Here is a 288,358-nt window from a genome sequence, read left to right as displayed (position 1 = left end):
CTGTAAAAGTACAGGGCAAAGAAGTTATGTGGAAGTCAAAGGAGAGAAAAAAAATGGGTTTCTAGTGACAAAGGCGAATCTGAAAGAGATATAAGTGTATAATGAATAAGAGCTATTGAACGCTACTGCAAAGAGGGAGTTGCAAAGATGTCAAATATTGATTTTCTTGTGTATGCCTTTGGACTACATATGTAATTGTTTGGATTTGCTGTCTTCATGGTACAACAATATTTGTTGTTGAAGGTTAAAAAGCATGATGTGAAATAAATTAAAAATAAGAAACATGTTGGAGAATTGTAATAATCCTCTACTCAGTATCTCATTAAGATATTTCTATAATTTCTTACAAAAGAACACTTTTCATGAACAAAAATGTTCTATATTTCTATATTTTTCAAACAGAACACACAATCCTTACTATTAATTATGTTATTAAAAATTATTTGACTTGCAATATCACTTTAAATTAGACTAGGTTTTCTACTTCTTTATTTTATTGAATGCATATTCTTAAACCATATCTCTAATTCCAAAAGTACAGTTAAACCATACTTTATTTTTCAGTATGATTTCAATTAATCCAATTAAAGCTAAAGTGACAATAAAAATCTAATGTTGCCCCCTTAAAAAGAAATACTTCCTATAGCATTTTCCTTTTCACTGCTAAAACTCTAGAAAGAAAACTTTCATTTTTAAGTCTATGTAAGCATATAAATTTAATAACAAATTGCAATCTCAAGTAATCAAATTAACAACCAAGCTAGTATGGTCCTTAGATAAACAAAATATTTTTGTTTTCAGAGGTTACTTGCCCTTTGAATATTCAAGTCTTAACAAAGAATATTAACTATCCTAATGCTCTTTGTACATAACAGACTTGTTTCTTTTATCTGATTTGATTATTTATTAGGCTCTTGAATCATATTTATTAACATTACCTTGTTCTCCTTTCTAATTCAGGTTGTTTAGAAACAATAGCAAAACTCTCCAGGTGGATTTTATTGCACTTAAAACCACAATGACCACAAACTGAAAAAAGGAAGAAAGAAAAAAAAGTATGAGATGTTTTGAGCATTAGAGGTGGACAGGTGTACAAATAAAGACCAGTATAACACTTGGCAGAAGTCTATCACTTTACCCGTGCAGAAAATACTAGCTAGGAAAACTGCAGAGAAAACAGTTTCTGCAGCACAAGTTTCTGATTTTGTTTTCAATGTCTCACTTTTAACGTTAGTAAATATTTAATAGCAAAGTAAAACAGAGTGACAACGTTGAGTCTATGTGAAATCCAAGGCACTCTTTTTCTAGTGTTTTGGAAGCATGTAGGACACCAGGAAGATAATTCAGCAGCAACGGCAGCCCCTCACGGAGGTAAATACTTGTTAGGAACAACACATAGTTCAATTCTACTCTTCTTTTCAAAAAGGTTGCTTGTGGAATATCCATCATAAAGTCATTTCTGTTTCTTAAGAGCTATTAGTGCCTGGCCCCTTGGCTTCATTAAGACACTCTTTTTCAATACATTCTTTTATTTTAGACTTCATCCCACTTCTCAGTGACACAGTCCACACTGCAATTTCTCACCTCCCGAGGGAGATGTTAGCCACTCCCCCCAATGACTGGCATGCAAGGACAAGGTAGCAATGGAGAGCAAGGCGGATTTGTTGGCATGAAGTCAAAAGCATTTCTTAAACCCCAGAGGTTAAAAGGGAGTTTGGCCAAGCCTCTAAGACAGAGTGCTATATCATTCAGCTGACACTAACATTACCAAGCTTCCCATTAAGAGGGCATGGGTCTCCCACCCGTCAATCTCACCCAGTGTTTCGAGGGAACTAAAGAAGCCAGAAGTTTTGAGAGTCCCTGCCACCAGATTCCAGTGTTGCCCAAGCAAGCATTAAGAGATTATAGTAATAATAAGTATGCTTACACCAAATAAAAGGTTTCATTAATCAAACCATATCGAGATAAACCTGTCACTGGACAGAGGAGACCAGAAATCAAATGCTGTGAAAGTTCTGACAGATTGTTAAATAGAAACCCTTTAAATAGAATTTAATTTACTGTGATATTATAGATATTTATGCATCAATAGGCAAGTGCAGATTGAGTTCAGAGGTCGGCTCTGGTATTTGAAAAATAAAAGCACAGGATGAAACAAAAGGGGACAGTTACCTTTGTCTGAAATTAGGGTTCATTAGACTAAATGGGAAGGTTCCAACTGATTCATGTAAGGAACTGAAGCACAGCATGTGATGTGGTGGGCAATATTGGATAACAGGCAAATCCAATTAAGGGATCTTCATTCTGTTAAAGACTTGTCTACAAACTTAAAAAAAAAGAAAAAAGAAAACCCAAAGGCCAGCCAGAGAACAGCCCAGGTGCTAGCTAGTCTTTAGTGGTCCTCTTTTACACTGCAGTAGATGAATATATTTCCTTCATTGCCTCATGGTTAGAAATGCTGGATTTGGGAGTCAGACAGAACTGAATTCAAATCACAGCTCTGCTACTTACTAACTACGTGACTTTTGGCAAATGACCTCACTTGAGGCTCAGTATCCTAGTCAGTAAAACAGAGGTAATACCAGTACTAACTTCATGGGGCTGCTGTAAGGATTGGAAATGCATTTATTTAGCACGGTGGCTAGCAGTGCTCAGCAAACCATAGTTATTAATTCTTCCTTTCCCTCTCTTTTGTTTATCTCCTTCTTCACTTCTTCCAGCCCAGGTCTTTATGTCTTTTGCCTCCTCTTTCTTTTGCCTTCTCTCTCCCTCTGCCCTCCCCCATCAGGTTCCACGTCACCCACCACCAGCACCTCCAGGCACTGTGCAGCCCCTGGGATCGAAGGGCCTGCTGACCTCTGGTTTGCAGGCAGAGTTCAAAATGAAGTTATAAAAGGTCTTTTCATTCTTACTGCCTCATTCATGAAAGACTGTTGGAAGTTCCCTTGGATTTAGAATGTCTGAAACTTGCTTGTTCAAACTGACAGAATTAAGTTCCAGATCCTACCAAATTGATCCACAGGTGCAATCTTTCCTTCCAGGGCAATCAGCACTTTGCCATAAATTTCTTTCGGACCAGTAGCTAAAATAATCGTGACGGATCACTAAGATTTATTTAATGAATTGTTTTAGAATCCCACATCCCAAATATTTTATTATTACAGCTTGACATCATGTGGTTCAGTCTTCTAATTCATGCTAATTCATGTTTTCAATACTTGCATACTTCCTGGGTTTTGTTTTTGTACTTCAAGATTTCTTTTTCTTAGCGTCTCTGTTTCATTCCATTTATCCCGTTTGAAAGAAAAAGGAAGTCTCTTTTTTTTTAAGTTCTTTTGAAAAAGAGGTTTGAATAATATCTCAGTGAAAACCAGTTGTAGAACTCACTCAAAAAATGGGCAGAAGACCTAAAGAAACATGTCCCCAAAGAAGACAAACAGATGGCCGATAGGCACATGGAAAGATGTTCAACATCATTAATTATTAGAGAAATGCAAATCAAAACTACAGTGAGATATCATCTTATATCAGCAGAATGGCTATCATCAAAAAATCTACAAACAACAAATGCTGGAGAGGGTGTGGAAAGAAGAGGGTGTGGAAATATTCCCACACTGTTGATGGGAATGTAAATTGGTATAGCCACTATGGTGAACAGTATGGAGGTTCCTTAAAAAACTAAAAATAGAGCTACTATATAACCCTGCAATCCCACTCCTGGGCATATATCCAGAGAAAAATATGATCTGAAGGATACATACATCCCAAAGTTCACAGCAGCACTGTTTACAATAGCCAAAACATGGAAGCAACTTAAGCACCCATCGACAGAGGAATGGATAAAGAAGATGTGGTACATACATAAAATGGAGTATTATTCAGTCATTAAAAAATGAAAATGCCATTTGCGGCAACATGGATGGACCTACAGAGTGTCATAATGAGTGAAGTAAGTCAGACAGAGAAGGGGAAGTACCATATCACATCCCATATATGTGGAATCTGAAAAGAAATGATACAACTGAACTTACTTACAAAACAGAAACAGACTCACAGACTTAGAGAATGACCTTATGGTTGCCAGGGGGAAGGATGGGGAAAGGGATAGTTAGGGCATTTGGGATGGACATGTACACACTGCTATATTTAAAATGGATAACCAACAAGGACCTACTGGGTCCTACAGGGAACTCTGCTCAGTGTTAAGTGGCAGCCTGGATGGGAGGGGAGTATGGGGAGAATGGATACATGTATATGAATGGCCGAGTCCCTTCACTGTTCACCAGAAACTATCACAACATTGTTTGTTAACTGGCTATACAATAATAAAAATTAAAAGTTTAAAAAAATAAAGGTTGAAGAAAGGGTCTCTGTAAAAAAAACAGAGATCTCGCCAATGTATGAAAATTAATAAGCAGGCAGCATATAATCTTATTACCCCTTCCAAGTGTCAAGAAAACTGCCAAAATGGATTCAAAGTGCTACATAGTAGCTATGCAACTTTGCGGAAGTCATTCCTCCTCCACACTGAGGTAGGTGCTCCTCCTCCACACCCTGCATGTTTCCTGTGAATACCTGTAGCAGAACTCTCCCCTCACTACTAAAATCACCTGCCCCATCACTAACCTATAAACCATTCATGGGCAGAGATGTCTTGTTTATTTTTGTATTCCCTGGCCAGCACTGGTGATCTTGATAAACTTTTGCTGAATTGATCAAAAATATTCATATCTAGGCCTGAGTTAAAGGATCCATTGAAACCCTCTCCAAGTTGATTAACGGAAGGAAGTACTAATGACCTGTGTGTAAAAATAAAATGACTCAGACTCCTTGAGATGATTTCATATTAAAACAATAGCATTCCAACCTAAATGCCCATTGACAGATGAATGGATAAAGAAGATGTGGAATATACATACATACACACACACAATGGAATATTACTCAGCCATAAAAAGAATAAAATAATGCCATTTGCAACAACATGGATGAACCTAGAGATTATCATACCAAGTGAAGTAAGTCAGACAAAAAAAAATATATTACATATAGATCAAATCTTAAAAATGATACAAATGAACTTATTTGCAAAACAGAAATAGACTCAGACATAAAAAACACACCTACAGTTACCAGAGGGGAAGGTAGGGAGGAATAATTTAGGAATTTGGGGTTGACAGATACACACTATTATATATAAAATAAAAAAAAGGACCCACTGTATAGCACAAGGAACTATATTTACTATTTTGTAATAACCTATAATGGAAAAGAATCTGAAGAATATATACTAATACACACTTATGTATGTATAACTGAATCACTTTCCTATACACTTGAAACATTGTAAATCACCTATACTTCAAGTAAAAATAAACAAAAATAAGAAAACACAATAGCGCTCAGTAAACTTCTCCTTAAATAAAAATTTCCTCAAACATCTCTCTCTCTTTTGAATTTGTTGGTGTCATTTTGAGTTTAGTCTTTACTTGTATTTTGATAGAGCTGTATTTTAAAGAAAAGTGGAAAGAGAAAAAAAGTGTGTTCCAATCCTTAGCTACCACCACTCCCTCCGATTACTAAATCATTTAATTTTTCCATTCTTCAGTTACCTATTTAATAAAATAAAATTGCTAAATATAGGTCAAGTATTGATTTCCTTTTGCTCCTAAGTGTCAAATAAAAACATAACAAAAGCATCTTATAATAAAAATATCTACATCTATTGCTATTATAATTGACTTTAAACTGAAAATGTTCAACTTTTGTTCTATAAATTATATTAGCTACTTATTGCTGTGTAACAAATATTCCCCCAAATTTAGCAGCTTAAAACAAGCGTATATTTTTCCACATGGTTTCTGGGATCAGAAGTCAGTGTGGTTCAGGTGGGTGGTTCTGGCTCAGGGTCTCTCGTGAGGTTTCAGTCAAGCAGTCAGCTAGTGCTAGTCACCTGAACGGTTGACCAGACCTGGAGCATCCTTCTAAGATGGTTCACTCACACGGGGATTGGCAGAAGACCTCAACTACTTCCTCCCTGGTTGTTGGTAGAAAGCCTCAGTTCCTTGCCACATGGAACTATTAATATTTCAGGACTGTGCTAACATCCTCATAACCTAGCAGCTGGCTTCCTCAGAGTGAGGGATACAAAGAGTACAAGGCAGAAGCCACAATGTCTGAGACGGCCTCAGAAGTGACATAACATTATGTCTGCCATATTCTAATGGTCACACAGACAAACGCTAATGCAGCGTGGGAGGGCATATACAAAAGTCATGACTGCCAGGAGTTAAGGGACCACTGGGGACCATCTTGGATCCTGGCTAAAACAGCAATAAAAATGAATATTGAGGACTTCTCAGGCAAGTGGTTATAAATCTTCCTGCCAATGCAGGGGACATATATTTAATCTCTGGTATGGGAAGATTCCACATGCCACCGGGCAAGTAAGCCCATGTGCCACAGCTACTGAGCCCAAGTGCCCTAGAGCCTGTGCTCTGCAAAAAGAGAAGCCATCACGATGAGAATCCTGCAGGTTCTCTAGTTATGGAACTAGAGAAAGCCCGCGAGCAGCAACAAAGACCCAGTGCAGCCAGAAATAAATAAATAGTTTTAAAAATTAGTATTCACATTAATGGAGGAAGGAAGAAATGATTCTTGGTTGTTTTGTTGTTGTTGTTCAGTCGCTCAGTCTGTCTGACTCTGCGACCCCACGGACTGCAGCATACTAGGCTTTCCGGTCCTTCACCAACTCCTGGAGTTTGCTCAAACTCATGTCCATTGAGTCAGTGATGCCATCCAACCATCTCGTCCTCTGTAGTCCCCTTCTCCTCCCGCCTTCTATCTTTCCCAGGCTCGGGGTCTCTTCCAATGAGTCAGCTCTCCTCATGAGAAGGCCAAAGTATTGGAGCTTCAGCTTCAGCCTTAGTCCTTCCAAAGGATATTCAGGCCTGATTTCCTTTAGGATGGACTGGTTTGATCTCCTTGCAGTCCAAGGGACTCTCTTACAGTCAAAGAGTCTTCTCCAACACCACAATTCAAAAGCATCAAAGATTTGATGCTCAGCCTTCTTCATGGTCCACCTTCCACATCCATATATGACCACTGGAAAAACCATATCTTTCACTATATGGACCTTTGTTGGCTAAGTAATGTCTCTGCTTTTTAATATGCTGTCTAGGTTGGTCACAGCTTTTCTTCCAAGGAGCAAGCATCTTTCTATTTCATGGCTGCAGTCACCATATGCAGTGATTTTGGAGCCCCCAATATAAAGTCTGTCACTGTTTCCATTGTTTACCCATCTATTTGCCATGAAGTGATGAGACCAGATGCCATGATCTTAGTTTTTTGAACTTTTTGTTTTAAGCCAGCTTTTTCACTCTCCTCTTTCACTTCCATCAAGAGGCTCTTTAGTTCCCCTTTGCTTTCTGCCATAAGGATGGTGCCATATGCATATCTGAGGTTATTGATATTTCTCCCAGCAAACTTGATTCCACCTTGTGCTTCATCCAGTCCAGCGTTTCTCATGACGTACTCTGCATATAAGTTAAATAATCAGGGTGACAATACACAGCCTTGACGTACTCCTTTTCCTACTTGGAACCAGTCCATTGTTCTATGTCTGGTTCTAACTGCTGCTTCTTGACCTGCGTACAGGTTTCTCAGGAGGCAGGTAAGGTGGTCTGGCATTCCCATCTCCTGAAGAATTTTCCACAGCTTAGTGTGATCCACACAGTCAAAGGCTTTAGTGTTGTCAATGAAGCAGATGCTTTTTCTGGAACTCTCTTGCTTTTTCTATGATCCAATGGATGTTGGCAATTTGATCTCTGGTTCCTCTGCCTTTTCTAAAACCAGCTTGAACAGCTGGAAGTTCACGGTTCACATACTGTTGAAGCCTGGCTTGGAGAAGTTTGAGCATTTCTTTGCTAGTGTGTGAGATGAGTGCAATTGCATGGCAGTTTGAACATTCTTTGGCATTGCCTTTCTTTGGGATTGCAATGAAAACTGACCTTTTCCAGTCCTGTGGCCACTGCTGAGTTTTCCACATTTGCTGGCCTATTGTGTACAGCACTTTCACAGCATCATCTTTTAGGATTTGAAATAGGTCAACTGGAATTCCATCACCTCCACTAGCTTTGTTCATAGTGATGCTTCCTAAGGCCCACTTGACTTCACATTCCAGGATGTCTGGCTTGAGGTAAGTGATCACACCATCGTGGTTATCTGGGTCATGAACATCTTTTATGTATAGTTCTTCTGTGTATTCTTGCCACCTGTTATTAATATCTTCTGCTTCTGTTAGTTCCATACCATTTCTGTCCTTTATTGTGCCCATCTTTGCATGAAAAGTTCTCTTGGTATCTTTAACTTTCTTGAAGAGATCTCCAGTCTTTCTCCTGTTGTTTTCCTCTATTTCTTTGCATTGTTCACTTAGGAAGTCTTTCTTATCCCTCCATGCTATTTTTTGGAACTCTGCATTCAGATAGGTATATCTTTCCTTTTCTCCTTTACCTTTCACTTTTCTTCTTTTCTCAACTATTTGTAAGGCCTCCTCAAACAACCATTTTGCCTTTTTTCATTTCTTTTTTGGGGGGATTTTTTTGATCACGGCCTCCTGTACAATGTTACGAATCTCCATCCATAGTTCTTCAGGTACTCTATCAGATCTAATTCCTTGAATCTATTTGTCGCTTCCACTGTATAATCATAAGGGATTTGATTTAGGTAATACTGAATGGCCTAGTGGTTTTCCCTACTTTCTTCAATTTAAGTCTGAATTTTGCAATAAGGAGTTCATGATCTGAGCAACAGTCAGCTCTCAGTCTTGTTTTTGCTGATTGTATAGCGCTTCTCCATCTTTGGCTGCAAAGAATATAATCAATCTGATTTCTGTGTTGGCCATCTGGTGATGTCCATGTGTAGAGTCATCTTTTTATTGTTGGAAGAAGGTTGTTTGCTATGTCCAGTGCAATCTCTTGGCAAAAGAGAAGGGAAGAAATGATTCTTAGTTGTTTAGAGGGTGAAGAGCCAGAGTTCAAATAACTTCCTCAGAACTGAGATTAAACTCTACTAAACCACTGGAAATAATGAATAAAGTAAGTGGATGAACTTGGGGTTCTGACTCCTTATTCAAGTTTTAATTCCTCTATCAAAACAACTCACCAAAAGTAAATTCACTTTGCCAACTTCACCTATAACTGCAGCTCTTGAGGTTGAGCGAAAATCATATTTCTCATACACAATAACCAACATCAAGAACCAAGACAAAAATGAACCCCTTTAGATATAGGAGCTAACAGACATGGACTAGATATTCTGTGGGAAGCACTTAATTTTTATGCCAATTCTCTTCAACACCTTAGCTGGTTACAAAGATGATATGAAACTAGAAACTTTGATTGTCAGCTGAAGAGTACAAAAGTCTGAAACCTGTGGATTTTACAAACCCTTCTCCAAACAAACAAGAATTCTCCCCCTCCCTCAAAAGATAATTTTCCCTAGATCCTATTTCTATATCCTGCCGGGTAAAAAGAAAACTGGAAATTGAGACCTGGGTTCCAGGTACAGCTCTGCTATTAACTTGCTGTGTGATCTCTAATAAGTCACTTGACATCTCTGCTCTTCAACTTTAAAGAGCCAGAAATGGATTTTTTTTTTTAAAAAAAGTCTTACAGAGCTAAAATAAATCCTATAGTTCCGATTCATTTGTGCTTTCAGATGACCAGCTTGCTTATCCTTATCTACTGTCAATAATGACTCTAACTGCATTGATTTCCTACTACACTGTGTCAGAAAGCAATAGGAAAATGGCTGCATCAGAATTCATATTAGGCCTTTATCCATCCCTCTCCCTCCACAAAAATACTGCTGGAAAATGCTCTACGATATTCACTGTGGGAAACTCAGCAGAAATGAAAATACTCAGCTAGTAAGGTAGAACTATTCTGTGACCAGTGGAACCAAACTGGAGCTAAATTTAGGTGCATGGGTATAAAAACTAATTTTTAAAAAATGGTTTTAACCAAAAAATGATGGCTTGTAGAAAGACAGGAAGATGTCTTTCCCCAACGGATTCACTCTTCACGGAGTTTGGCAGCTTGATGAAAAGCAAAAGAGTATGATTCCAAGGCAGGAGAGGAAATGATCTGCTCATCAGCTGGTAACCAGTTCTCCTCCAAGGAGCTACAGACACAGCTAAGTCAGGCCAGAAGTTACAAACGTTCCTGGATTCCCACAAGAAAGAGTGTAGAGAAAGAAAGAACTCTCACGTATTCATCCTAGACAAATCTGAAGTCGAAAGGGAAGCCCTTTAATAATTTCCAAAGAAAGAATGGAAGAGAAGTAAGAAAATGAGGGAAAGAATAAAAGTAGAAAATATAAGGGTAGAGAAAGAGAGAGACGCAGGAAAACGCAAGGATGAAAGAGAAGAGAGCAAAAAAAAGAAAAATTGTCCAGGACTAGACACTCATCAAGGGAGCCCTGATGGTCTTGTTCAATAAAGACCCTCTACCACCTAGCCCAGGGCCTGGTACAGAGCAGGTGCTCTGTAGATGCTGAATGAGTGAAACGAAGATAAAGCAACAAAGAACAGTTTGGGGAAAGGTAGGATATTCATTGGCTTTGAACTGTGTGCTTACTCCATCCAAAAATCTCACAATTGAACAAATAGGTATGAGCAGGAGAGAGAAGGTAAACAGATTAGTACAAACCTATTTCCCCTCTGGAGAAAAAAGAAAAAGAATGAACGCACATGTTCTACTGCTACATACTTTGTCACTGTTTCCAATTTTCTTCCATATTTTAATAATCTGTATCAGTTAAGTACCTCCTAAGTATTTTAGGATCTCGTGTTTTAAAAAAAGAAAAAAGAATAACATTTTTATTCATATATCAGTTCAAAAAAGCCTAATGGTTCTTAAAAAAAAAGTGCTTTACTTGAACATAGATACCACACCATCTTTTTTAGAGCTCTACCAATATTTCAGCATTAAAATCAATAAAATTATCAAGAAAAAGCAACTGAGTAAAATAAAGAGCATTTAAATGTTTTATAGGATTTTTATCCTTCTGCAGAGTAAGTTGTTTACAAATGTGGTTCTTTTGTTTAAATGCAGACACAAGATCAAATTACACTGCAGTCTGAATCCTCAGTTCATTCCCTTCCACAGATTATTTTAGATCTTGATCTAACACAACTATCCCTTCAGGACCAGTTGGATGGCCGTAGTAATTGCTCAGTGACCACAGTTGTTGCAACTTTGACACAGGAGTGACCATGGTTCTAGGTCAGCTTTCATTTCACTGAGAAATGAAGACACGTTAACAGAAGTGAGACTACACACATACAGAATGACAAACACAGTATCTGTTACAGAGAGGAAACCGAAAGAATAGTATCTATTTAAGATCTCATGAAGACTCAGATTAAAAATATTATTATCTTTTTCTTCCATCATTCCTCTTTTAAGAACATGAAAAAGGTCACTTCCACACAGCATTTAATCAGATATGCCTTTCTTTTCAAAGAATTATATTCCTAAGTGGAAATAATCAAACCAAAGAGCCTATTAATAACCCACGCAATGTTCCTCAAAAGTGTACATTTTTATGGGAAATAAATATTTTAGAACAAGACTGAGAGATTAATTTTTCTCAATAAAATGAATTTCAAATTATCTAATTTTATGTCAGCTTAATGTAAGCATTTTTAATACGGAAACTCTAAACATGTTTATAATATAAGCCACCTTCTGAGGAAATGAAATGCAACTGTAAAATGAAAAAATATATATATGTCGATTGAATCAGGCATCAAATATCTATAAATACTGTTCCATGACTACCAACATGCTGAGTAAAATAAATATGAGGTGAGACACTCAAAGGATATATAATACAAAATAACATATATTTAAGCAATAAGTTTTGTACATTCCTTTTTTATCAAAAAAAGAACTTAAATGATCCATAACATTCTAAGAGGGGGCCAAAATATTAATTTTTAAATTCATTTTATTAATTTTTCTTATGCAGATTTGCATTCTTATCTAGAATTTCTCAGCCAGTATTGGTGTTGCTATAGAGTTGTAGAGTCATGTCTGACTCTTTGCTACCGCATGGAATGCAGCACACCAGGCCTCTCTGGCCTCACCATCTCCCAGAATTTGCATCCGTGATACCATCCAGTCATCTCATCCTCTGATGCCCTCTTCTCCTCCTGCCCTCAATCTTTCCCAGCAGCAAGGACTTTTCCAATGAGCCTTCTGTTCACCTCAGATGACCAAAATATTGGTCAGCATTGTTAGTAATTATAGTAACTAACATTTATTGAGCACTTACATATCAGACACTAAGCTAAGTGCTTTATATACTTTATCTCATTTAATTCTAAAAACACTATTAAGTAAATAACTTTCCCCACATTAATGGTAAGGAAACTGAGACTTCTGAGAACACAATAATCTAAGATAGCCAAAAGTAACTGCCCAGTACAAAGACACAAAAATGCTAAAAGAAATAATATAAACATTATTTTTAAAGCATGGCTGAGAAGGAGGGAAGGAAGGAAGGGAAAATCCCATCTATCCTAGGTGCCCAAAATGAAGAGGTTGATGAATCATACAGTACAGTGAAGTTTTAATTGCCTTGGATGAGAATTAGTCTCAGTAACCTAAAAGCTTAGGTTTTAATATTCATGCAGGAAAAAAGAAATGAGAATGTGGGTGTGCATGAGGAATTGAGAATCTTTAGATAAAGCGAAGACCACCAAATGGCTGCTTTGTCTGGGAAGAGATGAACTATTAATAGAAAAGAAATATTAGTCAGGACAAGGTAACAAAGACACTTGTCCATCTCTTTTGAGCTTTAAGTTTGAGGAAAATCCCTTCCCTTAAATTCAAAATTTCTGGTTTGTGCCTCTTATAAATTTGGGGATAAAATGAATATAATGTGCATGATTTAGGAAGATTCAAACTGAGACATTAACACAATGACTGATGAACCAGCCAATTTGGAAAACTCAGCAGTGGACACGGGACTGGAAAAGGTCAGTTTTCATTCAATCCCAAAGAAAGGCAATGCCAAAGAATCCTCAAAACCACACAATTGCACTCATCTCACATGCTAGTAAAGTAATGTTCAAAATTCTACAAGCCAGGCTTCGACAGTACATGAACTGTGAATTTCCAGATGTTCAAGCTGGTGTTAGAAAAGGCAGAGGAACAAGAGATTAAACTGCCAACATACACTGGATCATTGATAAAGCAAGAGAGTTCCAGAAAAACATCTATTTCTGTTTTATTGACTATGCCAAAGCCTTTGACTGTATGGATCACAACAAACTGTGGAAAATTCTTCAAGAGATGGGAATACCAGACCACCTGACCTGCCACTTGAGAAATCTGTATGCAGGTCAGGAAGCAACAGTTAGAATTGGACATGGAACAACAGCCAGGTTCCAAATAGGGAAAGGAGTATATCAAAGCTGTATACTGTCACCCTACTTATTTAACTTATATGCAGAGTACATTACGAGAAACGCTGGACTGGATGAAGCACAAGCTGGAATCAAGATTGCCAGGAGAAATATCAATAACCTCAGATACACAGATGACACCACCCTTATGGCAGAAAACAAAGAAGAACTGAAGAGGCTCTTGATGAAAGTGAAAGAGGAGAGTGGAAAAGTTGGCTTAAAACTCAACATTCAGAAAACTATGATCATGGCCTCAGGTTCCATCACTTCATGGCAAATAGATGGGAAAACAGTGGAAACAGTGGCTGACTTTATTTTTTGGGCTCCAAAATCACTGCAGATGGTGACTGCAGCCATGAAATCAAAACACGCTTGCTACTTGGAAGGAAAGTTATGACCAACCTAGATAGCATATTAAAAAGCAGAGATATTACTTTTCTGACAGAAGTCCATCTAGTCAAAGCTATGGTTTTTCCAGTAGTCATGTATGGATGTGAGAGTTGGACTATAAAGAAAGCTGAGCACCGAAGAATTGATGCTTTTGAACTGTGGTGTTGGGGAAGATTCATCAGAGTCCCTTGGACTGCAAGGAGATCATACTAGTCTATCCTAAAGGAAATCAGTCCCGAATATTTATTGGAAGGACTGATGCTGAAGCTGAAACTCCAATATTTTGGTCACCTGATGCAAAGAACTGACTCATTTGAAAAGACCCTAATGCTGGGAAAGTTTGAAGGCAGGAGGAGAAGAGGACGGCAGAGGATGAGATGGTTGGATGGCATCACCGACTCAATGGACATGAGTTTGAGTAAAGTCTGGGAGTTGGTGATGGACAGGGAGGCCTGGCATGCTGCAGTCCATGGGGTCGCAAAGAGTCCGACACAACTGAGCAACTGAATGGAACTGAACTGAGATAAGATTGGTGATCTCTCTGAAGCAACTGGTGGAAGCAAAAGCAAAAAAGCCTCAATAAAGATAATCTCACAACAAAACACATGAGGAAACAATCCACAGTGATCAAGAGTCCACATTTAAGAACTCAAAATAAAACAACATTCTGAAAGAGAATATGGAGAAAGAAATAAAGCCATAAAAAGGAGGTACTATGAAAAATAATACATTGATTATGGAGGAAAATAAAACTATATTTTTTAAAAATGGTAACACTTTTAGAAATGAAAAATTAAACTCTTTAAAGTTAAAACTCAAGGCATGAGTTGAATGAAAGATTAAGCTAGTTGAATAAAAGAATTAATGAACTGGAAGATAGATCTGAGGAATAAAGCACAAGAGCTAAAAACTGGGAAAATGTAAAAAGAACTAAAGAGACATGCAAGATAAAATAAAAAGCTCCAACATATCTCTGATAAGAGTTCCACAAGAAGGGACAGAGTAGAATAGGAGAAAGGCAATATTCAAAAGATTATGACTACTGAAATAGTGCAGCCACTTTGGAAAATAGTTTAGCAGTTTTGCAAAATGTTAAGAATAGTTACCATATGTCCACACAAAAACTTGTACATGAATATCCATAGCAGTTTTATTCATTATAGGTAAAGAGTAGAAACAACCCAAATGCCTTCAGCTAATGAGTGAAGAAAATGTATTATATTCATAGATGGGAATATTATTTGTCCACAAAAAGGAATGAAGTTCTGATACATGTTACAACATGAATGAACCTTTAAAACATTATGCAATGTGAAAGAAGTCAACCCAAAATGCCACATACTATATGACTCCAATTATAAGGAATATCTAGAATAGGCATGTAGGTGAATCTACAGAGACAGAAAGTAAACTCGTGGATGCCAAGGACTTGGGAGAGAAAGCAATGGAAAGTGATTGCTAATGGATATGGGGTTTCATTTCCAGGCAATAAAAATGTTCTGAGCTTTGAAAGTGTTGATGGTTGCACAACTTTGTGGACATACTACAAATCAGTGAATTATGTGTACACTTTAAATGGGTGAATTTTTTGGTAGATGAATTATATCTCAATTTTTTAATAACTTAAAAAATATAGTAACCAAGGGGCTTCCCTGGCAATCCAATGGTTAATTCTGCTTCCTCTGCAGGGAACCCTGCAGAGGGCACGGGTTTGATCCTTGGCGGGGGAACCAAGATCCAACATGCCATGAGGCATGGTCAAAAAAATAGAAGAAAAAACATAGTAGCCAAGAATTTTCAGAATTGATGCACTCAAGACACAATGAATCTCAAAAAGGATAAATGACATTAAAGATACAATTACCAGAGTATAAGAAACCACAGAACACTGAAAATAAACAGAAATATCTTCAGAATAGCCAAAAAGAAACATTAATTATTCATTGAGGAACAATAATTAAGCTGAAAACAGACTTCTCAACAGCATAAGCAGAAGTGAGAAGAAATTGAATAATATATTCAAAACATCAAGGAAAAATATCTATGAATCATAATTCTATCAATATAATCAATTAAATTATTATATTTAAATGAGAACATAGTAGAGATATTATCATTAGACAGAGACTTTGTCAAAAAATTTTAAATAAATCCTCATTTGATACATATTACTGAAAATCAAATCCAAAACTTTAAGAGAAATTTAAAGAAACGGTGAAGGACAAAGAAGTTGGTAAATGTATGGATAACAGTAAAGAAGAACTGATGATATAAAACAAAAATAATATTTTTAATTTACAATCAAAGCGGAACAAAAATATATGACAATATCATGTGTCATGCAAGAGAATGACTAAAGTTAAATTGTTCTATGGTCCCTTCATTATTTGAAAGAAAGTTAAGGGTATTGACAAATATTGACATTATTAAGTCAAATATGCATGTTTAAATTTTACGTGTGTGCCAGAATGAGAAAAAAAATCAACCAATCAAAATCAACTCAGAACTAACACATATGTTAGAATTACTAGATAAGAACATTAAAAGAGTTACTATAACTACATTTCATATATTCAAAAGGCTAGAGAAAATGTTTAACATGTTAAGTAAAGACATTAAAGGTACTAATAAAAAATCAAATGAAACTACTAGAGATTAAAAAACTGTATAATATTTTAAATGAAAAATGTTTTAGATGAGAATAACATCAGATTTGGCATTGTTGAAGAAAACGCCAGTAAACTGGAAGACATAGCAATAGAAATTATCCAAAAAATAAACATAGAAAAAACATTTGAAAGACAGAGGGTGAGAGAGAGGGAAGAAAGGAAGGAAGGAAAGAAGGAAGGAAATAATATCAATAAGTTGTGCAATAACCTCAAGGGATCTAGTATATTTGTACCTGGAATTCCAAAAAAAATAGATAGAAAAAATATTTGAAGAAATAATGGCTAAAAATTTTCAAATTTGATGAAAATCATAAGCCCACAGATTCAAGAACTTCAGCAAACCCTAAGCACATAAAAATTAACTATGCCAAGGCACATTATAATAAATTACTCAAAATCAGTGATAAAGAGAAAAATATTAAAAGCAGCTAGAGAAAAAAAGTCACCTTACTTAGAGGATGAAGATAAAAATAACTGCATTTTCTCATCACAACAAATGTAATCAAGAAGCCGTCAAAATAACATCTACAAAGTATTGAAATAAAAAACTATCAAACTACTATTCTAGGAAGAGGGAAAATATCTTTCAGAAATGAAGGTGAATATTCAGAATAGCCAAAAGGTGGAAACAATCTAAATGGCCACCAATGGATGAATGAATAAACAAAATATACTATATCCATACAATGGAATACTATTCTACCATAAAAAGAAATAATAAACTGATACATGCTGGAATATAGATGAAACTTGAAAACATTACGCTAAGTGAAAAAAGCCAGTAACAAAAGACTACCTGTTACATGATCTCAGTCATATTAAGGTCTAGAATAGGGAAACATATAGAGACAGAAAGCAGTGTAGGGTTTACTTAGGACTTGGGGAGGGGGGAGACAAAGGGGTGAGAAGTGATAGCTAAAGAATATCAGGTTTCAGGTATTCTCTGGTGGCCTAGTGGGTAGGATTCCGAGCTCTCACTCCCAAGGTTTCGGTTCAATACCTGGTCAGGAAAGTATTGAACTGACCACGCTGCTTGGCATGGTCAAGCAGCATGGCATAGCATAGCATGCCATAGCATAGCATGGCATAGCCAAAAAAGAATACCAGGTTTCTCTTCAGGTGATGAAAATATTCTACAATTGACTATGGTAATAGTTGCACATAATTGTGAAGATACTAAAAACTGTTGAATTGTACACTTCAAATGAGTGAATCATATGTGAATTAGTCCTCGAAAAAGCTGTTTTGGGGGATTTTCCTATTGGTCCAGTGGCTTAGACTCTGCATTCCCAATTCAAGAGGGTCTGGTTTCAGTCCGTGGTCAGGGAACTGCATCCCACATGCTGCAACTAAGAGTTCTCACCCTGCAACCAAAAAGATCCTGCATGCTGCAACAAAGACTGAAGATCCCATATACTGCAATTAAGACCAGACACAGACAAATGATTTTTTTTTAAGTTGTTTTCTTAAAAAAATACTTCAAAAATAGAAAATCTGAATGTATTCATCATCAGCAGAGCTGCACCACTAGAAATGTTAAAGAAATGCCCTTCATAGAAAAGGAAAATGATTCCAGATAGAAATATGGACCTACTCAAAAAAAAAAAAAAAAGAAGAGCACCAGAAATGATAACTATGTGAGAAAATATGTTTTTTCTTATTTAAATCTCATTAAAATATAAATAAAAGTAATAACAATACAGTAGGAGGGTATATAGCATGTAAAATACATGACATCAGCACAAAGGCTGGGAAGGGGACAATGGAAATATATTTGGATGTTAATATAAGGTAGTTATATTAATATGAATATAACTTGAATGTAAACTGTTGTAAATTAAAGATGAACACTATGCATTCTAAATCAAACACTAACAAAGAAAATTAGAACTAATAAAGCAATAAAGAAGATAAAATAAGATCATAAGAAAACACCAATTCAATAAAAAGCAGCAAAGGAGGAAAAGAAGAAGAAAGGAAGAACAAATAAATAATAAGATGGCAGATTTAAACCTAATCATTACAAATAATCACATTAAATGTAAATGGTATAACAACTCCCAATTAAAAGGCATGGGTTACCAAATTGGGTAAAAAACAAACCCAACTATATGCTGCCTACAAAAAAAACCCCACTTTGAATATAAAGATACAAATAGGTTAAAAGTATAAGAATGGGAAAGGAATACTGTTTTAAATAAATGAGATCATACCATTAAAAAAAAAAAAGAATGGGAAAGGTTATTCTATGCTAATATTAATGAAAAGCTGGAAGTGCTATCAAAGTAAATTTCAGAACAAATACTATCACCAGGAATATAAAAAGTTATTTCATAAAGATAAAAGGGTCAACTCATTAAGAGGGTAAAAATCTTAAGTTTATAAACTTAATAATTAAGCATCAAAATATATGAAGAAAAACCTGATTGAACTGTAAGAAGTAAATAAGTCTACAATCTTTATCAGAGATTTCAATTTCCTTCTACCCAAACTGATCAAATAACTAGAAAGAAAATTAGCAAATATATAGAAGACTTGAAAAACTGTCAACCAACCTAATGTAATTAATATTTATATTAATAAAACACTCCACCCAACAACAACAGAATACACACTGTTTTCAAGTGTACCATAGAACATTTACTATGATAGAGACCATATTCTGAGCAATAAAATAAGTTTTCTTATGTTTAAAAATATTCAAGTCATACAGAGTGAGCACAATGAAATTAAACTAGCAATCAATAACAAGGACATGCAGAAAATCTCCAACTGTTGGGGAACTAAACTTCTATTAATAAATAACCCATGGGTCAAAGAAGATATAAAAAAAAATGCAAACTGTTTTCAACTATATAAAACTGAAAATACAGCATATCAAAATTTGTGGGATGTAGATAAAGCCATACTCAAAGGAAAGTTTACAGCACTAAAACATCTCTATTAGGGGAAAAAAGAAAGATTTCAAACCAATGACTTCAGCCAAAAAAAAAAAATTAAACTGAAAATAAGAAAAAAAAGGAAGTAATAAAGATCTAAACAAGAACCAATACAAAAAATCAATGAAATCAAATGATGAGAAAAATCAGTAAAACTGATATATTGCTAGCCAGATTGATCAGGAAAATTTAAGAGTATAAAATGAATTGATTAGAAAGGTGCATATCAACCCAGGGGCTTCCCTGGTGGCTCAGTAGTAAAGAATCTGCATGCCAATGAACGAGATGAGGGTTCAATCTCTGGGCCAGGAAGATCCCCTGGAGAAGGAAGTGGCAACCCACTCCAGTATTCTTTTCTGGGAAATCCCAGAGAAGCCTGGCAGACCACAGTCCATGGGGTCACAAAAGTCGGACACTACTTAGCAACTAAACCAACCATATCAACCCAGATAAACCTCACAAATGTAAAGCATAATGTAGAGGGGAAAAAGTAAGTTGCAAGAGAATATATACAGTATGACTCTGCTTAAGTTCACAAACATGTAAAATGTGTATATGTATGTGTGATATACATAAAGTATTTTTAAAAGAGCAAAGTGAATATGGTTTTAAAAATTCAGGATTGTAATTATCTCTGTCAAAGATGGTAGGAAATGGTTTACTGAAGGCTTCAATTGAGTTGTTGACAGTCTTTTTTTTTAATCTGTGTGATGGTTATATGGGTGTTCATTTCATTATTTTTTATAACTTATATGTACATTATATATATATTTTTTGTATGTGTGAAATATTTTACAATAAAAATTTCAATAAAATATATAGATACCAAGTAAAGGAGAACTGAATGTATAACTTTCAAAACAACAGAAAGGAAAGAAAAAGAATACAAAAAATGTAAGCAAAGTAATAGAGTGCAGAAAAAGAGTAAGGCAAGGAGAAGGAACAAGGAAAAGCTAAGATAACTATAAAGCATGAGAGGAGACAATAACAATAAATATACAAAATTGCAATTAATATAAGTCAACTAAATTTGCCAGTAAAAAACTGAAATTCATATTGAGTTAATAAAATAAAAAACTTTGCATGTGTATTTATAAAAGAATCACCTAAAACATAAAACAATATAATATCATAGAAAGGTTGAAAGTAAAGGAGTGGGAAAGTTATTCCCATTCAAATTCTTACCAAAGGAAAGTTGATGTAGACAATTAATATTAGTTAAGATAAACTTTAAAGCAAATATGCATAGGTACAAAAGAGAATCACTACATAATGAAAAGATAAATTCACCAAGAAGCTCCAACAGTTCTGAATTTAGCCACATCTAAAATCACGGCCTGCCACTACAATATTGTAAAGTAACTAGCCTCCAACTAATAAAAATAAATGGAAAAAAAAATAAAGGGGCTCTCAAGAGTCTTCACCAGCAAAAAAATAAAAAATTAAATTAAATTAAATTAAAAAATCACGGCCTTAAAATATAGAAAGCAAACATGCAGAGAAGTACTTCCAACTCTACTGTTATGTTATTAAATTCTAACTTACTTCTCCCAGCAATGATACAGATATGTGTAGATACAGATGTTCTGAACAACACAATTTATATACTTGGGTTAATGATAGAACTCTGAATACTCTTTCTTTTCAAGTACATATGGAATATTTAATATAAATATTAATACATACATACATACCAGGCACTAAAAGAGCAAATTCTAATACAGAAGAATCTGATGCTACTGAGATGAAGAAACTGAAATTTCACTGAGTTTATAAGTAATATCCCCCAGAACATACACTTAGGTAGTACATGGTTGACTTCATGGTCTCTAACAATAACCATTACATTATATCATTTATATTCAATGTTTAATTAAAGATTAAAAAACTGTATGCCCCATAAGATAGTACATTTATTCCTTCTACATTATCAATGACACACTTGTCTCTGAGTAGGTATTCCTAACAATAGAAACATTCTATTTTACAAGAAAGCCATAATTTGAAATATGGGTAATATTAATGGATTGTATAAGCATGTTAGAAAAAAATACACACCAACAAATAAGTCAGAGAAATAAAATTATGGGAAGGTAGATTAGGGTCACATCAAAGATAGTTTATTCATTAGACAAAGGTAGAGTATAAAAGATTATTAGGGAAGTGTCATGTTTTAGAAAAAGTACATGATTCATATAAGAAAGAGGGATCCTTTCAAAATATTGCTTGTAAACTACATCACAAAGTATCGAAATTGACTCGCACTTATTTTTGAGATGTCTATCTCAAGAACTAGCATGGCAGTGTAGAGATATGTATATTTACATATATGTAAATATATGTTGCTACTCCCTATTCCTGTGTTATGACATTGATTGAAGTATTTCTTTTTGTAGGATCTTGGATTTGGTCTCAGAATCTTTCTGAACACAATTCTACCAAATGTTGAACCTAGTACTGTAACAAAGAACAAGATTAGGAATTAATGTCTAACACCAGCTCTATCACCTACTTAGCTGTGATCATATACAAGGTGCTTTGCACCCCTAAGCCTTGATTATAAAATGAGACTGATGATATTTGCCTTACAGGATTATATAAAATAATGCAATCGGTACGTGTCCCAAATAGCCATTTAATAAATGTTATTCTTTCTTTTTTCCATATTGCTATTGAAACTAGTACATACTATGGGCCTGGCATTTTCATATTGTCTTCAACAACCATAAATATATCCCAATTTAAAGAACTCATGGCATGCAGATATCTTGTGTGTGTGTGTGTGTGTGTGTGTGTGTGTGTGCCTAGTCATTCAGTCCTGTCTGACCCTTTGCAACCCCATGGACTGTAGCCTGCCAGGCTCCTCTGTCCATGGAATTTTCCTGGCAAGAATACTGGAGAAGGTTGCCATTTCCTACTCCAAGGGCTCTTCCAGACCCAAGCATCGAACCCATGTCTCTTGCATCTCCTGCATTGGCAAGCGGATTCTTTACCACTGGGCCACAGGATAGTATACCAAGTATACATCTCCTTCAAGTGTCCATGCAAATGATCCTTTAAGGCCAACCCAGACAACCCTGTTTAAAATTACGCCTATGACCTCCGCCCCGGCACTCCTAATTCCTTTACCCTTTTCCTCTTCTCTTTAACACTTATTTCTTACTAAGGTAATGTACCAACAGTACATTGGTTGTACTTTTATTGTCTTGATAGAAAGTAAGCGCCACTAGAATTGTTGTTGTTCAGTCACTATGTTGTGTCTGATTCTTTGTGACCCCATGGACTGTAGCCCACCAGGCTCCTCTGTCCATGGTATTTTCCAGGCAAGAATACTAGAGTGGGTTGCCAGTTCTTCTTCCAGGGGATCTTTCCAACCCAGGGATCAAACCAGTGTCTCTTGTGGCTCCTGCATTGGCAGGCAGATTTTTTTTTTAACCACTGAGCCACCTAGGAAGACCACCTGCCCTATAACAAGTACTTTTAAAAGATTTTTTGAATTATTACTCTCAAAACATAATACACATTTAGGATGAAATTTACATTAACAATAGTGAAAATAAATCCATATTTCAAAAACTCTTTCTTGATAAAAAGTTCTTTGGCTAATTTCTTTGGCCAATATCTTGTCAGTTCTAATTAGATTATCAATGCATTGCTTTTATTTTGCAATGTGCTGAAAAAGAGCTCTAACCAGATCATAATTATTTTTACCTTGTAATATGGCTAAGAAAGGAGGAAGGAAAGTTATTACTATCATTTTATCATTAATAATATCTTCCAAGTTTCTTTGCAGGAATCTTTTCATGCTTAAATTATATGTACAACTTGTCAGGTGATTTAAAATAATTTAACTATGTAATATAATCTATAAATTTCACTTAACCCAACAAATGCCAGCTGCAATCACCTCACAGTAAACTGGAAGCAAACAAAAAACCAAAGTCCCTGGAAACCCTCTGTATCGTACAATTCCAACTCTCACCTCTCAGAATCCTTCATCTCCCTGCGTTACACTTTCCTCCACTTAGGAGACTACTATTCTAAATCACCAAAGCAAAATAAACAATAAATTATATATTGTTGTCCTCAATGTTGGCAAAAACAGCAAATCTGGGTACCTTCCCCATTCTACAACACAGACTATTATTTGATTTTTAATGTCAGAGTAAGGGTTAATTGCATGACTATCTTGTTTAGTCCCGGTAGCCCTGGTGGCTTTAATACCTGAGATAGGTGTGCAAACTAAATCGGTCTATATGTAGTTGTTTTAGCACAGCCCCTGTGGAGATGCTTATTAAGTTGGCAATTGTTCTCTTCAAACCCGCTGAAGTCACTTCACCCCTTAGATAACAGGTGTCTTCTGATACCTCTCCTACAGCTATCAATTCTGCAAGACTTCAATGATATTATAATGCTCTTGACAACTTCCAGTGATATCTCAGTTGGTAAAGAATTCACCTGCAATGCAGGAGACCCCAGTTCGATTACTGGGTCAGGAAGAAGGGCTAGGCTACCCACTCCAGTATTCTTGGACTTTCCTTGTGGCTCAGCTGGTAAAGAATGCACCTGCAATGAGGGAGACCTCGGTTGGAAAAACCCCTGGAGAAGGGAAAGGCTACCCAGTCCAGTATTCTGGCCTGGAGAATTCCATGGACTGTATAGTCCATGGGGTCCCAAAGAGTTGGACACGACTGAATGACGTTCACTTTCACTTCCTGACAATCTCATGAGGCTCCGCCAATCCTTAAAAACCTCTGGCTTTTCCTTACTCTCTTAAAGTCACCCTTCACTTGAAGACAACCTCAGTTTAGTTCAGTTCAGTTGCTCAGTTGTTTCTGACTATTTGAGACCCCACGAACTGCAGCACGCCAGGCCTCCCTGTCCATCGCCAACTCCCGGACTTTACACAGACTCATGTCCATTGAGTCCGTGATGCCATCCAACCATCTCATCCTCTGTCGTGCCCTTCTCCTCCTGCCCCCAATCCCTCCCAGCATCAGGGTCTTTTCCAATGAGTTATCTCTTTGCATCAGGTGGCCAAGTATTGGAGTTTCAGCTTCAACATCAATCTTTCCAATGAACACCCAGGACTGATCTCCTTTAGGATGGACTGGTTGGATCTCCTTGCAGTCAAAGGGACTCTCAAGAGTCTTCTACAACACCACAGCTCAAAAGCATCAATTCTTCAGTGCTCAGCTTTCTTTACAGTCCAATTCTCACATCCATACATGACCACTGGAAAAACCATAGCCTTGACTAGGTAAAGCATTACCTAGTCAACAGAAGAGTCCAAAATGCAGTACTTGGATGCAATCTCAAAAACGACAGAATGATCTCTGTTTGTTTATAAGGCAAACCATTCAATATCACAGTAATCCAAGCCTATGCCCTGACCAGTAATGCTGAAGAAGCTGAAATTGAACGGTTCTGTGAAGACCTACAAGACCTCTAGAACTAACACCCCAAAAAGATGTCCTTTTCATTATAGGGGACTGGAATGCAGAAGTAGGAAGTCAAGAAACACCTGGAGTAACTGGCAAATTTGGCCTTGGAGTACAGAATGAAGCAGGGCAAAGGCTAATAGCATTATGCCAAGAGAAGACAACCTTAAGCTGCCTTAAAAATTCGTTTTCATACCCAGTATGATACCCTCCCTTTGTGACTTATTAACAAAATACTATTCACGTATATCTTTTCTCTGCTATGATGGATTTGCCAGAACACAGGATAAACAGCAGAGGGAGACCACAATAAGTACACCCATTGCAAAACACACTCAACTCAGGACAGCAGGATAAAGAGCTCCAAGAATCAGAGCAGGTGACCAGAGTTCAAATATCTCCCAAGTTCAGTAGCCAAGAGTGTGTAATGGCTCACAGAACTTGGGGGTGGGGACCGGGGGTATGGAGTTAAATCCCAGTAAGGTGCATTATATTCACATGGAAAATATTTCTGAGATAGAGAAAAGCAGTGCTACGTAAAACTGTTCTCTTTCCAGAGGCGTGTTGTCTCTCTGAGAGTTCATCTTGGCAGATTATATGTTTATTTTCAAATATTCAAGACATTTTTAGAATTCTGTTTGAAAAGGCCTTTGCAGACTAAAGCACATTCTTTCCATCATCTTTAAGGATAAGAAATTATCATTATTTGAAGCTAGCTCTTATTTTAGACAATAGCCTCCAAGAGTAAGTTATAGAAAAGTGGATAAACAAGCCAGTACTAAATACAGGTCAAGAATTAGATGTGAGTGTAAAGTGAATGGGACTGATTTTCTTGTCATGGTTATCTATAACATAGCTTATTAATTTTATCACAGTACCCCATAAATGGCTTCCCAGGGGGGCACTAGTTGTAAAGAATCTGCCTGCCAATGAAGGAGACATAAGAAACTTGGGTTCGATCCCTGGGTCAGGAAGATCCCCTGGAGGAGGGCATGACAAACTCCAGTATCTTTGCCTGGAGAATCCCATGGACAGAGGAGCCTGGCAAGCTACAGTCCATAGGATCGCAAAGAGTCAGACATTACTGAAGTGATGTATACTCAGTAATACATCTGAGCATACACACACCTCATAATTATTTTGGAGTACTTTACAGAAGAGAATTTGAAAATGATATATGGTACCACAAAGGAAACAGAGAACAAAGGGAAAAAAAAGCATTTAAATTACAATATTCATTATTTACAATGATCAAGAACCATAACCAATAACTCATAACTATCAGCTACTTGACCCATTTTAAGGATCTATCTGGTCTAAGACAATAAGCAAGATTTAAAATATGTATATACACAGGCTCACATATACACATGTATGTGTGTTCAGTTGCTTAAGCCGTGTCTGACTCTTTGCAACCCTATGGACTACAGCCCGCCAGGCTTCTCTGTTCATGGGATTCTCCAGGAAAGAATATAGGAGTTGGTTGCCATGCCTCCTCCAGGAGATCTTCCCAACTCGGGGATCGAAAGTGAAGTCGCTCAGCAGTGTCCGACTCTTAGCGACTCCATGGACTGCAGCCTACCAGGCTCCTCCGTCCATGGGATTTACCAGGCAAGAGTACTGGAGTGGGGTGACACCTCCTCTTTTATGTCTCCTGCATTGGCAGCCAGGTTCTTTACTACCAGTGCCACCTGGAAAGCCCCCATACATACACACATAGATAGAATAATCAAAATTTTGTTGTACCATGACGTGAAGTGAAGTGAAAGTTGCTCAGTCATTTCCAACTATTTGTAACCCCATAGACTATAGCCTGCCAGGCTCCGCTGTCCATGGAATGCTCCAGGCCAGAATACTGGAGTGGGTAGCCGTTCCCTTCTCCAGGAGATCTTCCCAACCCAGGGAGAGAACCTGCGTTTCCTGCATTGCAGGCAAATTCTTTACTGTCTGAGCTAAAGGGAAGCTGTTTGTTATAACATAGAAAAATATATTTAAAAGTGTGAAACATTTATATAATTGGTGTCATTAATGCTGTATCTTAAAGCTGGCCATAGGTACTTAAGTATAATTATGCACAAAGTCAACCTTTTTCTTGCTATGCCATCTCCAAGAAAGCTTATTTTCTCATTCCCATAAGGTCAGTCCACATTCAACCCAATTTAATATTAAAACTTTGGTTTAAAAGACAAAAGAGAGTTATTTTGAATATACATTTTTTTTAACCTTTCTAAATAGTTTACACATTAGAACATAACCTCTAGAAACCCCGGTTTGGGATTAGGGTCTACTTATAAATTAATAAGTAAAAGTTAAGATTTCATTCAAAATATTTTCTTTGAAGATATCAGAAATCACTAAATAATATATAAAACAAATATATAGTTGATGGTATTGCTATGATTTTGAAAGGTTAATATGTATCGAGAGTTTTTTTAATTCTTTAGGAAATAGCTTCATTAATTAACTAAAGGTTTTAATTTTCTTTTGTCTTCTTAGTATTTACAGTCAGAATTACTTCAAATTAGGATCAGAAAGAATAATCTCCTTCAAGTAGTAATCATAATTGTTTATATTAAGGTTAAAAGAATTGGGAGGTTGGCGAATATAATAAATGCTTCATCACAATATACTTTACCATTCTTCAATTGTAGATTTTTTTTTTCAAGATATACAGCGATGGCTTTCAAAATAAAATCTAACAACGTTGCATCTTACTTTTCAAGAAAACCCTGTTTTCTAAGAAATTCTTCTGTACAGCATCTTCAGCCTAACTCCAAATATTTTTTATGTTTTGGCTATAATTGATATAATTGCATCCTGAAGTTATTGTGAATGCTGCTTTTTAAACTGGTGTTGAATTTAGCTTTCCACGTTCAGATTTTAACAAAGGACACCACCCCCATCCTCCCCACCCAGTTAATCAGGACAAACAGCCTTGTAAAATCCCTTCAGAATTGACCACACTTAGCCACAAATTTAAATATCTCCAGTCTTCTTTTAACTTCCTAACTGCGATATTTTGTTTAAAAAAGGCAACAGAGAATTTCAAATTGTCCCATGATTCTATACAAAGCCTTCTGCCTAAAAGAGTTTAAACAACATTTTGCATCATAGTGCTTTCTTAATTGTTGTTTTTATTGATTTGATTTACGCAGTATCTTTCTTCTGAGCTTTTTCTCACCACTTGTAGCCATCTCTGCTTTCAAAGGAAGGGGGTAGAAGGGACAGAAACATCACTTTCCTTTTTCCCAGCAGAGAAAACAGATCACACATCAAGACAGGAAAATAAGAAGACTGGATTCTTCATTTCCTCATTCAGTGCTTTTAAAACTACCTCTCTAATTCTTTAGGCCTCCATATAATTTGTTAATAAATTTAAGCAGCTGAGAAAGTCAAGGCAAACAGCCCTGGATGAATCTACAGATAATTTCCTGCAGAGGGTTATGAACTTCAATCCTACCGCATAACACTTTCAAACTATTTTAGTCCTGGATGTCTCCCAGGGGTCTGGTGACAATCATATCAAATTGAGGATCCGCAATGTAGTAAGGACCACGTTAAACACACAGGCACTCATTTATACTTGGAACTTTAAACAGGACTTTTTGTCCTTTACTCAACTTCCTAATGTTTAAATCCCATTTATCCTTTCAAAACCAGGAGCAAATGCTACCTCCTTCAGGAAGTCTCTCTTAATCCTCCCCTCCCCTCCCCCTCAATCCCCCAGTGCTAAAAGAAATCTCTCTCCTGAACTCCCAGGAGGACTTTATTTGTATCTTTTAGCCCACTTAATACATTCTACTTTATAATATTTTATGTGTCTTAACTCTGCTAATACTCTGCAAGTTCATTAGCTTAATATCCATATCTGAATCTCTTTATAAGACTTCAACACATTCTTTCTAAAAGACAATCAGGTCGATTATAGGAATAGATAATAGAAAAAATAAAATGCTGGGCATTTCCAAATGGAAAATTACCAAAGAAAACACACGCATTCTTGAAAAGGGTGTTAGAAGGCTGGATAATAGTAGGACATACTAATTAATTAGATATTGAAATGTCATTTGATATAATCCAAGTATTCTAATTAGGAACTTCTCATTTCGTTACTGTTATCAGGACTGATCTCTTTTTATGTGTTCAAACTCCTCTCCATGGCCCATAAGACCCTGTATGATGTCAAGCTGCATTTCCTGTCCCTCTGTCACAAAAAGTTCCTGTCCAACAACCCAAGCTCTTTTCTGCCTCAGGACTTGTGCCATTTTTGGTCATTCTGCCACCTGGAACACTCCTCTCCACCCGCCTCCTTGCCTCCTCACCACCCAACAGCTACTCCAAAACTATTACATAGACTGGTTCCTTACCCTTTAGATCTCAACTTAAAAGACCCACCAGGCAACTCCGTTTTAAAATGTCACCATAGGTTTCCCTATCATAATACTCTATTTCCTTCTTCATCACAAATGTATACTTTTTTGTTTCTGAACTTGTCTACATCATCTATCAGATCCTCTGCTCAAGAGAGCAGAAACCAACCATACCTACTACCGTTATTGCCATTCAGTCACTCAGTCATGTCTGACTTTTTGCGACCCCGTGTACTGCAGCACGCCAGGCTTCCCTGTCCTTAACTATCTCCTGGAGCTTGCTCAAACTCATGCCGTTTGAGTTGATGATACGATCCAATTATCTCATCCCCTGTCGTCCCCTTCTCCTCAGGCTTTCAATCTTTCCGAGCATCAGGGTATTTTCCACCGCTTCACACGAGGTGGCATACGCTGTGCTTAAGAAGCAAGACGGTAGATCCACGTCACACGAAGTGAGTCTGTCTGTAATTAAGCCCAACTCGACAACAGGTTTACAGAAGCAGAGATATTGAGAAGAGGCGGCAAGAATACACAGAAGAACTATACAAAAAAGATCTTCATGACCCAGATAACCACAATGGTGTGATCCCTCACCTACAGCCAGACATTCTGGAACGCAAAGTCAAGTGGGCCTTAGGAAGCATCACTACAAACGAAGCTAGTGGAGGTGATGGAATTCCAGCTGAGCTATTTCAAATCCTAAAAGATGAGGCTGTGAAAGTATTGTACTCAATATGGCAGCATATGTGGGAAACTCAGCCATGGCCACAGGACTGGAAAAGGTCAGTTTTCATTCCAAATCTAAAGAAAGGCAATGCCAATGAGTGCTCAAACTACCATGCAATTGTACTCATCTCACAGGCTAGTAAAGTAATGCTCAAAATTCTCCAAGCTACACTTCAACAGTACATGAACCAAGAACTTCCGAAGTTCAAGCTGGATTTAGAAACAGCAGAGGAACCAGAGGTTAAATTGCCAACATCACTGGATCATAGAAAAAACAAGAGAGTTCCAGAAAAACATTTACTTCTGCTTTATTGACTACACCAAAGCCTTTGACTGTGTGGATCACAACAAACTGTGGAAAATTCTTTAAGAGATGGAAATACCAGACCACCTTACCTGCCTCCTGAGAAATCTGTATGGAGGTCAGGAAGTAACAGTTAAAACTGGACATGGAACAATGGGCTGGTTCTAAATTGGGAAAGGAATAAGATGACAAGGCTGTATATTGTCACCCTGATTATTTAACTTATATGCAGAGTACATCATGTGAAATGCCAGGCTGGATGAAGCACAAGCTGGAATTAAGATTGCTGGGAGAAATATCAATAAACTCAGGTATGCATATGACATCATCCTTATGGCAGAAAGCAAAGAGGAACTAAAGAGCCTCTTGATGAAACTGAAAAAGGAGAGTCAAAAAGCTGGCTTAAAACTCAACATTCAAAAAGCTAAGATCACGGCATCTGGTCCAATCACTTCATGGCAAATAGAGGCAGAAACAACGAAAACTGTGACAGACTTTATTTTCTTGGGCTCCAAAATCACTGCATATGGTGACTTCAGCCATGAAATTAAAAGATGCTTGCTCCTTGGAAGAAAACCTATGACCAACCTAGACAGCATATTAAAATCAGAGACATCACTTTGCCAACAAAGGTTCGTCTAGTCAAAGCTATGGGTTTTTCCAGTAGTCATGTATGGATGTGAGAGTTGGATTATAAAGAAAGCTGAGCACCGAAGAATTGATGCCTTTGAATGTGGTGTTGAAGACTCTTGAGAGTCCCTTGGACTGTGAGGCAATCAAACCAGTCAATCCTAAAGGAAATTAGTCCTGAATATTCATTGGAAGGACTGATGCTGAAGCTGAAGCTCCAATACTTTGGCCACCTGATGTGAAGAACTGATTCATTTGAAAAGACCCTCACGCTGGGGAAGACTGAAGGCAGGAGGAGAAGGGGAGGACAGAGGATGAGAAGCTTGAATGGCATCGCTGACTCGATTGAAATGAGTCTGAGCAAGCTCCAGAAGATGGTGATGGACAGGGAAGCCTGGCATGCTGCAGTCTATGGGGAATCCACAAAGAGTCGGACTTGACTGAGCAGCTGAACTGAACTGAACGATAGGTTTAAAGTGTAACCAACAAGGATCCATTAGTCATAATGCAAGTTACAGCTATTTCATTCCTTAACAATTTATTCTATGAGATACTTCCTAGCTACAACTTCCTCTGCTCCTGAAGCTAGCAAAAAAAAATATTGTCTTTTCATTTTTCAATCTTTAAAATTCCAGGTCTGAACAAAGCAAGGAAGAAGGAAAAGTTATAACATGAAGGAAAACATGGAAGACAATGTAAAAGAAGGAGGCTGGTTTCACTTGGTTTCATAATTCCTGAAAGAAGAATGTGCTCTTCAATTCTATTACTTCTCTAGAGTCTAGATAGTGTCTAATCAAACTCTTAGTTGCAACTCATTCATGGGCCATGAGATCGATTTTGTTGGTCATAACAAGCATCTTTTTCCCAGAATCCAGAATAGGAAAAAAAAATCATAATACAATACACAGAGTGTGAAATTTATTTTATGAAATGTGTTTTATGTATGTATATCAATCTAGTTATATATATTTATATATGAGGTCATGTATTTTTTTATCATTTTAGGAAATAAACCCTGAATATTCATTGGAAGGACTAATGCTGAAGCTGAAACTTCAGTACTCCAGCCACGTAATGCAAAGAGCCAGAGCCAGCTCATTGGAAAACATACTGGGAAAGATTGAAGGCAAGGAGGAGAAGAGGATGACAGAGGATGAGATGGTTGGATGGCATCATCGACTCAATGGACATGAGTTTAAGCAAACTCCAGGAAATAGGGAAAGACAGTGAAGCCTGGCATGCTGCAGTCCATGGGACGACAAAGAGTCAGACATGACTGCGTGACTGAACAACAACAATAATTTTTTACCATGGCTGTGTGGATCACAATAAACTGTGGAAAATTCTGAAAGAGATGGGAATACCAGATCACCTGATCCACCTCTTGAGAAACCTACATGTAGGTCAGGAAGCAATAGTTGGAACTGGACATGGACCAACAGACTGGTAAATAGGAAAAGGAGTGCGTCAAGGCTGTATATTGTCACCCTGCTTATTTAACTTATATGCAGAGTACATCATGAGAAACACTGGGCTGGAAGAAGCACAAGCTGGAATCAAGATTGCGGGGAGAAATCTCAATAACCTCAGATATGCAGATGACACCACCCTTATGGCAGAAAGTGAAGAGGAACTAAAAAGCCTCTTGATGAAAGTGAAAGAGGAGAGTGAAAAAGTTGGCTTAAAGCTCAACATTCAGAAGACTAAGATCACGGCATCTGGTCCCATCACTTCATGGGAAATAGATGGGGAAACAGGGGAAACAATGTCAGACTATTTTTGGGGGCTCCAAAATCACTGCAGATGGTGATTGCAGCCATGAAATTAAAAGACACTTACTCCTTGGAAGGAAAGTTATGACCAACCTAGACAGCATATTAAAAAGCAGAGACATTACTTTGCCAACAAAGGTCCGTCTAGTCAAGGCTATGCTTTTTCCAGTGGTCATGTATGGATATGAGAGTTGGACTGTGAAGAAAGCTGAGAGCTGAAAAATTGATGCTTTCAAATTGTGGTGCTGGAGAAGACTCTTGAGAGTCCCTTGGACTGCAAGGAGATCCAACCAGTCCATCCTAAAGGAGATCAGTCCTGGGTGTTCATTGGAAGGACTGATGCTGAAGCTGAAACTCCAATACTCTGGCCACCTCATGCGAAGAGTTGACTCATTGGAAAAGACCCTGATGCTGGGAGGGATTGGGGGCAGGAGGAGAAGGGGACGACAGAGTATGAGATTGCTGGATGGTATCATCGACTCGATGGACATGAGTTTGAGTAATCTCCGGGAGTTGGTGATGGACAGGGAGGCCTGGCATGGTGCGATTCATGGGGTCGTAAAGAGTCGGACACGACTAAGCGACCGAACTGACTGACCTGAAAGATAAAAATACTATGAAATCTTCATATGTTGGTGAAGAGTAAGGTCACTTGTAGGTACAGAAATGAGAGGAAAAGCTAAGTTTTATAAAGCAAATAAAGTTCATATTAAAACTTTCCAAAATGGTAATTAGCTTATAGATTTTTGTTTTATTAATCATTTGAGTGAGAAGCATTATGACCAGATGTACTCACTTTTAATTCAGAAAAGTGATGCTGACTTAAAACAAACCTTTTTTAACCTCTCTTTCTCTTAGACATAAAATGTTCTGTTCAGAAATAAAACTAAAGGCATTGAACTTATCTTCAGGTTCAATTTCTAGCTTTAAAGTACCTTAATCACCATAAAGATTTAGCAATCCAAGATTCTTTGTCTCCTCCCAGGGAGAGTGATCCTTCCTTCCTTTATAAAATAACAAGTAAATACCTAGGTCAAGGATTAACCTCATTGTAAAACAAAACAAACAAATGTTCCTACCTTAACAGTTGGTAAATTCAGATTTCCCAACCTCAGGCTTGTTACTTCTGAACTGAAAAATTATTTGTAGTGCCTTGTAAATATTATTTGAAATAGGAGCCCCTATATCAGGAAAGTCATTTCTTAGGATATTAATTCACATCCTTTGAATGTTATTTATTTACATGGCTTTAAAAGCAATTAAGACATTTAGGGAACACATTAAACCACAGATTAATGTACATTTTTCTCTCAGCCAATTTATCATTCAAAGGCTTACCCCTACCCTTTTCCACCCAGGGAGATAAATGTTTCAGAACCACAGAGGCATATTTCCTTTCTGTCTGGTTTCTTAGAATTCATTTAAACATGCTTGTTGAAATTTCCTGTCATGTAATATTTTAGCAAGATTCCCTAAATATATACAGCATGCAGACTGTAAATATTGCATGACAAGATTACTATCAAGTTTTCTTCCTTAGGCAAACAATACCACAGTCAAAATCCCCTACATAAACAATTCCAGTTAGTATGTAAATGAGATTAACATAATAAAAGAGTAAGCATAGCTGTTTTTCTCTAAGTCTTTTAAATAAGTAGGAGTGAATATTCAAAAATGGTAAATGCCTTGGGGGCACCAGGGCTGTCTGTGAGTTATCACCACAGGTCTATAGGAGGACAAGAGGACTGCCCACTTCCAAATTAAAGATCACTTTCTCTCAACAACACCCAAATCAGAGCACAAAGAAAACTGTTTCCTCTTTAAGGTACTGTGTTCAATAATTTTTGAATTCCTAAGAAATCCCAAGGAGTTACAGACTGATAAGACTGCCAGAGACAAATTTCAGGACTTTTTGAAGACTAATTTCTTATTCCTGAAAGATACATACAAAACTGACTCCCTTTAAACAAGTGAAAAATTAAGACTCTAAAAGTAAAGATATCTAAACTAATACACAAGAAATCATTTCCTCATAGAATGATTGACTCTCATAGAAAGATCAGGCCTCATAGTATGATCTCTTGGCCACCGTTTGGTATAAAACACTCTGGGAAAAAAGATCAACATCAGATATTTTTTAATGCCACCGTTTTAGCAGCTCATTATACTAGTGATGGGAGAGAGAGACTGGGTGGACTTCTTCCTCCTGTCTAGCTACTTAAAGGTGCCACTCTAATCAGGTTTCCCTGGAACCAGCTCATTTCATAGGCTAGGACTGCTTAGAGAAACTAGAACCTTGATCTTGCTTTAAACTTCAGGGTTTAACCTCCTTTGTTTTAAAGGAAAATAAACACTGAGATTTTGATTATTTTATAGTTACAATACTGGCTTCCACAAGAATTAGAGGCCTTGATCAGTTTTCTGTTTATCTATATCCATCAGGTTGGGACATAGACTTGGATTACTGTGATATTGAACGGTTTGCCTTGGAAATGAACAGACATTATTCTGTTGTTTTTGAGATTGTATCCAAGCACTGTATTTCAGACACTTTTGTTGACTATGAGGGCTTCTATTCCATTTCTTCCAAGGGATTCTTGCCCACAGTAGTAGATATAATGGTCATCTGAGTTAAATTCACCCATTCCAGTCCATTTTAGTTCGCTGATTCCTAGAATGTCGATGTTCACTCTTGCCATCTCCTGTTTGACCATTTGCAATTTGCCTTGATTCATGGACCTAACATTCCAGGTTCCTATGCAATATAGTTCTTGACAGCATTGGACTTTACTTCCATCACCAGTCCCATCCACAACTGGGCTTTGTTTTCACTTTGGCTCTATCTCTTCATTCTTTCTGGAGTTATTTCTCCACTCTTCTCCAGTAGCATATTAGGCACCTACCGACTTGGAGGGTTCATCTTTCAGTGTCATATCTCTATGCCTTTTCATACTGTTCATGGGGTTCTCAAGGCAAGAACACTGAAGTGGTTTGCTAGTGCACTCTCCACCATGACCAGTCCATATTGGGTCTATGCCTACACAGCATGGCTCGTAGTTTCAATGAGTTAGGCAAGGCTCAGTTTGATTAGTTTTCTCTGATTGTGTTTTTCATTCTGTCTGCCCTCTGAGGGATAAGGGTAAGAAGCTTTTGGAAGTCTCCTGATGGGAGAGACTGACTGAGGGGGAAACTGGGTCTTGCTCTGATGGGCGGGGCCATGCTCAGTAAACCTTTAATCCAATTTTCAGTTGATGGGTGGGGCTGTGTTCCCTCCCTGTTGTTTGACCAAACTGAGGTGGAGGTAATGAAGATAATGGCGACCTCCTTCAAAAGGTCTCCTGCACACTGCCCCACTCAGTGCCCTGACCCTGTAGCAGGTCACTGCCGATCCACACCTCCACTGGAGACTCCTGGACACACAGAGGTAAGTCTGGGTCAGTCTCTTGTGGGGTCACTGCTCCTTTCTCCTGGGTCCTGGTGTGCACAAGGTTTTGTTTGTGGGCTCCAAGAGTCTTTTTCCCCAGTCCTGTGTAATCAAAATCCTGTAATCAAAAGTTCTGTAATCAAATCCTGATAGCCTCCAAAGTCAAATTCCCTGGGGATTCTCGGGTCCCTTTGCCAAATCCCCAGTTTGGGAATCTGAAGTTGAACAGGTCTATGAAGACCTACAAGACGTTCTAGAACTAACACCTAAAAGAGAGGCCCTTTTCATTATAGGGGACTGGAATGCAAAAGTAGGAAGTCAAGAGATACCTGGAGTAACAGGCAAATTTGGCCTTGGAGTACAGAAAGAAGCAGGGCAAAGGCTAACAGAGCTTGGCCAAGAGAACACACTGGTCATAGCAAACACCCTCTTCCAACAACACAAGAGAAGACTCTCCACATGGACGTCACCATATGGTTGATACCAAAATCAGATTGATTATATTCTTCGCAGCTAAAGATGGAAAAGCTCTATATAGTCAGCAAAAGCAAGACTGGGAGCTGACTGTGGCTCAGATCATGACCTCCTTGTCACCAAATTCAGACTTAAATTGAAGAAAGTAGGGAAAACCACTAGACCATTCAGGTATGACCTAAATCATATCCCTTACAATTATACAGTAGAGGTGACAAATAGATTCAAGGGATTAGATCTGATAGAGTGTCTGAAGAACTATAGACAGAGGTTCATGACATTGTATAGGAGGCAGTGATCAAGACCATCCCCATGAAAAAGAAATGCAAAAAGGCAAAATAGTTCTCTGAGGAGGCCTTACAAATAGTTGAGAAAAGAAGAGAAGTGAAAGGCAAAGGAGAAAAGGAAAGATATTCCCATTTGAATGCAGAGTTCCAAAGAATAGCAAGGAGAGATAAAAAAGCCTTCCTCAGTGATCAATACAAAGAAATAGAGGAAAACAATAGAATGGAAATGACTAGAGAACTCTTCAAGAAAATCAGTGATACCAAAGGAACATTTCATGCAAAGATGGGCACAATAAAGGACAGAAATTGTATGGAACTAACAGAAGCAGAAGATATTGAGAAGAGGTGGCAAGAATACACAGAAGAACTATACAAAAAAGATCTTAATGACCTAGATAACCATGATGGTGTGATCACTCACCCAGAGCCAGACATCCTAGAATGCAAGGTCAAATGGGCCTTAGGAAGCATCACTATGAACAAAGCTAGTGGAGGTGATGGAATTCCAGTTGACCTATTTCAAATTCTAAAAGATGATGCTGTGAAAGTGCTGTACTCAATAGACCAGCAAATGTGGAAAACTCAGCAGTGGCTACAGGACTGGAAAAGGTCAGCTTTCATTGCAATCCCAAAGAAAGGCAATGCCAAAGAATGCTCAAACTACCATGCAATTTCACTCATCTCACACGCTAGCAAAGAAATGCTCAAAATTCTCCAAGCCAGGCTTCAATGGTACATGAACTGTGAACTTCTAGATGTTCAAGCTGGTTTTAGAAAAGGCAGAGGAACCAGAGATTAAACTTCTAACATCTGCTGGATCATAGAAAAAGCAAGAGATTTCTAGAAAAACATCTACTTCTGCTTTATTGACTATACCAAAGCCTTTGGCTGTGTGGATCACAACAAACTGTGGGAAATTCTTTAAGAGATGGGAATACCAGACCACCTTACCTGCCCCCTGAGAAATCTGTATACAGGGCAAGAAGCAACAGTTAGAACCAGACATGGAACAATGGCCTTTTTCTAAATTGGGAACAGAGTAAGACAACAAGGCTGTATATTGTCACCCTGCTTATTTAACTTATATGCAGAGTACATCACGTGAAATGCCAGGCTGGATGAAGCAGAAGTTGGTGTCAAGACTGCCAGGAGAAATATCAATAACCTCAGATAGGCAGATGACACTACACTTATGGCAGAGAGCAAAGAAGAACTAAAGAGCCTCTTGATGAAAGTGAAAGAGGAGAGTGTAAAAACTAGCTTAAAACTCAACATTCAGAAAATGAAGATCATGGCATCTGCTCCCATCACTTCATGGCAAATAGATGCGGAAACTATGAAAACTGTGACAGACTTTATTTTCTTGGGCTCCAAAATCACTGCAGATGGTGACTGTAGCCATGAAAGTAAAAGACACTTACTCCTTGGAAGAAAACCTATGACCAACCTAGACAGCATATTAAAAAGCAGAGGCATTACTTTGCCAACAAAAGTCTGTCTAGTCAAAGCTATGGTTTTTCCAGTAGTCATGTATGGATGTGAGAGCTGGACAATACAGAAAGCTGAGCGCTAAAGAATTAATGGTTTTGAACTGTGGTGTTGGAGAAGACTCTTTAGAGTCTCTTGGACTGCAAGGAGATCCAACCAGTCGATCCTAAAGGAAATTAGTCCTGAATATCCATTGGAAGGATTGATGTTGAGGCTGAAACTCCAATACTTTGGCCACCTGATACGAAGAACTGACTCTTTGGAAAAGACCCTGATGCCGGGAAAGATTGAAGGCGGGAGGAGAAGGGGACAACAGAGGATGAGATGGTTGGATGGCTTCGCTAACTTGATGGACATGAGTTTGAGTAAGCCTCGGGAGTTGGTGAGGGACAGGGAAGCCTGGCATGCTGTAGTCCATGGGGTCGCAAAGTCAGACACAACTGAGAGACTGAACTGAACTGAACTGATATCCACCAGGTAGATAAATGAACTCACTAGTTTAATACTGAGAGTTTGGTGAATGGTTTTTCTTTAGCAGTGTTCCTTTCACCCCTGCATACTGGTTAAAACCTCTGATGGCTCAGCTGGTGAAGAATCCGCCTGTAATGCAGGAGACCGCCTACAATGCAAAAGACCCAGGTTTGATCCCTGGGCCTGGGTCAGGAAGATCCCTGGAGAAGGAAATGGCAACTCACTCCAGTATTTTTGCCTGGGAAATCCCATAGACAGAGGAACCTGGTGAGCTACAGTGCATGAACTCCCAAGAGTTGGACATGACTTAGTGACTAAATCATCAGCACCACCACTGGTTAAAACACAGACGTTGGAATCATATAGGCTTGAGTTGACACCAGTTGTATGGTCTTGAACTAGTTCCTTAATCTAATCTCTCCACTAGAAAATGGGATTATTAATCAGTACCTGCTACATAGGGCTATTATAAGGATTAAGACAATTCATACATATAAACGGTAGTTTAAATAAGACTGAGAATCAGGAAGCAACCTATGCAGAAGGAAGAAGAAGAAGGAGAAAGGGGCAGGGAGAATAAAGAGTGCAAAAGGGAAAAGGAAAGGAATAGGAGAGAGGGTGAGTGCCAGGAAAAGTTTGGTAAAGGGAGGGTAAAGGGGGGGAGAGAGGGAGCCATAATTATAATAATCATGTCTTTGTAAAGTACATCCGAGGTACTCAGAAAACCCTAACCCTAACAAAAGTCACCAAACCTGCTTGAATCCTAGTATCCACGACATTTTTATTTCTTTAATGATATTTTTAATTGGAGTATAGTTGCTTTACAAAGTTTTATTAGATCACTTCATGGGAAATTGATGGGGAAACAGGGGAAACAGTGTCAGACTTTATTGGGGGGGGGTTCCAAAATCACTGCAGATGGTGATTGCAGCCATGAAATTAAAAGACGCTTACTCCTTGGAAGGAAAGTTATGATCCACCTAGACAGCATATTAAAAAGCAGAGACATTACTTTGCCAACAAAGGTCCGTCTAGTCAAGGCTATGCTTTTTCCAGTGGTCATGTATGGATGTGAGAGTCGGACTGTGAGGAAAGCTGAGAGCTGAAAAATTGATGCTTTTGAACTGTGGTGTTGGAGAAGACTCTTGAGAGTCCCTTGGACTGCAAGGAGATCCAACCAGTCCATCCTAAGGGAGATCAGTCCTGGGTGTTCATTGGAAGGACTGATGCTGAAGCTGAAACTCCAATACTCTGGCCACCTCATGCGAAGAGTTGACTCATTGGAAAAGACCCTGATGCTGGGAGGGATTGGGGGCAGGAGGAGAAGGGCACGACAGAGGATGAGATGGCTGGATGGCATCACCGACTCGAGCAACATGAGTTTGAGTAATCTCCGGGAGTTGGTGATGGACAGGGAGGCCTGGCGTGCTGCGATTCATGGGGTCGTAAAGAGTCGGAAACGACTGAGCGACTGAACTGAACTGAACTGAACAGTATAGTAAAGTCAATCAGCTATATGTGTACATGTATCCCCTCTTTGTTGGATTTCCTTCCCACTTAGGTGACCTCAGAACACTGAGTGGAGCTCCCTGAGGTGCACAGTAGGCTCTCACTAGTTGTCTCTTTCACACGTGGTACCAAATAGTATATTGTGCCAGTTGCAATCTCCTAATTCATCCCACCGTTATCTATTACTTTTCTCCAGCCTTCACCTGAGCGATTAGCCCAAAAACAAAACCAACCAACCAAACAGAAAACCACACAGCCATGCTAATTGGGTTTCACTTTAAATCTTTGGAAACAACTAGCAACTGGTGTAAAAATACAGAAAATTTGTTTTTCTGGCCTTAATTAATTCAGTTTCTCAATTACAGAATGAAAATATAAGTACTTCCCATCGTTTTCTTAGGTCAAACTCAAGGGCAAAAGATGACAACTGCAAGTATCACACAGACATAATGTCAAGTAGAAAAAGAGGAACCTTTCCCCCCCTTGGAGATCTTTTTGTCAGCAAAGAAAACCTTTCCTAGAAGCCCCTGAACAATTTCCCCTTCTTTCTCACTAAACAGAATGGTATTACTTTACCACATCTTCATTAGTCTTTGGTAAGGTGGATAAAACCATCCTAGCTGGAGGAAGTCAATCAAGTTTCACCCCACTGGAATGGGGTTCATCTCTTTCAATATATATGGCCAGGAGGATGACAGGAGATACCTGGAGAATTATATTAGCAAAAGAGAATTAGATTGTCAGAAACATCACTAGATTGGTCTAAGAGGGATATAAACAGTACAAAATGAAAAGAGGTCTTTTGATCCCCCAACGTTCTACAAGCAGCAAGCAGGTTAAGAAAATTACTTCAGCTGCAAGCTTGTTGCTATCCTTCATGAGAAAGGAAGGGTAACTTGGAGAATGGAAATAAGAACCCAGAAGGTAGAGCCAGTAGCCACTAAGAATTATTTTCAACACTGAGCTCTAACCAAGGAAGTGTCAACCTGTGCATAACTGAACATAAGAATTGCTCAAGACCAGTGACTCTTGTGTGACTCTCTATTCTGCCTTTTTTAATAAGAGTCTGTATAGCAGTTATCTTATGCCTAGCCTACCATTATATGTTGAGTGTACAAGAAGGAAAATAATTTGACTCTTTAGTTCACAAGTCTTCAGAGCAAGAGGAACTGTACTCAAGGAGCCCTACTTTTTATGGAACTTCATCTGAGAAGTTTTGTCTACACTTGATTTATATGAGAAGATTCTGAACTCTGAGGAGATGCTGTAATGGAATGAGACTTTCAGGGACTTTGGAGAGAAAAAAGTACACTGACTGTACATATAGGAACAATGGGAACCAGGGAGCAGAGAGTGGATTGCAGTAACTAGCATCCGAGATGGTCCTCAAAGATCGCCATATTCTGGTATTCACATCCTTATACAGTGCATTCCTATATTGTATCAGCATTGTTCTGTGTGGCCAATAGACTCTGCAGAAGATACAGCATGTGATGAGACTAGATCATAAAAGACATTGTGGTTTCTGCTTTTCTTTTTATCTTAGGGGACCCAGCTACCATGAAATAAGGACATTTAAGCAGTCCTATGGAGAGGTTTCCATGGCAAGGAACTGAGGCCTTCTGCAAACAGTTATGTGAGTATGTTCCAGTCAAGTCTTCTTATGAATTCAGCCCCAGTCAACAGCTCATTTGCAGACTCAAGGGAGATACAGAGTAAGAATAGCCAAGCTACGTCCTTGGGGATGCCTGATCCATAGAAACTATGAGAAAATAAGTATCTAATATTTTAAATTTCTAAATTTGGGGATAACATAGAGATATATAACAATTTAAGTTACTGTCACTAAAAGTTCTATAATATTTTTTCCCTAAAGACAGCCTGTTCAGAGAGACTCTCAAAACCAGTTATTGAAAAAGTATTAGGGGGACAATCCTGGTGGTCCAGGGGTTAAGACTTCAGCTCCCAATGCAAGGGGCTGGTTTGGTCTCTGATTGGGGAAACAACATCCCACATGCCAAATGGCAAAGACAAAAACAAACAAAAAAAAGTATTAGAGTCCCTCTTAAAAAAAAAAAAATAGAACAAAATGGTTGACACATATCTTCATCCCAGAAAAGAGCAAAATATCAAACTCTACAGTAACAATTAGGCAGTAAAGTGCTCTGTTCTTTGTGCATCATCTTCCATAATTAACATAATTAATATTAAAATTATAGAGGCATTTAATCAATATGCCCACACTGAAAGGTTTAATTCAGTTGTGGGTGGCAGTGAGAAAGCCATTAGGAATGAGGAAGAGAAAGAACAGGCAGATGAAAAGAAAGATGCTATTAAAGGGTAGTGCAGTGTAGTGGTTAAGAGCCAAACTGCCTTCAAATCCTGACTGAGTAACCATGACCTTCCTCATTTGTAAAATGGGAATAATTATAGTCCCTTCCTCAAGAGATTGTATGAAGATTAAATATAAAGTACACAAGAGAGCACCCAGAACATACTATGTACTTAATAAAATCACTTACATCATCCTGGAGATGTGGATGGAATGGGAATGGATAGATGTATTTTGAGTTACAAAGAAGATTCAGTCACAGTCTTACTTACTTGGCAGGTTATGTTACTTTAATTTCCCTTCAGAAAACCTCAGGAGAGTGCAAAGAGAAGCCCTAATCTAACTGGGAGGCAATTAAAACTATAGTTCAGTTCAGTCGCTCAGTCGTGTCTGACTCTTTGCGACCCCATGAACCGCAGAACGCCAGGCCTCCCTGTCCATCACCAACTCCCAGAGTTTTCCCAAACTTATGTCCATTGAGTCGGTGATGCCATCTAACCATCTCATCCTCTGTCATCCCCTTCTCCTCCTGCCTTCAATCTTTCCCAACATCAGGGTCTTCTCAACATCGGGGTCTTTTCAAATGAGTCAGCTCTTCACATCAGGTGGCCAAAATATTGGAGTTTCAGCTTCAATATCAGTCCTTCCAATGTAGTGGCACCTGTTTGCTTTAAGCACTTTTTATCCATCAGTAGAAAAGCAGATTGAATAGGTTTTTAGTATTGAAATTTACATCTACAATGTATGTAGTGACCCGAAAAATTTATTATACAAACTAGGACACTTCTAGATTGGTTCAAGATGAGAGTAGAAAGATATGTGCTCATCTTCTCCTGTGAGAGCATCAAAATTGCAACTAGCTGTTGAACAACCATCAACAGGAGGACACTGGGACCCACCAAAAAAAGACACCCCACATCCAAGGACAAAGAAGAAGCTACAACAAGACAGTGGAAGGGGCACAATCATGATAAAAAATCAAATCCCATACCCACCAGGTGGGTGACCCACAAACTGGAGAACAATACCAAAGAAGTTCTTGCACAGTTGTGAAGGCTCTGAGAATCACATCAGGCTTCCCCAGCTGGTGATCCAGCAAAGGGACTAGGAATCCCCAGGGAATCTGACTTTGAAGGTCAGCAGGATTTGATTACCAGACTTCCACAGGTCTGGGGAAAACAGAGACTCCGCTATTGGAGTGTACAAATAGACTGGGACACTTCTGAGAATAAAATAAGCTCTAGATATAATTATATGTGAAAAGTAGGCTTAAACTGAAACTGTTGCAGACAAGGAGTAATGAACAGTTTGGTCATTGTGACTGTGGAACAAGTTCATAGAGGCAACATGCATGTTTTAATGAAATCAAACAAAAGTTTGCCAACTGTGCACAGAATAAAGACATGGTATCTACTTTAATAATTGCTTTGCCAGAATTTGAATAATTCCTATCAGAGATGGCCAAACCCTTATAATAATACAATAATTACACATAATAAAAATACATCTCTTTGACTAAAAAAAAAAAAAAAAAAAAAACATCTCAGAAACACCTGCCCTTGTTGACACCTGTTATCCTCTCAAAAGTCCCTCTTCCTACCTTAGCAGACATTTCTCCAAAGAAGACATGCAGATGGCCAACAAATATATGAAAAGATGCTCAACATCACTCATTATTAGAGAAATGTAAATCAAAACTACAATGAAGCATCATCTCACACCAGTCAGAATGGCCATCATCCAAAATCTACAAAAAATAAATGCTGGAGAGGATGCAGAGAAAAGGAACACTCTTGTACTGTTAGTGGGAATGTAAATACACTACGGAGAACAGACACTATAGAGAACACTAAGGTTCTCTAAAAAACTAAAAATAGAACTACCATATGACCCAGCAATCCCACTACTGTGCATATAACCTGAGAAAATCATAATTCAAAAAGACACATGAGGCTTCCATGGTGGTCCAGAGGTTAAGAATCTGCCTTGCAATGCAGGGGCCACTGATTCCATTCCTGGTCCAGGAAGATCCCGCGTGAGGGAGGCAACTAAGCCCATGCACCACTACTAAGTCCATGGGCCACAACTACTGAAGCCCATGCACCATACAGCTCGTGCTCTGTAACACGAGCTTGTCTGCAACAAGAGAAACCACTGCAATGAAAGAAGCCCACATACTGCAACTAGAGACTAGCCTCTCTTCTCCACAACTAGAGAGAGCCCTCTCACAGCAACGAAGACTCAGTGCCAGCCAAAAATAAAAATATTTTTAAAAAGACACATGTACCCCAGTGTTCATTACAGCACTATTTACAACAGTCAGGACAAGGAAACAACCTGATTCGAGTTGTTTTATCAAAGAAACCAACACAATATTGTAAAGCAATTATCCTCCAATTAAATAAAAAAGTCCCTCTTCCTTGCTTCCCATGATGGTACTTGCTTCCAGTTATGCTCTGTTTCTTTTCTCACTTTCTTTTATGTGTTCTTCTTCCTTCTTCCCTCTCTGATAGTCCCTTGGCCTTTTTCTCATTGGACCCACTCCCATTCTCTAAGCTTACAAACTCTCACTACCTGAACTATCACGTTTAAATACTGATGATTCCTAAGTATTTGTAGTCCCAATTTCTCTTAAGATCTAGACCTGCACTACCCAATATGACAGCCATTAGCTACTTATTGCCCTGGAGCACCTGAAATGTGACTAGTTCAAATTAAGATGGGTATAAAGATAAAATACACACTGTACTTCAAAGACTTCATCAGGAAAAAAATGAATAGAAAATATCTCAGTAATTTTTTATATACACTGTATGCTTAAACGACCATATTTTCAGATATCTTGGGGTAAATGAAGTTTATCATTGAAGTTGACTTACCTGTTTCTATTTACTTTTTTTTATTTTTATTTACTTTTTTTTTTTTTAATTTTTTTATTAGTTGGAGGCTAATTACTTCACAACATTTCAGTGGGTTTTGTCATACATTGATATGAATCAGCCATAGATTTACACTTATTCCCAATCCCGATCCCCCCTCCCATCTCCCTCTCCACCCGATTCCTCTGGGTCTTCCCAGTGCACCAGGCCCAAGCACTTGTCTCATGCATCCCACCTGGGCTGGTGATCTGTTTCACCATAGATAGTATACATGCTGTTCTTTTGAAATATCCCACCCTCACATTCTCCCACAGAGTTCAAAAGTCTGTTCTGTATTTCTGTGTCTCTTTTTCTGTTTTGCATATAGGGTTATCGTTACCATCTTTCTAAATTCCATATATATGTGTTAGTATGCTGTAATGTTCTTTATCTTTCTGGCTTACTTCACTCTGTATAAGGGGCTCCAGTTTCATCCATCTCATTAGGACTGGTTCAAATGAATTCTTTTTGACGGCTGAGTAAAATTCCATGGTGTATATGTACCACAGCTTCCTTATCCATTCATCTGCTGATGGGCATCTAGGTTGCTTCCATGTCCTGGCTATTATAAACAGTGCTGCGATGAACATTTGGGTGCACGTGTCTCTTTCAGATCTGGTTTCCTCAGTGTGTATGCCCAGAAGTGGGATTGCTGGGTCATATGGCAGTTCTATTTCCAGTTTTTTAAGGAATCTCCACACTGTTTTCCATAGTGGCTGTACTAGTTTGCATTCCCACCAACAGTGTAAGAGGGTTCCCTTTTCTCCACAGCCTCTCCAGCATTTATTGCTTGTAGACTTTTGGATAGCAGCCATCCTGACTGGTGTGTAATGGTACCTCATTGTGGTTTTGATTTGCATTTCTCTAATAATGAGTGATGTTGAGCACCTTTTCATGTGTTTGTTAGCCATCTGTATGTCTTCTTTGGAGAAATGTCTGTTTAGTTCTCTGGCCCATTTTTTGATTGGGTCATTTATTTTTCTGGAATTGAGCTGCAGGAGTTGCTTGTATATTTTTGAGATTAATCCTTTGTCTGTTTCTTCATTTGCTATTATTTTCTCCCAATCTGACGGCTGTCTTTTCACCTTACTTATAGTTTCTTTTGTAGTGCAAAAGCTTTTAAGTTTCATTAGATCCCATTTGTTTAGTTTTGCTTTTATTTCCAATATTCTGGGAGGTGGGTCATAGAGGATCTTGCTTATTTTTATTTACTTTTTAAAAAGTAACTATTAGACATGCCTAACAGATAAAAGTACATACATAATTCACATTTGTAGCTCACATTATATTTCCATTAGACAGCAGTGCTCTAGAGCCTTATTTGCTACTAATTATTTCAACTCTGAAATTCCACCAGCACCTCAAATTTAGTATGTGCAACAACAGAACTCATCAACTTCTGTGTTCAGTCCATTCTCTATCTCAATAATAGAGTGATACTGCTAAACCACATATCCAGTCACACTACTTCCCTGCTCAAAATTCTACAATAGTCACTTTTCAAGATTAAAAGAAATAATAATCTAAGCCTCTCAATCTCTACCTTCAAGGGTTTACAATGTCTCCTCTCTCACTTTTTACAACTAGACTGAAAACTCTAAGAAAGATGGGACTATGCTATGAGTCTCAACCAGAAAACAGAAAAAGGTATCACAAAAACACAATTCATTGAAAAAAAATTGTTTTCCAGTGATTCTTAAAACTATGTGTCAAAACTGGTTCAAAGTGTTCTGGGTAGTCTTAATCCTTACAATAATCCCAAAAAAGAAGGTACTATTATCCCCATTTTACAGGTAAACTATTTCCTTATTTACAGGAAATAAGGCACAAAGAAGTGTAAGGGATATGCTCAAGGTCACACAACTGGTATATAATGGAGTTCATGGTATGTCCTGGAAAGGAGTATAGTCTCATGGGCCTATTGCATGGAGTATAAATGAAACTAGAAGATAGGTTGGAGCCAGGTCACAACATACCTGAAATGCTTTCCTAAACAGTTTGGATTTTCCTCTATAAAAAATGAGGTTTTTGATCCGGGATGTGATTGGCATGCTCTGACTGATATTTAAGGAGGTAAGTTGGTCATGTGGATGAGGAGCAAGAGACTAGAGTGTTCCTCCATCTGCATTCTTCCTCCAGACACCCAAGTTTTCTGTGTGAGAGTTACTGTGAACTCCTCCTCTGTTATCAGACACCTAGTTTTATCAATTTTACCTTCAAAATCTTTCTTCAATTCACCCCCTCTTCTCCAGTCCCACTGCACTAAAGTCACATCTTTATCACCTCTTACTGAGACAATGGAAATAGCCTCTTTACTACCTCAGGTCTTATTCCTTTAGCTTATTCTTCACTTGGACCCAAAACATTGTTGCAAAATTTTACTTTTACTGGAAGGACTGATGCTGAAGCTGAAGCTTCAATACTTTGGCCACCTGAAGCAAAGAACTGACTCACTGGAAAAGACACCGATGCTTGGAAAGATTGAACTCAAGAGAAGGGGACAGAGGATGAGATGGTTGGATGGCATCACCAACTGGATGGACATGAGTCTGAGCAAGCTTCAGGAGTTGGTGATGGACAGGGAAGCCTGGTGTGTTGCAGTCCATGGGGTCACAAAAGAGTCGGAGGACTGACCTACTGAACTGAACTGCCAACCATAAAGTTAAAAGCCTTCAGTGGCTCTTTATCAGTTTTAGGCTCTTTAACACAATATTCAGGAATCTTTATGATTTCACTCTTGTCTGCTTCCACTGTATCAACTCCAACTACATGCCCCCTCTTGTTTCAGTCCAATTAAACTGTAAGCTCCTCCTCTTGTCTGACGTAAGTCTGTGTTCTCTGCCTAGAACAAGGTTCCTCCCTTCATCCACCTAACAGCAGTTACTCATCATTCAAGACAGCTAAGGCTTTATTTCCTTTGGGAAATCTTCCTCCACATACCTCTTTTCCTGGCAGAGTTAGGTGTGTCTACTCTGAAATACCCTAACGTTTTATGATAAATATTTATACAATTAATTATATCCCATTTTAACTACAAACTTTCTTCAATAAGTCACCCATCAGTGACGCTGTGTCTTACTGATTCAATTACTGAACCAATATTTATTGAATGTTGCCGGCCGGTTCCCCACCCCTCCCCCAGCCCCCCAGAGAATGCTTGGTTAGAATATCCTCTCCTCCTGAATTCCAGGGCTCTCCTGGTGGCTCAGACGGCAGAGTCTGCCGGCAGTGCGGGAGACTTGGGTTTGATCCGAGTCAGGAAGGTCCCCTGGAGAAGGAAATAGCAACCCACTCCAGTATTCTTGCCTGGAAAAATCCCATGGGTTGAGGAGCCTGTCAGGCTACATACAGTCCATAGGGTCACAGAATCAGACACGACTGAGCGACTTCACTTTTTTTCCCTCCCTGAATTCAGCTGTATGACTTTCATCCTTCTCCTACACGTTGCAGAGAGTCCTACAAAAAGAGGCAGACAGAAATAACTGCTTTGGACCCAAAGCTAAGAAAGTCATTTCTTTAAAAGCACTAGGAGAAGAATTACAAATTTAAAAGGGTATCCCAGGTCTTGCCACATCTGTATGTATACTTTTAACATGTGACTTTTGCTTTTGTGTGTGTGTGTAAATTGAGTCTGCCCTTCTGAGAGAAAAAGTATGTATTATGGCGGTGTCTCTATATGTTATCCAAATGGGTCCTTTCCTTGGGATGTGACTGAGCCAGTGGCATGGTCTTCTGGAGATTTTTGACCAACAAGACTAGGCTGCAACTGACAAGCCGGTTTAAACTTAAGTATCCTGTTGCCCTGTGTTCAGGAGTAAGGAGGAGAGGGGATTTCTGCCTGAATACAAAAATCATTACCTTTCTGAAGGGCGGAGTTGTAAAAGGTCTTCCAGGTCATCTGGGTGCTCTGGGTCATGCATAAGTAGGAAATGGACCCAATACTTCCCGCAGAGAATTCTCCCCAGGGGCTGAATCCTCCTCCACACTCCCCTCCCCCACCCAAGGCGGACCGTCTACTCAGCGTGTGTGCAGGCACGGTGGCCACTACTTCTACGACCAGCCCTCTCAACCTTCCCTCTCCCAGCCAAGCTCCGGAGATGTCAAAGATTCTTAAGCTGGCGTTTTCCAACTTGCCCCTGAAGCTAGGCGGGCGGGCCCAAGCTGCGATGTAGAGAATTCGATGTCCCAGCGACCTCCTCTGAGGAGCGGATCGAGTTAAATATAACCGCGCGAATGGAATAGCGCTAAAAATAAGGCAACAGCTGGCCGGTCCATAGCCCGGTCCCGGGAAGGGCGGGGGCCTGAGTGGTCTTGTGCAGGAAGGCCGCTCCGGGCGCCGGGACGAGGAGGCAGCCGCGTCCGCGGGGCCTGGGACGGAAGGCCAGCGGGATGGCGCGAGCTGCCAGGTGCACCTCCGCCCGCTGCGGGTCCCAGGGACTGGAGTCAGGGCCGCTCGGTGGCCCGAGGGGGATCTTTTGAAAGACTCAGAACCCTGGGAGAACTTGCCTGGACGCGACAAGGCAGAAGGGCTGAGAGCAGAACTCCTGCTCGCCCCGCCGCCAGAGGGAGCTGAGGGCAAGCCGGGGAAGCCGAACCCTCGAGAAGGCCGCGGCGTAGCCGGGTCTCCGAGAGCGGGGGACGTGCGGCAGTGGCCGCGCGTGCACACTCAAGGCTCCTGCGGCGACTGGTGCTCGGCCTTAGCGCCCCACAAGCCCCTCCCGGCGCGCGCCCCTCGGCCCTGCGCACCCTCCCGCGTCAGCGCCCCAACTATGAAGCCCACAATTGAAACGTTCCCCAAACGGGCTATTTATTTGCTCCCAATAAATCGATCTCCAGTGATTAAGAAATCGATGTGGCCTGGGTGGGCGACGTCGCTCTCGGGGAGGGAAAGGCGCCTCTACCCTGAGCTCGCGGGGAGGCCGAGGGCGGGTGCAGGCCTGGGAGAGGCGTGTCCCGAGGGGGCCACACCCGAGGACCCGCCACCTGGGCGCGCGGGCCCCGCCAGGCCGCGTTCCCTCGGGCGGCGAGGGGCGCGCGCCCGCCGCCCGCGCTCCTCGGCCCCTCTCGCCTTCTCTCTTGCGCGCGGGGGAGGCCGTGGCCGGCAGGCACCGCCGAACAGCTCCGAGGCTTTTGTTGCTCCACGGCGGGCTGAATGGGGGTTTTGTAAAGCGGGACAGATAAAAATGAGCAGCATCATATTGTTTGACAGAATGATCCCATATGATGAAGTGTCGGCTCCGAAGGGGGTGAAAATGGTGAATTCCTAAAAACCCAGCCTTCGGCTCCTCCGAGAGCTGCCGGTAGCCTGGAGCGACCCGCGGACAGCCGGGCCCCGCCGCATCGCACCAAACCGTGTCGGGAAGACTCGAGCTTTCAATGCCAAGTCATTTTTAAGCCCCGATCCTGCCCAGGACCTTTCTCCTCGCGGATGAAAAGAACAATTTTCGAGAGAAAGGCTCGTTTTGATTAAATCTGACATGCTGCTGATAACTCCATGCTAATGTGAAATAATTAACATAATAGCCATAATTAAAAGCACGCTAACAATGCCATAAATTTATCACACAATTTTACTAGCTTTCTGCCCCTAACTGCTCTCTCATCGTTAATTAAACGTGTTGCCTTTTACAGAATGGATGTTTATACATTTCCAATATAAATAAATTCGAAGCCATCCTCTCTCCCTCTCTCTCTCTCTCTCTTCCTCTCCCTTTGGTCTCTCGCCGTTGGAAGGCACTTCTTCGCATGGGCCCTGAGTGGCGGACACCTTAAAAATAAATGAAGTTTTGAGATGCAAACCCAAACATGAACATTAAATTAATCCCCCCCCAACCCCGCCCGCCAAAGAGATCTGGAGAGGTATACAAGGGTGGTGGGAAATAAGTTGAAAATCCCACCCTCTTGGAAACAGAAATAACTTAGGTGGGGTGGGGGCCCGGGGTGCCCTTTCAGCCCTTCCCACCTCCCTCGGTGGCGGTCATCCAGGCAGAGGCTGATAATAGTTTAATATATCGGTGAAGACTGTCAATAATGAGCTGACTTTGTTTTTTGGGGGTTGGGGAGAAGGGTATATTCCAGATGGACTCCACCCACATTTAGTTTCCCCTGCATTAAAGGAAGGGTGGCTGCTCTCTGTGGGGGTCGCGCCCCGGCTGCGCGACCTGGTCCTTTCTCCCCGTATAATAAGAAAAGTGCACCCGCGCCTGGGCGTAACGATTCTATCTCACCTCCGGTCAACGATTTATTCAACCACGGGCATAGTTTCTGACTTAAAGGGCGAGGAAGAGGGCACCTGCTTTCTCCCGCGCCTGGCGAGGTGGGCCATTCCAGCCTTCCGAACACGCTCACCGTGCCCCTCCTGTGTTGACCACTTAAGAACCCAAATTGAGTTGTAATTAATTTCCCCTTCTTCGTCATAAATTGTTCCATCCTCTTGTCTCCCCCATCCCCATCTCACCCCCCAGAACACACACACTAAATCTCCCCTCCCCCGAGACGTCTCAATTTCCTCCCTATCGATCCGAACTCCACTTTTCTTGTTTCTTGTTGTTAGAACCTCGGTCCCCTCCACCACCACTACCAATCCCCGCCCCCAACGGACCCTGTCCTGGTGGTTTCTGCAGCTGGGTGCCATGGATTCTGCCCACCCCAGGAGAAACGGAGGGAGCCTCATTACATTCTCTTTTGGCTGAAACGTTCCATACATTTGAACAGGTGAGACAGCTGGCTGCCATCTTCTTTAAATCCCTCCTGGGAAGTTCGCTTGTTGTGACCCAAATAATCACTCTCATTCATAGTAATTGTTTGTGCCTGTGTTTTTCATTCTCCCTCTTACTACCTCCCCAGTAACCGAGATTCAGAAGACGTTTTATCCACATTTCTCCCCCACCCCCATATTTCCGTTCCCTCGATCACATCTTTCTCCCCCCCACCCCCCAACAAGCGTGTCGCTGTCGCTCAGTATCTGTCTCGCTTCTCCCATCTCTGTTCCAAAGTTGGCGGTAACTGACGACCTGTGGACTTTTAGCCGCTAACTGGGATCATGCGGCAAACAGGATTTACTAAGCCCGGAATCTAGTTGGCCTAGGACAGGACCCTGCACCGTGTCCGGCTCGCGCCCTTCCGCCCTGGCGCTGTCCCGCAGTGATGGCAGCGGGAACCTTCCTGCCTCCCACCTGGACTGCCGCTTAGCCTCCTTCCCGCCACGGCAGGTTGCGCGGCGCTACTGTCCGCCCAGAAGAAGGAAAAGGGCGACGGGCTCCCCAGCCTAGAGCTGTTGGGAGAAATCCGCCGCCTCCGCTGGAAATCGATATTAAGCCGTTGGGCCGGCACCGGCGCAGGACGTCGGGGGTTCAGCCAGTAGGTCCCGCACGTCTCATCATTTAGCTAATCGAGTCGAAAAGTTTCTGTAAGGGCCAGACCCGGCATCAGATGGTAACACTGATTGAACAAGAGATTAACACAATAGATCTCTAACCGAGGGGAAGCGTTGCTTTTCACGCTACGTGCCGTAATTAATGGTATGAATCAATTAATTTGACTTTTATTGTGTCGAAAGAAAAAAGCGCAACAAATGGAACTGGCGGCTGGGAGTTGTTCACCCCCACCCCTTTCCCCAGGGAGGTCCCAAAGAGACACGGGGGAATGGACGGATGGGGCCAGGTCTTGGCCGAGGGAGGCTCAGAGGCAGTAAACAGCGGCGCCGAGGGAGTGCTGAGAGCCAGCCCTGGCGGGCCGAGGAATTGAAATTAGGCTCATTTGGAAGATGCTTCAAGAAGACTGCGGAGGGCATCCCCTGGAGCCGCTACCCTTCCGCGCGTACACACACACGTGCAACGCGTCCACGCGGGCCCAGTCTCCTAGGCTGCGGTGGGGCTCCTGCCGGCCCGCGCCTGCTTCTGGGGCTGGACAACCGAAGCTGAGCAAAAGGAATTTGTGGATTCCGTTTCTTTTACGTGCCCCTCCGACGTTCTTTTTGTAATTATTGGGTTACTGAGACAGTTTCACCCGGGACCTCCGCTGCCGAGGGACAGCGGGCAGCCAGTTCGCCGCTGCAGTCGGTTTTGCGGGAAGCTGTCTAAAAGGTATTGTAAACGGTTCGGAGCCTGCGGGGCACAAAGCGGTGCAGCTGCGGGAATGAACTCAGATGTATTTTAGGGTCAAGTGCAACCGGGGTATCATTTAGATACAGAAAAATCGTGGAGTTTCCTGGGCGTCTCAAGATGGAGGAACTGCCCCGGCTTCAACCAGAAACATCCTGCGAAGTGGGGGATCCAATGTGCTTGTGTTTTATCCGGGAAATTATCTAATGAAAATTGAAGTCAATCTGTGTGTCGCACTGCCTATGAGTGAAGCAAGTTTAGGTATGTGTCCAGGCTAAGGAATGAGAGAGGTGGTAGGTGAGAGAGACACAGACAGGGAATCATAAGTACTACTGTCCTCCAGGAAATACATCCAGTTTCTTAGTGTCTTCTGTAAATACTGAATGTCACTATTTCTTCTCAGACTATCTCCCCTTGTGCTCCTTCCTCTGGTAAGGCCTGCACTCCCTTCTCAGGCCTCAGTGGCCAGACTGGGCTTGGGTTCCAGGAGCCCTTAACACCCGGCAGGCACTCGCGGCTCGCAAGGAGGCTGCCTAAAAATGCAGGAGGAAAAAAGCAGCGCATCGCGGCTTCACCAGGTCAGGAGCACTATTCCGAAGTGCGCGGTCCACGCACCCCAGCAATGTCACGCATCCGGGGTCGGTTTGCGCCCCCCACCCTCCATCCCAGTTAAATGCCGACAGTCTTTCCTACCATCACTGACTTTCCTTGCCAGAGAAACTCGGTGTGCACTGGCCATATCCTCGCCTCCTCCTCCACCTCCTCTGTTGCCGGTCTCTGAGGAACTAAAATCTTGGAGGGTTTGTCTATACCCTAAGAGGAAAGAATCCACGTTAGTTAGCCGCAAGGAGAGTCCAGGTCGTCAACAAGCCCGCTCCCAGGAGGCTGGGCCCAGAAGCCTGAGAAGTCACACCGCCCGCTCCCCCTGAGGTCAGCCATCCCAAACCGGGCGCGGCGTCTAACCTAGAGGCCCGAAGCCTCTTCCCGTCCCCACTCGACTTACCCAGGCCGCTGCCAATGCCGGCTCCTTCCCCAGCGCCTCATTTCCGACTTTTTCACATGCTAAGTCGTTTAACAACTCCGAGCAGCTAGTTGCGGCTTTATTTATAGGTTCTCTGTTATTTTACGTCCTTTTTATTTCTCTCTGCAACTATTCTGATAGATTAATCAATAGCCATTTTCTGACCTTCGGAAACCCCAACTGATGCTGCTGTGGCCGAGCGGGGGGTGGGGGGCAATATATTATTACACACACATACATATAAACACGCCCACATCGAGCCAGGAAACCGAAGACAGGACCCTGTGGTTTGACTTTAGCGGGAGGAGGAGCGCCTCCCCTCAGCAGGTGTCTCCGCCGACTAAGCACAGAGGCAGGAGGGGCTCTTAAGTCTAATTAGCAAGACAGAGCCGGGGCGCTGCCCTTAATCTTTAGAGCTAAAAAGAATTTAAAAAAAAAAAAAAACCACAAGACCGAGACTACTAAGTTTTTCTTTAAAAAAAATTTTAAAAAGGTATGTGAATCTTGTCCTACATTCTATGCCTAGGGAGCTTTGGCAAAGGGCGGGTGGCAAGCGGGGGTTGGTGGGGGGGGAGGGAGAGGGGGCGGGGAGGTCGGGGAAGCAGAGCCGCGGGTCCGGCGGGCGCTCCCGGGCCCACACCCTCCCTCGCTCACACGCACCCACCCTCACTCACACCCACAGGCTCCCTCGACCCCCTCGCCGGGATCCAGCCCAGGGCGGGGTCCCAGGGCGGTCCCAGGCGCCCTTGGGCCCCGCGGGATGCCGGAGCACGGTGCGGCGCGGAGTTGCGCGTCCCTTGTCCCTTTGTTGACAATTCTCTCGACCAACTTGAGTTTGGCCGGCTCCGCGGCGGCCCTGACGTCACGCACGGTCACGTGGCCCCGCCTCCCGTTGGATCTTTAAGTAGAAAGTAATCTATCAGGCCAGTCCTTAAAACGGGACTTTCGACTGCGGGGGCTTCGGCGTCCCTGACACCCCCCTCCCTCCCCCGGTTGCCCCTGCCCGCGCCCTCCCGAGCTGCTCGGCGCCCCGCGTCCCGCGCCCGCCTGCACCGCTCCTGCTCCCCACGCCCGGGCCGGAGGCAGAGGAAGGCAGGCGAAGTGAGGGGGTGCGGCGTGGAGAAGCTGTCGGGCCCGGGCCGGGTCCGGGGCCGCGGCCGGGATCAGCAGCGAGCGCCTAGTACCAAGCGCCAGGGACAGCTGGAGTTTGCGGAGCGCTGCCACGGGGGGCGGACGGCACAGCCCGAGTCGTGCGATGCCCGGCCGCCGATTGTGAGCCAAGCCGGGAGGGCCCCGGACCACCTACGCCCCCCTCCCCTCTCCTAATCCCCTGTCTTTCGGGGGCGCCCCAAACCCCTTTCCTGAGGTTGGCGGCAGCCCCTGAAGACGCCCATCGCGCGCCGCTCCTTCCCCGCCGCCGCCACCAACCCCGAGGAGGGATGACCCTCTCCGGTGGCGGCAGCGCCAGCGACATGTCCGGCCAGACGGTGCTGACGGCCGAGGACGTGGACATCGATGTGGTGGGCGAGGGCGACGACGCGCTGGAAGAGAAGGACAGCGATGGGGGCTGCGACAGTCCCGCGGGGCCGCCCGAGCTGCGCCTGGACGAGGCGGACGAGGTGACGCCGGTGGCACCCCACCACGGGCAGCCTCAGCCGCCGCACCAGCAGCCCCTGGCACTGCCCAAAGAGGTGGCTGGAGCCGGGGCCGGGCCAGGGGGCGAGGCGGGAGCATCCGAGGCCGACGGCTGCAAGAGCGGCGCTGGCGGCGAGGAGGGTGGCGGGAGCGGTGGCGGGCCCGGCTCCGGCAGCGGTGCGGCGGGCGGCCTGGCCCCGAGCAAGCCCAAGAACAGCCTGGTGAAGCCGCCCTATTCGTACATCGCGCTCATCACCATGGCTATCTTGCAGAGCCCGCAGAAGAAGCTGACTCTGAGCGGCATCTGCGAATTCATCAGCAACCGCTTCCCTTACTATCGGGAGAAGTTCCCCGCCTGGCAGAACAGCATCCGCCACAACCTCTCGCTCAACGACTGCTTCGTCAAGATACCCCGTGAACCGGGCAACCCGGGCAAGGGCAACTACTGGACCCTGGACCCTCAGTCCGAGGACATGTTCGACAACGGCAGCTTCCTGCGGCGCCGGAAACGCTTCAAGCGCCACCAGCAGGAGCACCTGCGTGAGCAGACGGCGCTCATGATGCAGAGCTTCGGCGCATACAGCCTGGCGGCGGCGGCCGGCGCCGCGGGGCCCTACGGCCGCCCCTACGGCCTGCACCCTGCGGCCGCGGCCGGTGCTTACTCGCACCCGGCGGCCGCGGCAGCTGCGGCGGCGGCGGCGGCTCTCCAGTACCCGTACGCGCTGCCGCCCGTGGCCCCCGTGCTGCCGCCCGCCGTGCCGCTGCTGCCCTCGGGTGAGCTGGGCCGCAAAGCGGCCGCCTTCGGCTCTCAGCTCGGCCCGGGCCTGCAGTTGCAGCTCAATAGCTTGGGAGCCGCCGCGGCCGCCGCAGGCACGGCGGGCGCCGCGGGCACCACGGCGTCGCTCATAAAGTCCGAGCCGAGCGCGCGACCGTCGTTCAGCATCGAGAATATCATCGGAGGGGGCCCCGCGGCGCCCGGGGGCTCGGCCGCGGGCGCTGGGGGCGCTGGGGTAACTGGGGGCACCGCGGGTAGCGGAGGCGGTGGCGCCGCGCAGTCCTTCCTGCGGCCGCCCGGGACCGTGCAGTCGGCAGCGCTCATGGCCACGCACCAGCCTCTTTCACTGAGTCGGACGACGGCCACCATCGCGCCGATTCTGAGCGTGCCGCTTTCTGGACAGTTTCTGCAGCCTGCAGCCTCGGCTGCCGCTGCTGCCGCCGCCGCTGCTCAAGCCAAGTGGCCCGCTCAATAGGGACGCGCCGGTGGCCGGGATGCGGGGCCTGGCGGCGGCCTGGAGTCTCGGCTGCAATTTGCAAGCTGCGCGCCCCGCCCCGCTCTTGGCCCCCCTGCCCAATCCTGGACTCTGCCTCTCTTCCATTTCCTCCCCCCCGACCCCTCAACACCGACCTTCGGCGGCCTCCACCCAGTCCTGCACACCTAGGCTGGCGGAGCAAACTCTCACCGCGCGCCCGCGGGGAATGTCTTTCCGTACAGGTAAAACCGAAAACCGATTTTTCCAAAACTGTACCCGGACGGCGCCTGCTCTCAATACCTGGGGGATGAGAGGGAAATTCTTTGTACATATTTGTATAAAAATTATTGACTTTCCTTTTGGGGTTTTTATTTTTTTAAGAAAAAAATTCAGTAGATTTAGAGCTCTGAACTTTCATTTTTTCTGAAGGTTCACTCTCCGCAGTTTTATGTGAGAAAAAATGTATAGAGACGTTGGGAGATTTTAAATATAAAATTTTCAGAAGACGAAAGTCATTCTATATAAAAGTCTGTTTATATATAATGAATATATATGGTATTCTAAATGTTATTCCATCGTGTTGTACACAACTTTGTAAATAAAATTTTTAAAGGCTCAGCTTAATGTTTCATTTAGATGTCTAAAGTAAATGACAAGATTTTAAAATAATATTTGCATTTTATTCTTCCGAGATGAGTTTCAAGGAATGACCTTTTCAAACTTTGCTAATTCATAATTTGAGTGTAAGAAAATTTTAATTGGAAAAAGTATGCCTAATTTAAATTGTACTAATATTTTCTTTTAGTTTTCACATAACATGGGTGTGTGGGTGGTGACTTTCTCCCTATCAATACATTACTTCTAAATGACTAGATATTTCTGAAGATAAAGTAAGCTGCCATTTTAAAAACCAACCTAATTCTAAACTTCAGCACAATTTTAATTATTTTTAAACATCAGACTTCATCTTTCACAATGGAAACTTTCCAAATGAGAGTTCTTAATCATTTCAATTAACCTTTCAAAAGAATGTTAATTCCAAACATTTCCCTCATCTTAGCATTTAAAGCCTTGATTTTTTTTCAAACTATTTTCATCCTCTAAGTGGAGGTGGTAATAAACCCAGTTAACTTTTTAAATATATGTAATGGCATTTTAAATTTTGTAGTGAAGTAGTATTACCTATATTAACCTCATAGATGATACATTGTTATTTTGTTCTTTCATAATATTTTCAAATAAGATGCCTCTTTTCTATGGCAATAATCAATCCACAACATAATTTCCATATCTGAAGGGTTCCTGTAAATGTTTCCTTTCTTACCAACCCGCAGCTTTTACAAAAGCCAAGAAATATCCTTTAACATCCTTTTAAAACAGATGCACATCACCCGTTTCTTAAACTTTAAAAAATACCTTAGGCTAGTTTAGTATGAAATGCGAGATCACAAAGCAGGAATGGGGAAATGTCCTTGTGGATTATTTTTAATGTGCATTTCAGCTGTTGCAACCGTAAGTATTAACGTAGAAATGAAACATCTAGATGCGGAAAGTCAGTTCCCATCACCACCAACACATCCTCAAATGACATCAATTCTAATTATTTCGTAATTAATTTAGCTGTTGCAATTACGTATGCGAAATTGCTTTTTAAAACTGGAGCTGGTAGCAGTACTGTCAGCTCGGCCCTATGCGGGTGCTGTTTGCAAAACACCGTCAGTCCCCGGCGCTGGCGTCCACCTCGCCTTCCTTGTCGCGGAGATGCCTCGCTGGTCGCGGAGATAGCTCCCGGCTGCTGATCCGAGCCTTATTTCTCGGCTGTCGGCGTGGGCTAGGGCGTCACTTTAAAAGACACTTCCTCGCAAATACCGAATCGGTCTTCCTGATAAACAGTAAACATTATTGTGTCCTGAGTAAACATTCCTTCTGGATCAGAGTCCTAAAATAAAACAAGCTGCCGGGGGTGAGATCGTTTAACTTGATAAACAAGAACTTGATAATCAACCGCCACCGAGAGGAGCTACAGTAACCTTCACGAAGAAGAGATTATGGACCACACAGTCTACGGGCGGGTCCCTTCTAATCTCTTTTTACAAGGAAAACTAAACGGATCTAAATTTGTTTGTGTGTTGCAGCTATAAAAGTAACAAGTTGTTTCACAGTTGTGTCTGGCTAATCGGTTTTTACACAAACAGCAAATGGTACATGATTTGTGCAAACACATAGAGGTTATTTCTAAATTTAGCTTACACCCCTGGGAAAAGGGAAAGGCCGGGCTTCTTGAATTCACTTTTAGCCTCAAGAAGCTGCTGATCCAAGGCTTCTAAATGACATTGGATAACAGGGGCCTCATTCCATCCCTGATCCTTTGTTACTTATAAAATTACTCGCTCATATTTCCGCGCATAGCAGCAATACCGGCCGAGCCTGCGCCCGCGGCGTGACACTCGGCCACAAGCCGCCGCTTGAGATCCGCGGAGCATTTTTTCCCCCTGATATATTCGGCGATGGAGTGTAGAGGAGAGATCCGCCGGCAACTTTCTTTCCAGACACTTAGCAACCTTGAACTAGAGCCTAAAGATGACCCTTTCTTTATTTCTGGGCGGGTAGGAGACCCAGACCTCAAACCGACCAGCGACTCTTTAAAAGTCCAGGCAGATGTCAGGGATATAGGCCTGGCCATTACCCCCTGAAAAGCTCTTTCTGGTTTAAGCTTGTTAGACCACGAAGGCTTAGAGCAGCAGAAGAAAATGCAAATATCATATATAATGAACGCAAGCACTTGGGCTTCAAGGGAGGGCCTGAAACCCACATTTTACATGTGCGAACGCGACCACCGGCGTAGAAAGGCACTGAAAATCCCCTCTTACACTGAGATTTAAAGGCAACACGACTGATATCACCTTTTTATTTCACTTAGGCAGATTTATTTGTAATAAAAAGAGGAAGCGGGTTTTTTTTGGGGGGGGGGGTGGATTTTAGCTTTCGACTACATACCAATTTAAACTGGTTTCCACTTCCTCTGGCACTCATTTCTAAAAAGTCCATCCAGTTCCGAGGGCTGTGGCCCTTAGAACATCCCTTGGATGGAGTCCCTGAGGGGGTCCCGGTACTTAGTCACTGCTCCGGGAATGGAGAGTGAATTCGGAGGTCCAGGGAAAAGCGAACCAAGGCTACAACATATGCACGCTCTTTTCAGGGCTCTTAATGCCATGGCGGACGTGGCCTGTAGGGGGCGACGAGCAGATGCGAAACTTCGCAGTTTTGTCTCCGAGAGTCCAGACCTAACCCTGAGAGACCTTCCCTCCCAGGCTCTGAGCACCCTGACCCTGTTACCCTGCTCATCCTCCCGGCCTGGGACACCCAGGTCGAATCTCAGAGAAGCTGTTTTTCTCGATCACTCTCTTGGAATGGGCAGAGTCCCGAGGGGAATTTGCCCTAAAGATTGGGAAGCAATAAAGTTTAGTGATGAGGAAACATAGACTGGGAAGCAATTAAGAGTTACATTTGAGGTTATTTATTTTATACGGTTTATAGAAAGAGTCTTGGCAGTGAGAGGGCCATGGAAGGCTGATGTGTGTGTGTGTGCGCGCGCGCATGCATGTTTTAACGCAGGTTCCTTGAAGAACTGTTCTGAAGAGACGATGATCTGAAAGAAAGCCAGTTCCAGAGCCATGTCTATCAGACTCCACTCGTGTCTGTGATGGTGACAAGTTGCAGCATCATTAGTGAATAAACTCCTGAGAGGTGGATGGGAGGTTGGAAGGTCTCAGAGTGCCCAGGTGGAGTGTGTCTGTGTCTGTGTCTGTGTCTGTGTGTCTGTGTGTCTGTGTGTGTCTATTTCATGGGAGGTAATGATACGAAGCAGTGGAATGAGAGAGGTCTTCCAGAGGGAAGAGGACATCCCAATCAGGACATATGTATTTACTGACTGTGACCATGGACAAACTGCTTGGTTTCTTTGAGTCTGTCCATTCCCTTGTCTCTACAGCGAGAATGAGAGAATGATACTTGTAGCTTGGGCTTGCAGGATTAGGTGAGTTGGTGTGTGTGTGGGGGGGGGGGGTGGGGGTGTTTTGTAAATTGTAAAGACCTTAAGGGGATGTAAGGTGTTTGTTTGTTAGTGGCTTCTAGAAAGACAAACGGGCTTCCCTGGTGGCTTGGTAAAGTCAATAAAGAATCCGCCTGCAATACAGGAGACCTGAGTTCCATCCCTGGGTCGGGAAGATCCCCTGGAGAAGGAAACGGCTACCCACTCCAGTATTATTACCTGGGAAATCCCATGAGCATAGGAAGGGTTCCGACACCACTTAGCGACTAAACCACCAACCAACAGAAAGGCGAACAACTCTGTTACAAACACCTGCAGTTTTTGGCTGGGTTTAGAACCACTAGATTTTAGGTGTAAAAGACGAACTTTTCTATTTCAGCCCCCCACCCCCACACCCGCTGTCTGAAAGGATGGAGCAAAAGAGAGGCTAGTCAGAATGGGCTTTTCAAAGGAGGGGTCTCCTCCTGGTCTAGAGTCCTTCGACCCCGCCCTGGGCTTGAGGAGAAGGCCGGGATGCCCACCTGCTCTCAGCCTGCAGTCCCAGCTCTAGAGGCCTGGCCTATTTCTTTCCGTTGAGTCGTCTACTTTGCTCCTTGCCCCTTTGCTTCCACTGTCCGAGGCAAGTGGGGAAACCTGAACCCTGCGCTGACAGACGCCCATTAACGCAACGCGCAGCCTCAGGACGAATTAAAGGTAACCAGATCTCAGACCCACGTGAAAGACCACCCTCCCTTTGCCTGCCTCCGACAGTTGGCAGAGATACACCCAGAGCCAACTTCTCTCCCTTAATCATCACCACCCCCTCCCCTTGCCCTCTCAGGAATGTACTAGCCATTCTTTGCTCCCCGCGGGCAACACCAGCCAAAAAGGGCGGGTACGCAGAACAAAATTTGTAAAGAAATGTTGCAAAATCAGCGGAGGAGTCGTAGAAAGCATTATCTTCTACTTTCTATTTCTCGAGAGGGTGTCTTATATCCTAATTTTTCAAAATAAGGAAATTAGTCACCTCCCTTCCTCCTTCTTCAGATGATTCTGTGCTTAGAGCACACAGCTCGGTCCTGTCAGTCGGGATGGGAAGGGAGACACCTTCATTCCCTTATCTGGGTCCTCTGGGTCTAAATTTCAGAGGCATCTGCAGAAAAACAGCCCTAGAGAGCACCCTCTCTTCTTTCCACACAGGCCCTGAAAGTTCTGTGACTTCCCCAAGGTCACTTGCCAGCCCAAGGATAAGCCTTAGAAATGGCTCAGCGGAGGAAAAATTGTTCTCTACCCTGGAAAGACACCCCACTTGAGGAAAGGGAAAAAAGCGAACAGTGGCACAAAGAAGATTGGAAAGACTGGGGGTGCGGGGAGGGGGCAGAGAGAAAGAAAAAAAGACAAACGCAGAGAAACACTGGGCCGAGCTGAACTCAGCTCTGCGAAGGCCAAGACCTAGACCCCGTGCGGCCCCGCGCGGCCCCTGAGGCCCGCTCCGCCCAGACCCATCCGCGCCGCGCCGCGCCTCTCGCCCAGAGCCAGGCGGTTCTCCGGGGACCTACGCCTCGATCTCCTGGCCTAGTGATTTGGGAAGGGAAGGACGAAGGCGGAAACTCCAGGCCTGGAGGTCAGAGGTCCAGCCACATCGCTCAGGTCCCCACGGGTGTCCCCAGCCCCTTCCACGCTGGGTCCACCTTGGCGCCAGCCACCAGGGCTTGGCCTGAGGGACTCCAGCTCCCCAGGACTGGAGGGGACGAGGGCGGGGGGGCGGGTGGCGGGCGGAGGGCGGGAGAGAATTTGAATTGATTAGGGAGGAAACCCATCCGTAAAAAGACACCCGCTCCTGCGGCTCCCCACTGGCCCGCGCCTGGGAAGCTCGTGACGAGGACAGATCTCCGTGGTGTGAACCCGGGCGGCCGTAACGCCCCAGCCCAGGATCTCCGGGGAAACCGGGGTAGCTGTACTAGGTACAAGTTAGGGCACAGTCCTAGGAGTCGTATGGAGGATCGTGAGAAGTCAGGCGACAAGGCCAGGATCTTGGGACGGGAGTGCCCCCTCGACCCGGGCCTGTTTGCCCGGCCGCCAACGCGTGACAAAAGGTCTCTTCTCCGCCATCCGCGCCCCTCTGCTCCCGCTTCAGCGGACTAGGCGTTTGGGATGCTCCGTCGCGAGATCCTGCAACAGGAGCTGAAGTGCACGCCTTATCGAAGAGGGGAGTTCTCTTCCGCCCTCCACTTTCTCTTCTCGGCAGATGGTGAGCGAGACTGTTTTCCCCCAAAGACCAAGAACACATTTTTACCAGTTACACTTATCTGCAAGGGGCGCATGCAGAGGAACGCAGCGGGCTAGCAACCCCAAACCTTAACTTTTCTGTTTGCTTTCAAGCTCCACCTGGGAGGCACCGCCTCCTCCGGGAAGCCTTCTTGAGCCTCCCAGCTCACATCAGTTGCGCCTTCTTGGAGTTCACGGTGCCAACTAATGAATCGTTGCCTACGTTGCCCTGTGATCTCGTTACTATCTAATATTGCTGAGCACAAAGGGAACGATCAAAAGTATTTGTCTAATAAAAGACAAAACTAGGATCATGGGACTGGGGATGAAGAATCTTGAAGGCTGTTAATTGATCGAATGAGGTTTTTCTCGTGATTGGGGACGGTTTTCTTCCCATTCCTTTCCTTCAGTCTCCCCCCCTCCTTTTTTTCTATAATAAATGCTTTTATAAACACCATGTTAAAGGAATTTTAAAAAGTACTTATTAGAGATCTAAAAAGTATAACATGTCAATGTTCATAAAATAATTGGATTTTCTGAAATATTTTTTCTGCCATTGTGAAATTAGTTGAAAACCTCTTGGCCTAGCCTAAAATATACCTGCAGACAGTTCCACCTCCCTCCTAAGGAAGAAAACTACATTAGAGTACCTTGGGATTTCAGTGCCTATGCTTCAGTTCCTCCAGTAGAAGAGGATTCACCACCTCACAAAATATCCATTGCACATAGGGGCAGCTTTATTTTTTAGAGTGCCTTTCTTTTATAGACCTTTTATTTCCTTAGTAAAGTATAGAGAATTTGAGAGTCATTTGCTTAGATGTCAATACTAAAGATGTTATATTGTCATGTGTTGGGTTTCTTTATCTTGAAGAATTCACCGTGGTTTGACCTCTGTGTTTGTGGAGAAAACTGAACAACAGCTAAAGCTTTGAGAAGGTATTCTGTATTCAGTATACAAGTTCCAGGACTGTATGGGGTCTATTTTGAGATCTACTTGGAGAGCTCAAGTTGTTTACCACCTCCCCCAGGGTTGATTTCAGACTATACTGGTGGTAAAAGTTTTGTTGGATGGTTGTTAGAATTTCATGGGGTTTTTTGTTTGTTTTTTAACCAGAAAAAAAACCTATTTTTAAAAAGTTAAATTATTTAATTTCTCTTTCCTTGCTGTGAACATTGGCATAAATGTTAATCTCTCTTTTTTTTTTTTAATATTTATTTATTTTATTTATTTATTTGGCTGTTCCCAGCCTTAGCTGCAGCATGTGGGATCAAGTTCCCTGACCAGGGATTGAACCCTGGCCCCCTGCATTGGGAGCACAGAGTCTTAGCCTCTAGACCACCAGGGAAGTCCCAAATGTTAATCTCTTAACTGTCAGTTATCCAACCCATTTACCATGTGGAAACTAGGAACTTAGATGGCTTCCCTGTATGTAGAATTCATACAGATTCTACTATTTAATATAGAGAAGAAGAAAGAAAATCTTAGATTATTTGGCCATTGCGTTCCAATTGAGATCAAGATACTATGCTCTTTAGTGTTATACACTTAATGCTTTTTTTTTTTTTTTGCAAACTTATATCTAGCTTGTGTAGTCCCTATTGATTTAGGTTTGTTTTTTTTTTTTTTAGTTACTGATGTATACTTGATTTACTGATTTAGCCTTTATATAGCTCAGTTAGCTTCTTTCTTTGCCATTGTTACAGATTATACCAGTAAGCCATCTCTCAAATTCTACCATCTTGCAAATGTAAATGTTGGTTACAAGAACAAGGTGGTATCAAGATCAGCACAAATTAATCACAACCACTGTGAAACATCTGCTTTATTGATGGTACTTCAACAGCATCACCTTTCCACATACATCAGGAATTATGACTTTATGATAAAGTTGCTCTTGCTGCTGGAGGGAATCGAGTACAAGAGTTAATAGATTGGATTAAAAGACAAGAGTAATTCTTAGTCCTAGGCCTGACATTGAACTTGGACGTATCTGATGGACTCTATATTTGCCCACATAAAGACCACAATTTTTTTTTATCATAGAATATTGGCTATATTCCCTGTGTTATACAATGTATCTTTGTAGTGTATTTTATACATAATAGTTTATACTTAATCCTTTAATCCTGTATTGCCTCCTCCCTTCTCTTTCCCCACTGGTAACCACTAATTTTTTCTCTATATCTGTGAGTCTGTTTCTGTTTTGTTATATTCACTAGTTTGTTGTATTTTTTAGATTCTACATATAAGTGCTATCATACAGTAATTGTCTTTCTCTGTAAAGACCAGTATTGAAAATGTAGCTGAAAGAGAAGAATTTAGTATTATAACTATCATTTTAACAATTCAGGCAACAGATCTTTTTGAGTAACTGTTTAAAAATTTAGAGATTTTTTTTTTAAACCTTAATTTCACTTTTGTCTTGATTTAAGGTATCTGTTATACCAAGATATCTGCTGTTCACATCTCCAGCAGTTTGATGACTCCTTCACTCTGATATTGGTAGTGTATATGATAGTTCAGGGGAGGAGACTGGATCACCCCCCTCTACCACCACCACCCATGGGAGTCACATGAATAAAGTGGGAATAAAGTGGGAAGCCCCACAGGAAACTGAACAAATCTGCTCTTTACTTTGGGAAAAGAAAGAAAGATAGTGCTAAGTCGTGTCTGACTCTTGCGATCCCATGAACTGTAGCCTGCCAGGCTCCTCTATCCATGGGATTCTCCAGGCAAGAATACTGGAGTGGGTTGCCATTTCCTTCTCCAGGGGAACTTCCCAACCCAGGAATTGAACCCAAGCTTCCTGCATTGCAGGCAGATGCTTTACCGACTGAGGTATGTTGGGAGCCATCATTCTAGTACAGAATATATATGTATATATATATAAAATAAAGTATATAAATACAAATATATATATATTTAAAATACATACATATATGTATATATGTATGTAACCCACACAAATGCAGTGGGTTACTTAAATAAATATTTTTTTCCACTCCTCACTATATGTGGGATCTTGAATCCCTGACTAAGGAAACGCCCCTTGTGTGGAAGTGTGGAGTCTTAACCATTGGACCACCAGGGAAGTCTTAATGGGTTACATTCATTTATCTGTTGCTTTAAATATCCTTTTATAAATGAGATGAAGTGTGAGGAAAAAAACTTTATTAAATTATAAGAGCTAAAAACTTACTGTGTAAGAGATAGCTGTACTGTATTTTCAAAATTGATTCCCTTTCTAGGGAGGGTTTGAGATGCAGAATGGTTGTCTAGAAAGGGCATGGATTTTGGATCTGTTTCCTATGGTCAGTCAAATTCTGGGTCTGTCATTTCCAAAATGTGATTTTGATCAAAGGTATTTGGGTTCTCTGAATCTCAATTTTTTTGTCTATGAAATGGGAATGGAACCACAATGTGAAGATTTACTATGATAACGTATTTGGAGTGCTCAATAATGGTGGCTATTATTGCTTTACAGTTTTTGCTGATTTAATAGCAGTCATATTTTCATGAGGCTACCTTTTGTTTCCCTCTGGTATTATACAACCATAGTTGTCACATTTCATATTTTAAAATGATATTGATGATACCACTGTCCCTTCCATCTGTTTGAACTAGGTATCATTTTTGTGTTCTCACAACCTAACAAATGTGAAACAATTTACTCTGTAGTGCCACTTGGTAAATCACTTTTTCACTTTCAGAGTATTTTTCAGTCTTGTGGATGAGAGGTCTTGACAATAGTCATTAAAGACATGATAGCACTTTCACAAGAACAAGGACATGTGCCTTATGTCTTTGCTGATCTCTGGGTCTAGGTGGACTAATTTTAACATTTTTCTAGATCTACACTAAGATTATACTAAAAGAAGTTACTCTCTGCCTGCATTGTATCTGATCAGGGAAATGCCTAATTTTGAGCTTATAAAGACTTCCTCAGTTATATTATCTGGTTAATGGGAGGATGTGATGTTGTACAGTTAAAGAAAGTTGGGACAGAAGTCAGCTGATAGGGTTTTGCAGCCTGATGATTTTGGCTAAGTTACTTGAAGCCGGCTAAGTTATTTGAAGCTGTAAACCTCAAATGATGATACTCTACTGGGGATGGTCTGTGTCTATTTAGCTTGAATTAAACCCAACATTACTTTTTATGAAAGTGTCTTCTCTGGTGGCTCAGTGGTAAAGAATCCACCTGCCAGTGCAGGAGACGTGGGTTCGATCCCTGGTCTGGGAAGAGTCTACGCGCAGCAGAGCAACAAAGCCCGTGTGCCCCAGCTATTGAGCCTGTGCCCTAGAGCCTGGGAGCTGCAACTGCTGAAACCCACAAGCCTAACTACTAAAGCCCGTGCTCCCTAAAGCCCAGGTTCTGCAACAAGAGAAGTCACCGCGAGAAGCTGGTACACTACAACTAGAGAGAAGTCTCCACTCAGTGCAACTAGAAAAAGCCCACATAGCGATGAAGACCTGCCACAGCCAAAAATAAATAAGTAAATAAATAAAACATTTTTAAAAGTATGAGAGAGAGAGAGAAAAGACAAAAGAGAGAATGGAAAACCATTTAAATGTGAAGTTGTCATGGATTCCATTCAGTGGGCATGGAACAGAGGGAAATGAAGCAAAGGTGGCATGAAGTTGCTAGTTCTGGCTAGTCTCTATTCACTTATGCATTTTACAATGTAAGCATCTTGCTTCAGAAAATCGTGTATCTTGATGGTTAAATATACTGCCCTTATATTTTTGTACAGCATGGACCCTAAATGCAAAACAACTCTTTCATCTAGAGTTCAACCAAAGAGGTATCAACCTGTTCCAACAGTGGAAATGCTGATAATTAGATTAAGGAAGTGATGATATGCTTGTATATTGTAAGGGCAAATTTAAGGGATTTTGTGACTTATTTTTAATATATTTGATTTTTTTTTTTACCTTACATGTTGCTTTAAAATCTAGTTTCGGCACAAAATGCAATTTCCACTATAATATCTGCCTTACCAGAGCTGTTCTTGGAATCAAATGAAATAATATATGTTAAAGTGCTTTGCAAAATACAGAGTGCTATAAAATGTTTCTGTCCTCTGGACAAGACTTGGCCAGAAATCCATTTAAAAGGTTTTATTCTGTGTTTTCACACAGAAAGTGAATTGTGATTGAGTACAGAACAGTAAGCACAATAATAATAATAAGGATAGGAGCTAAGAAGATAAACTGACTACATAGTAACCTGCCAGGAAATGTGTTTCATGCTTCAAGCAGATCATCTCAATTAGACAGTGCTTTGGGACGAGTTTTTCCTCTTAGGTTTCTATCCTTCTAGGCTCTCTTAAGACTCTCCAAATTCAAATTACGTACACTTTCTGGGATGCCACATTACTTATGTGTGTGTGTGCGCGTGTTTTTCCCCTTCATATATTGCTGAATTTAATAACTGAGAAGTGCTAGGTGAGAAAAATACTTATTTCCTAACTCAATGTGTTTCCATGTGAAGGAATTTTGCCAGAGGACATGTGAGCCTTTCTCTTTTACTCCTCTCATAAGGGAGGATGACATCTAAATGGTGAGTTTAGAAAAAAGGACCAGGCATCTGTGGACCAGCTGCTCCTGCACATTTTGGACTTGCCTGCTCACAGAGAGGATAAATTTTGGCTTTCAGTGTCTTCCATGGCATGACCTTAGCAGAACATGCGCTGTACTTGTGGTTGAGGTCTGCATCTGTTTACTGCTGCATATGATCGGGTAGGTAAGTCTGACTAGTTCCAAAACTACAAGCAAGTTCACCTGGTTGCATATGATTTTTTTTTTAAAAAGATTTATTTATTTACTTATTTATTGGCTGTGGTGGGTCTTTGTTGCTGTGCGAGGGCTTTCTTTAGTTGCAGAGAGTGGGAGCTACTCTTCATTGAGCTGCATGGGTTTCTCATTGCAGTGGCCTTGCTTGTTGCAGAGCACAGGTTCTAGGCACATGGGCTTCAGCTCTTGCAGTGCGTGGGCTCAGTAGGTGGGATGCACAGGCTTAGTTGCCCCACGGCATGTGGGGTCTTCCTGGACCAAGGACTGAACCGGCGTCCCCTGCATTGCAAGGCAGATTCCTAATCACTGGACCAACAGGGAAGTCCCTGGTTGCACATCATTTAATGTAGCTTTCATTAGAAATAAAGCTAATACTTAACTCTGATACCTGTGTCTACTTCTTAACTGTTCCTAAATCTAGGTAGATAGGGAAGAGAAGAGTTATGAATTAGTTACTTAAAACCCTAACAGTATAAGGGAGTGAGTGGTTAAGAGCACAGGTGTGGAAAGGAGATTGCCTGATTTCAAATTCTAGCTGCATTACTTTTCAGCTGTGTTACCTTGTTCACGTTACTTAAACTCTCTGTCTTAGTTACCTTATTTGTGACTCGGGGACAATAATAGTACCTACCCTCGTAAAGTTGATGAGAGGATTAAATAAGTTAATACATGTAAAGTGTTTAGACTAGTCCTTGGTATACAGTAAGCATGCAACAAATGTTAGCTTTTCTATTATTAATACTAATAACCCAGAGATACAATCTAAATATTTGCAAATAATTTGCATTCGGCTTCTAACTTCTCTCCTTAAAAGATGTTGATTTACTGATTGTCATCACAGGGGCATTCTCCTGGTTAATTCTCTGTGCTAAACATAGTAATTTAGTCTTTCTTCTCTACTTGTCACAGTCGGTAGAAATGGGATTCACAGTGACATTTCTTAGGGGCACTTTTTAAAATTTTTATTTATTTATTTGGCTGTGTCGGGTCTTAGTTGCAGCACTCAGGATCTTCATTACGTCATGCAGATCTTTCATTGTGGCTCATGTACTCTATCTAGCTGAGGTGCACAGGCTTGGTTTCTCTGTGGCGGGTGGAATCTTAGTTCCACAATCAGGGATCAAACCCAGATTCCCTGCACTGCAAGGCAGATTCTCAATCACTGGACCACCAGGAACGTCCCAGAGACACTTTTAGACTTCTTTCATGAGGTCTTCAGGCTAGTCTGCTGTGCTCACTCTTATTTCAGAATCACTTTGCTTATTCTATGTAATTTAGCAATAAAATATATGCTGTCATATGTAATGGGGTGCTAGATAGAGTAGAAATAATAATAATAATAAAAAGAAACACCTGAGTTCCTGTTCTTAGGATACAAATATGCTGCAGTTATATTTGGGGGGAATGTTCAACATTTTGTCATGGAAAATTTCAAACATACAGAAAAGTTGAAAGACTTTTGCAATAGACACCTGTATACTCATCATCTTACCAGTAACATTTCAGTACACTTGCTCTATCATGTAATTGATCCAGTCATTCATCCTTGATCCATCCATCATTCCATCTTACTTTTCTGAGGCATTTCAAAGTAGCATGTTGCAGTAATTTTCTGAAATGCTAACCTTTGGTTCGTTCCTTGAAATTTCCTATAATTCCTCAATTTCCTCTCAGGGCAGAAGTAGTGTAGCTTAGAGAATGGGTCTGAAGCATGACTGCTTGAAATCCAGTCCTGCCACTTACTAGTCATGTGCCTGTGTAACCTTACTGTTATTTAGTGTCTTCATCTGTAACAAGAGACTAATAATAGGACCTACCTCTTGAAGTTGCTGTGAGAATACATGTCAAGTACTCACAACAGTGCTTGGCCAGCAAACACTTGCAGAGTACCATCTCATGTTAGACAATGTATACGTTTAATTCTCTTTCATTTTGGTAACACCTAAACCCCATGGGGGTAGTACCATTATTATTAAATATATTGTATATTAGCTATTGGGCTTCCCACCTGGCACTAGTGGTAAAGAACCCACCTGCCAATGCAGGAGACAAGAGATGCAGGTTCAGTCCCTGGGTTGGGAAGATCCCCTGGAAGAGGGCATGGCAATCCACTCCAGTATTCTTGCCTGGAGAACCCCATGGACAGAGGAGCCTGGCGGGCTATGGTCCATAGAGTCACAAAGAGTCGGACACAACTGAAGCGACTTAATGTAGACTAGCCTAGCCTATGTTAGCTATTATTATTTGTTATAGCAGAAATTCAGACGGAAAATGTGTCTGCTTAGTTTTGAGTTTTAAAACAGACATTTTGAAGTTGATAGCAAAAAGGAATAAAGGTTTTTAGAAAGAAACTGAGTTCTTTGTCAAACACTGAAGTTTGCATCATTAACAATTGATTTTGAAACAACAAAGACTTGCAGCTGGCCAAATTGTATAAACTTTCTTAGCATTGGAGAGAAGAGAGGAGCAGAAATCAGAGAGAAGCTAATGAGGGTAAATGGGACCTTCCCCAAGCCAGGCTGATTCCCAGAGCTGGGATAAATGTCACTGTGGATGAATTTGGGAATTTGATAGGAGAGAATTTTGCTTCCTGCTAATATTTTTTGGACTCTAACGATGTAATTTTTTTTTTTTTAATCCCATCCATCTCTTCAGTTCAAACTAGGACACTATCCACTGCCTTAGAAAAAGGAAACCATAAGAAACAAAGTGTTAAATATTTAGCTTTTGAGCACCAAAACCCAAAGACATGGCAAAACAAAAACATGTTCTATAAGTACAGTTATTTCTGGTTCTAGAGGAGATACAAATTTTCTGGACTAGAAGAGAACTCAAGGGGTTTCCCCAGTTTGCCCAACAATAAAGAATCTCCCTTCAATGCAGGAGAAGAGAACTCAAGGACAGGCCCAAACAGACTGGGAAAAGTTGGTGATGCTAGTTGGGGGTGGGCTTCTGTTTCCAATTATATTTGATATTTACCAAAAATATTTAAGTGTTGTTAGGGTATATTGAGGATTCTAATTTAGTATTCTACTAATAAAGGCAAGACTTGGCAATATTTCAGTGTTCCCATTATATATGACATAAGTAGATAGCTGGAACTCCCCAAAATTTTAGGAGAGATGTTTTATTTGTACATTACTGCCTTGAGTTGGCTATAATTTTCTATTGCTTTTATTTTTCCTTTTTAATTTAGAATGATAGTTCTAAGCACTTTACATGAATAAGCTATACAAGTATAATTCATACATATTACTTTCCAATTATTTTGTATAACCATGTTTATTTACAACATAAATAAATTGGAAATGACTATAATAAGTGTAAGCTATGTGGAGTTATAATTAAGAGCACAGGCTCAGAGCCAGACTATCTGGGTTTGAATCCTAGCCTTACCCCTTACCAGCTGTGTGATATTGGTCAGGTTCCATTTCTTGATCTGCAAAATGGGAACTGAAATAGTATCTACATAATAAGATGGTGTGAAGATGAATTTAGTTAATACATGTAAAGTCTTTGTAACAGTGCCTGGCACACAGTAGGCACTCAAGGATTGTTAGGTGATTTGCAAGTTATTTTGCCCTATTAAAAGAAAAGAGTTTATTTATAGCTAATTATTTTCATAATTAAGACTTCACTAAGAGTTGGAAAAGCAGGTGAAAACATTTTCTGAGATGACACTTTTTTTTCCCCTAGCTTTTAATGAGGCCATGCTATGGACTACACTGTATCCCATTCAACAGTCATATGTTGAAACTCTAACCTCCAAATGACTGTGTTTGGAGATAAGGTCTCTGGAAATAAAGTTAAATGAGGTTGTAAGGGTGGAGAAACGCTCACCCAAGTTTTCTTACCCCATTCTGCTTACAAAGTTGCCTTTGGTAGGGATCACCCTCATTGGCACTGACTGGACAATAAGACAGCCTTACTAGTCCTGGCTGTTGGATAGAAGTTTGTTTGTTGGGGTGGATACTCCACACATTTGAGTGACAGAGCACCATCCTTGATTCCCATCCCTATTTCATATATATATGTATATATGCATGCATAACTATCTATGTGCAAAGATGATTATAATATCAATGTTTGTAAATAACAAAAAAAGTAGAAACAGCCTAAAAGTCTGATAGAGACTTGTTAAATAAATTATGCTATATTATCCTTGGAATGCTCCAAGGCCATTTTTATGTGGCTGATATAAATTCCATATTATGTTAAAGGAATCAAGCAAGATTCAGAAGAGTGGGTGGAATATACCCCCATTGTGGGGACTATCGTCTTTGGGGATGGGACTAGTGTTTAGGAGGAAGAAAGACATAGTTTTTTGATTGTTCCAAATTTTTTTTTTATCAGATGTATTATACCAGTTATCTATTGCTATAAGTAATAAATCACTTCAAAACTTAGTGGCTAAACAACTGTTTTCTTTGGTTGCAATGTAAGGATCAGCAGTTAGGGTTGGGCTCACCGGATAGTTCTCCTGGTCTTCTCTTGGTCATGTGGCTGCAGTTGTCTGGTGACTGGACAGGAGCTGGACAATCTGTCACGGACTCACTTAGGTGTCTGGCCATGGATGCTGGCTGTCATATGTGCCGTCTGTCTCCAGCAGGTCAGCCTCAGCCTATTGACACGATGCCTGCGTTCAAGGAGAACAAGAGCTGAAGTTTCAAGGCCTCTTGAGCCCTGGATTCAGAGGAACTCACACCACATTTCTGCCGTATTTCTGTCAAAGAAAGTTACATGGCTCAGCCCAGATTCAAGGACTGAGGAAATAGACTCTATCTCTTACAGGGAGGAATGTCAAAGAATTTGTTGCCAGTTTTAATCTATCATATACACATATTACTTTTTCCAATAAGAAATTACTTAGTTAAAGAAATACATATCTAAACAAGTGGGGCCTGATCAAATATACAAAGTTTTGCACAGCAAAGGAAACCATTAACAAAATGAAAAAATGACCTACAGATTGGGAGAAAATAATTGCAAATGATGTGATTGACAAGGGATTAATTTCCAAAATATACGAAGAGCTTATGCAACTTCCTATCAAAAAACCTTACTATCAAAAAATACTCCCAATCAAAAAAATGGGAGTATTCCCTTGTGGTTCAGTGTTAGGACTCCGTGCTTCCACTGCTAGGGGCCTGGGTTTGATCTCTGATGGGAGAATTAAGATCCTGCAAGCTGCATGGTGTGGCCACAAAAAAGAAAAAAAAACAAAAACAGACTCTTCCAAAGAAGATATACAGACAGCCAACAGACACATGAAAAGATATTCAACATTGCTAATCATCAGAGAAATGGAAATCAAAAACTACAATGAGGTATCAACTCATACCACCCAGAATGGTCACCATCAAAAAGTCTACAAATAATAAATACTGGAGAGGATTGTGGAGAAAGGGACTTCTCCTACAGTGATGGTGGAAATGTAAATTGGTGCAGCCATTATGGAAAACTATATTGACATTTCTTAAAAACCTAAAAATAGAGTTACCATATGATCTAGTAATCCTACTTCTGACCATATATTTGGAAAAAACTCTAATTCAGAAGAGTACATGCACCCCAAGGTTCATAGCAGCACTTACAATAGCCAAGACAGGGAAGCAACCTAAGTGTCCATCAACATGTGAATGGATAAAGATGTGGTATATAAATACAATGGAATGTTACTCAGCCATAAAAATAATGAAATAACGCCATTTGCAGTGATATGGATGGACCTAGAAATTATCATAGTAAGTGAAGTAACTCAGAGAGAGAAAGACAAGTATCGTATGCTATCACTTATATGTGGAGGCTAAAAAATAGTAGAAATGAACATATTTATAAAACACTCACAGAGTTACCAAGGGGAAGATGTCAGGGGGGAGGGATGAATTAGGAGTCTAGGGTTAACAGATACACAGTATCATATATGAAATAGATAAACAACAAGGATTCACTGTATAGCACAGGGAACTATTCAATATTTTGTGATAACCTATAATGGAAAACAATTGAAAAAAAACTGTGTGTATATATATGTGCGTGTGTGTGTGTGTGTTTGTGTAACCAAATCACTGATGTAAACCTGAAACTAACACAATATTGTAAATCAGCTATACTTCAATAAAAATATAAGTACCAATACTATTCATAGGATTTTAAGAATTTGGTGGAAATTTGGAGATTAGTATAAAAACCATCTGATTGTATAAATAAGGAAACTGAAGTCAGAAAGGGAAAGTGTTTTGGATTAAGATGATGTAGTAACAGAATTAGGCATCAGACTGCCTCCCAGTCTTGTACTCTTAATTCCACAATAGGATTTCCTTTTGCAAATAAAGCTTATTAATGATCTTTGATCTAGAGAACCTGACAACATTGCCCTATTGCTCTTAAGAACTTTAAAGGCTATAGCTCAGGCAAGCAAAGGAAAAGACTAGAAAAAGAATCCAAGCAATTCTGGGAAAAGTAAAATGGGAATTTGCTGGAGAAGGAAATGGCAACTCACTCCAGTATGCTTGCCTGGGAAACCCCATGGACAGAGGAGCCTGGCAGGCTATAGTCCATGGGGTTGCAAAGGGTCGAACACAACTGAGTAACTAACACTAATGGATTTTCCAGCTCCAAGTCACTCTTTGGGGAACTGCCTCATTTTGTACTGCTTTGTGTAAAAGATAAGGACTATTGTCTAAAACAAAAATAAATGGGAATTTGAATTATCTAGATTATCTACTCTCAGTGTTTCATTCTTTTTTTTTTTTTTTTTAAGGAAACGGTCTAGTGTAGCTATAGAATAAATCATTTACCGAGTTGTAAAAAATTTGGTTACAATTGCTGTATAAAATGGGTCTAGATGATTTTTCGTTTGGGGATATTTTTCTTTTCCATTTTGGGATATTTTAAAAAACAAGTGTAAAGTATATTCAAGTTATTCTTGTTGGTCCCACTGGGAAGTTAGAAGTTCACTAATAGGTCTTCATCTTTTGATTAATGTAAACTTGCTTATTAATTGGTTGGTTAATGAATTTTTTAATTAATTCAGCAAATGTTTATTGTGAACCCACCAATTCAAATATTGTGCTGAAAATTGAGAATAGAATTTACTCTCTTAAGAAGCTTAACATCTTTTTGCAGGCAAACATGTATATAACTAACTACAACACAAAGAGAAATGAGCTAGATGCTGTAAGAGAGATATTAGCAAAGTGGAATAAGAATATAGAAGAACAATTGTAGTCACTCCAGCTGGGCAGAGTGGGAAAGGCTAAATCATTTGTGGCAGAAAAGAAGAAGAACCAGAAGAAATTTTTTTCTACATATAGAGTGGTTAACAGATTTTCTTCACAGAAGGTTAAAGTTGGGGAATTTAAAAGGCTTAAATACTTAAGGTGCATGTCTGTGGTATTGGGAACCCTTGGAACAGATAGTCACTTTTTCCCTAAAATGGGATCTGTTGGGTACATAAAGTTCTGAATGGAAGAATCCCTGTAATTACCATCATGTATGGAAATCTGGATTAGATGGAGACTACTGATCAATTTAGAACAAAGTTCTGGTGTGCCAAGGAAGCAAAAGCAGGTAAGTAGCCTTTCTAACAGAATTCTCCATTAACAGAGTTACTTCTTTGGGGGTTTGCTAACACAGTACAATGATTATATACTCTGATGAAAGAGAGGGAGACATTGGGAGATAATTTCTTAATTTAAGTAAGTATCTTTACTTCTCATATTAAAATTTATCTCATGTTCATTCATTGCCATTTTCTTTTGTGTTCAGATATCACCTAAATGAAAAGGTAAGCAGACAGGCAGAAGTTCCTTAAAGGACAACAAGAGAAAAATGCTCAAGTTGGCTCAAGTTGGCCCAAGTTGCAGTAATAATGAACGGTAAAATATTTCTGTTCATTAGAAGCCTATAAACTACTCCTTTCAGAGCCCTGAAACCCTGAGAACAAGTTGAGTTGATGTGAGGATGGAGCTTTAACCAGTTACTGTTGCTTTTTTGCTTTAAATAAGACTTGGAATCTCGTTTTATGGGTGCCTGTGTTATTTCTCAACATCTGGTTACCTTATGATATGCAGCTGCTAATGGAGCACAAGATGTGTATCATTGGATAAATAAGAACACTATTTTTCTTGAGGGACAACACATATTCTTGGGACTTTTATTGAGTTACGTTTTACTAGTCTTTAAATATTTAGAGTTATGTACTTAAAAGATACAGAGCATAGGTATTACATCCACAGAAAGTATTTTAGTCAGTGAATGTTCAATGTAGCAGGTAGAGATGAACTTAGCACGTCTTGTAGACTGAACTGGGAACAGACTCTTCAGCCATAAAATGCACTTAACAGTCTATTTAATAGTGGTGAGGTCCTTGAAAATGCAATATCCATGCTAATCTCGCCTTTTTCTAAATCACAGATGAAAAATAGGTCAGTTAGGTAGAGCCTTCTCTTTCTATTGAAAGTGTGACATTTAATCTATTGAAACAACTACCAAAACTTTATTAATTCAATGTAAAATAAGCGTGCTGAGAAAGTAGAGAACTTTATTAAGAACACAAGGTTTTCCAAAATTTGATCTGGGTGTCTTAGGTTTTAGACACCAATAAAATGTCTATTTGGTGGATTTGATCAAATCAGTAACACCAAGGAGGGGCCAGAAAAAAAGCAACCCAGAATGTAATTAAATCTCACACTGTGAAATGGCTTAAAGGAACTAAATGTTTTACAGAATGTAAGAGGCCAAAAGTAGAAAAGGAGTCTCCAGAGAAAGACTTGCCACTTCTCTGATGCCTCTAGGGAACATTCATTTGGGAAGAGAAGTATACAGCTTCCAGCAGAGAACCAAGTAGTCAAATTGGGGCTTAATGTAACTAGATACCAGCCTTGGTGTCTTTCCTTTAAACCACAATGTTCTGGAGAATTCTATGGAGAAAAAAATGCAGGGTATCTGATAAATCATAATTGCATTTCACTGGGGTCTATTTAGAAGAATAACTGTTCACACTTTTCTTTTCCAGTCCCGCACATTTATTTAAATAGGATTTAGTACTCTCTGACCCCACCCTCATAATCAGCTCAAATGTATACCTAGGGTAATGCTATAGTTCCACTCCTTTCCAAGAACTATTATAAAGAACAGGAGTTCCAGTATTTGAAAAGTAAACACGATACTCTACTATAGCTTTGGATAGGGGCTTGGGGAAAAACTTGTTCCTCTTTTTTTGTTTGTTTTTATTTTTCCTTGTCATATATTCTTGGGTGGCAGATTTAGGTGTCAGTGGAAGGGAGAGGATGTTTTCCTTTTTCTAGTCCTCTTCTGCAGATCCTGAAAGAAATTGTGGAGGAGGAAGGGCACCCAGAGGTTATGAACTGACTACTGTGGATTCAATAATAGTTTAGTTCTGTTCAGTTCAGCTCTTATTCCAGAAAACTAACTCCATCAATTATAGAAAATAGCTTTTTATAGATAGTTTTTTCCAAACCTATCTTCAGTGCATATCCAGGAAAGATTATTTTCCTTCACACCATCAAAGCACCTACGTTCTTTCCTTCATTTTATGAGAATCATTCAGGTGATATGTAGTAGCTACTATTATTGGGCACATGTGGTATCTCATTTAGATTTTTAAATCCATGTTCCTAGAGGCAGAGTGCTACTATTGACAATATCTGCCATCTCCCTTCTCATTAAAACCAAACCCCAAACCCACTGTAAAACAAAATGGTGATAAAAAATCACACCCTACATATTTTGTGTCCCACCCCTTTTCTCAGTATTCGTTTTTAGTTTGGCAATCTTTTTAAAAAATTGGTGAGCAAAAGCAGAAAACCAAGTAGGAAGCAAAGGCTTTATTTTTTGAATTATCCTTTTTCTCTGGTATGGACTTTCATTCTTTACTATAAATAAAAATTTACTTAAAAATCAGACTTTAAATCTTGATGTATTTACTGTAAAATTTACAAGTTAGAACCTCCTGCCATCTTGATTTATATGATTTTAAAATGGAGTTCTTATCATTTCCCTCAGGAACACTTTTTGGTTTGAATAGCTCTTACTGGCAGGTTGCCTCCTTTATACTTAGCCCAAATTTTCATTTTCAAAGACTGTTTTAGACAAGTGCCATGATAGCTCTAGCCCATGGATCTGTGTACCACATAATAGAGTGTGACAATCCACTCAGTTGTGAAAGACACTGGTGATAAAGTAATAAAGTAGCATTTGTGTTATCCCATTGGCTTTACAAATGTACTTTAACATTGACCCATGGTGTTACTCATTTTTGGAAACTATAGATGTTTATAATTCTCCAAAATATATTGGTCTAAGTTATATCATATATCACATATTTAAATTTAAATTCAAATTCCTGGGCTGAGAGAGATGTAGATTTGTGACACTCCTTGGAGGTTTGGGGTCTATGAACCAATGACTACATTACACTGCCACATTAAAGATCTCTTTATATCTGTAATGATATAAGCACCATCCTATATTTTAATAACTTTTAAAAACAGAATTTTTAAATCTTTTGCATTTATGAAGCTCAGACTTCCACACCAAATTATATCTGTGGACTGTTATATATTTACATTCCTTCTGTCTTTTTATATCTGGATATAAATAAAGATATAAAAATGATGTTCTTAGGATTATTCCTAGACTCTGTTACAATAACATTATTTGAACTAGGTGGCAGGAACATGTATTATTTCTTTTATGGATCAAATCGATGACATTATATGTATGATTATGTACATATATACTGTTGAAAAATCTGTATATGAGAATACTTCCAAGTGGCATCTGAAATTGACAGTAAAAATAATGATTTATATTCTTCTGGGCTATATATAATATAGGTCTATAAAAACCTTAAGGGCAGGTTATTTACTGAATAACTATTTGTTTAATAAATGAATATATCCATGCTGCTGCTGCTAAGTCGCTTCAGTCGTGTCCGACTCTGTGCAACTCCTTAGACGGCAGCCCACCAGGCTCCGCCGTCCCTGGGATTCTCCAGGCAAGAATACTGGAGTGAGCTGCCATTTCCTTCTCCAATGCATGAAAGTGAAAAGTAAAAGTGAAGTCACTCAGTCCTGTCCGACTTTTCGAGGCCCCATGGACTGCAGCCCACCAGGCTCCTCTGCCCATGGGATTTTCCAGGCAAGAGTACTACAGTGGGTTGCCATTGCCTTCTCCGAATATATCCATAAGTAATTATAAATGAACTTGACTAGATTCATTTAAGCAATGAAGAAATTTAAATAATTCTAATTCACAATAGATAATGCAGTTTTAGGGTGATTCCACTTTGGTCCCGTTCATATAGGCGGCTAGTTTCTGAAGTTCCCAAAGCAGTTCATTTCATCTGTAAGGCTATTTGGTGTGTGTGTAAAGAGAGAGAGAGGGAAGGGAAAGGAGAGGAAGGAGGAGAAGAGGGACAAGAAAGGTAAGTTAAGTACTCTATAAAGAGAATCTTTCCCTTTTGGGTTCTCACTGGAATAATTTATATAACAAAGGCAGAATAACTACTTAATTCTTTTTATATACCAGTTTTCAAAATAATGAGTGGTTTGCTAGCTTCCACCATTGCTGACCTTTTCTTTTTTTAAAGTATCTTTACAAGTTCAAGGACAATGAGACAGACAATTCACGTTTGACGTGTTTCTATCCTTTGTAGTTATTATGCTTACTAATGCTCCGTGTGTCCCATCCGTGGCCCATAGGAGTCTCTTCAAGGTGGCTTTGGAGTCTTTCTGACATTGACTCTAGTAGTGTTTGATAGTTTCCTTGATATCTGGTAGAACAAAATGTTCCAGATTTATTTTTATATATTTCTTTTCCAAACCTGAAATTAGCTACCCATCTTGTGATCTCCCATTCCTTTTTAGTAGAAATGGTGTTTCAAGACTACAATCTGTATGCTAAAGATGCTTATTGTTATTGAATTGGTTTTTGTTTCTAGTCCTTTCAGAACTTTTAGTTCTTTCATACTTTAGTTAGGAAAGACTAAAGACTTTTAGTCTCTCAGAAAAAGAGCTAGGAAATATTTCCTTGCTCCCTTTCCTTGACTCCCTTTTTCCCTTCCTCCCCTTCTTTCTCCCTCCCATTTTTCCTTTCAATAATTAAGTAAAATAAATCATAAGTTCATATGGATATTTCTATCTTATGCCTTTTACTCCTTTCCCCCACACCAAGAATCCTAGTATCAAAATACTGGGATGATAGAATCTGAGTATCACATAAATCTCTATTTTCTTTATCCCACTTTACACATACAGCAGTGGTAAAAGAACCCGCCTGCCAATGCAGGAGACATAGAAGATGCCAGATTCGATCCATGGGTCCAGAAGATCCCCTGGAGGAGGGCATGGCAGTCCACTCCAGTACTCCTGCCTGAAGAATCCCATGGACAGAGGAGCCTGGTGGGCTACAGTCCTTAGTGTCAAAAAGAGTCTGACACAACCTAAGTGACTTAGCACACATGCAATTTCTAAAATAATAATACTAATCCTAATGCCAACAACATAGCAATCATTTAATATTTTTTTAAACAGATCTTTTTTTCTTAGGGCATATTGCACTTGGGATACATCATTAAATTATTGAGTTTTAAAGTGATTTGAGGGAATTCTCTGCTGGTCCAGTGGTTAGGACTCAAAGCTTCCACTGCTGCGTGTCAGGTTCAATCCGTGGTCAGGAAACTACGATCTGGCAAGCCATGGGGCATGGCCAAAAAAAAGTCATTTGGAACAGTTATTCTCTGTGTAGTTGAGCCACCAATTGGATACCCATTTGAGTTCTTTTGTTTCATTCTATTTCTGGTTTTAAGGGATTTATTTTTTCCCATTTAATTTTGTTTTATAATTAACTTAATTTTCAAAGTTCATAGTCATACTAAGGACAGTCATCATGTCAATACTGTGTCTTTTTGTTAAAGGGGTGCAAAGAATGAAAATGACTGAAAGTAACTAAAATTCATGATTGTACAGTCCTGACATCTTTTTACTGTATTTCTTAGAGAAATTATGCAAAAGTCACTAACCAGAATTTCCAACAAGTGTGATTCATGAACCACTCTGTAGGAAGTGATGTTAGATTTGGGATGGAGTGTGGGGATAGAATTTCATGGTTAATGTCTGAAAATTCTATATATTTTTAAGTTTAGTGATAATTTTTTATTTTTTAATTTTTATTTATTTTTGGCTACACTGGGTCTTCGCTGCTGCACTCAGGCTTTCTCTAGTCGTGCAATCAGAGGCTACTGTCTAATTGCTGTGTGAGGGCTTCTCATTGCAGTGGCTTCTCTTATTGCAGATCAGGGACTCTAGAGCCAGGCCTCAGTAGTTGTGGTGCATGGGCTTAGTTGCCCTGCAGCATGTAGTATCTTCCTGGATCAGGGACGGAAACAGTGTCCCTTACATTGCAAGGCAGATTCTCAACCACCAGCAAAGCCCAAGTTCTATATTCTTTTGGAGGTCATGATATATAATAACATTGATGTATCAGTCAGTTCAGTCGCTCAGTCGTATCCGACTCTTTGTGACCCCCATGGACTGTAGCATGCCAGGCTTCCGGGTCCATCACCAACTCCCAGAGCTTGTTCAAACTCATGTCCATCGAGTTGGTGATGCCATCCAACCGTCTCAACCTCTGTCATCCCCTTCTCCTCCTGCCTTCAATCTTTCCCAGTATCAGGATCTTTCCCAATGAGTCAATTCTTCGTATCAGGTGGCCAAAGTATTGGAGCTTCAGCTTCAGCATCAGTCCTTCCAATGAATATTCAGGACTGATTTCCTTTACACTGATATATAATAACACACAAAAACCTCTGAGAAAACCTGAAGTAAAGAATTCTTTTTAGATTTGTGTAACCCATTGTTTTCAAACTTATCTGTGTATCAAGAGATCGTCCTCATGCTATTAAAAATTATTTTATTAGTATTACCTCTTGGGCATGTTGCACTGCACTGCAAGTGGGATCTTAGTTTCCTGACCAAGGATGGAACCCACGCCCCCTGCAGTGGAAGCAGGAAGGCTTAACCACTGGACCCCTAGGGAAGTTGTCTCATAATCTTTTTCACCTTTTTTTTTTTTTGACAGTAGTTATCCCACTGAATGACGTACTTTGTGAAATGTTGCTCTCAAGTTTTCTTGTGTGTCCAAAGGGGATAATAATACCTTTCTAATATCCTTTCAGGGTTATTGTGAGGATCCAGTGAATTGGGTATGAACAACTTTTAGCATATAAAAGAGGAGGCTATTTTGCCAATAGCTAGATGGAAATTTGGAGGTTCACTCTATGCTACTTAGGTGAACTTATCCCTGGGGGAGACAAAGGTATGATGAAAGTTGGAGATTTCAGATGAATGAAAAATGACATATAAGGGTCAACTGAGGAAGCTATACAGATAGAAAAAAAAAAAATCTATTTCTAACAATGTGTGTGAGTGCCAAGTTGCTTCAGTCTAACTCTGCAACCACATGGACTGCAGCTGCCAGGTTCCTCTGTTCATGGGATTCCCCAGGCGAGAATACTGAAGTGGGTTGATGTGCCCTCCTCCAGGGGATCTTCCTGTCCCAGGGATCGAACCCAAATCTCCTGTGTCTCCTGCATTGCAGGTGGTTCTTTACCACTAGTGCCGCCTGAACAGCTACGGTCAGGTGAATGATTTTCACCTAGAATCAGGGAAGTCCTGGGCCTGATACAGAAGAGGGCTTGTTTTCTTAATAGGGGGATACTATAAAAGTATGACTTGTGTGAGGGAATTTGCTTACTCTGAGTATTCAGAGTACCGTTGATAAGGTATGTACTAGTTTGTTAGGGCTGCCATAGGGAAAACCACAGTCTGGGTGGCCTAAACAACAGAAATGTGTATTCTCATACTCTGGAGGCTAGAAGTCCGAGATCAAGGTGTCAGCAGCATTGGTGTCTTTTGAGACTTCTCTCGTTGGCTTGTAGACTGCTATCTTCTCCATGTCTTCACATTATCCTCTGCATGTGGGCATGTCCACTGCCAAATTTCCTCATCTTATAAGGATACCAGTGACAGTGAATCAGTGACCTCATCTCAAACACATTTACTGAGTATTTGTTATGCATAGGCACTGGACATTCAGGAGTGACATTCAGGCAGTTATGCTCGTTACTATATCACCAGCTTGTACCTAGTGGAGGGAAAGAGCAGGAGTAGGTACATAGATGCATTGGTGGGGCAGTTCAGCTGTGAATTAGAGGTTTTGAAGTTCTTCCACAATTTATTCAATGAACATTTTAAGCACCAACTTTGGTCTGAATATTATACCAGAAGCTATCAGCTTGGGAGGAAGAAAGAAGAGACTGATACCAATTGTCATCATTTGAAGATATATCTTTTATAATATACTGATATTTTTGAAATATCAATATGTGATCAAACCCTGGGCCCCTGCTTTAGAAGTGCAGAGTCTTGACAAGGAAGTCCCAACTGCCACAGTTTTGGCTTGAACCATTTCCTTTGTCGAGAGCCTTACTCCCATTCTCCTGGCCCAGGCTCTCTTTCAAAGCTCAGCTGACTTCTCTAGGGAAAGTGTTTCTTGATAATTTTTAGTTTACATGAATGTTCTTCTCTGAACTCCTACAGTACTTAATGCATATACCAGTAATTTGACTGGTAATCTATCCTTTTATGCTTTTCCAATGAGAATTAACATTTTTGAAGGCAGACACTTGGCCATATTTCTTCATATTTCTAGGGCCAACGGTCTTTAAAATATAGTAGGATAAAATTTTAGGTCTGGAAGTTTATCTAGCCCACTCATTTCACAGGTGAAGAAAGCATGATCCAGAGAGTTGTTCAGAGCCACTTTGTTATAAAGCCATGTTGTTGTTGTTTAGTTGCTGTTGTGTCCAAATATTTGTGGCCCCATGGACTATAGACCACCAGGCTCCTCTGTCCATGGGATTTTCCCAGGCAAGAATATTGGAGTGGGTTGCCATTTCCTTCTCCAGGGGATCTTCCCAACCGAGGGATTGAACTTCCATCTCCTCCATTAGCGAGTGATTCTTTACCACTGAGCTATCAGGGAAGCCCCAGTATAAGGCCATAGCCAAAGCCAAAGCTGAAGCTCCAATACTTTGACCACCTGGCAAAGAGCTGACTCACTGGGAAAGACCCTGATGTTGGGAAAGATTGAGGTTAGGAGGAGTAGGGGGCAACAGAGAATAGGATGGTTGGATGGTATCACTGACTCAATGGACATGAGTTTGAGCAAACTCCAGAAGATACTGAAGGACAGGGAAGCCTGGCGTGCTGCAGTCCATGGAGTCGCAAAGAGTTGGGTATGACTTAACCTTAGTGACTGAAGAACAAAAAGCCGAATACTTGCGGATACTGGGCTTCCCCAGTGGCTTACACTGTAAAGAGTCTGCCTGCAGGGCAGGAGACCCAGGTTCAAGCTCCGGCAAGATCCCCTGGAGAAGGGAATGGCTACGCACTCCAGAATGCTTGCTTAGAGAATTCCATGTATCGAGGAGCCAGGCAGGCTATAGTTGATGGGGTTGCAGAGTCGGACCCGACTGAGCAACTAACACTTTCATGTTCATGGTGTGTGGTTACTTTCACGGATTATAGCGGGATTGGCTTTACAAAATGGCAGGATTCAGAAGGGGTATATGAGGGCATTCCCCGACCAAAGTAAGGGAATGTGGTTATTATTTGCAGGTTTGGGAACACGGCGGTCCAAGCTGCTTGATGGGGAAGGTGTGATGGCTACTGGAGGGCAGAGCTGTTCTTTAGCACCCCCCACAGTTTCTTGAAGATGCCTGGAGTTCAGTACTATTAACTCCATGAAGTGGCTTCCCAGCTTAATACCTACTTCTCTGAAGGCATGCAGCCTGAAGAAAGTAAAGCCCATTGGCTTTCTGGCTCCTCAAGGGCATAGGTCCAGAGGAAGATCTCCAGCTCGTTGGTGAGGACTAGCCATGGGCTGTCCACTGTGTGAAGCGCGCCAGGACGCTCCCCTAACAGGAATCCGTGGACTAAGCAGCCGCTCAGGCCTTGGCCACGATCCCAGGAAAGAAGAGCAAGGGGCTTTCCACCTGCCCCAAGCCTCACCCGGACACCAGGCCTCTCGGATTCCAGCGGCTCGTGCTCTGCCTCCGAAGCCCGCCTTCTCCACTCCGCGCCTTTTCCCCGCCCCTCCCCACACGCTCGACGGGCTCGCTCCCGCTCCGGGCACGCGGACGGTGCGCGAGTACGCGGACGCGGAAGGAAGGCCGGCCGGGCTCTCCGCCGCGGGGGCGAGCGCGCAGGCGCCTTCCTGGAACCTGCTGCGGCGCGAATCCCTACGTTCGGAGAGCGGCGGGGTAAGAGGCCCGGTCCCTGGAATTCTGGGGCGCTCGGAGGGAGGGGAAGGGCCTGGGGCTTGGCTGTCTGGCTCCCGGCTCCGCTCCGCTCGAGGGAAGGGAAGCCTCCTCAGTCCCGCCCGCAGGCTAGATTGGGGGTCGGGTGGGGGATGCGGTGATCATGGGGGTGCCCTGGACTGGAAAGCTTGGCACCCTTGTTCCTGCGGTCCTGAGGGTCCGGCTCGCCGGAGAAAGGGGCAGACATACCAAGGAGGGGCCCTTTGGCGAGTTGTGCTCGCCTGGGATAGCACACTCCCTGGCTTTGCTGCTCACCTGGGGGAGGGACCTTTTCGGACCGAAAGGAACAAGTTTGGCCCTGGGACGTGGACGACAGACATTTTTTCTGCCGAGACGCACCCTCTGGGTAAAGTGGGACGGAAGAATTCTTTGCTGCCCGCGAGAATGGGTTAGGAAGCCACTCTACTTTGTTGTACAGAAAGGAAAAATAGTAAAATAAAACAAAAAACAAAAACAACCCTTTTTACTGTTCAAGGAGAACAGATCGGTTAGCAATCTCGTATGATAATATCTTTAACCACAAAGGACTCAGTACAATTAGGTACTTCCCTTCTTCACCCGAAGGTCTCCATTCAGCAAATACTTTGAGTTACCTTCTCTGTGCCAGCCTTGTTCTATGAGCAGGGAACTGGGCAGCAGCTAAGACAGGAGGATCCCTGCTTGCTTGGAGCTTATATTCTAGTTGACAAATAAATGTTATTTCCTTTGTAACTTTTATTATAACATGTACAAGAAAATACTGTCCACAAATCATAAATTGTAACTAATTGATTTACCATTAAGTAAACACATCTTTTAACAACCACTTAAATCAGGACACAACATGTGGGATCTAGTTCCCTGACCAGGGATTGAACCTGAATCACTTGCATCTGGAGTGCAGAGTCTTAGCCACTAGGCCACCAGGGAAGTCCTTGTTTGATCCTTTTAAAGAGTAACTCCTTTCTTAAGAAGAAGCTCATTTAATTTTTGGATAGCTCTAGTTGTTAGAAAAGTTTTCCTAAGATTTAATCTAACACTGGTCATCAGGGTCATCTGGGTCCATCCAGAGCTGATCTGTTATCTGTTGCCTCCCTTTCACTACTCAAGCAGTTTTTTGTTTTTTGTGTTGTTTTTTTTTTTTTTGACGTTTAAGTGCAAAACTTTGAATTTATTATCCCTGTAATGATTTCTGGAGTTAGATTTGGCCCATCATAGATGTTGTCTAAATCTTTTTGGATATGATCCTTTCATCTGTCAGCAGTTCCACCATTGTGCGCTTAACAAACTTGATCAGGGAGGTTCCTGGTGACCTAATGGTTAGGATTTCGGATTGCCCGGGTTCAGTTCCTGGTTGGGGAACTGAGATCCCATAAGCCCTGTGGTGAGGCCAGAAATCAAACAAAAACTTGATCAGCGTATTATTAGTTAAGCATTATTCTTTTTTTAAAGATCGTTATGATTATTAAGGGTAATTGATTGTCTTATTTTTGTTATTTAAATATGATCATCTGGAACTGTGGATAATTCATTTAACTTGGTTGTTTTACTGATTGAAGTTTCCACAATGGAATATCAGTTAAGTTATGGATTTTTAAATCCAGGACTTAGCATTTGTAAAATCAATTTTAAACTTGATATCTCAGCAGAAAATAGAGTGTTGTGTTGCAATTCTGGAATATATAGTGCAACACGTTAAAAAGGGGTTTTTGAGTTAGACTAGAAAAGGATTTGAAAAGTTTATAATGGCCCATAAACTGTGTGAAACCTGGAATCAATGTGAGAAGCTGATTTAATTTTAATTTTTCCTCCTCCCTTGCCTCTGTGGTAGAATGTCTTGTGATCAATGAAATGATCAAAGGTGGATGCAGTAAGAGGGAGGAAAGAAAAAGGGAATTTGTATAAATAGAATTTGAATAATACATTCACATAGCCTTATTAAATGCTTCTAGTCATTCTAACTTATTGAGATGCTAGACTTATTAATTCTAGAGTTGTTCCTTGCTATTTTTAAGTAAGAAAAATACTTTTTTTGACCTATAGGTAAAATGTGCCAATTTTCCCCTAAAATTTAGCACTGCATAGCTTGTGGGTTCTTAGTTCACTGACCAGGGTTTGAACTTGTACCCTTGGCAATGAAACCATGGAGCCCTCACCACTAGACCTTGAGGGAATTCCCTGAATTAATTAATTGATTAATCTTTTGAGTATGAAACTGTTTTATTTTCCAATCTAGCAAGTCCTAGTTTTTCTAAATTTCCTTCATTTTATTTTTGGCCTCACCAAATAGCACATGGAATCTTAGTTCCCCAAGGACCAGGGATCAAACTTGAATTCCCTGCATTGGGAGCATGGACTTTTAACCACTGGACCACCAGGGAAGTCCTGAGGAGCTAACCTTTTGAGGTTCATTTCCTGACTGGAGGACTAGGGAATAAGGAACTTGAAATTATCCATTTTCCTTGACTATCCCCTTCCCCTGTTTCTCCATCTTTCTCTTTGGTTTAATGTTTGTTGTTTGGGCACTATGCTCAGCTAAATCTTGGTATCTTTTTTTTTTTTCCCCTGCAGGCTACTTCTTCCTAGAGATAAAAATCAATATTTAACTGGAAACGAAGCATCAATTAAAATCCTCTCAAACTCCTAATTCCAAATAATTGATAATATTTCTCTGATCAAGAAAAGAAGTGATTCACTGCATGTTAAAAGTATTCCTGTGTTAGTATTGCTGTATTTTTTCCCTCTTCCTGAATTCGAAGAAAAAATATGGAGAAATGGTACTTGATGACAGCTGCAGTCTTACTAGGACTAACAGTACGGTGGACAGTTTCTCTTAATTCTTACTCAGGTAACACATTTTTCATTTAATAGGTGAATTTTTTTTGAATCTTTCTTTTGTCTGTTTTTTGAGGTTTTTTGTTTTTGGTAATAGTTTATGGTTTTCTGACCAAGACAGAGAAGAATTTCAGGTTATATTAGTGTAGTCAAGAAAAGGCTCTTAAAGGTCTAATGCTAATAAATAGAATTTGTGTAAGAGCTAAATAGAAGCACAGGCTTTGTAATATGAGAAAAGAAAGATGTATTCTAACTGGGAAGATGACAAATTGAGAAACAGTTATCTCTTAGCTGTTGAAGAGAGAAATGAGCTAGTACTTCAAAGGGGGAGCGGAATCAAAGAAGGATTTTGTTTGTTTAGGGTAGAGAAGGCTTGTGTATGCATGCTAAGTTGCTTCACTTGTGTCCGCCTCTTTGCGATGCTATAGACTGTAGCCTGCCAGGCTCCTCTGTCCTTAGGATTCTTCAGACAAAGATCCTGGAATAGGTTGCCATGTCCTCCTCCAGGGGATCTTCCCGACCCAGGGATCAAACCCGAATCTGTTGTGTCTCCTGCACTGGCAGGCAGGTTCTTTGCCACTAATGCCACCTGGAAAGCTCAGGGTAGAGAAGGATATTACTACCTTGAAAGGAAGAGAGCAGTGGAGAATAAGATTGGGAATGATGTGAGAGAAATGGAGTGGGGGTGAGATTGATGGAGTCTGGTCCTGGTGATTGGGGGTGGGATTAAATTTAACCTTGTGAATATTTATTTGATACCTCTCCTATTCCAGGCACTATGCTAAGGGCTAGAAATTTAAGGTGAATATCTAATACTTAAAGGGGTCTTCATTTTAGTAGATAAGTAGTCACAGTCAGTTCAGTTCAGTTCAGTCGCTCAGTCGTGTCTGACTCTTTGCAACACCATAGTGGACTGCAGCACACCAGGCCTCCCTGTTCATCACCAACTCCCAGAGTTTACTCAAACTCATGTCCATTGAGTTGGTGATACCATCCACACCATCTCATCCTCTGTCGTCCCCTTCTCCTCCTGCCTTCAGTCTTTCGCAACATCAGGGTCTTTTCAGATGAGTCAGTTCTTTGCATCAGGTGGCCAAAGTATTGGAGTTTCAACTTCAGCATCAGTCCCTCCAATGAACACCCAGGACTGATTTCCTTTAGGATGGACTGGTATGATCTCCTTGTAATCCAAGGGACTCTCAAGAGTCTTCGCCAACACCACAGTTCAAAAGCATCAATTCTTTGGCATTCAGCTTTCTTTATAGTCCAACTCTCACATCCATACATGACTACTGAAAAAACTGTAGCCTTGACTAGCTGGACCTTTGTTGGCAAAGAAATGTCTCTGCTTTTTAATATGCTGTCTAGGTTGGTCAAAACTTTCCTTCCAAGAAGCAAGCGTCTTTTAATTTCATGGCTGCAGTCACCATCTGCAGTGATTTTGGAGCCCCCCAAAATAAAGTCTGTCACTGTTTCCACTGTTTCCCCATCTATTTGCCATGAAGTGATGCGACCGGATGCCATGATCTTAGTTTTCTGAATGTTCAGCTTTAAGCCAACTTTTTTTCTCTCCTCTTTCACTTTCATCAAGAGGCTCTTTAGTTCTTCGCTTTCTGCCATAAGGGTGGTGTCCTCTGCATATCTGAGGTTATTGATATTTCTCCCAGCAATCTTGATTCTAGCTTGTGCTTCATCCGGCCCATCATTTCTCATGACGTACTCTGCATATAAGTTAAATAAGCAAGGTGACAATACACAGCCTTGACATACTCCTTTTCCTATTTGGAACCAGTCTGTTGTTCCATATCCAGTTCTAACTGTTGCTTCCTGACCTGCATACAGGTTTCTCAAGAGGCAGGTCAGGCGGTCTGGTATTCCCATCTCTTTAAGAATTTTCCAGTTTATTGTGATCCACACAGTCAAAGGCTTTGGCATAGTCAATAAAGCAGAAGTAGATGTTTTTCTGGAATTCTTTTGCTTTTTCGATGATCCAGCGGATGTTGGCAATTTGGTCTCTGGTTTCTCTGCCTTTTCTAAAACCAGCTTGAACATCTGGAATTTCATGGTTCACGGTGTTGAAGCCTGGCTTAGAGCATTTTGAGTCACAATACAATGTGATAATTAAATGTTGAAATATGTGAGTTTCAGTGTTAACATAGAAAATTATCAGGATGCATTGCAGAAAACTTTTCACAGGATGGCGTATGAATTCAAGGTTTGAAAGATAAGTTGGAATTTGCTACGCAAATAAAATGGGGAACGTATTCTAGACAGTAGAACATGTGCAGAGATATGGTAGGTGGCATGAGAGCATAGTTGTAAGTATTTGGTATTAGATAGCATAAAAAGACGGGAGAAGGCAATGGCACCCCACTCCAGTACTCTTGCCTGGAAAATCCCATGGGCGGAGGAGCTTGGTAGGCTGCAGTCCACTGGGTCGCTAGGAGTCGGACATGATTGAGCAACTTCACTTTCACTTTTCACTTTCATGCATTGGAGAAGGAAATGGCAACCCACTCCAGTGTTCTTGCCTGGAGAATCCCAGGGATGGGGGAGCCTGGTGGGCTGCCGTCTATGGGGTCACACAGAGTTGGAGACAACTGAAGTGACTTAGTAGCAGCAGCAGCAGCATAAAAAGAAGGAAAGAAAGGATAAGGAGGCATGGCTGGAGATTTGGCTATGTAGTTAGCTGTGTTTTAGAAAAATAACTCATTTTTTTACTATTTTATTATTATGAAAAATGATTGTAGGAAGAAAGTTGGATAAAGAGACAAATGAGACAATCATAATAATAGAGGTAGGAGTTACTATTTTATAAGTATTTACCAAATGCTAGACATCGAGTACTTTCCTTAATATCACAACCACTGAAGATAGGTATTATTTCTAATTTAGAAATGTAAAATGAGACAACTGATAAATGACAACTGGAACTCAAATATATTTTATTCCAGAGTCAGTGCTTTGACTCTGCTCTGTGGGGTCTTAGTTCCCTAATACCAGGTATTGAATCTGAGCCACAGCAGTAAAAGTGCCAAGTCTTAATCACTGGACCATCAGGGAATTACCCATATATGTCTTTTTTAAAAATCAGATTGTTAAATTCCTGGATTTTAATTGGGAGTTATATACTATACCATTGATTAATTTGGGTGAATTGGCAATCATTAACATAGTAAGGCTTCTAATTCATTAAGATGGTGTATTTCTCCATTTATTTAAATCTTTAATGTTTTTCAACAAAATTTTATAGTTTTCTACATGAAAGTTTTACTCATCTTTTCTTAGGTGTATTGCTAGATATCTTATATATTTTTTCCCTCCCCATTGTAGATGGTATCTTTTTAAAAATTGCTTATCTAAATGTTTGTTCCAGAGGAATGAAAATGTGGTTGAGTTGCTAACATTTGGCAACCTTCCAAAAATTATAATTTACCTGAAGTATGTTTTGAAGTGAAGTGAAAGTTGCTCAGTCATGTCTGACTCTTTGTGACCCTGTGGACTATACAGTCCATGGAATTCTCTAAGCCAGAATGCTGGAGTGGGTAGCCTTTCCCTTCTCCAGGGGGTCTTCCCAACCTGGGGATCAAAGCCAGGCCTCCCACATTGCAGGCACATTCTTTACCTGCTGAGCCACAAGGGAGGCCCATGTTTTGAAACTTCTGTGTAAGAAAAAGTGGTCTGTGTATTAGAGTTTTATTTCCTCTTTTTTACTCCCTATCCTTTTTCTTGTCTTCTTAATTCTAGTACTTTATTACAGTGTTGACTAGAAGTAATGATTCAGGCATCTTTAGCTTGTTCTTTATTTTAACAGGTGTGCTTTTAATTTATCAGAGTATGTTTTTGTTCTTTCTAGCATTGAACCAACCTTGCATTCCTGACATAACTCTATTTGTGATATAGTACCTTTTTTAAAAAGTATACTTTTTTAAAAAGTATATTGTAGATCGGCTTATTAATTATTTATGATTTTATCATTTTTATCATCCATGCTCACAAATAAAATTGGCTTGCAGTTTTACTTTTTGAAATTCCTTTGTCAAATTTGTTATCAACGATATGTTAGCCACATAAAATGAATTAGGGAGTATACCCTGTTTTCCTACAATCTGGAATAGTATTCAGAATTGAAATTGTTTGTGATTCATTTATTATTTTTTTGGTTGTGCCATGTGACTTGTAGGATCCTAGTTTCCTGACCAGGGGTTGAACCTGTGCCCCCCTGCAGTGGAAGCGCAGTCCTGTGGAAACACCAGGGAAGTCCCATGGAATTGTTTGTAGTTTAAATGCTTGGTTAGAACTTGGCTAACAAAATTATTTGGGTCTAAAATTCTCTTTGTGGGAAAATATTCAGTGATTTAAATTCCTTAATGATTATAGAACATTTGGGCTTTCTGTTTGCTCTTGATTTATTTTATAATCTATATTTTTCTAGGAATTTGCCCATTTCAACTGAGTTTTAAAATGTATTGTGAAAGTCGCTCAGTCGTGTCTGATTCTTTGCGACCCCATGGACTGTAACAGTCCATGGAATTCTCTAAGCCAGAGTACTGGAGTGGATAGCCTTTCCCTTTTTCAGGGGATCTTCCCAATCCAGGGATTGAACTCAGGTCTCCCGCATAGCAGGTGATTCTTTACCAGCTGAGCCACAAGGGAAGCCCAAGAATACTGGAGTGGGTAGCCTGTTCCTTCTCCAGGGGATCTTCCCGACCTAGGAATCGAACTGGGGTCTCCTGCATTGTAGGTGGATTCTTTACCAACTGAGCTATCAGGGAAGCACCAAAATGTGTTGTTGGGGAGGGATAAATTGGGAGACTGGGGTTGACATATACACTCTACTATATATAAAAGAGAGAACTATTGAGGACCTACTGTATAGCTTAGGTAACTCTATTCAATACTCTGTCATAACCTATATGGAAAAAGAATCTAAAAAAGAGTGGATATTTATATATATGTACATATATATGGATATATATATATGTATAACTGACTCACTGTCCTATACAACAGAAAGTAACACAACACGGTAAATCAACTATATGCTAATAAAAATTAAAATGTATTGACATAAATGACCATGTTTTCTTACCTTTTATATCTTTGCTGTATAACTAGTTATGGTTCCTTTTTCATTTCAGATATGGTTTATGTTGATTCATTTTTAAAAATCAGCCTTACTAGACATTGATTGATTTTATTAGTGTTTTCAAAAAATTAATTTGAGCTTTCCTTATCCTCTCTGTAGTATGCTTGGCTTTATTCTTACGTTTGCTGTTCAGCAGATGCTTTAGCTTATTAAGTTTCAGTCATTTCTTTCTAATTAAGTCATTTAGGCTATACATTTTCTTTCAAGTACCACCCTACAGGTAATATTTTTTATTATCTTCTATTGTGATTCTGCTTTGACTCATGAATAATTTGAAAGTATATTTAAAAATTTTTAAATATTTAGGCTTTAACAATGATCTCTTTGCTATTTTAAATTTAATTGTATAGTAGAAAATAACAACAGAAAGTCTTTATGTATGAGACTAATTCTTTGAAATGTGTTGAAATTTAGGCTAGTATGTGATCAATTTTTTGAAATGTTGTATGTGTGCTTAATATGTATATATTCTCCAGTTCAATAATCTGCATATACCCATTTACTCAATATCAATTGTTTTGATGCAGTTTTTTTATATTCTTACTGATTCTTGCCAAATTGATCTACAAGTTATTGAGAGAGTGGCAGTTTCTTTTTGTAGTTTTGTCAATTTCCTTTTGAATATTTTGAATCCGTATAATTAGGTGATTTAGAATTTTTTTCCTTGTGAGTTGAATTTTACATCACTTTCATGTCCTTGTTTATTTACAGTAATGCTTTTGTCTTAAAGTCTGTTTTCTCTAAAATTAATACTGCTTTACTAGTTTTCTTTAGCTTATTTTTTGCTTGATATATCTTTTTCTATTTTTTTACCCTCTACCTCTGAATCCCTGTGATTCAAATCTGTCTAACCAATTCCCCTCCCTAATTCCATTTTGTCTCTCTTCCTGACTTGGAGGCTATACTTTATTTTGTCCTTTCAGAACTTACTTGATATTTTTCGTATACATATTTAGCTTAACAAAATCTGTAATGCTGTCTTGAACAAGGCTCGGGCCTTAGAAACGTTTTTAACTATAGTTACAAATCTTTACTTCCTGCCTCAAATTAAAATGGTATGATTGCCTAAGATTTTATTTCTTTCATGATTTTAGGTGTTAGTCACTGTTGTTTTATATAATTAATATTTACTTAGGTTTGTCTTCATTTTCTTTGTCCACCTTACATAGTACATCTTTCTTTGAGATCCTTTTCTTTCTTCCTGAAGTACATCTTCGGAAGAGTTTGAGTCTGTTGTTGGCAAACTCCATTTTTTTTTTTTTAAAATTTTATTTATTTATTTATCTATTTGTTTGCAAACTCCATTTTTGACTGAAAATGCCTTTATTTTCCTCTTTGTTGTGAAGTTTTTATGGGTATTGCATTCTGTATTGATTATTTTCTCTTAATATCAATACTTCAAAAATCTTCTTTTATTGTTTTCTAGTTTCTGTTGCTGATGTTCAGACATCAGCTGTCATTTTAATTGTCTTTCCTTAGTTGATGATATCTTTTCTCTCTTGCTGCAGTTGCACTGTGGTATATCTCCATGTGAATATTAAAAAATTTATCCTCTTAGGATTTTTGATTTCTGTCTCTAGGGAGTGGTACCTTCTGTTTCTTTAGAAAACGCTCAGCCATTGTCCCTTCTCATTCTTTTTCTTTCTTGTAGAACTCTGGTAGAAATAGGTTGTATCTTTGTTCTTTTAATCCTTCAACAGATATGTGTTGGACACTCTGTGCCAAGTGTAGGTGGTATAACAGAGAATAATTTTGTTATCTCTTCAAATACTACTTCTCTCTCATTTCTAATCTCCTTGTGCAAAGTCTTATTAGATATATGTTGGGTCTTTTCATTCTTTCCTCTACTTTATAATTGCTTTTATTTTGCATCTGATAGTTTCTTCATACTGCTTTCTTTACAATCATCAGATCTGTCTTCCTGTTCATTACTTTTCTAATTGTGTTTGATCTGTTTTTTTACTTGTCTATTGAGTTTTCAGATTTCAGCTATTATGTTTTTAATTTCCACAACTTCTGCTTGTTTCCTATTTGGATCTTCTTGATCTTTCTGATCATCTCTTGTTCTTCAGCATACTCTCAGTGTGTTCTGTTTTGTCTTTAAATATACTAACCATGCTTATTTTATATTACCTATCAGAAAATTCTGATATCTGACATCTGATTTCATAGTTTGTTTCTGATGAGTCTTGTTCACAGTATTTTGTTTCTTCATGAGGTTAGTGATTTTTTAAAATTGTGAGCTCATATTACCTAGTACTTATATCTTGTGGAAATTCTTTGAGGCCTGAGTTTACTGTGTATTTTTTCACAGAGGGTTTGTGTTGCCTCCTGCCAGGTACCTGGGCACATTTAACAAAAGTCAGACCAGATTCTCATCTCAAGATTTCTTTAGCATATACTTCACATGAATTCAGGTCCCAAACAGGGTGAGTGTTGGCATGTGGTTAGGAATTTTGGGGAGGCCTCTTTTTTCATGTACTACTGAGAGCCAACCTATAGATAAATATTATCTTCACCATCTCGTCAAAGGTTTTGTGCTTACCCTAGTAGAGATTTTTTCTGACACTGAATTCCTGTCTGTTCAAGTACAAAGCTTTGCCTCCTTACTCATGGTATTGAGCTGGTCAGTACCTTGTGTAGCAGCCACTTAAAGATCTTTGGATACCCTCAGGACAAATGCTTACTCTTCTGGGTCTACCTTTTTTTTTGTTTGTTTGTTTCTGGACTCTAAAGAATTCTCTTATTTTGCTGCTAATTCAGCCATACATTAAAATTGTATATGTATAACATATAAAATAAATACTTAAAAAATATGTACTTTTCCTGTACTTAAGGTGCTTTTCTGACTTTCTATGTCTTCCATGTTGCAGGAAACTAGTTTCATCTGGATTTTTTAAAGAACCACAGGTTATTTTGATGTTTACAAAAGGTTGATACAGATGATGGTTGAAGCCACAGAGTTGGGAGTGTGTGTATTGTGAAAACAGATTTAACCACTGAGAAAACAGATTTAACCGTGGAGAAGGGGGGAATGATTAAGGGTGACTGAGAAGAAACGATGTAGGATTAGAGCCTAGAGGAGTTACTATCCTGGAAGCCAGGAAATCAGGGAATTTTAAGAAATAAGGACTAGCTAACTGTCAAATTCTTGACATGTCAAATAGAATGAAAATTTAAAATAGAGGATCACTAGGAGGCCATTGTGAGCCTCCTAATTATCAGACCATAAATGACTAAGTGGGAATTAATAAGTAGACTTAGCAGCTTTTAGGAACTTTGTTAGTGAATGGAAGGAGGGAGTTACTTGGTAGCTGGAATGGGTTATGGAGGGCTAAGGAAAAACCCAATTAAAAGTTGTCTTTGGAAATATGTAAGACAAATATCATGTGATATCATATATATGTGGAATCAAAATGAACTTATTTAAAAACTCAGACTCGCAGACACAGAAAACAAATTTACAGTTACCAAAGGGGAAAGGGTGGGAGGGATACTCAAAAGATTGGGAATAACATATATATACTACTATATATAAAATAGATAATCAATAAGGACATACTTTATAGCACAGGAAATTATATTCAATATCTTGAATAATCTATAAGGGAAAAGAATCTGAAAAAATAGATGTACATGTATGTTTAACTGAATCTCTTTGTTGTACACCTGAAACTAACACAACATTGTAAATCAACTATACTTCAAAAAAAGTTAAACCTTCCTCTTCAGCTGTCTTCTAAGAAAGTCAACAGGACAAGAGTACTTTTGGATTACTCTGTAAGAAGAGTATTGTTACTGTACATGGAAATATTTGTAGCATCTTTTGTAGGTGGTTGTTACATTTTTTTTTTTATCATTTTTCAGATGAGAAAAATAGAAATGCCAAAATGGTTATTCTGTCAGAGTTCCCAACTCTGTGGTAAAGAGTGTTAACACCATTCGCATGTGACAAACTTCTGTATCATAGGAGATTGGGAGGATTACTTAAAGAGCACAACATCTGTGTTTCTGTTGAGATTTTTTTCCTTCTATAATTGAAATACTTTTTTGATTATAGTTTGCTTTTAACATGCTTATTTTAGTTTGCTTTTCGTTTTGCTTAAGATCGTAATTAGGAAACACTGGAGTGAGGAAGCTCAGGTGAGCTTGCTTAGTATTAGTCCATTATTTCTTCTTTGGAGATGCACATACTGTATAGTTTCTCTCTGCTTACCCATTGTTATTTGTAATGTTTCTTCTCACTTACTGGGAGCATATAAAAGGGGAATTATTAGGGAAAATTTTAGCCGTATTCTCTTCTCTTAGAATATTTAAAATTTCAATGTAAAGGCAATTAGTACATATTGTTATCAAAGAAACTACTTGTTTTTTAAATTCTAACATAATTCTGAACAATTCAGCAATTAATAAAACAAACATTTAAATGGCGCTTAAGCTCATTTTCCTAAGAATGAGACAAAATTGGAGCTTTGTAAATGTACATTAATATGTTTTCTTTATGTAATTCTGAATCTCATGTAAATGAATTTGTAGAATTAATCACAGTAGAAGGAATCCTTTTTGCCCTTCCCAAGTGAAGCTCCCTTAGGTGCAGTTGGGTTGTCCTTCTGGGTTGCTTTAAGGGCACTTTAGCAGTTTTAAAAACTTAAGTACTAATTTCATAGCCAGTGTCAGCTGAATTTATTGAAGTAGGTCAGACTCTGGATAGAAACTTGTTTCTCAACCCTAAAGAGAGTCATTATCCATTCTTCTATTTGTTAGAGAATGGTAATAAATTCCTCCACATTGACCACAAGTCTAGAGCAATTTAAGAAAATCTAGATAGTTGGATTTTTTCAGGTATAGAAAATTACTTAAGGTGCTGTATGACTTTTATTATCCCAGTAGACCAAAAAACAAAGAAAAACAAAAGAAACAATAAATATCAATTCCTATCTTCCCATAGACAGTAGCTGTATGCTTAAAAAGAGAAACATACCCACCAGCGTACATACGTACATCTGTAAAATGCACATGCAAGGATGCAATTAATTCATTGGGGAATTATTTTCCTCTTTTTAAAAAATTGTAGGTTAATTTCCCATTCTGTTCAGTTAACGGAGCAAGTTTTAATTGAAAGTATATACTGTATGTCTCAAAATATGTTTCCTTTGAACTCTGGAAAAAGCACATTCTGTGTCCATTGGCTAAAATTCTCACTTGGGTCGCTATTAGAAAATAGTATAATCATGTGACAAAATATATGATACTGAAAACATAAATATCATGAGAAGTCAATTTTTTTCGTTTTTAAAAACCTGCTTTACTTACCTATTTTGATTTCTGCTTTTTTAATATGCTGTTCGTTAAACAAAAGGAGATACTGCTTTGAGATACTGTGGTAACAGGTTTTTAATTCACTAAACAATTGATAGACTTCGTTTGGTGTTTATTTTTTGTAATGTCTCTTGTCTTCTATTTCTTACTCAAGTCATGATTTTATATGTATTCAAATCATTTATTCTTTGACAAGGACTCAGGCACTGAGATTAAACGGCCATGAGTTTGAGTGTTACTGTGTCTTACTGACTGTGTGACGCTGCACAAGTTATTTAAATTTCAGAGTTTTAGTCTCCTCATCAGTAAAATGCTGATAAAATCATAGGTTGAGGATCAAATGAGTTACATCTAAAGTTCTTGGCACTTTATTTTGCTCTTAAGTACTTAAAAATGTTTTCACTACTGAAGTTGCTAATAATTCTTTTTCTGTAATCACACTGAGAATCCCTGGCCTCATGTAAGGAAAATAAGTATTTCACCACTTGTTTGAATAATAAAATAATAATATAGAGGTTTGATGAGTAATGCTTAAAATATATTGTTGTTGTTCAGTCACCAAATCATGTCCAACTCTGCGACCCCAAGGACTGCAGCACACCAGGCTTCCCTGTCCTTTACTCTGTCCTGGAGTTTGCTCAGATTCATGTCTATTGAGTCAGTGATGCTATCTAACCATATTATATATCTATATAAGTATGATGTCTATAGTTTGCCCTTCTGAGAAGTCAATAATTAATGATCAGCATGCTTTTAATTTATAAAGGAAGGTTTTGTGGCGAATTTGGCAGTTGAGATGGTTGCTAAACGTTGGATGTGAGTTGATACAAGAGTTTATATGAATAGGGAGAGGGAGTAAGCAGCATGAACAGAGGCTTGGAATTTCAAAGTGTCAGATTGTAACTGAAAGATGTTTTGAGGCAGGAACCAATACATGGGCGTTGTGTTAAAGTAGCCTTGGCAAAATTATTGGTCTGCCGTCACAGACTGCTTAGCGTTGCACGTTTAGTAAGTGGAAAACCAGAGACTCAAAAATTCAGATCTTTTTTAACTTAAAATCCTTGTTATATCATATTGATAATATTGACATCCTTGCTACATCATCATTCACAGAGAATCTGCTAGGTGCAATTACATTCTGAGAAAGCAAAAATGAACAAGACATAGTACTTTCCAAGAGAGAGACAGGGGTAGGTTTTTGTGTGTGTATCCATATGTCTGTACTATGGGTAATTCTTCGTGGCAGTCACTCATGTGTATACTCTTTGGAGATGTTAATCTGCTTTCCCCATGATTATCTCACATAGGGTGTATCTCCTTGGTGGAGATGCTAGCATTTAGGGAATAGTGGTATAATACGGCTATTAAAATGCAAAAAATCTACTTAATGTTGTGTTTCAAATCTAGAGAACATCTGGGTTAGAGTAAAAAGTGATAATATGTCATTCACCAATGTGGTACACCTTCCAATGGATTAATGAATGTATGACTACATGTGATTTTTTTCCTTGCTGATTGAGAATCTTTGTCTGTACTGTACCTATTCGGGCTTTCTCACAAAATTTTGTAATCAACTGCTAGCTAAATAGTGGTTGTTTGCTATTTACTAAGTGGAATTACCTTTAGGTCATGTAAAATGATTTAAGGTTAACAACCTAGTTGTTGAGGCAACAACTTAACCAAGTTGTGAGGCAATACACAGTAGGAGCTAGGAAAAAAATTACGGAGCCGGTCTGCCTGGGTTCCAGTCCAGACTCTGCTACTCATTACCTCGGTGACCCTTGTTTCCAGTTTGCCAGCTATAAACTGGGGATGATAATAATCCCTACTTCATTGTTGTATTTGGCATGTGGTAGACCCTGTCTATTGTTAGTTATTAAAGATCCACTATCCCTTATTTGCAATTTAGAAGTAAACTATAAACTGGCAGTTTTTAATATAATTCATTTGACATCAAACCCTGACCTAATCAATGTCTTTGGTTTTTGGTTCTATACTTGACCTTAAGTTATTTATTGTTAGTTTGTAAAAGCTCTTTGTAAAATATAAACATATGTTATTACAATTGTTTTATGATACTTATTGGACAGTATAGTTTACAGTGTTTCTCATGAAGTAAAAATAAACTTGGATATCTTGTGATTAGTATTATCAACTAGTTAATTAAAAGCCAAGGAAAGGATTTCCCCTGGTGGTCTAGTGGTCAAGACTGGGTGCTTCTAGTGCATAGGGTGCGGGTTCCATCCCTGGTCAGAGAACTAAGATCCAACATGCTGCATGGCATGGCCAAAAAAAGAGAAACTTAGTTAGTGTTAATATTTATTGAGTGTTTATGTGTACCAGGTACTACACAGAGCATTTGATGTTCATTATCTTCTTTATTCCAACAGTCCTTTAGGTGTGATAGTATTGATTCTGTTTTTAATGTGCTGAGGCTGAGAGAGCGAAGGTCATTTGCTCAGGGTCACAGTGTCACTCAGTGTGCTAGCAGGGCTAGAATTCAGACCTCATCTCTGACCTTTGAAGTCACTTCTGTGTCCTTTTCTTCCATCTGTACTATCTTTATAGTTTAGAAAATTTTCATGAGGAAATAAAGTCACTAGTATACTAAAGTATACTATATATACTAAAGTATATATATATATTTTAAGATTCTTTGCTTTATAGAATTTTTTGCCATTTAAGAAAAATACTGAGTCAGTGAAGTGGAGTTAACAAAATTCCAATTTACATGCAACTTTGGGAAATTTATATTGATTGTGTTAAGGGAGGTACTTATATACTCTAAATAGTGGGGAGGGGAGTTGAAAATAAACAAAAATTGGCTTTCTTTTAAACAGAAAATGCTAATTTAAAGAGCTTATGTAGCTGACAGTGGGACAGGAAGTTCTGTCTTGTTTATTAGGGCGGAGGAAGGCAGTGGCGCTCACACGGTGAGTGCCCTGCAGTGAACATCTACTGGTCCCCACTCAGCTTCATGCGCTCCCCTAACATTATCCCAGTTGTCACCTCAGTATCTGCCCTTCCTCATTCCTTGAATGTGATTGCCGTAAGACAATGATAAATAAAGTATAAATTTATTTTGCTTTTTTTTTCCTTATTATTTTAGGTGCTGGAAAGCCCCCTATGTTTGGTGATTATGAAGCCCAGAGACACTGGCAAGAGATTACTTTTAATTTACCCATCAAACAATGGTATGGATAATTTTAACTTGATTTTATTGTTTTATCAGTCAGTTAATGTAGATTATTTGAAGTTACTTAAAAGGAAAATACACTGTTTCTTCATCTTTAGCATCCTCTCTTCCTATTTATTGAAGTCACATATGTTACCCTGTATATTGTCAGCTCATTTTGAAATTTTATCCTCCTGAAAGTTACCATATACTCAGCTACCAGCTGGAATATGATACTAAACTAGAACTTTAAGGATAGGACACTGTATGCCATGAAAGCTCCTCAGGATATAAACTGTGAAAGTTTATGGACTAAGAATATTTCTTTTGGTGGTTTCTCAAAGTTTCTTTGTTAGGAACGTATGAGATGTAAAAAGGCAGTAGCTTAGTGATGAAGAGTGTAGATGTTCGAGTCAGACTGCCTGTGTATGTGTGTGTATTAGTGTTCAGATGGAGACTGTATTCTTTACTGGCAGTGTGAGCTTTGGCAAGTTATTTAACTGTCTCTGCCACAGTTTTATCACTCATAGAATAGAAATAATAGAATACATATTTCACTGGGTTATTGTGAAGATTGAATAAAATGATTCACTTAAAGCACTTACACCAGTGCCTGAAGTGTAATGAGCTCTCAATAAATGTTAGCTGTAGTTATGTCTTCAAAAAATCCGGGCATTGCCATTTTTGTTGAACATGTTCTGATGATTGATGACAGTATTCTTTTTTACTTATTATGTGCCTGGTAGATTATTTGATTAAACCTGGTTATACAGACTGTTTATATCATTCTCTTGATTGCTTTAGTCACTGCTTTTATTTAACTCCTTATGAAAGAGAGTTATATATAAGAACTGCACATTGAACTCTCTATTAATAGGTTGGCTCTATCTACTCCAAATTTGGAGAATTTATAATACAGATCAGCTAAATATTTGATATTCTTTTTTTTTTTTGATAGATGTGTGCATATTTGTTTTTTGGTTATTTTTGACCTCACTGCACAGCTTGTAGGATCTTAGTTCCCTGGGCAGGGATTGAATCAGAGGCCATGGCAGTGAAAGCACCAGGTTCCAATGCTTAAATGGTGTGATTTCTTTTTTTTTGTAGTTTGAAGTTTATTGTTAAATCATTCCTAATGACTATCATTGAAAAAGATATATCTCAATGGCACAGTTTACAAAACAGAAAATATATACTTGGGACAGGTTCACTATTTTCAAAAGTGGATATAAATCTGTATTGGAAATAACATTTCTAATATTTTGAATTGTCTAATTTTGTCAAATTTTATTAGTTTGCCATTTTTGTTACCTAGTAATGTGACTGAAGAATGGTTTATTATTTTTTTAACTTCACTTTTCCAAGTGTGAAGTCTTTCTGTCTTCATCTAGAAAGTTATAGTCAAAACTTTCAAGTGATATAGTTGTCTGAAATATGAAATCAGAATCTATCAGGTAAAGTTTTAAAATGTCAGTTTTATAATTCTAAATTTTAAAACTTGATTTATTCCATTTCATTATACATAGTTGAAAGTTATAGAGGAAAACAACTTTTTTCTTTAAATGACAATTTTTATAATTTTTATAAACCCCAAGATCACATGGCTGCCAAGGCTACCAGCACTGTGACTTTGTACAACCAGGCAGAATAATAGGAATATCTTTATTCTTTATGTCTCTTTTTGTTGTGGAGCAAAATCTTTTCCACCCTTAAAGCAATCATTAATAGAAATGCCTGGCTCAGTGCAGGCATGGTTTATCACCTGGGGTAGGAGAAGGGTCCACCTACCCTGAGTATGTTGCTTTTTAAAACAACATCACAGTTTTATAAGTGAGGAATTGTGGGAATCACTGTTTATTTCAGCATTGTTATAACTATGAGAAGCCTAAATATATTTTGGTAGGGGAATGATTAATTAAAGTACATTTCTCCTATATGCATGTGTACATGTTTTTTCTAGGTAGATTCCTAGAAGTGGAATCTCTAAAGTAGCCAGTTATAATGGATACCAATACCAACATATCTCTTACTCTTACCAATAATAACACCAGACTTCTAAAATTTCCATTTCCTTGAGTACTTGTGATGTTGAGTTTCCTTTGTGTCTGACTCTTTGTGACCCCGTGGACTATAGCCCACCAGGCTCATCTGTTCATGGAATTTTCCAGGCAGGAATACTGGAGTGGGTTGCCATTTCCTGCTCCAGGGGATCTTCCCAACCCAGGGATCAAACCCACGTCTCTTGTGTCTCTGCATTGACAGGCAGATTCTTTGCCATTGTGTTAACCTGGGAAGCCCCTGGTGTATTTACTGATCATCAAATTTTTCTAAAATTTGCATATTTGTATATTTCTCCCATGTTACTGATGAACTGCTGATCTTTTTTGTAATGATTTGTGTGATTTTAAGATAAAAAATTACATTAACTTTCTCTGCTGTGTAACAAATGACCACAAAACTAGTAATTACTTAAACACACATTTATTTTTTATTTTCGGCTGCCCTGGGTTCCTCATTGCTGTGCCTGGGCTTTCTCTAGTTGTGGCGAGTGGGAGCTACTGCCCAGTTGTGGTGCTAAGCTTCTCATTGCTGTGATTTCTCTTGTTGAGGAACGTGGGCTCTAGGTGCGCAGGCTTCAGTAGTTGTGGTTCACAGGCTCAGCTGCCCCACAGCATGTGGAATCTTCTTGGACCAGGGATCGAACCTGTGTCCCCTCCATTGACAGGAGGATTCTTAACTACTGTACCTCCAGGGAAATCCAAAACACACATTTATTATGGAAGTCCAGGGACAGCTTATTTCAGTATTATGATCAGAGTCTCTGGAGGGTGCAATCCAGTTGTCATCTGAGACTGCAGTCTTATCTGAGGCACAGCTGGGGAAAGAACCATTTCCAAGTTCCCTCAAGTTATTGGCAGAATTAATTTCTTTGCAGTTATAAAACTAAGGGCTTTGGTTTCTTGGAAGCTGCCTTTATCTTCTGGAGTCTCCCTGCAGTTTCTTGCTGTGTGGCTTCTCCATTATGCCCATTTACTGAAATGTGACAGTTTTCTTCTTCCAAGTCAGTGAAAGGGAGTACTCTGTAGCTTAGCCAGCAAGATGGAATCTTACATATATGTAAAACATAAGCATAAGAATGATTGTCCTATCACTTTTTTTGTACTTGTTGTTTATTAGCAAGTCACATGTCTTATCCACACTCAAGGGGAGAGAATTGATTGTACACATGCATGGCAGGAATACCAGGAGATGGGTTCATAGGGATGACTTTAAAGTCTGTCTGCCGTAGTATTTGGCAGTGTATAATAGTATTCTGCATTTTAATCATTTGTTTTGGTGTGTGTGTGTATGTATAAAATAAATTTCTTTCTGTTCTTATCTTTGAATTTTTCTTAAGGTGTTTAAACATTTGATATATAGACATTCTTTGAACTGTTCTTGAAAATTCTTTAAGTTTGGAACTGTTTTAAAATAGAATATATTTTTGTACAAAGCAAAAATATCCATGATGTATTAGAAAAAATTACATTTTGAAGTTAATGATAACACACTTGGACTAATTTTGTAGTTTGTTGTGGCAGCTAGTTTTTTTTCTGATAAAACATCTACTGAGATTACATGGGAATTTGGTGGGAAAGGACATTCCAATGGTATTTATCCAACTTTTCAGGTGGATCTAAGACACATAAAGCAGGAGAATTAACTATTTGCTTTGTTTCTACAGGTAGATTTTGAAGCTTTACTTGAAACACTTTTAAGCTATCTTCTTCCATGAATTTCTCTCTTCTTCCTTATGCATTTCCATAAAGATAAGTAGCACAGTTGTTAGCTCTATTGTTCCTTCTTCCCAGTCCAACCAGTGGTTTTACTGTTAGTGTATCTTTGCATGCTTATCATCCATGCCTCCTTTGTTATCTCCAGTGGATCTCAATGTTAAACTAAATGAAAAATAGCTTTTGCCTTAGAAGAAGCTGAAAAACAAATCAAATTGTATTGTTCAAAATGTGATTTTTGAATTACTTGATGCTTTTCCACTACTGTATCCATCCCAGTGGTTTTGTAGCTAATGACCAATTAGAACTACTATTGGACACTCACTTTGTGTCAGGCAGTTGTCTAACAGTTTTACATGTTTAATTTAGTCCTTCAACAACTCTGTGGGGTAAATACAATAAAACCTTGTGCTAATGCACCCTGTCATTACGTGAATTTGAAAATAACACAGTTTGGTACCTGTGTTCAGGTGACCCTCTTTAGAGAAGTGGGTCCTCTGGTCTCCACTATTGGCCTGGCCCGGCTTCCCAGTTTCAAGCTGTTGAAAAGGACTCCAACTTACATGGAGTTTCTTGGGTTCATTGTATGTTGGTTTTGAGTTCCAGCCAGATAGAAACCCAGGATTGTTCACATGGATGTTGCTGCTGGGGTAGATAATTGTCTCCAGATGGTACCATGCTGTACTGTGCCCATGGCTGCCTAGCATGCCTTGATCATTTTATTAATCCTCATTCCCTACATACAAACCTACATATTGTGTATCAGACACTAAGAAAAGTAGACTTTTTGAAGATGAATCCAGTTGATCCTTGAACAACATGGGTTTGAACTGTGCAGATCTGTTTATACATGGATTTCTTTCAATAGTAAATACTGTACTACAGAATCCATGGTTGGTTGAATCCAAGGTTGTGGAACCTAGATCCAGAGAAATCTTGGAGAGAGATAGCTGACTGTAAATTATACTTGGATTTTCAACTTCATGGAGAGTCAGTGCCCCTAATCCATATGTTGTTCAGGGTCAACTGTAGTAGGTTAATTAACTGGATCATGATAAATGCCAACTTAAAAATTTTTTCTTCAGTCTCAGAGTAAGGGACTGTGATGTCAAAAAATTGTGACCCATTTGAAACAGGCTTTTTTTTTTTTTTTTTTTTTGCTTTTTCATACTGTTCATGGGGTTCTCAAGGCAAGACTACTGAAGTGATTTGCTATTCCCTTCTCCAGCGGACCACGTTTTGTCAGAACTCTCCACCATGACCCGTCCGTCTTGGGTGGCCCTACAGAGATCAAATTGCCAACACCTATTGGATCATTGAAAAAGCAAGAGAGTTCCAGAAAAACATCTACTTCTGCTTTATTGACTATGCCAAAGCCTTTGATTGTGTGGACCACAACAAACTATGGAAAATTCTTAAAGAGATGGGAATACTAGACCACCTGACCTGCCTCTTGAGAAATCTGTATGCAGGTCAGGAAGCAACAGTTAGAACCGGACATGTAACGACAGACTGGTTCCAAATAGGGAAAGGAGTATGTCAAGGCTGTGTATTGTCACCCTGCTTATTTAACTATATGCAGAGTACATCATGAGAAATGCTGGGCTGGATGAAGCACAAGCTGGAATCAAGATTGCTGGGAGAAATATCAATAACCTCAGATATACAGATGACACCACCCTTATGGCAGAAAGTAAAGAAGAACTAAAGAGCCTCTTGATGAAAGTGAAAGAGGAGAGTCAAAAAGTTGGCTTAAAGCTGAACATTCAGAAAACTAAGATCGTGGCATCTGGTCCCATCACTTCATGGGAAATAGATGGGGAAACAGTGACAGACTTTATTTTTGGGGGCTCCAAAATCACTGCAGAGTGACTGCAGCCATGAAATTAAAAGACGCTTGCTCCTTGAAAGAACAGTTATGACCAAACTAGACAGCATATTAAAAAGCAGAGACATTACTTTGCCAACAAAGGTCTGGCTAGTCAAAGCTATGGTTTTTCCAGTGGTCATGTATGGATGTGAGAGTTGGACTGTGAAGAAAGCTGAGCGCCAAAGAAATGATGCTTTTGAACTGTGGTGTTGGAGAAGACTCTTGAGAGTCCCTCGGACTGCAAGGAGATCCAGCCAGTCCATCCTAAAGGAAATAGCCCTGAATATTCATTGGAAGGACTGATGTTGAGGCTGAAACTCCAAACAATACTTTGGCCACCTGAGGCGAATAACTGACTCATTAGAAAAGACCCTGATGCTGGGAAAGATTGAAGGCGGGAGGAGAAGGGGACGACAGAGGATGAGATGGCTGGAAGGCATCACTGACTCAATGGACACGAGTTTGCATAAACTCTGGGAGTTGGTGATGGACAGGGAGGCCTGGCGTGCTGCGGTCCATGGGGTCGCAAAGAGTTGGACACGACTGAGTGACTGAACTGACTGAAACAGGCTTAGGGATAGTGGTTATTTATGTTGTATATAGTTTGGTGTCCATTATTATAAATTCTTCTAATGATTGAGATAATTAATTGGATAGAAGAAGCTGTCTAGTTATAAAGATTATAGTTAAGGAGTCTATGTAAATTTATTATAGTCTATGTAGTCTATGTAAATTTTCATTTCTTGAGTCACAGTATTTATATGTAGTTTCTTCCTGTTCTAACCAACTGGAAGAGCCTGTTAATTTATGAATTTTACATATAGTGTTTTTCCTTAATTCACAGAATTTTGCATGTAATAGGCTCTCATTAAATGTTGGTTGAATTGTGTTCAAAGTGGTATTGATAAGTCTACCTGTTTCATGCAGTAAGTATTTCTTTCTTTGCAAACCAAATCTTTACATGGTTTTAACATTAATTTTTTACTTTTTAAAATTGTGATTTCACATTATTTCTGTAATTTTTAGGCTGTCAGAAGCAAATTCTCTTTTTTGTTGCTTATTTTCTTTTGTATAAGTATTAGTCATTGTTTAAGTTTACTAATAGTAGAATGACAACAAGTTCCAATTTTCCTGTGACAATCTTGGTTTACCTGTAGTGTTATGGCTTAATTATTAATAGCTTCCTCTTTCACTCTTAAAAGTACTTTGGTTTAGATAATAATTTAGTCACACTACTCATTAACAACTTTAATTGTGAGTTCACAAAAATTTTTTGAAAAGAGGAAAAGAAAAAATTTAGATGATTTTTTTTTACCTTATATGTTTTTTCATGTTAAGTTAAATGACATGATATATTAAATACAAGTCTATTTCTTGAATATTGATTGATGGAGTGGTGCTTTTTTTTCCTTTCTTCCCCAGGTATTTTAACAGCAGTGATAACAATTTACAGTATTGGGGATTGGACTATCCACCTCTTACAGCTTATCATAGTTTTTTATGTGCATATGTGTAAGTTTTTCTTCCTTTACATAACTCTACATATCTATGCCCTTAGCAGATGTAGTAAGGAACAGTTTGTTGATTAGAGGAGAGATCGTTTGTAGCTGTTATTGTATTATGGTTTGTAGAGCACCATGCCTTTATAATTGGTTTGTAGGAAAGTTAACTATCAGAGTTTTAATATTTGCGTAATCTTTTTGGTGGAAAGGCTAGAAAAAGATGCAAAAAGTCTAGCTTTGTTTTGAAGTAGAAAAGTTACCAATTATGCATGGTTTACTGAGAAATATATCTAATACGGTTAGTTGTGCATGGGAAAGCTTTTTTCCTGGAATGGCCCAAAGTAAATGAAAAATAAAGGTCTAAATGGTATTGTGATTAACCAGTCAAGTACTACAGTACTTCTAGTTCTAGAAGTAGTAGTGTTTCACTTATGCTTTAAGATAGGATTGGAATTCCTTCTTTTACAGACATAGAATGGTTTATAGACGATAAGGCACTTCTGTATAGTAGAGACCCAGTTCTACTCTGTAGTGGTATTCCATTTCAGAACTGCAATGTGTCAGTAGAAATTCGAGGAACTTCCTCACAGTATCTTCTGAACTTATTTATTTTACTGTTTCATATTTTTAAAAAATTAGCTTCCTGGACAAAAAATATGTCTCCAAACTTCATGATAACTAGTTGTACTTTTCAGTGTTCTGGATAATGTAGTACGATTGAAAACTTAATTTATCTTTAATACTTATGTTCAATTTTATGCAATGATTTATGATTAACAGCTATTTATTATAGCCTATTATGATAACTGAAAAGCTGATAAATTATAAAGCTGTGATCCTCAGTCCTAGTATATTGCTGTTTACCAAGTACATGTTTAGTAAACAAAAGGTGACACATTAGATTGTTTTCACACTGAAAGTATCATGAAAGTAGGACTTTTAGTTAAAATGTTACATGAGTTTGTTGGAAGGTGAGCACGGTAGGGTGGATTCAGATTTTTAGCTTTAGTCAGTTTCACATGGTTAAATACAAAGAGTTAAGCCTTAACTCTATTGCTTTATAAAAGCAATGGCCACTTTTCAACATAGATTCATATGTCCTCAGGTGTCCTTATTGCTAAAAGCGATGGGGAATAAAGTGCATGTATATATGCTTTGATTTGCAGGGCAAAGTTTATAAATCCAGACTGGATTGCTCTCCATACATCACGTGGATATGAGAGTCAGGCACATAAGCTCTTCATGCGTGCAACAGGTAAAAGAGCAATAGATATTGAATGTAAAATTGGATTAAACATTTTTTTGAACTGATGATAGGTTCTATTATTGTCCTTACTGACTTTTACAGTTGTGTAACTATACATAAGACCCCCTGGAGAAGGAAATGGCAACCCACTCCAGTATTCTTGCCTGGAGAATCCCATGAACAGAGGAGCCTGGTAGGCTACAGTCCACGGGGTCACAAAGAGTCGGACACAACTGAGCAAAAATCAGTCAGTCAACTATACATATGCATATATATGTATACTGTTTGAGCAAATGTGTATGTAAACTAAAACAAAAAAGTAGAAATGAATAATTCTGGGTGCTTTACATTTGTTATTATTGCATTTAATAATATGGACATCCAGATGAGGTAAAATACTGTTGTTATTCTTAAGCTGAGAAACTGAGACCCAGTAAAGTGAGGGTAATATTAATAGCTCACCTGAAGTTGGCTAGCTCTGAATTAAAGTTTTAATTGTTTAGGTCTTTGCTTTGATAAATCCCTTTCACTTTTATTTTTTATTTTTTTTAAAAATATTTATTTGGTTGTGCTGGGCCTTAGTTGTGGCATATGGGAGCTAGTTCCCTGACCAGGAATCGAACCCAGGCCCCCTGCATTGGGAGCTCAGAGTCTTAGCCACTGGACCACCAGGGAAGTCCCCCCCTTTCACTTTTAAAGTAAAGTACAGTTGTATGGGCTTCCCTACTGGCTCAGAGGTAAACAGCCCACCTGCCAATGCAGGAAATTCAGGTTCAGTCGTTGGGTTGGAAAGATCCCTTGGAGAAGGAAGTGGCAACCCACTTCAGTATTCTTGCCTGGGAAATCCCATGGACAGAGGAGCCTGGTGGACTACAGTCCATGGGGTTGTAAAAGAGTTGGACATGACTGTAATTAAACAACAACAGTTGTATATCATACATTGTATTGCTGTGTAGTGTTGCTATATTAATCTTTATAACAAATGTTTATTGAGCATTTATTGTATGCTAAGATTTGAAAGTAATAAGACTACATTTTTTAAAAACCTTTACAAGACTTAGGCTTTTATGGGTTTTTTCCTTAATTACTCTAAATCTAGTCAGATTTGTTCTCTTTAGCATTCACCCCATGATAGAATCTCAGGTCCAAGAGAGAACCTGCATTGCCTCTCCCTCTCCCACACCACTCCCTTCCCACCACCCCCCCAATGCTTTAATCCTGTCTGAACTTCATACTCACCGCATGATGTTTAGCTTCTGAGCCAGTACCTGTATCTGGAGGAAACTCACGACTTTTAGACACAGTCTGCTCTATTTTCAAAGAGCTCCAATTATTAGAAATTTCCTTCTTATATTGAACCTTCACTAGTCATGTGAAGTTCTGTTTCCTTGGTCCACACAGAACAAGTCTGATCCTTTTTATACCTAACACCTTACAGACACGTGAAGTTATCTCCTCTCCAGGTTAAACATTCTTAGATACTTCAGCTCTTATTAGATGACCAGTTTCTTGAATGTAATTATGGTTTTGAGGCCTCTGCTTGTGCTCCTTTGAATATATTCCAGCTTTTCAGTGTCATCTTAAATGTAGAATCTGGGGATGAAAATAGATTGCATGCATCTAACACTGATAGTTTACTATTGTTTACCTTACTCTTGAACTTAAATATATGTTTTCTGGTACAAGAAAAAAATAGGCTCTTTGGATAGCTATGTTGTACTGTTGAAGAACTTAATACATTAGTTTTTCTTTGTTCTGAAAGGACTGAACATTCAGAATTATGAATTGCTTTATTTTTTCCCCACTTTTTTCAGTTTCTTCTTCATCTCAGCCTCTCAAGCTCTTTGTATGCATCAATTAGCAAAAATTTATGAATTTTTTTAATTTTTTATTTATTTATTTATTTTTTAATGAATTTTTATAAATATTCACATTTTAAAAAGATTCTCCTATGCATCTCCACATTTGAGGTATTGTTCACATCAGGAAATTTGGAGCATTTAGATATTGAGGGGAAAATAAAAGTTTACTTCCCTTGCTTTGAGTATTCTTAATTTTTAAATCCAGGTCAGGGCAAAGAGAGAATTAGATACATTTAATTAATTTAATGTGTGAATTTATTAGAGGAAAATAAGACACTTTCTAGTCCTATATCAGTTGAAATTAGGCACAGGTGAAGGGAATGGAAAGGGCTCCATGTGGAAAGGACTCGTCCAGAGTGGGTAGCTGCTGCTGCTAAGTCATTTCAGTTGTGTCCGACTCTATGCGACCCCATACACGGCAGCCCACCAGGCTCCCCCGTCCCTGGAATTCTCTAGGCAAGAACACTGGAGTGGGTTGCCATTTCCTTCTCCAATGCATGAAATTGAAAAGTGAAAGTGAAGTCGCTCAGTCGTGTCTGACTCTTAAGCAACCCCATGGACTGCAGCCCACCAGGCTCCTCTGTCCATGGGATTTTCCAGGCAAGAGTACTGGAGTGGGGTGCCATTGCCTTCTCCAGAGTGGGTACCAACCTTGTGTTAATAGAATTCCCATTCAAGGTTGGAGGGAGGCGATTAATAGGTTATAGTGAATCCTGATGGACTCTCGCTTAAAATCATTTGTTTGTTTTTTCAGTGTTAATTGCTGATTTGTTGATATACATACCTGCAGTGGTTCTGTACTGTTGTTGTTTAAAAGAAATCTCAACTAAGAAAAAGGTAAGTTTTGAAGTAACCTGACATTTCATCTCTGAAATGTTTTATTAGCTTAGCTATTAATGTAGAGCTTAAGGAAGCTATGCTTTTGGGAATAGATAATAGGAAACAGTATATCTTCTGTCAATTAATTTTCATTTAGAAACATTAACTTATCTTAGAGTAATTATTTTAATGCCCAACTGTAGTAATAAGAGGCACTGAATTTTAGAAGTTACATACTGCTGAGTTACACAGCATGCTAAATTTATTGCTTAACTGGTAAATTTGAATGTTGGGTTGGCTTGGGAGAATGACAACTGAAAGGCATTTTGAAAAGTTGCTATATATTCTCATATTCACAGTTAATGAATATTCTCTTTGGTCATTTTATATAGATTAATTATTAGATTAATTTATCTGATTTGTATATCTAAAAGTGCTTTCTCTAACAAATACCTTTTAGTGATTTTTTTTTCCATTTTTACTGGAGTATGCTATGTCACCTCCATGAAAACTTCAGTATTTAAAGAGTTGTTTTATAAAAATGATATATTTTGATAAATAGGTAAGAATGGATCATTTGCTACTGTGTTAAATGAAACTATGCATTTACCCAGTTTGATTCAAGTAACAGATTACTTTATTATTTCATAATAATTTTCTTTATAATAATTTTCTTTACAGATTGCTAGTGCATTATGCATATTGCTGTACCCAGGCCTTATTCTTATCGACTATGGACATTTTCAGTATCCTTTACTGATTCAGAAATGAAGTCAGATGCACATCATGAAATCTAGGCTCTGTTTTTATAATGTTGTCTTCTACAATGTCTTATTTACTAGGGTTCTTGCTATATAAACCTTTTAAAAATGATAAAAGTATCTCTTCACCAAGTGTTTACTTGAAAGGTAAAGTTCATTTATTAAAAGTAGAAATGCTTTTTCACACCCATTTGGCTTGGGAACAGAACATTGGTAACTGATTAGCTCTTCTGGAAAGTTAGAAAAAGAATGCCAAGTACAGTGATGCTCTCCTAATATTAAAAAGGTAAAAAACATCTTCTATCTTTTGTAAACGTTATCTGACACTGACAAAAAGACTTCCAGTTTTTGAGTTTTAAAACAAAGTGTTTTTCTAACAGATAGTGGTAGCTGGAAGCTTCAGGAAACTAAAATTTAATGATTAAATCTATGTGGATTTTGTGTGTTTAATTTTTGGTACCTAAAATAAGGAACATTCAAATAAACAAATTGTAGAGGAAAGTTGATAAAATCTGTACATGGCTCTCCAGTTTGTGTTCTAATGTATTAAATATTGCTGTCTGTCTCCGTCTGTCCCAAAGGAAAAAAAATCCATACCATGATTGCTTAATTAATCATTTTTCCTTTTGTCTCTAGTCTGTTTTAGTAATAAAATTAAAATACATATATGTCAAAAGACTTGAGAAAGAAATTCAAATATGTAGTTGCTTCCACCATGTTTTTTATTCTGTCCACTTTCCTAATTGAGCTCTTTTTTTTTTTGACTTTGTAGATTCATGGCTTTCAGATAGTCTAATAATATCAAGAACACTGAGATAAAGAAAGGAAACGAAGTTGTTTATAAGATTTTTTAAAACTATATTTACTTTGAAATGTTAACATTCATTCAGAAAAATGCATAAAACATAAATGAATTGGCTGTTATCCATGTCAAGAAATAAAACATTGCTAGTATCCAGAATGACCCTGTACACGGCCCTAGTACTTCTCACTCCTCCTTTCTCAAAGATAGCCGAATACTGACTGCTAATACTATAGTTTGGTTCTCCCCCTTTTTTGAATTTACTATAAAAGAGACAGCACAGTAGGTATTCCTCTGTGTTAGGTGTTTTTGATTCAACATTGTGAGAGTTATTCGTGCAGTTCTCTGTAGTTGTGGTTTCTTCTCTTTCTCACTGCTTTGTAATATTCCACTGCGTGAGTACACATGATTTTATTACTGATAGACATTTGGAGTGTTTCCAGGTTTTGGCTATGATAAAACTCTGCTGCTTTGAACTTTCTTGTAAGGATCTCTTTGTACGCATGTAAATATATTTCTTATGAGTGGAATTGCTGAGTTATAGGGTATGCACATGTTTAATTTTAAGTATTCTCATATGGTTTTTAAGCATAATCTAGCAAGTGAGACTCCTGTGAGCAGTGGTGTAGGTGCTCATCGTCAACAATTGTCAGCTATTTTCCTTTTAGCCATTCTGGTAAATTTGTAGTGGCGTCTTCTCTGTGACTTGAATCAAACTCTTGAAGCTTTTGGGATTATGTCATTTTGTAGGAACACACTTTTTTTAACCACTATTTACTTTACTTTCCTCATTTGTAAAATGGAGATGATAAGAACCCTACTTTTTAAGCTTCTTGAGAATTAAATGAATTCACATTTGTTAAACATTTAAAACACTACTTGGGAGGTGTTAAATACCATCTAAGTATTTACTTGCTTTTATTATTTGTATTGTTGCTACTGCTTTTGTTATTACTGTTTTTTACTTTTTGGACTCTGAAATTTTATATTAGTTTGGACAGAGGCATTTTTGACAGTAGTTTTGGACACCCTATGGATCATTCATTTTGAAGACTCATGTTCTTCAGTTCTGGGAAATTCTCATGAATAATTTTTTTTTTTATAATTCCCTTTTTTTCTGAAGCTTGTTAGATAGGTATTAGATCTTTCATCTCCATCTTGAGCATCTGTCTTTGTTTTATATTTTCGAAGATTATCTTGCTTTATATCTAAAACTTCTGTTAAACTTCATTTGTTAAGCATATGCTAAGTTTCAGTTTACTTTCTTCCCCACATTGTTCTGTGAATTATTTCTGTTCTCCTAGGTCAGTCTTTTCTCCTTTTCACTTTGGTCCTTTTTTGTCATAGTAGTAGTGAAAGTCACTCAGTTTTGTCCGACTCTTTGCAACCCCATGGACTATACAGTTCATGGAATTCTCCAGGTTAGACTGTTGGAGTGGGTAGCTGTTCCCTTCTTCAGGGGATCTTCCCAACCCAGGGATCGAACCCAGGTCTCCCGCATTGCAGGCGGATTTGCCACCTAAGCCACCTGGGAAGCCTAAGAATACTGGAGTGGGTAGCCTATCCCTTCTCCAGCAGATCTTCCCGACCCAGGGTCTCCTGCTTTGCAGGTGGATTCTTTACCAGCTGAGCTACCAGGAAAGCCCTTTTCTGTCATAGGTGTTCCTTAAATGTCTGTTTGATCCAGATGTGTTTATTCTAAGAATAAGGCAGAAAAGAAAGCTGCATGTGAGCTCTCCATACTTTTAGTCCACTGTGGGGTACATGGTAGGGTTCTGGCCAGCACTCTGGGATCCTTAAATGTCACAGTGTGGAGGAATTTGCACTATAGTGTTAACTTCTGCACTAGTTGCTTGGATAGTTTATTCCGTTTTTGGGGAGAGAAATATTCCTTTTTTTCGTCGCCCAGGAGTAAATGCTTTGGCTCCCAGATAATCTTTGCAGAGGCATGAGGTGGGATATGATTTCTCCATTTGGAATTTTCAATTAATCCTCTTGTTTTCTTTTCAACATCCTCAAGTACTCCAACCTACTTGTTTCCAGAGTTCTCTGAGGGTGGCTAGGCTCCTTGCTAGCCTGACCTTCCTCTTTGTGTTCACTAAACTGTGGCCTCTTTTAGTGTATTTGATTGGTTGCCACTTCTCCTCTTTCTGTCTTCTACAGATGGGTTGAAATCTTTATCTCTTATCACCCGTCCCTGTTCTCTTTATGGCTGTAGATGTATACTTTAAAAGATTCCCCATTTTAAGGGGGTCTCAGAAAGGAGAGGAGGTAAGCATGAGTGCTCAGCTCACCATTTTCAACTGAGAATCTAGTTGTGACACTGTTTTCACATAGCAGTGTTGTTAATTTCCAATCAGGCACATGTATTAATTTATATTATTGATGCATATTATAGAGGGAGGATAGTGATATTAGTAAGTTCAGTGTTTTTGTGTATTTTTAACTCTTGGAGCATTGATTTTGGTATGTTGTTACAGTAATGTTGTAAAATAACCCAGCAGAAAACAAAGCTATGTGTTACTTATTTAGAGTTCTTTTAAATCTAAACAAATCAGTCACTCTGTTTAGTAGTAGATTTAATATATTTGAGACCACTATATATAATTTCAAATTTGTTTACCAATTCAATACTTTCAGCTTTTATTTAGAAATTGTTTTGATTATACATATTATTACAGAATCACATAAGTAAAATGTTCTTTAAAATGCAAAATCTCTTTTAATTATTGAGATGATTTCCTTGACATGAGAACATATATAATTCTGTGAGTCTCGGCTTTGCTTTGTGGGGCGTTCTTGGAGTATCTTATGACTGGGACCTGCTAGGGTCCCTGGCATTTTGCTTAGCTATAAACTATAAGCAGATGGAACTTTACCACTCCTTGCCATTTTTTTGTTTTTTACTTGGCAAGTGTTTTAAAAAAGGCCTCAAAGGAAAGGGGTGAGTGGCTTTTAAATAGCAGAATTCAAAAAATTACTTCAGCTAATTTATTTGGCATACTTACCTTGGAGGAAGGTGGTCTTTTACTTTGCCTCCTGGTGATTTCTTATTAATGTGTTGGTGGCTGTGGGGTGAATGGAAAGAGAGATTGTTATGTTCTGTACTATTTTATTTTAAATCTTCCTAATGAGAAAAATATTTTGATCAATAAATATTTATGGGGACTTCCCTGGTGGGCCAGGGGTTAAAACTCTCCACTTCCACTGTAGGGGAAGTTTACAGGTTTGATCCCTGGTTGGGGAACTAAGATCCCGCTTGCTATGCATTGTGGCCAATAAATAAATATTTTAAAATACGTGTATTTACTGGAGGTAATGTGGATTGGCTTGGTAGAACATTGCTGTAGGATTTCATCCCTTTAGAGCATGTTGTATACTTACTAGAAAGACATCCCAGTTTGACATTTTTCTTCATGGCTGCATAGGAGTGGCATCTAAGTTAAATGTTAATAAGGATGGTGATAGTCTTTTTGTTGGGGAATTGCACATATTAATAGTTGTAAATTCCTTAACCGTGATTTAAGTAGATTCTCATTCATCTTAAACCTGTGTTGGTGGCATAGATTTATTATTGCTATACATCTGCATTTATTATAGTTAGTGAGCCACAGATTGATTTCTCAGAATTACTAACCTCTCTTTATTTTACTGTTTCCCTCCTTTTGTGTTTCAGGTTGGTGTTATTAATTAAGCTGACTTGTACTGTTGTGGCTTCCTTCGTTCTCTGCTGGCTGCCATTCTTTACAGAAAGGGAACAAACCTTGCAAGTTCTAAGAAGACTCTTTCCAGTCGATCGTGGGTTATTTGAGGCATGTTTAAAGACTTTTCTCTCACTCCTTTCTGTTACAGGCCTTTCTCTGTGACCTTTGAGGATTTAATGTAGAATACTCACAAGGAATAGTGACTTCAGCTGCTCTAGTCCTGCAGTCATTCCTTGCCAGTTATTTAACCTGGTGCACAACCTCTAGCTCAGCTGACATGTTCTAGTACATTACATGAGTAGGTAGTATTTATGCCTCCATGAAATCCATAATTCAGTTATACATTTTTCTAATGAAATAAGAGTCCATAATGAAAGACAGCATGAAAAGTTGCAGCTACAAAGTTAACAGTTTTGTGATTTTTTTTTGGGCAGGGGGGGTTGTATTCTCTTTTTAGTCCTAGGAAATTATTTATTAAACTAATAATCATGTTTGCTTCAGAAAGATCTCATAATTCCTTATGAGATATATAACCTTCATCCATAGTAATTTTTAATGAGAATCATTCATTTCATTTCATTTAATGCTAGCTTAATCACTCTTGTTAAACTTTTATTGCATGGATAATTTGATTTAGAGTCAGTAATTAAATTAAACAAACCATTTTTCTGAAACAAAAAGGTCTTTTAATAAAGTGAGAGACAACATATTTATAGATAATTTGCTTTTGAATAAATATTTCTTTTAAAAAGAATTAGAAAAGCATATGTATCTTTCTAATTCTTGAATATATAAAATTCTATAGACTATCTTTCAGTCAATCTGTGGGAGGATGGAAGAGAAAGAGACTAAGAGAATTTGGTGTTGTGAAGGAACAGAAATGTATGCTTTGTATGTCACTTGGGATAATGATGGTGACCATACTGATAAATATAAACAATCACTGTTGCCATCACCACCACTTACTAGGTACTAGACACTTCACATGTAATTTTATTTGATCCTTAGCCATAGCGATGAGATAGCTATACATACCCATTCTTACAGATCAGAAAACTGAGGTCAGAGGTTCATATAGCCAGTGCATATGGCAGAGCTGTAGTTTGAACTCAGAATTATGTTCCTAACTTCTTTATATATCCTCTAACCTTAACACTTATATAAAGAAAAGTTTAATTCTCCACGTAAGCTGCCTGGTTCTTTGCCTTTCCTTCTGTTGCAGAAATGGTGTTTTTCATGGTGATTATAAAAATGAGTGTCATGCATTTTTATGGTGCTGTTGGTCACCTCATTCACTCGTTGCCCTCAAAATCTGAAGAGCAATTTCATTGGCCCAGCAGAGGGAAGTAGGATGGTACAATTGTCAGTGATTGTCACTTTCTTGATGTTGTGCCTACATGGCTGTGAGTTAAGCAGCTTTGCAGAGGATGGGTTTCATGATCAGAGAATTGTAGTTACAAATATGATTTTGAAAGTCATTCTAGCACAATTGCTAATGTTTTTAAACCTGTTGATTCATTAACAGTTGACTCTTACCATTGCTAGTAGCTAGTAGGTGTGTGGTAAATGGGTCAAACAACATGTATTCTATAAATCAGAATACAATTAGAATACAAAAAGATTTCTTAGATAAATTTCCAAAGATGAATAACAGTGTTTAGGGATAATGTGCTGCTCTTTGAAAAATATTAAGTATTTTTGGGGAGCATCTAAATTATGATTGACTAGTGATTTAGATCACCTCCTATGCAAAAAATGAAAGCTCCCATTGTTTGAATGTGTGTGTGTTCTTTGGAGGGTTTAATCAGCTTAGTTATGAAATTGTGAGCAAACACTTCCCATGACCCAAAAGTTTATCTCTTTAGAGATTATGGGATGTACGTTGTGGAGTTTAATATTTCTTTTAATCATACTGGAAGGGAAAACTAACAAATTTCTTTTAAGGATAAAGTGGCCAATATCTGGTGCAGCTTCAGTGTCTTTCTCAAGATCAGGGATATTTTGCCACATCACATCCAGATAATGATCAGGTAAGAGATGCGAAGTTTGTATATAGTGTTTTATAAGCTACTCTTAAAGTGTCATGGCAATACTTCACTCATCTGACATCATAGGAGTAAGGTAATCTTCATTAGTGAATCGTCCACATAACTTAAACTTATGCTGCCATATAACAGAAGTTTCTTATTTGAAACATTTTATGTGAAAGTGATTGTTACTACTTCCCTCTTCCTTAAACAGAGTAAACATGATGTACCATGACCTTGAGTTTCAGTGGTGTGTCAGTCTGGGTGAGAAGTGAAATGAGTAGTAGGTCACTGTGTGTGTGTGACTTTATTACGAGGAATTGGCTTATACATTGTGGGGGCTGGCTAAGCCAGCAGGAAGTCCACAAGGCCGGCATTCAGGAGAGGGTATCTGAGGAAGGAAGCGCTGTGCCAATCCCCCCTCCTCCTCCGTCCTTCCCCCGCCCACTGCTGTTTGGAGTCTGAGCTCGGGGAAAGCCTAAGCCGCCTTTATAATTTTTTTAATCAAGTATTTAAGTTTTTTATTTATTTTTACTTATTTTGGGCTGCGCCGGGTCTTTGTTGCCGCATGTTGGCTTTCTCTGGTTGTGAAGAGGGGGCTTCTGGTTGAGGTGGCTTCTCTCGTTGAGGATCACGGGCTCTAGAGCGCAGGTTCAGTAGTTGTGACGCAAGGGCTTCGTTGGCTGTGCACCTTGTGGATCTTTCTGGAACCAAGGATTGAACCCATGTCCGCTGCATTGGCAGGCAGATTCTTAACCAGTGGGCCACCAGGGAAGTCTGCTAAGCCTTGTTTTAAAGGCTTCCAAGTGATTCAGGCCCAAGATAGCACCCTTTTGATTAGCTTAAAGTCAGTTGAAAACGGACTTTCTCTTTCCAGCAGCACCATCATTATTGTTTGAATGACTGGGAGGGGTGTGTGTGTATATGCCGCTTGCCTCTCTCCTCTTGTTCTTTTGGAGAAAATCCTTTGTGGCCCACCTTAACAGGAAACAGACTAGTAAAGCGGACAAGCCACAAAGCCACCTCAGGTGGGAAAATCAGTTATTATTTTGCCTCATAACTCTTGTTTTCAGGGCTTTCACAGGCTGTTTGCCTTGGTACTAAGTGGCTCCGACTGTGCTTCTTGCTGAGTTCTTTTTCCTCCTTGCCCATCAGTCATCACAAGGAGAAGCTCTGGCAACTTCCCATTCCCTTTCCAATTTGTTCTTTGTGATTTACCTTGGGTTGAAAATCAGATAATCGACTTTTGTGAAATGAGGGCTAATGAGGTTCTCTTGTGAGTAAATTTTATGAATGTTTGTGTAACAAATACAGAATTGTTTCTTTATACCTAGTTTTATTTTCTTGTTTTTTTGTTGTTGTTCAGACACTAAGTCGTGTCTGACTTTTTGCGATCCCGTGGACTGCAGCACACCAGGCTTCCTTGTCCTTCACTCTCCTGAAGTTTGCTCAGTCATGTTCATTGAGTCCATAATATTTGTTTTGAGTGTTTGCTGATTGACTTTTAGCTGTCTATCTTTGTATCTTTCCCAGAATAGATATTAAATACTAAAATAACATAAGCAATATTTAGTTCTACAGTGTTTTGTTCTGTATTATATAACACATACATATTAAAGTGTGTACATATTTCAGTGTATGGATTTTATTTAGTCATTTGGTCTTGAATTTATTATTTAATACATAAACTTTTAACTAGAAATCAATTTAAGTTGATAAGTAATGTGATCCTTACATTTAAAAAAAGTTTGATTTTTGTTAATTTTTTAGCTTTTGTTTTACATTTTTGAGCCTGCTTCCTGCATGTATAAAATTGACACTTCACCCCTCTCCTAAAGGATTCAGATTTACTCTGGTAAGTTTCTCATAACTTTAGATACTTAATTCTTGCTGCAATTGATCTTTTAAAAATATAAATAATTATATTCCTGCTTGAACAGGATTTATTGGATTGAGATATAAGACATTCATTTACTTGGCAAACATTTACTGAGCGTTTGACACACTTTGGTGCTGTTTTGGAGTAGGCTGAGCAATCAGAATCTTTCAGTTTAATTCAACAACTATTTAATTTTCTCTTGGTCAGTAAGGGAATGCAAAGAAGAAAACAGTGGTGATGGACATGTTTAAACTATTATGCTATAAAGCTGGGGCATTAAGTTCTGTCAGGTACAATGGAGTGCGATGATAGTGTGGGAAAAGGAGACATTACTTTGAGGGCAGATTTTAGACAGTTTCTTAAAGCAAGTGGGACTGGAGCCAAATTTTGACAGCTGAGCAAAATTTGGATTAGGTGGTTAAGACAGGAGGAAGACCTTGAAGGTACAGATGTGGGAAAGGATAAGGAATCATCTGGGAACAACTATTAACCAATGAAATTTGTGTGACTTTTATGTAGGGGTGTGTGTGTCGAGGTTAGGAGAGAATACAGGGAGAGAGAAGAGTCAGAAAGGATCAAATTGTTTAAGACCTTATATATTGGGTTGAATAATTTGGGGTTTGATTTGTGTGCAAGAGGAGCAGAAAAGATTTTGGAGGAAAGGGGACAGATCTCCCTTTTAGGAAGATGACTTGTGTCAGTTGGAACATGGACTGGGTATATATTCTACATTTTGGGTTTCTTTGAGTGGGTTTATAAATTCCTCCTGGCTGTATTTCTGTGGTGTTTATAAAATTGGTTCCATGTACCTCGGTCTATAAAATGACATTTAAAGACTATCTTTTTAAAATGTCAAGAAAATTTAGTTTATGAAAATAGTGGACTTCTAAAGGGACAACGTTTTATTTTTTATTTTTCTAATTTTTGGCCATGCTACGTGGCTTGCAGGATCTTAGTTCCCCAACCAGACAGCAAACCCATACCCTCAGCCATGACAGTGTGGAGTCTTAACCACTGAACTGCCAGGGAATTCTCTAAAGGGACAACATTTTAGAAATTAGTGTTTCAGTTCTGGGACTGCCACTTATAGTTCATTCTAAAAACAAGCTAGAGCAGAGCAATCAGTCACGTATTTCAAAAGTGCCTATCAGTTCCACAGTGCAAGAAGCATAGTTTCATGTTCCTCTGTTTTAAAAAATTACCTTCTTATTGATGATTTCTGTTGTTTGTTTCTGTGAATGAACTCTGAGCATAGTAAGTCATTTATAGTAACATTCTATTGGATGTTTAGGAGGGTGAACTCTGAGCGTAGTAAGTCATCCATAGTTAATATTCTGTTGGATGTTTAGAATAGGAGGGATGTGGTTAGTAATATTCTGATGTCTTCAGTAGGCCTAACTTGAAATATTTGCAAGCTTATGTAAAATTGTTATTTTCTATGCTAAATAACTATATATTTCAAAGATGCTGAAATGGAATTTCAGTGTCGGTAACTGTAGCAATGTTAGAGATGATTACTTTTAGGATTAAAAGCAGAAAAAAAATTTTCTTTCTCTTAATTTTCTAATTTTGTTTGTTGTGTTTTAATACCAACCATTGTGTTTAAAAAATAAAAAAACATAGTGAGGTACTTTTGTTGATGTTTTAAATTCTTCTTGACTAGCTTTAAAAACATTTCCTATTATAAAGTGTTTTCTTTTCAATCTAGATTGAATTATTTCTTAATATAGGTCTATAATTGAGGTAATTGGTACTACGAATACTAATAAACCTATAGTGGTCAAGTGATTTTTACCTGTTATTTTCAAGAGGTATTTTTTTAAGTGCCCTGTAACGTGCCAGGTCCTCTTCTTGGTTCTGGCATGTCAGTGAATGACAGCTGATTATCCCTGCTTTCTTAACTGGGGACACTCATGCTAGTTGGCACAAGGACAATAAGTAAAATGAATCAGTTAATAGGAAGATATCTGGGCGTAATGAAGACTATGAAGAAAGTAGTCTTATGCGAAAAGAGGGCTGGTGGGGTTTGGTTAGGGTAGCAGTACTTTAGGTTGAATAAAAGAAGGCTTCTCTAGGGAAGTGACATTTGAGCCTTGAACTGAATGACTGGTCAGAAGGAACCAATTACAAGATCTAGGCTCTGACTTGATAAAAAGTAAATTTTTTTTCCTTAAGGCAAGAACACGTTTGGCACATTTGAGACATTAAAGGGACACGTGTGAAATGACTGATGTGCAATGAGTGAGGGAGACATTAAGAAATAGACTGGAAGAGGAAGGCAGGACCCAGATTATGTCGAAGTTTAGATTTTAATTCTAAGTGTAATGGGAAGCTATTGGAACATTTTAACCAGGGAAATTACATGATCTGATATTGTGGCTAAATGGAGAATGGATTATAGGGGACAAGAGCATTACCACTTAGGAGGTCATTGTAGTGGTCCAAGAGGAAAATAGGGGTGGCTAAGACCACTCTTCTGGAATGGTCTTGTGGAATGGAAAGAAGTGGGGTGGAATGGAATGGAAAGAAGTGGGGTGAATATTGTATTAGGAGATGGTGTAGGTAGAATTTGCTGATGGATTGGATGTGAAGCATGTACAAGATAGTGAGCCAGGTTTTTTGCTTGAGCAACTGGATTGGGTGTGTATAGATAGATGTCTAATATGCAGAGTATAAACTCCTAAAGATAGAGTTACATTTTAATTTAAAACCCCAGATAGCAAATGATTACTTTATAAAACACTATATATTTTATTGAAGTGCATGTTTTAAAAACACTCAAATAGATTTATTTTGTCACTTTCCTATTTTGACCTTCTTGACTTCATACTTTTTAAATTGTCAGAGATTCCAAGGGAGGATGAGGTATGATTATTGTGTCTGAAGTATTTACTAGTTTTATTAATAACTGAGACTCAGTGAACTTGTTTTAGATGGTTAAGTATTATAATAGTTAATTTTCAAAATATTTTGATAATTAAATTTGAATAAAATATTATGCCTCTTAAAATTGTATATAATTTTCCTTTTAGCTAGAAGCTTTATTAAACTTTAAAATTTTACTTGAAATGATTTTAATGTGATTCATATTTAAGTTGCTATTATAAGTTTTTGTATCTGATTTTCTGTCCTTTTTCCTTAAAGGTTAGCTGTGCACTATCATTCTTTTTATTTTCTTTCCAAGTTCATGAAAAGTCCATTCTTTTGGTATCACTGTAAGTAAAAAGGTTTCAAGTATGGTTTTATTTATTATTATGTGCTTATGATATATACATGAATCTAATACTTACATATAATCATCTAAGTGCAAATCAAAACTATACAAATGTTACATAGTTGCATAAAATTATTTCATAAAATCACATTTTTTTAGAATGATGACCTGTTACAATTTAATTCTTTATACTTTAAACTGATAAAATTTTATAGAATCATTTCTGACATACTTATTATTTCTTCCTGTTTTTTCATTTTGTATTTGCTAATAAAAATGGTCTTCTAAAGATGCTGTACTCTGGTTGAAGCCTATTTGTCCTCTTTGCCTTTTTCATTTCATTCATTTCCATTACTACTCAATACCTTGCTCTCTCTGTTAACCTCTTTAGGGGTTTCTTTATATGTTGCCTCCTTTCTAGTTCTGTCAAGACTTTTGTTTAGACTCTACTGGTAGTCTCTAAATCTAGGAGCATTACATTTTTTTTGGATTTCATAGAAATTGGGTGGCAGTTGGGGGTATATTATCCCACTATTAAAGTAATACTGCCCAGAACACTGTGGAATATTTGAATCCTGTCCTAGCTCAGTCCCACCCCTCACCCTGTGTTTGCTAGGTTCCTGTGAAAGATACATATATGAAATGACCAATGACTAGTGGAGGAAGTATTGCTTTTATTAGGTGGATCTTTGGACTAAAACCTCAGTGCAGAGCTTTATGGTAAGCTGGTCTATGGGGCAGCCCTCTTTCCTCTGAACAAAATAGTCTTGTACAACTGTAGACCGAGAGGGCAGAAAAATTTCACCCCCCAAAATCTAAACTTGAGTTAGATCTGACCACTGTTGTGTAAGCCTCGGCTGACCCTACACAAATCCCAAGTGCCAGGGGATGAAACTGTGGAGAGGTGCTGCTTTCAAACATGTATAATTTCCCCCAGGATTTCTACTCTGTAGAAATGACGTTGATCTGTGACCTATCATCTGACCATTCAGGTTAGCTCGTGGTCCCTGAATTTCTGGGAGTTCAGACTCTACAACTGTATTTTGATTACTTATAACAGTAAGTGACTTTAATTTTGATCAAATATTTTAAAGTTAACATTAAAAATTCTCCTCGATCTGGTTCCAGCTAATCTGTCATTAAACAAATATTTCATTCAATAAATATTTATTGAGGTCCTACCATCTGCCAGGTACTGTTCTGTGCACTTGGGATATATCTGTGAACAAAACATAACAGAACTGCTACTTTCTTAGGTTTGATTCTCAAGGACAGACACTAATAATTAAATAAACATAAGAAATTAAAGTGTACTAGAAGGTAATAAAGGCCATAAAGGATACATAAAAGAGATTAAGGGAAGTTGAGAGTTATTGGAGGTGGGTAAGGAGCAAGTGCAGGTTGCAGTTTTATGAGAACGCTGAGGTAGACCTTGTTGAGGTATTTGCGTGGACTGGAGAAGACAGCCCAGTGGATATCTGGGAGAGTAACATCCTAGACAGCCAGTGCCGAAGCCCTAAGATGGGAGTATGCCTGATATATTCAGGGAACAACAGAATGAGGTGATGAGTTGCATCAGATGCTGTTAATAGGTCACATAAAACGAGGGTTAGGAATAGACTGTTGTACTGACGTGGAAGTCACTGGTGACTTTGAAACGGCTAATGTTGATGGAGTGATGCAGGGAGAAGCCTGATTAGGGCGGGTTTAAGACATAACAAGAAGAGAAGACTTGAAGACAAGTACAGATCTTTTTTAAAAGATACACAAAAGTGAAAAGAAAGTCAAAGTGTTAGTTGCTCAGTCATGCCCAGCTCTTTGTGATCCCATGGATTGTAGCCCACCAGGCTCCTCTGTCCATGAGAATTCTCTAGGCAAGAATACTGCAGTGGGTTGCCATTCCCTTCTCCAGGGGATCTTCCCAACGCAGGGACTGAATCCCGGTCTCCTGCATTGCAGGCAGATTCTTTACCCTCTGAGCCACCAGGGAAGTTACATACATATGGGGAAATACACCATTAGTGCATTTACAGTGTTGTGTAACCATCACTGCTGTCCATGCACAGAATATTTTAATCTCTCCAAAAAGGAAATCTTGTACTCTTTAAGCAGTCATTCCCCATTCTCCCCTTCCCTTAATGCTTGTAACCACTGATCTACTTTCTTTGTGAATTTGCCTATTTTGGATATTTCATATAAATGCAGTCATAAAATACGTGGCATTTTGTCAGATAACCTCTTTTCACTTAGCATAATATTTTCAGAGTTCATCCCTGTTGTACCATGTATTAGGACTTCATTCATTTTTGTGCCTGAATAATATTGCATGTATGAATATACTACATTTTGTTTGTCCATGCATCAGTTGATGGACGTTTTGGGTTTTCACCTTTTGGCTACTGGGAATAGTGCTACTTATACACACGAATTTTCAGTTCTCTTGGGTTTATACCTAGGAGTGGAATTTATGGGTCTCATAGTAATTCTGTAAACTTATTGAGGAGTCACCAAATTAATTTCTACAGAAGTTATACCATTTCACATCACACCAGTAATGTGTGAGGGTTCTGATTTCTCTGCAACCTTGTCAGCGTTTGTTATTGTTTTTATTTTTACCATCCTAGTAGGTATGGAATGGTTCACTGTGTAATGACTAATGATGTTGAGCATCTTTTTATGTCCTTGTTGGGCAGTATGTGTACCTTCTTCAGAGAAATGCCTGTTATTTAAATCCTTTGCCCAGCTTTAAAGTGGTTGTTTATCTTTTTCTTGTTGAGTTTCAGAAATTCTTTATATATTCCGGATACTAAACCTTTATCACATATATGATAAGCAGATACTTCTTTCCATTCTTTGAATTTTCCCCTTCTTGATAATGTTATTTCATGGACATTTTTAATTTTGATGAGGTCCAACTTATTTTTCCTTCATTGTGTTTGCTTTTGATGTACCTTACAGACCATTGCCAAATCCAAGGTAATATTTATCCTCATATTTCTTCTAAGAATTACATTTAGGTCTTTGATCCATTTTGAGTTAATTTTTGTATATGGTGTGGGATAGGTTGGCAGTTCTTTAAATGAGTTTTGCTGAAAAGGGGAGCAGAGAAATTGTGCAAAAACTGGCAGAGAAGTTGGGGACAAAGAGGTTTGTTATTTAAGATAGAAGAGATAATGCCAGAAGACGGTCAGTAGAAAGGGAACACTAGTGATACAGGAGGGATAAAAGTTGCAGGAGCAGCGTCCTTCAGAGAGGGAGCCGGAGTGGGATCTAGAGCATAAATGGAAGGATTGGCTCCGGACAGGTGCATGCGTGGTTCATCTTAATAACAGAGCATGCTGTTATCAGTACAGATACTAGGGAGAGAGCAAATGTGATGGTGATGTCTGTGAAAGTTCTCTTTTCATTGCTTCAAATTTCTTATTGAAATGGAAGGCAAAGTCATTAGGTCAGAGTAGGTTGGAAACGTTGGGAATATGAGGGGAGAGGAGAAAGTGTGAACTATTTTTCTAAAGAGACACAGAGTAGGAACAGACTAGGGAAATATTAAGTAATTGCTGGACACCTGAAAATCATGCATTTTTTTGTAGACAGTGTGGAAGGAGTTGAAATTATTGAGTAATGAGAGAAGTGATTCTTGAGGCTGGTGGATGATAACAAAGATGAGGAATATAGAGAATAAAGCCTGACGACAGGAGAGTCAAAGCTGGAGCTTGTTATGGCAGGGAGAGGGAGAGCTGGTATGGAAGTTGTGATGAAGATCAAGGAGGTTCTTTCTCTCCTCTGGGCCAAACTGTTTGAAGGTTGGGGAAACAGGACAATGAAACAGGCACAATTGAGAAGGCAGAGGGGCAGCATTTTCTTCCTCAGGGGGAGAGAACCAGAATTTGTTTTGAACAAGGTAGTGAAAGAAGAGGTTGAGGACGTTGAGGATTTTGCTGCTTGATTATAAATATTAAGTACCTTGAAGCTAAGGGCTGAGTTCTGTCTCTCACTGCATTCTTTTCAGAGCAACACTTCTACGTAACCGTTGTTGTTGTTCAGTTGCTAAGTTGTGTCCAACTCTTTGCGACCCCATGGACTGTAGCACGCCAGGCTTCCCTGTCCTTCACTATCTCCTGGAGTTTGCTCAGACTCATGTCCATTGATTTGGTGATGCCATCCAACCATCTCATTCTCTGTTGTCTCCTTCTCTTGGTGGCTCAGATGGTAAAGAATCTGCCTGCAATGCAGGAGACCTGAGTTCAATCCCTGGGTTGGGAAAATCCTCTGTAGAAAGGAATGACTGCCCACTCCAGTATTCTTGCCTGGAGAATTCTATGGACAGAGGAGCCTGGTGGGTTACAGTCCATGCGGTCACAAAGAGTTAGACACAACTGAGCAACTAACACCTTACATAATATATTTTCAATAAATGAATATCAAGTGATTAAATAGGAAAGTCTTCTGACCCAGAAAGAGAAAATAATGTTTATTGAGCACCTACTAAATGCTTGTAATTAACAGAGATACATTCTGATTTTAAAAGCATTAAGCAATGAAAATCCTGTAGTGTTTTCTTTTAGTGCAGTAGTTTTCAGTCAGTTATAATCCCAGGCCTCATATCTCATATGCTAGTTGCCATGAGAAGTCATCCTTCTTAAGAAATGAGAATACACAAACCTTTTAAAATAAGGAGACCCCCTAATAAAAATAACAACAAAACTACAACAAAATATAATTCAACAACTACCATCACTAGTAATTTTTTTAACTGAAAAATAAACACTAGATAATTACTTGCAAGAGTTCTTTCAACTGCTCAGCAATCCAAGTTATTATTTCCATATATACATAAGAAAAAGGTTAAACTAATCATTTGTTCAAGGTCGTAAGTAAGTGTCAGGAATGAGGCTAGGACTTAGGTCTTCTGACTAGCCCCCTTCTTCATGAACACTGCCACAGTTGAATCCAGAAGGTAATACGACCAGGGGTGGTGCTCAGGAGGTCACAGATGTTGGACCTCTGACCCTAATCAGCTCTTTAATAAAGTCAGTGGGTCCATCTGCTGGTGTTATCTTCCTCTTCCTATACTATTTCTCTTTTAATGTAACCTTGTCCTACTCATTTTTTCCTTTTATTCTACCATCATCAACCCTTTATCATTTTTCTTTGCCTCTGTTGGCCTCTATTCAGTGGCGGGTGATGATCTTGTCTTACTTTTAACTTAGCTGAGTGTTAGGTCACACGGAAGAGCATAAAAAAGAAGTTTGAGAACTGTCATACCAAGTAGGATATTCATATTTACCACTTGGATGGAATATATGGGAAAGCTTGTTTCTCTGAATGTTCAATTGTTTATCCTTTCTTTAAGCTACTGTTTGTAAGAGAGAAAAAAATGTTTCATTAATGATACTGGAAGAAGCAGTTTTCTAGTTATTATGACGAGCTGACACCTTCTCTCCGTCTAGATTCACTTAGTTTGGATTGATAGTTATTTTAAAAAATGAATCAGTAGTCCCTATGGAGATCTTGCTGGCTCTGTTTTGGGGTTTTTGTGGTTTTTTTAGCTATGTCAAAATCAGATAAAATGTGTTCACATTTTTAGATATAAGTATTGAAATTATATACTCTAAAATATTTTTCTTTGTCATTTTAGACCAGTCTGCTTAGTTTTAAGCGAAATTCCTTTTATGTCTACGTGGTTTTTACTTGTGTCAACATTTAGGTGAGTCAAACCAATTTCCAGTATAATATGTTCAGTATAGTACTTATAAACTCATTTAAAACTTTTTTACAAAGTGATTGTGGTTTGAATTAATTATTTTGATTTTTTTTTGTTTTCCTATATAGTATGCTACCTCTTCTATTAAAAGATGAACTCCTAATGCCTTCAGTTGTGACAGTGATGGCATTTTTTATAGCTTGTGCAACTTCCTTTTCAATATTTGAAAAGACTTCTGAAGAAGAATTGCAACTGAAATGTTTTTCCACTTCTGTTAGGAAATATTTTACATGTTTTACATTCCTTCCCAAAATTATACAACACTTGGTAAGTTGCTTTTCTTTCTAGCATTGAGATTTAATTCCCATAAATTCACTCATAAAATCTACCCACTTAAATCATGCAACTTGTGTTTTAAGTATGTACACAGAGTTTTACAACCATCACCCTACCTGATTTTAGATTTCCAACATCCCAAAAAGAAACCCTGTGCCCTTTAGCAGTCATTCTCCATCCCAGCCTCACCCCAGATCCAGCCTTGGATAGCCACTGATCTACTTTGAGTCTCTATAGATTTGCCTACCTGGACATTTCATATAAATGGAATGAATTAGTTCCTTAGGGCTCCTATAGTAGAACACCACACCAGGTAGCTTAAACAACAGAAATTTATTTTTTCACAATTCTGGAGGCTGGAAGGCCAAAGTCAGTGGGACATCAGCATTGGTTTCTTCTGGTAAGGCCTCTCTTCCCGGTTTGTAGGCGACCTTGCTGTCTCCTCATGTGGCCTCTTGGTGTGTGAATCTGTGTAGATAGAGAATTCTTTGGTATCTTTTCCTCTTATAATGACATCAGTCCTATAAGATTAAGGCCCCACCCTTATGATTTATTTAATCTTAATTTAATCTCATCTCCAAATGCAGTCACATTGGGGCTTAGGGCTTCAACATATGAATTTTGTGGGGACACACATTCTCTAACATGGAATCATATAAAATGTGGTCTTTGGTGACTGGTTTCTTTCACTTAGTGTGTTTTTTATTTTTAACTGTGTTGTAGCATGTATCAATACTTACTTCCTTTTTACTGCCAATTTCATTATATGGATATACCACATTTTATCCATCTAGTCTTCAGTAGATGCACATTAGGTTGCTTCCACTTTTTGGCTATTATGAATAATGCTGCTGTGAAGATTTGTGTCTAAGTTTACTGGTGCACATGTGTTTTTATTTCAAGTATATACCTAGGAGTGGTAATTCTGTGTTTAACATTTTGAGGAACTTCCAAGCTATCTTTCAGAGGGCTGCATAATTCTACATTCCCACCAGCAATTTATGAGCGTTCTAGTGTCTCCACATCCTTGACAGCACTGGTTATTATCTTTTATTATAGCCACACCAAGTGGATGTGAAGTGGTATCTCATTTTACTTTTTCCATTTCCCTAGTGACTAAAAATGTTGAGTATTTTAAAAAATAATTTCTTTGGAGAAATGCCTATTCAAATCCCCCTCTTTTTTGGCTGCATCAAGTGGCTTGTGGGATCTTCACTTCCTGACAAGGGATTAAACCCAGACTGTTGGCAGTGAAAGCATGGAATTCCACCAGGAATTCCCATCCATTGCCCAGTTTTAATTCAGTTGTTTCTGTATTTCTGAGTTCTCTATACATTCTTAATGCAGGTCTCTTACTAAATTGCAAATGTTTTCTCCCATTCTGTGGGTTGCTTTTTTACTTTCCAGACGGTGTTGTTTGTAGCATAAGAGTTTTCATTTTTATTAAGTCATTAATATGTTTCTTTTGTTGTTTGTGCTTTTGATGTCATACTTCAGAAACTGTGTATAACCAAAGATCATGAAGATTTACTCTTATGTTTTCTTGAAGTGTTTTATAATTTTAGTTATTTTTAGGACATTGATTCATTTTTAATTATTTTTGTGTTTGGTGTGAGGTCGAAGTCCAACTTTATTCAGTTGTTCCAGCACTAATTGTATTGGCACCCTTGTAGAAAATCAACAGAGCTTAAATGTAATGGTTTATTTCTGGACTCTCAATTCTTTTTCACTGATCTGTATTATCTTTATGCTGTTTCCACACCGTCTCGATTACTGTGGTTTTGTAGTTAGTTTTCAAAATTGCAAATGTGAGTCCTCCAATTTTGTTCATTTTCAGGATCGTTTTAGCTGTTCTACGTCCGTTGTATTTCCGTATTCTTTTTAGGATCAGCTCATTAATTTCTCTAAAACCCCAGCTGAGATTTTTATAGGGATTGCTTTGAGTACATATTTAAATTTGTGGAACATTACCATCTCCCAAACCTGTGAACATAGGATGTATTTCCAATTATTTATTCTTTAACCTCCTTCAGCAGTGTCTGAAGTTTTCAATGTGCAGGTTTTGCACTTTTTCTTGTTCAATTCATTTGTAAGTATTTTATTCTTTCTGATGCTTTTGTAAGTGGAATTGTTTTCTTAATTTCGTTTTCATAATGTTCATTGGTACTGCATAAAAATACAACTGATTTTTTTTATATTGAACTAGTATTGTTTTTAGTGAGTTCCTTATGATTTTCTATATACAAGATCATGTCATCTATAAATTATGATAGTTTTATGTCTTCTCTTTAAATCTAGATGCCTTTTCTTTCTTTTCCTTGCCTAATTACCTGGCTGGACAGCTCCAGTACAGTTTGCTGAACACATGTGACAAGTGTGGACATCTTGTCTTCTTCCAGATCTTTAGGGGGAAATCATCCAGTCTTTTTAACGTTAACTCTGATGTAGTTGTGGGGTTTTTATATATGGCCTTTATTTGGTCAGAAAGTTCTCTTCTATTCCTAGTTTGAATTTTTTTTTATCATTAAAAGCTGTTGGATTTTGTCCAGTTCTTTTCCTGTGTCTAATGATATTATCATGTGTTTTTTTCTCCTTTATCAATATGGTATATTACATTGACTGATTTTTATATATTGAACTAACTTTGCATTCTTGGGATAAGTTCTACTTGATCATGGTGTATAATCTCTTATATGTCACTTTCTTGGGTTTGTCAGTATTTTGTAGAAGACTTTTGCACTTTATATTCATAAGGGATATTGGTCTGTAGTTTTCTTTTTTGTGATATCTTTGTATCATTTTGGAATCAAGCTTAATGCCTGCCTCATGGAATAAGTTAGGAAGGGTTCTTTTTCTACTTTCTGGAAGAGTTCTGAAAGACTGGTATTAATTCCTCTAGAAACATTGGGTTTAATTCACCAGTGAAGTCATCCGTTCCTGGATCTTTTCTTCATGGGATCTTAAAGATGACTGATTCAGGAGGGAGGGATAAAATAGGAGTATGGGATTAACAAACTACATAAAATAGATAAGCAACAAGGGTTTTTCACTATATAGCACAGGGAACGACTTTCAGTATCTTTTTATAACCTATAATGGAAAAGAATTTGAAAAATATATATAACTGAATCACTTTGTTGTACGCCTGAAACATTTGTACATCAACTATACTTCAATAAAACAATGATTAATTCAATCTCTTGTCAATAGATCTAGTGAGACTTTCTGTATTTCTTGACATAATTTCAGTAGTGTGTCTTTCTAAGAATTTGTCCACTTCATCTGTTATCTAATTTGTTGGCAAACAGTTGTTTATTTATTATATTCCTGTACCATCCTTTTTTATTTTTATCTATGGTAAGGAGTGATGTTACTTTTTCATTCCCAACTTGGGGAATTTGTACCTTCTTTTTTGCCCTTGGTCACTCTAGCTAAAGTTTGGTGGTTTCATTGATAAATATTTTTACACAACCTACTTTTGGTTATTGATCTTCTCTATTTTTTTGTTTTCTGTGTCATTAATTTTGGTTCTAATTTTATTATACCCCTTTCCATGTTTGGGTTTGGTTTACTCTTTATTTAGTTTCTTAAAGTTCAAGTTAGAGGTTGTTGATTTGAGACCCTTCCTCCATTTTTAGTTATTCAAACCCATATAAAACCCCCATTTTTAGGCAATATTCCATAAACTTTGAAATGTTTTTTAATTTAGTTAAAAATATAGTCCATTTCTTGTGATTGATTTTTTCCTTTGGTTCATGAATTATTTAGGCATCTGTTGTTCAGCTTACAAATATTTGGGGATTTCCTTGACTACTTCCTGTTTTTCTATTCCAATTCTAATGTATTTGTAGAATAGACCTTGTATTATTTCAGTATTTTCAAATCTATTGCCTTTGTTAATTTCGCCTTCATTTTTGAAGGGTATTTTTGCTCTCTGAACATTATCCATCCCACTGTCTTATGGCCTCCATATTTCCTAATGAGAAGTCAAATGTTAATCTTATTGAGGATAGTTTATATATACAGTTTTAGGTACTTCTTAGATACCCAATTAGAGATTTTAAGGAGAACTTGGATATATGAGCCTAGAGTTTAGGGGAGAGGTCCAGGTTGGAAACAGTAATTTGAGTCTTCAGTATATAGACAGGGACAGTCACGTCCCTGGATGAGTGAGCTCACCAAAGGTGTGATTATAGATTGAGAAGGAACCAGCAAAGTTCTGAGAAAGATTAACTAGTGATGTGGGAGGAAACCAGGAGAGAATGATGTCATGGAAGCCAAGGGAAGGGTTTCAAGATATCAGTGATGTGTTATTTCGAATGCTGCTGAGAGATCCAGTAAGGTAATAAGAACTGACTACTGGGTTTAGTTTAGTGGAGGTCATTATAGATCTTTACCAAGGCAGTTTCATTGGAGACTGGAGTGAAAGCCTAATTGGTGTGGGTTTACTAATGAATGGGAGAATAGACACAGCAAGTTATAGGTTACTCTTTTAAGTCTTTTTGGCTTCCATCTAGAATGATCACTGCATTACAGTTTTTTTCAGGTCCCATCAATTCTGTCATAATACAGCCATTATGGCATCTTTCAGGGTTCCATTATGTCCCACTTTCATCATGTAAGTCACTGACTTCTGTTTCTGCTTGTTTTCTACATTTACTTAAGCAGCTTCTGTGTCCTTGTCTCAGAGTCTATAGCTATATTGTTCAATACAGTAGACACCAGACACATGTGGTTAAATTAAAAATTCTGCTCCTCAGTCACAGCAGGTACTTTCAAATGCTCAGTAGCCATATATGGTTAGCAGCTACTTTTTGAGAATACACATTTAGAACATTTCCATCATTGCAGAAAGTTCTGTGGTAGAGTACATTGTGGTACAGTCTGAAAAAAGGAAACTGGGGCACAGTTACAATAAATGCAGTCAGTTATGTCTACTACTCATTTTGGCATTTAATAAGATGTGACTTTGTGATTTTACTTAACTAGTTCATGTAGTCCCCTAAATGGGAAGCTCTTTGAGGCCAGAGGACATTTTCTTTCATGTGTCCCACCATGCTCTACTATAGAATTAGCTCATTGAAAGTATTCAGTGAATATGAAATATTTCATTTGCTGTGGAAAACTTCATAAATGAATTCTTAGATTAACTTAGAATTGCATATCCCATAGGCCCTTGGAGCATGCTGTGAATTTAAGCCTGACTAGCAATATTATCTATTCCAGGTACCTTGTTTTAGTGCTTGGGTGATATGAAGTCTAAAGGGGTTCTCAGGCTTTGGCTACACATGGGGATCACTTGGAGAGCCTTCCCCAGGGATTCTAATTGGTCTGGGATGTGGTCTGAGAATTGAAATTTTTTTTAAACCCCAAATGACTCTAACCTACAAACTAGGTTGAGATACATTAGTATAGGAGATTGAACCCCCAGCTGTCCCCTTCAGTTCTGCTCATTTACAACTATAAACCAATGTTACCAGTACATTCACCTATTACCTTTTATACTATGCAGTAACACTTTTTTTTTCTCCCTTCTTATAGTTTCTTATGTCAGTAATCACTATGATCCTTCTGACAATGACGACTGTCACACTGGATCCTCCTCAGAAACTACCAGACTTATTTTCTGTATTGGTGTGTTTTGTATCCTGCTTACATTTCCTATTCTTCTTGGTATACTTTAATATTATAATCATGTGGGATTCCAAAAATGGAAGAAGTCAGAAGAAAATCAACTAGCTATATCCCCAAAGAAATGTGAAAATGTTAGTGCCACAAGGTTTTCTAAACTTTCTGCTATGTATAAATAAAAGGACAATTTTGATAATCATGGAAATAGGAAAGGAAATGGTGAAAAGTTATTGTTGTCTACCCAAAATAAATCTATATGGCACCAAAGCAATGAAGGCTTTTATTTTCTAACTACTGAGTGACAAAGACATATTATAGTTTTATTATGTTCAGTTATCACGTGGGGAAATAAGAGAACGTGTCCTTAATCCCAGTGTTTACTTAAGAAATGTACTCTATAAAATTTTGTTGTCTTGAAAAAAATCTGCAAATACAGTGAGCTTAATGGGAGAATTCAGTTCCTTATTTTTGAAGGAAATCACTAATTTTAGTATTCAGATTTAGTTTTGCTTATATTTTAGAATATTTTAGAAATTATATCTCAGGGATTAAATTTGTGATAATCTTTTAAATTACTATGAGAAGGCAATTTAAACTGTTTAAAGCTTGAACACGCCTTATTACCATGTGTAAACTTTGAATTTTTTTAGAAAGGCAGAAAGATTAAACTGTGTTTTTATTTATTTCTAAGAACTCTGATTTATTTGAATGCCATTAAACAATGAATTTTCCTGAATTTAAGTGGTCTGAGTGAAGTCTTTCATGATCATTGGCTCTAAACTTTCAGGTTCATTCTGTTTAAGTTAAATGGCCTTATCCAGGGAGGGGTTCATCCTGTTCTTCTTTGTTATGACATCAAGGTTACCAATGCCATCAGCAGTGATCCATATCATGCTTCGTATTAACTTAGCCCTATTAATACTGTATCACTCTATATTAGAAGGAGCACATCTTTACTATACTATTCAATTGGTAAAAATAATTTATTATAACCGTGTAGTTTCTCATGTAAAGATATGTTTTCTTTAGTCTCTAATAAAAATAATCACTTCCCTACCAACTTATGTTTTTAATGAATATGTTTCTTTAATAAGATAGCCATTAAAGCATATTAACTAAGTGGTTGTATATTTTAATACAATGCAAGTCAAACACATATACACACATAAGAGAATTTGGTTCTAGACATGGACAGCTGATGCAACAAGGTATATGTTTTTAAGTCCGGTAAAGGAAGTAGGTTTAGACAAAGCAAAAAATCAAGGAGTATTTCTTTTTCAAAGCAAATGTGCATAAAGACTCAAAGGGTAGGTCAGCACAGAAAAAGCAGCCTTGAGTCGCTGCCGCATCAGCAGGAACATCGCTGTCCATGGTCACCATCTATAATCACCATGCCCAAATGTCAGCATCTTGGCTGGCTGGTGCAGTCTTATCTTTTGTAATAGAATACTTGCATTTAATACAGGATGTTCATTTAAATCAATGATGAGGAAGTTTTAACTTCTAAATAGTTGAAACAGAAACATTATTTGAAAATGAAAGTATATATAAACATTAGTAAAGTAGAATACACTCATATTCAAGGTATCTTATAGGTAAATTCTAAATAAAAATACATTTCTAGAGTATTTAGTCATGTGGAGTTTACATTGTAGCTTTACTGGAAACTTGTAGCAATTGTAAGTATCTCATATCTATTAGAAACCAATTTAAGAAGAGTCCACTTTGAACTCTGAGCAATTAAAAGTGAAAATAACAACAGGGATATTTTATTATAAAGACATTTAGCTTATACAAAAATTATTAAAGATGCCTCCCTTTATTCACTAATATACCTGTCAAAAAATGATCTTAGGAAAGTTATTTTCAAGTTCTTTTATAGGGAAAAGCTGTTTCTGAAAAATGGAGTTTTCTCTGTTGCCATAAACTTAGGTTTGATTCTTAAAATGAAGAGAATACACTGTATGTTCATGTATCAAATATGAGGCAACAGAAGTCATTTTGCCTTGAAGCCTTAGGGAGGGGAGAAAAATCCCCAATGTAGCATTCTGTCCAAATGATAAACCACAACTAAGTGAGTGAAACATTTACAAAAGTCAAAGCAGCCAAAGGAGCCTCTCTGTTCAATAGAAAGAGAGTAAGAGATGGATAGGATGTAACTAAATAATGGTTGGAGTAACACAATGGTTTCAAGTCTCAATTGGTCCTTCTGTTATGTTCATTGGAAGATCAGGGCCAAGTGTATCCCCCGCCTTTTGCCTTCCTCCCCCCACACCACCTCCATATAAACATTAGTTTTGTGTGTGGATCTTTCTGCTTTGTCCTTCATGTGGCCTCCAAGGGTGATAAAGCGAGAGTCATCTGATCTACAAAGAAAAGAACTGGGAAATGATTCTTAGCCAACCCAGCTGTTCTGAAAGGCAAAAGCTTGGTATATCAAGAGGTCAAACATACAGTAACTGATTTAACAGCATTAAGCACATAGCTACATAACTTGAATTACATATGAAACCAAGCTTACTTCTTAACCCTTCATTTCCTGACTAATGTAGGTGTCTATATATTTTTTGGTTTACATTCTGAGGTTAGTTTTCAATGCTGGAACACAAATTAACCTTTTTGGTATATTTTAGGTACTCTCTTATTATAAGGACTATATCACAAAGTATTCTTAATATTTAGCAGATTATCTTAAAAATATTATTTAGATTGCCCCAATAAAATCATTAGTGAAGGCAATTAGTTTTATAAATTGAGTTACTATTTAGTTATTTCAATTAATAGTTTTAAAAAATAATTCATTTTCATTTTAAGAGGCAAATCTGAAATTTCTCTAAATGGAAAGTTAGTTTCAACTTTAACTTGTTAAATTTTGTTCCACATTTTTCATATAGTATTTTTATTTTCATAATACAGTGAATTAAATGACATGGTAATATACATATTTTGCCAAGACTTAGGGTGAATACCAAGGGAACAGCATTTTCCCCCCTATGGAAATGGTCAAAGAAAGGTGCAGAAGTATGGAAAAAAAAAGTGCTATCAAGTTATAACACTTTCTGTGATTCACTCTTCCCCTTTATTTTGTGACAGCACAAATAGATGATACAAAACAACACTGTAGAAAATTAAAAATTTGATGCTTCAAAATGTGGAGGGGATCACATACTGTCCCAGATGAGGTCTTTTCTTTATATTCAGGAGATTCTGTGTGGTTCAGTTTAAAAACAACCTCACATTTAAATATCTGCACTGAAAAATGCATTCCAGCATTTTATAAAAGATGTAAGAATTTTAGAACTTTGAAAATATTTTTTTCTCTACAAGCACAGGCATAACTAGAATAAAAACTCATCTATGAAGTAGAAGCTAAAGTAAACTTACAATTTTAAAAGCTTTTAAAAGAATCTAATTAGTACAAATCTAGGGCTTTAAATTGGAAAATTGGGACCTACTTCCACTCACTATTAGATTTAATCTGAGTTTTAAGATACAGCTCTACCAAAGGTGCCATTTTCATACAAGCTATAAGTCTATCCACAAATGATAAAAGTATACAGAAGTGTATCAGATACAGAATATAAGTCAAGATCCTCTTCTATATGTTGGCTTACTTTAAAGGGTCAAGAAGAAATGTATTATTTATGTTGAGATTATCTACTGGTGTGGGTAGAAAGTTTAAATTAGCTTCAAGAAATTTTATCTAGACACACACCTGCCTATGCTATGATCTGGTATTCACTGCACAGATTAATTACAAACATTTCTTCTGTTCCTTTAAATATGATCAGGCAGATACAGAAGTTGGCGTTCATAGTGAGTGTGTTTCTTCTAAACGCCTGTGGGATATAAAGGTGATTATTAAATCATCAAGAATTAGTTTCGAAATTAACATGCATCTCATACATGACTTGAGAAATGACTTAAACACCCAGGTACTATGTAATTTGGTACCTAATTTAGTTAGGTATTGGTGTATCTTATTTGCTTATTTTTGAATCTTCAAAGCAAGATTCACCTTCACAAATAATTGTCAATATGACTACTATGACATTGCACACTTCATTTTATGAAGATGGATTTGAGATACTTCTCAGAGAGTTCTAAAACTCCAACATGACCTAATGAAAACACCAAATCTTACATGCCTTTTGTCTATAAGCCTTCAGGGCCTTTCAGCAGGTGTTTCCTCCAACAGCTGCCCCCCCAAAAAAGAGACAGTCTTTACTGGCATTCCTATTCAGGGTATGTCCCTCTGGGGACTCCTAGTGGTGACAGAAGTTCTTGTCTGTCTGGCTTTAGGATACTTGTGAGATGAAGCCTTTGAAAAAACAACCAGTGGCAACAGACGGCATGTATCCCCATAAGGCGTGTGGACCCCTTACTTCCTGAAATATCCCTTTCTTGTTTATACTGGCAGCTATGAATAAGTAATATATGGTGAGCCCCTATATTTCCCTATTCATGATGGTCCACATATATTCTTCCTGTCCTACAAGAAGATAGTTTGCCAAAAAGACAAACAACTTTTGCCAACTCATTTGAGTCTGGTCGGAATACCTACAGAAGATTTTAAGCATTCCAGTGCTCCCCTAATATCCTTATAGGTTATTGATTCAGTTACCAGAACTATAGCTAATACTGTGGAAGAAAGGAAGACTGCCATTTATTAAATAATTATATGCAGATGACACCAGCCTTATGGCAGAGAGTGAAGAGGAACTGAAAAGCCTCTTGATGAACGTGAAAGAGGAGAGTGAAAAAGTTGGCTTAAAGCTTAACATTCTGAAAACTAAGATCATGGCATCTGGTCCCATCACCTCATGGGAAATAGATGGGGAGACAGTGGAAAGTGTCAGACTTTATTTTTTTGGGCTCCAAAATGACTGCGGATGGTGACTGCAGCCATGAAATTAAAAGATGCTTACTCCTTGGAAGGAAAGTTATGACCAACCTAGAGAGCACATTAAAAAGCAGAGACATTACTTTGCCAACAAAGGTCCGTCTGGTCAAGGCTATGGTTTTTCCAGTGGTCATGTATGGATGAGAGAGTTGGACTGTGAAGAAAGCTGAGCGCCGAAGAATTGATGCTTCTGAGCTGTGGTGTTGGAGGAGACTCTTGAGAGTCCCTTGGATTGCAAGGAGATCCAAGCAGTCCATCCTAAGGGAGATCAGTCCTGGGTGTTCATTGGACGGACTGAAGGTGAAGCTGAAACTCCAATACTTTGGCCACCTCATGTGAAGAGTTGACTCATTGGAAAAGACCCTGATGCTGGGAGGGATTGGGGGCAGGGGGAGAAGGGGACGACAGAGGATGAGATGGCTGGATGGCATCACCGACTCGATGAGCATTAGTTTGAGTAAACTCCGGGAGTTTGTGATGGACAGGGAGGTCTGGCGTGCTGCGATTCATGGGGTCGCAAAGAGTCGGACACGACTGAGCAACTGAACTGAACTGAACTGAACTGAACTGATGGGAAAGGTGGGCCTCCCCGGTGGCTCAGTAGTAAAGAATCCACCTGCAATGCAGAAGTTGCAGGTTCAATCCCTGGGCTGGGAAGATCTGGAGAAGGAAATGGCAACCCACTATAATATTCTTGCCTGGGAAATGCCATGGACAGAGGAGTCTGGTGCAAATCCATGGGGTTGCAAGAGTCAGACACAACTTAGTGACTAAACAACAGTGAATGGGGAAGGTAGTAATTAAGCTAATTATTTAATTTAATTTTTATTTAAAATTTTTGGCCACACTGCATGGCTTGCAGGATCTTAGTTCCCTGACAAGGGACTGAACCTAGGCCCTGGCAGAGAAAGCACTGAGTCCTAACCACTGGACCTCCGGGGAATTCCTCAAGCTAATTCTTGTATATAATCCACAAGGTAAATATCACCAGTCTCATTTTACAATTAAGGTTTTGGGAAACTGAGTGCCTTGTTTAAGGCCACACAGCTAAGTAGGTAGTAGAACTGGTGCTGGACATCTAATCCAAATCCCATTCTCTGTTACAATGCCAGGCCCTGCAAAGAAGTGTCATCAATTGATCATGGTTGCCAAGACAGTTGTGTTGAGAAAGACTGAGGCCAAATTCAGGATCTGGCAAAAATCAATACTTTGATCAATGTGATACATATCATAGCACAGGAGCAGGGAGCAGTAGTATGTCTGTTATCTCTACATGGCCATACTGGTTATAGAGATGAAGATCTCAGAACACAAATGAAAAGAAATTTAGATACAGTGATGCAGTTCATGAGCAGTATTTTGACAGAAGCCATCTTTCACATAGCAATTATATTTTATTCTTTCTAAAACATATTTTAGATTGTTACTTCCTTAATAATCTTCATGGGTTCATTTCTGCCTAATGAATAAAGTCTGAACTTGCTAGCCTGGTGATCATAACTGTCAATGATGTGTCTGGAATCGACTGTTCAGTCGCTCTGCTTCTCTGCCTTTTCTGTTCACAGTGTTCTCTCTGCCTAGAATGTTTACACAGCCCATCAAAATTACCTATTTTTCAAATTCCAGCTTCCTACTAAAATACAAAGCTTCCATTACGAGGGCCTGGAGGGCCCTCTGTTAGAGATTATGCAGAGTGGAATAACCAGAACTGACTTTAAAATCATGAGCCCTTAAATAATGACCTAATCACTCCATCCTGAGGTGGCCCATTTTGTGTATTTCCATACTGCTTATTCTTCATTTGTTACTTAGAGTAGGGAAGAATGTTTACACTCTTCAGTCTGAAGAGGAAGAAACTTCTGTCAACTCCTCTGCTTCCAGGAGCCCACGGAAGCGACAAATCTGACTGACTGACGTCCAGGATAGCAGACCACGCTTTACAGGTCATATTCAGTCAGTGTTCCTACACAGCACTCTTGTGCCCCACTGTTGAGTCTCCCTTTCACCGTCTACTCTCAGACCCAGTGGGCCTTTGCTCTTTTAATTATCATGTTGTAAGGAGAGCAGCCCATTCACTCTCTTTTCTGCAACCAAGCATACAAGGCAGGTCTGCAGTCTTTACTGTTAAAGAGGCACATGGACATGGATCTATTTAAAGATCCAGCTTTCTCCTCAGGTCACAAGAGCACATAGGTTTTAAGATTTGCATTCAATATGGAAGAGAGGGAGGGCTTCCCTGATGGTTCAGCAGTAAAGAATTTGTCTGCAATGCAGGAGAGGCAGGTTTGATTCCTGGGTCTGGAAGATCCCCTGGAGGAGGAAATGGCAACCCACTCCAGCATTCCTGCCTGAAAAATCCCATGAACAGAGGGAGCCTGGTGGGCTACAGTCCATGGGGTCACAAAGAGTCAGACATCACTGAGCACTTCTATCCAGCAGCATTTCTTCCATCTATGGGAGAGAGAAGGTTCCACTTCTGCCTTAGTCCACATTAGTACTCCAAGCTTCTAACAGAGGGCCTACCATATTGGAGGTTATTAAGTCCTCCACTAATCAAGTTGATACTTGATCCTCAATGGATTCATAATGCTTTTTTATACTTGCTATGGGCCAGAATCCTGGAAAGAAGAGTCTGAACTTGTTATCAGTTGCTTGCTTTATTTGATTATCATTTCATGTATATAAACCTTATATCCTCAGTTTGAATACTAGATGGGCAGTATGCAAAGGGCTCTATTTATTCTAAGCCTCATACTTTTGCTAACCAAGTGATTCACATTGTTTCTAGAAGATATATCTCAGCATCCCCTGCGGTATTCCTAGTTAACATTAGCCAAAATCATGCTTTCTTGGAGGCTTCCTTGGTGGCTCAGATGGTAAAGAACCTGCCTGCAAATTCAGGAGTCTTGGGTTCCATCCTTGGATCAGGAAGATCCCCCAGAGAAGGGAATGGCTACCCACTCCAGTATTCTTTTTTTTTTTTTTTTTTTAATCTTTATTGAATTCGTTACAATACTGTTTCTGTTTTGTTTTGGCTTTTCGGCTGCAAGGCATGTGGGATCTTAGCCTCCCGACCAGGGATCGAACCTGCACCCCCTGAATTGGAAGGTGAAGTCTTAACCACTGGACCACCAGGGAAGTCCCCACCACTCCAGTATTCTTGTCTAGAGAATACCACGGACAGAGGGGCCTGGAGGGCTACAGATCATTGGGTTGCAAAGAATCAGACATGATTGAGCAACTAACACTTTGCTGGTCTTCATACTGTCTATGGCCTGTGGGTTGCTGTCTCCCTTATTCTAACATTGTTTTATAAAGGCTTCACTTTTTAAAGCCTCTGAGAGTGAATTAATAGGGGGTGCTTATGCTCACTGAATAAAATTGGTCAGGAGGAATAATTACTGAAGTGTAATAGGGCAGAAGCTGATGTGTAGACAGGGAAATTGGTCACACAGTGGTGTTACGGGTATCACGACTATCAGAGGTTTCTAGGGCATAGCACAAGGTCAGGAGGTTTAATATCCTCTTTTAGTTACACCAGTTCAGCAGCTGTGACAAATCCATAAAAGAAGAACATGGAAAAAAAGGATCTAAGGAGGCCTAGTGTAAGGAAACTCATAAGCAGGTTGTGAAAGATGAGTAAAATTTTGATGATGGGGGGAAAAGGTATGTCAAGTGGAGGAGACAAGAACAAAAGTCAGGAAATGAGAAAGGGATGTTCTAAGGAATGTGTTCAGGAATGAATGGGAAATAATCTGGAGTAACCGAGACAAAGACAAATTAGAAAGGTAAGTTGTGGTCAGATCAGGGAGAGTTCTAAACAATGGTATAAATTTGGATTTTACAACAAATACAGTGGAGTGATACTTTTGAAGTCATAATTAGTTCAGGAGCAGGACAGGCTGTAGGGAAACAAGAACAAAGAGCACAGAGGCAGGTTACAATGAGGATGCAAGTAATCTGGATGAGAGTTAACGAAGGAATAAACCAGTGCAGTGGACATGGGAAGGAGAAGTAACTGTTCTGGGAAGTGATACAACTTGGTATCAGTTTGGATGTGGGGACCAAAAAGAGAGACAGAATTGTAGTTTTGAGCTCTATCACTGGATGAATGTAATCCCTAAAAAGGTACAATGAGGGACAATATGGGGGGGGGGGAGGGTGAAATCAGCATATTTGGGGAATAATGTATAGCAGTTGAGATTGTTTATAGCTCAGGAGGAAGGTGACAAATAGATTTGGAAACCATATACACAAAGGTGAGAACAAAAGTCAAGGAATGGATGAGGTCATGAAGAAAGAGTCCAAGGTGAGAGAAAACAGTATCAAAAGAACCTAGGGAGGACTTTCCTGGTGGCCCAATGGTTAAGAATCCACAAGCCAATGCAGGGGACACGGGCTCATTCCCTGGTCCAGGAAGACCCCACATGCCGTGGGGCACCTAAGCCCAGGCATCACAACACCTAGAGCCCGTGTTCCAAAAGGAGAAGCCACCACAATGAGAAGCCCACACCACAACAAGAGGGTAGGCCCCACTCGCTGCAACTAGAGAAAGCCCAGACGCAGCAACGAGGACCCAGCACAGCATAAAAAAATAAATCAGAATTTAAAAAAAATCCAGGGAAATGTCTACAAGGTAGTCAAATACGTTCAACTGTTATTTCTCTGCAGGTCAACCTTAATTCTTTCAAGTCTTCTGAAAGTACTACTCAAATTAAAGACTCAGAAAAACACCCCTAACATATGATGATCTTTACCAGAATCCATGAACACAAAGCTATTCTCAGTATTCTTAAGATTCCCCAAACTCATTCATTCATGAGACGGTCCTATATTAAATGTGTATATTCATCTGCCAAATGTGTAACTTTGAATATTTATGTATGAACTATGTATTTATGATCACCATCCAATAGTTTAATGGATTTCCACGGGTCAGAAACTTTGTAAAACACTTAACCTTACAGTGAATGATTGTGTGTATTTGTATATATATTGTATACTTAATAGAATCTAAAACCTTTGAACCTGACATTCACTGATTACTACTGTATAGTGGGCAATTAATTAGCATACTAATTAATGCATTAATATGCAATTATTCACTTAATCATTTCAGCACATTTCCAAATCATATAACAAGATATGACTTGTTATATCTTGTTCGGACTGATGTGCCCTACAGAAACTATAACCTACCTGTCACTGTTAAATTAGCCTTTTTTACTCAATTAAGGACCTTCTTTATACTTACTAAAAATATGTCCTCTTTGAAAGCTAGCCTGGCAAGCTCAGTAGTGTTCTCTTTCAATTGGCCTCTAACTCATAGATCTTGTCAGATTATCTTCCTATTATTTGTAAGAATAGACTAAATATAATTTTAATTAATGCATCAAAGCTCATGTCCCTATTTTCTTTACAGACAATACCAAATTTGATAATACAATTAAAATGTTTTGAACTGAAAGAAAAAACAGTGAAATATAACAAGGGTAACCTTAATTATAAAGGTGAAACTACCTAAGTTTAAAATGGTTTTAAGGAATTCACAGCTGTCAAGATCACATAATTCTATATGAAAGAAAAAAGATTTTTTCCAGAAAACAGTGTAAAGTAAGTTGTCATAGTATATGGTGCAGAATAAATGCTTAATCAAAATGAAATTAAAATAAAGAGACTAAACATAAAGTTTTATTTTACATTATAAATAAAAGCTTTGGGGCTATAAATTCTTATTTCAACATCCTACAGATTTGCCTGATTCTGTTTCAGAATGTACATTTAAAAATTTAGGATGGAAACTACCAAGAAACTCATTATTATAATGTGTGTTTATGTTTTATTATCATTACTCATCTTTTATGCTAGATTCTATAATCCTGAGGGCAGGACTATGTCTGTCTCGTTAATTAGTGTATCCACTATGTTAGATCAGTGCCTGGCTCCTAGCAGGCATTCAATAAATATTAAATGAATGAGGCATGTAAGGGAATATCTATTTGAAAATATCTAGATAATTTATTTATACCTATTTGAAAATATCTAGATAATTCCTTAAAAAAAATTCTTAGAGTAGCCATTCATCTTTGTTCATTCACTGAACATGTACGGTGGACCTTCCATCCAGGTTCAATACTACAGTATAGAGATAAGACTTTGCCAAGGACAGAAGTCCAGAAAGAGCCGTGTAACCAGAAAATTACAATACACTACAACATGGTACATTTATAAACATTCAGACAAGTGTTGTAGAAGCCTAGAAGATGAAGCAATTTATTTTTTACCTACGTTATCTGGGGAGAGTTTCAAAGAATGTGATGTTGAAGGCTGACCTTTAGGAGTGAGCAGGAGTTTCCTAGACAGAGAAGGAAGAAAGTGTAGTCCAGGCAGAAAGGGAGGTCACAGAGAAGCCTGGAGTCCTGAAAGAGAGATTCCAGAGGACGAAAGCATATGATATAAAGAGTGTGAAGGAAAAAGATTACTTTCTTCCTATGTGAAGTCTGAGGTACAGGAAAAAAATCATCTACTATTTACTGATTGCCCAAGTCCTGCTTTTAACTATATAATTAATTATATAACACTATAAATATCTGCTTTATGATTATGTAGAGGTGTTTAAAATACATAAACCACTTAAGAGAATTTATCAAACACTTTGAGGAGCTTTTCTAACTACTCTAAGAGTTAAAGTGGAAAAAAAATGTTCATCTGTCAGGTGACATAAAACCAATTTCTACTAAATGTGCCAGAATAATTTTTCTCCACCTCAAGAACAGTTAGTCTTCAGTCTGTTCATTACTGTCTTTTTATAGTATTTTTATTTAATAAAACCTATTAAGACTACCATACAAATCTCTTTACTTATGCTTTTATCTTTTAACTGATCAATTTTTATATTGCTGACATCCCTTCTTCACCATTTGCTCATTTAAAAATTCATAGTATGTGAGATATGTCTCTGGAGAAAATGTCTATAAAATTTGTTACAGCTGGCAAATGTGTATGAGTCAGTGATAGCACATGACTAAATGCTTCACAGAAAATAAAATTTGTTTCTGTAGTAAGCAGAACTGTTTAAATGTTATTTATTTTTATGTTTCAAAGAAAATATATTGTGAAGTGTTGCATTGATTTAATACGCAACAATGTCTGTGTACACGCTGTAGAAGGAAAATTTATGAAACCTTTGCACAACTCCTTTAATTGAATTTTCCAAATCTCTCACCACACACAAATAATCAATATCTTCTGCAGAGAAAACCAGTCAGAATTATTACAGTCTTCCGTTTCAATTTTGTTGTCATCAGCACATACAGAGCACCTGGATATTTGTAATGTCTGATAGCAAGTTATTTACACCTCTTAAACACATAATTGCTATTAAGTGAGTTAAAATCTATGCTTTAAAAGTTTAACTGATTATTTAAAAGATAAAAGCACCACACTTTTAATAACATATAAAAAAATTAAATCATAGGAGAAATTATTTAAAAGGCTTTGAAAAGTAATAAACCAGTTTGTGTTTCCTTAAATCCTAGACAAATCTCAAGTAAGCAGTTGAAATATAGCCCCCAAACAGTGATGAACAGTGTAAAGCACAAGCATTAACATTAATAAGAGGAAAAGGTATGATCCACATACAGGATAAGTGACAACTGAATTCGTATAAAGAGCTGAGGACTACAGTTGTACTAATGTACATTAATATGTGTATTTGTGTTACCAAAACTAACATCGCTATTTTTCAGCTCTAAATAAACCAAGAATGTTAAAAGCATAGTGGAATTTTTGTTGTTTCTTCTAAAATTCATGTCTAATCTTCAAACCTGAGTTTTTTAATACTGGAGTATTTGTTTGAAAAAAGATACTGCTTCATGTTAAACTATAACAGAAAAAAATAAAAGGGAAGCAGTTTTCTAGGAGTAAAAGTATTTAGCTGATATGACAAATACTTTTTCAAGACTGAGTGGGGGAAAGAACAACATATTTTTAAGTTAAAAAATACTTCAGTGGGTGGTTAGAATGAAAAGGCAATATCAAACTATTTACATAGTCTTAAAACAGAAGGAGTTTAAAATTTGTCCTTTGGACCAAGGGTTTGAAAACCTCAAAAATCCTATAACGAAAATGAATTTTACAATGCAAGAAGACAGTAATTTAGTTAAAGAAAATCAGAACATTTATAGTTTGCGTTTTTTTTTTTTTTTAAGGCCAGAGCTAGAAATTTTGAAATATTTAGTATTACAGACAGCTGAAACAATCAACTTTTTGGAACAATGTAAAGTTCAGATGGTTACATTTCTTTTAAAATATGCATATTTCAACCTACACAATTATTCTCAAAACAGATAAAATATGTTTTGGACTGAAGCTAAGTGTCTAGATTTCATACCTTGGCAAATGCTCTACAATTTGCTTACATTTTTTTAAAAAACATTTTGTTTACTGGAAGTACTAGTCATGGACAAACAATGATGGTATTTTCTAATTATCTCCAGAAAAAATGAAAATACTCAGTACCATATAATGCCACCTATTGTTTCAGGAATATTTGTATCAAGTTGTTTTATACAGAGGATGACTATGTAAAGTAAGTAAATTTCATGCCTTCTCATGTGATGATAATGTGACAGTCCTTCTGTATCAACCCATTGAATGGTCATATGTTTTAAATCTTCAGTATAACAAATTAAAAATAATTTTGAAAATTCACATCCAAATATAACAGAAAAAACCTTTCATTTCATTATCCTTCTAATAGTCATAAAGCCAATATTATTAAGGAAAGTGAAGATAGGCTTACTTCCTAAGTTAACTGAAAAAAGAAAGAAGCCTTCCTTTGTTTAAGAAATCTGTATTCTGTAAAGGAGGTCTTCTTTATTCACACGCTTTATTAAGTCATTCCCTAATTAGCAAGGTCCAGTTCTGAAAATTAATAAAAATCTTAGTTTACCTTTTAATGTTAATGTGGATGTTTTAAATTTCCATGGAATAGGTTATACAAAGCCTTAGAATGTGTCTCAGATGTCTATTTAAAACACTAGAGTCTTACCTTTACAATTATACTTCTCTGACGACAATAAAAACTACAACTGCTGCTAAACAAATTAGCAGTAAGATGAAAAAAATAAACAGAACTAAAGGATTAATTCAAAGGCAAAATGACAAAACAAATGCTGGAATTCTCCTGGTATTGTCTATTTTAACTATTCTAGGAAAATTTGACAAGAATCTGAAGGAAAAAAAATCTGAGTGACATTCTTCTGATAGTGAAATAAATAATGTGTTTACTCTCATTTTCATTAATTACCTAATATAACACATCTAAAACATATTAAAAACATATTAGCTGGTTTTTATATTATATAATTTCTAACTGTAAATTTCTAATATTATGGAGATTCTCAGAACATTTTAAAATTTAAATAATTCTGGGTAACAGCATAGTAAAAGAAGAGTAAAGTAGAAATTTCTGTAAAAAGCTTATGGTTAGATCCCCAAATAAGGAATATGTAAAGCAAATTAGTTTGGACTGTCAAAAAAACTAACAAAGTCCTATAAAAATGAATGTATGAATAAAAGGGGGTGAAAGTTAACTTGGCAAAGAAATTTATATAAAATGTGCATGTGTTGGCATGCATCATCTTTAACCAAAAAAAAAAAAAAAAAAAACCCACCAAAATTAAAAATATATATATACATTACGAACTGGAGAAAAAAATAGGGAAAAGCATTCTGTAAAAACTTTAGCTCAAATTCAAATTAGAAAAAAAAGCTTTAATCTATTTTCCAGGCAATATTAGTGCAAAAAATAAGATGAAAAAATAATGAAGATTTGAATACCTCAGTAAGTATAAAGAGTCAATGTAGCTCTTGCCAAGAAACAAAATGGAAAATGACTTCTATATTCTCATATATATATTACCATATAGTTTATATTATATATTTAATGTATCTTAGCTCAGTTAGTTCAGTTTACATTTAAACCACAACAAATAACCAATGCTTATTAGAACCTTTAAAACATGATTTAGTGATACAATCTCCTCTATGCATGAAGAAACACTCAGCTCTCAGGGAAAACATGGTAATGCGCAAGTCAGTTTTAATGCCTAAAATACTAGAAAATAGATTTAAGGCTGATTCATGCAGAAACATACAAAGAATCCCTATGTATTGGATAAAGGAGGTGACTTTTAACACGTGAAAATAACTTTAATGTCTTTTATACATGTTTATGGAAGGAAATAATACTTTTGGGAAATTTTTTCCCATTAATTATTAGCAGAGACAGTTCATCTATTTGTTCTATAATTTTCCCTTCTTCATTCTTCAAAACTGTTGGCAAAAGCCTAATGTAAAGCCTAATTCTAATTAGCTCTAGGAAATTAACAGATTAAAAAAAAGTTACACCATTGCTATTGAATATATAAAAGAAAGATTTTCTCTAGTTGAGAAATAATAAATATTCCAATTTCCCATTAAGATCCTCTAAAACTTGTCAAGTCAGTAGAGATTAAAATCATTGAAAGCCAGTTACATATTATGATCAGGATACACTGCACTGGAGAAATGATCTCAATCCTTTTCTAGGGAAGAGCTGCTTGTATGCACTTAAATTCTATGGATCCTAATGGGAGGCAGCTGTCCAACTGAAGGGCCCAGGAAGCCTGCTCAGATATCTTCCCACATGAGTTTTGGAGGAGTTTTTCCATGACTGCTACCCTGCCATGACCCAGTTGGCCTCTGGAACTGACCAGCAGGGAATCCCAGCTTTTCCTCCTGCAGACTCATCGCTAACTTTGTTAAAGATCCTAAACACAGACTAAACTGGTTGAGTGATGTCTTATGTTTGAACCTGAGAGCTGGAATGACTGGGTGCTTTCATTTGTTTTAGGAAGACACAACATAGAAAAACACAAAGACCACACTTTTTGACATGAGACTGGTTTTCAGCTGGAATCCCTGCTCTGACACTTAACTAGCAGTGCCTTTTGGCAAACTACTCAACATTTTATTGTGTCTTTGTTCCTTATCTATAATGACAATAACAGCTACCTTGCAGGGTTGTTGTATAGATCTGCTGATCCTAGTGTTGAGAACATAGTGATTATTACTCCTCAACAAGGGGAAGTCACTGGTACTCAAAAATGGTAGACTAACACATGACTACCCACTTCAAGGTCTACCTCCGTTTGTAGAGATTGCCAAATGGCATTCATGTCAGTAATATTAAAATGATCCCTCAAGTTGGTCTGGTGGCTTTAATATTTTATAGTCTGTGATTATTTTGCTTACTAAGGTGTGAATGTGCATGTGTTGTGGGAACTTAAAAGTCTCCTAATTTAGTTTCCCATAGTGTGAAATGCTCAGAGGTATGAGTTCACAGTAGAGCAAACATTATTAAAAATCTCAGAACACTGCCTACAAAGTAACTTTTTATGTTTTGTGTATCTTTCTAAATTACCATTAAAATCTGCCATATATAATGCATTATTGCCCCATCTGTCTGTATTTTCAAAAAGAACTTTTAATAGAAGAAAAAACTATAACTCTTAACCTAAAAACTGTATTTCAAAAGTTCAATCATCAGGAAAATTGATCTTAACTAGACATGGTCTTCTGCTAAATGCAGTATAATGTTTTTCAAATGAGACTGGTGGTCTTTTAAAAGAATACACTACAAAAGGGCTCATGACAATTGGTTGAAATGGTAAAATGAGATGAAACGATCTCTTTATACAATAAACTAAGAACACTTTACCTTTGTTGGGAAGTCCTGAATTCTTCTTTTTAAATAGCTTTTGCTTTATTACGTTAGTCACTAAAGGAAAAAAAAATATGGGATATTAATCATTTCTCAATTTGGAAGAAACAACTTCAAAAAAATACATATTTTTGTAAGTATCAAGTACAAAATATATCTTATATAAAGAATGAGAACTACATCAAATAAGCCTAATACAAGTTACCAAGGAACACTCTTTCCCTCACATTCAAGAAGAATCCCTGAAATAACACATCCTAGCAAAAGATATGTGGTTTTCTGTTCTAAGTTTACAAACAAGCAATAGAGAGAAACTCATTAAAAACTCATAAATTAGGGGTGGGAGGGACAAAAAAAACCCAAACAACTCAAAAATTTCTCTTACTTAGTTCTTTTGTTTTCTGCATTTCTCTTTTAAAGACACATGATGCATGGGGGATCCCAATGAGATTTTCAAGCTCTTTACTGCCCTTCAAAGCCTAAAAGAAAGGCATTTTAAACGAGTTAAGTTCTCTATAAATATACTACTACTGACAACTCTAGTGAAAATACAGTACACTGCTTCCTTTCTCTGAAAAACTTAAAACTCTGTGATAATGAAATTTAACTTTTTCTGGTAGGGTAACTAAAGCCTTAAAATATCTGAATAAAACCAATCTATTAACTACAAAGACAAAACATAATTGATAAATTTACTTTTCAATGTCAAGTCAGGTATTACTAAAATATTATGGTTAATTACTGTTCATGTAAGAAATTCTCATAAAAAGTAAAATGAATATATCTTCTGTAAACTCTTTCCAGGATTGGATTCTCCTATTCTTCTTCTAATGGGGTAACAGAAGTATGAAAAATTATATGCCAAAAAAAGCAAACCTGTATACTACTTAAACTTTGCATTATTTCCATGAATTCTTCTGACGATTTCTCAACTTTAGTTAGCAATACCATGAATCTGTGAATAAAAAAAAAAATTCAGTAAGATCAAGCAGTTGAACACGGCAAGTCATTTTCAAAGCTTTAATTCTTTTAAAAGAATCTTATATTCAGTTTTTATCATTTTCTTTGCATTTTTCAAAGTGGTAAAAGATGTAAATGTTCCTCTTTCAGCTTTCACTCCTTTACAAACAATATATTTTACCAACCATCCTATCCTTTGGCATTTCACTTTCTCATCACCACTGAGCAGTGGGAAAGAAGAGACATATAGTTGGCTTGTCCTTTCTCCTTCATGTCATTTTGAGAGAACAAATACACCACCATCACCTTATTTACCTAGATCTAAGCCTATGAATCAGTGTTACCCAATAATTTTTTTTAATTAAAAAATAAGGTTTTTAGCTTAATATATCCCAATGCGACAAATAGACCAAGGTACTCTTTTAAATTTGAAGACGAAAGATATGTTTGGCCACATTCATGTGTCTATACTTTTAAAAGCTGCACAATATTGAACCTAGTAAATATACCAAAGGTGATTTAACTATTTCCTTATGGCTGCAACTTTAGTTTCTTTTTGAATTTTAAGATCTCACAATTTGTATATGATAATCTATACCAGTGCAGTTTAACAGAAATATAATGCAAGCTGTATATATAATTAAAAATCTTCTAATAGCCACATTGAAAGTAAAAAGAAATAGGTGAACTTAATTTTAATAATTTAGTAATAATTTTAATACTATATTTTATTCAACTCAATATATCCAAAGTATTACAATTTCAACATGTAGTCAATATAAAACTTATTCATGAGATATTTTATACTTTTTTTTTCAAAATTCAGTCTATATTTTATATTCATAGCATATATCATTTCAGAATAGTCACATTTTAAAAGCTTAGCCATGTGTGGCTGGCTAGTGACTACTGTTTCAGGAAGCACAAATCTGTCCTATTAATTTTATGAGAGAAACTAGAAATTCTATTTAAATGCTTTTCAAAATCACATCAGTGTTATCCATTAACATTGGTGTGTGCTATAAAAATAAGATAAATGTGACATTAAATGTTCATACACAATGAATATGAACAGTGTGTTTCAACTAAGTAAAATATGTATATAAGTATGCGAGCAAAGAATGGAAAGAAAGCGATATGCAAAAGCTAAAAATTATGTGAACATAGTGGAATTCCAAGTGATATTTCTTTCCTTAAAATTTTCCTTCATTATTACGCATTTTAAATTAGAAGTTGTCTGTCTGTCTGAGGTCCCAGCTGCTTACCACTGGAACCTCAATATGAGACTACCTCTATGAGACAGACTACCTCCATACGGGACAGACTACCTCCATATGAGAGAGACCATCATAAAGGAATTCCGGCTCCTCTAATTAAGCTCCAAAAGCCTGAAGGAGCAGGAGGATTTCAGTGACTCCCACTCAAGGCTGGGAACCTCCAGCTTACCCTACATTATACCTAAGCCCACTAAGTACCTCAGAAATACAAAGCTGAGGCAATTAACCTCCTTTGCTATGAGAAGGAGTCTTAGGGGCTCTTTTTCTTGCATCCCTTTCCTGGGAGGATTGGAGTGGCAGAGCCTCTTCACACTCTTACCATCCTTTAAGGAACTGATGCTGTTCCCTGTCTACCCTCAGGGAGTTGGGTGGGAAGGGCTGAGTCCTGCAGTGTTGCCATCCTGAATGACTCCAAAGAGTTCTGTTCAGAAAGAGCGAGAAGTGAATGGCACCCCCAGCAGCTGTGGAATGTAAGCATACCCAATGAACCTATTAGTAAATCTTTCTCCCAAGTTAAGACAATTATCCAGCAGCTAAGCTACCTGTTCAACAGCCTTGGAGTTTTTGGACTGAGTATCAGTTCCCAAAGTATCAAGATATCCTTCACATGCCTAAACTTGCCTCCACGCAGGACCAATTGGAGTAGTGGACATTCCATCACTCTCGTCATTTTTAATTTCCTTTCCTCTCCTCCTCATTATGCTTCTCACTAGGTGAAATCAAGTCTTTTCCTCATCTCGATGGTAAGCAAATTCATGGAATGGCTTTTAAACTGTCATCCAACTGCTACATTTTGAGAAATTCAGGAAGTGTGTTCTCCATTTCTATATCTTCTGACTCAGTGGACAAGATGTCATAATCTTTGGAGATAAACAACTTGCTGAGCAGCTTTTGGGAGAAGAATGGTTGCCATTGTCTTCATCCTAGACAAAATGGCAATATTTATATTTAATCTCATGTGCTGGAAGCTGAATTTTTATTGCCAGTGATAGCATTTTCTATATTTTCAAAGGATGGTTTCAACTATACTTTGCTGTCCTAAGACTGCATTATTGTTTACTTTAATATTATCTCTATGTCTCTTCACTAATTTAGTTGTTTCTGAAAACCAACAATCTTTTATACCTGCCTGCAGAATACATTTCTGTTACAAAGTTTCCAAATTATTGTTGCCCCTTTTTTCAAGTTGGTGAGTGAAAGTATAATCAGTGGATACCATCATATTTTATAAAACACTACTCCTTTCTTAAACAGATTTGCCTCTGGCTGGACTAAACTGGATCAAACCCTTCACTTTATAATGACCACTGCAAACTATGCAGATGTTGATGGGTATTGCATCCAGATATCCAGTGACTGCTGTCTGTTTCATGATATCCTTACAAAATTTGATCAAATCCTATATTATGGTCAAATTCCACTGTTGTACGACTTGAGAAATCTGAAATCTCGGTCTTCCTTGAATGAATCTTTTTTTGTTTCAGCAGAGTAAAAATTCAGCGTCATCTTTTAGCAACTAGTATTTTTAAAGTGTCTAGATTAGTACTCTGTTTTTAAAAAGAAACTATGATCCAGTTGGTCTGGCACAAGAGAATGTTGTTCAAGTTTTGACATTTTTTGCCAGACTGCCTTTCCTCAGAGCAGATTCTTATGGTATGTTCACTATGAATATCCATTTTTCTCTTGAGAAAGCCACATGCCAAAAATTCAGGATTTTTTATGTATTTTCCAATTTGCCTAGAAAAGTCTCACTGTAAAATCCAGACTTCTCTCATTTTCCCCAAAGAGAAAGTCTTTTTATTCTGAAGAACAACTGAAATTAGATGCTTTGCTCATATCAAATACATGGAGGGATGTGTCCATTAATTATGCTTTAAATTTCTTCCATAGTGATTTCTTCAGTCTCAAGCAAGTGATATGTAACTTTTAAAAGTATCATTCTGCTCCAATTCTGCTTTTTTCCCTATCTTGACTGCTTTCAATTATTTTCCATTCTTAACTTCAAATTTAACTTCATTATTTTCCTTTTCTCCATAAAACTCCTCAGATATATTCTGAGGGGAGAACTAAAAGAACAAGGAGAAGTTATCCTTAAATTGGTGAGTCTAACTGAAAATTGATGATACAGGTGATTCAGTTCAGTTCAGTTCAGTTCAGTCGCCCAGTTGTGTCCGACTCTGCGACCCCGTGAACCGCAGCATGCCAGGCCTCCTGTCCATCACCAACTCCCAGAGTTTACCCAAACTCATGTCCATTGAGTCGGTGATGCCATCTAGCCATCTCATCCTCTGTCGTCCCCTTCTCCTCCTGCCCTCAGTCTTTCCCAGCATCAGGGTCTTTTCAAATGAGTCAGCTCTTTGCATCAGGTGGCCAAAATATTGGAGTTTCAGCTTCAACATCAGTCCTTCCAAAGAACACCTAGGACTGATCTCCTTTAGGATGGACTGGTTGGATCTCCTTGCAGTCCAAGGGACTCTCAAGAGTCTTCTCCAACACCACAATTCAAAAGCATCAATTCTTCAGCGCTCAGCTTTCTTTACAGTCCAACTCTCACATCCATACATGACTACTGAAAAAACCATAGCTTTGACTAGACGGACCTTTGTTGGCAAAGTAATATCTCTGCTTTTTAATATGCTGTCTAGATTAGCAAGTGTTAACTCAGCTCTGCTATGCCATCACAAATGTGGAAGGGAGGTCATCAATTTCTTTAAGATTCCCTGGCATGCAACCCATGGTGCCTACTATACTGACTGTGCAGGCAATGTGGATATAGTGGAGTAAGATGTGAAACCTCTAAAAGACAAAATGGCCTGTAAAGATACTGATTTACCCTCTTCTGTAACTTCCAACTGTTTGGCACCTTTCTTCCTCACTAGATCACTAGTTCCATGAAGGCAAGGACAGACTCTACCTTGTTTATGTTATAAACCAAGTTAACTAGCATGGTGTCTGTGGTATGGTAGATATGACTTGATGGAACAATGAATAAAATATGCTCATCTTTCATTTTATTCTTCCTTTTACTTCCCTCTAATCATAGATTTCAAAGTTCATTAGTGTGTTATTTCACTGAGAAACCTAGGTGGGAGATGCTGGTCAAAGGGTACAATCCTCATATGTAAGATGAATCAGTTCTGGGGATTTCATGCATAGCATGGTAGCTATTTCATGCATAGCATGTTAGCTATATTTATAAATACCACATTGTATACTTTGGTGGTTCAGATGGTAAAGAATCTGCCTGCAATGCAGGAGGCTTGGATTCAATCCCTGGGTCAAGAAGACTCCTTACAGAAGGAAACAGCAACCCATTCCAGTATTCTTGCCTGGAAAATCCCACAGACAGAGGAGCCTAGCAGGCTACAGTCCATGGGGTCACAAGTAGTAGGACACAATTGAGTGACTAAGAGTGCTAGAGACAGTGAGTGATACTTCAAATTGATAAATTGAGCGACTAAGAGTGCTGGAGACAGTGAGTGAGTGATACTTCAAATTGATAAGAGTACATCTTAAACATTCTCACCAAGAGAAAAGGTAACAATGTGAGATGTGTTAATGAACCAAACTGTCATAATTATTTTAGTGGATATATATCACATTATATACTTTAAATACATATATTTTATTTTTCAATTATACTTCAATTAAGCTGGAAAAACTTTAAAAAAAAGAAAGCTAATTTTCCCAGTCCCCTAACCTTCTGCTACCCACATGTCTTTCTAAAGTATAATCCTGGATTTCCTACCTATTTATTTACTCTGCTTAACTCTCCTTTTACTTAATGAATATTCTCTCTACCACAAACTACTGCTCAAAACAATGATTTAGGCCAATCTCCACTTCCTCCATATTGAAATTAAATTCTAACATTCAGATTTCTGCTTTCCTACTCTACTAACACTATATACTCTCAAAGGCCAATCTATCCCTCCCTCCCACGTTTCCCCTCTGATAACCATAATTACATTCTCTATATCTGTGAGTTTGTTCTGTTCTATAAATAAGTTCATTTGTGTATTTTTTTTTTTTACTTTCCATGCAAACATAATACCATATTTGTCTTTCTCTGACTTCCCTTAGTATGATAATCTTCATGTCCATCCATATTGATGCAAATGGCATTATTTCAGTATTTTTAATGGTTGAGGAGTATTCCATCGTGTACATGTACCACATCTTTATCCATTAATCTGTCAATGGACATTTAGGTTGCTTCCATGTCCTGGCTATCGTAAATAGTGCTGCAATGAACACTTGGGTACATGCATCCTTTCAAACCACATTTTTCTCTGAATATATCCCCAGGAGTGGGATTGCTAGATCACATGGTAGCTCTCCTTTTAGTTTTTAAGGAAACTCCATACTGTGCTCTATAGTGACTGTACCAATCTACATTCCCACCAATAGTGAAGAAGGAGGCTCCCTTTTCTCCAACTCTCTCCAGCATTTATTGTTTCTATTGTATGGATTTTTTTTTTTATAATGACCATTCTGACTGGTGTAAGGTGACACCTCATTGTAGTTTTGATTTGCATGTCTCTAATAATTAACGATGCTGAGTGTATTTTCATGTGCCTCTGGGTTGTCTGTATGTCTTCTTTGGAGAAATGTCTATTTATGCCATCTGCTCATTTTTTGGGTTGTCTATCCATTTTGTTTATGATTTCCTTTGCTGTGAAAAAGCTTTTAATTTTAATTAGGTTTCATTTTGTTTATTTTTGTTTTTATTTTCAGTATTCTAGGAGACAGCTTGAAAAAGATATTGCTGCAATTTATGTCAGAGTGTTCTGCCTATGTTTTCCTCTAAGAGTTTTATAGTATCTAGTCTTACGTTTAAGTCTCCAATCCATTTTGAGTTTATTTTTGTTTATGATGTTAAACAATGCTCTAATTTCATCTTTTTACATGTAGTTGTACAGTCTTTAAAGCACCATTTATTGAAGAGACTGTCTGTCTTCCATTACATAGTCTTGCCTTCTTTGTTGTAGATTAATTGATCTTAGGTGTGAGGGTTTATTTCTAGGCTTTCTATCCTGTTCTATTGATGTATATTTCTGTTTTTGGTTTAGTACCATACTGTTTTGATGACTGAAGTTTTGGGTATAGTCTGAAGTCAGAAAAATGGAGCTGGATGAATCAGGCTCCCTTTCTCAAGATTGCTTTGGTTAATCTGGACCTTTTGTGTCTCCACACAAATTTTAAGACTTTTTTGTTCTAGTTCTGTGAAAAATACATTAGTAATTTGATAGGAATCACACTGAATCTGTAGGTTGCCTTGGGCGGTATAGTCATTTTGACAATATGAATTCTTCCAATTCAAGAATATGGTATATATTTCCATCTGTCTGTGTCATCTTTGATTTCTTTCATCACTGTCTTACAGCTTTTGGAGTACAGGTCTTTTGTCTCTTTAGGTGGTATATGCCAAGGTATTTCATTATTTTTGATGCAATGGTAAACAGAACTGCTTCTTTAACTTCTCTTTTGGATCTTTCACTGTTAGTGTATGGAAATGCAAGCTTTCTGTGTATTAATTTTATACCCAGCAATTTTACTGAATTCATTGGTGATCTCTAGTAGTTTTCTGGTAGCATCCTTAGGATTTTCTATGTACAGAATCATGTCATCTGCAAACAGTGATAGTTTTACTTCTCCATTTCTTTTTCTTCTTCTCTGATTGCCATGGTTGGACTTCCAAAACTGTGCTGAATAAAAGTGGCAAGAGTGGACAACCTTGTCTTGTTCTTGACCTTAGAGGAAATGCTTTCAACTTTTCACCAGTGAGTATGATGTCAGTTGTAGGTTTGTCATATATGGCACTTATTATGTTGAGATAAGTTCCCTTTATGCCCATTTTCTGAAGAGTTTTTACCATAAATGAACATTCACTTCAGTTCAGTCACTCAAGTCGTGTCTGACTCTTTGTGACCCCATGGACTGCAGCGTGCCAGGCCTCCCTGTCCATCACCAACTCCCGGAGTTTACTTAAACTCGTGTCCATTGAGTCGGTGATGCCATTCAACCATCTCATCCTCTGTCCTCCTCTTCTCCTCCTGTCTTCAATCTTTCTCAGCATCAGGGTCTTTTCCAATGAGTCAGTTCTTTGCATCAGGTGGCCAAAGTATTGGAGTTTCAGTCTCAACATCAGTCCTTCCAATGAACATTCAGGACTGATTTCCTTTAGGATGGACTGGTTGGATCTCCTTGCAGTCCAAGGGACTCTCAAGAGTTTTCTCCAACACCACAGGTCAAAAGCATCAATTCTTCAGCACTCAGCTTTCTTTACAGTCCAACTCTCACATCCATACATGACTACTGGAAAAACCATAGCTTTGACTAGATGGACCTTTGTTGGCAAAGTAATGTCTCTGCTTTTTAATATGCTGTCTAGGTTGGTCATAAATGAACACTGAATTTTGTCAAATGCTTTTTTTCTCTATTGAGAAGACTGTATATTTTTTATTCTTTAACTTGTTGATGTGGTACATCACACTGATTGACTTGCAGATACTGAAAATTCTTACATCCCTGGGATAAATCCCACTTGATCATGGCATATGATTCTTTTAATAATATTTTGTTGGTTTCAGACCGCTAGTGTTTTGTTGAGCATTTTTGTGTCTGCATTCTTCAGTGATATTGGCCTTAATTTTCTTTTCTGTGTGTGTAGTCTTTGTCTGGTTTTGGTGTCAGAGTGATGGTAGCCTCACGGAATGAGTTTAGGAATGTTCTTTCCTCTGCAATTATTTGGGCTAGTTTCAGAAGGACAGGTGTTAACTCTGTTAACTCTTGTCCAAATGTTTTATAGAATTCACCTGTGATGTCATCTGATCCTGGACTTTTCCTTGTTTAACTTTTTAATCACAGTTTCAATTTCAGTACTTGTGATTGGTCTGTTCATATTTTCTATCTCTTCCTGGTTCAGTCTTGGGAGACTATACGTATATTTTCAAGAACTTGTCCATTTCTTCTAATTGTCCATTTTATTAGCATGTAGTTGCTTGTAGCAGTCTCTTACGATCCTTTGTATTTCTGTGGTGTCTGTTGTAATTTCTTTTTCATTTCCAATTTTATTGATTCTAGCCCTCTTCCATTTTTTTTCTTGATGAGTCTGACTAAAATTTTATCAATTTTGTTTATCTTTTCAAAGAAAATCAGCTTTTAGGTTCATTGGTCTTTTCTATTGTTTTCTTCATCTCTATTTCTGCTCTCATCTTTCTGATCTCTTTCCTTCTACTAACTTTTGATTTTGTTTGTTCTTCTCTAGTTGCTTTAGGTGTAAGATTAGGTTACTTGCGATTTTTCTTGTTTCCTGAGGTAAGATTTTATTGCTATAAACATCCCTCTTAAAACCATTTTTGGTGCATCCCACAGATTTTGGATCATCATGCTGTTATTTTCATTTATCTCTAGGTATTTTTTTATTTCCTCAGTGATCCATGGGGTTGCTTAGTAGCATATTGTTTAGCCTCAAAGTGTTTTTTAAAGTTTTTTTTCTTGTAGTTTCTCCTAAGCTAATAGCCTTTAGGTTGAAAAAGATGCCTGATTTAAGCTTTCAATTTTTAAAATTTACCAAGGCTTGCTTTGTGGCTAGCAAATAATCAACCCTTAAGAATGTTCCATGTGCACTTGAGCAGAATGTGTATTCTGCTGCTTTTGGATGGGATGCTCTATAAATATTAAGTCCATCTGGTCTAAAATAACATTTAAAGTCTGTATTTCCTTGTTGATCATATCAGGATGTTCTGTCCACTGATGAAAGTGTGGTGTTACAGTCCCCCCATTATTGTGTTACTACTGATTTCTCCTTTCATGTTGTTAGTATTTGCCTTATATATTGGAGTTCTCCTATGTTGAGTGCACATGTAATTACAATTGTTACATCTCGGATTGTCTTGGACTGTGACTGTCTTTGTCTCTTCTAACAGTCTTTATTTCAAAATCTATTTTGTCTGATATGAGTACTGCTACTTCAGCTTTCTTTTCATTCCCATTTGCAAGAAAGATGGAATACCTTTATCTTCTCACTTTCAGTCTGTATGTGTCCCCTGATCTAAAGTGGGACTCTTGTAGACAGCATATAAATGGGTCTTGTTTTTGCATCCATCCAGACAGTCTATGACTTTTGGTTGGAGCATTTAATCCATTGATATAAATATCAATATGTCTATTTGTGTTGCTACTTTTTAAATTGTTTAGGATTTGTTTTTGTAGGCCTTTTTTCTTCCCTTCCTATTTTGTTCTCTCCTCTTGTGACTTGATGACTAACTTTAGTGTTGTGTCTAGATTTCTTTTTCTTTTTTTGTTTATATCTGCTGTAGATTTTCAGTTTGTGGCTACCATGAAGTTTTAATATAGCAGTCTATATATAAACAAGATTGTTTCAAGTTGCTGATCTTATAACTTCAAATTCATTTCAAAGAGCTCTCCTTTCTCACAACTGCTGGTTTCCATATCATGTTTGTGTGCAGATGATTTCCTATCTTTACTGCATGTTTGCCTTTATTGGTGAGCTTTTCCATATGTAATTTTCTTGTTTCTAGTAGTGGCCTTTTCTTTTCCACTTGGAAAAGTTCCTTTAGTATTTATTGCAAAGCTGGTCTGATGGTACTGAATTCTAATATTTTTTGCCTGTCTATAAAGCTTTTGATTTTTCTGTCCAATCTGTATGAGAGCCTTGCTGGGTAGAGTGTTCTTGGTTGTAGGTTTCTCCCTCTCATTACTTTAAATACATCATGCCACTCCCTTCTGACCTGCAGAGTTTCTGCTGAGAAATCAGCTGAATGTTATGGGAGTTCCCTTGTATGTTTTTTTGCTGCTTTTCCCTTGTTGCTTTTAATATTTTTTAAAATTTTAATTTAATTTTCATCAGTTTGAAATCTATGTGTCTCATGTGTTTCTCCTTTGGTTTATCCTGCCTAGGACTCTCTGCACTTCCTGGACCTGAGCGACTAATTCCTTTCCCTGCTAGGAAAGTTTTCAGCTATTATCGTTTCAAATATTTTCTCAAGGTGTTGTCCCAGAGGTCTCTTAGACTGTCTTCATTTCTTTTCATTCTTTTTTATTTTGTTTCCTGGGAGTGATCTTCACCACCTTGTCTTCCAAGCCAGTTATCTGTTCTTCCTCAGTTGCTCTGCTATTGATTCCTTGTAGTGTTATCTTTCATTTCAGTTACTGTATTGTTCATCTGTTTATTTGTTCTTTAGTTCTTCTAGATCTTTTTTAAACATTTCCTGTCTCTTCTCAACATATGCCTCCCGTTTTTCCCCAAGATCTTGGATCATTTTCACATCATTACTCTGAATTCTTTTTCCATTAGACTGCCTATGTCCACTTCACTTAGTTGTTCTTCTGGGGTTTTATCTTGTTCCTTCATCTGGGATGCATTCCTTTCCTGTCTCATTTTGTCTAACTTTCTGTGATTGCAGTTTCTATTCCACAGGCTGCAGGGCTGCAATTATTCTTGCTTTTGTGATCTGAAATTGGGTGGATGAGGCTAAGATGCTTATGCAGGCGTCCTGGTCGGAGGAACTGGTTTCTGTCCACTAGTGGGTGCTGGTTCTTGCACCCTGGTGGGCAGGGCCATGCTCAGGAAGATGTTAAGCAGCCTGTCTGCTGATGGGTGGGGCTGTATTCCTGTCCTGTTGACTGCTTAGCCTGAGGTGTCCCAGCACTGGTGCATACAGGCTGTTATACTCTATGTGGCATTCTCAATATATATATATTTTTTTTACCTAGACTACCACTGAATAATACTGTACGTTACCTATATTACAAAAAAAAATAGACTTGTAGCCCTGAAATGAGGTCTTAACCACAAATTACAACACAATTTGTATGGAAAATGCATTCTAAAAATATTCAGACACAAGACTGAACCAGAAAAAGATAGAAAATATGAACAGACCAATCACAAGTACAGAAATTGAGTTAGTAATTTAAAAACTGCCCAAAACCAAGTCTAGGACCAGACGGTTTCACAGATGAATTCTATTGAACATTTAAAACCCGTTCTTCTGAAACCATTTCAAAATACCTGCAGAGAAAGGAACACTCCTGAACTCACTCTGTGAAGCCAACACGACCTTGATACCAAAACTAGACAGAGATATCACACAAAAAGAAAATGACAGGCCAATACCACTGTTGAACATACATGAAAAAATCTTCAACAAAATACAAGCAAACTGAATCCAACAGTATTTTAAAAGGATCATACATCACAATTAAATGGGATTTATCCCAGAGATGTAAAGATTTTTTAATACCAGCAAATCAATGTGATACACCATATTAACATGCTGAATAAAAAATTTCATATTTCAATAGATGCAGAAAAAGGTTTTGATGAAATTCAACATCCATTTATGATAAAAACTCTCTAGAAAGATGGCATAGAGGGAACATACCTCAACGTAATAAAGCCTATATATGACAAACCCACAGCTAATATCATACTCAATAGTGAAAAGCTGAAAGCATTTCCTCTAAGATCAGTAACTACACACCCGTGCCACTTTTATTCAACATAGTTTTGCAAGCTCTAGTCATAGCAATCAGAGAAGAAAAAGAAATAAAAGGAATCCAAACTGGAAATGAAGAAATAAAACTGTCAATGTTTGCAGATGACAAGATACTATATACAGAAAATCCTAAAGACACCACCAGAAAACTACTAGAACTTATCAAGGAGTTGGTAAAGCTGCAGGATACAAAATTAAAATACAAAAATCAGTTGCATTTTTATGTACTAACATCAAAAGACAGAGAAATTAAAGACATAATCCTATCTACCATCATATCAAGAAGAATAAAATACCTAGGAATAAACCTACCTAAAGATTTACTTCAAAAATTATAAGATGCTGAATTGGAAAAAAAAAATAATAATAATAAAAAAAAAAAAGAAGAAAAAAAAATTATAAGATGCTGAATTCAAAGAAGTTGAAGACAACATAAACAGATAGAAAGACATACTGTGTTTCTGGACTGGAAGAATTGATATTGTCAGAATGACTATACTTACCCAAGGCAATCTACAGATTCAATGTAATCTGTATCAAATCACCAATAGCATTTTTTGAAGAACTACAACAAATAATTTAAAAAATCTGTATGGAAACACAAAAGACCCTGAATAGCCAAAGCAATCTTAAGAAAGAGCAGAGCTGGAGGAATTAGACTCCCTGACTTCTGACTATACTACAAAGCTACACTCATCAAAACAGTAAAGTATTGGAACAAAAACAGACACATAGATCAATGGAAAAAGACAGAAAGCCAAGAAATAAACCCATGCAGTTATGGTCAATTAATCTACAATAAAGGAGGCAAGAATATACAATGGAGAAAAGACAGTCTCTTTCATGAGTGGTGCTGGGAAAAATGAACTGCTACATGTAAAAAAATGAAACTAGAACATTATCTAACACCATATTAAAAAAAAATGTATTAAAGACCTAAATATAAGACTCAATACCATAAAATTCTTAGAGGAAAACATGCGCAGAACACTCTTCAACATAAATCACAGCAATATTTTTTTTGGATCTGTATCCTAGAGTAATGCAAAAATAAACAAATGTGCTATAATTAAAATTATACATTTTTGCACTGGAAATGGAAACCATAAATGAAATGAGAAGACAATCTACAGACTGGGAGAAAACATTTGCAAATGAGGGAACCAACGAGCTTAATTTCCAAATTATAGAAACAACTCATACAAGTTGCTAACAAAAAACCAAACAACTCAATCAAAAACTGGGCAGAAGACCTACATAGACATTTCTCCAAAGATGACATACAGATGGCCAACAGGCATGTAAAAAGACATTTAACATTGCTAATTAGAGAACTGCAAATCAAAACTACAGTGCATATCACCTTACACTGCTCAGAATGATCATAATCAAAGTCTACAAATAATAAATGCTGGAGAGGGTGTGGAGAAAAGGAAACCCTCCTACACTGTTGGTGGGAACGTAAACTAGTGTAGCCACTATGGAAAACAGTATGGAGGCACCTTAAAAAACTAAAAATAGAGTTATCATATCATCCATCAATCCCACTCCTAAGCATATATCTGGAAAGGACTCTATTTTGAAAAGATGCACGCACCCCAATGTTCATAGCAGCATTATTCACAATAGCCAAGACACGGAAGCAATATAAGTGTCCACTGACAGATGAATGGATAAACCACATGTGGTATAACCCAATGGAATATCAGTCAGCCATAAAAAGAATGAAAAAATGCCCTTTAAATTGGATGGACCTAGAGATACTAACTGGAGAAGGCAGTGGCAACCCACTCAGGAGGGTTGCAACCCAGTACCAGGAGGAGCCTGGTAGGCTGCAGTCCATGGGGTCGCTAGGAGTCGGACACGACTGAGAGAATTCACTTTCACTTTTCACTTTCATGCACTGGAGAATGCATGAATGAGAATGGCAACCCACTCCAGTGTTCTTGCCTGGAGAATCCCAGGGACGGCGAAGCCTGGTTGGCTGCTGTCTCTGGGGTCGCACAGAGTCGGACACAACTGAAGTGACTTAGCAGCAGCAGTAGCAGAGATACTAACTGAAGTTAAGTCAGAGAAATACAAATATCATACAGTATCACTTATATGTGGAATTAAAAACAAATGACACAAATGAACTTATTTACAAAACAGAAACACATTCACATAGAAAATAAACTTATGGTTATCAAGGGAAAAGCGGGGGAGGAAGGCAGGGATAAAAAAGCAGTTTGGGATTAACAGATACATACTACTATATATAAAACAGATAAACAACAAGGACCTACTGTATAGCATAGGTAACTATATTCAATATCTTGTAACAAACTATAATGGAAAAGAATCTGAAAAGAATATACACACACATATAAAAAACTAAATCACTGTGCTGTACATCTGAAACTAATACAAGACTGTAAATCAATTGTCCTTCAATTTAAATAAATAAATAAGTAATATTTTGAAACATAACCTATAACCCACTTCTAAGTTAAAGAAGGTATATTAATTTACAACATGAGACCATAAGCTCCCAATGGGTAGATACCTCATTTTCCTCATCTTTACCCATCATTGTATGGCACAAAGAAGATACAGCTGGAAAAGTAAATGAGCTGAACATGTGAACTATTATGAAAATTCAACTCCCTGTTCTGCTTATTTCAATTTTTCCAGCCTTAGCAGATAGATATAAATATTTTTTCCAGAACATACAGGCAGTAGCTTTCTACACAGAACGACTTCATTCAAGGCACTATTTACAGGCCAATATGCAAATTGTTGACTGACGGCCAATAAGCCTTCTGGGTTCCTCTAGATTCCTTACTGCTGGCTTCACTGTGTTCCTAGCTCCTGCACCAGTTATTTGTTAGACATTATGTTCTAATATATTATTTCTCCATCCATGTAAATCCAAGGAGGGTGTTTCCCTCAGTTTTACCCTAAGCTAGTTTCTTAAGCATAGGCTGGGGGAAACTGGGCTAAATGGATATTAAAATTAAGGTATCATATATCACCATCATATGAATACTGTTAAAACACATCATAAATAAAGTATTTTACTCCTTTAAGAAAAAATAGCTCTACTCAGGGAGTAGAAACTACAAACTTTCTATTAATTTCTAGAAACTATAAACATTTCTCTAAAACATTCATTTCTCAAAAGAAATGATTTATCTTAAAACATCACTTTAACAAATATGACCATTTTAAGACACATGTATATTATTTCAGCAAAAACAAACTTACTCATTGTCTTGCATAGTAGATTCCTTTCTTTTGTTTATACTGAGGTGATTCAAGTTTTCCCTCTTTCCTATATGTGTGCAATAAAAGGAACATAAAGTTAAAGCAAAACTGTCAAATTTTAAATAGAATTTAGATCACCAAATTTTAAATAAAAAATAAAAGGGTAGATAAATGAAAGAAGAGTAGTTAATGAAAAAGTATCCTGAAAATTTGGTATGAGAAAATTTTTTCAGTATTGTGAAGAACTCTGCAATAGGTACTTTGTTTCTTTTTTTATTTTCCATTCTAATTTTTTATTCATGATTATATTATATAGAAGAAACAATCTCTTGAATAAAATTTCCATCAGGGCCTGGTATATTAAAAAGAAAAATTAGATAAACCCAACTTGATAATATAAACTCTACTTGATAAAGGATGCTTTCATCAAATATTTTAATAAAAATTATTAAAGTTTCCAGTTTATATTATTTAACTCCTATTTTTTTGTCTCACAGTTAACAACAAGGAATTGTTGATACTAATATTTAGAAAATAGTGAGTTCCTCATGATAGCACAGTAAATTAAATACAATTTTAGGGACAAAACTACCTGACTGCTTAAATGCTAAATGATTTAGTAAACTCTTGGAAATACCTTTAGTCCTATGAAGATATTTCAAATACTGCATGGAGTCATTTATAAGTGGAATTTAAAAGAATACAAATGAATTACATACAAAACTGAAACAGACTCACAGATAAAACAAACTTGAGGTTACCAAAGGGGAAAGTGAAAAGGGGAGGGACAAATTTATGGTTTAGGATGAATTAGACACAGACAATTATATATAAGACAGTGAGATACACTGTATAGCACAGGGAATGATACCCATTATCTTCTAATAAATTGCAATGGAATATAATTGCAAAAATACTGAATCACTATACTGTAAATCACAATACTGTAAATCAACTTTTAAACTTCAATTGAAAAGTGCATATTGACTTAGTTATTTCTTGGAAAGACCTTTGGTCCCTACTAAAATATTTTAAAGTACTTATTTTAGATATTAATATAATAAATAAATTCTATCCACTTAAAAAACTATGTAGTTATCCAATGCCATCACTTAGCTAAACTTTAACAAGTTGACAGAAACAGAAACAAAAATGTAACTAAGTTATAATCCCTCAAATGTGTGCTGGTTTGAAATGTAGTTTGCTTTTATAGTATTAATAGAACATGATGTCTGCACTTATTAGTAGTCAAGGAGTCAACTGTTTTAAGAGCTAACCATTTAGTTGTTCTACAGTACTTTACAGTGCTATATGCACAATATATGTTAAACATATTCAATGTATCAGTACTTGAGGACACATTAGCATAGTTAGAGATTCTCAGTGTTTTACATATACTGGCCTTTTACTGAATGAATAAAGAAGCAAATGAATGAATAATCCAAACTCTTTACTACTAATGAAAATCAGTGAAGAAAATTCACTTTTTACAATGTACAAACATTGGCACCTTCTCACACTACACATTTTAATATAGCTCCATTTGCTCAACAACTGGTAGTTACTATTTTTCTAAAAAATTGTTTGGTACAATGCACCATCAAAAACAAGCTCACACTCTCCAAAAGAAATATAATATGAGCCACTTATGTAATTTAAAATCTACTAACAAAATTTTTATAAAAGGAAAGAGTCAAATTTGAATATCTGATTTAACCTAATACACCCAAATATGCTTATATGAACACACAATCAACATAAATTATTAATTATACATATTACTTTTTCCACACTAAGATTTTACTATCTGGTGTGTATTCTTACACTTATAGCACATTTCAATTCAGATCAGTCCCACTCCACATGTTCAACATGTACATGTACTGGATGGCATAGTTCTGGATAATACTGCAGGAGGATCCAATCCTTTCAAATGAAACCAAATACATAGATAACATGAAGGCAACTTCTTTAAAATTTAAGTGTGATTTATTAACACATTAAAAAATATATTGTCTGGATCTGGAACAGACTATCCATTGCTGATTTACATTGTTTTCTTCACTAATTTGTATTCCATTAACTCTCATTTGCTTCTATTTCTAGAGGAAATTGACTGAAGTGGTTCAGAAACTACTTTAACAATAATTTCCCTCGTTGTTACTTTGGAACTTCTGCCCTCTCTCAAAAAAACTGTCATAACTAAATTGTTATCTCATAATAGTCTTTAATGCCCAAAACAGAAAAACTTGTGGTCTAGAAATTTTGCTAAAGTCCTAGCTACCTCTCTTGTTATTAACTTGTCATTATTTGATTTGTTGGCATCCTTAAATTCCAAATAGTATAAATCAATATGGTTAAGAGTTTATTTAATAAAATGAATGGGAAAAGAGTAATAATATTTTACTTATGATTTTAGAGAACTCTGGGGAAATAAGTTTATTAAAATCTCTCAAAAAAAGTATTTTTAATAGAAAAACCACAAATGAAAACTACACTATATACTTTTATTTCATAAAACAGTATTAATCTTAAAGATTAATACTAACTTCCTGAATTTTGAATTAAGCTATTTTCATTGAATAAAGCTCCACAATATTACTTTGTTCTTTTAACCTGTAATTATTTTTCCCATTTTAGCACAAGCAGTCAGTAGTGCTAGGTGAGAAACAGCAAAAGACTGCTTTATTTGAATTTTCACCAGGTGTTTTAGGCCTTTCTAAACATTCTGATCATTGTAAGGGGATTAGTCAGGTATCACAAACTATAAAACATAATTAATAGCATTAATTTCAATCTTCTTATGGAAGGACTTATGTTTTTTCTTTCATAGATACGTATATATAAAATCTTATTTATCTATGTTCGGCTGTGTTGGGTCTTTGCCGCTCTGCAGGCTGTTCTCCAGTTGCAGTCACTGGGGATACTCGCTAGTTGCACGAGGCTTCCCATTGTGGCGGCTTCCCCTGCTGTGAAGCATGGGCCCTAGGGCACACAGGCTTCAGTAGTTGCGGCTCGAGGGCTCAGTAGTTGCAGTTCCTGGGCTCCAGAGTGCAGGTGCAAAAGTTAATGAAATTATTTGCAGGGCAGCAATGGAAATACAGACATAGAGAACAGCCTTATGGACACGGGACGGGGGTGAGAACGGAGAGGATGGGATGTATGGAGACGGTTACATGGCAACTTACATTACTATATATAAAATAGACAGCCAATGGGAATTTGCTGTTATGACTCAGGGAACTCAAGCCAGGGCTCTGTAACAACTTAGAGGGGTAGGATGGGGAGGGAGATGAGAGGGAGGTTCAAGAGGGAAGAGACATATGTATTTCTATGCCTGATTCACGTTGATGTTTGGCAGAAACCAATAAAATTCTGCAAAGCAATTATCCTTCAATTAAGAAATAAATTTTTAAAAAATGTTGTGGCGCAGGTTTAGTTGTTCTGAGGCATGTGAGATTTTCCCAGATCAGGGATTAAACCCAGGTATCCTGCATTGGCAGGCAGATTCTTTACCATTGAGCCATCAGAGAAGTCCCCAGGATTTATGCTTTTAAATAAGACATTTCAATTGATAAACAGGAGGAGATTTAATGTCTCAAAGAATAACATTTGGATCATTTATCAAAGACTACTGAGTGGACTCTATCACACCAAGAGTTTTCCACTTATTTAATAATCACTTTTCCTTATTTCATTCCATTTTATTAGCAATTAACATATGCTAAAGTACTCTGGATTCTATGTACTCTTTTCCTTGCTACACTATATGTGATTAATAATTATGTACTTGATTCCCTTTAAATGTAGTTTCACAAAACACTGGTGATAAATGTAACATCACTGAATTGGGACTGCTTTAAAAATTGTATTTGGACTTTCTGGTAAGGCTCCCAGAAGCCCTTTCTTGAACTAATGAAGATAGCTTTTGATAGATAATAATAATAATGTTTAGAAGTATAATCAACAATGGTGATGATGATGGCTAACAGTTTAAAAGTGCCTTTAGGGCCAGGCACTGTTTTAAATGTTATATTAATTAGTTAATCTGCACACCTCTGAGATAGTCATTCTTATTCCCATTTTACAGATGAGACAACAAATGCACAGAATGGTCATAAAATTTATCTGAAGCTCCAATGCTAGTAAGTGGTACAGTCAGGATCTAAATCCAGCCATTTGACTCTACAAAGATCATTCTATTAGCCAAGATGCTATAATTACTTACTAATAAATGAATTGAAATTTCAAGCAGGTTTAGGCCAGTATCATGCTGCTTCTTGATAAATATATTTTACACTTGGCACATCTCAGGGATCTTTTGGTCCTAAACCAGAAGTTAAGAATTGAGGAAAACCTTGACGCAGAGAGGTTTAAAATTACTTGTTTAAGGTGTCACAAACTAAAATTTTTTTTCTGAGTTATTCCAGATCAAGTTGGAGTCTGGAGGCTAAGCGGTGAATGAGCTCCTATTATTCTTTTAATTGAACCATTTCTATGTAATATTTTTCTGTTTATATTTTTATTTCCCTCTACCTCTTATGGTTTGTTCTATTGTTCTTTTTCTATCTTTCTGAGTTGAATGTTCAGCTTGTTAGTTTTCAGTCATCCTTTTAAAATATATGCATTAATAAATGTAAATACACTATGAATGCTTTCATTATCATGCCATGTTTAGGTATAAATTTTTTCCTCTAAGTGCTGACATATTTTTATTATCACTCCAGTCTAAATATTTTATACTTTATAACAAAAAAGATACTCAAATAGCCAATCAGTCTTGAGAAAGAACAAAGCTAGAGTTCCACACTCTGATTTCAATGTAAGACCTGAAACCATAAAACTTCTAGAAGGGAAATCAGGAACAAGACAAGGGTGCCCACTCTCACCACTACTGTTCAACATAGTGTTGGAAGTTTTGGCCACAGCAATCAGAGCAGAAAAAGAAGTAAAAGGAATCCAGATAGGAAAAGAAGAAGTGAAACTCTCACTGTTTGCAGATGACATGATCCTCTACATAGAAAACCCTAAAGACTCTACCAGAAAATTACTAGAACTAATCAATGAATATAGTAAAGTCGCAGGATATAAAATTAACACACAGAAATCCCTTGCATTCCTATATACTAACAATGAAAAAACAGAAAGAGAAATTAAGGAAACAATACCATTCACCATTGCAACAAAAAGAATAAAATACTTAGGAGTATATCTACCTAAAGAAACAAAAGACCTATACATAGAAAACTATAAAACACTGATGAAAGAAATCAAAGAGGACACAAACAGATGGAGAAACATACCGTGTTCATGGATTGGAAGAATCAATATTGTCAAAATGGCTATTCTACCCAAAGCAATCTATAGATTCAATGCAATCCCTATCAAGCTACCAACGGTATTTTTCACAGAACTAGACCAAAGAATTTCACAATTTGTATGGAAATACAAAAAACCTCGAATAGCCAAAGTAATCTTCAGAAAGAAGAATGGAACTGGAGGAATCAACCTGCCTGACTTCAGACTCTACTACAAAGCCACAGTCATCAAGACAGTATGGTACTGGCACAAAGACAGAAATATAGATCAATGGAACAGAATAGAAAGCCCAGAGATAAATCCACGAACCTATGGACACCTTATCTTTGACAAAGGAGGCAAGGATATACAATGGAAAAAAGACAACCTCTTTAACAAGTGGTGCTGGGAAAACTGGTCAACCACTTGCAAAAGAATGAAACTAGAACACTTTCTAACACCATACACAAAAATAAACTCAAAATGGATTAAAGATCTAAATGGAAGACCAGAAACTATAAAACTCCTAGAGGAGAACATAGGCAAAACACTCTCCGACATAAATCACAGCAAGATCCTCTATGACCCACCTCCCAGAATATTGGAAATAAAAGCAAAACTAAACAAATGGGATCTAATGAAACTTAAAAGCTTTTGCACTACAAAGGAAACTATAAGTAAGGTGAAAAGACAGCCGTCAGATTGGGAGAAAATAATAGCAAATGAAGAAACAGACAAAGGATTAATCTCAAAAATATACAAGCAACTCCTGAAGCTCAATTCCAGAAAAATAAATGACCCAATCAAAAAATGGGCCAGAGAACTAAACAGACATTTCTCCAAAGAAGACATACAGATGGCTAACAAACACATGAAAAGGTGCTCAACATCACTCATTATTAGAGAAATGCAAATCAAAACCACAATGAGGTACCATTACACACCAGTCAGGATGGCTGCTATCCAAAAGTCTACAAGCAATAAATGCTGGAGAGGCTGTGGAGAAAAGGGAACCCTCTTACACTGTTGGTGGGAATGCAAACTAGTACAGCCACTATGGAAAACAGTGTGGAGATTCCTTAAAAAACTGGAAATAGAACTGCCATATGACCCAGCAATCCCACTTCTGGGCATACACACTGAGGAAACCAGATCTGAAAGAGACACGTGCACCCCAATGTTCATCGCAGCACTGTTTATAATAGCCAGGACATGGAAGCAACCTAGATGCCCATCAGCAGATGAATGGATAAGGAAGCTGTGGTACATATACACCATGGAATATTACTCAGCCATCAAAAAGAATTCATTTGAATCAGTCCTAATGAGATGGATGAAACTGGAGCCCCTTATACAGAGTGAAGTAAGCCAGAAAGATAAAGAACATTACAGCATACTAACCCATATATATGGAATTTAGAAAGATGGTAACGATAACCCTATATGCAAAACAGAAAAAGAGACACAGAAATACAGAACAGACTTTTGAACTCTGTGGGAGAAGGTGAGGGTGGGATGTTTCAAAAGAACAGCATCTATACTATCTATGGTGAAACAGATCACCAGCCCAGGTGGGATGCATGAGACAAGTGCTCGGGCCTGGTGCACTGGGAAGACCCAGAGGAATCGGGTGGAGAGGGAGATGGGAGGGGGGATCGGGATGGGGAATAAGTGTAAATCTGTGGCTGATTCATGTCAATGTATGACAAAACCCACTGAAATGTTGTGAAGTAATTAGCCTCCAACTAATAAAAAAAATTAAAAAAAAAAAAAAAAACCTTCTAGAAGAAAGCCTAGGCAGTAAGCTCCTTGACATCAGTTTTAGTACATTTTTTTTGGATATTATCTTCTCAGCCAAGGGAAACAAAAGCAAAAATAAATAAATGGAAAGATATCAAACTAAAAAAGTTCTGCATAGTAAAGGAAACTACTGTCTACTGAATAGAAAAAGATAATTCAAAATGATATGTCTAGTAAGGAGTTAATATCCCAAATATACAAAGAACCTAAACAAGTCAACATCAAAAAACCAAACAACCTGATTATAAAATAGGCAGAGGGTCTCAATAGACATTTCTCCGAAGAAGATATACAGATAGCCAGCAGGCACATAAAAAGATGCTCAAATGACTAATAATCAGGGAAATACAAATCAAAACCTCATAAGTGGTCAGAATGGCTACTATCAAAAAGACAAGAATCAACAAGTGTTGACAAGGATATGCAGAAAAGCGAATCTTTATGCACTACTAGTGGGAACATAAACTGGTGCAGCCACTATGGAATACTACTGGAGGCACATAGGAGCGGGAAGGAGGAACGAGATGAAGGTGGTCAAAAGCTACAAACCTTACGTGTGAGACAAATAAGTACCAGGTATGTAACATACAACATGATGAATATAGTTAATATTGTGGTATGTTATATATGAAAGCTGTTAAGAGAGGAAGCTAACAACTCCCATCACAGGGAAAAGTTTTTCCGTTTTATTTATTATCTATGTGAAATGAGAAAGCTCCAGGAGATGGTGAAGGACAGGGAAGCCTGCATGCTGCAGTCCATGGGGTCGCAAACAGTAGGACACAACTGAGAGACTAAAGAACAACAGCAAAAGTGAAATGGGTGATGGATGTTCACTAAACTTACGGTGATAATCATTTCATGATGTACGTAAGTCAAATCATTATGTTGAACATCTTAAACAATATGTCAACTATAGCTCAATAAAACTGGAAGAAAAAGTATTGTTTGAATGACAATAAAAACAAACACATAAACTATCGCTATCATTCCTAATTTTTAAATCTATTTTATCAGTTTCTGAAAAAATAGCCTACTATGACTAAGGATTTGTGAGTTTCTCCTTGTAATCCTGTCCTATTTTGTCACGTTTTGCTTGAGTTTTTATTTTTGATGCACACAGGTTCAGGATTCCTGTTCTGGTAGTGAATCTTTCATTCTCTCATTATGTAAAAAGTTCTATTATTTGCAATAAAGTCCTTTTGTTATAATAACTATTTTGCTCTATATTAATATTAATATTCTTATACCAACTCTTAGTTTTTTTAAGAAGCTAGTATTTACTGTTCTTTGTACCCCTTTATAATAAATCATATGTCTTTGATAATAATATTCATAAAAATAGCTAAAATATGTATTTCCTTATTGCAAAATTCAGACTTAAATTGAAGACAGTAAGAAAAACCACTAGACCATTCAGGTATGACCTAAATCAAATCCCTTACGATTATACAGTGTAAGTGACAAACAGATTCAAGGGATTAGATCTGATAGACAGAGTGCCTGAAGAACTATGGACAGAGGTTCATGACACTGTATAGGAGGCAGGGATCAAGACCATCCCCAAGAAAAAGAAATGTAAAAAGGTGAAAGGGTTGTCTGATGAGGTCTTACAAATAGCTGAGAAAAGAAGAGAAGTTAAAGGCAAAGGAGAAAAGGACAGATATACCCATTTGAATGCTGATTTCCAAAGAATAGCAAGGAGAGATAAGAAAGCCTTCCTCAGTGATCAATGCAAAGAAATAGAGGAAAACAATAGAATGTGAATGACTACAGATCTCTTCAGGAAAATTAGATACACCAAGGGAACATTTCATGCAAAGATGGGCACAATAAAGAACGGAAATGGTATGGACCTAACAGAAGCAGAAGATATTAAGAGGTGGACAGAATACACAGAACTATACAAAAAAGATCTTCATGACCCAGATAACCACAATGGTGTGATCATTCACCGGGAGCCAGACATCCTGGGATATGAAGTCAAGTGGGCCTTAGGAAGCATCACTACTAACAAAGCTAGTCGAGGTGATGGAATTCCAGTTGAGCTATTTCAAATCCTAAAAGATGATGCTGTAAAAGTGTTGCACGCAATATGCCAGCAAATTTGGAAAACTCAGCAGTGGCCACAGGACTGGAAAAGATCAGTTTTCATTCCAATCCCAAAAAAGGGCAATGCCAAAGAATATTCAAACTACTGCACAATTGCACTCATCTCACATGCTAGCAAAGTGATGTTCAAAATTCTACAAGCCAGGCTTCAACAGTATGTGAACTGAGAGCTTCCAGATGTTCAAGCTGGATTTAAAAAAGGCAGAGGAACCAGAGACCAAATTGCCAACATCTGTTGGATCATTGAAAAAGCAAGAGAGTTCCACAAAAACATCTACTTCGGCTTTATTGACTATACCAAAGCCTTTGACAGTGTAGATCACAATAAACTGTAGACAATTCTTCAAGAGATGGGAATACCAGACCACCTTTCCTGCCTCCTGAGAAATCTGTATGCAGGTCAAGATGCAAGTTAGAAATGGACATGGAACAGCAGACTGATTCCAAATCAGGAAAGAAGCATGTCAAGGCTGTATATGGTCACCCTGTTTATTTAACTTATATGCAGAGTACATCATGAGAAATGCCAGGCTGGATAAAGCACAAGCTGGAATCAAGATTGCCAGGAGAAATATCAATAACCTCAGATATGCAGATGACACCACCCTTATGGCAGAAAGCAAAGAGGAACTAAAGAGCCTCTTGATGAAAGTGAAAGAGGAGAGTGAAAAAGTTGGCTTAAAACTCAACATTCAGAAAACTAAGATCATGGCATCTGGTCCCATCACTTCATGGGAAACAGATGAAGAAGCAATGGAAACAGTGAGAGACTTTATTTTCGTGGGCTCCAAAATCTCTGCAGATGGTGACTACAGCCATGAAATTAAAAGACGCTTGCTCCTTGGAAGAAAAGCTATGATCAACCTAGACAGCATATTAAAAAGCAGAGACATTTCTTTGCCAACAAAGATCCATCTAGTCAAAGCTATGGTTTTTCCAGTAGTCATGTATGGATGTGAGAGTTGGACTATAAAGAAAGCTGAGCACCAAAGAATTGATGCTTTTGACCTGTGGTGTTGGAGAAGACTCGAGAGTCCCTTGGACTGCAAGGAGATCCAACCAGTCCATCCTAAAGGAGATCAGTCCTGAATATTGATTGAAGGACTGATGGTGAGGCTGAAACTCCAATACTTTGGCCACCTGATACAAAGAACTGACTCACTGGAAAAGACCCTGATGCTGGGAAAGAATGAAGTGGGTTGGAGAAGGGGACGACAGAGGATGAGATGGTTGGATGGCATCACCAACTCAATGGACATGAGTTTGAGTAAGCTCTGGGAGTTGATGATGGACAGGGAAGCCTGGCATGCTGCAATCCATGGGTCACAAAGAGTAGGGCACAACTGAGTGACTGAACTGAACTGCAAGTATGTATTAAACACTTACTATATGCCAGTCCTTGTTCTAAGTACTTTTGGTATGTTAATTCTTTTAATTCTCACAACAATCCTGAGGTAGATGTTATTTCCCCATTTTAAAGGCAAGTAAACAAAAACACAATTAAAAGTTCAACTGACAGATATTCCATCTGCTCCCTGAAGATTACAAGGACTTTAAAATTTTAATTCCTGTTTCCGCATATATCTTCCAAGCTGTTATGGTCTATTAGTATTTGTTTTTAACCCACTCTTTTGCTTTATAGTCAGCAGGAATGGTAACCACATTTTTATAACTAAGTTTATAGATTTACCAACATGCTTATTAATTTATTATTTTACCATTGCTCTTTGCATCCATTCCTTTATTTGAGGCTCAGTTATGAGCATGTACTCACAGAAGAATATTCTTTAATAATCTTTCAAGGAGTATCTGGGAATGGTTAATTCTCTCAGACTGAATGAAAATACCTTCACTTCATTCTTATTTCCTGAATGAAAAATTCAGATGTGATTTTCAATTGGTATTATTCCATTTCCTGCTGCAGTCTATAGATACTGGTGAGAAGTGTAATGTCACTAAAATTTTCTCTTTGTTTTTGATGTTCTGCAGTTTTATCATGATATGATTAGGTGTGAATTTGTTTTAATTCATCCTGCTCAGACAAAGCATGTTATTCTAATCTGGAAATTCCCATCTTTCCTCAACTACGAAAACCTGATAGTCCATGTATCTTAGACTACTGCCTCTGCTCCTTTTTCTCTTCTTTATTGTAGAACTCCTATTTGACATATGTTGGAATTTATTCTATCCATTACTTTTCTCTACTGTTTTATCATATACTCCATCTCTTTATCTGTCTATGCTGTTAACACTGCTACAATCTAGGATGATTTCTACACATCTATTGTCTATTTTACAAGTTCTCTCTTTGACTATGCAAATTTAGTGTTTATCCTTCCACCCCAACTATTAAAACATAGGAGTATTCTTAGGAGTAAAGGAACAGAAAATTTTACCATCTTTTCTCTCCTCTAAAAAGGATACTACTTTGGAAAAATTTGCCAAGTGGTAGGGATGGGGATGACCCCTACTAAGGGGTAGGGCAGTATAACGATACACACACAACCATACATAAATGTAATCAATATACATAAGGACAAATAAATAAGAGAGAGGGAAAGTGTGGGTGTAGGTGTATCTTCACTGTATAAACTGGAAGCAAGTCACTCCATTTGAGGGCTATGTAGAATTTAAGTAGAGGGAAGACTTATATTTAGATTTTTTTCCTTTTATAACTGTAAATAGATTTAAATTTAATATTGCCCCCTGTTCACATAGTATGTAATTCAACTGAACATAGAAAACACATACAAATACCTGGAGGAAGAATATTCCAGGTTGAAAGAAGTGCAAGTGCAGTTCCTGTGGAGGCAACGGGCTCAGCATGATGGACAAACAGCCAGAAGCTAAGAGTGGCTGAAGTACTGTAAACATGGGAGAGGCAGGAGAATAAATGAGGCAGATGAGATGACCAGGTATTAAATGACATACAGCCCTAAAGGTCACGACAAAGTTTTGAACTATATCCTAAGAGTGATGGGAAGAGCACCTACAATGTCTTTGAAAATGTGCTTTAAGTAGAAGTGCTTATTTAAATTGTACCTTGTGTTTTGTACAGTACTTGAAAAGTGACGCTGTTAACAGAAGTTATGATTTCATTTAGAACTTAAGTTGTAAGACTCAAGCTTTTCTATTTCTAAAATACATATAAGATGACATACTAGGAAAATCAACATAATGATTACAAATGACATAATCTGCTATAAGATCCTAGGCAGAATTCTATTTTGAGACCTGTGTGAGAACTATATATCAAAGAATACATAAAACACATATGTACAGTTTAATGAATAATTATAGAGTGAACTAGTATAGCCATCATATAGAAATAGAATATTACCAGCACCCTAGGAACTCTTGCTATATGACTTTTCAAAAAAGAGCTTAGCAAGTACTATAACCGGTGATAATTATCCACTTAAATGTCAACTGAGATCATGTGACCAATCTTTTCATGGGCAAAAGAAATGTTCCCTTAAGTCCATATTTAATTTCAATATGGAAATTAAGTATGTATCCACTTAAAATTTATTCACATTTCAGTATAGAGATGTTCCATATCTAAGGCACTAATTTTTAATTTTAAACAAATGGTGTATCAAATGAATTAAAGAAAAAACAACAACCCAGAACTATAGAGCTTGAAGAAAACATATACATCTTGATGTATTTTTGTGAAAGCAAACTTAACAGTGATAGCTTTAAGATTAAGAAGCACTTGATTAAAGTCATTCAAAAGTTAAGATCTCATTATAGGTTTCATTACAACAGATTAGGTAAAACGAGGAGACTTCTTTGTTGTTCTGTAGCTTCTAGTATATACTTAGCACTAAAATGTTTTACAATAAATATGAATAAGGATAATCACAGTATATCTAAAATATATTATTTTAAATTTAAGCCTACTTAATATTTCATATTATAGAAACTTGACATGTCACTGATTCATGACCTTTTTACAATATTAAAAATTAAGCCTATGAAATCTAAAAAATAAAAATTAAGCCTATGAAATCTAGATTCCTGCATCTTTTAAATGAATATTTTAGCAATAAACTACCAGAGGATAAGAAATATGTGTGGTCAAAATTAAACTAACAATAATTTAAAATAAAGAATTTCATATTAAAATTAGGTTATTCTCTAACAGTAATTATACAAACCTTTTGCAAGTGCACTTAAAATCGTAACAACCCCAGAGAGAATGAAATACAATAAATAAAACAAGCTATAAAGACACAGGAAATGTGGATAAAACTAAATGGACAACATGAATAAAAATAACATTTGGAAGTATTATTCTTAAAGTGTAGTGCATTACCTGAATTATGCGCCCTTTAATTTATGCACATGATGGATAGCTTGTTAACTTGTTAAGGGGCTATACCATTATAATTGATAGTGGCTGAAGGCAGTCAGGCCATAATTTCTATTTAATGGATGGGAAAGTAAGGTAACAAAGTCTGCAGCAGCATTTTAATGTAACTGCCTAGGAAGTTTACATTTATGTTCAAAGTATTACCTATATTCTAGTCTTTTCTATGTTGAATTCTTTAAAAAGAAAAATCAGCTGCTGCAGGATTCACATATTATTAAATCAAAATTCTTATTTAACCAACACCTAGGAAAAAAATCTCACAATAAGCAGAAAAGACTGTTCAACTAACCATTTGATGGTCCATTTCTGTTTTCTTGTTCTTTTGAGCTTGTGGGAGAAGCAATTGGGCTCATCTGACAGGTTCCAGTTGTTGGAGAATAAGCTGCAGCACTTTTCTTCCTTGTGATTTTAGGAGAATCAAATGACTAGAAACAGATATTAATTTGGGACAAATACATTATATTTAGTTACAGACCTTTGGAAATACATTTGAAAAACTCACAAAATTCAAACAAATACTCTTTTCTTTGCTCTTTCTTTTTGGATTTAAATATACACAATTACTATCTTCAAAGTGAACACTGTTATTTCAAGGTATGCACATTTTTCAGGTCTCCATACTAATTAGGGCATCTCAATCTGATGTTTATGAAGTTTTAACACTGAAGGGTTGCTACCTTCTGAGATGGTATTTCCAAGCAAGTAGAGACAGCCAGCTCTCCCAGTTACATCCTGACATTTGCTGTCAGCTGAACTTGAACGATAATTACAGGGCTAGGCCAGAGAAATGCTCAGCAGTTTAAGACCCACAGGGAAATCCTAGGAAGGGTTAGTGGTATCCTTCAACTTCACGAAGTTGCTCTGACATACGTCCTAATGCTAACCAAAATAATGTTCAGACAGTTGAGTATAGCATATAAGGCCTTTGAAAATTTGACCTATTCTAAATAAATCCTCTCTGCAGCTTCCTGCTCTGTGTTTACATAGATCTTGTGTATACCTCTTACTGGAGTTAGTAAATTCTAATAATTCTTTACATTTCTGTATACTCCACTAGAATTTACGTTTCTGAAAATAAATTATTATTTCATCTTTGTAGTCTAGAACTCAAAAATGTATGATGAATGGATGATTCAAAAGGAACAGTCCAATAAACTTAGCCACATGATTCCCTCAAAATATATTCATTTGTTCATTCATCCATTATTAAATGACACCTATAGTCCCAGTCACTTAGGCTATGCACATTTCAGTTCAGTCACTCAGTTGTACCCAACTCTTCGAAACCCCATGGACTGCAGCATGCCAGGCTTTCCTGTCCATCACCAACTCCTGGAGCTTACTCAAACCCATGTCCATCACGTCAATGATGCCATCCAACCATCTCATCCTGTGTCGTCTCCTTCTCCTCTCGCCTTCAATCTTTCCCAGCATCAGGGTCTTTTCTAAAAAGTCAGTTCTTTGCATTAGGTGGCCCAAGTAGTGGAGTTTCAGCTTCAGCATCCGTCCTTCCAATGAATATTCAAGACTAATTTCCTTTAGGATGGACTGGTTGGATCTTCTTGCAGTCCAAAGGACTCTCAAGAGTATTCTCCAACACCACAGGTCAAAAGCATCAATTCTTTGGCACTCAGCTTTCTTTATGGTCCCAACTCTCAAATCCATACATGACTACTGGAAAAACCATAGCTTTGACTAGACAGATCTTTGTTGGCAAAGAAATGTCTCTGCTTTTTGATATGCTGTCTAGGTTGATCACAGCTCTCCTTCCAAGGAGAAAGCATCTTTTTATTTCATGGCTGCAGTCGTCATCTGCAGTGATTTTGGAGCCCCCAAAAATTAAGTCTCTCACTGTTTCCATTGTTTCTCCATCTATTTGCCATGAAGTGATTGGACTGGATGCCATGATCTTAGTTTTCTGAACGCTGAGTTTTAAGCCATCTTTTTCATTTGGGATTCGGCTAATCTTTCACTGGGACCTCACTCATAATCCACTTTCTCCGAATACTCATCCTCACACTATTAATTGTTTCCTGTTCTGAATTTCTTTTAAACTTGTTTTCTATAATACTTACTTACCACCCAGCATCTGGCTAACTAATGTACACACAGGAATGAAACAAATTGTTCTGGCCTCATAAACAGCAGAGAACAGGTCTAAAGGTAGTATGTGTGCTATAGAAATTTGAAAAGGGAAAATCAAAATGGTCTGCAGTAATCTCACAGGATTCCTGTGAGGAGGAAGGGTTAGGCTTAGATGAGTGAAAACAAAAGGTATGAAAAACCTGAAATCTAGAGATGAAATGGACAGCAAAGGGTGGACTTGGGGGATAAAGGAAAGGTCTGAAGGGTCATGATATGTTGTGAACATTGTAGAATTACACTTTAGCTTGGCTGCTGACTTGAAATAGTTATATAATTCTCTACTGTCAACTATTCTTTATTTTTAAGACACCATGGCAGAAATAGTAGCTATGTTACCTTTTCCAATAGTTTTGGTATTAGTTCCAGAATCTATAGCATCAATTATTTTTTTACAGTTAAGATTTTAAATGATAGATACTTTTTTGTATTGGGGGAACAAAAGGCATTCCATTCTTTATTTTATGTATCCACAGTAGCCACAAATGTAACCAATATCTTTTTTAAAAAAATCAAACTATAATATCAAGTTATAGCTCTAAAGCAATCTTTTTCATAAGGTGAAAAGGTTTTAAGTCTCTTTATCAGGTGGCTATTATTACCTCTCTACCTTGAGTTTTCACCTGTTTATATGTATTCAGTCATAAACTATGACATTTATCCAATCCAACCCCACTTTTCTAAGAATTTATTGCCCAGAACTATTTCACAGTGTATGTTCAAGAAATGAAAGTCACTACGCTAATGTACATTGATGTCAATCTGTTTTCCTATTTTCACCAAAAGTTATTTTTCCAATTGCCAAATATCTAAGCACTGCAACTGTAGATCATATATTTCTCCTTGAAAACAATTTTCTAGCTTTTGCAAAATAGGTCTTCATGTGTGTACACGTGCGTGCACATGTGTGTGAATATATATATATAAAATTTTTGCCCTCACCTTAAAAATACTAAGGCTTCTACTTTGTCAGCTTTTTTTTTTGTGATCTGTGTTGATTAAAAGGGAAAATGTCTGTACACAATTGTAATGTGTGTGTGTGCTTAGTCACGTCCAACTCTTTGCGGCCCCCTGGGCTGTAGCCCGCCAGACTTCTGCCCATGGAATTTTCTAGGCAAGAATACTGGAGCAGGTTGCTGTTTCCGACTCCAGATCTTCCCAACCCAGGGATCGAACCCGAGTCTTTTGTATTTCCTGCATTGGCAGGCAGGTTCTTTACCACTAGCGCTATCTGGGAAGCCCATATAATGGTAATATACTTGCAAAAAAGAAAATCTACCTTTCTCTACTATCCCACTAAATACTCTGGATATTTATATGTATCTGTCTACTTACAGACAAAAATGTATCATCTTACTTCTATTTTATAGTTTTATTTCTGTATTTTTATTTATTGGCTGTGCTGGGTCTTTGTTGCCGAGGGGACCTGCCTCTAGTTGTAGCAAGTGGGGGCTACTCTTTGTTGCAGTGTGAGGCCTTCTCGTTGCAGAAGCTTCTCTTGCTGTGGAGCACCAGCTCTGGGCACACGGGCTTCAGTAGCTGCGGTTCCCAGGCTCTAGAGCACAGGCTCAGCAGTAGTGGTGCACGGGTCTACCAGCTCCACAGGCGGGATCTCCTGAGACCAGGGGTCAAGCCTGTGTCTCCTGCACTGGCAGGTGGATTACCACTGAGCCCCAAGGGAAACCCCAGAACCATACTTCTGTAAGTTCTATTTCTCTGGAAGTTTAACCAAGGTCCTCTAATTTTTAAACTCTGAAGATGATCCTAGAATCCATTCAAGAATTCCATTTTGCCAAACCCCAAACATTGAAGGACTTGGCCTACTCAGGCCAAACGTCACTGTACTTTTTGTTAAGGAGGTCAAAGCTTGTGTATTAGAAAAACTAAAATTTGAACATTGATTTTTCTGCCCAGAACAAAAGAAATTAATGTTCTCTCCATAATTTCAAATATATGTGACATCCTCTCTCAATTTCTTTCACAAATTGTAGCCTGCTTCATCACCTTGTTTAAAGCACATTCTACCAAAAAGTTATTGATTTTTACCTATTATAAACAGTCTAAAAAGTACCAACTTAGGGTTCTTTCAGGATGAAATATGGAATATAATGTGTCTGCTACTATTATTATGAAATATTAGCCTATGCTATCACTGAAATGTTTAAAATACAGGTACTGTAGGTATTTGGACAACCAGAAGCAAAAGAAAAACTAGGAAGCAACCTAGATGCCCATCAGCAGACGAATGGATAAGGAAGCTGTGGTACATATACACCATGGAATTTTACTCAGCCGTCAAAAAGAATTCATTTGAACCAGTCCTAATGAGATGGATGAAACTGGAGCCCCTTATACAGAGTGAAGTAAGCCAGAAAGATAAAGAACATTACAGCATACTAACACATATATATGGAATTTAGAAAGATGGTAACGATAACCCTATATGCAAAACAGAAAAAGAGACACAGAAATACAGAACAGACTTTTGAACTCTGTGGGAGAAGGTGAGGGTGGGATGTTTCAAAAGAACAGCATGTATTCTATCTATGGTGAAACAGATCACCAGCCCAGGTGGGATGCATGAGACAAGTGCTTGGGCCTGGTGCACTGGGAAGACCCAGAGGAATCGGGTGGAGAGGGAGATGGGAGGGGGGATCGGGATGGGGAATAGGTGTAAATCTATGGCTGATTCATATCAATGTATGACAAAACCCACTGAAATGTTGTGAAGCAATTAGCCTCCAACTAATAAAAAAATTAAAAAAAAAAAAAAGAAAAACTAGGGTAGCTAATAGAGACAATTCTTTATAACCTTATACTGGCTAACCCAGTTATTGGAATGATGCACCTAAGATACTATGCATCACTAGTACTTATGGAATTACATTAGAAAATTTTAAATACCAGCTGTCTCAGGGATTTTTCACAAATTAGGCCTAAGGTTCCTAGAAGAGTCCTAAATATCAACTGTTTTCAGTTAGAGGCTATTATGAATTAAGATGCTAAGAACATTCTTGTATGTCTTTTTGTGGCTATATGATTTTATTTACTTGGAAAGTCCAGGAGTAAAATTGCCAGGCTATAGGATGGCTCTAGATTTATTTTGTATACATAAAATAAAGGCTTAATAGTTCTCCAAAGTGTTTCAGTTCAGTTCAGTTGCTCAATTGTGTCCGATTCTTTGTGACACTGTGGACTGCAGCTAGCTAGCCAGGCTTCCCCGTCCATCACCAACTCCCAGAGCTGGCTCACACTCATGTCCATCCAGTTGGTGATGCCATCTAACCATCTCATCCTCTGTCATCCCCTTCTCCTCCACCTTCAATCCTTCCCAGAATCAGGGCCTTTTCAAATAAGTCAGTTCTTCACATCAGGTGGCCAAAGAATTGGAGTTTCAGCTTCAGCATCAGTCCTTCAATCAATATTCAGGACTGATCTCCTTTAGGATGGACTGGTTAGACCTCACTGCAGTCCAAGGGACTCTCAAGAGTCTTCTCCAACACCACAGGTCAAAAGCATCAATTCTTCGGTGCTCAGCTTTCTTTATAGTCCAACTCTCACATCCATACATGACTACTGGAAAAACCATAGCTTTGACTAGATGGACCTTTGTTGGCAAAGAAATGTCTCTGCTTTTTAATATGCTGTCTAGGTTGATCATAGCTCTCCTTCCAAGGAGCAAGCATCTTTTAATTTCATGGCTGTAGTCACCATCTGCAGAGATTTTGGAGCCCAAGAAAATAAAGTCTCTCACTGTTTCCATTGTTTCCCCATCTATTTGCCATGAAGTGATTGGACTGGATGCCATGATCTTAGTTTTCCGAATGTTAAATTTTAAGACAACTTTTTCACTCTCCTCTTTCATCAAGAGGCTTTTTAGTTCCTCTTTGCTTTCTGCCATAAGGGTGGTGTCCTCTGCATATCTGACATTATTGATATTTCTCCTGGCAATCTTGATTCCAGCTTGTACTTCATCCAGCCCTGCATTTCGCACGATGTACTCTGCATATAAGTTAAATAAGCAGGGTGACAATATACAGCCTTGATGTACTCCTTTCCCAAGGTGTTTGTATCATTTTAAATTGCTATCAATAAATCAGAGCTCTAAATGCTGCACATCCTCACCAAGCCTTAGATTGTTTTAGGCGTTCCTGTGTTGGTTTTTAAAGCCATTCTGTTTTGATATTGTTATTTAGCCATTCTTTTCATGCTATTCATGGGGTTCTCATGGCAAGAATACTGAAGTGGTCTGACACTCCAAAAGCTGGCTTAAAACTCAACATTCAAAAAACTAAGATCATGGCATCTGGTCCCATCACTTCATGACAAATAGATGAGGAAACAATGGAAACAGTGAGAGCCTTTATTTTCTTGGGCTCCAAAATCACTGCAGATGGTGACTGCAGCTACGAAATTAAAAGACATTTGCTCCTTGGAAGAAAAGCTATGATAACCTAGACAGCGTATTAGAAAGCAGAGCCATTACTTTGCCAACAAAGTTCTGTCTAGACAAAGCCATTGGTTTTTCCATGCATGGATGTGAGAGTTGGACCATATACAAAGCTGAGCACCAAAGAATTGATGCTTTTGAACGGTGGTGTTGGAGAAAACTCTTGAGAGTCCCTTGGACGGCAAGGAGATCCAACCAGTCCATCCTAAAGGAAATCAGTCCTGAATATTCATTGGAAGGACTGATGCTGAAGCTGAAACTCCAATACTTTGGCCACCTGATGCGAAGCACTGACTCATCTGAAAAGACCCTGATGTTGGGAAAGACTGAAGGCAGGAGGAGAAGGGGATGATAAAGGATGAGATGGTTTGATAGCATCACTGACTCGATGGACATGAGTGTGAGTAAGCTCTGGGAGTTGGTGATGGACAGGGAAGCCTGGTGTGCTCCTGTCCATGGCGTTGCAAAGAGTCACGCAACACTGAGTGACTGAACTGAACTTAGCTATTCTAGTGAGTGGGAATGGTATCACTCTGTGGTTTTAATTTGTATTTTCAATGACAAATAACACTGAATATTTTTTCATTTGCTAATTTTCCATTTAACCATCTGTCTGAGGTTTGTAAAGCTTGACAGCTAATGATTTGGGGACTGTTAGGTGCCTCAGACTAAGTAAATATAATGTACTGATCGTTCCAAATGTGTTTTTGGGTTTTAACTGTTTACAGATTTCTTTTGTGTCAAAAGAAAAAATATGAAGTATCTTTCAGAGGATTGTTCAGCAGCCAACGGGATCTGAAACATCATCTTAAGGCTGCTCTTCTTAAAGTGGGAAATTCTGTTATTAGTGAAAACATGAATGAACCTGGAGAACATTATGCTAAGTGAAATGCAACAGAGAGAGAAAGACAAACCACTTCATGGTCTCACTTATATGTGAAGAAAATAAAAATGTCTTAATTCACAGAAACAGACAGTAGGCAAGCAGTTTTTAGTCACTGGGAGATGGAGGAACAGAGGGTACAAACTTTCACTGTAGGATAAATAAGGTCTGAGGATCTAATGGATAGCATGTTGACTATAACTAGTAACACTAATATATAACTGAAATCTGCTAGAAGGGTAGAACTTAAATGTTCTTACCAAAAAAGAAAAAGTTGAAGTTATAGATGGATTGATTGATGAGAACAATCCTTTTACAATGTGTGTGTATAAAAAGACACACACACACATATATGTACACACAATGAATATACATGTTCACAATGTATAAATAAAACCATTACATTGTACAATTATATCTCACTAAAGTTGAAGAAATGGAGAAGGAAATGGCAACTCACTCCAGTATTTTTCCCTGGGAAATTTCATGGTCAGAGGAGTCTGGTGGGCTACAGTCCAAGGGGTCACAAAGAGTCAGACACGACTTAGCAACTAAACAATAACAACAAAGGGGAAAAAAGTGAAAGGCTTGGGTCATCCTTTTTTTCTCCCTTTCCTATTTTAAACCAGATCTTTCCTAAAAGCTTGACTCCTACCTTACACAGACATACTCATGTGATTCTTGAGTGTCTCCATAACTTTTGAATGATTTGTGTAAAATAATCTGAAGATGTTAGGAATGTCATTCCCTGTGCCAAACCTTGCGAGTCAAGACTGCTCCTTGATATGATTCATGCCAAAACTTACACTGGCATACAGATGCACCAAATCTATTTAATTTCCTATTAAGAGAGAAGTGGGAGGCTTTCATGTAGAAAGAAGCGATGGGAAACCAAGAGAGGAAAATGAATGTATATTTAAGTCACTCAGGAGCGTTTATGCAGATACAGAAAACTTAAGTCAAAATATTTGTTTAATAAGAGATGGACAAATTCACAACTCCACGTTTTACTACTAGATACCAAAGTTTTGTGCCAGTTCTTGAATTTATAGGGAAGGAAGGATAGCCTGATCCTCTTTGTTCTTTCCCTGATTCCTTCTTCTCATTCCTGAACTACAGAAAACTGAGCTCCCTTGACCTTTGGTGACTCTGTCAGCAGTGTGTGTTCTTGGTTATACTAAAAACTTCCTTTCCTTTCTGCAATACCTTTACTGTATGCTTCTGCTACATGTTGATCCTTTCTCCCTTTCCTCTTCTCGCCAAGCAAACTCAATGAATAAAGACACACTGATACTGAAACAAAAGAAGATAAAAAAAATTATGAACACACACACATCTAACAAGAGAGCCCCAAATACAAGGAGCAAAAACTGACAGAACTGAAGGAAGAAAAAGAAAAATAATAGCTGGAAACTTCAATGCCTCATTTTCAATACTAGACAGACCAACTAGACAAAAAATCAGCAAGGAAACAGAAGATGTGAACAATACTATATACCAATCAGACCTAACACATATCTATCGAGCCCTCCATCCAGCAATAGCAGAATACACATTCTTCTCAAGTGCACATGTAATATTAGCCAGGACAGAAGATACGTTAAGCAGCCAAAAAAAAAAAAAAAAAAAGAACAAAAAAACCAACACTCAGTAAATGTGAAAAAAATTAGAATCATATAAAGAACAGTTTCTAATCACAACAGAATAAAATTACAAATTAAAAACATAAAGACATTTGGAAAATAAATTTACAGAAATTAAACAACATACTCCTAGACAACCAATCAAAAAGGAAATTATAAAACACATTGAGGAGAATAAAAATGAACCATAACATATATAAACACTTATGGGATGGAAAGTAGTACTCAGAGAAAATTTAAGCACTTACATTAAAAAAAGAAAGCTCTCAAATTAATAACCTAAGCTTCCACCTTAAGAAATTAGAAAAAGAATAGACTAAACCCAAAGACACTAGAAGAAAAAAAATATTAATATTAAGGAGAAATCAAATGAAATGGAAAATAAGAAAAAAGATCAATGAATTCAAAAGTTGGTTCTTTGGGGGGGAAAAAAAAACCAACAAACCTTTATCTAGATTGACCAAGAAAGAAATAAGATTCAAATTACTAAAATCAGGAATGAGGGGCAGATATTACAACCAACCTTGGAGAAATAAAAGGGATAATAAGGGGATACTATGAACAACTGTATGCCAACCAATTAGCTAATCTAGATGAAGTGGACAAATTCCCCAAAATACACAACTCACCAGGACTGAACCAAGGAGAAATGGAAAACTGGAACTCATTAAAAGCAAGTAAAGAGATTAGATTAACTCAGAAAACTTGTGAAGAAGAAAACTGCAGCGCCAGACAGCTTCACTAGTGAATTCTACCAGCATTTAAAGAAGTGACACCAATTCTTCTCAAATTCTATAAAAAAGCAGGGAATACTTCCTAACTCATCCTATGAGACCAGCATTACTCTGATAGCAAAACCAGAGGAACACCTGGAAAGAAAACTACAGCCCAATCTCTGCAGCAGAGAGAACAAAGCTGGAAGACTCATATTTCCTAATTTCAAATTTATAGTAATTAAAAACTTCTTATTTTGAAACACAGTATGGTGATGGCATAAGGTCAGATCTGCAGACAAATGGAATAGATTTGAGAGTCCAGGAGTAAATTCATATATTTATAGTCAACTAATCTTCAGTAAGAGTTCTAAGGCCATTCAATGGGGAATAATAGCTTTTTAACAAACACTGCTAGGACAAACGAACTACATGCCCCCAACATCATACCATGTCAAAAATGAACTCTATTATCTATTAGATTTTTAACATACATGCTAAAACTATAAAACTCTTAGAAAGAAACACAGTGGAAGTCTGCATTACCTTAGATTGCACAAGCCATCAAAGAAAAAATAAGTTGGACTTCATCAAAATTTTAAACTTTTGTGTATCAAAGGATTCTATCAAGAAAGACAATCCACAGAACTGATGAAAGTACGTGCAAATCATGTATCTGATAAGGTAACAGTGTTGAGAATATATAAAGAATTCTTACAACTCAACAGTAAAAAGACAACCCAATTAAAAAACGGGCAAAGATTTGAAGAGATAATTCTCCAAAGAAAATCTACAGATGGCCACTAAGCACATGAAAAGATGTTCAACATTACCAGGGAAATGCAAATTAAAACCACAACAGGATAGGACTTCACACCCAGTAGGATGGCTAGAATCAAAAAGTCAGATAACAACAAGTGTTGGGGAGGATGTGGATAAACTGGAACCCTTACATACTGTTACTGGGGATGTAAAATGCTGTAGAAAAGAGTTTAGCAATTTTGCAAAAAGTTAGAATCACCATATGACTCAACAATTCCACCCCAAGTATATAAGAAAACTGAAAACATACTCATACAAAATGCTGTGCAAGAATGTTATATGCAACATTATTTGTAATAGTAAAAAAGTGGAAACAACTCAAAGGTCCTTCAGCTGTATGTGTGTGCTAAGTTGCTTCAGTCATGTCTGACTCTTTGTAACCCCGTGGACCAAAGCCTGCCAGGCTCCTCTGTCTATGAGATTCTCCAGGCAGAATTACTGAAGTGGGTTGCCATGCTCTCCTCCAGGGGATCTTCCTGACCCAGGGATAGAACCTGTGTCTCCTGCATTGGCAGGGGGTTTCTTCACCATTAGCAGCACTCAAGAATGGAAGTCCATTCTTCAGCTGAAGGACAGATAAACAAAAGGTGACATACCCACACAAAAGAATAAGTTTGAGCCATAAAAAGGAATAAAGTACTGTTACATGTGATAAACCTTGGATAAAAGTTGAAAATGTTATGCTAAATGAAAGCAGTCAGTCACCAAAGGCCACATATTGTATGATTCCATTTATATAATATGGCCAGAATAGGCAAATCCACAGAAACAGCAAATTAGTAGTTGCCAGGGAATGAGAGCAGGAGGGAACTGAAACTAACTGCTAATAGGTATGGATTTCTTTTGGGGGTGATGGAAATGTTCTGAAATCAGATATAGGTGATGGCTGCACAATGCAATGAGTATATAATAAATCACTGGTATATACTTTTTAAATTATGAACTTTATATTATATGAATGTCAATAAAAATGTTAAAATTTAAAAAGAACTGAACTGTCAAAAAGTATATGAGATAATTGGGAGAATTTGAGCAAAGATGTCCACTTAAGGATTAAGGAATTAATGTTAATTTTGAGAGAGATTTTTTTGCAGAGATCATAGCAGAGGTGGGAGTGGGGTATAATACTATACCTTTTTTAAAGTTTATCTTTTTGAAATAATTACTGGAGTATTTATGGATGATATGGATGATGTTTGAGATTTGCTTCAAATAATCTACTACAGGGGATACTGAAGTATGCATGGGAGCATATATGAAACAATATTAGCCTTGTGTTGATAAGGCTAATAAGCCTTATTAGCAGTAAGCAGTGCATTCTCTATAATCAAAATTCTCCAAAATCAAAAGGCAAAAAAGCAATCAGTATTTGGTAACTGTAGTGAAAAAAGGAATCTATAAAATAATCATTAATGAATTAAGAAAAAAAAACATTAGGAGAAAGACTGACAGAGAATTTTACTATGGGTGAATCAGGCTGGTAACACTTGAAACCAAGACCACTTTGTACTTGTGCAGGTAATGCAACAGGAAATATACAGACTACCTATGAGGCATTCTTAGCAAAAATATGAACCAGAATCTAATCAAGCCTCTAGCTTTAATGATGTTTTATATGAAATATGAAGAAATGTGAATTGTGAAATAGAGAAATGTGAATAGAGAAATCACATTTCTAAAGAACACAAGAAAACAATAAAATCTAGAATGTGAAATACACTTATGGAAAAAATATTTCAGTTTTTTCCAAAAGATAAATTATAAGAAAAAGAGTGAGATTTTAAAAGATTTTAAAAGACTTGGTGCAAAAAAAAGACATGATATATAAAGACCATTACATGTGGAAATCTTGCTTGGATCCTGATTTTAACAAGCCAACTATAAAAGGACATTTAGAAACAACCATAGAAATGTGAATACGGACTGGGTGAAAGATATTATTAAGGAGTTACTTCTTATTTTATAAGTTATGATAGTGGCACTAGAGTTATGAAAGAAGTCATTATCTGTTAAAAATGCACACTGAAGAATATTCTAATGAAATAACATGTGTGAGATTTGTAAAATTCCAGGGAAAAAAAATACATATATAGAGATAGATGAAGCAAAATTAGCAAAATGTTAGTAATTTTGGAAAATGGGTGATGGTTACACGGTACTTCATTGTATTATTGTCTCTACTTTAGTGTATGTTCAAAAATTTCCAAAATAAAAAGGTAAGGAAAAAAGCAGGGCAAGAGGAGGGAAGGAGAAGAGAAAGGAGCAGACATGAGCCAGACCAATGAGTGAGCCTACAGAATGTGAGCTGTCATATTTTCTAAAGCCCTGAAATCCAATGTTCTTTCTAATTTCAGGAGTCAGGAAAAGTCTTGTCTCAGAGAGATGAGATAATGGGAATAATCAGACTTAGGAGTATCCTACTAATGGTAACAGAGTAATTTCGACTGGGATATGCATGTCCAAATCAGCAAACTTCCCCTAAACCTGCACTGCCATTCCTTCTGGCAGAATGCCTATTAAGTTGGCCTTGGTAGGAAGTATGCTCCTTCCCTTCCCATCTGCAGCATCTGCTCTCCAGTTCCTTCTCTAAGGTAGCCTGAAAGAGATTAGGTCAAGCTAACTAGGTATATGACCAGGTTACAGCTATCCCTACAAATTCATCTGAACTGCCACTGGTAGTTTATTTGTAAAGAATGATTTTCAAACTATTTGTAATAAATTCAACTTTGTCTTTGAAAATTCATCTAAAAACAGTGTTTGAAAGGTAAAAACTTGAGCAACCCCAATACTGTAGGTAATGAAAAATCAAAACCTTTATTACTCCTCACTACCCTCAACAATTTGGGAGGACTAGCAAATAGTGGTACTTGTAGTATATACACTATATATGAAATGGAAGATCACAAGGGATGAGCCATACCTCTCTTTCTCCTATTAGGGGACTCATAAGGAAAATCACTTTTGCAGACTTGTCCTAACATCATGGAGCATTATCCTCATGAAGGTCCGTAGCCACATTGGGAACACTGGGATTTGCTAGTTCCAAACATCTCTGGGAGAGGAAACACTAAATGTTTAAGATGAACAGACTACACTTCAACGAACTAGCATTTAAGAGCCATCTCCTTTCCTTCAACACCACAGTTGTCTTCTTTCAGCATCATGCCGGTAAGGCAAAATGACCACAAAGTTACTACAAGTTCCTCTGTAGCTTCAAAGCAATTGTAAGTAAGGTTTTAAATGTCTGATTTTCTTTTGCATGGGCTACGGCAGCCTGAAAGGAATCAGTGGCATACAGGTAGATTCTTGGGAACCAGGCTGCTTCAGGGCTAAATTATTACTGGAAAAGATAGATGCATAAATATAGCTAAGGAGAGAAGCCTAGATGTAGCACCAGAGCAAAAGTTGTCAGATCTAAGATAGAGGTGCAAATAAATGATGAAGCAAAAGTACAAAAGCTGAAAATATCAGAAATAATAATAAATATTAGAAATAGGTGAGAAAATAGAAATGTTGACGGCCCTGGCTAGGATTTAAGGAACCTGCATTTAGCAGTTGGTGGCCATGTGGTACTGTCAACTGGTTTAAAGGTACAGAACTGGGCCAAACATAACAATGTATTTTTCTAATACAGGATATTCACTGTTTCACTGGTTACCTTGAAACATCCTAATCTGGAGAAAAACTATATAGAAAGCTATCCATGACAACTGTACTTTATGAAAAAGATGAATTCCTAAATGGTCATTCTCTTTCATTCAAATTGTGTTACCACCTCCCAAAGAACAGTCTTGGGGCAGAGAAGAACTGTATTTCATTTCAAGCTGGACTACTCATCTACCAAAATACCATTCTGACCAAAGAAACAGATGCAAAATTACAGTCACAGCTGCATTCTGTACAGAACAAGTTGGATAATGGTGTTTTAAATTGCTAATTACACTGCTAATGATTTTTTTAGTGGCATTGCAGTCTTTTGCCACCTTTGTTTAAATTTTTTAGAAAAGCATCTAGGAAGTTTTAAAAATGGTAAATTGTTAAATACCAGTGAGTCTTCTGAAGAGAAATTCCATATAAAACCCATTTCTTGAAATGGCATTCTCATATGGGATCTCATATAGGAGCCTATTTATTGACTAGCTATTTATTTTAATTTACTTTCTCATTTATTTGCATTTAAGATTACTAAGGCCATAAGTATCCTAGTATTAGTGTTTGTATCTAGATCCACTGTTGGTATGAAAAGATAATAAACAGATAATAAACTACCGTATGTCATGATATGCTGGTATTGGGAATGTGCTATGGCAAGATTTATAAACTGTAACAGCAACAGTACAATTTTATTCTTACTGTGACAACCATGGTGAAAGTTATTACAGTGCTAGTATTTTATGTTTAACCATGTCAGCGAGGTGAGGGGGTAGTTACCTTTTTGAAATAAAAATGTTAATGTTTTATTTCAATTTAGCAGATTATAGAATGTACATTAAAGCACCGTCTACTGTTCCATCTTTATTTATCTGCATTTAAGTTGCAAAGTATTTTTTTTTACTAAATTATTTCATTAAGGCTTCTAAATAATTTGTCCCTTAAATAAAAATCTCAAGCCTGCAAGGAATTTCCATATATTACAAATTTTACATGTAGAAAATGGTGTGCCAATAACAATTATGTCACAGGAGTTTTTGATACTTCTTACATTTAGTATAAGAGAAAATTAGCTGTAAAAACAATAAAAATACAATCTTATTATGTTATTATACAACTACAAACTCACAAGTAAATACTTACATTTGCTTTTAACAGACCATCCAATTTCAGTGATCTTCTAACACTGCAAACAAAATATTTAAAGACATCTTAGATTTAATATGCTTCAAGTAAGCCAAGTATTTAAGAGTAATCTGTATAAACAAAGATTCCATTTTAAGTTACTTTCACCAACTAAACTAGAAAACCTATGAAGAAAGCAATCTTCACAATGAGGAAATTGGTTTTTTAATAGCATATATCAAGATGAAATCATAATTAAATATTTAAATGGATTTTTATATATGAGTTGTATATATATATGCACTATCATACAATTCAAAAATTAAAGTTATATAATAAAATACTCTTAGTAAAAAATTAATATCTTTGTGTTTTAAAATATCACTAATGAAAAATTATAGATAAGAGCAAAATCATTTACATACCTTCAATGGAGATGTTGAAAGCATTTTATTTGCAAAAATAATATACTAGATATTAAAATAAAGGTATGAGCAAGGTGAAAAAGTTTTACACATTATTCTAGCTTTAAACATGATTCAGTGCAACCAGACTATGACTTAACTGAGTAACAGATGCTCTATGTCTTTATAAGTCCCCAATCCATAAGAAACTACTTTTTTGTCTCCTTCACTATACTGATTCAGGAAGATGCCAAGCTCTCTCTGTGCAAAATCTGTTCTGCTAAACTGGATGCCCAGCTGTTGGTGACAAAGCTTAGAAAGGAAAGCTGAATATTTATAATACTTTATTTCGTACAGCTGTCTTCTAAAGAGCAGTCATCAACATTTTATTGAAAGCAGATTAAATGCTCAAAGGAGGAAAAAGGTCAATATAAATTAAAACTAGTTTTCTCAGTGACAAATGCAGCATTAAAAGTATCTTATTAATCTCTGAGAAAAAGAAATTAAATTACTTAAAATATTAGAGAATTTGAGCAGAAAGGAAAAAAATTATTATAGCTTGTATTACAGAAAACAAAACAAAATTTATAGATCCTAGAAAATGACTAGGCATAAATAACTGGCTACTGAATTTCAAACACGTGACAGGAGCAAGAATAGAAGAAATAGACAATTTATAAAATTTACCCAGCAATAAATGTTAAATACAAAAGTTCATCTAGAATAGTTCATTTAATTTTCCTATTATATCTACATCAGCCTAATATATAACATTATTTCTTAAGATTAACTAAATTGGTTTAAAGAATTACTCATATCTTTTAGAAGTCCACTTGAAATCAATTTAATGTGAATTCTCAATGAAGCAAGAGAACAGAGGTACAAACAAATAAAAATGGCACTTAATTCAAAAAAGCACACATATTTAGTTTTGGAATATATATTACCCTATTCAGGTGTGTGAGACGTTTTTGTATATATAGAACTTCAAAGTGAAAGTGAAAATGAAAGTTGCTCAGTCATGTCCAACTCTTTGAGATCCCATGGACTATACAGTCTGTGGAATTCTCCAGGCCAGAATACTGGAGTGGGTAGCCTTTCCCTTCTCTAGGGGATCTTCCCAACCCAGGGATCGAACCCAGATCCCTGGCATTGCAGGCAGATTCTTTACTAACTGAGCCACAAGGGAAGCCCATAAAACCTCAAAAGTAGAAATCAAAAACTAAAAGTACACAGTACACAGTTTGTTTTTACATCCTGTTAAGATGCAATACGACTTTTCAGAAGTAAACAAACCCCACCCTGACATTAACTGCTCAAAATACTATATTGCTTTATGAGTGATGGCTAATTCTTAGAAAACTAAATGCTTCTATTTAAAACATTTCTAGTTAAGTCTGAGGTTGATCTAAGAAGCCCAAGGAGATATATGATAGTAAATATGAAAGTGATCTGAGTTAGACTGTTACCTTCCCCTCTCTTCAATGAGAATCTAAAAACATGGTTTATTGTGGGTAATGTGGTCTTCAGACAATTCAGGCATCTAATGACCAAAAGCTGGTAATATTTACAAAAATCATAAAGACATTCACCAGACAAGGCTAGGAGGGACCTAAGAGACTACTTGGTTCATCCAACAGGGAAGACTTGGTGTGATTTGCCCCCTGTAACACAATCTCAGGGAAACTCAGATTTCACATCCCAATAAATCCTTGTTGAATTGAGGGGGAGGTGCTAAAGAAGAGGTAAAGAAGAGCAAACTACTAGAGGAATTTATGACCATCTATTTTTACCATTCTGTTAGAACTGGGCCCCAGTGTCAAGATACAAATTATTAAATTAAGCACCCACTAAATGCTTTTACCTTTTTGAAAAAACAACCAACAGTAGCACAAACATGTGATGATGTTAAATGGATTAGGACTGTGTTAACAGAAACAGAAAGAGATGGATGAAATGCACAAAGGACAGGCAAAACTTGATTATATGTTTATATATACAAATATTTTCTGAAAGTATTTACTCATCTGCTACCAGTATTAATTAGCAATTAAAAGTGATCTATCTCTGGTAGTTCTATAAAGTACTAAATAAGTATCTCTTGTGGTTACTACCTTGGTTTTAAAAAAATGAAAGTCACTCAGTCATGTCTGACTCTTTGTGTGTCAGGGAATGTTTAACAGGAGGATTCCTACGTGCTGTCTCTCATGAGTCCTTTGTCCCTCTTCAAGCGGAACAGCACGCTGCTCCCAGGGACTGAGGTCATTGTGTGGGGCAAGCATGAGTCTCCTTTAGTAAACATTCTCCTTAGGACAAAACAGCTTAGTCTCCTTCCCCTTTCTTGAGATAAAGATTGTCTTCTGACCTTGTGACTACTTTTAGTCCATGTTTCCTTGGTAACGTTTGCTGTACATTTGGTTTTCTGATCTCTATCATTCCCGAAAGAAGTTTCTTGTACTGCAGCCTATATATACTCATAGGAAAATCATTAAAGCACCTTTGCTCCATCAGAGCTTGGGTCCCCGGGTCTTTTTCTGTCTTTCTCTCTCTCTCTCTCCTTTTCTGGCTGACTCTCTGGAGCGTGGAGACCCGTCGTGCTCACTTTTCTGCCCGGGCTTCTAAGACCCCCTCGAGAGGGCGCCTGGTGCCTTCGTGAGCGATGCAAGTCCTGTGTCAAGGACTTTATTGGTCCTCTGCGTAAACCAAGGGACATCGGCCTCTTTCTCTCTTTCACTTTCTTATCGTCGACTCCGTACCTCCAGATTCTGGTCCATTAAGGGACCCCAACATTTGTGACCCCATGGATTATACAATCCACAGAATTCTCCAGGCCAGGATACTGCAGTGGGAAGCCTTTCCCTTCTCCAGGGGATCTTCCCAAGCCAGGGATGGAACCCAGGTCTCCCACATTGCAGGCAGATTCTTCACGAGCTGAACCACAAGGGAAGCCAAAGAATACTGGAGTGGGTAGCCTCTCCCTTCTCCACCGGACCTTCCCGATCCAGGAATCGAACCTGGTTTTATCAGGGCTTCCCTGATAGCTCAGTTGGTAAAGAATCTGCCTGCAATGCAGGAGACCCCAGTTTAATCCCTGGGTTGGGAAGATCCCCTGGAGAAGGGAAAGGCTACCCACTCCAGTATTCTGGCCTAGAGAATTCAGAACCACACAATAACAATTCACAACCATTAGGATGACCACCATCAACCTCACCCCACCTCCCAAAAAACCTCCAGAAAATAGGGGTTTGTCAGGATGCAGAACTGGAACTCTTATGCTGATAGGACTGTAAAATGGTACAGATGCTATGGAAATAGTTTGTCAGTTCCTCAAAAAATTAAACATAGAATTAACATATAATCCAGCAATCCCAATTCTGAACATATACCCAAAAGAACTGAAAGTAGGGACACATCTGTACATTCATGTTCATAACAGCATTACTGACAACAGCCAAAAGGTGAAAGAAGAGCAAGTGTCTGTGGACAGAGGAATAAGTAAAACAAATTTGGCATATACATATCTGTGTGTGTATACACACAGTCACACACACACACCCCACACACACAAGGGAATATTATTCAGCCTTAAAGGGAAAGAAATTCCACATACTACAACATGGATGAGCCTTGAAGACATTATGCTAGTGAAATAAGCCAATCAAAAAGGGACAAATACTATATAATTCCATTCAAGTGAGGTGCTTAAAGCAGTCAAATTCATAAAGATAGAAAATAGAAAGGTAGTCACCATGGGCTGGGAGGAGAGGTGAATAGGGAGTTACTGTCTGACAGAAAATTTCAGTTCTGCAAGATTAAAACAAGTTTGGGAAATGAATGATGGTAACAGCTGTACAACAATGTGAAAGTACAGCTGATCCTTGAACAACGTGAGTGTGAACTGTGAGGATCCACCTACACTTGAGTTTTATTTTTCCAACAAATACATACTGTAGTACTACACAACCACAAATGGTTGAATCCGCGCATGTGGAACAAGGGATACGCAATGCTGATTGTAAATCTGTAAGTGGACTGTAACTGGTGTCCTTAACCCCCAAATTACTCAAGGGTTACCTGTACTTAAATGCCACAGAACTACTAACTAAGTCATGTCTGACTCTTTTGTGAGTCCATGAACTGTAGCCTGCCAGGCTCCTCTGTCCATAGGACTTCCCAGGCAAGAATACTGGAGTGGGCTGACATTTCCTTCTCGAGTATATTCTCGACCCAGGGATCGAATATGTGTCTCCTGCACTGGCAGGCAGATTCTTTACCACTGAGCCTCCAGGGAAGCCTCACTATATACTAATTACATCCCACCTATTATTTCCTAATTACATCTCTCTTATGGGTAACTCTTTAAATTCTACAGGTTTTTTTTTTTTTTCATTTCCACCTTAACCCAAATCTATACCTGTGCCCACAATTTGAATGTAAGTCCAGCTTTAGGTGTACTAGGTTTAGATTCACTGGGATCAAAATTCTGTTTGCTACCAGCATTACTGCTGGTGAGAATTTAAGAAAGATAAAGATATATATTATAGTTTCATATCAACAGGTAAAGAGAATAACTGTATAGAATTAGCCATATTACTCTTTAAGACCATCGTCCACTATTTTATTTAGCTTACCACATGGTAATATCCTGATTAGGATTCTCTAACTCATCAGAGGGCTTCCCTGGTAGCTAAGTAGTAAAGAAACCGCCTTCCAATGCAGGAGACACAGATTGGATCCCTGATCCAGGAAGAGCCTGTGGAGAAGGAAACAGTAATTCATTCCAGTATTCTTGCCTGGAAAATCTCATGAACAGAGGAGCCTGGTAGGCTTCGGTCCATGAGGTCACAAAGAAATCAGACATGACTTTAACAATAACAATTCATCAGAACAGAACAAGTGCATGAGTTTTAGTATACAACATTACTAACAGCAGTTACAATATTTTTTTAAAAAGTTGTTCTAGAAAAAAATAAACTATCATTTGATTTTTAACTAAGAACCAGGAATGATACTTCAAAGATTCATGAAGCTACATGACTTAAGGTTCCCTTACAGGACTTTCTCTTTTTTAACATTAAACAAATATATTGCTTAATGGATTATTATAAGGCAACCACACTTGTAACCATCACCCAGGATGAACAAACAGAAGTTTGCCATCTGGTGAACAAACAGAAGTTTGCCATCTGTCTATGGCCATACCACTCTGAATGCGCCCAATCTCATCTGACTTCAGAAGCTAATCAGGGTCTGACCTGGTTACAACTTGGGATGGGAGACGTGTGTCATCTATGCCCCCAAACCCTTCTTTTGTCCCATCCTGTTCAGTTTTTTTTCTCCCTCATAAGTAACCACAATTGTGACTAACAGTAATCCATCATCCCTTACAGGACTTTTAAAACATTGGATTAAATATGATTTGAGTAACAGAGCTGAGGCTAAGTGTGTGTATGTGTGGGGAGGAGACAAAATTAGTAAGGCAGATAAGACTCAGGGAGCCTTGATGTAATGCCAAATTCTTCCTCTAAGGTTGGGCAAATCACATAATCACACTAAGCTTCATAAAGTTGATAACAATACTGGCCTGTAAACCAGTAAGACATTTCTGAATGGATATAAAAATATCATTTGGTATACAGTGCTTCCATTTATTCCTCTCTATAATGGAGATATCATTGCCAGCTACAACTACATGAAGAGTGTTTACAGGATTATGGAATATGCTTATGAGACCCTTAGAAATCCTTTGATTAAAGGCAATGGCCATGGACTGGAAGAATCAATATTGTCAAAATGGCTATTCTACCCAAAGCAATCTATAGATTCAATGCAATCCCTATCAAGTTACCAACGGTATTTTTCACAGAACTAGACCAAAGAATTTCACAATTTGTATGGAAATACAAAAAACCTCGAATAGCCAAAGTAATCTTGAGAAAGAAGAATGGAACTGGAGGAATCAACCTGCCTGACTTCAGACTCTACTACAAAGCCACAGTCATCAAGACAGTATGGTACTGGCACAAAGACAGAAATATAGATCAATGGAACAGAATAGAAAGCCCAGAGATAAATCCACGGACCTATGGACACCTTATCTTTGACAAAGGAGGCAAGGATATACAATGGAAAAAAGACAACCTCTTTAACAAGTGGTGCTGGGAAAACTGGTCAACCACTTGTAAAAGAATGAAACTAGAACACTTTCTAACACCATACACAAAAATAAACTCAAAATGGATTAAAGATCTAAATGGAAGACCAGAAACTATAAAACTCCTAGAGGAGAACATAGGCAAAACACTCTCCGACATAAATCACAGCAAGATCCTCTATGACCCACCTCCCAGAATATTGGAAATAAAAGCAAAACTAAACAAATGGGACCTAATGAAACTTAAAAGCTTTTGCACTACAAAGGAAACTATAAGTAAGGTGAAAAGACAGCCCTCAGATTGGGAGAAAATAATAGCAAATGAAGAAACAGACAAAGGATTAATCTCAAAAATATACAAGCAACTCCTGCAGCTCAATTCCAGAAAAATAAATGACCCAATCAAAAAATGGGCCAAAGAACTAAACAGACATTTCTCCAAAGAAGACATACAGATGGCTAACAAACACATGAAAAGATGCTCAACATCACTCATTATTAGAGAAATGCAAATCAAAACCACAATGAGGTACCATTACACGCCACTCAGGATGGCTGCTATCCAAGTCTACAAGCAATAAATGCTGGAGAGGGTGTGGAGAAAAGGGAACCCTCTTACACTGTTGGTGGGAATGCAAACTAGTACAGCCGCTATGGAAAACAGTGTGGAGATTTCTTAAAAAACTGGAAATAGAACTGCCATATGACCCAGCAATCCCACTTCTGGGCATACACACTGAGGAAACCAGATCTGAAAGAGACACGTGCACCCCAATGTTCATCGCAGCACTGTTTATAATAGCCAGGACATGGAAACAACCTAGATGCCCATCAGCAGATGAATGGATAAGGAAGCTGTGGTACATATACACCATGGAATATTACTCAGCCGTTAAAAAGAATTCATTTGAATCAGTCCTAATGAGATGGATGAAACTGGAGCCCCTTATACAGAGTGAAGTAAGCCAGAAAGATAAAGAACATTACAGCATACTAACACATATATATGGAATTTAGAAAGATGGTAATGATAACCCTATATGCAAAACGGAAAAAGAGACACAGAAATACAGAACAGACTTTTGAACTCTGTGGGAGAATGTGAGGGTGGGATATTTCAAAAGAACAGCATGTATACTATTTATGGTGAAACAGATCACCAGCCCAGGTGGGATGCATGAGACAAGTGCTCGGGCCTGGTGCACTGGGAAGACCCAGAGGAATCGGGTGGAGATGGAGGTGGGAGGGGGGATCGGGATGGGGAATACATGTAAATCTATGGCTGATTCATATCAATGTATGACAAAAAAAATAAAATAAAAAAAATAAAGGCAATGGCCAAATTCACATCCCATGTAACTCTTAAGATATAAATTAAGAAATCTAAAATGATGGATTTTTCATTCTATGTATGGGAATGAGCAAAGAAGAAATAAGAATCTTCTATCTCTTTTTTGCATTCTCCCTTTCAGTTAGGTTTATGCTCTTTTGTGTTCAATATTCACAGAAGTCATATAATGATTCACTATCACAGTATGGGTAAGTGGGACTATCACTCCAATGCACGTAGAAATATGGTTACCATGTGAAAGTAACTTAATAAATGATTAACCTTGCTATTCCTCACGATAAAACTGGCCCAAACTGTAACCAGTTATTGGGCAACATGTTTACGGTGTCAAAATCTTCTTTATCAAAAGACTGATAACGAATTGGGCTTCCCCGAATAGCTCACAGAGTAAAGAATCCGTCCGCAATGGAGGAGACACAGAAGATGCGAGTTTGATCCCTGCATTGGGAAAATCTCCTGGAGAAGAAAAATGGCAACTCGCTCCAGTATTCTTTCCTGAAAAATCCCATGGACAGAGTAGCCTGGAGGGCTACAGTCCAAAGGGTCACAGAGAGTCACATATGACTGCGTGACTAAGCACAGAACCATGTCGATTTGTATCTAAGGCAGTCGCTTATGTGGATTTGTATCTTATCAGTTCTGGAAAAATCTAAGCCATCATCTCTCCAAATACTGGTTCTCCTTGATTCTACCTTTCTGGGACTCCCTCAAGAAGACATCTTAGATTTTTCCATTCCATTTTTCATTATCTCTGAACATCTATTTCTTATCATTGATCTCTATGCTACTTTTTGGGCAATTTCTTCAGGTCAATCTTCTAGTTTACAATTCTTTCTTTAATTGCGTCTAATTTACTGTTTAACCCACCCATTAGCATTGTTAAATGTTTATTTCTATTTATTTGTTTATGGCTACACTGGGTCTTCACTGATGCTCACAGACTTTCTCTAGTTGTGGCAAGAGGGCTTCTCACTGCAGTGGCTTCTCTTGTTACAGAGCAAGTTAAAAAACAATTTGATGAGTAGTTTGAGGGGTAACTTAATTTTTATATATTTTAAAGTTAAGAACATTCTTGGCTCATCTGTACCAGGAGCCTGCAGCACAGCACACGGAGCTCAGCCTGATGGTCTACGGTGACTCCAGGGGGGTGGGATGGAGTGAGGGTTGGGGGAGGCAGGAGGGAGGTGATATATGCACACACATAGCTGAGTTACATTGCTGTACAATAGAAACCAACACAATACTGTAAAACAACTATGAGAGTGAGGTTGCTAGTCATGTCCAACTCTTTGTGACGCAATGGACTGTAGCCTGCCAGGCTCCTCCATCCACGGGATTTTCCAGGCAGAATGCTGAAGTGGGCTGCCATTTCCTTCTCCAGGGTATCTTTCCAACCCAGGGATTGAACCCAGGGTCTCCCGCACTGCAGGCAGACTAGAAAGAAGGGAATCATCTAATCCAATCAAGTCCATATAATCTAATGCTATAGACCTCAGCACTCAAAAAAGAAAAAAAATTCTAGTAACAACAGTTTTTGTTATCCTTAACCCAGACTTTAATACTTATTACATTTTGTCCCAGTTGCTTTACCATTCTCTATATAAACAAACACAAATACATACATAGACAATGCAAAATCTTTTTTATGATCTACTGAAAATGTTACAGACCCTATATACCTTTATGCAAAAATATTTGTGTTTTTCTAAGATCAAGAATATTCTCTTACATAATCACAGTACAATCATCAAAGTCAGGAAATTTCTTTGATTGAAATACAATTAATTTCAATAATTGGACAATAATTCAACAATTGAAATACATTGATTTCAGATATACAACAAAATGATTCAATGTATGTATATACTGTGAAATGATCATCATAGTAAGTCTAGTTAAAATCCATCATCACACACACTTATAACTTTTTTTCTTGTGATGAGAACTTTGAGGGCTACTCTCTTTAGTTAAGTCGCTCAGTCATGTCCAACTTGGGGACTCCATGGACTGCAGAACGCCAGGTTTCTCTGTCCATCACCAACCCCCAGAGCTTCAGTTCAGTTCAGTTCAGTTCAGTTGCTCAGTCATGTCCGACTCCTTGCAACCCCCAAGGATTGCAGGACAGCAGGCCTCCCAGACCGTCACCAACTCACGGAGTTTATTCAAACTCATATCCATTGATCCAGTGATGCCATCCAACTATCTCATCCTCTGTCGTCCCCTTCTCCTCCCGCCTTCAATCTTTCCCAGCATCAGGGTCTTTTCAAATGAGTCAGCTCTTTGCATCAGGTGGCCAAAGTACTGGAGTTTCAGCTTCAACATCAGTCCTTCCAATGAACATTCAGGACTGATCTCCTTTAGGATACTGGTTGGATCTCCTTGCAGTCCAAGGGACTCTCAAGAGTCTTTTCCAAAACCACAGGTCAAAAGCATCAATTCTTCGGCGCTCAGCTTTCTTTATATTCCAATTCTCACATCCATACATGACTACCAGAAAAACCATAGCCTCAACTAGACAGACCTTTGTTGGCAAAGTAATGTCTCTGCTTTTTTAATATGCTATTTAGGTTGGTCATAACTTTCCTTCCAAGGAGTAAGTGTCTTTTAATTTCTTGGCTGCAGTCACCATCTGCAGTGATTTTGGAGCCCAAAAAATAAAGTCTGTCACTGTTTCCCCATCTATTTGCCATGAAGTGATGGGACCAGATGCCATGATCTTAGTTTTCTGAATGTTCAGCTTTAAGCCAACTTTCTCACTCTCCTTTCACTTTCATCAAGAGGCTCTTTAGTTCTTCTTCACTTTCTGCTGTAAGGGTGGTGTCATCTGTATATCTGAGGTTATTGATATTTCTCCTGGCAAACTTGATTCCAGCTTGTGCTTCATCCAGCCCAGCGTTTCTCATGATGTACTCTGCATATAAGTTAAATAAGTAGGGTGACAATACACAGCCTTGACGTATTCCTTTTCTACTTGGAACCAGTCTGTTGTTCCATGTCCAGTTCTAACTGTTGCTTCCTGACCTGCATAGATTTCTCAAGAGGCAGGTCAGGTGGTCTGGTATTCCCATCACTTTCAGAATTTTCCAGAGTTTACTGTGATCCACACACTCAAAGGCTTAACTTTTTCACTCTCCTCTTTCACTTTCATCAAGGCTCTTTAGTTCTTCACTTTCTGCTGTAAGGATGGTGTCATCTGCATATTTGAGGTTATTGTTATTTCTCCCAGCATTCTTGATTCCAGCTTGTGCTTCATCCAGCCTGGCAGTTTACATGATGTATTCTGCATATAAGTTAAATAAGCAGGGTGACAATATGCAGCCTTGACATACTCCTTTCCCAACTTGGTACCAGTCTGTTGTTCCATATCTGTTCCTAACTGTTGCTTCTTGACCGGCATACAGATTTCTCAGGAGGCAGGTAAGGTGGTCTGGTATTCCCATCTCTTGAAGAATTTTCCACAGTCTGTTGTGATCCACACAGTCAAAGGCTTTGGTGTAGTCAATAAAACAGAAGTAGATGTTTTTCTGGAACTCTCCTGCTTTTTTGATGATCCAACGGATGCTAGCAATCTGATCTCCAGCTCCTCTGCCTTTTCTAAATCCAGCTTGAACATCTGGAAATTGTTGGTTCACATAGCCAGGTTGAAGCCCGGCTTGGAGAATTTTGAGCATTACTTTGCTAGCATGTGAGATAAGTGCAATTGTGTGGTGTTTGAACATTTTTTGATATTGCCTTTCTTTGGGACTGGAATGAAAACTGATCTTTTCCAGTCCTGTGACAACTGCTGAGTTTTCCAAATTTGCTGCCATATTGAGTGTAGCACTTTAATAGCATCATCTCTTAGGTTCTGAAACAGCTCAACTGAAATTTCATTATCTCCTCTAGCTTTGTTTGTCGTGATGTTTCCTAAGGGCCAATCGACTTTGCATTCTAAGACCCACCTAACTACTCTCTCAGCAACTTTCAAACATATAGTATTAACTATAGTAACCACACTGTACATTACATTCCCAGCACTTGATTTATTTCATAACTAAAAGTTTGTACCTTTTGACCACCTTCCTTCAATTCTTCCTTCCCATCTCTAGTAAACACAAGTCTTACCTCTTTTTCCATGAGTTTGTTCTTTCTAAAGATTCCGAATGTAAGTGAGATTATATGGTATTAACCTTTATCTTTCTGACATCTCGTTTAGCATAAGGCCTCAAGATGCCATCCATATTGCAAGTGGCAAGATTTTCCTTTTTGTTATGGTTGAATAATATACACACACACACATATAATACATACACATATACACACACCAGATTTTCTTTATTCATTCAACCACTGGTGGATACTTGGCTATTGTAAACAATGCTGTAATAAACATGGGGGTACATGTATCTTTCTGAGTTAGTGTTTTAATTTCCTTCAGATAAACACTCAGAAATGGAGTTGCTGGATCACATAGGAGTTCTATATTTTGAGGAAACTCCTTACTGCTTTCCATAGTGGCTGCACCAATTTAGATGCCCACTAGCAATGCCCAGGTTCCCCTTTGTACACATTCTCACCAGCACTTGTTATCTCTTATCTTTTTGATAAGAGCCATTCTAACAGGTGTGAGGTGATATCTCATTGTGGTTTTGATTTGCATTTTGATTAGTGATGCTGAACACCTTTTCGTGTACCTGTTGCCATCTGTATGTCTTTTCCAGAAAAAATGTTTCCTCAAATCCTCTGCCCATTTTTTAATTTGACTGGTTTTCATTTTCTTTTTTTGCTATTGAGTTGTAGGAGTTCTTTGTATATTTTGGATATTAATCCCTTATCATATACATAATTTGCAAATACTTTCTCCCATTCTGCAGATTGCCTTTTCATTTTGTTGTTGAAGAAGATTTTTCTGTGCAGAAACTTTTTATTTTAATCTTGTCCCACTTATTTTTGCTGTTAATGCCTTTGCTTTCAACATCAGATCCTAAAGATCATTGCAAAGACCAATGTTATGGAGTTTATGGCCTATGTTTTTTTCAAGAGTTTTATGGTCCTAGGTATTACCTTCAAGTCTTAAATTTTGAGTTGATTCTATGTTCATGAAAAAGAATACATCAGCCAGCAATTTTCTTTTTTTTTTTAAATTTTTTAATTAGTTGGAGGCTAATTACTTCACAACATTTCAGTGGGTTTTGTCATACATTGATATGAATCAGCCATAGATTTACACTTATTCCCCATCCCGATTCCCCTTCCCACCTCCCTCTCCACCCGATTCCTCTGGGTCTTCCCAGTGCACCAGGCCCGAGCACTTGTCTCATGCATCCCACCTGGGCTGGTGATCTGTTTCACCATAGATAGTATAGATGCTGTTCTTTTGAAACATCCCACCCTCACCTTCTCCCACAGAGTTCAAAAGTCTGTTCTGTATTTCTGTGTCTCTTTTTCCGTTTTGCATATAGGGTTATCATTACCATCTTTCTAAATTCCATATATATGTGTTAGTATGCTGTAATGTTCTTTATCTTTCTGGCTTACTTCACTCTGTATAAGGGGCTCCAGTTTCATCCATCTCATTAGGACTGATTCAAATGAATTCTTTTTAACGGCTGAGTAATATTCCATGGTGTATATGTACCACAGCTTCCTTATCCATTCATCTGCTGATGGGCATCTAGGTTGCTTCCATGTCCTGGCTATTATAAACAGTGCTGCGATGAACATTGGGGTGCACGTGTCTCTTTCAGATCCAGCCAGCAATTTTCTTACAATTCTTTTTTTGTATTTTGGTTTCTGATGGGGGTGGTATCTGTTAACTAGGATTAAATGGGTTGGTATATATATATCTCTCTTTAAATCTAGTCTGATATTCTCAATCTTTTCATTGGTGTCTTTACTGTACTTAGACTTAATGGAATTATTATACAGTTGGGTCTACATTTTGCTACCTGTTTTCTGTCTCTTTTGTTTTTTCCCTCTGATCTTTCTTTGCTGCCTTCTTTTGATTAGATATTTTTAGTTTATTACTTCAATTCTTCTACGGTTTTCTGTACTTTTTGGTTATGTATTATCTTTCTATTTTTTATTAGTTACTCTGGGAACTATAATATACCTTTTTAACACATCACAGTTCATTTAGAGTTAAGACAATACAACTTAACAAAAATGTAAGAATCTTAAAGTGCTACTGTCCATTCACTCTGTCCTTTGTGTTATACTGTTAAACATATAAACATTATAAAACTCACAATAAGTGTTATAATTCTTGCTTTAAACACTTGCATCTATTTAAGAAGTTACAAGCAAAAAATACATACAGTTGACGCTTGAATAACATGGGTTTGAACTATACTAGTCTACTTATACACAGTTTTTTTTCAATAAATACACAGTCAACCCTCCATATTAATGGGTTTCACATCTGCGGTCAAGATTTTCATCCATGGTTGGTTGAATCTGAGGACAGAAAACCCTTGGATACAGAGGGCCAACTGTTTCCACTTTACTAAGCCATTTTATGTAAGGGACTTGAGCATACACAGATTTGGGTACATGTGGGGCTTCCTGGAATCAATCTTCTTTATCAAGGAATATAAAGCATATTTTAAAGTTCTCTCAGAGAAACTCATTATTTTCATGAATATGTCATCAGAATGGACCCCATAGAAATACTGTTTAAAATAGTTTCCTCCAATACTGAAAGTATTCCAACTATAACCTTAACTCAGTCTACAGCCTGGAACAGAATAAAACTGACTCTCACAGGAACAGATGGAATGTCCTTGTCTGAATTAGTATAATAATCCACATTAATTAGAAAGACTAAGCAAGTTAATACTAGGGATCTTTAAAAGGAAAAGATATAATGGGGCAGGGGAAACACTTAAAACACTTAAAAGGGGATTTTATTATTTATAGAAAGAGCTATTACAAAACTATGCTTGACTTTAAAGTGTAAGTAAGTCTTAGTCGCTCAGTCATGTCTGACTCTTTGTGATCCCATGGACTGTAGCCCGCCAGGCTCCTCTGTCCATGAAATTCTCCAGGCAAGAATACTGGAGTAGGTCGCCATCTCCTTCTCTGGTTCTCCTGTAAGGGGAAATTAGAATTGGATGCCTCAAGTCCAAGGGAGCCCCCTGGGCATGTTCATTATCAGAGTGTGCCTCTCCTTGTAAAGCGTTTCTGACTGCCAGACTGTTTGTGAGCCACTCAGGGGCCATTGCACTTTCAACCTTAACGTATCTAATGTGTACTCCAAAGATCTTTCCTTTGGGACAGAGGAAATATTCCCCATTTTCATCTGTCCCAAAGATGAAATGACTTTTAGTATTATGCAAATAATAATTTGACTTTTAGTATCATGCAAATATAAACATTGTTTGAATTTGTGTACACAAGATGAATTCTCTTTAAGCAGCAACTTAATCATTCAATTAATATTTATTGAATAGCTATACTAATCCATGAGATCAATGAGTAACAATCTAAGTGTCACAGTTGGTAAAGTAGCAGAACCAAGATTCAAACCCTGGTTTGTCTTACTTCAAAGTCTTCAAATCCAAAAATAAAAAAAATTAAGGTTTCAACCTAGATGGAGAAATAATGATGCCACTAATTTTTTTTTTTTTAATTTTTTTATTAGTTGGAGGCTAATTACTTCACAACATTTCAGTGGGTTTTGTCATACATTGATATGAATCAGCCATAGATTTACACTTATTCCCCATCCCGATCCCCCCTCCCACCTCCCTCTTCACCCGACTCCTCTGGGTCTTCCCAGTGCACCAGGCCCGAGCACTTGTCTCATGCATCCCACCTGGGCTGGTGATCTGTTTCACCATAGATAGTATACATGCTGTTCTTTTGAAACATCCCACCCTCGCATTCTCCCACAGAGTTCAAAAGTCTGTTCTGTATTTCTGTGTCTCTTTTTCTGTTTTGCATATAGGGTTATCGTTACCATCTTTCTAAATTCCATATATATGTGTTAGTATGCTGTAATGTTCTTTATCTTTCTGGCTTACTTCACTCTGTATAATGGGCTCCAGTTTCATCCATCTCATTAGGACTGATTCAAATGAATTCTTTTTAACGGCTGAGTAATATTCCATGGTGTATATGTACCACAGCTTCCTTATCCATTCATCTGCTGATGGGCATCTAGGTTGCTTCCATGTCCTGGCTATTATAAACAGTGCTGCAATGAACATTGGGGTGCACGTGTCTCTTTCAGATCTGGTTTCCTCAGTGTGTATGCCCAGAAGTGGGATTGCTGGGTCATATGGCAGTTCTATTTCCAGTTTTTTAAGGAATCTCCACACTGTTTTCCATAGTGGCTGTACTAGTTTGCATTCCCACCAACAGTGTAAGAGGGTTCCCTTTTCTCCACACCCTCTCCAGCATTTATTGCTTGTAGTCTTTTGGATAGCAGCCATCCTGACTGGCGTGTAATGGTACCTCATTGTGGTTTTGATTTGCATTTCTCTAATAATGAGTGATGTTGAGCACCTTTTCATGTGTTTGTTAGCCATCTGTATGTCTTCTTTGGAGAAATGTCTGTTTAGTTCTTTGGCCCATTTTTTGATTGGGTCATTTATTTTTCTGGAATTGAGCTGCAGGAGTTGCTTGTATATTTTTGAGATTAATCCTTTGTCTGTTTCTTCATTTGCTATTATTTTCTCCCAATCTGACGGCTGTCTTTTCACCTTACTTATAGTTTCCTTTGTAGTGCAAAAGCTTTTAAGTTTCATTAGATCCCATTTGTTTAGTTTTGCTTTTATTTCCAATATTCTGGGAGGTGGGTCATAGAGGATCTTGCTGTGATTTATGTCAGAGAGTGTTTTGCCTATGTTCTCCTCTAGGAGTTTTATAGTTTCTGGTCTTACATTTAGATCTTTAATCCATTTTGAGTTTATTTTTGTGTATGGTGTTAGAAAGTGTTCTAGTTTCATTCTTTTACAAGTGGTTGACCAGTTTTCCCAGCACCACTTGTTAAAGAGGTTGTCTTTTTTCCATTGTATATCCTTGCCTCCTTTGTCAAAGATAAGGTGTCCATAGGTTCGTGGATTTATCTCTGGGCTTTCTATTCTGTTCCATTGATCTATATTTCTGTCTTTGTGCCAGTACCATACTGTCTTGATGACTGTGGCTTTGTAGTAGAGTCTGAAGTCAGGCAGGTTGATTCCTCCAGTTCCATTCTTCTTTCTCAAGATTACTTTGGCTATTCGAGGTTTTTTGTATTTCCATACAAATTGTGAAATTCTTTGGTCTAGTTCTGTGAAAAATACTGTTGGTAGCTTGATAGGGATTGCATTGAATCTATAGATTGCTTTGGGTAGAATAGCCATTTTGACAATATTGATTCTTCCAATCCATGAACACGGTATGTTTCTCCATCTGTTTGTGTCCTCTTTGATTTCTTTCATCAGTGTTTTATAGTTTTCTATGTATAGGTCTTTTGTTTCTTTAGGTAGATATACTCCTAGTATTTTATTCTTTTTGTTGCAATGGTGAATGGTATTGTTTCCTTAATTTCTCTTTCTGTTTTTTCATTGTTAGTATATAGGAATGCAAGGGATTTCTGTGTGTTAATTTTATATCCTGCAACTTTACTATATTCATTGATTGATGCCACTAATTTTATAATGTACACAGGAGAGAAGCAAAGTTGAAAGGGATGATGATTAGCCTAACGAAATCAGGAACAGCATTTATCCAATGCATTTATTTTCCCAGTTCCAAGATAGCATCTGCCTTATATGATCAAAAAAAAGGCAGAGAAAACTATAGTTATTGAGACTGTAATTCAAGATAATTGATTCCTAAATCTTTAAAAAAAACATTCTGAGTAGTATCTGACACTAAAGAATACATATGGAATGATTAATTTATGAAGCATAATGTGAAAATAAACACCCATAAACTCACCACACAACTTAAGAACTAGACCATTACCATTATGGATAGGTACATCTATATGTGCTTTCTCTAATCTGTCTGCTTTCCACAGAAAGGTTACCATTAAACTAAACTTTGTATTTATCATTCCTCTGTTTTTCTTCCCTAAAGAAACTTATCATAAATGTACAGAATCCTCAACTATAGTTTTTTGCTTGTTCTTAAGCTTTGTAAGTGCTTGCCTTGTGGCTCAGCTGGTAAAGAATCCACCTGCAATGCAGGAGACCTGGGTTCTATCCCTGGGTTGGGAAGATCCCCTGGAGAAGGGACAGGCTACCCACTCCAGGATTCTGGACTGGAGAATTCCATGGATTGTATAGTCCATGGGGTCGCAAAGAGTCAGACACAACTGAGCAACTTTCACTTTCAAGCTTTATAAAGATAATATGCTATATGTAATTTTCGACAAATTGGCTCTTTCATCCAGTATGTTTTTAAGATCCACCCATCCACTCTATTATTATGGGACATTACTGTTATACTTACTTTACATATAGGCCATGCATATTTCAAAATTACTTGTTATATTTTTTCCATGTCAAGGTTCAAAAAATTAGAAAGGAGATAGACCACACAATCCCATGCCAAAAATGCCAAGTTCATATCAAAAAGTTATCATCTCAACATCACTTAAAAACCATATCACTTTTACATATAACTTGCCAAGATAACTTTTTGCACGGTTATTTGTGACCCTGCAGTTTAACCACGCTGAAAACTAAAAGTTTGCTAACAATTATGGAGATCCTCTAACTGAAGTACTTTTGCATTATATAACCATTAATGTCATCTTAAATCACTTTGCCAAAATTAACTCAGTGAAACTGCTATATATCAACTTTACACATATACATATATATATAAAGCTGCTACATAACTTTAAGGTCATGTATTTATTGTCAGAATTTAATTACTGCAGACTCTCAAGATAACATGTACCAGTTAATGTTATGAAAACAGGTGTCCAAAAGGTCCACATTTAACAGTTTTTAGGGGTTCCTTACTATCTACAGCAGAACAGGAGCAGAGCTTAGAAAGTATCACTACTTATTATGCAAACACACAACAGTTTCCACTGTTTCCTATTTGACAGGGAATTTGCAACATTATCCTCATAGTTTTGTATAAGTGCTAACTGGGTTCTTTTTCTAGAGCAAGAGTAAGGAGGCAAGTCTTTTTGCTTCATTCTGGGAAAGGAAAACCTCTTTAATAATCCACAACTTTTAAAGGTATAAGTGAAATGTATTTATTGCTACCTGTGTGTAGGATATCTTATTAGGTGCTAAGCTCTCTTATGTAGAAAGTAGAGATAACAGCAGTACCTACCTCCCAAGGTCTTTTTTAGGATTCATTAAAAAATGTAGGTAGACAGTTCATTGGAGGGCCTGATGTTGAAGCTGAAACTCCAATACTCTGCCTACCTGATGCGAAGAGCTGACTCATTTGAAAAGACCCTGATACTGGGAAAGATTAAGGGCAGGAGAAGGGGATGACAGAGGATGAGGTGGTTGGATGGCATCACCGACACAATGGACATGGGTTTGGGTGGACTCCAGGAGTTGGTGATGGACAGGTAGGCCTGGCGTGCTGGGGTTCATAGGGTCGCAAAGAGTCAGACACGACTGACTGACTGAACTGAAGATAGTTAATCACAGTATCCAAATCATAATTACATATTCAACAAATGTAGGTTATTATTTTTGTAAATCTTTCCACTTTCATATCAATTCCTATTTGCTTCAGATGTTCCTCCTCCCACCTTGTGTTACTTTGCATTTGGCAAATAGATGGGGAAACAATGGAAACAGTGACAGACTTTATTTTCTTGGGCTCCAAAATCACTGCAGATGGTGCCTGCAGCCATGAAATTAAAAGATGCTTGCTCCTTGGAAGAAAAGCTATGACAAACCTGAAGGGAAGTGAAGTGAAGTAAAAGTCGCTCAGTCGTGTCTGACTTTTTGCAACGCCATGGACTGCATAGTCCATGGAATTCTCCAGGCCAGAATACTGGAGTGGGTACCCTTTCCTTTTCCAGGGGATCTTCCCAACCCAGGGATCGACAGAGGTCATGGGCATTGCAGGCGGATTCTTTACCAGTTGAGCCACAAGGGAAGCCCAAGAATACTAGAGTGAGAGGCTTATCGCGTCTCCAGCAGATCTTTCCGACCCAGGAATCGAAAAGGGGTCTTCTGCACCACAGGCGGATTCTTTACCAACTGAGCTATGAGGGAAGCCCTGACAAACCCAGACAGCATATTAAAAAGCAGAGACATTTCTTTACCCACAAAGGTCCATCTAGTCAAAGCTATGGTTTTTCCAGTAGTCATATACAGATGTGACAGTTGGACTATAAAGAAAGCTGAGTGCCGAAGAGCTGATGCTGTGGAACTGTGATGTTGGAGAAAACTCTTGAGAGTCCCTTGGATTGCAAGGAGATCAAACCAGTCAATTCTAAAGGAAATCAGTCCTGAATATTCATTGGAAGGACTAATGCTGAAGCTGAAGCGCCAAGACTTTGGCCACCTGATCTGAAGAACAGACTCACTGGAAAAGACCCTGATGCTGGGAAAGATTGAAGACAGGAGAAGAGGAGGACAGAGGATGAGATGGTTGGATGGCATCACCAACTCGACAGACATGAATCTGAACAAGCTCTGGGAGTTGGTGATGGACAGGGAAGCCTGGCATGCTATAGTCCATGGGGCTGGAAAGAGCTGGACACCACTGAGCAACTGAACTGAAAATAATGGAGATAAGTTACTCTAGAAGTGCACAGGAGGAGGGTACCTAAATCAGCCTGGGGACAAGAGGCAGCCATAGAAGTTCATGTGTTATAATATTATCTCTGCAATGATCATAGCAAACACCCTCTTCCAACAACACAAGAGAAGACTCTACACATGGACATCACCAGATGGTTGATACCGAAATCAGACTGATTATATTCTTTGCAGCCAAAGATGGAGAAGCTCTATACAGTCAGCAAAAACAAGACCAGGAGCTGACTGTGGCTCAGATCATGAACTCATTGCCAAATTCAGACTTAAATTGAAGAAAGTAGGGAAAACCACTAGACCATTCAGGTATGACCTAAATCAAATCCCTTACAATTATACAGTGGAAGTGGGAAATAGATTTAAGGGACAAGATCTGACGGACATAGTGCCTGAAGAACTATGGACGGAGATTTGTGACATTGTACAGGAGATAGGGATCAAGACTATCCCCAAGAAAAAGAAATGCAAAAAAGCAAAATGGATCTCTGAGGAGGCCTTACAAAAAGCTGTGAAAAGAAGAGAAGTGAAAAACAAAAGAGAAAAGGAAAGCTATACCCATTTGAATGCAGAGTTCCAAAAAATAGCAAGGAGAGATAAGAAAGCCTTCCTCAAAGAAATAGAGGAAAACAATAGAATGGGAAAGACTAGAGATCTCATCAAAAAAATTAGAGATACCAAGGGAACATTTCACTCAAAGATGCGCACAATAAAGGAAAGAAATGGTATGGACCGAACAGAAATGAAGATATTAAGAACAGGTGGCAAGAATACAGAGAACTGTACAAAAAAGATCTTCAAAACCCAGATCATCAGGATGGTGTGATCTCTCACCTAGAGCCAGACATCCTGGAATGTGAAGTCAAGTGGGCCTCAGGAAGCATCACTATGAACAAAACTGGTGGAGGTGATGGAATTCCAGTTGACCTATTTCAAATCCTAAAAGATGATGCTGTGAAAGTGTTGCACTCAATATGCTAGCAAATGTGGAAAACTCAGCAGTGGCCACAGGACTGGAAAAGGCCAGTTTTCCTTCCAATCCCAAAGAATGTTCAAACTACCACACAATTACACTCATCTCACATGCTAGCAAAGAAATGCTCAAAATTCTCCAAGCCAGGCTTCAACAATACGTGAACCGTGAACTTCCAGATGTTCAAGCTGGTTTTAGAAAAGGCAAAGAACCAGAGATCAAATTGCCAACATCTGCTGGACCATCGAATAAGCAAGAGAATTCCAGGAAAAACAGCTATTTCTGCCTTATTGACTATGCCAAAGGCTTTGACTGTGTGGATCACAACAAACTGTGGAAAATTCTAAAAGAGATGGGAATACCAGACCGCCTGACCTGCCTCTTGAGAAATCTGTATGCAGGCCAGGAAGCAACAGTTAGAACTGGACATGGAACAATAGACTGGTTCCAAATAGAAAAGGAATACGTCAAGCTGTATATTGTCACCCTGCTTATTTAACTTATATGCAGAATATATCATGAGAAATGCTGGGATGGATGAACCACAAGCTGGAATCAAGAATGCTGGGAGAAATATCAATAACCTCAGATATGCAGAGGACACCACCCTTATGGCAGAAAGTGACGAAAAACTAATGAGCCTCGTGATGAAAGTGAAAGAAGAGAGTGAAAAAGTTGGCTTAAAGCTGAACATTCAGAAAACTAAGATCATGGCATCTGGTCCCATCACTTCATGGCAAATAGATGGGGAAACAGTGGAAACAGTGACAGACTTTATTTTTCTGGGCCCCAAAATCACTGCAGATAGTGACTGCAGCCAAGAAATTAAAAGACACTTACGCCTTGGAAGAAAAGTTATGACCAACCTAGACAGCATATTAAAAAGCAGAGACATTACTTTGCCAACAAAGGTCCATCTAGTCAAAGCTATGGTTTTTCTGGTAGTCATGTATGGATGGATGTGACAGTTGGACTATAAAGAAAGCTGAGCGCAGAAGAATTGATGCTTTTGACCTGTGGTGTTGGAGAAGACTATTGAAAGTCCCTTGGACTGCAAGGAGATCCAACCAGTCAATCCTAAAAGAGATCAGTCCTGAATGTTCATTGGAAGGACTCATGTTGAGGCTAAAACTCCAATACGTTGGCCCACCTGATGCGAAGAACTGACTCATCTGAAAAGAACCTGATGCTGGGAAAGATTGAAGGCAGGTGCAGAAGGGGACGACAGAGGATGAGATAGTTGGACGGCATCACCGGACTGAACGGACATGAGTTTCGGTAAGCTCTGGGAGTTGCTGACAGACAGGGAAGCCTGGCGTGCTGCAAAGGGGTCGCCGAGTCGGATACGAGTGAGCGACTGAACTGAACTGATATATTATCTCCACTCCTACACCAAAGAAAAAGTTCTTTACTGAGCTTTGGAAAAAAAAAAAAAGTCTCTACAGGGCAATGATAAGCAAGAAATCTAAAGCCTGAAGTTAAGTGATTCGCTCAACGTTGATCAGCTCTTTTCAGAACTGGCTACGCGTCCTCTTTTGAAAGCTGAAATTTCGTTCTCTTGGGACCCGGTTCATGAGCTCTGCTACAAGTTTATAGGAACTTAACCACACTAACCTAGACATTAAGGGGCTTTATCAAATTATACGGCGTTTTGCAATGTACTCTATCCTATTCTCGGTATGTTAAACGTATTTGAAATTATTTAAGCAATACATCACTAAATATAGCCCACAGCCTATAAAATCTGCCAAAAGCCTTGGAGAATCAGAATTAAAGTGAACAAATACTACTAGATAAGTAAAACTGGAAGGAAGAGAAGCAGAGTTGTGTTGGGGAACCAAGCACCAGGAAATGTCGGAGAAAGAGACAAATTTACTCTCTGAAAAAGACAACGGAAAAGGTTACTGGGCCACAAAATATCTACTCGTCTTGCTCACAGAGGTACCCAAACACAGCAACACCCGAAGGAAGAGATACTTACGGCATTTCGACTTTCAGGAACGCACCTCCGTCGCCGGATAAAATCACTAAGTAACTCCTTCCGTAAACAGAGAACCTTCCGAGAGACACATTGAAGCCTGAAAAGCGCGGGCGAACAGACACTCGACGCTGTGCTACACTCAAAGAGGCCCGCCGGAAACACTCCCCCAGCGATAAGGGATCCCAGGGCATGCCAGTAAGATGGGGAGAGAGTCAACACATAGACAGCACCCAGCCCCTGCCAAGGCAACGCAGGACCCTCTCTCAGGATTCTGACAAGAAGGCCCCCCGAAAAAGGAGAGACAGAGCCATCTCTGTTCACTCTGAAATCAGTATCCGCAGATTTCTAGCCGGACCATTTGGGGAGGTGCTCCGTATCTTGTTTCCGGTGGCCAAGAGATGCAGTTTCCATGGTAATTAAAAGAGGGCCGAGGACTGTCCTGCTGCGGAGGACTGCGGAGGCTTTGAGGAGGATTGGCTACGCTCCCTCGTTTGTGACCAGCAGTTAGGTAGCAAGCAACTCGCTGTCTCTCTCTTTGCCCGCTCCGTTCTTCACTGTTCGGCTTCCTTTTCTCCACCTGCATCTTTCACTTCTTTGTCATACGTAAACTTGCTCCGTGTCTGTACTTAAAATGTACACACAAATGCGATTTTATTCCCAGAGTAATACAAAAAATAGAGAGATGTTGCCCGAGATCAGTCCTGAATGTATTTTACAGTGTAGGGACGGTGACGAATGACTCTGTTTTCACTTGGCCCTCTAGAAGCCTTAGGCGCTTGTTAACAGTTTATTTTTCTTGCTATTGTGTGGCTGGTTATTTATGGAGCGTTTGCTGCAATGTACTCTCTAGGCCCCTGTCTTGGTCTCGGCCTGGAGTTTTAAATGCAGGAGGTTTCCAAGCCTGAGGGGCTCAATTATATATTTACTTATGCTTCAGTTTAGTGTCATGTTACAGAAAAGGGGGTAAAAAAAAGAATTCTGGAACATTTTTGCCGTGGAATTTCCATTTGAGGGCGTCAGTTTATTTGGAAAGAGAAGTTGAGGACAGTCTAAAAAAAAAAAAACAAAACACGCAAAACCTTAAATTTATAAGTTGCTAGCTTCAAAATGAACGTTCATTCCCTTTCCTTATTGGAACAGATTTCTTTCACATTTGTGAAGATATGCGTGCACGCATATGTGTTTAAAAACTGTGATGCTTAATTATAGTGATACCAATTTGCAGTAACCAGACTGTGACACCACATCCCTGTGGGGTCCTTCTAAATCTGGTGTAAGATGAAAGTGTCAGGCAGGCGGTCTGTGTATTATGAATAGGGTACTTCATCCATGATAAGCGATTATTATCTTTCTTTCCCAAGTGTAAAAGACCTATATAATTCAAGAAGGTGTTAGTGATTTAGGCCTCCTGAGTTAAGAATCCAATGAGTCCTGAAGGGGACCGTACCTGTGTCGTCTTATTGTTGAACTAGAAATATTCAATTTATTAGGTTGAAATGTATTTTTAGAAGTCAAAGCTGGGTAAAATAATGTTGGAAGCTGTTAGACCACTAGCACAATTTAGTTCCTTATAGTAACTGTTGTACAAGAAACCTTTTTTTCATATTAAAAAAAAAAGAAACTGTTACCGAAATCTACATGCTTTTGCTACTTACTCTTAGCTGGGTGAAATCGCTGCCTCTCGATTTTCTTATCTGTAAAAGGTGCAGATAGTACCTGACCACTGTAGCAGGTATGTATCAAGATGTATGACAGTTCTTTAAACTCTTATGAGCAGAGGTGCTGTATAAACCCCCAAATTATTGTTATTATTAACATTATTATTGATGGTAATAGAATACAGTAAAACTGCAGGATAATTCTATACATGGGATTTTTAAAATTCACTCATTTTAAATGTGGGGCTGCAGTATTGAGATGTTAGTGAAATGACATGGTTGATGCTGCTATGTAGATGAATGTCAACTGCCAATCACATTATATTCAAATTATCATTATGGTGGAGTTTCACTCTATAGTTTATTTAGCATTTATCTGCCTGGCACTGTTCTATGTGCTTCAAATGTGTTAGGTTAATTAATGCTCATGACAATCCTATGAAGAGTCTCACCTGACTGTCCTCTAATTTTGAGAGGATGAATGTGTGCTTTTCCTTTGCCCTATGACTCTTCTTTTGTATTTATGTTACATCTTTGTTTTAGCTTTGTTCTTTGGGTTCTCTATATTTAGAAATCAACTGCCAAAAACTTATTCTAGTTTAACATATGATAATATAACCATATGCATATTATAATGTACATCATTTTTCCACATATAAAAACCTTCATGTCTTGATTCTGCCCCCCCCCCCCACCACCACCATTTGAAAGGCAAAGTGACATTTTCATTTTAGGACTAACAGTGACTAAAACAAAATTTTAAATTATTTTTTAATAGAATGGCCATCAGTCCAGGAAGTGATGCAGCTTTCTCGGGTCAGAAATCAACGCATTCAGAGAGTCCTCGATCAAAGAAGTTTCCACTAACTGAAGAGGAGATATTTTATATGAATTGTAGAGCTGCCTACTTAACTGTTTTCAAAAGCAGTTTAGATAACATTATTTCTAAAGATCAACTTTACTTAGGTAATTTTTTTAACTAAGTAGTTTTCCTTATTTGCTGAAAGTTAATAGATCAGAAAGACTGCAATTAGAATTACATTGTTGAATCATTCCAGTTACTTGGTTCGAGTAGAATGGTAGAACTACATTATGCTATTGTGTCATTCTAATTTTATTTTTTTATTTATTTTTGTCTGTGCTGGGACTTCCTTGCTCTGCACAGGCTTTCTCTAGTTGTGATGAGAGGGAGCTACTCTCTAGTTGGAGTGTGTGGACTTATTGCAGTGGCTTCTCTTGTTGTAGAGAGTGGGCTGTAGGGTGCAGGACTTCAGTGATTGTGGTTCCTGGGCTCTGGAGCACAGGCTCAATAGTTGTGGCACATGGGTTTAGTTGCCATGTAGCATGTGGGATCTTCCTGGACCAGGAATTGAACCCATGTCTCCTGTATTGGCAGGCAGATTTTTTTTACCACTGAACCACCAAAGAAGCCCATATTATGTCATTTTATATAGCTACATAATCCAGGTTTGATGGTTGGATGTAGCCTACCAGGTTCCTCTGACCATGGAATTTTCCAGGCAAGAATACTGGAGTGGGTTGCCATTTCCTTCTCCAGGGGATCTTCCTGACCCAGGAATTGAACCCAGGTCTCCCACATTGCAGGCAGACTCTTTACCATCTGAGCCACCAGGGAAGCCCTCACATAATCCAGGAGCTTCAAAATAAAACTTTCAATGTTTGTATGGATTTGGTTCAGTTCAGTTCAGTTGCTCAGTTGTGTCCGACTCTTTATGACCCCATGGACTGCAGCACGCCAGGCTTCCCTGTCCATCACCAACTCCTGGAGCCTACTCAAACCCATGTCCATTGAGTCAGTGAGCCATCCAACCATCTCATCCTCCGTCTTTTCCAGTGAGTCAGTTCTTCGCATCAGGTGGCCAAAGTATTGGAGTTTCATCCTCAACATCAATCCTTCCAATGAACATTCAGGACTGATTTCCTTTAGGATTGACTGGTTGGATCTCCTTGCAGTCCAAGGGACTCTCAAGAGTCTTCTCCAATACCACAGTACAAAAGCATCAGCTCTTTGGCGCTCAGCTTTATTTATAGTCCAACTCTCACATCCATACATGACTACTAGAAAAACCATAGCTTTGACTAGACAGACCTTTGTTGACAAGCTAACATCTCTGCTTTTTAATATGCTGTCTAGGTTTGTCATAGCGTTTCTTCCAAGGAGCAAACGTCTTTTAATTTCATGGCTGCAGACACCATCTACAGTGATTTTGGAGCCCCCAGAAATAAAGTCTGTCACTATTTCCATTGTTGCCTCATCTATTTGCCATGAAGTAATGGGACCGTATGCCATGATTTTACTTTTCTATATTTTTAAAGCTTCCACCAATTGCTTGCTTAAAAATGTTTTTTAAATTCTTATCTTGGCATTTTAAGATTTATGATAATAGATTAAAATGCTTTTGGCAACTGAATCATTAGTCTAAATTTGACCTACACTGGAGAAAATGTAAAGGATATATATATATATTTATATATATAGGTACACATATATACACATGGGTATGTATTGAATGATTGTAAAAGGGCAATATTTAAAAATAAGTGAAATTTTAAAAGAAAAGAATTTGAGGTTTTGTTCTGTTTTTTAGGGATGAGGGTTTCAGAGAATTGGTCTTTTGTTTTTACTTCTTTTCATTATATTTTGTTGTTAGTTTTTTAATTGAAGTATAGTTGAATTACAATGTTAATTACTGCTGTATAACAAAGTGACTCAATTACACAGATATCTATATTTATATCTGTCTATCTATATATACATTCTTTTTTCATATTCTTTTCCATTATGGTTTATAACCGGATACTCAATATAGTTCTCTATGCTATACAGTAGGACCTTGTTGTTTATCATTGTATATATAGCAGTTTGCATTTACTAATCTCAGACTCCAAATCCAACCTCTCCCAACCTTCGTCATCTTGGCAACCACCAGTCTATTCTCTATGTCTGTGATTCTGTTTCTATTTTATGAATAGGTTCAGTTGTATTTTAGATTCTACATATAAGTGATATTATATGGTATTTGTCTTTCTGACTTACTTCTCTTAGGATGATAATCTGTAATTGCATTCATGTTGCTGCAAATGCCATTATTTTGTTCTTTTTTATGGCTGAGTAGTATTCCATTGTATTTATGTATCACATCTTTTTTATCTATTCATCTGTCAGAGGATATTTAGGTTGCTTCTATATCTTCCCTATTGTGAATAGTGGTGGTGTGAACGTAGCCGGTGCCTGTATCATTTTGAATTATAGTTTTGTCTGGCTATATGCCCAGAGTGGGCTTGCTGGATCATAGGGTAATTCTGATTTTAATTTTCTGAGGAACCTCCGAACCGTTTTCCATAGTGGCTGTACCAGTGTTAATTCCCACCAACAGTGTAGGAGGGTTCCCTTTTCTCCACACCATCTCAGCATTTGTTATGTGTAAATTTTCCAATGATGGCCATTCTGACCAGTGTGAGGTGGTACCTCATTGTAGTTTTGATTTGCAGATCACTACTAATTGGCACTGTTGAGGATCTTTTCTTGTGCCTATTGGCCATCTGTATGTCTTCTTTGGAGAAATGTCTCTTTAGACCTTCTGCCCATTTTTCAATTGGGTTGTTTTGTTGTTGTTGTTGAGTTCTGTGAGCTGTTTGTATAATTTGGAGATTAAGCCCTTATCAGTCATGTTGTTTGCAAATTCTTTCTCCCATTCTGTTGCTTATTTTTTCATTTTGTTTGTGGTTTCCTTTGCTGTGCAAAAGATTGTAACTTTAAGTCCCATTTGTTTATTTTTGTTTTTATTTCTGTTGCCTTGGAAGACTGACCTGAGAAAACATTTGTATGATTTATGTCAGAGAATGTTGTCTATGTTCTCTTGTAGGGGAGTCATGTCTTATGTTTGAGTCTTTAAGCCATTTTGAGTTTATTTTTGTGTATAATGCGAGGGTATGTTCTAACTTCATTGATTTACATGCAGCTATCCAGTTTTCCCAAAACCGCTTGCTGAAGAGACTGTCTTTTTCACATTATATATTTTTGCTTCCTTTGTTGAAGATTCACTGACAGTAGGTGTGTGGGTTTATTTCTGGGCTGTCTATTCTGTTCCGTTGGCCCATAGTCTGTATTTGTACCAATACCACATTGTTTTGACTACTATAATTTTGTAGTATTTTCTCAAGTCTGGGATGGTTGTGCTTCCTGCTTTGTTCTTTTTCTTCAGGATTGCTTTGGCAATTCTGGGTCTTTGATGGTTCCATATGCATTTCAGGATTATTTGTTCTAGTTCTGTGAAAAATGTCATGAGTAATTTGACAGGGATTGCATTGAATCTGTAGATTGTTTTGGGTAGTATGGCCGTTTTAACAGTATTCTTCCAGTCCAAGAGCATGGGATATCTTTCCATTTCTTTAAATCATCTTCAGTTTCCTTTATTAATGTTTTATTGTTTTTAGCATACATGTTTTTCACTTCCTTGGTGAGGTTTATTCCTAAGTATTTTATTTTGGGGGTTGTGATTTTATTTATTTTTTTCCCCAATTATTTTTATTAGTTGGAGGCTAATTACTTTACAATATTGTAGTGGGGGTTGTGATTTTAAAAGGTATTGTTTTTTTCATTCCCTTTCTGATATTTCATCATTGATGTACAGAAAGCAACCAATTTTGTATGTTAATCTTGTATCCTGCTACCTTGCTGAATTCATTTATCAGTTCTTGTAGTTTTTGTATGGTGTCTTTAGGATTGTCTGTATATAGTATCATATCATTGGCATGTAATGACAATTTTATCTATTCTCTTACAACTTGGCTACCTTTTGTTTCTTTTTCTTGTTTTATTGCTGTGGCTAGGACTTCCAATACTATGTTGAAGAGAAATGGTGAGAGTGGACATCCTTGTCATGTTCCAGATTTTAGCAGAAAGGCTTTCAACTTTTCACCATTGAGTATTATATGAACTGTGGGTTTGTCATAAATAGCATATACTATTTTGAGATATGTCCCCTCTATACCCACTTTGGTAAGAGTTTTTATCATGAATGAATGTTGAATTTTTTCAAATGCTTTTTCTGCATCTATTGAGATGATCATGTGGTTTTTGACTTTTGTTTATGTGATGTATCAGAAAAAAAATTGACAGATTTGTATGTGTTGAACCATCCTTGTGAACTTGGAATGAATCCCAGTTGGTCATTGTGTATGATCTTTCTTATATGTTGTTGGATTTGGTGTACTAATATTCTATTGAGAACTTTTGAATCTGTACTCATCAGAGATATTTGCCTGTAGTTTTCTTTTTTGGTGGTGTCTTTGTCTGGTTTTGGTAGCAGAGTGATGGTGGCTTCATCAAATGTCCTTGGGAGTGTTCCCTCCTCTTTAACTCTTTCAAAGAGTTTGAGAAGGGTCAGCATAAGTTCTTGTTTGTATGTTTGGTAGAATTCACCTGTAAAGCCATCTGGTCCTATAGACTTTTGTTTGTGGGGACTTTTTAAATTACAAAGTGGAAGTGAAAGTTGCTCAGTCCTGTCCGACTCTTTGTGACCCCATGGACTATACAGTCCATGGAATTCTCCAGGCCAGAATACTGGAATGGGCAGCCTTTTCCTTCTCCAGGGGATCTTCCCAACCCAGGGATGGAACCCAGGTCTCCTGCATTGCAGGCAGATTCTTTACCAGCTGAGCCACAAGGAAAGCCCCCTTTAAATTACAAAATCTATTTCAATTCTAGTGATCCATCTTTTCAAATTGTTCAAATTATATGTTTCTTCTTTTTAAAACAATCTATTTCTTTGTGGTTCAATTTTGGTGGCTGTTTGTTTCCAGTAAACATACAGGTTTCTAGGACAAGAAACTTGTCCATTTCTTTTTGGTTGTCAAATTTGTTTTCATATGATTATTCCCTTAAGGTGAGGTATCAGTTGTTATGTCTCTTTTTTTCACTTCTTATTTTATTTATTAGTGTTCTCTCTTCTTCTTGGTGAGCCTGGCCAGAGGTTTGTCAATCTTGTTTATCCATTCAAAGAACCAAATTTTGTTTTGTTTTCTTTTACTTTTTCTATTTTTTTTTTAAATCTCTGTTTTATTTCCTTTCTGATATTACTTTCTTCTTTTTGCTGACTCTAGATATTGTTTGTTCTTCTTTTTCTAATTCTTTTAAGTGATAGGTTAGGTTATTTATTTGAGATTTTTCTTGTTTTGTGAGGAAGGTCATATTGCTTCCCTCATATGAATTTCCCTCTAATAACTGCTTTTTTAAAAAAATTATTGATTTTTTAATTGAAGGATAATTGCTTTACAGAATTTTGTTGTTTTCTGTTGAACCTCAACATGAATCTGCCATAGGTACACATATATCCCCTCCCTTTTGAAGCTCCCTCCCATCTCCCTCCCATCCCACCCCTCTAGGTTGATGCAGAGCCCCTGGTTGAGTTTCCTGAGCCACATAGCAAATTCCCGTTGGCTATCTATTTTACATATGGTAATGTAAGTTTCCATGTTACTCTTCCCATACATCTCACCCTCTCCTCCCCTCTCTCTGTGTCCATAAGTCTATTCTCTATGTCTGTTTCTTCATTGCTGCCCTGTAACTAAATTCTTCAGTACCATTTTTCTAGATTCCATATATATGCATTAGAATACAATATTTATCTTTCTTTCTGACTTACTTCACTCTATATAATAGGTTCTAGGTTTGTCCACCTCATTAGAACTGATTCAAATGTGTTCCTTTTTATTGCTGAGTAATATTCCGTTATGCATATGTACTACAACTTCTTTATCTATTCATCTGTCGATGGACATCTAGGTTGCTTCCATGTTCTAGCTATTGTAAACAGTGCTGCAATGAACAATGGAATACATGTGTCTTTTTCAATTTTGGTTTCCTCAGGGTATATGCCTAGGAGTGGGATTGCTGGGTCATGTGGTTTTATTCCTAGCTTTTTAAGGAATCTCCATACCATCATTCATAGTGGCTGTATCAATTTATATTCCCACCAACAGTGCAACAGGTCTTTTCTCCACACCCTCCCCAGCATTTATTGTTTGTAAACTTTTTGATGGGGGCCGTTCTGACTGGTGTGAGATGGTACCTCATTGTAGTTTTGATTTGCATTTCTCCAATTATGAGAGATGTTGAGCATCTTTTCATGTGTTTGTTAGCCATCTGTATGTCTTCTTTGGAGAAATGTCTGTTTAGGTCTTTTTCCCACTTTTTGATTGGGTTGTTTGTTTTTCTGCTGTTAAGTTGTATGAGCTACTTGTATATTTTGGAAATTAATCCTTGGTCAGTTGTTTCATTTGCAATTATTTTCTGCCATTCTGAGGGTTGTCTTTTCACCTTGCTTATAGTTTCCTTTGCTGTGCAAAAGCTTTTAAGTTTAATCAGGTCCCACTTGTTTACTTTTGCTTTTATTTCCGTTCTCTAGGAGGTGTGTCATAAAGGATCTTGCTTTAATTTATGTCATCAAGTGTTCTGCCTATGTTTTCCTCTAAGAGTTTTATAGTTTCTGGTCTTACATTTAGCTCTTTAATCCACTTGAGTGTATCTTTGTGTATGATGTTAGGAAGTGTTCTAATTTCATTCTTTTACATGTAGCTATCCAGTTTTCCCAGCACTATTTATTGAAGAGGCTGTCTTTGCCCCATTGTATATTCTTGCCTCCTTTGTCAAAAATAAGATACCCATAGGTGCATGGGTTTATTTCTGGGCTTTCTATCTTGTTGCATTGGTCTATATTACTGTTTTTCTGCAAGTACCAAACTGTCTTGATGACCGTAGCTTTGTAGTATAATCTGAAGTCAGGAAGGTTGATTCCTCCAGTTCCATTCTTCTTTCTCAAGACTGCTTTGGCTATTCAGGGTCTTTTTTGTTTCCATGTGAATTGTGAAATTTTTTGTTCTAGTTCTGTGAGAAATGCCATTGGTAATTTGATAGGGATCACATTGAATGTGTAGATTGCATTTGGTAGTAAAGTCATTTTCACAGTATTGATTCCTTCTACCTAGGAACATGGAATATCCCTACATCTGTTTATGTCGTCTTTGTTTTCTTTCATTAGTGTCTTATAATTTTCTGTGTACAGTTCTCTTGTCTCCTTGGTTAAGTTTATTCCTAGATATTTTATTCTTTTTGTTGGCAATGGTAGATGGGATTGATGCCTTATTTCTCATTCTGATTTTTCATTGTTAGTATATAGAAATGCAAGTGATATCTGTGAATTGATTTTGTATCTTGCAACTTTGCTAAATTCACTGATTAGCTCTAGTAATTTTCTGATACTGTCTTTAGCGTTTTCTATGTACAGTATCATGTTATCTGCAAACAGTGCTTTACTACTTCTTTTCCGATCTGGATTCCTTTTATTTCTTTTTCTCCTCTGATTGCTGTAGCTAGGACTTCCAGAACTATGTTGAATAATAGTGGTGAAAGTGGACACCCTTGTCCTGTTCCTGATCTTAGGGGGAATGCTTTCAGTTTTTTACCATTGAGAATAATGTTTGTTGTAGCTTATCATATATGGCCTTTACTGTGTTGAGGTAGGTTCCTTCTATGCCCATTTTTTGAAGAGTTTTAAGCATAAACGGGTGATGAATTTTGTCAAAGGCTTTTTCTGCATCTATTGAGATTATCATATGTTTTTTATCTTTTAATTTGTTAATATGGTATATCACATTGATTGATTTGTGTATATTGAAGAATCCTTGAGTCCCTGTAATGAACCCAATTTGATCATGATGTATGAACTTTTTGATGTGTTGCTGAATTCTGTTTGCTAAAATTTTTTTGAGGATTTTTGCATCTATGTTCGTCAGTGATATTCGCCTGTAGTTTTCTTTTTGTGTGTTGCTTTGTCTGGTTTTGGTATCAGGGTGATGGTGGCCTTGTAGAATGAGTTTGAAAGTGTTTCTTTCTCTGCAATTTTTTGAAAGAGTTTTAGAAGGATAGACATTAGCTCTTCTCTAAATGTTTGATGGAATTCTCCTGTGAAGCCACCTGGTCCTAGCCTTTTGTTTTTTGGGAGATTTCTTATCACAGCTTCAATTTCAGTGCTTGTATTTGGGTTGTTCATAGTTTCTATTTCTTCCTGATTCAGTCTTGGAAGATTGAACTTTTCTAAGAATCTGTCCATTTCTTCCAGGTTATCCATTTTATTGCCATAGTTTTTCATTATAGTCTCTTATAATCCTTTGTACTTCTGCATTGTCTGTTGTAACCTCCATTTTCATTTCTAATTTTGTTGATTTGATTCTTCTCTCTTTTTTTCTTGGTAAGTCTGGCTAAAGGTTTGTCAATTTTGTTTATCTTCTCAAAGAACGAGCTTTTAGTTTTATCTGATAACTGCTTTTTATGCATCCCATGATTTTGTATGGTTGAGTTTTCCATTATATTTTAAACTTTTCTGGTTGCAGATATCCCACAAACCAGTGAATTTGGTCCTTACTAGGTGTGTCACAATGACTTGGTGGTCTTTAGTCTCGAGAGAGTGGTAAACAGAAATACCAGATAATATTGTACTCATGTCAGTTTCATAAGGCAAATAACTTTATAAGTAGAGAAACTGAGTTATTTTATCAACTTTAGAAGCAGTTTCCTGAAATAAAAATCTGACATATTTTTGCAACAAGGTCTTAGGTTTGTATGCAATAAGATTTCTATTTGAGGAAGTGCATTTTAGGAAAAATAGAATTTCAAATCATTGCAATTTATATTTTATTATAATTTATAATTTGAGTTTTTTCTGTGTTTTTGAAAGTTGGTTGAGATCATGAATTTACTAAGTTTAAAAGTTTAATATGCCTTCTGCTACTATGGCATTTAGTTTGTTTTAATAAATCAGTGACTATGTATTACTCAGGTGCTATCAGTCTTACAGAATTATCTGGGAAGATAATAATGCAGTGCTTACCTTTTCAGCTTTTGGTTTTATTGTGGAATATTCTTTGTAAAATTGCAGTGATTGCTTTCAGATAATCTGGATTTTAAAAAACTGGTTTTGTGAACCAGTGATGTCTCTTTCTTAACTGTTGTGCTTTTCGTTGGTATCCTTCCACCTCTTATGTACCTACCATGTGCTTTGACATTCCATTTCAAAACAGGATAAAGCAGTTTCTTTTTCTTTCCCCAAAGTTTCTTTTTGTCCCCCCAACTTACCAGTAATATAGGTATTATAAACTCACATCAAAACTTAAAATAAACCCTGGCAAAAGGTCAGTATTTTGGTGTAAACCTTTAACCATCTACAGTTACACAGTTTTTTCACTGTTTGTTGTCATTGTTGTTGTTCAGTAGCTAAGTTGTGTACAACTCTTTGGGACCTTATGGACTGCAGCATGCCAGGCTCCTCTGTCCTCTGCTATCTCCTGGAATTTGCTCAAATTGATGTCCATTGAGTCGGTGATGCTATCTAACCATCTCATCCTCTGCCACTCCCTTCTCCTTTTCATTGTTATTGGACTTAATAGTGAGCTCCAATTCTAAAACTAAAGCCTAAAGTTAGATTAGTATTTACTAAATTTTACCTATTTCTTAGATATGGGAATGTCTAATTAGTACATATTTTGGCATAATTTTATTCTGAGAAAGTTGGTCTTTTAAACAACTTAATAGTACATTTAAAAAGTATTTTATTATTGAAGATAGCAACAAGCATTTGAGCTGCCACTTGTGGGAAAGAGTTATACATCCATTTTTACAGAGCTGGACAGAAAAAACACCCTTTTCCAACAACGCAAGAGACAGCTCTACACATGGACACCACCAAATGGTCAATACCAAAATCAGATTGGTTACATTCTTTGCAGCCAAAGACAGGAAGCTCTATACAGTTAGCAAAAACAAGATGTGGAGCTGACTGTGTCTCAAATCATCAGCTCCTTATAGCAAAATTCAGACTTAAACTAAAGAAAGTGAGGAAAACCACTGGGTCCTTCAGGTATGACCTAAATCAAATCCCTTATGATTATACAGTAGAGGTGGTGAATAGATTCAAGGGGTTAGATCTGGTAGACAGAGTGCCTAAAGAACTATGGACGGAGGTTTGTAACATTGTACAGGAGACAGTGACCAAAACCATCCCAAAGAAATGTAAGAAGGCAAAGTCTGAGGAAATGGCTGGGGAAAGAAGAGAAGCGAAACACAAAGGAGAAAGGGGAAGGTATACCCAACTGAATGCAGAAGTCCAGAGAATAGCAAGGAGAGATAAGAAGGGCTTCTTTAAATGAACAGTGCAAAGAAACAGAGAAAAATAATAGAATGGGAAAAACTAGAGAGCTCTTTAAGAAATTTGGACGTCTCAAAGGAACATTTCATGCAAGGAGGGGCATGATAAAGGGCAGAAATGTAAAGGACCTTAGCAGAGGCAGAACAGATTAAGAAGAGGGGGCAGGAATACCCAGAACCGTGCAGAAAAGGTTTTAATGGCCCACCATAACCGTGACGGTTTGGTCCCTCACCTAGAGCCAGACATCCTGCAGTCTTAAGTCAAGCGTGCCTTAGGAAGATTACTGCCAAGAAAGCTAGTAGAGTTGATGGAATTCCAGCTGAGCTGTTTCATATCCTAAAAGATGATGATGTTAAAGTACTGCAGTCAATATGTCAGCAAATTTGGAAAACTTGGCAGTGACCACAAGACTGGAAAAGGTCAGTTTTCATCCCAGTTCCAAAGAAGGACAGTGCTAAAGAATGTTCAGACTATCAAACAATCATGTTCACTTCCCATGCTGGTAAGGTTATTTTCAAAATCCTTCAAGCTACTTCAGCAGTACTTGAATTGAAAACTTCAAGATGTACAGGCTAGGTTTAGAAAAGGCAGAGGAACCAGAGATCAAATTGCCAACATCTGTTGGATTATAGAGAAAGCAAGGGAATTCCAGAAAAACACGTACTTCTGTTTCTTTGACTACACGAAAACCTTTGTGTGGATCACAACAAATTTTGGAAAATTCTTAAAGAGATGGAAATACTAGACCACCTTACCTGCCTCCTGAGAAATCTGTATGCAGGTCAAGAAGCAACAGTTAGAACCTTACATGGAATAACTGACTGGTTTAAAATTTGGAAAGAAGTACAACAAGGCTGTATATTGTCACTCTCCTGTTTAACTTTAAGCAGGGTACATCATGTGAATTGCCGGGCTGGAGGAAGTTCAAGCTGGAATGAAGACTGCCAGGAGAAATAATAACCTCAAATATGCAGATGATATCACCATAATGGCAGAAAGTAAAGAGGACCTAAAGAGCCTCTTGATGAGGGTGAAAGAGGAGAGTGAAAAAGCTGGCTTAAAACTCATCATTCACAAAACAAAGATCATGGCATCTGGTTCCATCATTTCATAATGAGTAGAAGGGGAAAAAGTGGAAGTAGTGACAGATTTTTCTCTTCTTGGGCTCCAAAATCACTGTGGATGGTGACTGCAGCTGTGAAATTAGAAGACATTTGCTTCTTGAAAGGAAAGCTATGGCAAACCTAGACAGCATATTAAAAAGCAAAGACATCACTTTGCCGACAAATGCCCATAGAGTCAAAGCTGTAGTCTTTCCAGTAGTCATGTACAGATGTGAGAGTTGGACCTTAAAGAAGGCTGAGTGCTTAAGAATTGATACTTTAATTTGAACTGTGGTGCTGGAGAAGACTCTTGAGAGTCCCTTGGACAGCAAGGAGATCAAACCAGTCAATCCTAAAGGAAATCAACCGTGAATATGTGTTGGAAGGACTGTTGCTGAAGCTGAAGCTCCAGTGGTTTGGCCACCTGATGCAAAGAGCTGACTCATTGGAAAAGACCCTTATGCTGGGAAAGATTGAAGGCAAAAAGAGGAGAGAGTGGCAGAAAATGAGATGTTTGGATAGCATCACCAATTCAGTGGACATGAACTCGGGCAAGCTCCAGGAGATAATGAAGGAGAAGGAGGCCTGGTGTGCTGCTGTCCACAGTGTTGCAAAGAGTTGGATGTGACTTAGTGACTGAACAACAGTGATGAACATTTTAGACATCATGACAATGACAGTAATATTCTCAAACTAATGATTTCCTCATAATTAAGATATTTGTTGAACCAGAAAAATAATAAATTATTCATTTTCTTTATTATGTCCTCAAAACAATTAAGTGAATGGTTGTTTTTAATCTGTTTTTTTTCTCCAGGCATTCTTATGAGGTAAATCAGATATTATCAATTAATTAAGCTATGTAAGTTGGGAACACTGTCAGAATGGGAAGAACCTATTTAATTCTGGCATTAATATATTGAGAATTTGTAGCTGGTATAATAGCATATATGTATATTTTCATATTTGAAAGTCAGGCATGTATTGATTTCACTAGATTATCAACACCAAAGGTAATATATTGGTACGCATGTACTTTTATATAACGTTATAATGTATAATGATTTAAAGAAAAAATACCCTTAAAATACTAATTCCAGATGTTACTGTAACAAATAATACTTGTTTTATTGGGCAGCTCTTCAGCATGCAGGAAGAAATCCATCCCAAAAGACCATTAATAAGTATTGGACTCCTCAAACTGCCAAACTGAATTTTGATGATTTTTGTATAATTTTAAGAAAGGAAAAACCAACCTCAAAAGCAGAATTGCTAAAATCATTTAAGCAATTAGATGTAAATGATAATGGCTCTATTTTACACACTGATCTTTATAAACTTCTAACAAAGGTAAGATCTGTCAAACAGCTTTATAATATGCCTGTTTTGTGAAACAACTTGGAATCTAGCTTTGGCTACCAAAGTCCACATGAGAAATAACTGTTTCACTGGCAGGTGAAATGAATCATTTATATATTGTTTGTAAAATAGTTAAGGATCCTTCTGTATGAAGCGTGCTTTTTGAAAAAAAAAGAGAAAGTATAAGACTGAGCTTATGTTGTAATCCCCTTGTGCTCCTTTGCAATTCTTTCCTCCCAGACGATGTGTAAATCAGTGATAAGCTCTTATGTGATAAGTAAAAGAGAACTAAAGTGTAAATGAGATTCAGAAACCATTCTGTTTCTTGGTACAACATGAGAAAGTATTCTTACTCTAAATTTAATAGTAGTTATTGCTGAATCTATGATATATATATATATATATATTTGAAATCTAGTAAACTGAAATTCAGTTTTTATAAACTTTTATAAAATTTAATAAAATTGTGAAATTTTATTTTATGTAACAGTTTCATTCTTGCTTGACATTATGCTCATTCTGAGATATTTAATGAAACATGTATTCAAACTTACTTAAAGAAAAGATTAGAATTTCCATTCTCCCCATATATGACAAAGTAATTGTCATGTTGCTTTAAATACTTTTTTCTTCCAGAAAGGTGAGAAGATGACTCGAGAAGAAGTAAATGCCATAATAAATTTGGCTGATGTAAATACAGATGGCAAATTTGACTATATCAAGGTATGTAAGCTCATTCTGACGTAAATTTGCTTACTGGATAGAAGAGGTATTTTTAAAGAGGCATATCATTTAAATATTGACAATGATACATATATGTATGAATTTTACTTGAAATTTAGTCTCTCCAGTCCAATTGTAATCTGATGACTACATTAAAAATAATATTATCAAGTTAAAACACATGCATGTGCATACACACACAAACACACATTCTCTTCTCTGAAATACGCGTTTTCAGGAGTGGAAGAATCATAAAAATTATTTAGAACAAATGCAAGTCTACACATGTCTTGTAAAAAAATAATAATAAATCACCTTTCTTTGTGTAACATTTTATTTTCATTCAGGGTATGGCCTCCTCGTTGAATTATGGCTGCATTTCACTAGGGCACTTGAGGGTGGCCAGTCTGATTCAAGAAAATAAAATGAGTAACCTAGTTCAGTAGGAAATATATTCCATCTATCAGTCTTGCCTACTAATGCACATTTTCTCCTCCCAAATGTATGATTGAATGTTTTATCCACTGGAATACTTTTTTGTTTCCTGTAGTTTTGTAAATTACATATGGCAACCAATGAACAGTGTCTCAAAACTACTCTAGAAAAATTGGAGGTTGACAGTAAACTGAGGCGTCAACAGTTTGGAAGCCACATGGAAGGGTCCCCTGAAAGGGACCCATCACCAGTGCCAAAAGCATCACCTAGAATCATAAGAAAAACTGATCAGGAATCATTCTCAAATAAAGGTATTTACTTTTCTGTTAAGAATTAAGGATCATAGTCTGATAAATTTTTCCTTCTGTCTTAGCTTATCAGTGATAAATGAAAACCCAACTTTTGATAGCTACTGTTTCTAGACTCACTTAACCATAAAAATCTAGTAAAGTAAAATTTTACTATGGAACTTGACTTGGCTATGCTCATTATGTTTTATTAAAACTAAAATTTCAGGCCAAAAGATGACATATTTAAATAAAGAATCTTATTAGTAGGTCATAAATTCTAAATTAAATAAATCTTATTAGTAGATCATAAATTAAAATCACAAAGAGCCATTAAAATCTTATAAAATTTTTTTAGTTTATTTCAATAGGAAGAACAAAGAGAATGAAATTAATACATAGTCCTTTCATACTATACTGTGTTTAGAAACAGACTTCTTATTGAAAGCTTTTCATGATGCAAGGCTAAATAACTATTACTTCTTACAGGTGACACCAGGAATTCTTCACTGGCGACAGCTAGACAGTTCAAAACATCTGTTTCCTTCACAATTACCATGGGTGCTGATAGTAATCAAAACTCAAAGTTAATTGAGCCACACTCAATAAAGGTATAGTATTTTAAATGAATGGATACAACTTTTTCTGAAAACAAATTTGACATTAAATTTATTAATGACCATTTAGTGTTTACAGAGAATAGGTAAAGTTTATGAAGTAATTCTTTGAGGATTTTTGAAGATAGCAGCATTTCTACCTGTAAGCCAATTCTAATAAGTTTAATGATGAATAGGAATATTAAAAGGACTTCAGTTTAAAAATAGAGATTCTTCAATTTTTGAACTTGATGAAGAGATCATGCAATTATGTACTTTGCCAAGCAGTTTTTTGGTTTTAACAAATACTTTTTAATAGGTGCTTCTTATAAATAAATCATTCATTCAATATCAAGTTCCTTTGAGAGAAAGACAGCAAAGTCACGTTGCTAAGTCAATATTTGTAGAGTGTTAATATTGATCTTCTTCCTTTGTTTTCCCTTTCTAGACTCAACCTTTACTAGTTTTCTTTCAACAGAAAATAATAGCTACAGAAATATAAAACATTAACTGGAAACTGCTAGGATACATTAAAAATGTGTACCTAGGGACCTCTGTAAAAGGGGGGAAAATGGTTATGACCACATACTATAACTGCTGTTAGAAAACTGAACTGATTGTTCTCAAGAGCTACATTTTTGTTTCAAATAACAACTCTGTATTTGTTATTGAACTCTGAAGTCCCTTATATCTTTAAATTGCTAGACAGTGACATTTGTTCTATATTAAAATTTTAAAACATTATCTCAAAGGAATTTTGCTCAGACTGTTTAGGAATCTGTACACCCTAAGCAATTTGGTGTGCATGTCCAACATGTTCACACACAATATTTAGTGTTCCAACAATATTATTTTCCACTGATGGAAGCTTTCTGTATTTTGCAACTAAATTAAATGCTAATGATAATGAAACTGGAGCCCATTATACAGAGTGAAGTAAGCCAGAAAGATAAAGACCAATACAATATACTAACACATATATATGGAATTTAGAAAGATGGTAACGATAACCCTATATGCAAAACAGAAAAAGAGACACAGATGTACAGAACAGACTTTTGGACTCTGTGGGAGAAGGTGAGGAAGTTTTGAGAGAACAGCATCAAAACATGTATATTATCAAGGGTGAAACAGATCACCAGCCCAGGTTGGATGCATGAGACAAGTGCTCGGGGCTGGTGCGCTGGGAAGACCCAGAGGGATGGGGTGGAAAGGGAGGTGGGAGGGGGGATCGGGATGGGGAATACATGTAAATCCATGGCCAATTCATGTCAGTGTATGGCAAAAACCACTACAATATTGTAAAGTAATTAGCCTCCAACTTATAAAAATAAATGGGGGAGAAAAAGAATAGAAGACAGAAAGTTAAATGAGAAAATAAATAAATAAATGCTAATGAAATCAACTTAGTTAAATAATTGTTGTTTACCTGGTATAATTATATACATAAATATAATTTTAGCCATTATGAAGAAAAATTTAAATATTAATGTGGGTTATATTAAGGCCAACTTTTTCTGTGCTTCATGCTGTTATTAATTGGGCCCACACCAATACTGTTCCTTTAGTTTAGTTCAGCTCAACAAATATTCAGTAAAAGGGTAACAATGCAAACTATTTTTAGAGTAGTGGGCCCTGAATAAAAAAATGAAAATTTCTGTTTCATTATTAACAATATACCAAGTTAGTGTAGCATAGTATTTCATTTATTAATTCATTTATTCTACAAATATTTATTTATGTCTTGCCACACAGCTTATGGGATCTAGTTCCCTGATCAGGAATTGAACCCAAGTCCTAAGCTGTGAAAACATAGAGTCTTAACCACTGGACTGCTAGGGAATTCCCACGACAACAAATATTTATTGAATGACTATTTTGTGCCAAGCACTGTTCTAAGATGCTGGTTAAAACCTTAGAATAGACAGACCTGTGTTTAAATTTTGAGCTTTGTTACTTGATAACTGTGTGACCTTTGATAAGGTAGTCAGTAGCCCTTCTGAATTTTAGTTTCCTTATCTATAAATTGAAAGTAATTATATTTAGTGTGTTTTTAAAAGATTTAAACACCTGACATATATAAACCATTTATCAGAGTGCCAGGGATGTATTAATAGTTTTACTTTAATAAATAATATTGTCATTAATATTATTATAAGAAAGTGAAGTCGCTCAGTCATTTCCAACTCTTTGCAACCCCATGGACTGTAGCCTACCAAACTCCTCTATCCATGGGATTTTCCAGGCAAGAGTACTGGAGTGGGTTGCCATTTCCTTCTCCAGGGGATCTTCCTGACCCAGGGATCAAACCCAGGTCTCCCACATTGCAGGCAGATGCTTCACCGTTTGAGCCACCAGGGCAGCCCAAAGTGAAGTTGCTCAGTCGTGTCCGACTCTCTGCAACCCCATGGGCTATACAGTCCATGGAATTCTCCAGGCCAGAATACTGAAATAACATTACAGACGGATTCTTTACCAGCTGAGCCCAAGAATACTGGAGTGGGTAGCCTATCCCTTCTCCAGCGGATCTTCCCAACCCAGGAATCAAACTGGGGTCTCCTGCATTGCAGGTGGATTCTTTACCAACTGAGCTATCAGGGAAGCCCAGTATTATTATGGAACAAAGAAATTACTGCAGGTCTTAATGTGGGAATGACATGATGAAAGATGATTTAAGAAAAGTTATTCTACTATTGTATTATGTATGGAGACTTCAAATTAGGGAGACTATTGAGAGGATGAGAGAGGACAGCTAGGCCAAGGGTAGTACCTGAACATAGTAAGGAAGGGACAGATCTAATAGACCGGTGGTCCCCAACCTTTTTGGTATCAGGGACCTGTTTCATGGAAAACAATTTTTCCATGGGCCAGGGCGGGTGGGGAATGGTTTCGGGATGTTTCAAGTGCATTACATTTATTGTGCACTTTATTTCTATTCTTTGGCTATCTCAGGATATTCCAGCTTGACCTTTGGGTTAGGGTTTACTCTCCTATGAGAATTTCATGCTGCTGCTGATCTGACAGGAGGCGGAGCTCAGGCAGGAATGCAGGCGATGGGAAGCACTGTAAATACAGATGAAACTTTGCTCCCTCACCTGCTACTCACCTCTTGCTCTGCAGCCTGGGGGCTGGGGACTCCTGTAATAGACAAGGCCAGAATTAATCTGTAGGCCATAGTGATTGTATAACAGAAGACTAAATTTTTGCATCTAATGACATCAAGAACAAGGAAAGGTATTTAGGTATTAGGAATTAGGTGAGAGGTAGTAAGAATTTAATGATTGAATGAAGAAGGCATACTGTCAACTTGTAAATTCTGTGACTTTCGTATAAAATTTAATGTCTTTTGGAAATACTTCATAGCTTTCATATTTCTTACCTGACATTTTCTTTTCCTTTTCCTGATCTTGGTATTGCCTACTGTTTTGTAGTCTCTAATATTTCTCGCGTGAGCTGAAATGATTTTTTTGAAAAATCTGTGATCCTTTTGTTACTCAGCAGAATTTAGTTCTTTGTTTGCATTTTACTTTGAGGTTACTTTTAAATTTTTCTTAAATTTTATATGTTTCTTAAGTTTCACAACAACTCTAAAAAGTACTTGGTTAGGAATATAGTTATTTTATAATTTGTTTTAATTGAGATTGGTAGAATAAATTTCTGAGAGAATTATTAAATTTTCTTTAAGTACTTTAAATCTATTTTAAACAAGTTTAGTACCTCAATTTTATGTGTAGTGGAGAAGTATGGAATTGGGACAGATAAGAATGGTCTTTTCAGAAATTAGAAAATTATTGTAATGGGGTACACATAAGCCAGATTATAAACCATAAATCCACACAAATGATAAAAGACTTGAATTGCAACCTTTAAGGAGGAGGAAAATACAACCTTCACAGGAACTGTACATGTATTACTTTCTGTATGCTATACATAGGTACTGTATCACTGTTCTTTTCTCAGTCCTCAATTCCATCTAAATGTTTACGTTAGATTTTATCATGTACAGGGGATGTCAGAAATTTTTCTTTGAGAGAATAGCTTCAGTTGACAGTCATGGCTAAAATTAGAGAAAGTCATGAATTTTAAATTCCAGAGCTTCGGTACTATATACAGACTCCTCGTTAGAGACGCCTGCGTGGATCTTACGTGTGCGTGCCATGTGCTTAGTTGCTCAGTCGTGTCTGGCTCTGCGACCCCGTGAACTGCAGCCCGCCAGGCTCCTCTGTCCATAGGGTTCTCCAGGCAAGAATACTGGAGTGGGTTGCCATGCCCTCCTCCAGGGGGTCTTCCCAACCCAGAGGTCAAACCCAGCTCTCCTGCACCACAGGCAGATTCTTTAACATCTGAGCCACCAGGGAAGCTCATTTTACGTATAATATGTGTATAGCATGTAAGTTATGTATGTCTATATATGTAAAACAAGAAAAATAAGCATTTTAATCTTGAAATGGTTGTCTAACTTAATTTTTATGAAAGCTCCAAATAATAATTTTCTTATTAAAGTCTCTCATTTTCAAGATGTTGATCAATTCAACTTGTTGATTAGGTTGGCAATCCATATCAACTTTTTCCCTTATAAATCATCTATTTAACCTCTTGTTTTAAGTATGTACAGTTTGTAATTCTTTAATAACAAAAAAAGTTTAATAGCAGTCTGTTTACTTACTTTTCTTAACAGACAGCAAATAGCCTTCTAATAATGTGATATAAGGTATTTTATAAGAAACAACAGTGATGTTGATGATGGTGATGATGACACACAAGTTCCTCTTGTATATAGCCAAGTCTATAGCAAGTCTATAGCAAATGACTTCCCTGGTAGCTCAGATGATAAAGCGTCTGCCTACAGTGCGGAAGACTTGGGTTCGATCCCTCGGTTGGGAAGATCCTCTGGAGAAGGAAATGGCAATCCACTCCAATACTCTTGCCTGGAAAATCCCACGGATGGAAGAGCCTGTTAAGCTACAGTCCGTGGGGTTGCAAAGAGTCGGACATGACTGAGAGACTTCACCTTACCTTACCTTATGTTATAGCAGATGAAGGGCTTCCCAGGGGGCGCTAGTAGTAAAGAACCTGCCTGCCAATGCTGGAGACATAAGAGATGTGGGTTTGATGCCTGTTCAAGAAGATCCCCTGGAGGAGAGCTTGGCAACCCACTCCCATGTTCTTGCCTGGAGAATCCATGGACAGAGGAGCATGGCAGTCTACAGTCCATGGGGTTGCAAAAACTCGGACATGACTGAAGCGACTTAGCATGCACGCAGACATGGGGAACTGACTGCTTAATGATTCTGCCTCACCTCAACCTTTAATAATGCAGAATTGTATGTCAAAACAAATTAAATTCTCTACAATACTTCAGGAAAAATATAATTTTACCGATAAATTTAAGTTTCTAATAGCTAGAATTTTCAACTTTATTATTTTTAATTTATGCTTTTAAGCATCTCCTTATACACTGTGAATGGAATAATTGTGTATGACAAATGAATTTTTTCCTTTTATATGAATTTACTTGAATTGGTAGAATATAGCACCACCTTATGCCGTGTGTAAGAATTACAAGCTACTGTTTTGTTACTGCTTTATATTGTCAAAAATTATATATGGAATTTCCTACTCTAGCATGCTAAGATTTTATTTTTTAAACTGAACCTTCTTTCATTTTTCTCGTAATACTCAAACTGTCAACTTAATCTATAATCCTTTCAAATTGATTTATTTGAATGAGCCAGATATTTTGTCAGTACTTGTTTTCTTTTATAACATTTTAGTATAGGTCCTAGAGAAAAAGCTTTGTGTGATTGAAAGTCTGTTTGTTTTAAAGGAAATTTGGGGTTGAATAAGCATTGCCTGTTTAATAACTCTGATAGATCTAAAGAATTTGAATTCTTCCCTTGAAACAAGAGAGATAAAAATTCTCCTAATGGTGTTGTTTAGTATTCAAAATAATCTGATTATCATATTGAACTTTGATTTATATAGTATGGCATTTGGCTTTCTTCTATTTTATAATGCTATTGTCTTACCATTTTCTAGCCTTTTTAACCATGTATTATATTCAGATTGATGTCTTTCAAAGAAACTTATAAATCCTCTTCTATACCTTTTCTAAAATTAGAATTTAGGAAAGACTTCTAATAAAAATTTTAACTCACTCCCCAGCTAAATTTTATAAAAACATCTCCTGTCAGCCAGAAATATCATAAGCACATGGAGAAATTCTTCGTCTTTGAGTTTCCCAAATGCCACATCTTGTCATCCAACCATCTTGTCCTCTGTCATCCCCTTCTCCTGCCCTCAGTCTTTCCCAGCATCAGGGTCTTTTCCAGTGAGTCGCCTCTTTGTATCAGGTAGCCAAAGTATTGGAGCTTCAGCTTCGGCATCAGTCCTTCCAATAAATATTCAAGGTTGATATCCTTTAGGATTTGCTGGTTTGATCTCCTTGCTGTCCAAGGGGCTTCTCCAGCATGACACTTTGAATGAAAGTATCAATTCTTCGCATTCAGCCTTCTTTATGTCCCAACTCTCACATCCGTACATGACAACTGGAAAAACCATAGCTCTGACTATACAGAGCTTTGTCAGCAAAGTAATGTCTCTGCTTTTTAATACACTGAAAAGGTTTGTCATACCTTTTGTTCCAAGAAGTAAACATCTTCTAATATTATGGCTGTAGTCACTGTCCATAGTGATTTTGGAGTCCAAGAAAATGGTCTGTCACTGTTTCCATTGTTTCCCATCTATTTGCCATGAAATGATGAGACCAGTGTACCAGCCAAGGTGCACTGCTTTTTAGTTTCATTTAAACATTTTTTTAACCTAAGGGTAGGAGGCAGCTACACCCATAATTCTAACACAAATTAAAGAAATTTTTTAGCTACTAAAATCTGGTTTTTTAGTAAGGAAACCAAGTAATTATATTTACACATCAATATATGTATAATTCTGAATAATGCATTATCATACTTATTATAATAATTTCATAGATATGAAGTTTTAAATCATTAAAATGTTAAATATTAGATTAAAAATCATGGCAGATATTAAATATAGGAAAAAAAGAATTTTGAATATAGCTGGTAGTTTGGAGAGAAAGCAAGGCAACCTAGGTTCAGATATAGTTTTACAATCAATGAGAATTGTGAATTAAGCATATCACTTTATTTTTCAGACATTCATCAGTTAAAAGAGAAGTCTATACTGAGTTGCTCTTTAGACTTCTACCTTTAACATTCTGTAATTCTAAATTAATATCCTTTATCATTCCAGTTGGGTAAATGTAAATACAAGGAGGTTAATTGAAAGTCTATGGTAAACTGTGGAAAATTCTGAAAGAGATGGGAATACCAGACCACCTGACCTGCCTCTTGAGAAACCTATATGCAGGTCAGGAAGCAACAGTTAGAACTGGACATGGAACAACAGACTGGTTCCAAATAGGAAAAGGAGTACATCAAGGCTGTATATTGTCACCCTGCTTATTTAACTTATATGCAGAGTACATCATGAGAAATGCTGGGCTGGAGGAAGCACAAGCTGGAATCAAGATTGCTGGGAGAAATATCAATAACCTCAGATATGCAGATGACATGATCCTTATGATAGAAAGGGAAGAATAACTGAAGAGCCTCTTGATGAAAATGAAAGAGGAGAGTGAAAAAGTTGGCTTAAAGCTTCAGAAAACTAAGATCATGGCATCTGGTCCATCAGTTCATGGGAAATGGGGAAACAGTGGAAACAGTGTCAGACTTTATTTTTTTGGGCTCCAGAATCACTGCAGGTTGTGATTGCAGCCATGAAATTAAAAGACGCTTACTCCTTGGAAGGAAAGTTATGACCAACCTAGGTAGCATATTAAAAAGCAGAGACATTACTTTGCCAACAAAGGTCCATCTAGTCAAGGCTATGGTTTTTCCTGTAGTCACGTATGGATGTGAGAGTTGGACTGTGAAGAAAGCTGAGTGCAGAAGAATTGATGCTTTTGAATTGTGGTGTTGGAGAAGACGCGTGAGAGTCCCTTGGACTGCAAGGAGATCCAACCAGTCCATCCTAAAGGAGATCAGTCCTGGGTGTTCACTAGAAGGACTGATGCTGAAGCTGAAACTCCAATACTTTGGCCACCTCATGCAAAGAGTGAACTCATTTGAAAAGACCCTGATGCTGGGAGGGATTGGGGTCAGGAGGAGAAGGGGACGACAGAGGATGAGATGGCTGGATGGCATCACCGACACGACGGACATGAGTTTGGGTAAACTCTGGGAGTTGGTGATGGACAGGGAGGCCGGGCGTGCTGCGATTCATGGGGTCACAAAGAGTCAGACACAACCGAGTGACTGAGCTGGTACATACTCTTACTCATCATTAATAGTTGAACTTTTGACTGAAGCCCAGCTTTGAACTTCACTGTGTTATAAAAACTTTGAATTTACTACCCTAAGTATATTTTCTTTTTTAAAATTTTTATTTATTTTTTAGTTGGAGGATAATTCTTTGCAATATTGTGTTGGTTTCTGCCATACATCAGCATGAATCAACCATAGGTGTACATAGAGGCCCTCCCTCTTGAATCTCCCTCCCACCTCCCATGCATCCCATCCCTCTAGAGCTAATTTAGAGACATCTTTCTCAAAACTAGTATTTATCAGCATTTTGCTATAGCTGTGAAGTGAATTCAGTGTTTTAGTTACCTAGACTTGAAACAAGTATTTTGGTTGTCACATAGTTTTATCTTTTAAATATAAAGTCCTATTGCTTTTTCTCTCAACATATCAGTTTTAACAATCCTTAGTTCTTCATTCTTAGTATGCTCTAAGCACTAACCTCACCCTGATTATTGCAGCAGCGTGTTTATTTATTACTTTGCTTCAGTACTTCTCCAACTCTCATGAACTGTATTTTTCATATTTCTCCTCTCTATCATATCTTTTCCTAATTTTTGTTATCTAAATGCTGCCTCTTGAAGATGTCACAAATTCCTGGACAGCATTGGCTCTAGTTGACATTTCTTTTTATATCTTCCCTAGGTTTTTCTTCATTGCTCTTCATGCTGGAAACTTGTAATGAATATTCTTTGAAAAAATTTTTTCCTTTGTTCCAGGAGTGGTATTGTGTACAGTCAAAAGGTTGCTTTTTCTTAGAAGAAGATGGTGAAATCATTAGTCATCAATACAAGATGCAAATAGCTCAGAGATCCCTGGTTTATATAACAATTAAGCCGTTAAGCCTGAGTCAAGCTGAAGGCAAGTTTAAATTTTCTATATTTAAAAAAAACATCACTTTATGCCAGCTTTAAAAATACTTATGTATTTGATGGTTCTAGTTACTAGTGAAGAAAATGGATTTGCCTATGAAACATGGTTACACACATTTAAAGAAAGTTGTTTACACACTATGTCATCACATTATTCAAAGTAAGAAACATGTGGTTACATACATTTGAGGAAAGAAAGTTATTTATACTTTGACTGTGTTGTCATATTATGCAAAGAACAAAATGTTACCTGGTTTCCTCTTGACATATGATTAACTTTTTATCCACTAATTAATCCTTTGCTTTTTCCATTTATCAATTTTTTAAATGAATATACATGAGAGAACTTCGGTAGGAGCATAATTTGGGACAAATAAGAGCTGCAAGTATTTTTGAATACCTTCAAAGTCCTATGTCATATAACTTAGTCCTTATTTAATAATTTTTGTATCCTTGGTAATACTTTTCTGTACACCAGTGATAGATAAAAATTAATAATTTCCTAGTATCTACAGTGGTTATTACATAAGTTTTAGTGAAAAATGGCTTGTATGTGTGCTTTCTCTAGGTATCCTTTTAATGTTGACTATTCTAAATATCAGTCTTTATTTTCCTCTTATTATGTTTACATATAAACATCTACTTACTAGAGGATTCTTCCACACTTACATTATTTTTCCTTCCTATAGTAAAGATACTGAAAGTTTTCACTGTGTATCTTATAGGACGCTGAGAACATTTGGTAGTTGATACTTTTAGATGATAATTACAATAATAATTTTTCAGATAAATGTATCAGATCTACGAAGTTAATGTAGTTGTTAATTCTCTGTATTGTTATAAATTTTTAAATTTATTTGTCAATTATTTTTTGAGGACCTCATAAACCAAGTATCACTTTAGGTGCTTAAGATACACGACAGTGTGACCTCATGAACTTACATTCTAATAGAGGAAATAAGCAATAAATAATAAATATAATAAATAGCAAGTCACATGGTGTGTTAGAAGGTGGTAAATGCTGTGGGAAAAACAGAGAGGATAAGAGGCATTGTGAATGCTGAGGGAATATGGGTTGCCATTGAAAGAGAGTAGTTAGTGTATGCTTCGTTAGAAGTTCACATTTGAGCAGACTTTGAAAGAGATATATTAATTGTCAACTGCTATGTAATAAACTACCCCAAAAACTCAGTGGCTTAAAATAATTAAATATTTGTTTGCTCATGAGCAGGTCTATTGGACAGTTTTTTGGTCTGAACTGGGCTTGGCTTTTTTCTGTAGAGCTCACCCATACCTCTGTGATCAGCTGCAGGATAGCTGGTGGCTGGCTTTAATTGGTCTTGGGCTCTTTGTGTGGGCCTCAGATGAGACAAGGGAGGCTTCCCTGGTGGCTCAGATGGTAAAGCATCTGCCTGCAATGTGGAGGACCCAGGTTCAATTCCTGGGTCGGGAAGATCCCCTGGAGAAGGAAATGGCAACCCACTCCAGTATTCTTGCCTGGAAAATTCCATGGACGGAGGAGCCTGGTGGGCTACACGGTCCATGGGGTTGCAAAGAGTCAGACACAACTGAGCAACTTCACTTCACTTCAGCTGAGACAACTTCATTTTGCCTTGTGTAGTCTCTTATCCTCTAGTAAGTTAGCCTGGACTTGTTCTTATGGTATAACAGGAATCTGAGAGAGAAAGCAGAAGCATCATAGGCCTGGGCTCAAAACTGGCACAGAATTATCTGTTACTCTGTGTTGTTCACAGCAGGTCACAAGGCAGGTACAGATTTATAAGGTGGAGAAACAGATTTGATCTCTTAATGGGAGAGCTGCAAAATCACATTGCAAAGGGCCATTTTTGCTGTCTTCCACAGGAGGCAAGGGAGCAAGTTTAGTGGATGTAGGGGTGGCGGAAGGGATGGATGAAGAGTGGGAGCGAGGGGCAGGAAGAGGGAATCCTCTGTTCAGAGGCTCTGAGGTGTAGAGTGCACCTGGTGTTAGAAGAACAAGGTGGCTAGAGTGGCTGTAATGAAGTAGGGAAGGAGAGAGGGAAGAGATGAAGACAAGGGAGAAATGAGGACAAAATCAGGTAGAGTTTTGTTTTTTGCCATGATGTTGTAAAAGTCCATAACTTGGACTTCTACTCTGAGAGAAATAGAAATGAAAAACCCTTAAGAGGCTGCCATCAAGATTTTCTCTTCATCTTTGATTTTCAGTAGTTTGAATATGTGTCTTGATGTTTTTTGTTTTTCTTGTTGATGCTGTTTTTGAATTTTGGCGAAGTTTTCAAGTTGTTGTTTGTGTTTATTTTTTTGGTATTTATCCTATTAGAGAGCCCTGAGTTTCTTGGATTTATGTTGGTCATTGTTTTTAGAAAATGTTGCATCTTTGTTTCTTCTGCTCTCTCTCTTCCATTTACATGCCTGACATCATCATCTCCTGTCTGCCACCACAGATCAGCCATGCTTGCGTCTCATCCCTCCTTAGAAGGGTCTGTCTTTCCTTGGATTTCAGACTGCATGTTTATCCTGTGACTTCATATCTGATGGGTTTAAGAAATGCTATGATTTTGTAGTTTGTGCATTTTTTTTCCCATTGTTAGGGTGGGAGCAACTTTCTTCCAACTTTCAACTCTGTTAGAGGATTTTAAGTAGAGACGGAACATATTCTGACATTTTAGCAAGAGCAGTCAGGTTGTATATTGAAAATAGATTGAAGGGTACTCAGGAGAAAGCAAAGAATGCTTTTGCTTTGAATGGAGGTGCAAAGGAGATAAGAAATAGAGATTCTGGATGTATTTTGAAGGTCAAACCATCGCATTTCCTGAAGCTTGTTTATGACATGTGAGAGATGGAAGAAGTTAAAGATGATTCCAGGATTTGGGGGGTTGAGCAACTGGTTTGAGATACTCTTCTCTGTCCCTTACCTGAGATAGAAGTAGATGGACAGTTCTTTTCTTCAGGTGTTTGGACAGTTTTAGACATAGAAATCCAAGTAGAAATGTCAAATAGGCAGTTGGATATATGGGTCTTATGTTCCCAGGAAAAGTCTATCAGGGAATATGAAGTTTGGAGTTAAAATAATATAGATGATGTCTAACGTCTTTTCATCCTATGCTCCTTTACGGGTAACCAGTAGTTGCATCTTATCACTTCTTGAAAGGGTTGTTTTTCCTTGGATTTCAGTCTACTTGGTTGCGTTGCAACCTTAGCTCTCTAATGAGTTTTAAAAATTTATGAATTTTAGAGGTGTATATGTAGAGAATGTTTCTAACAAGATCACTTTGTATAGTTACCTGTCTTATTGAAAATGTCTTTTGATATTTACATATGAAAATGGATGTGAATTTTTTAAAAAAATAATTCAAAGGGGAAAGAAACCATTAACTTCTTTTTAAAATAGGAAAGATCTAAGAAATGATTGCTTATTTTAAGATGTTTGGGATTTTTTTGTTTATAGGAAAACCATCCCCTTGGTTGTCAGTTGATACTGCCTTGTATATTCTTAAGGAAAATGAAAGTGAAGCAAATCTACAACTCTTGTGTTTTACCGAACTACGAAATAGAGAAGTATACATGTTTATTTTCTAATGTATAGTTAAAAGTATTATATGATCTCAAGTTTGGGGAAAATAATAGTTTTTCTATATATCTTTAACCTTTTTTTCTTCCCTTTCAATTAAGGTAAATACAATTCTTATTATTCATATATTTTTATTAATTGTGAAGGATTTTAATTTTCTGAGATTTAAAAATTGAGGATTTATTGGCAGCCTTGACTTTATAACTTATACGTTGTATGTGACATTATAGTTCACTTTCCTCTTTTTCTAATACCCTGATGCCCCCCAGATGTGAGCATTTTTTTCTTATACCCAATAAAAGTGATTGATGCCAGGGAATTTTCTCCCCTAAATTCAAGCAGTTCAACTTTGAAAAAGTTCCTCTAGATGTTTGTCTTACTTTTAATACTACTGCAAAAAAGAAAAACTTCATATCCTCAGGCTTTCCTCATAGGGTCTAAAAATAGATTGATCTGAAGCAGTGCTTTCAAATGATTTTGTATGTTGCCCATGGGGTTGTTCTGATCTTTTCTAATTATATATTTACTCAGAGGCCAAATATGTGAGGCAGATACATAAATGTGGTTATTTATTTTATGAGGAATACAAAATACATCTGCTACACAGTAGCATGAATAATACTATTCAAGAGCTTACTGCAATATCATATTTAATCTTTATATAGGCCCAGCAACAGACAGACATTTCCCTGATGGAATGTTATATAAAAGTCTTTATTGTCAGCTTCCTAACAGACAAGAATAGTTATAGGCAAGAAACAAATAAAATGACAAAAGTTAACGTTTTGACTAAACTCTTCTCCAAAACTGACTACATGGTTAAGTTCAAGTTAAAACATTGTCTAAAACAATACCTTTCCCACTTTGTTTTGTTTAAAATCACTTTCTTATGATATTGCATATATAAAAATCTTAGTACATCGCAAGCCTATAGTAAAATTTGAATGAGTTTCTATTTACCTCTTTACTGTTTACTCCTCTGTTTATCTGCAATATGTCATATTTACAAAGGATTTTTACTTTTAGTTTCACAGTTATTTTCTTTAAGAAAAGTTTTGTGCCCATGAAAGACTGTCCACTTGCCAACTATGGCAGTTCAAGTTTATACGTGGAGATAAGGAGGTTCATCAGAGAACGTATATTAGGGAACAGCGAGAATTGTTTTTCATACATGGATATCAGTTTACATCTGGCCAATCCAAAAGATTATGACTTCCAAAAGATGCGTTTGGTCAATGTTTAGTTTTCAAAGTAGCCCTCAATTATATTGGGTTTCTTCTTATAATCCGACATAGGACATGGTCACTTTAGGATGATTATCATTCCTTTGACTTGTGAGGGCAGAAACAGGGCTGAATCGAGAATTTGGATGAGCAACTTTGTTTTGCATTTAAGGCTTCCCAAGTGGTTTAGTGGTAAAGAATCTGCCTGCAGTGCAGGAGACACAGAATTAATCCCTGGATCAGAAAGATCCTCTGGAAAAGGAAATGACAAGCCACTACAGTATTCTTGCTTGGAAAATCCCATGAACAGAGGCGTCTGGTGGGCTACAGTCCATGGGGTCACAAGAGAGTTGGACATGACTTAGCCACTAAACAACAATAAATTCTGTGCTGAAGTAGAAATACCTATTTGCTTATATATGGGCTTCCTTTGTGGCTCAGCTAGTAAAGAATCCGCCTGCAACGTAGGAGATTTGGGTTCGATCCCTAGGTTGGGAAGATACCCTGAAGAAGGGAAAGGCTACCCATTCCAGTATTCTGGCCTGAAGAAATTCCACGGACTATATTGTCCATGGGGTTGCAAAGAGTCAGACACAGCTGAGTGACTCACTTTTATTTTATACACAACTAGAAAATGCTTAGGTTTAATATATTTGACAGAGACAACTCCTAGGTTTTATAGGAAGCCATTGGGCTCCAGAAAGCACCTAGAAGGTACATAGGGATGCCATTTTGCTTTCTTTCATACAACAGGAAAATAAAATGTTTTCCTATACAAATGTCTTGGCGCTCATTATAAATACCCTATGATGGAAAAGAATTTGTATAAGGTAGGTTTATCTGGGATTCTATCATCTTGTTTTATAGTACATATTACATAAATGATAGTAAAATTCCAGTGTTTTTGTTCACATTGGATTTTTACAAATATGGCTACTTCATACAAATAGTGAATTCTTTTAAAATGAATTAAACTTTTATTTTCAGTCAATGAAATCTGAATTACAAATCATATATTTATATTTGAATCATATTCAGTTCAGTTCAGTCGCTCAGTCGTATCCAGCTCTTTGCGACACTATGGACTGTAGCATACCAGGCTTCCCAGTCCATCACCAATTCCCGGAGCTTGCTGAAACTCACGTCCATCGAGTCGGTGATGCTCTCCAACCATCTCATCATCTGTTGTCCCCTTCTTCTCCCACCTTCAATCTTTCCCAGCATCAGGGTCTTTTCCAAAAGTTAGTTCTTTGCATCAGGTAGCCAAAGTATTGGAGCTTCAGCTTCAGCATCAGTCCTTCCAATAAACATTTGGGACTGATTTCCTTCAGGATGGACTGGTTTGATATCCTTGCAGTCCAAGGGACTCTCAGGAGTCTTCTTCAACACCACAGTTCAAAAGCATCAATTCTTTGGTGCTCAGCTTTCTTTTTAGTCCAACTCTCACATCCGTACATGACTACTGAAAAAACCATAGCTTTGACTAGATGGACTTTTGTTGGCAAAGAAATGTCTCTGCTTTTTAATATGCTGTCTAGTTGATCATAGCTTTTCTTCCAAGGAGCAAGCATCTTTTAATTTCATGGCTGCAGTCACGATCTGCAGTCACTTTGGAGCCCCCAAAATTAAAGTCTCTCACTATTTCCATTATTTCCCCATCTGTTTGCCATGAAGTGATGGGACCAGATGCCATAACCTTAAGTTTTCTGAATGTTGAGTTTCTTTTTATTTTTTTTATTTTTTTTATGAATGTTGAGTTTCAAGGCAACTTTTTCACTCTCCTCTTTCACTTTCATCAAGAGGCTCTTTAGTTATTCTTCACTTTCTGCCATAAGGGGGTATCCTCTGCATATCTGAGGTTATTGATATTTCTCCCGGCAGTCTTGATTACAGCTTGTGCTTTATCCAGCCTGGCATTTCAATTAATGTACTCTGCATATAAGTTAAATAAGCAGGGTGACAATATACAGCCTTGACGTACTCCTTTCCCTATTTAGAACCAGTCTATTGTTCCATGTCCAGTTCTAACTGTTGCTTCTTGACCTGCATACAGATTTCTCAGGAGGTAGGTCACATGGTCTGGTATTTCCATCTCTTAAAGAATTTTCCACAGTTTGTTGTATCCACACAGTCAAGAGCTTTGGCATAGTCAATAAAGCAGAAGTAGGTGTTTTTCTGGAACTCTCTTGCTTTTTCAGTGATCCAACGGATGTTGGCAATTTGATCTCTAGTTCCTCTGCCTTTTCTAAATCCAGCTTGAACATCTGGAAGTTCACAGTTCATGTACTGTTGAAGCCTGGCTTGGAGAATTTTGAGCATTACTTTGCTATTGTGTGAGATGAGTGCAATTGCATAGTAGTTTGAACATTCTTTGGCATTGCCTTCCTTTGGGATTAGAATGAAAACTGACCTTTTCCAGTCTTCTGGCCACTACTGAGTTTTCCAAATTTGCTGGCATATTGAGTGCAACACTTTAACAGCATCATCTTTTAGGATTTGAAGTAGCTCAACTGGAATTCCATCACCTTGACTAGCTTTGTGCGTAGTGATGCTTCCTAAGGCCCACTTGACTTTGCATTTCAGGATGTCTGGCTCTAGGTGAGTGATCACACCATCGTAGTTATGGTCATGAAGATCTTTTTTGTATAGTTCTGTGTATCCTTGCCACCTCTTCTTAGTATCTTCTGCTTCTGTTCAGTCCATACCATTTCTGTCCTTAATTGTGCCCATCTTTGCATGAAATGTTCGGTTCAGTTCAGTCACTCAGTCGTGTCTGACTCTTTTGCGACCCCATGGACTGCAGCCCACCAGGCCTTGCTGTCTATCACCAACTCCCAGAGTTTACTCAGGCTCATGTCCGTTGAGTTGATGATGCCTTCTAACCATCTCATCCTCTGTCATCCCCTTCTCCTCCTGCCTTCAATCTTTCCCAGCATTAGGGTCTTTTCAGATGAGTCAGTTCTTCACATCAGGTAGCCAAAGTATTGGAGTTTCAGCTTCAGCATCAGTCCTTCCAACGAATATTCAGGACTGATTTCCTTTAGGATGGTCTGGTTGGATCTTCTTGCTGTCCAAAGGACACTCAAGAGTCTTCTCCAACACCAGATGTTCCCTTGGTATCTCTAATTTTCTTGAAGAGATCTTTAGTCTTTCCTGTTCTATTGTTTTCCTGCATTTCTTTGCATTGATCACTGAGGAAGGTTTTCTTATCTCCTTGTTTTTCTTTGGAACTCTGCTTTCAAATGGATATATCTTTCCTTTTCTTCTTTGCTTTCAGCCTCTCTTCTTTTCTCAGCTATTTGTAAGGCCTCATCAGACAATCATTTTGCCTTTTTGGATTTCTTTTTCTTGGGGATGATCTTGATCGCTGCCTCCTGTACAATGTCACGAACCTCCGTCCATAGTTCTTCAGGCACTCTGTCTATCAGATCTAATCCCTTGAATCTGTTTATCATTTACACTGTATAATCGTAAGGGATTTGATTTAGGTCATACCTGAATAGTCTAGTGGTTTTCCCTACTTTCTTCAATTTCAGTCTGAATTTGGCAATAAGGAGTTCATGATCTGAGCCACAGTCAGCTCCCAGTCTTGTTTTTGCTGACTGTATAGAGCTTCTCCATCTTTGGCTGCAAAGAATATAATCAATCTGATTTTGGTATTGACCATGTGGTAATGTCCTTGTGTAGTCTTCTCTTGTGTTGTTGGAAGAGGGTGTTTGCTATGACCAGTGCATTCTCCTGGGAAAACTCTGTTAGCCTTTGACCTGCTTCATTTTGTACCTCAAGGCCAAATTTGCCTGTTACTCCAGGTATCTCTTGACTTCCTACTTTTGTATTCCAGTCCCGTATAATGAAAAGGATACCTTTTTTGGGTTTTAGTTCTAGGAAGTGTTGTAGGTTTTCATAGAACCATTCAACTTCCCCTTCTTTAGCATTAGTGGTCAGAGCATAGACTTGGATTACCGTGATATTGAATGGAATATGAATCATATTAGGCAACTGTAACCCAGAAAAATTACTTAAAGTTTTTTCTCTTTGTTTCCTGTTGGAATATTTGCATCACAGTCAAAACTCAAAATAGTATTTTATTAAAGACCATTTTCAATATAACAAATATTTTGTAACTAGTTGTTAATACTAAGGGATAAAGTACATAGGATTATATTTTAGAAACTTTAGTTAGGACTTAGTGAATTCCCTTAATGCTATTAAATGTTGAAAATACTTTAAATTCTAGAAAATTTTATAGAATCACAATTTGCTTTGTTTCATAAGGTCCACTACCTTCAAGTGAGTATATTAAATTAATAGTCATTAATTTTATATAAACTATGTAACTTTACATAAAATATACCAGATATTTACATAAAAGGTAGCAGATCTTTTCCAAATAGACATTATCTTTCATGCTATAATCATTCAGTATGAAAGAGGATGGGTAGCAAGATTATCCAACACCCCATTTTAAAAACAGCCAAAAAAATTAAAACTATTCCCCTTAAGTGCATCACTGGCATGTTTGAAGAATATTGGGAAGATTTAGAAGTTATATAACTTCTATTATAATTTTAGTTATTTTATAAATATATAGAGAACTACATCTAATATTATGAGATTTAGCATCAACAAAAAGAGTTTGAAGCCTGTAAAACACTGATAGAACCATAATAGAATTGGTGAATATTGGTTAAATAAAAAACTGTTTCTAATGCTTCTCTTTCATAAGAAAGATTAAAAGTCATTAAGACTCATGGTGTTTGTTTGTTTTAAAAATTCTTTTGAGAAAAGACGTTTGGGTGGACTGGTGAACTGGGACCTGGAATTTACTGGTTAGTTCCTTCCACAACTGGCTGCAGGCTAAGAAAAGAAATAAAACCAATAACAGAAGAAGCCCAACTTGTATATAGAGATGAAACAGGGGAATTATTTCTTACAAAGGAATTTAGGTAAGTTTTATTTATTAAAGTTAGAGGTATAACACTAGGCCGGATATGTATCAGTAGCCTGCCTTCCATCCTTTCCTTTGGCTAGCTGCAAACCCCAGCCCCAGTTTCTAATCAGTAGCTCAACTCATCCACTAGGCATCTGACTGTGACCTTCTATTCATAGGTCTGGGATTACCATTTATTTCTGGATTCCATATAGTTGGCAAGTCAACTTTAGTTACAAATTTACTGATTTCTCCTCCACTAGAAATAGGTCCTGCTAATTGTACTATTGTCTTAGATAACCGTCTAATATGAAATCCAAATAGGGTAGTTCTCCCATATTCTACATATGTAATAAGTAAGATCTAGCTACCAGTAGAAAGGAAGAAAGTAGATGGAGATAGGTGAAAAGAAAATGGGAACTTCTGTTTGAGTTCCTACTACATGTTGAGATGCTGTGGTTGCTTTAGAAGCTTGATTATGTCATGTAATGCTAGACAAAAGAGAATGTATATTTGGATTCATTAACTCTATCATTCACAAATACTGTTTTTATTTTATTCTTTTCCAGTACGGTTTATTACCAGATACTGAGTATAGTTCCCTGTGCTATACAATAGGACCTTGTTGTGTATTGATCCCAAACTCCCAATCCAGCCCTCCCCAATTCTCCCTCCCCTTTGGCAACCACGAATTTGTTCTCTGTGTCTGTGAGTCTGTTTCTGTCTCATAGATGAATTCATCACAAACATTGTTTAATGCCTTGATATTACTTCCTTTTGAAAGTTATCCTTATCGAAACCTTCAATCTAGTTGCCTTAGAGACAAATAATTTGCTATTTTTTAAAAATTTAGGTCAACTTTATCAGACATATTTGAAGTAATTGATTTAGATGGAAATGGTCTTCTTAGTCTTGAAGAATATAATTTTTTTGAATTGAGAACAAGCGGTGAGAAATGTGACGAAGATGCTTGGGCTGTCTGCAGAGGTAAGCATTTTTCCTTAATGAGTGTGTTATATACCTATATATACCCTTTCATCCTTAAGAAGTGAAATATCAAATTTCTCCATCGAATATTATAGTAGTTAGGACAATTTAAAAATAGTAGCATTGTTTGCAGATCATAACAAATTAAACATTTATTTTTCTTAAATTGGTAGTTGGTATAAAAGACAATATAAATTACTTACTCACAATTACTGCGTTCTTTGGAACTTAGAATATAAAAAACTTTGTCTTAGCTCTGATAGTAAAGGCTGAAGTGAAGAGAACCAAACTATGCCCAGGAGAGGGCAGCAAAGAGCTAACAGACTAGAGTTCCACTAAAAATTAAGAGGTTTCCAGGAAGTTGTTTATGTATGTATGTTAAGAATTGTTTTGTTTTTTGTATTTGAGTTGAATTAAGAAAGTCCACCCATGGATGTATAGAAGCCAAAGATACTAAAATAGGCAAAGAAAAACACTGAGAGTGAGGCAAAGTCAGTTGTTGCTTGGGAGAAGACTGAAAATAGGGTAGATCTTGTGTATTTAAGCTGAGGACTAAAAGGTCAAAGGAGAAAGCCAGAAAACCACAGCCAACTGTAAATCACAGAGCACGAAGTCTGAGAAGGTTGGAATGTAGTCAGGAGAGAGATTAACTCACATGTTGCTGTCACTGGAGTAGTAATGTGTCCTAATCCTCTGGGTCTTGGCAGTCAGTGACCTAGGGAGGAATCTGATAAATCTGTTTTTCTAAAGAGCAAGTAAAGTAGAAATATTAATATAAAGTTTTTTTTAAAAATCTCTTTTATTAACTTTTTATTTTGTATTAGAGTGTAGCTGATTAACAGTATTTTTAACTGAAGGTTTATGTAGTGTAATCAATAACAAGAAATACATGTTGATTTATAATTTTAAACTTTGATTAGAGGATTGATAACACATAACATAGAGTGTTAGTTTTAAGGAGATGCAGTCATCTTGTAACTTTAATGATATAATATTTTGATTCCCTTTGTCCCTTTGTCATATATCAGTTGAATATATGGGTATTTTCTGAGTTCTCTGTTCTACTCCACTAAAGTATTTGTCTCGTTTTTCACCAGTACCACACTTCTCTTGATTACTGTAGCTTTAAAGGAAATCTTGAAGTTGGGTATTAACAAACTTTTAAAAATTAATGGAGAATTGATAATTTTAAGTTTTAAAAGTAGATCAGTTATTGATAGTCTCTGTAGCGTTATACCTAGATACATTATTCTTGAAAGTAATTATTTCTTTGTATTATATATCAAATATTAATGTTTTCATCTTGCTCTTCTACTTAGTAGCTCCAGCTTCCATTTTAGTGGTTACTGTATCTCTCTATGATCTAATTTAATCTACATTTCCTTTTTTGTCTTTACAAAAGTTATGAATCACTTTCCAAACTCTAAGCATTTTAAACTATTAATCAGTCAACCAGTTTTAAACAGCTGTGTCTCTGCCTCTTTTCTCATAGTAAGGTGTGTTAAAGAGATGTCTCAAATAAGAGTACCCATTTTCCTTGGGCATATTATAGATGGGAATCGGAAAATAAAATAAAATAAAATCTTTCTTTGTTGTAGGACAGTTAACAGAATATAATCCAAAATGAGTAGCTGTATTTTATCTATTTCATAGTCACATTCAGGAATTATATATAGATATTTCTATGTGAATTTTTTGCTTATAAACAATGTTAAAATGGGCATACTTAGATTTGTGTGGGACATTCAGGGACTTCAAAGTGTTCCCTATTATCTAACAGTTTTTTAAGGACCAGGGAACAATTCTGTTAAAATTAAAGCAGTTAAACATATAATAGTCTTCTTGAATCTGGCACCATTCACTTTTCCCTTTTGAAATACCAGTAGTTTGGGGGATATTACATCAAATTCATTTGGATTTAAGTGGCAAGTAAGTATTTTAATTTTTGAAATATAGTACTGGCTTCAGCCGTATATGCCCTAATTTTTGAAATATATGTTAGTATATACTCTGATAAGCAGGCAGGTTGGAATTTACCCAGAAAAATTAAGATTTCCTCTAATTTTGAAATATATTTGTACCATTTAAGACTTCAGCTCTTGTTGAAAAACTAAATCACACACTGAGATAGTGCTTATGCTGAGTTGTGGGAAATCAGAACAGTATCTCTCAAACATGTTTTGAACCATTCTTTTTGTTTTTAAAACATGGTCTTTATTTATTTATAACTTATTTATTTTTGGCTGTGCTGGGTCTTTGTTGCTGTGGTCAGGCTTTCTCTAGTTGCAGCGCGTGGGCTCAGTAGTTGGGGGTGCGTGCTCTAGGGCGCAGCCTCAGGAGTGTGTCGCACAGACTTAGTCGCCCTACAGCATATGGACTCTTCCCAGACCAGAGATCGACCTGTGTCCTCGGCATTGGCAGGAGATTCTTAACCGCTGGACCACCAGGAAAATCCTTGAGCCATTCTTATTTCACTTTGATAGTGCTCACAGATTCTTAAGGCCTCCTTTAAAATAAACACTTATGAATAATAATATAGCCATTTTAGTAAATGCATGAACTTAAAAAAAATATGTAAGGAAGAAACTGTTGGTTGTTTTGACAGAGAATTTTGATACCAAGAAAAATGAACTAACAAGACAGGGCTTTATGGATCTGAATCTGATGGAAGCCAATGATCGAGAAGGAGATCCTCGTGATCTTTGGGTAACTCTGCACTCAATGGGCTACAATAAAGCTCTGGAACTGACGGAGGTAAAGCAGCCTTGAAGTTTGCTGTGGGTGTAATGTAGATAGTATTTTCCCCCACGAACATTTCCTTGACACAGGACTTTTGAATTGGGCTCTCAAATCCTTGAACTTCAATATACAAATGAATCCTGGGTGCAACAATATGTTTCTGCTAGTTTATGCAAGCTCTTATATGAAATTTAATTGCTCACAACATTTTAATAATTCAGGAACAAAAGTAGTTTGAGCATATGATATGCAGGAAAAAGATTGGTAATACAAAAACGTTTCCTAATTGGTGATGGTTATTTGAGTTGCTAAAATTTCAACGGTTGCTTCTATTCCAAGACTTCAGAGACTCTTTGTCCTAATGGAATAAAAGCCCTCATATAATAAGAAGAATATGTCTGTATGAGAACTGGAATTCTGATCTTTTCACAAGGGTACTCCTTGGGTTAATATTTATAAAACACTTAAAACAGTGCTTGGCTCTTATAAAGCACTATATATGTATTAGCTATGATTATTATTATTTATTAACATGTAAGGTATAAAAAGTTGAATAAGACTCGCATAAACCAGAGGAATAATAAAAATTAGGCCTATTTCTTAAATTTTATATCTTTGTGTCCTTTAATAAAGTTTGAAATAAATGATTTAAGAGTTGTAAGCCACACAAATTAGTTAACAGTATGTTTGTTTATAACTTAAAAATAGTATCTGTCCTTTCTATAAATACATCAACCTAGGAGGGTAACACTACCAGAAACAAATTTTAAGTTTGGGGTGTACTGAGACTTTGGTTTAGTTTCTAAGTTTTGACATCATTTAAAATTCCTCAAAAATTTGTTTTCTGAGACGTTCTCTATGTTGTTGTTTATTTTTTTTTTTTGCCATTTTTATTAATAAGAGGTGAATAGTTACAGTAACTTTTTACATTCTACTTTAACATTTAGTGAATCTTACATCTTTAAGCATGGTGAAAATCAGCACCTAATCTGTGAAAAATACTGTGTCTGCTACACATGCTTCCGTTTAACAGAGGAGTTAGTTAAGAGGCGATTGTGACATTTTAAGTTAAGAGCAGATAGTAGCATTTAAGATTAAATTATGGTAAGATTTAAGTTAAGAGCAGATAATAGCATTTGCTGATATCATTGACTTTTGAAGTCACAAGTAAGAAGGATTTCTGAGATAAAGGTCTTTTACTTAAATTTTATTTATTTATTTAATAGGTAATATATTCCATTGTTTGAAGTTCGAAAAGTAAAAAATTTATATATATATACAGTGAAAATGTCAAAGGTTAATGAGACTACCACTCAACAGCTGAAATAAAAAGACAAAACTGAATTGATTGCTTACTACAAGGAAGAGCTATACTGGTCAGGCACAAAACAGAATGTTCATCTTATTTATAAAGGGCATTGGGGAAGCATGGTTATTCAGATGAGACTGTTGGTTGATTGATATACTCAGTGGTATATTTATTTACTTTGCATCTGTCTGTGATTGCTTGACTTTCAAAAGTGAAGAGCCAACCCTAGCTGACTTACAGACATATGTTTATTGAGGTGAGTTGTTGCAGATCAATTGAATGTATTTGAAACAAGTTCTGGGGTGAGAGATCAAGGTGTCAGAATAAAAGGACATGGAGTTCACCTCTTCCCACAAATGTATCAAAAATACATCTACATGTGGAGTAATTCTCACAGATTACCTACTGGACACTAGCAAATCTCATATACAACCAAAGCTACAAGAAAGATCACCATGTACGGGTAGGGCAAAAAAAAAAAAAAAAAGGAATCAGGATGGGACACAGCTATACCCCTGGGAGGGATCTGTGAAAGAGAAAAGATTCCCTCACCCTGGGAACCCCCTTCACCAACTGGGAGATCAGCTGGGCAGAAGGGGAGATTCAGAGGCTCAGCGGAGAGTCAGCAGCTGGCTTGGAGCAGGCCTAACAGATTGAGACCAGCATTAATGGTCCTGGCCACCTCACTGCATGCCCCAGCCCGAGAGGCGCAGCTGCTGGCGTGCACAGTGGCTCGTGGTGACACCCAGACTTCAGCAGACAGACCTGGGTATAGGACTAAGGTTGGCTACATGGAAGCAGCTTGAAGGGGCTAGAGTGTGGTCCAGGCTGCAACTGGGAGCGTGCACAGAACAAAGCCCGAGTCCACCGTAGAAGTTCTGTTGTTATGCAGGCAAAGGGAGGGGCAGGGGCCCAGTCCTCGCAGCCTCATCCTCCAGTGACCTCACAGTGGGTGCAGCTCTGCCTCCACAAGCTCCTGGAGCATGTAAGCTCTGCAGTTGCCCACGTGCAGAGGCAGAGATGAAATCTGAGCTGATCCCCAGGACTGCTTGATTTCAGAAGCTGGGCTGAAATCAGCCTTGTCCTGAGGCTTTGCAACTTTGGTGGATGTGTGTTGCCAGGACCTTTATAACCTCAGTGCCTGTGGAACATCTGCATGGATTTACTGGTGCTCCCATGGCTGGGGCAGGTCTGGAGTTAGCAGCTGCAGGTTTTGTGGGTGTGCACATGTAGAGATAATGCTGGGGTCTGCCCTGATTCCCTAGTGAACACATACAGTTGTGTTCAGGAGCACAACTATATGTGACTATGGTGGGTCCCAGTGCCCGGCTTCAGTGAGCCTGCGCAAGGTTTCTGCACTGGTGGCTCCGTGACACAGCGCCTCAGCAACATCCAGGTTGACTGCCTGATTCCCAGGGCTGAGGTGAGGTTGTAGGCAACATTCCCTAGATGAGGTTCTACACTGCAGGCCAGAAGACAGGAGCAAGTCCTGAAAGGGAAAAACTGGCATCTGGGATAATCTACCCAGCAAGAGTATTATTTAGAATAGAAAGGGGAGATAAATTTTCAGTAAGCAAAAGCTAAAAGAATACTAAATTCTTTTTAGTATTTAGTAATACTAAACTTATACTAAAATACTGAAAGTTATTCTATAAATAGAAAAGAAATAAGAATCTATAGAAAAGAGAAAATCACAATCAAATGAGGCAGTATATAAAAAAAAATTTTGTGAAAGTGATGATAACCACAACAAACAGCAAAAGGGTAAACGTGAAGATGTAAAAAGGGACATCAAAATAAAATGTGGGAGAAGGGAGTAAGAAAATATACATTTTTTTTAGAGTGTGTTTGAGCCTATATGACTCCCAGTCTAAAGCAAACTGATACAGTAATAGGTTAACATACTTGAAAAATAAGGTAACCACAAATCAAAAACATTCAATAGATTCACAGAAAACAAAACCAAGAAAGCTCAAGCATAATGCAGAAGAAAACCATAAAACCACAAAAGGAAAAACAAAAATAAAAACAAAAAGGAAATGCAAAATCAACTGGAAAAACAAGATTTAAAATGAAAATAAACACATATTTATCAATAAAATATCAATGGACTGAATGCTCCAATCAAAAGACATAGAATGGCAGTTGGATAATAAAACAAGAGCCTACAATATGATGCCTGCAGAAAACCCACCAGGGTTGAAGGACACACACAGATCAAAAGTGAGAGGATGGAAAAAGGTATTTCATGCAAATGGAAATGACAGGAAATCAGGGGTAGGTGGCAGTACAGAATAGACTAAAGGCCATAAAGAAAGATAAAGGATACTATATAATGATAAAAGGATTGATACAAGAAGAGAACATAACACCCATTAACATGTGCACCCAGTATAGAAGCACCTAAATGCATTAAAAAAATATTGACAGATATAAAGGAGAAAATTGATGAGAATATAATAATTGTAGGAGACTTTAACACCCCACTGACATCAATGGACAGATATTCCAGACAGAACTTCAGTATGACAACAGAGATCCTAAATGTCATAAAAGATCAATTAGACTTAATTGCTATTTTCATGACATTGCACCCCCCCAAAAAAAAAAACCAGCACATTCTTTTCAAATGCACATTGAATATTCTTTACATGCAGAGATACAAAACAAGCCTCAACAAATTTAAGAGGATAGAAATTATTTCAAGCATCTATTCTGACCCACAATACCGTGAAACTGGAAATCAACCACAGAAAGAGAAATGAGAAAAAATGATTACGTGGAGATTAAACAACACGCTACAGGAAAAAAAGTGTGTCAGTAATGAAATCAAAGAGGAAATTTAAAAAGTACCTTGAGACAAATGACAAGCACACAAAATCTGTTCAGTTCAGTCACTCAGTCATGTCCGACTCTGCGACCTCATAGACTGCAGCACATCAGGCTTCCCTGTCCACCACCAACTCCCAGAGCTTGCTCAAACTCATGTCCATTGAATCGGTGATGCCATCCAACCATCTCATCCTCTGTTGTCCCCTTCTCCTCCCACCTTCAATCTTTCTCAGCATCAGGGTCCCTTCAAATGAGTCAGTTCTTCGCATCAGGTAGGCAGAGTGTTGGAGTTTCAGCTTCAACATGAGTCCTTCCAATGAATATTCAGGACTGATTTCCTTTAGAATGGACTGGTTTGATCTTGCAATCCAAGGGACTCTCAAGAGTCTTCTCCAACACCACAATTCAAAAGCATCTGTTCTTCAGCGCTCAGCTTTCTTTATAGAATGTAGCAAAATCTATAGGATGCAACAAAAGCAGTCCTAAGAGGTGTCAATTATTCTAAGAGCATACTAGATGTTATTTTATATATATTTTACTCTCTTCTTCTAGTAATTTGATATGCCTTAGAGAGAGCCATAATTTAATCATTTGAGCTAAACTATTTCATGGTAAGGAAATAGATTTTTACAAAGAGACTAGGCTACTTATTGTATGTCAAGCCTATATTGTCCTTTTTATTTTTTAATATAACCCCATCAATAAACAATACTATGTCAGGATTTGGTATTGAAGCATCCAAAATTTTGTTCTGAGCATGGATACTTCTTGATTTATAGAATCATAATGAGGAAATTCTCCTTATTCAGTAAGGGTTATAGAGTTGTTGGATTGAAAGTGTTATACCAGCAAATGGTAATACAGTGCGAAAGTAATAATTCATAATTAATTAATTGGTATAAAAATGTTGAATGTTTCCATTAATGATGGGAATATACACATGTGGTAACATTTTATTTAAAGGATTAATACAAAACCTGAAGGTATTTTGACTTAGTTTTGACTAATCTGGAAGTACTCTGAGACAATAAGGTATTGCCTTTGATGGGCAATGATTCTTTGATATGTGCTATGTTATTGAGTTAATATACCTAGAGCATGACCTAACATTTTCATGTTTGTAAAAACAAAAAAAGAAAGCTTTATGATAATCTAGGGAGAATCCATTTATAATCTTATGAGCTGTGTTCTAATTGGTTTGAATATGTAGTGGATTTTGCCCATGAGGTTTCTGGAACCATAGCTATTTCTTTGGCAGTTTCCTGAATTATATATTATGTAAGTAATCTAATATCTAGATGAGCTATATTTTGACCCCACATATTAAATTAGTAGGTATTGTGTCACAAAGACTAACCAAAGTATCAGTTATAAGTTAGGATTTAGGAAAGGGCTTAGGAATGTTTGTTAAATCTCATCGTTTGTTAATCTCATTAATGGTTTTAGTAAACCAAAATTTATTTTATGTTAAGCATTCTTTAGGTTACTATACTGGCTTCTCTGGTGGCTTAGTGCTAAAGAATCTGCCTGCAATGCAGAAGCAGCAGGAGACACACGTTCGATCCCTGAGTCAGGAGGATTCCCCTGGAGGAGAGCGTGACAACCCACTCCAGTATTCTTGCTTGGAGAATCCTGTGGACAGAAGAGTCTGGCAGTCTACAGTCCATACATAGGGTCACAAAGAGTCAGACATGACTGAAGCGATTTAGCACACATGCACGCAAGTTACTATACACTCTCAGTTTGTCTTACCTTTTCCTACCTTATTTTTTTAATTAAATCCCCTAATTTAGTTTCAGAATTATAGATTATCCATTCCCTCTAACAACTTATAAAGGCAGAACCTCTTGCAAAGTGCAGTATAACTTCTTTTTTTGTTGTTTTTTCCAACTTTTTATTTTGTATTGATGTAGGGCTGATGAACAATGTTGTGATAGTTTCAGGTGAACAACAAAGGCACTCAGCCATACATACACATGTGTCTGTTCTCCTCCAAACTCCCCTCCCATCCAGGCTGCCACATAACACTGAGCAGAATTCCATGTGAATAGCATAACTTCTTTATTGTTCCTCCTGCAGGAACATTGCCCTTATATCACCATAACAATAATTTGCTTTTTTATTGAATGTTGATGAACAAATATATGTCTAGTTTGTTTTTTTTTTCCTTTTTTAAAAAAGAATTTCATGGTATGAAATCTTTTTAGAATTCAGAACTGGGAAAATATTACTTCATTTTCTTTAGATTTTGAGAGCATGTAATATATTCTGTTTCACTTTTATCTTTGCTAACATGTAGCTAAGAGCCACATTTTGTATAAAACTTAAGTAGCATGCCCTAATCTAGGTTTTCTTATTCCTGTCTTCCTGAAACTTCCTTTTTATATATTGTTAATATTTTTACAATTAACAATTTATAATGAATAGTTTTCTTCCATTGTATGCTTCCTATTTAACTTAGTATGATTAAAAAAAAAATAAGTAAATAGAAGGTTAAGCCCATGAACAGAAAGAAAAAAAGGATACAACGGGCACCTTTTTAACGTATAGAAGATTTTATTTAAAAATTCCAGGTAATGCATCTTTAACAAAGACCTTTTAAGATGTTTATGTTTAGTAACATCTGAATATAATATCGATACTCTTTGATCAAGTAAAACAGATAACTACGACTTGAAAAATGGTAAAAAAATAATACCAGAATCTGTTCAGTACTGAAAATTCAGTACTTTAAAATGCAACAGTCATAGGTCAGTTCAGTCATTCAGTCGTGTTCGACTCTTTGCGACCCCATGGACTGCAGCACGCCAGGCTTCCCCATCCATCACCAACTCCTGGAGCTTGCTCAGACTCATGTCCATCAAGTCAGTGATGCCATCCAACCATCTCATCCTCTGTCGTCCCCTTCTTCTCCTGCCTTCAGTCTTTCCCAGCATCAGGGTCCCTTCAAATGAGTCAGTTCTTCACATCAGGTGGCCAAAGTATTGGAGTTTCAGCTTCAGCATCAGTCCTTCCAATGAATATTCAGGACTGATTTCCTTTAGGATTTACTGGTTGGATCTCTTTGCAGTCCAGGGGACTCTCCAGAGTCTTCTCCAACACCACAGGTCAAAAGCATCAATTCTTCAGCACTCAGCTTTGTTTATGGTCCAGCTCTCACATCCATATATGACTACTGAAAAAACCATAGCTTTGACTAGTTGGACCTTTGTTGGCAAAGTAATGTCTCTGCTTTTTAATATGTTGTCTAGGTTGGTCATAGCTTTTCTTCCAAGGAGCAAGTGTCTTTTAATTTCATGGCTGCAGTCACCATCTGCAATGATTTTGGAGCCCAAAAAATTGTCACTGTTTCCATTGTTTCTCCATCTATTTGCCATGAAGTGATGGGACCGGATGCCTTGATCTTAGGTTTTTGAATGTTGAGTTTTAAGCTAGCTTTTTAAAGCAACAACAATCATTATAATTTTTTTGGAATTCTATATTGTGAAATGTTTTGATACATATTGGGCTTCCCAGGTGGCTTAGCAGTAAAGAATCTGCCTGAAATGCAGGAGACACAGGTTCAATTCCTGGGTTGAGAAGATCCCTGGAGGAGGAAATGGCAACCTACTCCAGTATTCCTGCCTGGAGAATCCCATGGGCTGAGGAGCCTGTTGGGCTATAGTCCATAGGGTTGCAAAGAGTCGGACACAACTGAAGCAACTTAGCTTTCTTTTTTTTCCTTTTTGACACATATTACCTATCAGATATCTCCAGCAACTCTTGGCAGAAAGTACAATGTTTATCCCCACTTTCCCTGTGAAGAAATCAAGCCTCAAAGAAGTTAAGTGACTTCCCTAGATCATGTAGCTAGTAAATGGCAAAACTCAGTTACAAATTCAGATCTTCCACCTTCTAGTCCGAGATTTTTCAGTCTGCCATCTCTTATAAAAGGTGACTTTATTCTTGCCAAAGGTTGGAGTCATTAACTATTTTAAAACTTTTTTAAAAGATAAAAATCTATATTGTTCTACAAACTTCAGACTTTTATCTTTTGTTCCCCAAATAAAAAGTTGATTATCAATGTGTATGAATTCATTCATTTACTCAACAGTTACATTTTAATGCCTATAAGTAAGCTTACAATAAAGAGGCACTTAGGTTACAGTTATGAATAAAATAGTCAAAAATTCTACCCTCTTAGATAATCCATGAAGAAGGAAGGCTAATTAAATGCAGAATTAATAAAAATCATTTTAAAAGTGTGGTCAAAGTAGAGAAGAGTCAGGTAGTAAAGGAGATTGGGGGACCAGAGCAGCTCTCTCTGCAGAAGTGACATGTAAGCTTAAACCTGAAGGAGGAGGATGAGGTACATACTGAAAAGATGTGACTCTTCCAAGCTGAGAGAATACTACCTATGAAATCCAACGCTGGAAAGGGTTTTATTTTTTCTAGGGTCTGAAAGATCAGAGTAGCTGGAGCACATTAAGGCAGGACATTGGGTTGTATGGAGAGGCAAAGGTTACCTTGTGCAGCATCTTCTGGGCTATGGTAAAGACTAAAGAGTAGACATTAGAAAAATCTATTTCCAAATGCAGAAAATCTCTTTAGATCTTAGATTTTTATAGTTACTTTTATACTAACTTTAAACTGAGAATTTTTCTACATTTTGCTATTTTTGGTGTTCTATATTCGTGTACTGTTTCAATTATAACCATAATTTCTTTAAAGTTACAGATGAATTTTTTCTGTAACCTTACAGTTAAGAAAGGAAATTAAATAACTAACATGACATGAGTTAGCTTTACAGTAAATTGAGGGGTTTGGGTAAAGGAGGTTTTTTCCTTTTCTATGAACATTATTAGTTAATATGCAGCCAAAAAAACAGAATTTCATGTTTTTTTATTACTCAATTCATTGTACTTAAACTTTCCTCTTAAATGTGTATCAGAGGGACAAGTTAGAAAGTGTAGTATGTCTTCTTAAATCATATGATTTTGTTGTGTGTGTTAGTCACTCAGTTGTATCTGACTCTGTGACTCCATGAACTGTAGCCCACCAGACTCCTCTGTCCATGGGATTCTCCAGGCAGGAATACTGGAGTGGGTTGCCATTTCCTTCTCCAGGGGATCTTCCTGACCCAGGGATCGAACCCCAGTCTCCTGCACTGCAGGCAGATTTTTACCATCTGAGCCACCAGGGAAGCCCAAATCATAAGATAAACAAACTAATAATAAATAATTTAAATTCTGTCAAAAGACTAAAACAGAGTTTGTTTTTTTTTTCATTTCAGGCATGCCCATTTGTCATTGATATCTATGCAGACAAATGCAAGCCAAGAATTAAAGCTGTCCATATGGAGGCATGCAGTGGGCAACTTGAGAAGGCCATTTGTAAATCTGTTCTTAACAAAGGCAATGCCAAAGTGATGGATGGCTATGAAAATATAATTATATACACTTATAAGCGTGACACCTGGATAACATCAGTTATTGAAAACAAGGTATCAGTTATGAGGTGGTTCTCCTCATAACTGCAGTGGTTACTAATACATTCCATCTTCTTTCTTACCCTATCCTTGCCTAGCAATTAAATAACCCCATTACATTAATAATATCTATAATAATCAGTTTCTTTTTATTCTCAAGTTTCTAACTCAAACTGGGCATGATAATCTTTATATCTTTTTAAAGTATATTTATTTCTGAGATGCTCATTTTTGTGTTTCTTTTTGAGATAATTTTCTTCACACATACATAGCTATTTTAAACAGCAGACATATTTTAAAGAAATATAAACAAAGTAAAGAATTTAGCCCAACTTTTTTTTCTTTTATTTTTTAATTGGTGGAAAATTGCTTTACAGTGTTACGTTGGTTTCTGCCATGCAACCCAGCAAATCAGTCATAACTGTATATACGTGTATATCCCCCCTCCCGCTTGGGCCTCCCTCCCCTCCCCCGTCTGACTCCTCTGGATCACCGCAGCACGCTAGGCTGGCTCCCTGTGCCCTATAGCAGGTTCCCACTAAGCACTTTACACACGGCAGTGTATATATGTCAATGCTGCTTTCCCAGTTTGTCCCACCCTCACCTGCTCCCACTGTGTCCGCAAGTCCGTTCTCTTCTAGGTTCATCAGTACCATTTTTCTAGATTCCTTATATATGTGCTAATATACGATACTTGTTTTTCTTTTTCTAATTTCACTCTGTGTAAGAGGCTCTGGGTTCACCACCTTCCTGGAACTGACTCAAATTCATTCCTTTTTATTAGCCCAGCTTTTTAATCCAAACTTTGTAGTATCAAAAGTCCTACAGATTATCATCATTTTATCTAATTAAATATATTCTACTGTCTAGGATCTGTTTTTATCAAGCCAGTTATTTCTAGCTTTGGCCATCTTCTGTGCTATGAATACTGTTGATATTGCATGTGAAGAGGATACTCACATAAATTCCTTAAGTCAGAGCCACCAGTTTTCTAAAAAGTATATATTTTCATAAATCTTACTGAAGACAGCTAGGTTTTTAGAACTATTGGCTTATTTCTCTTTGTTCCTGGGTGAGATTTACATTATCTTTATGCCTGTCATAAATTTCTTTAAGTGCTTAAGATTTGTCTGAGTATTGAGTCAATGTGAGTGTATACTATGTAACTAACTCTCCTAGTCATAAGATAGGCCACTAGAAAGTATACCATGAGACTGCTTTCAAGGAGTTTAGGGGCTAGTCGTAAAAGCAAAACTAATACCCTCAAAAGAGATCAAAGAATAGTTAAGTTACATAGTATTGTTTGTATGTGCAATAGGAATTCTACTGTATCTGTATCTCTTGTAGTTGATGTTAGTGGGGACTGTAGAAGTTGGGGAAGGATTTGTGATTAGGGAGGAAGGGAATTGTGGTGTGTAATTTGAGCATGTGGTATAGATTTGAAGGGTATCTAGGATTTAGATAGGCAGAGGGCCGGCCCTTAGAAGCAGAGGAAACAGTGTAAAGAGAAATATGAGTAAGCATTAATGTGAACTATAAATGAAAGAATGGGAATATCTCCTTTGCAGAAGCAGAGAGCTTTATTTGGAGGAGCATTTGAAAGGTAAATAATACAGGCTGAATGGATCCAGATTATATATGTTATCTTGAAAACAAGATAGAGGAGTCTAGACTTGAGGAAATAAGATAGGGTTCCCCAGCCAGTAGGTTGCTATCTTCAAATGGATCATAACGCTTTGGAAAGTGATTCCTAAGATCCTGCATGTTTCTGTTTCTGCCTTCTGTGTTTTTTGTTTGTTTTTGATTATGTGGGTATGTGTGTCTGTGTGGATGTGTGTGCGCACACGCCCTCTCTGTTTTATTAGGACTAAAAGGGTGGAAGAGAGCCACTACCTTACCTCAGTTCCTCTGCACTTCTATTACCTTCATTTCTCAACCCTCCATCTCCTTCTTTTTCCTCAAGGAAAATTAAATTTTTCCACCAAAATGAGGTAATAACATTTTAGAGCTTAACATGTGCCAAGCACTTTAATGCATTTGCTTCTCACTACCCAGTGAGGTAAGTACTCTCCGCATTTTATACACAAGGAAACTGAAGCACAGGGATGTTAAATAACTTGCAAAAGGTCACACAGCTAAATAATAGAAGAGCTGAGAGATGAATCTAAGTAGTCTATAATGTTGTATTGCCCCTGTGTAGTCATCGGGGAGTGACTGCAGGTTCTTTAACAGGGTACTACTTTAATTTGTACATTTCTCTCATTTATCAGCTTCATTCTGTTTTCTCTCCATCCTAGAAGCTGTCTATTATCAATGATCTGTCATCTCAAATACAACTTCTTCCATGATATTAATGTCTGAATTAATGTTTCTGTGTTTCTATAGAACGCTGTGAAAATATCTATCACAAGACTTGCAAAGTGTTTTGTAATTATCACTTTGTTTGTATATATTTAGTAAAGAAAGGACTAGCAATTTATGAAATCTTTTTTTATAGTCAGACAGTAAAGTGATTATTCACATCAACAATGAGCTGAGTAAAAACTGTGTAAACAACAGAGGACTCGACATATTTGCAGTAGAAGTGGCACCAAAATCTACAATGGTAATGCATTGTTTTTTAATTAAAAGCTTTTGTTTTATCAATTTGAAAAAAAATTGCTATTAATGCTATGAATAAATTTGTAGATATGAAGTAAAGTGGAAAATTATTTTGTGTGATATTTGTATTAGTACCATCCTGTACAAGAAGATAGGAACTGGTTCTAATCCAGTTCTCACTATTTGGTTCAATGATTATGGGACATTCACTTACCCGCTCTGCTGCGGTCTCTATAAGTGTAAAATTAATGTGATATCACCAGTTTTAGGTACTTCACAAAGTTAATGTAAAGATAAAGTGATACATGTGAAAACAGTATTGAATATTATATAGAACTACAAAGTAGTATTAATAGTAATTGGACTTTTGATAATTCAGAATATTTTGGTCTCCATTATTAAGATTTTCTAAGGTAAGCTAAAAGAGAAAATGCCTCTGAGCGTTAGATAGCCAGCTAAGTCAGGAGCTGAGCAGCTGAAGTTCTGTGTTAGCAGAACTCTAGGCATCTGATTTAGCCAGGAGTTCAAAGGCAGGGAGAGATCAGTAAACCCTGAAACTAGTCTAGTGAAGGGAAAAAGGAAAAAGCTTTCTGTTCTTACCCTTTTCCTCTCTGTACTGTCTATGAAATCCTAAAACAGTCTAGAACAGGGTAAAGAGAATTTATTTTTGCTGTTACTCCAGTGAGGATTTTTAAAAATGCTCTAGGCTTAGTGAGGAATAATACTTAACTTCCCTTTCTGCCACCCCTCTTTACCCACCTTCACAAATACCAACTATCAGCTAGTGTATTACAGTAGAATTAGGCTGGATTATTCTGTTGGAAATCAGATTGTAGATTGTAGGTCCCTGCTAAGGACAAATATTAAAGAATTTTATCTGCACAGAGATTTTTTATATAGGTTCTAGAAATGTCCTATTGAAAAATTAGCCCAAAATTATAGTATATAAAAGGAAAGTAAAGGCTTTCTGTTTTTATGTGCAGGTTTGTCAACATGTAATGCCGCTGAATGAACGACAAGAATGGATATATTATTGTGTGTATTCCCTTATATCTTAAACACTATTTTAAAGAAATTACTGTGTTTGAGACTGTCAGACTAAGAAGAATTATTTCAAGTTTGGTTTGTTACTTGTTGATCACTAAATGTAATCAATTTAACTGATGTACATAATAATCTATTTAATTTGTATGCATTTGGATTTCATGTCCTTATTACATACTTTATTATTAAAATAGAAATAATTTTTTAATGTGTGGCCTTCTTATTAATTTAATGTGATACTTGGCATATTTCATTTGTGACTAATAATTTGAAATTAAATTACAGGTAAGCTTTTAAAAAGTAACACTCAATGAATTCTATAAAATCCTATACCCTCTTGATGTATTCATCAAAAAAAATCCTGAAATAAAATATAAATGGCCCAGCTGCAGCCAGGGCCTTGTGCTTTGTCCCTGGACTCCGGCCTGTCCATGGAGCACAGAGGATCCAGGACTCCGGCCTGTCCACGGAGCACAGTGGATCCAGGACTCCCATCCTCCCCGTATAGTTAGAGGCATGTGACCGTGAGAGGACCAGGGCAGCTCCAGGGCCTCTTTCCTTCCTGCTGCTTCTGATTGGCTGGTGACACGCAGCCCCTCCACCACTTGCTTCTTCACCAGCAGCCTCTATCCTGCTGCACCTCTTCACAGCCTTGAGCATGTGCCCTCTCACAGGGCTCTGCCAGTGCTAGAGCCCCAGGACCAAGTTTCTGCTGTTGGCAGCGGCCATCCCAATGAGTCTGAGAACAGTTGGACGTTACGTTTACTTCTAGTGAGATCACTGTCTTCACGTACAAGAGCACGAGCAGGTACGACTGACAGGACTGGTCAATGTGATTTGACCTTTGAAAAAGTTAGAAAGTGTAACCCTGCAGGAGATCACAGATCCAGAAATAATTTCCCTAATGAGAGGACCTCTACCCTCTGGAAAGCTGTGAGCCATAATCTCACAGTCTTTCTTGATGCCAAAAGCCATGCAAATACTGCTACTAATGTTCTAAAGAAAATGTGTATGGAATTTCTTCCACTAACAATAATAGTATCATTTGTTCTTTCTTGCCAGAAGTTATCTATAAGATGAAACGAACAGATCACAGGTAGTAATGGCTGTTAACTCACAGACCTTGGAACGTCAGCCATGTGGGAGATGGGACTATGATACTCTGTGGACACAATGCATGTTTGTGATGATGGACATTTTGTTTGCCTGAAGCAAATGTAAATATCTTACAGTATCTATGTGGAATTTCAGGTTTCCTCCTGCAAAAGAATTTTGTATCCCCAGACTACTTGAAGAAGTGGTCAACTAAAGGCATTCAGGTTGTTGCTTGAACTGTTAATACCTTTGATGAAAAAAGTTACCATGAGTTTCATCTTGGTTCCATCTCTGACCCTGACAGTGTGTTGAAAGACTGCACATCATTTCTAGGCACCCCGCAACCCCCTGTCCAAGGAAACGTGCACAGGAACCTCCTGCTGGTCTCATGCAGGGATATTAAAATACCCCTTGTGCTAGCCCACACCCTGGGAGATCAGGTGGCTCACGTAAGTGATTGTCAGTAATTGCATTTTTACCCAAACCAAAGCAAAACCCTGTGTTGCCAACATGCTTCATGGAATGCCTGAGTTCAACCCTTGTTCTCGAAAATCTGAGTCTGCAAAAAGGCACAATAGCTACTGCCCCAACCTAGGTGAGGCATACAGCTTAACCCAGTGAGGATAAACACATTGAGTTTTGAAATTTGGGGGTACAGATGCAAATACATGAGAAATGCACCATCACCCAGAGCTGACATTTTAAAACTTGCCACACTTTTGTAACTTATTTATTTCAAATATTGTATTCAGCTATGTTATCAGTGTATTGTGGCTGTCAGAATTGTGACCACACTGAAAATCACTAAAAGGAAAAAATGTGAATGCAGAAATAGCCATTATATACTGTAGTTTTCCAATGAAAATACAATTAAAGCAAAATTTGGAGAAATTCCTTTTGTAGTAAATCAAAATCTAATCACAACAGTAGGAATATTTTGTTCTGATGGTAAATTTTTTAATGGACTTGTGGATTATTTTTAATGAAATCATTTTGAAATAATAGGCATTAAATCTGAATAGTGTTTAATGAAGTAGTACAGTGCATGAAAAACTAAGGCAATTAAAAACTGTGTAGCCATATCAGTAACAGGATACTTGGCTAGTAAATGTCAACTTTTGAAATATGAATACCAGTGTATTATTTTTACCCAGCACATGCTAGCACATAGTTTAAATGTCACTTGGATTTTTGGCCCTTCATTGGATGTCTGTAAAATGGATTGTTATTATCTAGCAGTTTGAGTTCTTCTAGTGATATCTTAAAAAATAATGCTTTCCCTGGCAGGCTAGGCGTTAAGACTTCATGCTTCCACTGCAAGGAGCACGGGTTCAATCCCTGGTTGGGGGAACTAAGATCCTGCATGCCACAGGGCATGGCAAGAAAAATGAGTACAATTCAAAAAACATTTTATTAATTGCCAAATGCCTTATAAGTCAAATAAATGTGGCCCTATACTCTGTTTCACAAAGTATTGAGTTGCAAGAAATAAGTTACCTGGCTGTGCTATCAAAAGCGCATAATAAAGTTGCTATCTTTGTTCCCAGTTTTAAAAAGACTTTTTATAACAGGATGATAGGTATCATTGGAAGATGGAGACCCAGAAAGAACAGTGAGCACTTAAACCTTGTCTTCCACCACTGTTACCACTTAGACATACCAAGCCTTTTTCCTTCTCATTATTCACTTATTAGAGGGGGGGAAAAAAACCCCAGCTATCTTATTGTTCCATCTTCAATTACTCAGTTGAAAAGAAAGATATTTTGTTTCAAGTTAATTTTTCTTCCAAGTGAATGAAAATCCAAGGGCATCAGCTAGTTAATGAATGTAACTATTCCATTTTTGGAAGTAAATGATTTTTTTAAAGGATTACTTCAGTACTGTGGTACTAGAATATCCCAAAAAGTTTAATTCAAGTCCTGAAATACCAGACTCACAGGTTGATAGCTATTCTTTATTCAACCAAAATATTGTTGATTAACATGTAAGAATGTTTTCTTTAAAGGTGCTACCTTTTTTGAGGGTAGTTTTGTACAGATTGACTATTATTTTTAGAGGTAACTTTGCATGTTGTTTAATTTTAAAAGCACTAGGATTCAACTTACGAAAAAGACCATGTAAGTGCCCCAAGTATCTCCTTTGCTCTCAGTCCCATCCCTGGCTATCTCCATAGTATCTACATTAAAGCTCTCCATGATGAATTTTATCTACAAACACTTCATTGAAATTGGCTTTCTTTCCCATTATTATTTATACATGTTCTCGACTTTTCATCTTTAAGAAAGCTCTCATTCCCCATCTATCTCTATCATTATTCTGTCCTCCCCTTCACACGGAAATGACTTGAAAGAATTGTCTATATTCACTTTCTTGACTCCCATTCATTCTTTCCAGTTAATTCTACTAGTGATTGTTTCACCAAAGACATCAGTAACTTCCTTATTAAATCCAGTGGATATTTTTAAGTCTTCTTTCCAGTGTTAAGACATTGTTGATCTCTCTGACACCATGCTCTCCAGATTTTCTTCCAACCTCTGACCATTCCTTTTCAAGCTTCTTTCCAACCATACTTCAGTACCTTCTCCCAAATTCCACATCCTCTCTTAACTCATTGTAATTCCTTCCTACTCCAAAATTCTACAGTTCCAATATTTTAAAACCAAATTAGTGTTAAATATCAAATGCTTCCAAAGTAATTCTTAAATTGCTATATTTGATCATTTTGATTTTCCATTACATTTGTAGTGAGCTATTTTTTTTAAGCCAGTGACCTTTTTTAAGATCTATTTTTGGTGTAGGTTAAATATGAAGCAGAAACTTAATATACCACACTGATCGTATTTTGGATATAATCCAGGAAAGTGGAAATGTATTTCTGGTTTTGACCACCAGAGGGTGAGCATATTATTTCCTTATTCATTAGTACACACACATGCCAGAGAGAGAGAGATACAGAGACAGAAGCTGACTGATAATATTTCTCAGCAATGGGTTAAATCCTTTATGACTTCTAAGATTGCTTTGGGGAAATCAATTGTATCATATACACCCATTCTTTTTACAGAACAGATAAAAAGTTATTTCTGGTTTGTAAACTGGATACTAAATCTTCAGTTCTTTCACTTCTTCATGAAGTTACAGTATAAGGACATAAAGAGATAGCCCTGCTAGCTTTACATGGGTTTATAAAGCTTATCTTTGCTACTCAGGCTAGTTTACTTTCTGGAAAAAATAAGAACTAAATAAGGATTTGAGTAAAAAAGAGGCAAATAACGGAATTGATTTATGGAAGGTAGATGAGATTCATGCAGAGACACAATTTAGGGGCCAGGAACTAGAAATGGTTGCTGAAAATCTAAAGGGTAAAGGGTTTTGACTGAAGTGTATACATATTAACTATGGCTAATTGTTATCTAAGGAAGAAGAAGAAGAATAGACATTCTCAGTCCTTATGAATAATTTACAAGCTCCGTATATTTGTGATATTTAACCACTGTTGATTTGTACTTTAAAAAAAACTGTTACTCTTATTTTTTTACATTAAAACAATCTCATGACAAATTGTATAGGGATCACTGGAAAAAAGATAGTCTCCTGAAAACTAGTTAGATCAACTCATGGGAGGGAAAAGATTTATTTAAGAGTAAAACTAATGTTTCTGAGTTTGTTATATCTGTAGTGAAAACAATGTGTTTAACACCATACACTGAATTTTATTATGTTCAATTATGTTGTTTTTTCCTATAGTTCAATACAACTAATGTTTTATCAGAAATTTATCATTAGTCTTTTTCAACCTGTGGCTTCATTTTTTTTCTTGTTAAGTAATTAAATTTTAACTAGTTAAGTGTCATTTCTAATTTAATAAAGCAACAAGAAAAACGTAACCAAATTTACTTAAAGATTTGGGATAGCAAACTTTTCTATTCTACAAAGGGAAAAGGTGGGTAAGTGGCTCTATGTAGCTCCAACTCTGATGAAATACATTCTCTATTTATACACAGCTATGAAAAACTGAAGCTTACAAAGAAAGAATCAGAAGTACTCTCAACAAAAAATTATTTAATTTTTGATACAGGCCAAGTTCTTCATCTTTAAGAGATAGTTTGTATATAGAGAAATATCCTAAATCCTCGCCACAGTGCAATTCTAGCTTCTTCAAGTAGTGCATCTTATATTTGTATATAAGGAAGTGTTCAGTAAAACCAGATGGCCAACTGTTTTCCTATCCTGAAGCACTTAAAACTAGCAAGAATTATACTTGAGGTCAAAATCTTACAGATCCTAATGACATGAACACACTTGTAAACTCTGGTTCATCCATAATTAGATTATTTCAGTTTTTCTCTACCCAACTCTTATTAAGTCACCGTTTATTATCTGAAAAATATCATTCTAACACACATAGAGCTCAAATCTCCCTCCCCACCTTTGTGAAAGCCTGTACAAGACCTATATCATCATTTGAAGTACTCAGGAACCAATGGGGAATTAAAACGATTTCAGCATTTAATCAACCCACCTTTATTACTGGATATCTGGAGGGTCATCCTTGAACAGTCAACTCAGGGAGATCCACCCATGTGCCAGGACCCACCTTAACCACAAAATCTACATCAAAGACAAACATATCCTAAGCCTGTGTGTCCCAAAGGAATTGTGTAGTGATCTCATTAATACAAAGATTCTGACTCGGATGAGGAACAAAGCCTGTGAATATGTGTTTCTAATAAGCTCTCAGGTGATACAAGTGCTTCTGGACTGTGGAACATTTTAAATAGCAAGTATCCAGGGCTAGACAATATTCAGAATTCCACAGCTGCCTTCCTCCCAAATTTTCCCATGATTTGTTCCCAGCCTACTTACTCTCTTCTCCATGACCCACTTTTATATGACACTTCACCTAAACTCCCCTTTTAATAAATATTGGCGCAGCCATGCAGTTGGCCACTTTATCTATCTCTCCGGTCACCTCAGATCCACCCATGTACCAGGACCCACCTCAGTGGAGATTACTTCTTGTAATCTTTGGCCTCTAGAATCCCTTCCTTCATTTTGACATCATCTCCAGAGTTTCTTATCTAGATAATAAGAGTGAGAGAAAGAATGAAGTACCAAAAGGAAGTTTAAGATAGGAAAGTTGTCTTTGGGGAATCTGAAATCCATCTGAGAGTTACCAGATAATTAAACCTAAAATGTTGTTATCAACACAAGCTTACAAGTATAAGTCAAGTGATCAATCTGTGCTTAGGAGTTCAGAGAGAAGAGAAAGTAATCCCAACAGACTAAAGTAGGGGAGTTTTACAGGAAATAGAAACTCTACTTTAAAATATGCACAGGGACTAGATTGGGGAAATGGTATGGGGATAACATTTAAGGAGAGGGAATAATGTAAGCACAGCTGCAAGGGTAGAAAAGTTTAAGTAAAGGATGTGAGGAGATCAGTGAGTACACCATTCAGAAACACAAAGGGTTAATATACAGTTCCTGGATGGCAAGTTAAAAAAATTAGTTCTCTTCATTGGTGATGGAAGGCACGAGGTTACAGTTGGGAGTGACATGGCTAGGATGATCCTGCTCCCCACTGTGCCTACCACAGTTCTAATTTATACCACCGAGCAGGAGTAATTATAGTGATTATTAATATCCTCCTTTTCATCGTTCACAGTGATCCAGTTTGAACAATAAATTATATAGTCACCCCAGACATAATGAAATTAGTATTTCACTCAAATGGATTAGAATACTGGTATGCAGCGTGTGGTCCCAAGATGTGTGATTCACAAATGGAGAGAAAAAAAAATACATAATACATTTCTAAAGATATACATAAATGTTAAAAAGAAGACCAACATATTATAAGCTGGTTAGAAGTATGGTTACATTCCCCCAAATTTAAAAATAGTATTTTAAAATTTCTTTTAGAAACAATTGGTTAACATTTAATATTTTATACATATTCTTAACTTTATTTTTTATTTTGCAATTTAACTTAAATTCAAGGCCAGCTTAAGTTCAATGATCTGTATGAGGTTAATGTCAGCATATAATAAAATACAATAGTGCCAATTACAGAATGCCAGCATTGTAACCTTTTTGGTAATTACAGATATAAATATGCAGCATTACTAAAAAGTACATATCTCTGTGTCTTTTATAAACATCTGTTGGAAAAATTGTTTGGATTTAGCTTCTTAAAAAGAATTGTTTTCTTCCAAGCAAAGCAGTAACAATTTTGGAAGTCAAGTAGACTGGTGACCAGTATACAAGGACTTATTAATACAATTAGCAAGTATCTAGTACACATATTATTTACAATACAGAAGTAGTAGACATGATCTCTGTCTTCAGGAGAAGAAAGAGCTGAGGAAATGAATTACATGTTATCTTATTAAGAGTAATAGTAAATCTTAAATTAGTATACACTGATCATTAAGCATAAACTAGTGATGAGGTAGGGTATGGGAACTGAAGAGGGCAGGGAAGACATGCCCAATCGCAGGGGAGAAGGGCAATAAGATTCTCTTGGAGGATTGAAGGAATGAAAAAAGTGTGGTCTGAAGCCAACTAGTGCTTTGATTTGTTTTCAGTCATGCAATACAATATTTTTAAAGTTAAATAATGGGAAAAGTCATCTTTTAATAACTATTAAAGGAAATGAGTCATAGACTTTAAAATATTGTGAAGTGCTGTACTAAAGTGAGATTATGTTTGGTAGAACCAGTTTGGAGAAGTTGGAAAGATTAGTGTGGCTGGTAGAGTCAGGAAAATGAGCTAGAACTTATACCTTGAAAGGATAAGAGGGATTCAGAAGTTGCGGGGGCGGGGGGGACGGTGAAGGAAATTTCAGGCATTTTCTCATGTTTTTCACTTTTCCTAGAATTTCCTGTATTGTATCTCTGCCTAGTAATATCATAGGCAATAAGTCCATAGTCATATACTTATTGATTGCCTAATATGTACAGAGCATTACTTTATTTACTACATATACAGAGGTGAACAAGCTAGACTTTGTTCCTGCTCTCATTAGATAGTCTATCAGAGAAGATAGATTGTGAACAAATATTACACACTCAGCCTTTAACATACATTTTTTAAAATGTTTCATTCTTCATCTTTCCTCAATCAAGAAGAAATTATTACACTTCTTGCACTTCTATTTTAAAACTAATACTTTTTTCTATAAAGTTTTAATTCTGTATTAAAATAATTATTGTACAATAAATTTGACCTTTTTGGGGGGGAAGAGTGAGGTTATACAGGTCTATTAATTTAGCACATGTATAGCTTCATTTAACCACCACCACAGTCAGGATGCAGGGTAGTTTCAGCACCAAAAACTCCCTTGTACAATCCCCTTACCGTCACATCCTCCTCTCCTCCCAGCTCTATTCTCCCAGTTCCTGGCAATCACTGATTGTTTTCCATCACTATGGTTTTCTCTTTTTGAGACTGTCATATGGGATCGTGTATTAGGTAACCTTCTGAGACTGAATTTTTTCATTCAGCATAATGCTTTTGAGAATTATCCAAGTTGGTGTATCAATAGTTTGTTCCTTTTATTGGTGAGTAGTTTTTCATCGTAAAGGTGTACCATAGTTTCCCCAATCATCTGCTAGGTTATTTCCAGTTTTCGATAATATTAACAGAGCTGATGTAAACATTCAGGTGTAGGTTCCTCCGTGAATTAAGTTTTCATTTCTCTAGGGTAAATACCTGGAGGTTAGATTACTGTATCATATGTTTAAGTGTATGTTTGACTTTTTTAAGAAACTGGCAAAGTGTTTTCCAGATTGGCTCTACTAGTTTGCATTTCTACCAGGTCTGTATGAGAGTTCCAGTTGTTCTGCAGCCTCATTACCACTTAGTTTGTCAGTAGTTTTTATTTCAGTCCCTTGGACTGCAAGGAGATCCAACTAGTCCATCTTAAAGGAGATCAGTCCTGGGTGTTCACTGGAAGGACTGATGCTGAAGCTGAAACTCCAGTACTTTGGACACCTCATGCGAAGAGTTGATTCATTGGAAAAGACCCTGATGCTGGGAGGGATTGGGGGCAGGAGGAGAAGCGGATGACAGAGGATGAGATGGCTGGATGGCATCGCTGACTCTATGGAGAGTTTGAGTAAACTCCGTGAGTTTGTGATGGACAGGGAGGCCTGGCGTGCTGCGATTCATGGGGTCGCAAAGAGTTGGACACAACTGAGCGACTGAACTGAACTGAACTGAACTGAACTGAATAGATGTGCGGTGTTATTTCACAGTTGTTTAAATTTGCATTTCCCTAATGGCCAATGATGGCTCAGATGGTAAAGCGTCTGCCTGCAATGTGGGAGACCGGGTTCAATCCCTGGGTCGGGAAGATCCCCTGGAGAAGGAAATGGCAGCCCACTCCAGTACTCTTGCCTGGAAAATTCCATGGACAGAGGAGCCTGGTAGGCTACAGTCCATGGGATCACAAAGAGTTGGACACAACTGAGCGACTTCACTTCTAATGGCCAATGATGTTGAACAACTTTTCATATGCTTCTTTACTATCTGTGTAAATCCTCTTTAATGAAGTAGCTCCTAAGTCTTTACCTATTTTAAACTGAGTTGTTACCATTGAGTTTTGGGGATACTTTATAAATTCTGGATAGTTTTTGTTGGATATGTGATTTGCAAATATTTTCTCCTAGTCTATAGTTTGCCTTTTCATTCAGATTGTGTCATATGGAGAGCAAGTGTTTGACGAAGTTCAGTTTATCAGTTTTTCCTTTAATGGATCATGCATTTGGTGTCAAGACTAAGCTGTTGCCTAGGCTTCCTTCCCTGGTGGCTCAGAGGTCAAGAATCCACCTGAAATGCAAGAGATGTGGGTTTGATCCCTGGGTTGGGAAGATGCCCTGGAAATAGCAACCCGATCTAGTATTCATGCCTGGGAAATCCCACTGACAGAGGAGTCTGGCGGGCTACAGTCCATGGGTTACAAGGGAGTCAAACGTGATATAGTGACTAAACAACAACACCAAAAACAATTTCAGGATCATTGACTACAGATGACTTTAACTTTTATTCAAATAAATTTTAAGCACTTGAATAATTTACAGGTGTAAATAGAGTAAATTTTAAATGGTTTTCTATTACTGACACATGTAGGAACAAGTCATTTTAGCAAATTATAAAAAGATCAAAATTTAACATAATGAACTAATTCTATGGCCATAAAGAACCTATGATTTAGGTTTAACAAAAGAACAAACATGACATTTGCTGTGTTGTTCAGTATTAATTTGTATGGGGATGTGGAATCATCAATTGTTAATGGTTACCTGACAGCTACAAGTAATTGAAAATTCTTGTCGAAGATTACCTACAACATACCTATTTCATCAGATTTCTCATCGTTGAGGGACTGCCTTACAGGCCAGGAAGAACTCTTAGGTAGGAGAGAGATTTGGGTCACCATTCTAGGCCTAAACTGGAGACCATCCCAATATTCCTCAATACATAGTGTTACACCGTTACTTGATACCACCAGATAGGAAGTTAAGTGTACACAAAGGGTTGTGTTTTATTTTTAAACAACAGTATGATACATGTTTTTATTGTATGCCATATAGGTGCTAGTTTCTAAGGCCTTGTCTATGTGTTGTTAATGGATTACTTTTCAGTATTTTTTATTTTGATAATCAGTTTATGTATAAGTCATATAACATGTTAAATGGCTAGTGCCACTAATCACCCACTTCACTATCCAGTGTTTCCACTGTAAATTCTACACATGTCTTTTTCATTATAAATTCCATATGCATACTATTTGCAATTTGTTGATGTCATCCAAGATTGCTGTCCTATAGTAAACATATTTCTTTAAATCATTATAGTTGGAATGCAAATGATGATTTGTGAAAGGTGAAGGTAAAGCTACCTTAATGAACACTGTATTTGGAAATGGAATTTG

At 37.7% G+C, this 288,358-nt stretch overlaps 4 protein-coding genes across 9 annotated transcripts; 3 read left to right on the top strand and 1 right to left on the bottom strand.

Moving 5' to 3' along the window:
- Positions 1 to 54,728: 54,728 nt before the first annotated feature.
- On the top strand, positions 54,729 to 58,244 carry FOXD3 (forkhead box D3). 2 transcript variants are annotated; one of them, XM_043878473.1, is made up of 2 exons: positions 54,729 to 56,360; positions 56,649 to 58,244. In XM_043878473.1, exons 1-2 carry the CDS (start codon positions 56,181 to 56,183, stop codon positions 57,624 to 57,626), a joined length of 1,158 nt encoding a protein of 385 aa, XP_043734408.1. In that variant the 5' UTR covers positions 54,729 to 56,180; the 3' UTR covers positions 57,627 to 58,244. The 2 variants fall into 2 exon arrangements, with proteins under 2 accessions (XP_043734408.1, XP_043734407.1); XM_043878472.1 differs by having other exon boundaries at positions 54,729 to 58,244.
- A 28,707-nt stretch (positions 58,245 to 86,951) lies between these two features.
- ALG6 (ALG6 alpha-1,3-glucosyltransferase) lies at positions 86,952 to 139,768 on the top strand. 2 transcript variants are annotated; one of them, XM_043879043.1, is made up of 15 exons: positions 86,952 to 87,068; positions 89,676 to 89,952; positions 103,517 to 103,601; positions 110,648 to 110,737; positions 111,894 to 111,982; positions 114,590 to 114,672; positions 115,336 to 115,400; positions 118,976 to 119,161; positions 119,894 to 120,029; positions 121,866 to 121,951; positions 123,719 to 123,803; positions 126,972 to 127,042; positions 132,680 to 132,748; positions 132,874 to 133,072; positions 138,623 to 139,768. In XM_043879043.1, exons 2-15 carry the CDS (start codon positions 89,871 to 89,873, stop codon positions 138,818 to 138,820), a joined length of 1,524 nt encoding a protein of 507 aa, XP_043734978.1. In that variant the 5' UTR covers positions 86,952 to 87,068; positions 89,676 to 89,870; the 3' UTR covers positions 138,821 to 139,768. The 2 variants fall into 2 exon arrangements, with proteins under 2 accessions (XP_043734978.1, XP_043734979.1); XM_043879044.1 differs by lacking the exons at positions 86,952 to 87,068; positions 89,676 to 89,952; positions 103,517 to 103,601 and adding an exon at positions 109,731 to 110,151.
- LOC122678376 (integrin subunit beta 3 binding protein) lies at positions 133,396 to 224,187 on the bottom strand. Of its 4 annotated transcripts, none has more exons than XR_006336072.1 (9): positions 223,982 to 224,187; positions 200,427 to 200,469; positions 185,269 to 185,404; positions 171,392 to 171,458; positions 156,259 to 156,337; positions 155,768 to 155,861; positions 155,380 to 155,439; positions 142,428 to 142,551; positions 133,396 to 133,549 (listed from the first exon to the last, which is right to left on the bottom strand). XR_006336072.1 is itself a non-coding variant. In XM_043879048.1 (9 exons), the coding sequence occupies exons 2-9, from the start codon at positions 205,446 to 205,448 to the stop codon at positions 133,452 to 133,454; spliced, it is 582 nt and encodes a 193-aa protein (XP_043734983.1). In that variant the 5' UTR covers positions 205,449 to 205,565; positions 223,982 to 224,114; the 3' UTR covers positions 133,396 to 133,451. The 4 variants fall into 4 exon arrangements, 3 of the variants coding, with proteins under 3 accessions (XP_043734983.1, XP_043734980.1, XP_043734981.1); XM_043879048.1 differs by lacking the exon at positions 142,428 to 142,551 and adding an exon at positions 205,444 to 205,565 and having other exon boundaries at positions 223,982 to 224,114; XM_043879045.1 differs by lacking the exon at positions 142,428 to 142,551.
- Positions 224,188 to 224,202: 15 nt separating this feature from the next.
- On the top strand, positions 224,203 to 277,521 carry EFCAB7 (EF-hand calcium binding domain 7). The gene is made up of 14 exons (XM_043879042.1): positions 224,203 to 224,489; positions 226,418 to 226,605; positions 239,106 to 239,317; positions 239,963 to 240,049; positions 240,600 to 240,795; positions 241,261 to 241,382; positions 250,468 to 250,609; positions 254,069 to 254,178; positions 260,203 to 260,360; positions 261,198 to 261,331; positions 263,937 to 264,085; positions 273,484 to 273,693; positions 276,176 to 276,283; positions 277,263 to 277,521. Exons 2-14 carry the CDS (start codon positions 226,419 to 226,421, stop codon positions 277,335 to 277,337), a joined length of 1,890 nt encoding a protein of 629 aa, XP_043734977.1. The 5' UTR covers positions 224,203 to 224,489; position 226,418; the 3' UTR covers positions 277,338 to 277,521.
- Positions 277,522 to 288,358: the final 10,837 nt, after the last annotated feature.

Source organism: Cervus elaphus, chromosome 20 (assembly GCF_910594005.1).
Source record: "Cervus elaphus chromosome 20, mCerEla1.1, whole genome shotgun sequence".
In the NCBI taxonomy this organism is placed as follows: Eukaryota; Metazoa; Chordata; class Mammalia; order Artiodactyla; family Cervidae; genus Cervus; species Cervus elaphus.
This window is presented reverse-complemented; position numbering and strand designations above follow the sequence as displayed.

Coding starts and splice junctions, on each gene's coding strand:
- FOXD3 (XM_043878472.1), top strand. CDS start 56,181: ATGACCCTCTCCGGTGGCGGCAGCGCCAGCGACATGTCCGGCCAGACG.
- ALG6 (XM_043879043.1), top strand. CDS start 89,871: ATGGAGAAATGGTACTTGATGACAGCTGCAGTCTTACTAGGACTAACA. Junction 89,953..103,516: donor TTCTCTTAATTCTTACTCAG/GTAACACATTTT, acceptor TTATTATTTTAG/GTGCTGGAAAGCCCCCTATG. Junction 114,673..115,335: donor AAATCTCAACTAAGAAAAAG/GTAAGTTTTGAA, acceptor TTTTCTTTACAG/ATTGCTAGTGCATTATGCAT.
- LOC122678376 (XM_043879045.1), bottom strand. CDS start 224,172: ATGCCCTGGGATCCCTTATCGCTGGGGGAGTGTTTCCGGCGGGCCTCT. Junction 200,470..223,981: donor TTCCTGAAAGTCGAAATGCC/GTAAGTATCTCT, acceptor TTTTGTTTGCAG/TGTTAGAAGATCACTGAAAT. Junction 156,338..171,391: donor TCTACTATGCAAGACAATGA/GTAAGTTTGTTT, acceptor TTTTATTCACAG/ATTCATGGTATTGCTAACTA.
- EFCAB7 (XM_043879042.1), top strand. CDS start 226,419: ATGGCCATCAGTCCAGGAAGTGATGCAGCTTTCTCGGGTCAGAAATCA. Junction 239,318..239,962: donor TTTATAAACTTCTAACAAAG/GTAAGATCTGTC, acceptor TTTTTCTTCCAG/AAAGGTGAGAAGATGACTCG. Junction 240,050..240,599: donor GCAAATTTGACTATATCAAG/GTATGTAAGCTC, acceptor TGTTTCCTGTAG/TTTTGTAAATTACATATGGC.